This window comes from Thermobia domestica, chromosome 16 (genome assembly GCF_964235325.1).
Source record: "Thermobia domestica chromosome 16, izTheDome1.hap1.1, whole genome shotgun sequence".
NCBI lineage: Eukaryota > Metazoa > Arthropoda > Insecta > Zygentoma > Lepismatidae > Thermobia > Thermobia domestica.
The window spans coordinates 188139506-188427863 of NC_137469.1; the positions used below are offsets into that span (position 1 = coordinate 188139506).

The 288358-nt window shown below is 36.0% G+C and overlaps 4 protein-coding genes across 4 annotated transcripts; 3 read left to right on the forward strand and 1 right to left on the reverse strand.

Annotated features, from left to right (window-relative positions):
• Positions 1-36151: 36151 nt before the first annotated feature.
• LOC145672727 (uncharacterized) lies at positions 36152-176086 on the reverse strand. The gene is made up of 9 exons (XM_081741903.1): positions 175980-176086; positions 169673-169758; positions 131394-131760; positions 125701-125856; positions 121403-121585; positions 80080-80158; positions 57080-57101; positions 41926-42355; positions 36152-36188 (listed from the first exon to the last, which is right to left on the reverse strand). Exons 2-9 carry the CDS (start codon positions 169734-169736, stop codon positions 36152-36154), a joined length of 1338 nt encoding a protein of 445 aa, XP_081598029.1. The 5' UTR covers positions 169737-169758; positions 175980-176086.
• Positions 176087-210629: 34543 nt separating this feature from the next.
• Positions 210630-211787, forward strand: LOC145672728 (uncharacterized). The gene has a single exon (XM_081741904.1). It carries the CDS (start codon positions 210630-210632, stop codon positions 211785-211787), a length of 1158 nt encoding a protein of 385 aa, XP_081598030.1.
• Positions 211788-211925: 138 nt separating this feature from the next.
• Positions 211926-212768, forward strand: LOC145672729 (uncharacterized). The gene has a single exon (XM_081741905.1). The coding sequence runs from the start codon at positions 211926-211928 to the stop codon at positions 212766-212768; it is 843 nt and encodes a 280-aa protein (XP_081598031.1).
• Positions 212769-212854: 86 nt separating this feature from the next.
• LOC145672730 (uncharacterized) lies at positions 212855-214237 on the forward strand. Its single transcript, XM_081741906.1, has one exon. It carries the CDS (start codon positions 212855-212857, stop codon positions 214235-214237), a length of 1383 nt encoding a protein of 460 aa, XP_081598032.1.
• Positions 214238-288358: the final 74121 nt, after the last annotated feature.

Sequence of the window (288358 nt, forward strand, 5' to 3'; positions counted from 1 at the left end):
TTCAGTTTCTACTTTGTATTCCTATTTCTACATATATAGATATAGCCCTATATATAAACTAACTAACTCTATGGCCTATGGAACCTGGAAGTTCAATGTCGCATTCAAAAAGCTCTCCATTGACTTCTATCCTTAGCCAATTGGATTCAGTTTCTACTTTGTATTCCTATTTCTACTTATATAGATATAGCCCTATATATAAACTAACTAACTCTATGGCCTATGGAACCTGGAAGTTCAATGTCGCATTCACAAAAGCTCTCCATTGACTTCTATCCTTAGCCAATTGGATCCAGTTTCTACTTTGTATTCCTATTTCTACATATATAGATACAGCCCTATATATAAACTAACTAACTCTATGGCCTATGGAACCTGGAAGTTCAATGTCGCATTCAAAAAAGCTCTCCATTGACTTCTATCCTTAGCCAATTGGATCCAGTTTCTACTTTGTATTCCTATTTCTACATATATAGATATAGCCCTATATATAAACTTACTCTATGGCCTATGGAACCTGGAAGTTCAATGTCGCATTCAAAAAAGCTCTCCATTGACTTCTATCCTTAGCCAATTGGATCCAGTTTCTACTTTGTATTCCTATTTCTACATATATAGATATAGCCCTATATATAAACTTACTCTATGGCCTATGGAACCTGGAAGTTCAATGTCGCATTCAGAAAAGCTCTCCATTGACTTCTATCCTTAGCCAATTGGATCCAGTTTCTACTTTGTATTCCTATTTCTACATATATAGATATAGCCCTATATATAAACTAACTAACTCTATGGCCTATGGAACCTGGAAGTTCAATGTCGCATTCAAAAAGCTCTCCATTGACTTCTATCCTTAGCCAATTGGATTCAGTTTCTACTTTGTATTCCTATTTCTACATATATAGATATAGCCCTATATATAAACTTACTCCATGGCCTATGGAACCTGGAAGTTCAATGTCGCATTCACAAAAGCTCTCCATTGACTTCTATCCTTAGCCAATTGGATCCAGTTTCTACTTTGTATTCCTATTTCTACATATATAGATATAGCCCTATATATAAACTAACTAACTCTATGGCCTATGGAACCTGGAAGTTCAATGTCGCATTCACAAAAGCTCTCCATTGACTTCTATCCTTAGCCAATTGGATCCAGTTTCTACTTTGTATTCCTATTTCTACATATATAGATATAGCCCTATATATAAACTAACTAACTCTATGGCCTATGGAACCTGGAAGTTCAATGTCGCATTCACAAAAGCTCTCCATTGACTTCTATCCTTAGCCAATTGGATCGAGTTTCTACTTTGTATTCCTATTTCTACTTATATAGATATAGCCCTATATATAAACTAACTAACTCTATGGCCTATGGAACCTGGAAGTTCAATGTCGCATTCACAAAAGCTCTCCATTGACTTCTATCTTTAGCCAATTGGATCCAGTTTCTACTTTGTATTCCTATTTCTACATATATAGATATAGCCCTATATATAATCTAACTAACTCTATGGCCTATGGAACCTGGAAGTTCAATGTCGCATTCACAAAAGCTCTCCATTGACTTCTATCCTTAGCCAATTGGATCCAGTTTCTACTTTGTATTCCTATTTCTACATATATAGATATAGCCCTATATATAAACTAACTAACTCTATGGCCTATGGAACCTGGAAGTTCAATGTCGCATTCACAAAAGCTCTCCATTGACTTCTATCCTTAGCCAATTGGATTCAGTTTCTACTTTGTATTCCTATTTCTACATATATAGATATAGCCCTATATATAAACTAACTAACTCTATGGCCTATGGAACCTGGAAGTTCAATGTCGCATTCAAAAAGCTCTCCATTGACTTCTATCCTTAGCCAATTGGATTCAGTTTCTACTTTGTATTCCTATTTCTACTTATATAGATATAGCCCTATATATAAACTAACTAACTCTATGGCCTATGGAACCTGGAAGTTCAATGTCGCATTCAGAAAAGCTCTCCATTGACTTCTATCCTTAGCCAATTGGATCCAGTTTCTACTTTGTATTCCTATTTCTACATATATAGATATAGCCCTATATATAAACTAACTAACTCTATGGCCTATGGAACCTGGAAGTTCAATGTCGCATTCAAAAAAGCTCTCCATTGACTTCTATCCTTAGCCAATTGGATCCAGTTTCTACTTTGTATTCCTATTTCTACATATATAGATATAGCCCTATATATAAACTTACTCTATGGCCTATGGAACCTGGAAGTTCAATGTCGCATTCAAAAAAGCTCTCCATTGACTTCTATCCTTAGCCAATTGGATCCAGTTTCTACTTTGTATTCCTATTTCTACATATATAGATATAGCCCTATATATAAACTTACTCTATGGCCTATGGAACCTGGAAGTTCAATGTCGCATTCAGAAAAGCTCTCCATTGACTTCTATCCTTAGCCAATTGGATCCAGTTTCTACTTTGTATTCCTATTTCTACATATATAGATATAGCCCTATATATAAACTAACTAACTCTATGGCCTATGGAACCTGGAAGTTCAATGTCGCATTCAAAAAGCTCTCCATTGACTTCTATCCTTAGCCAATTGGATTCAGTTTCTACTTTGTATTCCTATTTCTACATATATAGATATAGCCCTATATATAAACTTACTCCATGGCCTATGGAACCTGGAAGTTCAATGTCGCATTCACAAAAGCTCTCCATTGACTTCTATCCTTAGCCAATTGGATCCAGTTTCTACTTTGTATTCCTATTTCTACATATATAGATATAGCCCTATATATAAACTAACTAACTCTATGGCCTATGGAACCTGGAAGTTCAATGTCGCATTCACAAAAGCTCTCCATTGACTTCTATCCTTAGCCAATTGGATCCAGTTTCTACTTTGTATTCCTATTTCTACTTATATAGATATAGCCCTATATATAAACTAACTAACTCTATGGCCTATGGAACCTGGAAGTTCAATGTCGCATTCACAAAAGCTCTCCATTGACTTCTATCCTTAGCCAATTGGATCCAGTTTCTACTTTGTATTCCTATTTCTACATATATAGATATAGCCCTATATATAATCTAACTAACTCTATGGCCTATGGAACCTGGAAGTTCAATGTCGCATTCACAAAAGCTCTCCATTGACTTCTATCCTTAGCCAATTGGATCCAGTTTCTACTTTGTATTCCTATTTCTACATATATAGATATAGCCCTATATATAAACTAACTAACTCTATGGCCTATGGAACCTGGAAGTTCAATGTCGCATTCACAAAAGCTCTCCATTGACTTCTATCCTTAGCCAATTGGATTCAGTTTCTACTTTGTATTCCTATTTCTACATATATAGATATAGCCCTATATATAAACTAACTAACTCTATGGCCTATGGAACCTGGAAGTTCAATGTCGCATTCAAAAAGCTCTCCATTGACTTCTATCCTTAGCCAATTGGATTCAGTTTCTACTTTGTATTCCTATTTCTACATATATAGATATAGCCCTATATATAAACTTACTCCATGGCCTATGGAACCTGGAAGTTCAATGTCGCATTCACAAAAGCTCTCCATTGACTTCTATCCTTAGCCAATTGGATCCAGTTTCTACTTTGTATTCCTATTTCTACATATATAGATATAGCCCTATATATAAACTAACTAACTCTATGGCCTATGGAACCTGGAAGTTCAATGTCGCATTCACAAAAGCTCTCCATTGACTTCTATCCTTAGCCAATTGGATCCAGTTTCTACTTTGTATTCCTATTTCTACTTATATAGATATAGCCCTATATATAAACTAACTAACTCTATGGCCTATGGAACCTGGAAGTTCAATGTCGCATTCAGAAAAGCTCTCCATTGACTTCTATCCTTAGCCAATTGGATCCACTTTCTACTTTGTATTCCTATTTCTACATATATAGATATAGCCCTATATATAAACTAACTAACTCTATGGCCTATGGAACCTGGAAGTTCAATGTCGCATTCAAAAAAGCTCTCCATTGACTTCTATCCTTAGCCAATTGGATCCAGTTTCTACTTTGTATTCCTATTTCTACATATATAGATATAGCCCTATATATAAACTTACTCTATGGCCTATGGAACCTGGAAGTTCAATGTCGCATTCAAAAAAGCTCTCCATTGACTTCTATCCTTAGCCAATTGGATCCAGTTTCTACTTTGTATTCCTATTTCTACATATATAGATATAGCCCTATATATAAACTTACTCTATGGCCTATGGAACCTGGAAGTTCAATGTCGCATTCAGAAAAGCTCTCCATTGACTTCTATCCTTAGCCAATTGGATCCAGTTTCTACTTTGTATTCCTATTTCTACATATATAGATATAGCCCTATATATAAACTTACTCTATGGCCTATGGAACCTGGAAGTTCAATGTCGCATTCAGAAAAGCTCTCCATTGACTTCTATCCTTAGCCAATTGGATCCAGTTTCTACTTTGTATTCCTATTTCTACATATATAGATATAGCCCTATATATAAACTAACTAACTCTATGGCCTATGGAACCTGGAAGTTCAATGTCGCATTCAAAAAGCTCTCCATTGACTTCTATCCTTAGCCAATTGGATTCAGTTTCTACTTTGTATTCCTATTTCTACATATATAGATATAGCCCTATATATAAACTTACTCCATGGCCTATGGAACCTGGAAGTTCAATGTCGCATTCACAAAAGCTCTCCATTGACTTCTATCCTTAGCCAATTGGATCCAGTTTCTACTTTGTATTCCTATTTCTACATATATAAATATAGCCCTATATATAAACTAACTAACTCTATGGCCTATGGAACCTGGAAGTTCAATGTCGCATTCACAAAAGCTCTCCATTGACTTCTATCCTAAGCCAATTGGATCCAGTTTCTACTTTGTATTCCTATTTCTACTTATATAGATATAGCCCTATATATAAACTAACTAACTCTATGGCCTATGGAACCTGGAAGTTCAATGTCGCATTCAGAAAAGCTCTCCATTGACTTCTATCCTTAGCCAATTGGATCCAGTTTCTACTTTGTATTCCTATTTCTACATATATAGATATAGCCCTATATATAAACTAACTAACTCTATGGCCTATGGAACCTGGAAGTTCAATGCCGCGTTCACAAAAGCTCTCCACTGACTTCTATCCTTAGCCAATTGGATCCAGTTTCTACTTTGTATTCCTATTTCTACATATATAGATATAGCCCTATATATAAACTAACTAACTCTATGGTCTATGGAACCTGGAAGTTCAATGTCGCATTCACAAAAGCTCTCCATTGACTTCTATCCTTAGCCAATTGGATCCAGTTTCTACTTTGTATTCCTATTTCTACATATATAGATATAGCCCTATATATAAACTAACTAACTCTATGGCCTATGGAACCTGGAAGTTCAATGTCGCATTCACAAAAGCTCTCCATTGACTTCTATCCTTAGCCAATTGGATCCAGTTTCTACTTTGTATTCCTATTTCTACATATATAGATATAGCCCTATATATAATCTAACTAACTCTATGGCCTATGGAACCTGGAAGTTCAATGTCGCATTCACAAAAGCTCTCCATTGACTTCTATCCTTAGCCAATTGGATCCAGTTTCTACTTTGTATTCCTATTTCTACATATATAGATATAGCCCTATATATAATCTAACTAACTCTATGGCCTATGGAACCTGGAAGTTCAATGTCGCATTCACAAAAGCTCTCCATTGACTTCTATCCTTAGCCAATTGGATCCAGTTTCTACTTTGTATTCTTATTTCTACATATATAGATATAGCCCTATATATAAACTAACTAACTCTATGGCCTATGGAACCTGGAAGTTCAATGTCGCATTCACAAAAGCTCTCCATTGACTTCTATCCTTAGCCAATTGGATCCAGTTTCTACTTTGTATTCCTATTTCTACATATATAGATATAGCCCTATATATAAACTAACTAACTCTATGGCCTATGGAACCTGGAAGTTCAATGTCGCATTCACAAAAGCTCTCCATTGACTTCTATCCTTAGCCAATTGGATCCAGTTTCTACTTTGTATTCCTATTTCTACATATATAGATATAGCCCTATATATAATCTAACTAACTCTATGGCCTATGGAACCTGGAAGTTCAATGTCGCATTCACAAAAGCTCTCCATTGACTTCTATCCTTAGCCAATTGGATCCAGTTTCTACTTTGTATTCCTATTTCTACATATATAGATATAGCCCTATATATAAACTAACTAACTCTATGGCCTATGGAACCTGGAAGTTCAATGTCGCATTCACAAAAGCTCTCCATTCACTTCTATCCTTAGCCAATTGGATCCAGTTTCTACTTTGTATTCCTATTTCTACATATATAGATATAGCCCTATATATAAACTAACTAACTCTATGGCCTATGGAACCTGGAAGTTCAATGTCGCATTCACAAAAGCTCTCCATTGACTTCTATCCTTAGCCAATTGGATCCAGTTTCTACTTTGTATTCCTATTTCTACATATATAGATATAGCCCTATATATAATCTAACTAACTCTATGGCCTATGGAACCTGGAAGTTCAATGTCGCATTCACAAAAGCTCTCCATTGACTTCTATCCTTAGCCAATTGGATCCAGTTTCTACTTTGTATTCCTATTTCTACATATATAGATATAGCCCTATATATAATCTAACTAACTCTATGGCCTATGGAACCTGGAAGTTCAATGTCGCATTCACAAAATCTCTCCATTGACTTCTATCCTTAGCCAATTGGATCCAGTTTCTACTTTGTATTCTTATTTCTACATATATAGATATAGCCCTATATATAAACTAACTAACTCTATGGCCTATGGAACCTGGAAGTTCAATGTCGCATTCACAAAAGCTCTCCATTGACTTCTATCCTTAGCCAATTGGATCCAGTTTCTACTTTGTATTCTTATTTCTACATATATAGATATAGCGCTATATATAAACTAACTAACTCTATGGCCTATGGAACCTGGAAGTTCAATGTCGCATTCAGAAAAGCTCTCCATTGACTTCTATCCTTAGCCAATTGGATCCAGTTTCTACTTTGTATTCCTATTTCTACATATATAGATATAGCCCTATATATAAACTAACTAACTCTATGGCCTATGGAACCTGGAAGTTCAATGTCGCATTCACAAAAGCTCTCCATTGACTTCTATCCTTAGCCAATTGGATCCAGTTTCTACTTTGTATTCCTATTTCTACATATATAGATATAGCCCTATATATAAACTAACTAACTCTATGGCCTATGGAACCTGGAAGTTCAATGTCGCATTCACAAAAGCTCTCCATTGACTTCTATCCTTAGCCAATTGGATCCAGTTTCTACTTTGTATTCCTATTTCTACATATATAGATATAGCCCTATATATAAACTAACTAACTCTATGGCCTATGGAACCTGGAAGTTCAATGTCGCATTCACAAAAGCTCTCCATTGACTTCTATCCTTAGCCAATTGGATCCAGTTTCTACTTTGTATTCCTATTTCTACATATATAGATATAGCCCTATATATAAACTAACTAACTCTATGGCCTATGGAACCTGGAAGTTCAATGTCGCATTCACAAAAGCTCTCCATTGACTTCTATCCTTAGCCAATTGGATCCAGTTTCTACTTTGTATTCCTATTTCTACATATATAGATATAGCCCTATATATAAACTAACTAACTCTATGGCCTATGGAACCTGGAAGTTCAATGTCGCATTCACAAAAGCTCTCCATTGACTTCTATCCTTAGCCAATTGGATCCAGTTTCTACTTTGTATTCCTATTTCTACATATATAGATATAGCCCTATATATAAACTAACTAACTCTATGGCCTATGGAACCTGGAAGTTCAATGTCGCATTCACAAAAGCTCTCCATTGACTTCTATCCTTAGCCAATTGGATCCAGTTTCTACTTTGTATTCCTATTTCTACATATATAGATATAGCCCTATATATAAACTAACTAACTCTATGGCCTATGGAACCTGGAAGTTCAATGTCGCATTCACAAAAGCTCTCCATTGACTTCTATCCTTAGCCAATTGGATCCAGTTTCTACTTTGTATTCCTATTTCTACATATATAGATATAGCCCTATATATAAACTAACTAACTCTATGGCCTATGGAACCTGGAAGTTCAATGTCGCATTCACAAAAGCTCTCCATTGACTTCTATCCTTAGCCAATTGGATCCAGTTTCTACTTTGTATTCCTATTTCTACATATATAGATATAGCCCTATATATAAACTAACTAACTCTATGGCCTATGGAACCTGGAAGTTCAATGTCGCATTCACAAAAGCTCTCCATTGACTTCTATCCTTAGCCAATTGGATCCAGTTTCTACTTTGTATTCCTATTTCTACATATATAGATATAGCCCTATATATAAACTAACTAACTCTATGGCCTATGGAACCTGGAAGTTCAATGTCGCATTCACAAAAGCTCTCCATTGACTTCTATCCTTAGCCAATTGGATCCAGTTTCTACTTTGTATTCCTATTCCTACGAGATCCATTTTAATGTTATTCTTCTATCTGCGCCTGGGCCTTCTAATGGTCATTTTTCGATTGGATTTTCTGTTAAACCTTTGACTGTGTTCTTAGTTTTTTCCATGACCTGTCCATTTGAACCTCCTAGACTTCATGACTCTAATCATACTTGGTGAGCGGTATGAATTGTTAAATCTCTTGTTACGAACTTTACGCTATTCCCCATTCTTGTCGCGCTTGGGTTCTCATGTTCAACTCAGGATCTTCTTATGAAATACTGTCAGTCTACGTTCTTCCTAAGCGACCATGTTTCGCAAACCATATAGAAAAACAGGCCTGATTATCGCTTTATATATATTTTAAGCTTAAGACTCCTCGACAGAATTCGTGATGACAAAAGATTTTGAACTGGATAATATCGCGAATTCCCTGCTTTTAGTCTACTTTTAATTTAATCATGAATATGATTCTGGTCTGATCTTAGATATTACAAAGTATTCACTTTGTTGAATGTATTATTTGATATTTTAATTCATCCATAATTTGCAGTATTACGATCCGAAGAAACTTCCATGTATCTAGTTTTGTCTTCATTTCCTTCAGAAGCCATGCAGCTCAAAGCGTTTGATAAGACCTCTGCGTTCCTTTCTACTGGTCTTCTATCCTCCGCTATTATATTTTCATTAGGTATTATACTTTGACTTATTTCATCAGTTACCCCAGAACAAAGTTAATAGTAGTGGCGACAAAGCATCTCCTTGTTTCAGGCCATTCTCTACCTGAAAGCTCGTTGACAAGAATTTTACTACGCGGACTTTACTTTGGGATTCATTTAAACATATCTTAATTAAACTAACTACCCTTTTCGGTATTCCAAATACTGTAAGAATGTTGGACAACGTCTCTCTCCTAACAGAGTAGTAGGCCTTTCTAAAACCAATAAATAATTGAAGTGTTCCCATTTCTTTTCGAGTGTTTGTCGAATGATATCAACTGGTTGATAGTCGATCGATTTCGCCTAAATCAGCACGGTTAGGCGATTTCTCCAATCTATCAGCTCAGTGTAGTTTGTGGCATCAACATTTATTGAAGGTGCAATGAAAGTTCTAACAAAGCAATTGAGACAAGGCAGTGTGCTCCAAATGTGGCTCTAAGAGATCCTGGACCTCTCGGTCACTCCCTATGGTTGATATGTTCAAATTGGGACTTACGGTTGTACTGTAAGAGACACCTCTGGATGGTAAACAGATATGGAGATTTACTGCAAGAGTGTTTTAGCAATTGAGTCCGAAGCATTTGCCGGGAAGTATTGCAACAGAATTAGCTTTAAAGAAAAGTGGGTGGTATAATCGCCAGACAGTAAAAATTCCCGTACACTTGGGTGAAATTCCCACTACCATCTACAGCATCTTTTCTTCAGTGAGATGAATCTCAAACGTTTAGTTCTTAGGGCAAACATATTACTTGATATTTGTCCTATTCGTGAAGATAAAGGGCAATAAAAAGTGAAAGTCCAATCCTGTTCCTGTTGAAATGAACATTCTTTTAGTCATTTGATCTGAAAAGACTTTCCAGTGCCTGAATAAATATTCTGTCTCTTTAGCGGGGTAGGAAGAGCGTATCCCCCACCTTCAGTTTGAAAACGGATACTCTTAATCAAAAGCTTAGTGAGAGTGAGCCCATTTGTATAGCGCTTTTGTAATTAGAAGTTTCGCTTCCAAGTCATCTTATCTCATAGCTGACGACATTCGAGAATGAGAGATGAAAATATGATAAAGGGAAATAGTCACATGTGCAAATTTAGAATTGGAGACAAAATGATCGGATAGCATCCATATTTTGTCGCAAATTTTGATTTTGTAAATATTCTTACATTACATTAAATAAACGCTCGCCCCAACCGGAGAGCATCCCACTACCAATTGTTGAATTCAAGTGGAGAACTCCGTTGAGAGCATCAGATAATTATGGAGTGAGAGGAACATATTAACATATGGGAGCAGGATGGTGGCACTTGGTGAAAAATTTGTAACCAGATACCCGATATTTTTGTAACCAGATTTAGTAACATTTGTAGACTTTTATGACCCTTTTTACAATGCCTAAAAGGAATATGACGGCGTACACGTTCCTTTTTATGATCATTTTTTCACCCGTATTTTAACATAGCAGAAATTACTTAATAAAATTAACTCATAGCCCAATCAGAAAGTACACAGAGACTACGGACATAGCAGAGCTAATAAAAGACTATTAACACATTTTGCAACGCCTATGTAACATAGCAGAAATTACATAAGACTACGAACGCATATTTCAACAGCACTTCTATGTAACAGCAAAGACTACCAACATAACATACGTGTACTCGTTCCCTTTTATGACCCCCTACATAACACACCAGAGATTACAAAAGAAACGCTGCAAACAGTTTTAAGATATCAGAGCTGATAACAGAGTATCGTCTATTTTTAACCACTATTTAACATCGCACAGATTACACACCTCTATTTAATACAGCAGAGAATATAAACCAACAGCAGGAGTGTACTCGTTCCCTTTTATCAACCCTTACGTAACATAGCAGAAATTACAAAGCATTCATCTAGTACAACATGTCGCAAAAGTACTGACCATCAAGGTCAAAGGTCAAATATTTAAACCTTAATAACTACTAAATGAAGCAACGTATTGAGGTGCTGTTTCCACACTTATTAAAAGGTTATCAAGTACTACATGTCCCAAAAGTATGACCATAGAGGTCAAAAGTTTAAACCCAAATAACTTTTAAACTGAGCAACATATTGAGGTGCAGTTTCCACATTTAGTAATAGGTCATTAAGTGCTACATGTTCCAACAGTACTGACCACCGAGGTCAAAGGTAAAATATGCGTATTTGAGCATTAATAACTCTTAAACGAAGAGATGGTGTTTCGACATTTATTAATGGGTCATCAAGTACTATATGTATCAAAAGTACTGACCACAGGGGTCAAAGGTTAAATATATAACCCGAAGAACTCGTAACCGGAGCCACATATTGAAATGCAGTTTCTACACTTAACAATAGGCCATCAAGTACTACATGTCCGAAAAGTACTGACCATCAAGGTCAAAGGTCAAATATTTAAACGCAAATAACTCATAAACGGAGTCACATATTGAGGTGCTCTTTCCACATTTAGTAATAGGTTAACAACTACTACATGTACCAAAGTATTGACCATCGAGGTCAGAGGTCTAATACTTAAATCTTAATAACTACTAAATGGAGCAACGTATTGAGCTGCTGTTTCCACGTTTATTAAAAGGTCATCAACTACTACTGGTAACAAAGGTATTGACCATCGAGGTCAAATGCCAAATATATGACTCTATAACTTATAACTGAGCAACATATTGAGGAACTGCTTCCACTTTTATTAACAAGTCATCAACTACTACATGTACCAAAAGACATGATCATCGAGGTAAAAGGTCAAATATTTAAACCCTAATAAATCGTAAACAGGGCACATATTGAGGTGCTATTTCCATATATAGTAATAGACCATCAACTACTACATGCCCCAAAAGTACTGAATATCGAGGTCAAACGTCAAATATTTAAACCAAAGTAACTCGCAAACGGAATCACATAATGACATGGTGTTTCCATATTTTCTAATAGGTCATCAACTACTACATGTCTCAAAAGTACTGACTATCGAGGTCAAAGGTCAAACATTTAAACCAGAATAACTCGCAAACGCAGCTACATATGAGATGCTGTTTCAACATTTAGTAATAGGTCAGCAACTACTACATGTACCAAAGTATTGACCGTCGAGGCCAAAGGTTAAATATCTAAACCTTAACCTTTTCAGGACGAACGGCTCAACCCTTGAGCTGGCAATTCAAACCTCTCTAGCTCAGCTCCTAATTAACCTAGAGATATGATTTTGGTATGTATCTCTTCAGAAAGGATGGAACGTTCTAATCCTGTGTATATCATTCATGTAGTGGGTCCCGCTGTGAAGGGGGAGGGGGCAAAGTTGGGTGTTTATAGCTTTCCCTCTCTCCCTTCAGAATTAGGAGGGAGGTATCCCCCCTGATGGAGCTACAAGGATAAAAAATGGCATCCATAGAGACAAATGAACATACTTACTAGCCATACTGAGTCCATGACTTTTAGGCTTGAGAGGGGTGAATAGGAGGGGTATTGAATTTACCCTTTTTCTTATTGTATATTTTCTTATAAAGACAAAAAAAATCAAATTTGAGGAACTCTGGCAACATTGTTATTCATCGTACGCAAGAAAAAAATCTCACATTTACGACATATATTTGGGACAATGATACACAAAAGTCAAACCCGTCGGTTCAATACGAATGGAAAAAGAAATTCGGAACCCCACACCTACGTGACACATCTTGTATATTATTCAATATCCACTGTAATGTACTCTAACGTTGACAGCACTAGCGATATTCCTAATTATCACAGACTCACAAACCATACCCGTTTGAAAACAGCCATTACAATAATGTAACTTTTGTGTGTCTCGGGTCAAACCAGTAAAAGGAACAAGAAGACGAAAGTCAAAATTTTGTATGGAAAGTCAAATTTTTCCAAATTTGTCCGACTATGGCAACACTGGTATTTGTCGTACGCAAGGAAAAAATTCTCACATTTATACCAGACATTGGGAACAACTATGTAGAAAAATGAAGGGTTTAGGTGGAATAGGAGTGAAGAAAAAAATTCGGAACACCGACCCTACGTATATCATCCTGTATGTTTTCGAGAGATTGTGGTATAAGCTAACATTGGCACACCTGGACACGCTCCTAATTGTCAAAAACATATCAGCTATACCTCGTTGGAAAGCTTATAGAACAGATATTCCAACAAGGTAACTTGTTGAACAAACACACACACACACACACAGAGAGAGAGAGAGAGAGAGAGAGAGAGAGCGAAAGGAAAACAGTTATCACCTCAGAACGCACCGTTCTATTTTTAGCCTGGTCAAGGTAAGCTGTAGTTATCAGTTGAACCTAAGGGCTGTAAATATGGAATACATTTCTTTCAACTCCAAAATCTTCCTGCAGAAGCAAAAGGAAAGAAAAGCAATGATCTTTCGACGAACAATGTTAGGTGAACCAATGCGAGTTTATTCTCTGCCGTTAGTAAGATAGCATTTTTCTGCATTCCTACTGCACTTACACGGTTTATTTTCTGCACAGTTGTTCATAATAACGGGGATAAATGTAAGAATTATTTTTCTTGCATACGACAAACAACAGGTTGCCATAGTCCGACAAACTTCGAAAAACTTGGTTTTCCCCACAAAATTTTCATTTTCGTCTTCTTTTTCTTTTACTAGTTTGGCCCGACAGACACGATAGTTACCTAGTTGGAGTGTTTGTTCCATAAGCTTTCCAACGAGGTATAGCTGATATGTTTGTGACAATTAGGAGCGTGGCCAAGCCTGCCAATGTTAGCGTATACCATAATCTCTCGAGCAAAATACAGGATGATTCACGTAGGTTGGATGTTCCGAATTTTTTTCTCAATTCCTGTTGTACCCAAACCCGTAATTTTTTATATCATTGTTACCAATGTCTGACGTAAATGTGAATTTTTTTTCCTTGCGTACGACAAATACCAGTGTTGCCATAGTCAGACAAATTTGGAAAAAATAGATTTTTTCGCAAAAATTTTCACTTTCGTCTTCTTCTTTTTACTAGTTTGGCCCGAGAGACACGAAAGTTACCCTGTTGAAATGAGTGTCTCACAGGGTTTCCAACGAGGTATAGCTGATATGTTTGTGACAATTAGAGGCATCACCAGACTTGCCAATGTTAGCGTATACCACAATCTATCGAAAAAATACAGAATGATTCACGTAGGTTCGGTGTTCAGAATTTTTCCCTCCATTCCTATTGAATTCTAAACTCTTCATTTTTTGATATCATTGTTTCCAGTGTCTGGCGTAAATCTGAGATTATTTTTGCTTGCGTACGGTATATAACAGCGTTGCCATAGTCTGACAAGATCTGAAGAAATGTATTTTTGAAAAAAAAATGATTTTCTTTTTTTTCTCCTTTTACTAGTTTGGTCCGAGAGACACGAAAGTTACTTTGCTGAAATGTCTGTTCTATAAGGTTTCCAACGAGGTATGGTTTGATTATTTGTGACATTTAGGGACCACGCCAAGCCTGCCAACGTAAGGGTAGACGAAAATTTCACGGAAAAATAGGAACAGGATGATTCCTCTAGATTCTCTCTTCCGATTTTTTTACCTAGCTATTGTACCTTTGCCCTTCATTTTTTGGTATAATTATTATCAATATCTGTCCTACAGGTCAGAATATTTTTTCTAGCGTACGACTAGAAACAGTGTTGCCAGACTCTCACAAATTTCGGAAAAAATAAAATTTTCACCTTTTCTCCTTTCTTCTTCATCTTCTTCTTCTTCTTCTACGGGTTGGGTAGGGTAGCTTTAAAGGTTATCTTACTAGAATCTTTGTTTCATAAGCTTTCCAACAAGGTATAATTCATACCCATGGAAGAGGTGCTAGGACTGCCAAAGTAAAGGTCTACGATTTTCGTGAAATCCCTGCCCGTCCTGAAAAGGTTAATAACTTCTAAATGGAGCAACATATTGAGGTACTGTTTCCACATTTATTAACAGGTCATCAACTGCTACATGTACCAAAAGAAGTGACCATCGAGGTCAGAGTTCAAAAATTTAAACCCTAATAAATCGTAAACAGTGCAACATATTGAGATGCTATATCCATATTTAGTAATAGGCCATCACTACTACTACATGTCCCAAAAGTACTGACCATCGAGGTCAAGCGTCAAATATTTAACCTTACATTAGTCGCTCAGCGGTCAAAAAGACCGCAGGAAAATTATTTTTTGTTATGCGGCCACCCTGTTTGTCACAAAGACTCCACCCTCTAGGTAATCTCCCCCGCACCTTTCCGAACATTCGTGCTCAGTAATTCCACAATTCATTGTTTAGTTTAACTGCCAGTGATTGGTTAGTTACTCTGCATTGCCTTCCACCGCGCGCGACTAACCGTGTATTGTAATTTTCAGTGCTTCTCTCCGCTGGCAACTTTTGCGTTAGTAACATTTTAATGTCTATAAGCATAAGCATTAAAAAAAAATGGAGAAGAGACAGGTGGACAGAATTAACAAAATGTTACTAAGTGTTGAAAAAGAGGAAAGTAGGAACGAACAGATTAAAAAACACAGGAAACTGTTAGAAAAAGACTATTCTAAGAAATTAGTCAAGATCAAGATCTCGTGGAAGCTTTGTCCGAGGAAGGAAGATAATGTTGAAGTGAGTGAACACGAAAGGGGAAATGAGAAGTCTACAAGCGAGTTTGAAGACCTTCAATCCAGAAATGACCAGTGTATCCCCGAGTCTGCTCGTTTGTTGCAGTATATTGGAAACGACAATGAAATTAAATGGAAAATCATGAAACTAATTATAGGAGCCGAACCCATAAGTACAATATTGTTACACATGTGCCAGGACTACTCGGTGAAGCCAAAAATGTGACAACTCCTCTTGAAACATGGAAGCTTTATTTTCCTGAAGAATTGTTAGAAAAAATAGTATAATACACCAACCTGTGGATAGCAAACAGGAGGGGAAATTACAACAGACCCCGGAATGCAGCTGATACTAACAGGGTAGAAGTAGAAGCAATGATTGGTCTACTCTATCTGGCTGGAGTAAGTCGTCGCATACAAACTTGAAAGATTTACGGGCAAGAGATGGAACTAATGTCGAAATTTTCCACACAACCATGACTAAAAGATTTCGATTTTTGCTAACGGCAATACGTTTTGATGATTATAGGACAAGAGGAAATCAACAAAAAGTTTACAAATTTGCAGGTTTTAGAGAATTTTTGGACGAGTTCGTTAAAAACTGGAAAAAGTATTATTCTTTGAGTGAGTATGTAACAATTTACGAAATTCTCGATGCATTTTGTGGAAAATGTTTATTTCTGCAATACGTAGCGAACAAGCCGGCAAAATATGGCATAAAGATTTATGCCGTGTGTGATCCAAGAACATTTTACACAGGAAACATGGAAGTTTACACAGGAAAGCAGACCAGTGGACCTTTCAAAGTGAGTAATAAAGTACAAGACGTTGTCGAGAGGCTTGTGAAGCCTATATCAGGAAAGGGAAGAAATATTGCTATGGACAACTGGTACACGTCTGTACCTTTGGCGTTTTCCCTCTTATCAAATCATAGATTGACAATAGTTGGAACGATCAAAAGAACAAGCGAGAGATACCTCCATTATTAGTACAAACGAAAGACCGGTCAAAAGCAGTTTGTTTGGTTTTGAGAATGTTTCTACATTGCTGTCGTATGTGCCAAAGAAAAATAAAGTAGTGTTAATTCTCTCAACCTTGCATGATGCCGGAGCCATAGACGAATCCACTGGTGAAGCAAACAAACCTGAAATGTTGACATTCTACAACCATACCTTCAGGGGCGGATCCAGGACCGACTTCATACTGCTACTTTTATTGGCTGCTTTTAAAACTTTGGGATGGGTTTTATTTATATATATATAAAATAAGAAAGTTCCATCTTCTGGGGGGGGCGATGGCCCCAATCGCCCCCCCCCTGGATCCGCCCCTGCTAGGAAGGTGTGGATGTAGTGTACAAACTTAAAGGAGAGTACTCAGTGTCAAGAGTTTCCCGAAGATGGACCCTTATACTATTTTACAGTATCCTGAATATTGAAGGCATCAACAGCTCTATCATTCTGCAAAACAAAGTTGAAATGGATCGAAGGACATTTTTGAAAACCCTCTCACGTGTACTCTGCCAGGAGCACCTACGTTATCACCACACCCTCTAAACCATTCCTCGGCGCATAAGAAACACGTTTGATGATCTACTAAGAATTGAGGAAAAAGGGAAAAAGTAAAAGGATCCCAACACTGGAGGATGCTACTACTGTGAGACAACCAAAACCAGAAAAACAAAAACAGCCTGTACCTCTTGGTGGCTGCAATATGTTTTGAACATACCATTTTTACATGCATAGAGTGTAGTATTGTCCGTTTACTGTAGCTTGGCGCTGTTTTTTGACATAAAACCTGGCCAGCGAATCTTAGCAGTTCTTCCCCTACTTTCCCCTTATAGCACTGGTAACAGTGGCACTAACTCATCAATTTTAGCACTAGTAGGGTTTGGTATTTGCAACTTGCGTAAATTTAGAAAGAATTTACTTTTTCTCTAATCAGGACCGTAACTTGTGCGGGGCAGGGGAGGGGCAACTGCCCCGTAGGGAGGTTCCCCGCCGTTCGAAGGGGCCCATTCGCAGACAAAATTTTCTTAATCCATATACAACACGAACATGAAATTATAAATGAAGCATCAAACAGTTTCACTACATTACATAAAGCAGAGCACAAAAGGTAAATAAAACAAAAGTTAGCCTTGGGCCCACTTCAGTAAGAAACATCTATTATTAGGGGCCCTATAAATAACATTTATTCGCATGGCTTTTGGATTTGTCAATATTGTCCCCTTAATTAATTTGTCAGGTATGGAGCGGGCCTAGAGGCGTAAGTAACGGCCCCACAGACCTTGCCATGAGGGAGGGCCCACAGGCTCCGGGAAACATAAATAGTAAGAGAAAGATAGAAAGAGGGGGGCCCAAGAATGAGGAAAACAACTTTTTCTAGGAGGCCCAAATACATGTATTAATGCTTGCCCCCAGAAAAAAATCTAAGTTACGGCGCTGTCTCTAATGTCAATTTATTGGTACAGTTCTGCTAATAGTTAAATATAGCAGGTTGGTCTCTTTAAACCTTGGGCCGTGGAGAGAAACAATCTTACAGGAGGATAGTATTCAAATTTTAAGAAGATGGGGAAAGAAGAGAGGATGAGAAAGATGATAAGAAAGAAAGAAAGGGAATGAAAGAAACACTACTACATTTACTTCATAATGAATATAAACGAAAAAGGGATATCGGAACCCACCACCATAATATTTGTGGAAGTGTTGGCAACGTAATATTCTGAAGGAATAGATTTCCCGCCAATTCTGGGGCCTCAGATTTTGGCCCAATTCTGGCCTTACAGCAGTGGCGGATCCAGGGGGGCGATCGTGGCGATTGCACCCCCAGGAAAGGAAACTTAACTCATTTTATATATTTAAATAAAACCCAATCCCAGAGTTAGGAGCTCTTAAAAGTAACTCTAAGTAGCAGTATTAAAACTCACCGCCCCCAGGAGTCCGTCCTGGATCCGCCCCTGCCTTACAGAAGCTACCATCTAGGCATTCACCTCGTGGGACTGAGGAAAACCTTCAATGTGTATTATATTCTTCTTACAGCAGCATGGTTTATTTCCTATTCTTTAAGTCTATGGTTGTTAGTATTTATAATTATTGCATCATACTAATCCTTCTCAAAGCTCGTTCAATTGGTATGAAATTCTACACTTAGCAGTTTGCAACATTACAAACCTTCACCAACAGGCAATATGTGGCGAGAATATTTCCACCTATACTCGCATCGAAATTCCCAGCCCTTGTTTACAATCAGTACAATATGTTTCTGTCGCCTTATCATGAAAACAATGTTGTCCAGCGAACCTAACGGTCTTCGTTTTCTCTGTTTATTGTTTACAACACAAACTGTCATCTTCAAATATTGCCAGGCGTACAAGATTTTCGCACACTTTCGAACAAGAACATTTGTACAAAATTCAGTGTGCATTATTTGTAAGATTGTATTACATATTAACTAACTCGATTTGTCATAACGTTAATATCTCAGTCATCTCAAAAGCAGCAATTTATGTAGTAATAGCACTTGGTCCATGACTGTGCAGAAATAGGTGCATTCGGTTCGGCGATTCATGCGCCTGGCAACCATGAATTAACCATGTAGGGGTGAGAAGCAAGGTTTTGACGGGTGTGTCTAATTTACTGACCTACATATTTCTCTGGCCACCAGCAAAACTACAACAGCTATCGACACCAAATTCCACACAAATATCAACCTCCAGGACCCCGACAAATTTACAAAAAATTATTAAAATATCGTGATATTTAATATATCTTTATCCCGAAAAACTATTAAAAATATGATTAAAACTTGGCCACCACGGAAACTATAATGGCCACCGAAACCAAACAATGAACAAATATCAACCTTAAAGGCCCCGACATATTTACAAAAAATCATTAAAATATCGTGATATTTAATATATCTTTATCCCGAAAAACTATTAAAAATATGATAAAAAAGTTGGCCACGACGGAAACTATAATGGCCACCGAAAAAAAACAATGCACAAATATCAACCTTCAGGACACCGATATATTTACCAAAAATCATTAAAATATCGTGATATTTAATATATCTTTATCACGAAAAACTATTAAAATATGATATAAACTTGGCCACCACGGAAACTATAATGGCCACCAACACGAAACGATGCACAAATATCAACCTTCAGTACTCCGACATATTTACAAAAATCATTAAAATATCGTGATATTTAATATATCTTTATCACGAAAAACTTAAAATATGATAGACTTGGCCGCCAACGAAACTATAATGGCCACCGACACCAAACGATTCACAAATATCAACCTTCAGGACTCCGACATATTTACAAAAATCTTTAAAATATCGTGATATTTAATATATCTTTATCACGAAAAACTATTAAAAATATGATAAAGACTTTGCCACCACGGAAACTATAATGGCCACCGACATCATGATAAATATATATTAAATATCACGAAATTTTAATGATTTTTTATAAATATGTCGCGGTTCTGACGGTTGATATTTGTGCATTGTTTGGTGTCGGTGGCCATTATAGTTTCCGTGGTGGCCAAGTTTTTATCATATTTTTAATAGTTTTTCGTGATAAAGATATATTAAATATCACGATATTTTAAGGATTTTTCGTAAATATGTCGGGGTCATGGAGGTTGATACTTGTGCGTCGTTTGGTGTCGGTGGCCATTATAGTTTCCGTGGTGGCCAAGTTTTTATCATATTTTTAGTAGTTTTTCATGATAAAGATATATTAAATATCACGATATTTTAATGATTTTTTGCAAATATGTCGGGGTACTGGAGGTTGATATTTGTGCGTCGTTTGGTGTCGGTGGCCATTATAGTTTCCGTGGTGGCCAAGTTTTCATCATACTTTTAGTAGTTTTTCATGATAAAGATATATTAAATATCATGATATTTTAATGATTTTTTGTAAATATGTCGAGATCCTGAAGGTTGATATTTGTGTGGAGTTTGGTGTCGGTGGCCGTTATAGTTTCCGTGGTGGCCAAGTTTTTATCATATTTTAATAGTTTTTCGTGATAAAGACATATTAAATTTCACGATATTTTAATGATTTTTTGTATATATGTCGGGGTCCTGGAGGTTGATATTTGTGCATTGTTTGATGTCGGTGGCCATTATAGTTTTTGTGGTGACCAAGTTTCTATCATATTTTTAATAGTTTTTCGTGATAAAGATAGGCCTATATTAAATATCACGATAATTTAATGATTTTTTTGTAAATATGTCGGTGTCCTGAAGGTTGATATTTTTGCATTGTTTTGTGTCGGTGCCCATTATAGTTTCCGTGGTGGCCAAGTTTATATCATATTTTTAATAGTTTTTCGTGATAAAGATATATTAAATATCACGATATTTTAATGATTTTTTGTAAATATTTCGGGGTCCTGGAAGTTGATATTTGTGCGTCGTTTGATGTCGGTGGCCATTATAGTTTTCGTGGTGGCCAAGTTTTTATCATATTTTTAATAGTTTTTCGTGATAAAGATATATTATATATCACGATATTTTAATGATTTTTGTAAACGTGTTGGGGTCCTTGTGGTTGATATTTGTGTGGAGTTTGGTGTCGATAGCTGTTGTAGTTTTGCCGGTGGGCAGAGAAATGTGTTAGTCAGTAAATTAGACACACCCGGTTTTGACGCTCGCACTACAATTGTTGTTTGTAAACAATTTTCCATCCTAGAGTGAACGGACAATATTATCAGAACAGCAGAGTCCTGAGTATGTTTGTTACAAGAGTATGTTTTAAAACGTATATTCCAATATAGATTACCTAAAGAAAGAAGTATTTTGTTTTTTAGGCATAATGAGCTTACAATTGTTTATTTCCCAAATATCAGTTTTGCTGCTTTGGTAACAGATGGTATAAATTATTTTAAAGGTTATTCCTTTACATGTATTAGTAGTGTTACTGTACAAGATAAAGTTTTTAAGAATAAGGAGGAGTTCAATTGGAAAAAGGATACTTTCCACGAAATTGATACTTTATAAATGGGAAAAATACAAACCAGTTTTAAAGTGATCTTGCCAAAACTTAGAAGACTTAGAGGAAGGACTAGGGTCTATCATTATTAATAGAGGCTATCAAATTATTCGAGTATAAAGGTAAAAATAGATATGTGTTAAAGTTTGTAGCTATTTCCGAATTGTGTGTGTCTAATTGTTGGCTAGAACACGAGCTTAAAAACAAGCGACTGGATTTAAATATAAAGTTTTAAAAAAGTTTGTGCCTCTTAAGACTTCACCAAATTAGCATAAGCATAAGGAGCATTTACTGTTCTTTAAAATATATTTTTATCTGTTTTATTTTATAGAAGATTTTTTTTTTACAATAATGGTTTAATGCGTATACATTCTAAAAGGAATTATTTAGGCTATAATTAACTAAAGCAGGATATTAAGTTACAATTCGTTTCTTTTGTTCTATGTGTCTTTTTAATATATTCTGAAGTTAATGGCATATTGTACTATAAACGATTTGCTTATTTTTTAATCAATGTAGTACTTGAGCTACTCACTGCAGGATCATAAAGAGAGCAGAAAGTTACTAAATCTAGTTACAAAAAATAACTAAATCTGGTTGCCACTGAAATTGGAGTCGCTCAAGTTATATTCGTATCTATTTGAAAAGCAGGCCATTGTCGTGTATAATGGTGCTGCAAAAACACCGCCGCCAATGTCATACTCGTTCTTCTATGTTTGTGGTCTGCTGCCGCTCCTGTGTTGTGTATACAGAACCGGAACTGGTACTGGAACTTGAGTCGAAACAGTAGTCGGAACCGGAACTGGAACAGGAATCGCAATAGGAATATGAACCGGAACAGTTTACGCATTCGTATTTCTACTAAATTGAAACTGCGCATGGGCCACCAAGTGCTCCATAAACCAAGTGTGTGATGTGCGAGAGAGAGCTGCTGCCACTCGTTGCCAAGTAGGACTTTGACCCCTCTTTGAAAAAAACATTTCTTTGTATGTAACTCGGATCACGAATTTGGAACCACGGAGACACTACGAGATCATCTTGACCCATGAAACACCACTTCTTGTCATAGTTTTTGAGATTTCGAACCCTTTACTGTTTTTTGTTACCATATGGTTACAAAATAATCGAACTTGTCTAACGTGAACGTTAATTCAATATTCCGTTGTTGGTCATTGTTACCATATGGCTGCACCTTTCCGCTTCGTACGCTGACTCGTTCTGACACCTTGTAGTGGGTTCGGGTAACTTTATGTGGGAAAGATGTGTTGTGTTTGTTAGTTGAAGCCAGAATTCACAGAGGATGAAGAGGAAATATTCCTGGTTGTTAGGTAAGTAACAGTAATTTTGTTTTGTTGACTTCTAGTTGTTTATAAAACCTAATTGAAAGATTTTAAATTTAATTTTATCAATTATATCAATTTATGAGTACGTTTAGGGTTGTTAAATCTCGTGTAACCATATGGTTACATTGTTCAATGAGGGAATAAAATTATATTATTTATTGAACTGTATTCTTCGCGATTTTATGTACAAGTGTATTTACTGAATTGTTTACATTCATACATGAAAGAAATGCTTTATATGTCTTTACTCTGTGAAATTTTCCATATTACAGTTTGGTTCATCAATTTGTTTCATTAAGGCGTGTCCATTTTCATTTTCGGCTTTCGTAAATCTAGTGAACTGTGATCAGGGGCGTTGTCAGTAAAGTTTTTGTTGGTATTTCACCGTTTCTAATAATACTTTTATATAGGATATCGTTAAATGTAAATGTGTTTTAGGTACAATTTGTGTACCCCTTTTTCTTTTACCCAGATCTATCCTGAACGCTGATCTATGAGAAATAAATTTATAGCTTACTGACTTATTATATTTTTTTTAGTTTGTTCATTTCAGAGTTCAGTTCGTCGTCGGTCAAAATGGATGGTGATGGTATCTCGGTCAATGTGTTTTACGAAAAAGTCTTAAGGAGCAACAGCTGTTATATCCGATTCATCGCAGTTGCCTGACATTGATTCGTCCGAATCCGATGAAGACCTAAGTTCCTCAAGATCAAGATTATGTACCTGACAGTGAGGTATGTTGAATCATTTAGCACCTATATATGTTTATGCATCTCGTAGAAGTATTCTGCTGTTGCAAATTTTCTTCGTGTTGCTGCTAAATTTTAGCATATTATATGCTTGATATTGAATATACATTTCAAAACTACTATTAGAAAGAAAGTGGATAAAAACCCTTCCCTTTTTGTTTCCTACATTTTCACTATTCTCGTCCTTTGGCGTAATATCTATAACTTGCTACTGGTATTTTCAGTAAATTCTATGTAACATAATACAATTTTAAATTACGTTTTTTGAATCCAAATATTCACCAAAATCTATTTCATGTTTGAAGGTTTTACTTCATAAAAAGAAAACCGAAAAATATCTGATTTAGAATAATTTTACCTTTGTTTCTTTTTTCAGAATAATAGCATTCCAAAAGGTCTTACATCTCTACCGGATGACATAACCGATTCTAATGCTGACTCTGAAGTTTCGAAGAAAAAATGCATGTGCCTAGCCATTATCAAACGATTAAACAAACATATAGGGGCAGTGGATAAATCAAATATGCTAACTATAATTTATCGTACAATGAAAGCCAAACATTGGTACCTCAAAATCTTCGGCTACATCCTAGACTTGGCTGTAGTAAACAGCTGACTGATATGCAGGAGAGACCGTAAAATGGTTAGAGAATTACATATACATTTGAAGGTATATCGTTCTGATATTACCTACGAACTTGCTACGTGTGGGAAACCAAAGAGAGGATGGTCCTCTGTAGAATCGACAATAGAACCACAAGGAAAGACAGGTCAACCACTGAAAACTTCGCCCGAGTGATGATACTACAACAGATAATATACCCCACTGGCCTATCCATACGTCTAAAGGAAGGTGCCGGTTTAGAAATATGGTACTAGTCGAATTACGTGCATGAAATGTGATGAAAGGTTGTCTTTTACTTAAATAAAAACAAAAACTGCTTTCTGGTATTCCATTCGTAGAAACTAACTATACTGCTCTAAAATGTTATTATATGGTAAAGAAATATGTCCATATGCACCACATTACAGTGCAAGAAAACATCCAATACCATAACCATTATTTGTAATTTATTTAGTCCAAATAAATACACTGTCATTTTTATACTAACTTGCACGCAAAAAAGTCACCATCATTTCTTGACAAGTGGCTGTAAGTTGTAATTATATGCCCCAGATATTCGATAACATGACTATTTAGGAGCTGTAACACAAAAGTATTGTTTGTAATTGAACACGGTTTAAAATATATTCAGTATTTTGCAACTGGACTCATATATCAATTTACTATCGTACTGCTCTAGTAGAAATGATTTTTACATAACAAGCACACCATATTGACCAATGTTACCATATGGTTACAACTATGAATACAGGCATATTGTACAATGTAACCATATGGTAACAATTCATAACTCGAAGAGTTTTGGCGAGAAAATTTTCAAAATCAGTAGAGATGATATAGAGTGCCTATATATCATCCTGTACAAGTTTGAGATTTTTTGGTCAACTGTAAGTCATAGTGAACAGTAAAGGGATATGAACCGGAACAGTTTACGCATTCGTATTTCTACTAAATTGAAACTACGCATGGGCCACCAAGTGCTCCGTAAACCAAGTGTGTGATGTGCGAGAGAGAGCTGCTGCCACTCGTTGCCAAGTAGGACTTTGACCCCTCTTTCAAAAAAACATTTCTTTGTATGTAACTCGGATCACGAATTTGAAACCACGGAGACACTACGAGATCATCTTGACCCATGAAACACCACTTCTTGTCACAGTTTTTGAGATTTCGAATTCGACACCACCAAATTAATACCGATGTCATATACGCTGATCACGAGCTTGACGGCCCCAGAACTTTTACTTTTTGACAAATAGGACTTTGACCCATAAAACCGCACTTTCGGTTCCCAGATCTGTCACTCGTTGCCAAATAAGATTAAATTTCGACTGTCTTGAAAGAGAATAAATACACCTCTGCTATGTTACATATGTGCTAGAATATATGCTCTGTTAAATAGCGATTAGCAAAGAGAACGAGGTTTTGGGGGCTGGGAAATACGGTCCATGCGAAAATATATCGTAGCCTTAAAAAATCTCAGCATGGAAGGGTTAAAAGGTTGTAAATCCGATCCAATAATAGAGACAGATAATAGATGGAAGGAAATTATTGGGAAATAACTGGTGAAGTGTGAAAAGAGGAGAATTCCGAGAAAACTCACGAGTATCATGGTATCAGTACGTTTTATGGTCTGGGATCGAACGAGGTCCACTCCGCAGCATAAGTATGCGCTCTATCACTAAGCCGCCGTATCCCTACTTTGGAGGAAGCAATGAGATTCTGACAAATGTACCGGCCTAGTAAATATTGTGTGTGATAAACGAAATAGAAGAAGTACAAACGGTCAGAATGTGGAATTAATAGAGTTTTCTTCGTTCGGAAACGTTATTTCAAGGACAATTTTTTGTTGCTCCTTTAATCTGTCATTTAGAACCGACAGTAGTTGACGGAATAATAAAAACAAAAAAATATGTTGACAGAAAGTTCTGTTAGCATTTGATTCAACAGAGAAAGTAACGCATATATTATAAAACTAGTTGAATATACACATGCTTCGCACAGAGACTGTATTTGGAAGTCAACGCCTGTGGGAGTATCACCATTTATCTCAGCGACCGCGAAAAGTATGGATTTGATACTAATATCGGTCATTTTGGGCTATTTTTTTTTTTTTTTTTTTTTTTTTTTACATATTGGGTCTCGGTCTCCACTCCCCGCTGACTCCCGGCCCGCATACTTGAACTTCATCGCTAATTGAAGTGTCACCATTGATTTCAGCGACCGTGAAAACTATGGATTTGACACTAATATCGGTCATTTTGGATTACTTTTAAATATCTTGGTATCTCACCCCCCCTCCGGTGACCCCCGGCCCGGAGCCGAATAGCGTGAATTTGGAAGTTAATGCTACTGGAGTTTCACCATTGATTTCAGCGATCGCGAAAATATGAATTCGACACTAATAGCTGAAGTGGTAACTGATTTGGCTTCGCATTCGGGAGGTTGTGGCTTCGAATCCCGCTGCCTACAATTCTGACTGAGGTTTTCCAGGGTTTCCCTCAGTCGTACCAGGCAAATGCCGGGATGGCACCTACTAAACAGGCCCTCGCCAATACCTTCCTAAATCCTTTCCATTGTTAATGTTGTTGGATATTCAATGCAAAATGGCCTCTGAGCTGTATCTGGTGATTGTTAAATAAATAAATAAATATCGGTCATTTTCTACTACTTTTACATGTCCCGGTAAACACCCCCTGAGACCCCTGGTTCGAAGTTCTACAAAAACGTTTAACTCCGGTCTAGAGCGTGGACCAAGGTATTCGTGACTTAAATTTGGTAACTCTCGGGCAAATTGTTTGGTTCTCAAGCCGGTTCCGGTAAACGCACCCTGAGACCCCACTGTTTCGATTTAAAAAAAAAACTCTTCGTCTTGATCTGGGGCCTGAGCCAAGGTATCCCTGACCAAAATTTGGTAACTCATGGTCCATTCGTCTGGTCCCCAGGCCGCACACAGACAGACAAACACAAAACAAACTCTTTATTTTATTTATATTAGAAGATAGTTTACAAGACAGTATTCAGTATGTACTTTTTATTATAATTGAGGTCATAACGAAAGGAAAATTGTTATATTTGAATAAACAGAAGAAGGACGTAAATATTGCAAAATCTTTTCAATACATTTTCTTTATTATTTTGCTCGAAATTTCTTCGTAGTTTGTTATTAAAATACTTGCCAACATATCCTCATTTTATTGTCCTAATAAACCTATATATGTTGATAGTAAAGTAGTTTAGATTGATCAAGCTCCTGGGCCTAAGTAGGAATGGAGCTACAAGTGGTAGACAAAAGAATTAATTGTTTTATTGCCTAACCACTTTCTTGTCAATATGGTCGTGTTGGCCTTGGGGAGGTTTCTGGGGGAGGTGGTTTTATTACCCTGTTTGTTAGGTGGTTAGATGGGTTCCTGGAAAAGGTTGAGTGTAAGGAGGGATGGAGTAGTTTCTAGAAAAGAGGTTGAAGGACATGTATCACGTGATTTTGATAGGGTTGTTTCTAACAGGTATGCTATGATCAAATTAATTATTCTTTTATTTTTATAGGAAACTTATTCTTATTTGTATTCTTCTAATAAATTAATCGGAACAATTTGTATTGGATCGCGTTCTGAGCAAGCTCCTTATTTATTGGATCGTATCTTTTTTCATTCTTTCGCTTCATTAGAAGCTCATTCTTATTTGCATTCTCTTAATAAATTAGTCGGAACATCTTATTTTACGGATTGCTTGCTAAGCAAGCTCAGAACAGCTACGCTGCGATCCTATGAAGAATGTGAACATATTATGTTTTTCCCAAATCGTATGCTAAAGCATACTCTGCTTATTTATTGGGTCGTTTGCTGTGTAAACTCGTTGTTAAATTTGATTGTGATCATATTAATTAATTTGACCATTTGCATAGCAACTTGTATTTTGATGAATCGTTTTTCATTCGCTTCATTAGAAGCTCATTCTTATTTGTATTTTCCTAATAAATTAGTCGGAGCAAATTGTATTTGCGATCTTATGAAGAATGTGAGCATACTAGAAGAGCTCATTGTTATAAATTGGAGGGAATAAACTTTATTCATGCGGGATACATTGTGGATTCTCCGTCTAAAAGACGTCGTGTATAAAATATGTATACTGCGGTACGATAAGCAATGCTGGTACATATACAGAGCGTGGTTTTTGTACGTCTTTCGCTGGTGAACTTAAGACATGAACTGAACTTTTCGCGCGCTTTTGGAAACTCGTTGGGCAAGAGGGAAAGATGGCGTTGTCGGGTAACAGGTGCGTGTTAAAACATGAAGACAAATACAAAGGAAAACCGACGACGCGTTTAGTACACATCACAGAGTGCCGACAGAGTAATAAAAACAAGTTTGGCGTCAGGGTAGTTGAACACAAGATATTGTTGACGGGGAATACAAAGAAGATTAAGGTTGCGGTCGATAAACATCACAGAATACCGACAGAGTAATAAAAAACAAGTTTAATAACATGGTAAATGAAAATAAAACATTGTCGAGGAGGAATACAAAACAAGTTTGGCACCGCATTAGGTGAACACAACACATTGTCAATGGTGAATACAAAGAAGATTAAGGTTGTGGTAGATAAACATCACAGAATACCGAGAGAGTAATAAAAAACAACTTTAATGGTATAGGAAATGAAAATAAAACATTGTCGACGAGGAATACAAAAGAAGTTTGCCACCACGAATGGTGGTACATGACGCGACACTGAACGGAATTACAAAAGAACCGTTGATCCTGTTGAAACATGAAGCGGCACTGAATACAATAGAAGATTGTCACATTGAAATGATACCGAATGAAAACACAAAAGAAGTTTTGCAGTATGAATTGTGTTGACACTTTTCTTTGTACGTAGATAACATTTTTAAGTGATTAGTACAGGATATGAATAACATTATTGAGGGAATACCGTTGTAAGATGTGAATGATCGTGGCACAATGTAAATAATATTGACGATGTTGTTTCAAAAGAATGTTTGATCAATAAATGATACATGACAACATAAATGAAATGTAAGTATGTTTTCTCCGTCCCTTATACCTATTGAAAGTTGTATAGAGAATTGGGAAAGTACATCTGAAAATATTTTAAATGATGTAAGGGGAGTGTTTTAAAGTACCACGTGATGTGACGTCGACATAAGTTTTCCTTATATATGGGGTATGATGAGAAGACGGGTATAGTATCATCATGGATTCGTCTGCCAGTACAGTACAACGAGAAATTCAACTTTGCAACGAAGTAGAATGGGATTCTTCATTTGACTATGTTGAATCTCCCAACAAAAAGTTCAAATTGAATAGAGAATCTCCGGACTTGTTTATTGATGAAGAAACTTGCTATTTTTCACCGGCTTCTCCAGATGTTATTATAGAGGAAGAAACTTGCTCACCGGCTTCTCCAGATGTTATTATAGAGGAAGAAACTTGCTCACCGGCTTCTCCAGATGTTATTATAGAGGAAGAAATCATTGATTTAAGAGAAGAGCCAATACTAATTCCAACTTCGCCCGTTGGATCAAGAACAACTTCACCAGTACCAGTAACAGGAACACCGGAGCAAAAGTTTCAAGTTCCAGCGATAAAGTGGACACTTGCAGAAGAAGAACAAGAAGAAAGATCAACATCTCCTGATTTATTTAATGAGGAAGAGGAGGAAGAAATTTGTAAGCTATTCAGTGAGATAGAAGAGTGCAAACCCAGCACGCCATCACCAAGTGTTTCACCGTTGGACTTTCCATCTTCACCCCAAAAGGTCCCACTGGATTTGGGTGTGCAAACGAAACAGTACCAGTGCGAGTGTAGTAGTGACTTTGTAAGTGAAACATGTGTTAAAGATAGTATTTTAAAGTGGGAACCGAATACAGTTTTACTTTGCCCTGGTTGTACCCTAAATTTTTTCAATCAGTTCGATCACAGGTGCCTTCTTGTGAATATATTAACTCTCGAAGCAGAAGCATGGAAAATTATGACCAGCAAAAATGTGAGAGACAATGTGTATGAAAATTATGTGAAATCGCATTCTGCTAACAAAAGAAGTGAACATTTATTTCATGAAAACTATGACACCTTATTAAAGAACCCAAATTATATTGAAGGACTAGTAAACATTTTATTAGAAAAAGATAGAAACGCTGCAAAGTGATTTCTTTTTTGTACATATATATAATCTGTATATATTATTTTCTATGTCTGTGTGTGTTTGTACATATATATATATATATTATTTTCTATACTTGTTTGCTTGTATATATCTTTATCTCCAAATAAATATATACGAATTTCATTTCTTCATTTTTATTTAATAAAAGAAACTTTCCTAAATAAAAGGTATCATTGACATTTTACAAGGTGAAACTCATTTAGGGTTTCTATCGTTTAAAATTGGTATTTGATGAGTGTTTTATATTTTTCTTGATTTTACTAATACTTTGAAGTATTTAAAGGTTTGATGAGTATTTTACAATTTTGCGATTTTGAAACATAGATCCTCAAAGTTTGTATAACAAACAAACATACCTTGAATAAGAAGAGTTTATGTAACGAAAGATCCACATAAATAAATAAGAACGAATTTGTGCAACAAATATTTGATGAATTACACTCTATGACTATTGTGTTAAGAAAAGTAAGCAGACTTTCTGCAAGAATTTTTATTATATTCACAATCATAGATTGTTCAGAGTTCCACAGAAACTTTTTAATATATTCACAATAAAAAAATTAACACCGACTTTGCAATGAGAAAGGATTTTCTAAGTTCACACTTAAGTGTCCTTAGTATTTTACATAGTAATTATTTAACACTACATAACTATGTTGGTGTAAGAGTATTACGGTAAGTAAAAGAAATAATAAAATAAGAAGATTGTTTATCGCATTCTTAATACGTTCACACAAAGTGTTCGAGTAAACGTTCACACAAAGTGTTCGAGTAAATAATTACGAGATATTAAATAATACAAGAGAATAAAAAATTCAGTAATATTATAGTATGATTTATATACTTACCTTACAAATACAATAAGTTTTCACATAAATGTGATATAAAATGCAGAAACTGATTTTACAAACGCGAATCATAACATGAAGAAGAAAGTTTTTACATACATGTAATATAAAATGCAGAAACTAATTTTACAAACGCGAATTATAACTTGCAGAAAGTGTTTTACATACAAACATCATAACATGCAGAAAGTGTTTTTACTAACGCGAATCATAAAATGCAGAAAATGTTTTACATACAAGCATCATAACGTGTAGAAAGTGTTTTTACAAACGCCAATCATAACATGCAGAAAATGCTTTACATACAAGCATCATAACATGCAGAAAGTGTTTTACATACAAGCATCATAACATGCACAAGGTGTTTTACATACAAACATCATAACATGCAGAAACTGTTTTTACAACCGTGAATCACAACATGCAGAAAATGTTTTACATACAAGCATCATAACACGTAGAAAGTGTTTTTACAAAAGCAAATCATAACATGCTGAAAATGTTTTACATACAAGCATCATAACATGCAGAAAATGTTTTTACAAACGCAAATCATAACATGCAGAAAATATTTTACATACAAGCATCATAACATGCAGAAAAATGTTTTTACAAACGCGAATCATAACATGCAGAATGTGTTTTACATACAACCATCATAACATGCAGAAAGTGTTTTTACAAACGCGAATCATAACATGCAGAAAATGTTTTACATACAAGCATCATAACATGCAGAAAATGTTTTACATACAAGCATCATAACATGCAGAAAGTTTTTCACATACATGTGCTATAAATGTCGAAAAGTGTTTTCAAAAGAAATAATTAACACGGAACTTCTATTGAAGTGATTGAACAAAATTAAAACTAAAAATGCAACTTACGAAAATGAAATTGTAGCTTTCAAAATTAAAAATGCAAGTTGTCAAAACTTAAATGCAACTTGTGAAAAAAATTAAAATGTAACTTGCAAAAATGAAAATGCAAGTTGTCAAATAAAATGCAACTTGTCAAAATGAAAATGCAAGTTGTCAAAACTAAAATGCAGCTTGTCAAAATGAAAATACAAATTTAAAAAACAAAATAGAGAACCCTAAACTAAAAATGTGAAGTTTTTGACATGCATGCAATATAAAAGTGTACAAACAAATTTTAGGCACGCGGATCATAACATACGGATTTTTTTGTTATATGCACATGTTAAAGTTTCATATGCACATGATAAAGTTTTTAGTTGAATGAAATAATTTTCACAGAATATTTTAAGTACGATAATGTAAAACGCAAAAGAAAGTTTTAAAATCATACATCTAAGGAAAAAATAAAAACATGAAAACAAGTAATATACAGTGTTAAAATTTTATTTACAAATTACAATAAGATATAGATATATATAGTTTACATACAGATACATTTGTGATTTTAACATTCCTTGATATATTGTTTAATACAATCTATATTTATATTAGTATATGTACAATTACATATTGGCCAGTTTAATGCTGAAAGTTTTTTATCACTTGTTTTTGTTAATTTATACATATTGTCTTTATTATTATTTTGCAATTGATTAGCCGAAGAGTTTTTATTTTCCATTATTACTATTTTTGTGCATATTATAATGTAAATCTTTTTGTAAGAATAACTCTGTAATTAACTGAATGTTATCTTTGTTTAATAAAATGTTATATAATGTATATGTAAAGGTCCAATCATCAATTTCAGTATCACAATGCACTGTTGCAAAATCTTCATATAAGTCATCAAAAGTTTGTGTGCTCACCATTCTACGCCATGCATTATAGCATAACATATCATAGTCTAAAGTAATACACTCATGTTCATTTAAATTTGCACGATTTTGAAAACACCCGTAACACAAAAGTTCTCGCTGTGGTTTCCAACGGTCAATACATAATAACACACATTGTTCATCTATAGAAAAAGAAGAGCACCGATATTCGCAATAATTGTATGTATTTAGGAAACGACATTGGTACTCACAGTATGGATTGTTGATAACATTTTTATCGTGTTGAAGATATGCTTCTCTTAAATCAGAAATATGATAATCATTAAATGTAATCTCCTGATATGTATAGTTAAATTTGTTTATAAGATGGGGAATAATGTTTACGTCTATATATTTCACATGGATTTTTAGATATTGTTTTAATATTTCTTTGCGTGTTGATTTCTTAATTAGGAAATTCCACACAGTAGTATTTAATTCTTCATCACTTTCACTTACACATTTATGCTCAGTTTCTTTTTCACTACGAATTGCACAACTTTCACAAAGTAATGGTTCAGAAAGTTTATATTTTTCTAGTAACTGTTTTACACAAACTTCATTTACTTCATTAGGAGTACAACCACACTTCACATCATTGAATATCAGAATGTCATTAGAAATTGTGTTTTGATTTACCACTACTACTTCCTCTTCAAAGGGTATTTCATTCGGGTATCTGAAATTTCGTCTATACACAGTATCGTCTATGGTAATTTCTTGTGTTGGATAAATTATCCTATATCTTTCAGCGTCTTCTTCAGGAATGTCAGGATCATTTGGTTGTACAAGAATAATTTTCTTGTGTTTTTCAAGTTCAAAACGTTTTTCACGTGGTGAAATGTACTTTACATGTTTACTTTGCGATAAGGAAAGATTGGTTTCAATTTCATCTTTCCTTTTCTTGTTATGAAAAGAAGAATATGTTCTTAATTGTTTAACATTATGCAGGTCTTTATTTATTTCTCGCTTTGCAACTGCTGAAACATCTACCTTTTGACTGTACATCTTAACAACGTATCACCCACTTTATTTGTGTTAGTACAAGTACACGCATGCGCAGGATTTATAGTGCAAAGGTAGGGGATGCGCGAAACAAACGCGCAGAATTAAGTATGAATATTTTAAAAGTTTTTTTTTCAATTACAATATTTGTTTACGTATTGAATTAGGTTCTGTGTATTTTAAATATCAAAAATATTTAATTTGATACGTCAGACTAACTCCACTTTTATTTTGATTGAATATAATAATAACTTAAGAATAACATTAATTATATACATGATCTTATGAAAATATAGTGTGAGAAAGCATGATTTTATTCATACAGATTTAATTGGATGACAATTCAGGATTTGGATGTTACAGTACTATATCCATTTGTAATGTTTCATGATACAGCACATATACACAAAGTAAAGAAATATGCATGTAACAGTAGACATATACGTGTAACCGTTGACTTATGTTTGGCTTATGTTGCACATGTAAGGAAGAAGGTATCATTGAATGCACACATTGTGACGTCCAGCATGTCTTAACAGACACATATTGTACCCCAGAACTTCATAAAGCGTTAAAGAGTGGATATAAAATTCTGCAAATTATTGAAAAATGGGAATTTGAACTGTTCGGTTCTGAGCTCAGTCATTTAAATATTTTTCTTTAAATATAGCAGGAATCTTTAAGATTTTTTACCTCATGTCAAATCAAAGGAGACAAAGAAAAATACAAGAATGAGTATCATGTATATAAAGGAATAGAATTAATGGAAGATAACATTAGGACGAACCCATGCATGAAACATAATGGAAAAACAATCTACACGTCTATGTACGGATAATGGACATAACGATCAGACTTACTGCAAAACAAAAGATTTTGTTTTACTTGCTGTTAACGCAACGCCATGCTACGGGTGTGAGGGTAAACATATGTAAACTTACTGCAGGCAGCATTCCTGCATTTTGGCTGTGTACCGACTATTGTGTTGAAAAGTTGCAAGTCCGCAAAGATATTGTTAATCTGTACTGTGTGGGCTTCTTTCGTCAAGACAATATGCTGAAAGCTACGTGTGAAAAAAAATTAGTGAATTTGTGTTTGCAGGGAAGACTACGGGATTAACTGCTGATGATTTCGACGAGTTAATGGGTGTTTTTTGGGGTTAGTACGAGTTTTGCACCAGAACATAGTATATGTTCTACATTGTATGGTACAGGAACTCGGGATTACTTTCGCATTGTTAATAGTAGAACTAGGCACTATCCTTATTTTGGTCTGCGTGGAAAGGAAGTTACCATTGAATGTATGCACACTAGTGGTATCGAAGACCCGCAAACATATGTTCGCTCATTATTCGAATTTGTACAAGAATGTACGCTAAATGACGTCAATGATGATATGTTTATCGGTATTACTATTGAAAGTTCGCGTCAAAATTAAACAAACGATTTACATGACATGACATCCTAAAAAAGGAATTGAACCCCGATATGTCGTTCCATATAGTTGAAAATTTTTTAAATACTAATGAACATTTGGAAAGAAGGGAGATCCACATTGTTAATCCATGCAAGGGAAAGGGTCGAACCCATGGACCAGCCAAATATGAAGATTATGCAGGGCTTTGGAAAAGTGTTCCACCCCAATGAAGAAACAATGTATATTGTCATCCTCGGAATGGGTAAGACTGATCAACGTCGTAACTGCATGTACAAATTAAAGAATCATCCTGAGCTAGTATTAAAACAGACTAAGGATTTGTGCATTGATCCCAATGTTAGTATTGACCATTAACATGGTTGTACTATTGCAGATGCGAAGAAGTTCGAAAACAAACTAACCTCTGAACACCAGATGATCATTTATGAAAAGAACAAATGAGATAAGAGTATAATATATCCGTGAATTAAAGATGGCAACAAAATTTACACCTTGTATGAGAACCAATTGATAACTAACATACATAAACGTTTGGAACCCAATCTTTTTGTGGTTATTGTTTGTAGGATCTTAAATGTATTATAGTGAATATCTTACTATCACTTATTTCCCAAATATTTCTAGCAGAAGCGTATCTTTCAATATTTTAAATTGGGTTGTACATAGTTTTCATTTTGTATTGGTGTTAATCAGTTTTTTGCAGCATTTACTACTTTCTTTTCATCATTATCAAAACATATGCTTAAAATTATCGCACTATACCCAACTATGCAATAACTATTGTCAACTTTCTTAGAGAATTACAGCAGTTAGATTCATTTGTTATCAGTTTTTACGCTCACAGAAGAAATCAAGTCATACCAAATCCTTTTTACACTTTGTATGTGTCATACGCCTACAGAGGAGTAACATTTTCATCCATACGTCTATTATTTCTTCATATTTCTCAATCACAAACACTATCACTATCACTATAGTTTTTATTCCAAATTAAGAATTTCTTAAAATCTTTCTGCAAGAATATTTCTATCAGTTGATTAGGAAATGTATTATTATGAATGGCATCATCATATATATGAAAAAACTGTTCTAATTTATTAAAAGTATTGTCGTGCATCTTTTGAAACTCATACGAAATTTCATCCTGTATATCAATGTCCATAACAACACTTAGTACTTTTGTTTTCAATATATTTTTATCTAACAGAATACAGTCATGGTTTATTGCGTCTTTTAATCCACGTGCACATCCACTGCAAAGAAGCATACTTCTTCTTTTAGATTCCCACAGTTGAAACGCATTTATTAAGCACTGAGTGATTATGCGAATGTTATCGCAGAAACAAAGCCTTACGTTTTCAGCATTAGACATTTTTCAGCTCGGATTTTCAACAGTTTTGAAAATATTGTTGTTTTTATGTATTTCTGTAAAACACTAGGCACAAATATTTTCACTGCCCACCATACGAAGAAGAAATCTTTTTTCATCGACTACAACAGCACAATATTATTTATATCTACCTTTGTTAACTCGGGTTTTTATACGTTTCACCGTGGGATGTATTGTATTATTTGGATTAACCAATGAAAACAGGTTTGAACAAGTTTAAGGTAGACCTGAAACTCATAGTTTCCACCCCCATTAGTTTTAGCTGGTATTCTTTTTTGATTATGAAGTGATTCTTATATTCAAATTAACTTGAATATTTCATCTTTGCATCAGTTTTTTTACAACAAAGTCACCCATCCCGTTTACCCGCGCTTGCTTGAATTTCTATATACTGACATTTAGATTAATAATTAGAAACCACGATACCTGAACACCAATAGATCCTTTGCATGTGTTTGTTTTAATTAGACTATTGGATTCCAACGCAATGTGACAGTTTGACATGATCCATAAATAATCCCTTTAAAAGTTAAAGGGAAGATTTTAACAATGTTTACTAGATTTTCCGATTCTTAAGTAGTCCTTTGCTCTTGTTATTTTCCAATAATGATTATCTTAAGCTGTATCTAATTATCATTTTCTTACTTTTGACCATTCTTAAGTCTCTCTCTCATGCTGAGTTTCCTACTTTGTCCACACTCGTCCTATCCTATTACCCATTGAAGCCTTAGCGGTTTACTCCCCTTTCTATTTGCTTTTGGTATTGCTTTTGATTTGGTTCCCGCGTAAAATTCAACAGAGTTGACACCGGGATGGGGTTAGTTGGTCTACAACAAAACATTACCTAAAATAATACTGGTCATAGGCAAGATCAAATGGGACTAATAAATTGTTTAAGAATCTGAGAAGTGAACTTTGTGCCGGACAATATTTTGTTCGTATCTTTTCTTGGGAATTTTCTCCGTTTTCCCTCATAGTTTTATTCATTTCGCCATTTCCTTTAGCCTAACCGACATAAATGTGGTACGTAATACTCAAAGATTTCATTTATTTCATTGTTTAAGGAGAACGAGAATGTTTGTCAGCATTGGTTAGTGTAGGTTGCTAATATATGTTGCAGTTGTACTCGCTGTCCAAATCAGCTATTCTGCTACAAACTTATACAAATTCTCATATTCAGTTGCTAAATCTCCGAATGCTGATATTGATCACAGTGCAGTACACTTTTTTATAGATAAATAGATACTGAGACCTTCATAGCTAACATGTCCTTAAAGACTGATAAGCTCAAACAAAGGAAGAAAAAAATCTAATTCCTAATAATATTTATAGTAAACTGAGCAAATTATAAAAGTTTCCAACATCAGCCTCTGCCACCTTTCCTTCTTACGTTTCATGAAATTGGAATTTATTTTTTACGGTTAAAGTGTGTTATATCGCCTATTTATCTGTTGTACAATCAAATAGCTTTATATGTAATAGGGTGCACATCTCTGATGTGGTAGTTTGTGATTCGATTCCCTACACCCATGTTTTCCTTCATTTATTCACCCGCGTGTCTTAAGAGGAGTTCTTCATACCCACTAGAGACAAAGATTTCAGTTCAAGTATACTTTCTGACTTGAGCCCATTCACCTTGTTGGTATTTAATAGCTTCAGCTATATATCAGGTTTAACTTTGAAGTGTTTACTTATCATTATTTAGTGTTCAAACAATTTTAACAAGGAGTCTGCTACGCATATGCACTCTAAAATAATAATACGAAAAATTACAGTGAGAACTATTAAATTGTTGACAAATCCATCATTAGGTTAGTTCTAGTTCCGTATTGCTTATGAGGAATTCAATTGAATATGAAGATCGTAATGTTGGGAAGAAATAAAAAATGTGAACTATCAAATCGCTGTAAAGAAAATAGGAACATATTTCGCAAAACCATGAAGATTATTGAATACAAACTTTTTGTAGTGTACATCCTCTTTCTCTTCCTCTCTCTCCCTCTCTCCCTCTCTGTACCTCTCTCTCCCTCTCTGTACCTCTCTCTATCCTTCTCTTCCTCTCTCTCCCTCTTTGGACCTCTCTCTCCCTCTCTCCCTCTCTGAACTTCTTTCTCTCCCTATCTCCCTCTCTGTACCTTTCTCTCCTTCCATCTCTGGACCTCTCTCTGAACTTCTGTCTCTCCCTATCTCCCTATCTGTACCTCTCTCTCCATCCATCTCTGGACCTCTCTCTCCCTCTCTCCCTCTCTGGACCTCTCTCTCCCTCTCTGTACCTCTCTCTATCCTTCTCTTCCTCTCTCTCCCTCTCTGGACCTCTCTCTCCCTCTCTCCCTCTCTGAACTTCTCTCTCTCCCAATCTCCCTCTCTGTACCTTTCTCTCCTTCCATCTCTGGACCTCTCTCTGAACTTCTCTCCCCCTATCTCCCTATCTGTACCTCTCTCTCCATCCATCTCTTGACCTCTCTCTCCATCTCTCCCTCACTGGACCTCTCTCTGAACTTCTCTCTCTCTCTCCCTATCTCCCTATCTGTACCTTTCTCTCCATCTCTGGACCTCTCTCTGAACTTCTCTCTCTCTCCCTATCTCCCTCTCTGGACCACTCTTTGAACTTCTCTCTTTATCCCTATCTCTCTGGACCTCTCTCTCCCTCTCTCTATCCCTCTCTCTGTACCTTTCTCTCTTCCTCTAAATGTACATTTTGTTTTGTTTTGATTGTCAGCATTATTCATTTCTCTTAGCTTACAGAGCATAAGGAAAGGAGATTACACTAAATGATCGATGTATCGATTTCACGTCAAATATAACCTCACTACTAAAAGTAATAAGAATAGTTTCTCTCTTTGTTCTAGCTTGCCTATGAGATGAGACGAGATGAAACAAAAGTTTGTATGGTTAAGCGGATAGCGTACATGTCTTTGACATCTAAATTTTATTCGTACTTATATTTTTCTAATATCATTTTCCATTTATTTCACAAGTAGCTCTTAATATGGTCATAGACTTTAGTGTTTCGAAGGAATTTTTTTTATTGGCTCACAAATAAATTTGTTCATAGCTTGAACAAGCGATTCGTTAAAAATTGAAATTGGTAAGTCAAAATACATGGTGCAAAAGCAGATAATCCAATAAAAGAAATACTCAAAAGAAGAAGAAATAAGTAATAAGAGGATTCGATTCCCAAGTGGAATGTTTAAAAGAACTTCAAAGTCTATCAGTTTACTGTCTAAGGACTACAAAGAAAATAGCTTTGATGAAGGCGAACTCCAAACAAATTCATACATATCATGACTATCTTACGTAAAGTTTTCCTTAATCCTGCAACGCAAATGTGATGTCAAATAAAATAAGATTGTTTTCACATTACGCTCACAAATTCAAAACCAAGGGAGGTTTACACCAATTAAATGTTAGAATGACACTTGACATACAACTTGCTTACTGTTCTATCCTCACGAATACATATTTTCAAACTAATTGTTGAACCAAACTTCACCTTAGATGGTTGAGATCCCGGGTTGACCAACTAAAATTATGGCTGAACATAATGTGTCTGTAACTTTTTTCTTGAGCATTTCCAAGCGTTCCCCTCAGAGTTTCTTAATTTTACCAATTGCTTTACCATAAACAAAATAATTGTGAGGTGTCACATTTCATTTTAATACACAGTCAAGGGGAAATCATTTCAATACATAGCGAAGAGAGACCACTAATTATTTATTTAACTAGTTAAGAATCTGATTTCAAATTTCAATATAAGACAGCAGTGGGTCAGTGGTAGTACCACCAGTTAGACTTATAGTGAACTCTCTTGGAGTTGTTTCAAGACGAAACAACATTAAATCATTCATTTCTCATAAATACTGTCTCCTTTAGCCTAACCAAGTTTAAACTTTGATTAGTTTACCACAAGACAAAGAGAAATATTACTGGTGAAAAAATCAAATAAGCAATTACCAATAAGAAAATACTACTTCAATTCTCTTTTTCTCTTTTCAATTGTTTTGAAATCTTCAAGGTTTGTACAGTATAGTTTCGTGTACAGTTTGTTTTCTACTGAAAAATCATGTAAGTACCAACTAAAATTGTTTCATGGCTAAGTGGTTAGTATGATCGTTATGGCTAACTGAATAGTACATCAGTGTTGGACATTTAATATTTTTGTTTGTACGAAAACATTTTCTAATATCACTCGTCGAGGATTCGATTCCCGAAGATAGGTCATGTGACAACAGATTAATTCTTACAAAGAATGTTCTAAGAATTTAGAAAAAAAATAGAGACTTCTTGCTGAAAAAAAATAAACTCAAAATTCAACCATTCATCAAAATAGAACCTGCATTAATTGCAAGTATATATATAAAAGAAGAAGAAACCTTATATGTTTATGCACAAAATGAATTTTCATTACACATTAGTTATTGAGACTATTATCAAAATACCTCAGTACTGTTAAAAAGTTAGAAAGGTTTTAAAAATTCAGAGGAAAGAAAACACAAATTTCCCAGCACCCATCCAGCAACAACACACGATTTATTTACAAAATATATACACAACTTATTTTATTTTCAAAAATTTTTCTTTTAATTTTCTCGCCTTCTCTAATCTCCCACTTTTCCCCTGACTTCATTATAGCCCAATCTTCCCCATCGTTCAAATATATATCAGCTTCATTCGCTGCCTCGCTATTACCCCGCTCCCCCACTATGTCCACTTTAACAATCACTGGTACTTCTCCGTCTGCTGTTGATGATGTTGATGGTCGAACATCCAATGCTACTTCTTCCCCAGGTGTTGACAATTGAACATCCATCGGTTCTTCTTCTTTTGATGATACTTGTTTAACTACTGGAAAATACCTTTGATTTTTCTTTTTCTTCATTTCCTCCCTCACATCATCATTTCTTCGTGCTCTCTTCTTTTCTCTAGCAACGTTATTCTTTTTTTCAATGGGAATTATCAGTTCATCAAATTTTGTAAACCATTCCTCGTCAACAAATACTCTATTTGATCTTGTTGGTTGGTGTTGTGGTTCCATTTCTTCTGGAAAATAATAAAAATAATAAATGTTATTAGTACAACATAATTTCATCAAAATAGTGCAAATTATAATTAATGTTTTTAATGTGCACAATATATACTTAATACTTAATAGAAATAAAAATTCTGTTATTCTATCCACGTACGATAATCAGTTTCTTTTAGCGTACAAAACCTATAAAAATTATCTTTAGTTTTCAAGAGCTATGTAGGATTCTGGGACAGTACTTTATACATTTTCGAATTCTCAATAAATCTGTACAAGCAAACTATCTGTGTTGTGTAAGACCCAAAGCTAAACGTACTGATAATTTAAGATCAAATCTAGTGTTCCCTCACAATATAATTGCTAACGCTCTTGCATTCAGTACGAGCACCCCCGGGTTCAATTCCCGGTAGAGGAACTAGTGTTCCCCTCACAGCGTAGTCGCTAACGCGTTTTGGCTTTAATGCGGGTGGTTCCGTGTAGCATACTCGCTTTCGCTTTTGCGTTCAATGTAAGCGGTCCCGGGCCCGATTCCCAGTATAAAGGTGTCGCGACGCGGACGTACCCGAAAGGGCCTGCGAATTCCGGTCCGAAGGGGCGAATATATTCACAACGGTTCTGGTCCAATTACCGGCGGGGCATTCAGTCAAAAATAATAATAATGTTTTTCTCATTTACACCAAACAAATGTCTAGCGTGATACCTAATTTCCCTCTTTTCCCGAATAGTGTGCTCGCTGGGAGTTGTCTGGTCTCACAGGTTAAAATGTTTAGAGATCGGAAATATAAAATTCAATCAATCTTTCACCAACGTATAAAAAATAAATCTAATTCACCCGCAAAAACTCTTGCACTTGTAAAATCCTATATCTCAATCCCGATAAAAAACTTATATGAGTCCACTCCAACAACATAACAGGCAAAATTTGATGCTATGAAACGGAATTCATACAAAATTATTTATTTATTTAAAAAGTGGTAAGGTGTTCACTTCATATGTTTAGGGGGTCTGTAGTTCAATCCTAGGTCATGCCAACTGAACAAACACTATGTCTACGGATTCCTTATACTTTTTTTATACTAATACTACCAATATGTTTCCAAGAAAAAAAATCAGAACCAGTACATTAGCAATAGTGATTTAATACTATTTTAATAGCACTACTAGTGACCGCTATCGGCAGAAGTCATAAGTAAAGATTAGTTGTGCGTTGAAAGTTCAGCACTGCTGACGCATGTGTGACAAAGTTCCGTATATTTCTTAGGTGAGTATAGTATATATGTTGTCAATGTGTAATAAACCATAGCACATATTCACTTCATTCAAATACACATGCTTGTATATTCTGTTGGTCTTAATATTCTATAAAAGTATTGAAAATCAAACACGTATAAGTAAAACTATAGGGTTAAATAAGAAATATAAACCCAAGTCTTTTAGTGACAGAACGAGTATTTATTAAGTGGTGCCGTACCACATCATTTCTGGGGTATGAAGCCCAGTCTTTCAGTGAGGGATCACTACCTCCTCACTTCAGGGAGATGACCCATCTACTAGTACTGATGCATACGTTTACATTGAAATCCTAGTGCCAAAAAGACGGGGTAAAACCACCATCTCTCTCACTGCGAAATCCATATATAAAACAAGTAACGTTCACTATTCGGAAAAGTTGTGAGGGGGAATTCAGTCTTAAACACGGGTATAGTTCCCCTCTTCTCTACGCAAAAGAGTGCATTCAGTAATTGAAAAGTTATGAGGGGGAATTCAGTCTTAAACACGGGTATAGCCCCCTGTTCCCCACGCAAAAAAGAGCGCGTACACAATGCATTGGATTCTCTTTCTGCACCCCCTAACAAGATATTTCGTATTTCATTTCATTCTACAAAGCCAATATTTATTTTTCTCACTCATTACCTTGCTTAATATAGAGTTAGTATGTACAAAAACCATGTGACTACCATATGATTAAGATTCTGAATACTGCAACACATGTTAAAAAAAAAAACGCAAGTTCATATTTCTTACATTTTTCAAATATATTCCCAACACTTATTCAGAAATAAAGAACATCTACCTTAAATTTCTCTCACTCAATTACATTCGTTTATTCGTCATGTCTTGGAAAAAAACCGTTTGAGTATTCACTACGTTTCGTGATGAACAAGCTATTCTAACACGAATTCAAAGGGAGAAGTCCGCTGCTATGATCCAAAATGAATCAATGAACGTAGTTCTTTTCTTTCGAGTCTAACTGTGGGAAAGAAAAGTCTACACATTTACGTAAAAATTGCAATATTCGTATGTATCTTGGAAAATTGCATCCACTACAACTAAGAGCTCTTTATATAAAACACTTAATACTGACTGATTTTCTAAATATTAGGGATACAAGCAAACCAAATGTCTATCTTTTCTGTTGAACTTAATTATTTTACACTAAACAATATATTTTGAACATTATCTGTACTAAATATTGAATATGTATCTGTTCTAAAAGTTTTCTTTATGTGTAAATTGCTTATTTTCCGAAAAGACTTCCCAATATGAATACATATTCACGACAAATCATTCAGACACAATGTATTTATATAAAATCGACCGTCAAAAAAAATATTGGACAGTACGCAATTCTGTTTAATCACAATTTCAGTTATAAAGATTCAAAGAAATTGCACACTTGATTTTTGCCGTAAAGTCCATCAGTGGCGAGTCTTAAGGCATATTACCAAAGGTTTCTAAAACTATAAAGTATCTCATTGGCGGTTCTTAAGGGATGTCACCACGCATTTCTAAAACCTCCAAAAAAATCTGCAGTAAACTATAAGTCCATCCGTCATTGGCGATTCTTAAGGGATGTCACCACGCATTTCTAAAACCTCCAAAAAAATTCTGTAGTAAACTATAAGTCCATCCGTCATTGGCGATTCTTAAGGGATGTCACCACGCATTTTTTCTCTAAAAAGATTATCACTGCCAAGATATTTTCTCGTGTAAAGTTCCCCCACATATTCTTAACTATAATAATAATGCTAGTTCCATTCTTCACTCTTTCCTGTGGTTAACTTGTCCAAAAACGCAACCGAAACAGAATCAAAACTCAAACATAGTATTCAAACAACAGTTTAATTATTCGTAAAACAATTCATGAGGCGCTAATCTCCTTTTAAAAAAGCAAATATTTCGTTCCTTCTTGGGGGTGGGCCAGCCCGTTCAGGAAGCTAGCTTTTCTCGGTGTTGGCAAACACGGTTGGGCGTTATGCCCCATGTATGGATCCCCCGATTTTCGGTAAACACGGAAGGCGATTTTCGGTAAACACAGAAGGCGATATAAGTCAAACGCGGTTCACCAATTTTGGCAAACACCGTGGGCGCTATGCCCCATGCATGGTTCCCCCGATTTTCGGTAAACACGGAAGGCGAAATAAGTCATGGGAGGTTCCCCTGTTTGGGGGGCTATGGCCCCCACAAGTTGAAACATATTGGCAAACTCTTGGTTCGTTTCTACACTGTGCTAATTATTTTCATAAGAAAAACAATATGTGTCAATTTTCTAGGGGAAGTCCCACCATTCGATACTTATGCAAATATATCTAATCAATTATGATAATATAAAACTTACATGAATATGATATCTTCTTCTTTGAACAAGACACAGAAAAAATCCAGAAAAAACACTAAAGAAGCAAACGCAAAGGTCCTCGCAAGCAAGATTGTCAATACAGGAAATGTGTACTGCACTTATATAATATATTTTTTATTTATTTATTAACATAAGGGGAATGGAATAGGGGGAGAAAAAAAAATAAAGTAAATGAATTTGCCTTGTAATACAGCATTGCATCACTCTACAAAAAAGAAGAAAAAAATTGGGGTATTTCGTTTGTCGGTATCTTTCCGAATCGAAGGAAATATTTCTTTCTTTCTTTCTCTATAGAGGTAATACCAGGGAATTTTCACACAATGCCTAAAGTTTGTAAAACATCGCCAGCATGTCTGAATTCACCCCTCAAAGACGCCAAATTGTCGTATTTTTCACGGCAGACAGTTGTTTACCAAGCAATAAAGAAATAAAATTCGTTAAAATGAAGCTCAAATTTCGGCTTTATTCAGTAAACTATATAGCTATCATTTTCAACATCTGTTTCAATAACTTGTATTTTGCCGAAAAGAACAGCACAATTATTTTATGTGGCAATACACAGAAACCATTCTACAGGTTTTTTGTGTGTTGTTTTGCAAACTCAATATGAGGTTATCGCCATTGAGTCCAAGGCCAAGTCTGGCAACCATCACCTTGTTTGTTTGTCCGAATGGGCGGGGGGAAGATTGTTGTTTCTAGAACCAACCACCAGAAGTAGTTTGAAGTAAACATCCTTTGTGACGAGAAATGTATGTCAGTTGTCGCGGGGTGAGGAGAGGGTAGAAACCTGTTCACACAAGACATTGATGAGGCAAAGAGAGGCGGGGAGGGTGGGATCTTCCGTTCACTCAAAACTAGAGGTAATGATTGGCAGGTAACTATCTCGCTTTGGTTAAACATTGGAGGCGGAACAAACTGGTCTTTCCTGGCCAATCATATCGCAAGGTTGTTTGCATAGGGTTCAAGATAGCTAAGTTTCATTCTTCCACCATTCAGTCATGCAATAGAAGTTGGAGAAAACACAGGAGCTTGCGTATCTTCAGCTCTGTACTGAGCAGCGCTGTAAAATAGCAAAGTTAAGTCTGTCATTTAAGAGCCAAGCAAGCTAAACGAAAGAAGTGCAGTTCGCAACAAAAAAATAAATGAAAATAAATAAATATTTCTTCCTTTCCTTCCCTTTTTTTCCATCTTAATACTTTACGCCGTAAAACAAAGCACCATTAAAAATCATTGCTAAACATTGGAGCTTAAAGGGTGTAATCATATTCATTATTCATAATTTTCTAGTTCAAATAAGAGTGTTCAATTAGTTACGAGCTTTACAAGTCAGATCATAATTAAATTAATGGGAAAAAAGCTTGTGGGAGCTAGGGACCGCGTTTTAAGCCATATACTGAAGTTCTAATTATCTAAATCATAGTTTTAATTCTAATTTGATTATAATTTCGATTCAAGAAATGTATAGGTTCATGTTTAAAGCTAGAAACTGCGTTCAAAGCCGTATCCTCAATCAAGAATCGTGTTGGATCGCTTTCAAAGCCGTATACTGATGTTCTAATTATCTAAATCGTAGTTTTAATTCTAATTTGATTATAATTGTTTAAATTTCGATTCAAGAATCGTGTTAAATCATGTTTAAAGCTAGAAACAGCATTCAAAGCCGTATCCTCAATCAGAAAACGTGTTGGATCATGTTTGAAGCTAGAGATTGCGTTCAAAGCCGTATACTAATGTTCTAATTATCTAAATCATGGTTTTAATTTTAATTTAATTATAATTTTTAAAATTTCGATTCAAGATTCGTATAGGAGCGTGTTTCAAGAAGAAAGGAGGTCATTCAACTTTTCCAAACAACCTCTATTGCACAACTAATAAAACCACTTCCCCCAAAAACCTACTCCCCAAGACCGGGGCAGCATCCCCAAGGACAACACGACCATATTGACAAAAAAGTGGTTAGGCAATAAAACAATTAATTCTTTTGTCTACCCCTTGTAGCTCCATTCCTACTGGCCTTGAGAATTTCATGTCACTTCCCCTCCCCCTGTTACGAAATCCTGGCTAAACGAACCAATATATGTTCCAGTAAAATAGTTTACAGTGATCGAGCCCCTTTTGCGATGACCACAGTATGTCATTTCAGCGCGTGCAACAAGCAAAAACAACATGCTTGGCGTCTCACAAATGACAAAGGGCAAAAAAGAAAAGCAAAAGCAACACAGCAGTGCCTTATCGCAGTCAGAGCTGACAACATATTTTCGGCCTTACGCTAATAGACCTACAAACGGTGTACAAGAGTTATGCCTTATCGCAGTCAGAGCTGACAACATAGTTTCGGCCTTACGCTAATAGACCTACAAACGGTGTACAAGAGTTATGCCTTATCGCAGTCAGAGCTGACAACATAGTTTCGGCCTTACGCTAATAGACCTACAAACGGTGTACAAGAGTTATACATTTAGAATATACGTTGTGCCACAGTAGCGCTACAGGCGGAATGTGCACGAACTACAAATGAATATGTTTCTTACAAGTATCAGTCACTGTTGCACCCTCTTTACATTCTACACATGCTTTCTTCTCCCACTTTTTGACCTTGACAAGCAGAAGTACCAGGCTTTCCGAGTTCACAACCATAACCTGTTTGTGTACAGAGTACGTTTTCAGGTCTTCGAATGACTCTGGGCGCGAAGAACAAGGGTGATGATCGGGCAACCGTATACGGCAGTCAGAAACACCCGGTTGCAATTTTAAATGTAAAATACAAATATAGAGCCTTGACAATGCCGTGAGGATGTATATATATATATATATATATATATATATATATATATATATATATATATATATATAACGCAACAGCTGAAATACCTGTGGAGGAGCGAGTATGAGTAAATCGATGATCGATCGATACAGTGCGCAGTGAAATTAGTTCCGACACTATCCATATCTCTTTCTTTCTCTTGTCTGTATATCATGTTTGGATATGAATGTTCTAATAGGCTACAACTGCGATTTTAAAAAGTATGACGATATATGCTAACAGTGATAAATGTTATGACTTTTAGCTTAATATATAGGGTAATAAATTGAAAAGCTCTATATCGGTCTTGTGATCCTCCTTGGAAAACATCGTGCGGGCGTTAGTGATTATCATGTTGCTTATTTACTGTATTATATTGTGCTATACATGGAGTAAATACTTGTGTGTTTTATATAATAATAAGAACCTTATTTACATGGATTACGGTCCTTGCTTTTCGACAGCGAAACATATTCACGTTTAGCGTAATCAATTTCCATTCTCAAATAAGGTCAGTGAGGCGAATGAAATAATTGACGCACACATTTAGGACTTAGAAAAAGAGTCCTGTGAACATGTCGTAGTAAATTCCTGAAGAGTGAAAAGCTAGTAGCCGTTATTAGCACAGTCGGTAGCACTCTGATTTTCAAATTTGAAGGTTGTGATTTTGACTCTAGGTCAAGTAGAATAGAAGATTTTTTCTGATTTACTTCTTGAAATGGACAATATTTATCTTTTCCTTTTATTTCGTAATCCTAGATGGAAATGCTTAGATGCTGAAATAAGTATACTAGAATATAAGAAAAGAAAGATAAATTACGTGATTCCTTTTCCAATCTTTAACTATATTTTCACCACTCAGGGACATTTCTAAAAGTTCAGATTTCTAGACCTCAGTGTTGCTCTCTTACCTGTGTTTAACTCGGATGTTCTTATTTCTATAGTCCCTTAGCGAATCACATAAATTTTACAGATGTTGTATCTCTTTCTTTCTCGTCGGGAGATTAATGGAGATTACTGAGAATTCGAATCTTTTCTACGTTATTACTCTAGTCAAAACATAAACTCTTAAAACTAATCACAAATTCTTATACAACCCTGCCTTCCTTGGAGTACCGTGCGGTAACATATCCGTCACAGCGATGTAAATGCACGTTTGGTGATAAGGATACATAAAAATGAGAAAGCAGGTTGATAATGTTGTATTCCGTAGTACTAAGTTCATATTTCAAGAAAATAAATATTTCGTTGCTCTAACGTTTTTACACTATTTTTATGAAAATCGAAAAGTCTCGCAAAACCTGGTGACTTGAGAGAGAAACATCGCAGAAATGGGCTCCGACTGGAATGTGTTCAGCCTTACAATTTAATTTATTCCCATGTCTTTCGCTCCCTTCTTTCGTATTTTCTTCTTTTCACATTTTGTTTTGCTTTCCATACTTTTTTGGTCTCTGTATGATGCATAGTACTATTTTCCTTTTCTTTCCATTAATTTCTATTTCCTAGAACTTAATTTGAATCGATTTTATGCATATTTATCTCATGATTGTTTCTCTAAATGATGCCTGTTCCTTCAAATACTTTCTTACTCCAAGTGGAGAAATATCCTGGAATGTTATGTTTTCGGGCATGTATGTGCTGTCAGGTTGGTTGTTCAGCTATCAGGCATACAGTGAAACTATTCTGCTACTGGAAAAAGAAAGTTTCTGTGTGTACCATCCAGAATTGTCCCTTACTTTACGTTTCTCAAACAAATCCTACTAACTACATTATATGCTCCTAGCTGGTAGTAGATATGGGTCGGTATAGCTCGCCGAGTCAGCAAAAATTTTAGCCTCTACCTGTCACGTGGTATCATAGCTCTGCCCAACTCCCGCCCTCCACCTCCCCCTAGCTCCAGCCCCATGGTCCCTCCCACTTTACACTTTGCTGCCATGGGGTCTTCTGGGACCGGCACAGAGTTTACTGTTTATGCCACGTCGGTCATACTTCACCGGCGCTTGAAGGTTTCATTTGGAGACATATAAAGATGAACGGCAATTTGACTGACATGACGCCCTGAAGCAATAAACTACTTAACATGCCGCGCCGGTCACATACAACTGGCACTATAAATTTGCACCTTCTAAAATAACCGATGTTCAATTTTCAGAATGATTATAACAGTCCTCCATATTAATGAAAAATGATTATAACATGCATGGCATGAATGGCAAAATTTCAAAATTATGGATGGCTGTCAACCTTTCTTCCCTTTCTCCCTTGCTTCTTAGCTCCACCCTTTACATTGATTGGTTGATAGAGGTCACGTGTCACATTTCTTATTATATTCCTTGTTTCTGATTGGTTGATAGTAACAGCACATGCAATAGCTCCACCTCCTTAGGATGATTGGATGACCACAACAAGTTCATTAGCTCCGCCTCTCTAGATTGATTGGATGATAAGACCTTGAAGCATTTCCCGCTCTTGGGTAGCATGGTTTAGACAATGCCCTTCATACAATGTAACGTATCGCATCACACGACCATGTTATGGATTGGTTGATAGAGGTCATGTGTCATACTTCTCATTAAATTCCTCGTTTCTGATTGACGTATAGTAACAGCACTTGGAATAGCTTGGCCTTCCTAATTAGGACGATTGAATGATCACGACACTTTCATAAGCTCCGCCCCCTTAGTTCATTGAATGATAACACCTTGAACCACGTCCCTCTTTTAGGGCAGATGGGTGTAAGTAACACCTTTCAGGCAATGTACAGGAACAATCACGTCTCCCGTCTCCCGAACGTGGGAAATTTCTCACGAACGTGGGAAAATAAGTAGAAAGTTTATCACGACGCTGAGAACATTTAAATTTTGTGTGGGGAACATTCTTACAGCCTTGAGAATATTGTCATGGAAGCGTTAGAAACAAAACATGAAACGTAAAGGAAAATAAGGGCTGAAGACGAGACTTGACTTTAACCTTGAAAGCACTGAAATCATTACTCTTGAGTATCATTAGATTGTGACGAAAAAAATTGTGGAAACAATCACATAAAAAAGGTGACTATGGGAACATTCTCATGAAAGTGGTAAGACAACAACAACAGCAATGTTGTTGACTGGTTTAAATATTAAGTTAGTTAAAATAGTAATACTTTACCTGTATAAACAGCATTAGGAAAGAAAATATAGCCTGAACTCTACCTGTCTGTTCACATCACTGTCAAATCTCAAACTAAATGAAATGAAACATTTGCAGCGGACAAAGGAAAGAAGCTGGAGCTGAACATTGAAACGAATGGTAAAAGATTGAAAGTAGAAGTAAAAATATTAATTTTGCTATAAAAATGTACACTCATGTTCATAATGATTGTCGCATATCTATAACTGGCGTCTTGTAAGAATATAATTTGGTAATGAGTTTGCATGGTACTTTTAATACTGATACTCTGTGTATAATCAGGAAATCTATATTTGTACTAAATTTCACAGGAAAAGAATTATAAATACGAAAATCAGAATGAGTAAAACAAAATGTTGCTAATGGACAAGAAAGTTTTATTTTCGTTTTGTTGTTCTTATTTACTGCTCTTTTGACATGAAATTTGTCACATACTTTTCGTTGCCGATTATACACAAACTAACATTATAAAAAATACCGGGAGAATTCGTTATCAAATTATACTCCTACAACAACATATTTATAGACATGCGACAATAATTTTGGACATGAGTGTACATAAATTACGTGAACCGTATGATCAGTTTGAAGAAGAATGCCCTTTAGGAATATGTTTACACCGCTGTTAAATCCCAAACTAAATAAAATATATCAGAGTGAGGATTTGTTAAACGTTGGTTCCAGTTTAGAAAATCATGCATCGGGACGTAAAACTCAAAATCAACTCAACACAAAATCATGCACATAGAAACATGAGAAATCAAAAATATATGAAACGTAAGCAAAACTAGGAATATGGGAACTAATCTTAAGTTTTCCTCTGAAATAAGATTTTAAAAATTAAGATTAGTTTCTTGCTTTGTGAAAGGTATTTTTGGTGAAAACATTAAATTTATTTTTTAAAACTAAAATGTTAATAGTTTAATCCAAAACTTTTTAAAAGTTCTTTCTGTTACGTTAAACTTTCGTCTTTGGTTAATTATTTCAACTGGATTAAAACAAAATTCAAATCGTTCGTGTAATAAAACTTATGCATTTGTAACGAATGCTTATTGTTTCACTTAACAACTTGTGATACAAAAAAATGCGAGATGAAGCGTGTATGTTTTGACATTTAAGGACAAAAGTACATATGGACAAAAATACATAATCGTTATTTTTTTGAAAAATTAATCGTAGTCTCATTATCTATCTATTTTAGTATACAGTAATTAATATAATTACTTGTGAACAATATCTCTTGAATTTGATTAGAAAAAGAATGTAGAATTTTATCGTTTGACATATACATGTTACCTTAGAAACTCACACATACATGACCATAGGTTTGTGCTTCTATATATCAGTAAGTAAACCTGTTATATGTAAAAATAATTTTATTTCATTAAAATATTTTTTAAAATTGCTATAGTATTAATTTAAAGAAAGGAGACAGTAAAATGAAACCAGGTAAATAACAAAGTTACGCATTGATATTGAGGTGTGTATATCATTACACGTATATTCACCATGAGGCATGAGTGTTAAAAAAATCTAAAGTTCTGTCACTTTTAATATTCAATATTAATATCAGAACTTGAAGGTTGACCATATTGTTAGTACCTTCAAAACTATCGCTTTCTGCATTTCAATGTACCAGGATTTAATATAATCACAATGATTTTTTGGAACTTCGCAACAAAGTTTTTCTTGAGCTTTGATAAGTAGTGATGCAATAAAATTTGTGCATTTGTGCATAAATGAAAATGAAGCGTTAAAAATTGAAAATATTGTATACGTTGTAAACAATTCTAATAATATTACTGTTGTACAATAAAATTTTAATTCTTCGAATAGTCCTTGACCCACGTTAAAGTAAAAATGAAAAATTAAATTCTTGATAGTTTGATTTCACTAAGTTAATGTGTTTCATTGTAAAATGTTAAAGTTACAAGAAAATTGCAATTCTTCACATGTTTCTTTAAATACGTTAAACTCTTTTAACGTAAAATGCAATTATTTGTTGTGATCGTTTAAGTCAAATTAAACTCAAATAAATTTAATGAAAAATACGTGTTTGTAAAACAAAAATGCACAATGTAAAATTATAAATTCAAATTACAAAAAATGTAATTCTAAATAGAACTTTCAATTATGTTAAACTCCTGCAATACAAATTTTAAAATTCAAAATTCAATTATTCGCAATTAGTGAAGTCGAAATAAAATAAAATAAAAATTCAATGGTTGCTTGTGTGGTCATAAGAAATCTTCTGAACTTTCTTTAAAATTATTAGATACTTGAAATAAAATATTGGTATAGTATTTGACGATGTAAGGAAATATTAAATAGAAGAAAAAAGCAACTAATTGGAAGTAATAGAATTTTTTGTTTACAAATTTGAATATTATATATACTTACAAGTATAATCATGCTTTTATAACATTTAAAAAGAATACATACTAAGTTTTAACATTTCAGTTTTGGAAATTTTTCCTACATGTTAACTTTTCTTAAAATGTTAATGCAATCAAAGTTTAGGAAATAATTTTGTACATGACTGTCAATTTAAAGCTAAAGGTAAAAGTTTCTCTGATTCGGACAATACAAGTTTTCCTGCGCTAGGCACATATTCAGTTTTGTTCTTTAACTGGAATGCAACGTTTTCGTTAATAGCAATTTCCTTTTCAGTATTTTATTAGCATTGTATATAGTTAATACAAAAGCTTTCATTATGTGCAGTGGCAACAATTTTGATGTTGCATTATTATTATTTACTTAATCGGATTATTTCTTTCAGTATTCTTTTAGAACACTTTTCTCTTACTAAACGATTTTGTATACCAACAATTTAACACTTCGCCATTTTTAGAATGAGTTTGTCATGCAAACGATGAAAGAAATAAGCAGAGTTCCAATTGAAAAACAACAAAGATTTCAAAATAAATTCTAAATCTTTCTGTAAAAATAACTTTATAATTAAATCGACTTCAAAAATTGGTACACTAACCATGTTACACCAAGTATTGTTACACAATATGACATAGTACGTGTTGATATGTTCAACTTCATGAACATTACTTCAATGTAGAAAACATGCACTACACAATAATTTATATTGAGGTCTTCCTTTCCCATTACAAAGTAAAACAGATTGTTCGTCTCACAAAAATAAATACACTGATATTGCCATTAAGTATACATATTAAGGGAAAGACATTGATGTTCACTCTGACGTTTTGTGGAACACATACTTATCATTCTCTAGATACACTTCTCTTAAATCGAAAATATAATAGTCATTCAATTTAATGTTCTGATATGTGAAATTAACATATGGAATATGTTTAGAAAATATGGAATTATATTTACATCTATATATGTTGTATGTGTTTTAAAATATTGTTTTAATATTTGTTCACGAGTTGTTTTCTGAATTAAGAAATACCACGCAATGGTATTTAAAGCTTCATCACTTTCACTGACACATTTGTGCACACGTTCAGTTTCAGAACGTATAGCACATCCTTCACAAAGTAATGGTTCATCAAGTTTATAATCTTGTAGTAATTGTTTCACACAAAGTTCACTTACTTGATTACTAGGAATGCAATGGATATACTCGATTGCAATGAAATGAGCTGAGCGAGCTTAAGCTACGTAATCCGTTTATTGTGACTTTTTAAAACATAGTTCCTTTTACGTCGATAAGGGACCATTTTATCTGCATGAAAACTTTTTCCCCATGTTAAGTCTATGGAAGCGTTTTTCGGTGATTATTCCTCGATGGTACATCGGATTTTTGATTTCGACCTATGTTCTCACTCAGCACGACATACTCTATCAGCGTGCTAAGTTTGGTTGAGATCGGCCAAACGGTCTAGAAGGAAGCGTTTTTCGGTGATTATTCCTCGATGGTACATCGGATTTTTGATTTCGACCTATGTTGTCACTCAGCACGACATACTCTATCAGCGTGCTAAGTTTGGTTGAGATCGGCCAAACGGTTTAGGAGTAACCGTTTTTCGGTGATTATTCCTCGATGGTACATCGGATTTTTGATTTCAACCTATGTTGTCACTCAGCACGACATACTCTATCAGCGTGCTAAGTTTGGTTGAGATCGCCCAAACGGTCTAGAAGGAGTTCGCGGACAACCAAACGGCTAACCCGAGAATAAGAGCTTCGCTTCGCTCAGCTCAAAAAGTACAATGACAGTTCTCTTCGTTGAATATAAGAAATTCACTATTTCCATTAGAAAATGTGTTCTCACCTTCTACTTAAAATGGTATTTCATTTGGATACCTGAAATTTCGTCTATACACAGATTCTCGTATTATATCTTGTGGAGGATATACAATATTGAATGCATCAGCTTCTTCTTCGGGTATGTAAGGATCACATGGATGTAGAACAACAGTTTTCTTTTGCTTTTAACGTTGAGAAAGTTTTTCACGTGGCGAAATATACTTAGAGTTTACACTTGCACTTTGTGTAACGAAAGATTAATTTGAATTTAACCTTTCTTCGTGTCATTAGGAGATGTTCTCAGATGTTCTCTAACATTACGTATGTCTTGACTTAATTTTCGTTTTCCGTCTCATAAAACATCGAACGTTTGACTGTACATCTTAACAGCGAATAAGCCAATTTATTTATGTTACAAGTGCGCGCATGATCCCTATTTATAACCACAACGATGCGCAAAACAATGCGCAGAAATATAATGTGTATATGTAGGAAATGAGGACATGTTAATTTTTTTTTTACATAACTGTGATAAGAATTTTTATTACGCACAGAATAATTGTATTAACAATGCAGCAAAAATTTATATATTTTTGTGTTTAACAAAAGAATATGCTTCTGTACACGAAGAAGAATTTTATAATCCGAATTACATCATTTTCCAGACGATATGTTTTAAATGTCAGGATTATTATTCAAGATGTAAGATAAGAGGTATGCAAAGACGACAATTATGAGTTTGACTTTAAGAACGAAAGGAAAGTTGAACATGCATGTAAATTTGATATGAATCTTTAAAAAAATGGACATCTCGTTTTCTTATTTTTGGAATAACGATAAGTACAAAATTATGTAGGCGTCTGTACTTCAATTAATCACCTGACACGAGAAACTTACTTTCAGTGGTGAGCAGTATAATCTGCAGTATCACACAAGAAATTAAAAAAATACACTTTTTACACCTTTAGTATCAGAAGATTACGATAAAGAAATATATATCTTAAGAGAAGGACATAAGCAAATACAACACTTTATCAAGTCTTAGTGTAAACACAGTGTATATTACCTTGCACCTAGAGAAGGTTTTCATGCTGCTCACACAGAAGCTTTAATGCTTTAGTCACTGTACGAATGATGGAAGTATACAAAATCTGGATCTCACGAATCTTTACTCATATGTGATAGTATATATGCCGATGCTCGTAAGTAAACCAGGAATCTATTTGGGTCTGATTTTACACAACTGGAAAATATCCATGAACTAGTAAAATACACCGTCTTGTGCTAAAAGATTTGTATTCGTTAATCTTATCATATGTTGCAGGAGGACGATTACCTTTCGGTCTCTGCCATAAATATATCGAAGAGTAAAATAATAATTACTTCCACTACGATAAGAATCAGACTATCACTGGAATGTTCTGTACCCTAGAACTTCATAGAGCAATACAAGTGAAATACAAGGTAATGCCTATTAAAGAAATATGGGATTCGATCTGTTCCGTTCAGGGAATTGTAATTGTAATAGTCTTCTTCACGACCACGTGAATTCTTTCCTGAATATCAAACAAGAGACTTTATGGTTTCCTGCTTGATGTGAAAGCAAAGGAAACGAGGAAAATTATGTTGCAGGCTATTATAATGCGCCAAAGGAATAAACTTAAATCAGGAGGAACAAACTCTGGCTTGACGTATATTGCAATGCTATTCCTTTACTCATTGTATGGTAAGTGTTGACAAGAAACTAACTTATTACAATCGATGATAATGCAAGAAGTTTTTTTTTTCAGTTACCTATTAGCACGAAAGTACGACGTAGACAATACAATAGTTAATCGAGAACAATAACCTCTTATAAACACATATAAAAACTTTGATAACCAGGGCCTGGATTTTGTTGACAAGTCAACTTTTTTCTGTTACGCATAAGACAAGGCAAATTCTAATAAAAACGTTATCCATCAACTCTAAGTTCTAAAAATATACATTTTTAGGGTCAACTTTTGGTCACTTTTTGCCGTTTTGAAATTTCAGGTCGTTTTTTTTTTAATATTTTAAAGTAACTTTTAGGTCACTTATGGTCTTTTTATTCTTTTTTCTTCTACATAAGGAAATCTTTAAACGAACACGGTTTACAGTTGTGGAAAAGACGAAGTTGAATAATCTCTTTTCTTGTTTCCTGACTATTGGGGGTGGAAAAACTGCATTCTTAACAAGCTAACGAAAACTAAACTGTAACTGGTTAACGAAAGGTTGGTAGGTAGGGGTAGGGGTAGGGGTAGGGGTAGGTAGGTAGGTAGGGGGTTGGTAGGTGTCCAAACAGATAGTTTTGGACTGTTGACCACAAAGGATGTGATCACATGAATAACTAAAAATGAATTAGAAGGCGTACAAAGATTTTAAACAGGATTTTTATCTATTATTCTCATGTAGTTTACACTTGCGAACTTTTATTGTTTAAGAGTGCTTCCTAGTTTCAACTCGGGAGTGAATTGACGCTTTCAGTAAGTACAATGCCGTACAATAGACTGATCAAAGAACATAAATGACCAATGGACTGCAACTAACTGAAACAAAACTTTTTGAATATGAATGACAAACGTTAATTAAAAACCAATGGATATTTAAAAAATGTCAATGTTTTACGAAATAAACATTTAACAAAACGCAAGTTTTAAGGTCAATTTTGGTCAATTTTAGGGGCATTTTACAGGGAGTTTAGTGTAATTTTATAGGTCACTTTCTAGAAAATTTTACGTCAACAGGATCCGGGCCCTGTTGATAACGAAAACAAGCTGGAAATTTTCAAACTTTATGCTCTCAGTGGTTACTAAGGTTTTGATTTCATGATCTATTGACAGTTGGGGGAGCAAATGACGTAGTCTACAGTTGCATGAACAGTTTCACAAAGCGAAATGAGAAACCTAAGATTTCCACAGAACCAAATTTTAGTGAGCTAACTAATGAAGTTCCGAAAGAGTGGGGAAATGAATGCGTTTATTGGTTTGCGACCAAAAAATAGTTACCGCTTAGCGGAATTGCAACAGGAAAATTAGATTATGTCTACAATATTAGGGGTATTACGTTAGACAATAAAACGCGGGAAGAAATTAATTTTAACATTCTGTTTGTATTAGACACATCATATTGCGAGTCACATGCAAAGTATCTTTTTTTACGTAACAGCATCATTTTCCGTCCAAGGACTATACGTAACATCACTTCATGTATTGAGCCTAATGCTTTAACAATGGTCATATTTATCTTACCATGAAAATAATCATTCATTTGGCCTATTCGTCTAAGTAATATTTCACATTCTTCAAAGTCCCATTATACACTAAATTGTTCTGCTTAGGACAATCAAATAATAAATTCAACCGAAATTGATCTGATACCGATCTTCACATGCTTTGTTTAAATACACTTAAGGGATAATAACTGGCAAACAGGAATTTTTTATCGTTAGTAGTACTCATCGTTCCAACTAGAATGCACTTGGTCAAATGATTTCAACACAATTTAATGGATTTGCTTATATATTGACACCAAGTTTACTGACGTAAGAACACCAAACCAAATTCACTAAACATGAAAATCGCATTGTGTGATACATTGGAATCAATCTTTCCATCACAAATCATAGTGCTATTGCTTGATATTATGCTGATGGGTTATTGCATACTGATGTGTGTGATGTGATATTACGCTTACGTAAGTACACCAAACCAAATCCACTAAACACGGTGATCAGGCTATGTAATTACTCCGAATTGATGACTCCAATCCGGGTATCCTTTGAAACAAAAAGATACAGATAAATTGCTGAAGAAGCGTATTTGTTTTACTTGTTTTGTAGCCTCCATGGGTCTTGCTGGCAAAATAATATTCTTATCATTTTGAAGCTTCACCACGATTCTTAATCCAAACTGTAGAAATCGTTTGGCTGAATAAGATTCTATATGGTAAATTATGTTGTAAATCGGTTATCTTGATATATCAGAACACGTGTGTTTAGAAACTAGACAAGTAACCATATCGACGTTATAATAAATAATATCTCGAATTATTCTTGTATGTGTTTACATTATAAGCAGATGTGATGCAATTATGATGGCGTAGCATGAATATGTTGTCACGTATTATTTCACCATGATGAAGCAGTCTGGACAATTTTTTCTAAACAGTTCCGCTTCCTTTCGAAACGGTTCTTTGTCAGTGAGTGGAGCAGTCATTGCAATGGTTCCTTTAAACTTTTGCACAGAATACTGTACACATGGTAATATTTCCTTGAAATGCCCTCATTCACTTCTATTCAAATACAAAATATTTCTTGGTGCATGCAAAGTTCTTTTTCTTTCAGTCATCACTAATTTTTCCCTAATAAGTTTCGCAAAATCAGTTCATTATTTTGCCCAAGAGATTTAATAAGTGCCAGTTCCATTTCTGATAAGAAATAATCTGTCACAGAATCCACAAATTTCACAAGTTTTTCCCACTCTTGCACATTGAATTTTACACCAAACAGCATTTCTTTCCACATTCGAATCACAAGTTCAAAGTTATAAATGTCTAATCGAAGAGAAATCGTTTTTGATTTTCTTCTGTTTAAATCATTCTCTACGCTTAACAATAACGTTTTCCACTGTTCCATCTCAAAGGAACAAACGTTTGTAGACACGACTTCACGATGTTCTTTCTACAACTGTTCACCACACATACACACACAATGATTTCACTATGGCAACATCTACATATATATACACACAAAAAGAATTGACGAAGCAACTACCTCAGCAGGAGATAATGCTGACATAATCACAAACTCCAAGACAAGTTCTCTCTCTTACATTGAAGCGGCATCAGATAATGAAGAAACATCTGCAAACACCAGGTCATGTTTCTTCCCGATGGATTGATTTTTATTCCTTTATATACTGAACACACATTTCCGGAATTCAAATATTCCAATAATGCTCCATTGTCGGCTCCATTCCACTTTTACTGTGTATCTATTCGGTAGAATCACTTTCTGTCCGTGGCCTAAAGTCACAGAAACTTTCTTTCCAAATATAGTTGTAAGAAATTTACAGTCTATTCTTTGATATGATACGTCTAATGATAAATCACAACTTTGTGAACGGAACGAATACTGCTGTATTTAATTTCTCTAACATGTCTCATGAACTTGACATCTTGTTGATATGCAAGAAATAGATGCTGTAACAACTGATGTATAAGAACTAACGTTTTCCTCCACAATCATGCAACGAATATACTTCAAAAATATGGCGTCATTTGTGTTTCGCAATCTTCATCCCACGGACCGGTAAACACATGACCTTCACAACATTCAAGGACAATCCGTTCTGTTTTTCAAGCTTCTCTGGCTTTGTTGTCAACTCCCACGGTGTCAAATTTCACTGATTGTTTCTCAGGTTTGAGAATATTCGAACGAAGAAGATTCTTTTCATGAGAATTTTCCCACGATCAGCTCAGCATCTTTTCTCTGTTCACTGCGAATGCTACATTTCATCTAGTTTTAGATTTGGCAGTGATGTAGAAGGACAGACAAAGTTCACGATGCATTTTCCTTAAAACTGTTTGTACAGCTATCGTATTAACATTTTCAATTATCTCAAAACTAAAACTAAAGTCAGTTATTTTTATTTACGTTTCATAATGTTTTGTCTTTCACGCTTCCATGACCATGTTTTCACGATTTTCCCACGGGCGTGAGAAAGTTTTCACGAAACTTTTTAGTGTTCCCACGATCGTGAGAAATTCCCTGGAACATTTCAAATGTCGTGGGAAAGTTTCCATGCTCGTAAAGAAGTTTGTACAGCAATTTGCAATATTGACACGGTCGAGAGAAACTTCCCATGAATTTTCCCACGGTCGTAAGAAAGTTTCTAAATCAATTTTCAATGTTCCCAGGGGCGAGAGAAATTTTTCACAAATTTTTCCACCGTCGTGAGGAAGTTCTCACGCTCGTAAAAAAGTTTGTACAGCAATTGTCAATGTTCCTACGGTCGAGAGGAAGTTTTCACAAATATTCCCAAGGTCGTGAAAAAGTTTCCACGTTCGAAAAAGTTTATACAGCAATTTTTAATGTTCCCACGGTTGTGAAAAAGTTCACGCGCTCGAAAAGATTGTTGTACAGCAATTTTTAATGTTCCCACGGTTTTGAGAAAGTTTTCACAAATTTCCCGCGGGCGTGAGAAACTTCCCACGCTTGTAAAATATTTCTACAGGAATTTTCAATGTTCCCACGGTCGTGAGAAAGTCTCTACAAATTTTCCCATGGTGGTGAGAAGGCTTCCATGCTTGTAAAAAAGTTGGTACAGCAATTTTCATTATTCCCATGGTTGTGAGAAAGTTCCCACGCTCGTAAAAACTTCCTATGGGAATTTTCAATGGTCCCGCGGTAGTGAATATGTTCCCACGCTCGTAAGTTCCACATTCCTAGTTTTGCTTACGTTTCATATACTTTTAATTTCTCACGTTTCTATAGGAATGGTTTTGTAAACTGGAATCCAAGTTTAATAACAAATCCTCTGATATTCTATATTGTATTTAGTTTGAGATTTAACAGAGGTATAAACATATTCCTAATGGGCATTCTTCTTCAAACTGATCATACGGGTAACGTAATTTATGTACACTTTTACAGCAAAATTAATATTTTTAGTTCTACTTTCAATCTTTTACCATTGATTTCATTAATCACGATAGGAACATTTTGATAGGCTTTATTATAAAATTCATAGCCCTTTTGTTTTTCACGCACTCATGAGAATATTCCAATAGGAGAAAGATTTTTTCATGAGAATATTCTTATGATCAGCTCCAGCTTCTTTCCTTCGTTCGCTGCAAATGTTTCTTTCATTTAGGTTGAGATTTGACAGTGATGTGAACAGACAAATATAGTTAAGGCTGTATTTCCTTTCCTGATGCTGTTTATACATGTAAAGTATTACTATTTTAACTACCTTAATATTTAAGCCAGTCAACAACATTGCTGTTGTTGTTGTCTTACCACTTTCATGAGAATGTTCTCACGGTTACATTTTCATGAGATTGTTTCCACAATTTTTTCGTCACAATCCAACGACACTCAAGAGTAATGATCTCAGTGCTTTCAAGGTTAAAGTCAAGTCTCGTCTTTAACCGTTATTTTAATTTACGTTTCATGTTTTGTTTCTAACGCTTCCATGACAATGTTCTCATGGCCGGAAGCATGTTGTCATGATCGTGAGAAACTTTCTACTTATTTTCCCAAAGTCGTGAAACGTGCAATAATTTTCCTGTACATTGCTTATAAGGTGTTGCTTACAACCATGTGACCTAAGAAAGGGGACATGGTTAAAGATGTTATCATCCAATCAGCCTAGAGGGGCGGAGCTAATGAGTGTTGTGATCATCCAATGAACCTGCGGAGGGAGAAGCTGTAGCACAATCAACCCAACCATTAAAAAGGTGTTGTTACTCTCAGCCAATCAGAAACAAGGAATTTAATAAGAAATATGACAAATGACTTCTATCAGCCAATCCATATAATGATCTTGAGATGTGATACATTGTTCCTATACAATACAGGAAAAGTATTTCTAAAACGATGTGGCCAACGAGGGGGACTTGATTTAAGGTGTTATCATCAAATCAACCTAGAGAGGCGGAGCTAATGAACGTGTTGTGATCATCCAATCAACCTAAGGAAGTGGAGCTATTGTATGAACTGTTACTATCAACCAATCAGAAACAATGGATTTAAGAAAAATGTGATACGTGCCCTCTGTCAACCAATCAACGTAAAGGGTGGAGCTAAGAAGCAAGGGGTAGAGGAAGATGTAAGGTTAAGGGGCGGAGTGAAGGGACTTGTCTAGGGGTAAGTGGGAGAGTGTGGTCGGGGGCGGAGCTACGTGACTGTGCGCGGGGTAGTGAGGCGAGAAAATTTTTGCTGATTCGGCGAGGTATACCGATTCATATCTACTCTGGTTCCACAAAAAGGACATCAGTCAGTGAAATATGGACCTAAACATAATGTAGTAATGTATTTTGAAGGTAGTTCAAGCAACGAGACATTTTCCAAACAACATTAAAACAATCATCGACCCTGTGATTCAAAGGAACGCGTTCTTTAGTAATCCTTAGAACGTATTGTTAGCTATGGCAGTAGATAAGAGCAACATGTATGTGAGTTGGGTTACAGGAGAATGAAAGGGGCAAGAAATCAAGATTCGAAAGGGAAATCTGTTAGAACTTCTGGCATCTTTAATAAATTTTGATGCCACAATGTACAGTGAGCTGATAGATTAGAGCAAATGTAATCTGTGTCTCACTTCAGTGCTCGACAGCGCGTATGTTATGTATGACAAAACTGGTCTTGAGTTTGACTTCATAAATTTTCCATGCCATACTCAGGAAGTTGAAAGAAGTGTCAAACTTGTCACAGAGTATGAAGAGGAAGTGTGCGGACAAAAAAAAAAAAAAAAAAAAAGAAAGAAAGAAAGAAAGATAACAGAGATGTCTGCATTAGTGCAACTTTGGTCTCCAAACTCAAAATTCCAAAATTTGATTAAAAAATCTGAATTTAATGCTAAATTCTTGACTAAATAAACATAATTTAGTACATCATAATTGGTAGGATGGTTGGATAGGGAGTGAGTGGAACTTTAATTGCAGCAACCTACACGTGGTGAGTTCTGAACCATTTAATTAAAAAAACGTTCAGAAATGGGCGAAGAGCTGCATAATCATTATGAAAATAAAATCTATAAAATCACTCACATTAACGAATTATTAATAAACATACTTCACACAACTAAAATAAAGTACTTAGTCGCTATATAAATTAGGAAAAGTAATCTGTATACTTCTTGCGTAAAGGTAAATGTTGGTATATTTTAATATTTTTTTTCAAACTTTAGGGCGTTTTCGTAAACTGAAGGTCCAATGTGTGATATTTTTCGTTATTTTTCCATTAATTTGCACGCGAATACGCATCTTTTGGGCCCTAGTAGAATTCGATACTCGAAATTTATTTTTTTTCGCTCCACCCTAATATAGAGGCATGTTGAAAAAAGGAAATCATTAGTTTTGCGTCCCACGCATATGCCGGTTACGCTAAAGGAGATGGTGATGATGAGAAATGAATGAAATGGTGAAATGAAGAAAGTGTGAGGAAATAGGAGAACCCCAAGAAAGTCCACGAGCACGATGTTTGTCCAGCACAAAGTCCACACGGCGCGAACTGTGATCGAACCTGGGACCCAAGCACCGAAGTTGAACGCTCTACCACTGAGCCACCGTGCTCCTACAGCCATGTTTAAAACTAGTTCTAGCCCCTTACAATACCGTCATAAGTTTTTATTTTTAATAAATTATGTGATCTTTGTATATGATAATGCAGTCTGAGGAAGCAAAAGCTGTGCTGCTGACTCTATATCCTCGGGTGGCAGTTTCACGAAATCGAGGATCGGAATGCAATATTATTGTTAGAAAGAGAAATACGATTTACTTCCTCTTTCAATAATAGTATACATTAAGAGGGAGAAGGAGTGAGCCACAGCGGCCGGAATATTGGTGTTGAATTTAAAATGGGATCTCAACCATTTTTTTAGGCAAATCATAGTTTCATTTCGTTCTTTCGCAAAAATGTCTCAATAGCTCACTCAATATGATGCATCTCATTTTAAAGGTGCAATTTGAACGCTGTGTGTGATATTTTCTTCTTATAAATACAGATAATCATAATCCAAATTCCCATAAGAAAATGATCAAAATTAAAGGGAAAAGTCTTCTGTTTTTTTACAGTAAGGAAAAGAGCTAAAAACTTTGGACTTTTTTGAGAATGGAGTACTATCTTTGTATTTGTGCGCTACTGTACTATTTTTTCGCTATTTCCAAAGACATCCATTTCACAATCGATGAGAAATTATATCCTTCATCATTGAATCTACAGAAATCAGAAATCAGATTTTTTTTTTTCGTGTTCACGTACTTGGCCGTGTAACTGCTAGATGGCACTATAGTCATTCCTCATCCCACTTTCCTTCTCAGCGGGAGCCGGCCCTTTTGAAAACCTACTTTGAACTTCTTAACAGGAGCGGGAGGAAGGAAATCATTGTGAAGAACGGGAACTTCAAACACGAGGAATGGCAAAATTTATGACCTCTTTAGTTGATGGTTTCTGTTTCAGCAGTACAGTGTATTTCTAGATGGTTTCTATGAGAAGAAGTAATTTAGGAAGTCAACTTTTCGACAAAGATTTGTGAAGGAGAAGCCGAACCAAAATCTTCGTTTATGTATTCCAAGAAAGAAATGAAAACTTCCTGCAGGACTGAGAATATACATGCAAGAGAAAAGATAAGATATATTATTATAATCTTTGGGGTAGATTAATCTTCGAAATATTCTTTGTTTACTTGTCAAAAAAAATCAAGAATAATATAAAGCTCTTTCATCAGCTTCCATCGTACAATACTAAACACACACACATTATATACATCAAGGCCGGCCTTAGGTGGTGCGGGACCCGATTGGGAACATTTTGTGGGGTACCGGGTTTATAACTAATTTGCACCAAGGTCTGTAGAACCTATATATATGTGGTTCGGGTTCCACGTTAATCAGTAGGTCCACGTCTCATATAGCCTCTCTGCTGAAAAGGGACGTTAAACTCAAAATCGACTCAATTCAAATGTCAATACAGACAGTGAATGAATTTTTAAAATACATGTTTCACCCTTGTGCTTCGCAATTTTTTAGAAGGTTCTGTACCAGTATATCATAGTTTTCATCTCTTACAAGTAAACTTATCGATGTCGAAATCTAATTTCTTGACCAACTTAGCAGAGAAGTGTAGAATATCAAGAAACGAGCGTAAGCAAAATTTAAAGTGCTTCTGTCCATAAAGATGGTCGCAGTGGCGAGAAACCTGACTGACCAGAACAAGCCATAACAATGCGTTTTAAATTTGAAAATTTCGTTTTATTTGTAAAACGGGTAAACGGATTAAAACCAAGACCTCATTAACGGACACCGGGGGAAGTAGACATCTATTTGAGGGTATGCTTATCATGGTAGCCATCTTGTATCTAACTTAACTTCTATTTTCTTTTTAATAGGAAGGCGGTAACATGTAATATATCAAATTGGGCTAGACTTTTACGAGAAATACAGTGGTGCAGTCTGTGTTTCCATAAGTTTATATTTGTAACATGGGCGGCGATTAGGGGGGGCAAGAAGGGGCAGTTGCCCCCCCCCCACTTTTTTTGAAGAGACCACTTACCTCTTTTAAATTATATCATCTATTTTTCGGTGATAGGCTAGAATCTTCATTATTTGATTTAAAAAAGTACCAACAAAGCTTTTTACTTCTGTTTTTTTCTCAAACATGGAGGCATTGTAGAACACGTTACATATGCTTTCACGCCTTTCTGCGTCGAGACGTAGAGTGTGATGACGTCATAACTAAAAAAAAATTATTATGACTTTTTATTACTTTTTTTGCAGAGCTTACTTTTGCACGTAGAAGATTGAAATTTTGCACACACATTCAGTGGACCCCTTAATATTTTCCAGATTCTTTTCAGATTTTTGCGATAAAACCGGAGATCCAGACGGGCAAAAAAGTAATATATATATATATATATATATATATATATATATATCGCAGATGAAATTATTGGAGATTATCAGTGCGGCTTTAGACGAAATCGATCAACTATCAACCAAATATTTACCATTCGCCAAATACTCGAAAAAAAAAGTGGGAATACAATACCCCGGTGCATCAACTACTTATTGATTTTAGAAAGGCTTACGACTCTGTTAGGAGAGAAACATTATACAACGTTCTTACAGAACTTGGAATAGCGAGAAAGCGAATTAGATTAATTAAGATATGTTTAAATGAATCCCAAAGTAAAGTCCGGGTAGGAAAATTTTTGTCCACGAGCTTTCACGTCGAAAATGGCCTGAAACAAGGAGATGCGTTGTCGCCATTATTATTTAACTTTGTTCTGGAATACGCTATAAGGAAAATCAAAGATAGCAACCAGCGCCTACAGTTGAACGGTATTCACCAGGTTATGCGTACGCTGATGATGTAAATTTAATAGGGGATGATAGGAGAACAATAGAAAGAAATGCAGAGATCTTATTAAACGCCTGCAGGGACATGGGTTTAGAAGTAAATGCAGATAAAACAAAATACATGGAAGTGCGTCGGGATCGTAATACATCAAATTATAGATGCGTTAAAATATTAAATAATACTTTTGATAAAGTGGATAGTTTCAAATATCTAGGATCAATATTAACAGAGGAAAATCATATCCACGAAGAAATTAAATGTCGACTAAAAGCAGGGAATTCGTGTTACTATTTGGTTCAAAACCTCTTGTCGTCGCGAATTCTGTCGACGAATTTGAAGCTTAAAATATAGAAAACGATAATCATGCCTGTTGTTTTGTATGGCTGCGAAACATGGTCACTTACTCTGAGGGAAGAACATAGACTGAAAGTATTTGAGAACAAGATCCTGAGAAGAATATTCGGACCCAAGAGGAACGGGAATGGGGAGTGGCGGAAACTTCATAACGAGGAACTACATAATTTATACGGTTTACCCAACATTGTTAGGGTCGTCAAGTCTAGGAGGCTTAGGTGGGCGGGTCATGTAGCTAGAATGGAAGAAAGTAGAAGCGCTTTCAAAGTCTTGACTGGAAGACCAATCGAAAAACGACCATTAGGAAGACCTAGGCGCAGATGGGAGGACAATATTAAGATGGATCTCGCAGAGATTGGAATACAGAGTAGAAACTGGATGCAATTAGCTAAGGATAGAAGTCAGTGGAGAGCTTTTGTGAACGCGGCATTGAACCTCCGGGTTCCATAGGCCATAGAGTTAGTTAGTTATATATATATATATATATATATATATATATATATATATATATATATATATATATATATATATATATATATATATATATTTAACAAAGATCCTTTTTTTCGCGATTTTCCCTCCTCAGATACATGATGGAGACATGTAATGGTACCGTTTGAAAGGCTGTTCTGTTCTAAAAAGAATGATGTACGAACCATGATCCTAGTATAAATAGGGATGTCTCGGGGAATTTTTACCTGAGATCCTTTTTTATACGGGAATCTGGAATATGGTAAAGGTACTATTTTTGGCTGGCTTACTTTTGCACCTAGAAGATTGAAATATTGCACACACATTTAGTACACCCCTTAGTATTTTTTTTAGATTCGTTTCAGATCTCTGCGTTATAATAGGGGGGTACAGAGGGGCAAAAAGTACAAAGAAAGAATATTTTTTAAACAAATAATCCATTTTTTCATGATCTTCCCACCTCAGGTACATGATGGAGACATGTGAATGGTACCGTTCGAAAGTATGTTCTATTCTAAAGGGAATGATGTACGAACAATGATCATAGGATAAATAGGGATGTCTCAGGAAATTTTATATTACATACGGGTTATCTGGGGCATTGTGGGAATTGGTAAATATTTTCCCGCACTTAGTTTTCAAGATAGAAGCTTGAAATTTTTTATACACATTTAGTACACCCCTTCGTATTTTTCAGTTGATTTTGAGATCTGTGCGTTAACAAAGGGAGTCCAGAGGGAATCAAAGTTTGAAAAAAAGTCAGAAAAAATCCAGCTTTCCCTCAAAATTTCCCGCCTTAGGGACATGATAGGAAAATGTAAATGAACCCGTTTGAAAAGTTGTTCTATTCTGAAGAGAATGAGGTACTAACTATGATCCTAGGATAAATAGGGATGATGCTGTAGCTGATTGACTGAAATTCAATAATTTACCTTTAAAAAGCCATAATTTAAAAGGTTAATGTATATAGTTTCATTTGGAAATGTAAAGTTTTTGCATATATTACTGGTTCATAGAAAAAAAATGATACCATATAATATTTGTCGTTGGGTAAGTGTGTATTGGTTATTTGTCTTCCCGCGGAGTTTAGACAGCTGCAGGAATTCCGTTTTAATTGCAATTCAAAGGAATTAATATTATAATTGCGTCGTAGCATATGCTTGTAGTATTTACTGTCTTTCATTTTCAAAGAGTAATAGCATTCATTTAATGGCAAGTGTGGAATTAAAAATGTAAGTTGTTCATTAATCTCCAGTTTCAATATAACTTCTACAAAACAAGCCTGATTATTCATTAATATGATTAATAATATCCTTTCTTTGTTTTATAATTAATAATATTTGTTTTATAATTATGTTATAAAATAATCTGATCACACAATTTTCCAAACAATTTTAAGATGTTCATGAGCAAGGAATCAAGGATTAATATCTATGTGTGTTGCTCTTGTCAATTTACTTAATTAAATATGAAACACGATATACAGTATTTTCACTGAAAAAGATAGTATCCTATTACTTATACAACCTTTCGTCAAACAGTGTTAGAAACAACCAGGAACACTAACATTGATATACACATATTCAGATCATATCTTGCCCCCCCACTTTTAACATCCAATCGCCGCCACTGATTTGTAAGACATACTTAAATACACATTGATATAAATTAGTTGGTTCAAAGATTCCTTAATAGCTGTATCTTTTTGAAAACAAGTGAAGTCAGGGAAACCTAATGTACGCTGGTGAGAACATCGTAGGTAACTACTTATGCAAGGCATAATCAGCTTGAAATCGTCATCGACTGTAGACAAAATGAAATGGTGATGAGAGGATTACAAACTTCAAGGAACTGATTGCAGATGAATCACATATTTTCCATTGGATTCTTCTTGTTAGAACACAAACCTTCATAAGCAGCCACCTATTCAGTATGCACTAGTATACATTCACTTTTTTTGACTTCATTTTTCAAAAGAAAAAAAAAATCCACGGGATTTTTCCAGGAGAGGGCAAAGTTTGTCTTATGGTTTTGGATTTTTAATATAAATATAATAAGAGAAAGGATATGCAAAGAGCTCGCACTGAGGCTGATTTATTTGATATCATCTCGGTAGTATCACATGACGTAATCAGTAAAAACGCCAGGAACTTTTACTTAGTGGGGTGTTCAAAATAAAAAGGGTGTGCACCCAGAATAGTGATATACATTTTTACACAAACTCAAAGAAAACAATATTTTTATGCCCAGGAATGTGTGTAAGGAAATTTAGGGGTGTTAAGGTGTGCAAGATACTCCCTAGACATAATATCTATTTTTACAACAGAAGTTATAAACATCAAAAAACTGAAGAAACTACTCCAGCATTAAATTCAGAAAATATTTGCTTATGCCCGGAAACTTAATATAAACTATTCATTTACTTGTTAGGGAGATGCAATACCTTCCCTTGTGCAGTCCATGGATATACCTGTATTGTAATATGCTGTTGTGTGTACTCGATAACCGAGAATAGCAGAACAGATTAACTTGACTGGGGGGCCTCGCGAACATAATGGCATGTATTAGGAGCAAAATTTAGTCATAGGGACCACAATACACTTGTTTGCTTCGGGCCTAATATACTGTTAAAAAACGGTACTGGAGAGTAGATTAGACTGGACAGTAGAGTAGACGACTCTAGCGCGGGGCCCGATTGGGAGCAATTGGTCCAATCAGTTTAAGGCCGGCCTTGATATATATATATATATATATATAAAACTAACTAACTAACTCTATGGCCTATGGAACCCGGAGGTTCAGTGCCGCGTTCACAAAAGCTCTCCACTGACTTCTATCCTTAGCTAATTGCATCCAGTTTCTACTTTGTATTCCTATCTCTGCGAGATCCATCTTAATATTATCCTCCCATCTGCGCCTAGGTCTTCCTAATGGTCGTTTTCCTATGGGTCTACCAGTCAAGATTTTGAAAGCGTTTCTACGTTCTTCCATTCTAGCTACATGACCTGCCCACCTAAGCCTCCTAGACTTGATGACCCTAACAATGTTGGGTAAACCGTATAAACTATGTAGTTCCTCGTTATGAAGCTTCCGCTATTCCCCATTCTAGTTCCTCTTGGGTCCAAATATTCTTCTCAGGATCCTGTTCTCAAATACTTTCAGTCTGTGTTCTTCCCTCAGAGTAAGCGACCATGTTTCGCAACCATACTGAACAACAGGCATGATTATCGTTTTATATATTTTAAGCTTCAAATTCCTCGACAGAATTCGCGACGACAAGAGATTTTGAACCGAATAGTAACACGAATTCCCTGCTTTTATACAGTGGCGGATCCAGGATATGATCAAGGGAGGAGCTAAACTATAGTTTGCCTCTTTATCCAGAGTAAACAAAATTGAAACCAGAATTGAAGACCTGAGCGTCAAGGGGGGAGGGGCTATAGCCTCTATAGCCACTCTTGCATCCGCGCCTGTATATGTATACTATTTGTAGTGCCGGATTTACGTATAAGATACTATTTACAGTGCCGGATTTACGTGTAAGATACTATTTACAGTGCTGGATTTACGTATAAGATACTATTTATAGTGCCGGATTTACGTATAACATAAACAAGCTATAGCTTAGGGTCTCGCTCTCTTGGGGGCTCCAAAATTTAAAGAAAAACTGGAGGTACATTTCTACAATATAAGAAAATTTAAAAAAAAAATAAAATTAAATTTAAATATACGTAGCAACAGTGCTTCCTACTCTGTAGCCTACATTCATGTAATTAATGGGGCTCCTTCTGCTAGTCTGCTTCCTAAATTATCTCTAGTTTTTTTTATTATTATTTCTGTATGTAGGGTGTCTATGTTCATCTGCACATATAAAGGGCCCCATTACCTTAAACAGCTTGGGGCCCCACTAAACCTAAATCCGACTCTGACTAACTATTTATGCATGTTTGCTCCCTCTCTTTTCGAAGCAGCGTTTCTTTGATATTGCTTCCAATTCTGGCACGTTTTACCAAGGAGGGAAGAGTCCTTACTCATTCCAGGCATTCAAACTAGGGACTGAATTACTTGCTTCCAACATTCTGTCCCCCATGGATCCCGGTATGAATCAATTCTCTAAAGCCCATAAAACATTCAAATTGAAATGTAGATGTTGCTCATCAGTGTCGACACCTAATATATCTCAATCAACGGTAGGGGTGTTTGGTACCCTCAATCTGTCTCCCTCGTATTAGCGGAGAAACACTCTATATTCGGTAGTAATTCTTAAAAAAAAGTGCTGTTTAATGTATGTAGTAACACATAGGAAACTAAATTTTAATATACCCTAGTAGTACAGAAACGCATCTTACGGTACCTTACCAAAATAAACACCCTATGCCAAGGATGGAAACAATAACAATAATAAAAAAAGATAATAATAAACATTTTAAAGAAATTCTTTCATTAATCAAGTCGCACTTAAAAGTAATAAACAATTTTCTTTACGCATGACTTAAAAAAAATAGGTGCACTCTAATTTAGGCTTAAAAGTTACTTTATAAATTCTTAAAATGATGTGCCCCATTCTTTTTATTTAGTCTTGCATAAACAAAATTATTTTTAACTTTTTAGTGCGAATTGATTAATAAAAGAATGTCTTTAAAAGGTGTTTTATCATTTTTTTATTCGTTGGACACATTTTCTAAATCCTAAAGTGATATGCAATCAGGGAAACCAGGGCTGGTTAAAGACTATTATTTATTTTAGGATAAAGAAGTTGAAAATAAAAACATATTAAAATTTGCTTTTAAAATAAATATATATATTGCAAAGTATGAAAGTAACAATGGAATGTTGTATTGTCACCGGACTTACGACGCTCTGCAACAGTTCTTAGTTCCATGACGTTAGGAAATAAGTTCAATTTATACGAACACTTATTCAATGTTTGAAACAAACACCTGTTACGTCATTGTACACTCATGTCCAAAATGATTGTCGCATTTCTATAACTGTCTTCTTGTAAGAGTATAATGTAATAATGATTTTGCTGGGTACTTTTAATACTATGTATACAATTGGGAAATGTATGTGTGGTAAATTTCATAGGAAAATATTTATAAATACGAAAATTAGAATGAGTAAAACAAAATGTTGCTAAATGGACACGAAAGTTTTATTTTCGTTTTATTGTTCTTATTTACTGCTCTTTTGACATGAAATTTGCCACATACATGTCTCTGTCGATTGTACACATACTAACATTATAAGAAATACCGGATGAATTCGTTATCAAATTATATTCCTACAACAACATATTTATAGACATGCAACAATAATTTTGGACATGAGTGTACCTTCCTGAAGAAGGTGGCACATCTTTTAATTCTATTGTCAATGAAGTGGTCTATTTCCCCAAATAAAAACCAATACCAAGCAGGGCATATGCTCCCTCCTGTCCTAAGCCGGTCCCCAAGGCTGAATGTAACATTGCGGCTCTTTCCTGTTGTAATAGGAAAAAACTCAGGATTGTCAGCCACTGGTATCGAATCCAGGACCATTCGAATGTGAAGGTGAGAGGGTAAATCTGGTGGTCATATTTTGAAAAGAAAATAAGGAAATGGTTTCCACTAAAAAAAAGAGTCACATTGTCAATACATTTCAGATCTTTGCCTGGGTTTTCTGCCTTTCAATTCCAAGTTTTTTTTTAAACCATGAAGGCTCTAAATAAATTATAGTATCGATTCTCCTGGTTTTCTTTTTTGTATTGGCATGGTTTTTCATTTTATATCAGACTCTTCCCGCACTATTCTGTAATTTACCATAGGTAGAATCCTTTGAGAAAGAGACTGGCGACAAGTGCTTTAGTTTTCTATATTATGTTTGTGATCGTTGTAGATATTTGAGTGGCTCTCTAGACACGGGGCTGAGGGCTGATATCATATTGGTCCCTCTTTATTTTTACTTCAGTTCTGTTTCTCTTTTGCCACAATAAGGAATTTCACTCTTCTGTCCCATTTGCAGCCGTAACCCCCCCTCCTGCGCTGCCCAAGTTTGACCACATGCAGGGGAAAAGAATGAAAAGGAGGGGTGCCATTTGCTTTGACGGCATTTCAGCAACAACCCCATCTGTTGCCAAAATAAGGAAATACTTTGTACTGCAAAAAGAAAGTGTGGAAGGGTGATATCTTCGATTTGTCAAGGTCACTTGAGTCCCGCCGACTCTTAATTGCATACGTACCAAGAAATACAATACAGGAACATCGCTATCATTCTACAGTGCAGAAACGTCTGAATAATTTCTCTTCATAGTTTAAATGAAACACAAAAATAAACAAACATAAATACACGTGAACTTCAATTATTTTTATACGGCAGGGGAACCTTTACAATAGAAAACATGCATTCTACCACCACCAAATGACAACATTCTCATGTAACCATTCAACATGCAAACGAACTAATAAACGGTTGTGATATCTTTTGTTATGGTGATCGCTTTGTACAATACCAGATCTTCATATGCTTCCTTGAGTGACCCTACAACAAACGAGATAACAAACATTTATAGTATTAAGTCCCATAAGAAATACAAAAGAGTGGATATTGGAACCACTTTACTTCCGTTACGTATAACTGGTGATGTATCTCGGGGAGGACATTATCCAGGGAAGGCACGAAGGGGTTGCCTGAGAAGCACGTCCAGGTCGAAAAGATGTGACATTTGTATCTATTTTTTAACTCCGGAAGGCTAATCTTAAAAAGCTATTACATCCTTTCGAAGAAGTGTCTTGATCAGAAGTCGAACCCAGCATCATTCGCATCAAAAACTAATTTCCATTTAAAGTCGATACATTTCGACCCAAAAATAATAAATAGAATAAAGCCAATAACACATTACATCAATACGTTCTTAAATTTGCCAATGACTGAGCAACGTTAAACATCACAAAATTTTCAGGTTAAAATTTTCAACATATGTGATTATAAATTACAAAATCACAGATACAGTTCTAACTGTACAGGGATACGGATGTCTGTCATACTCCTCATTCTCACTGCAACTTTTTACAATACCAGGATTCTTTAGAGACTAAAATATTTCATTTCACTTTTGACATACTGAATTATAGGCTCATAAATGAGACGACGGAATTTCTGTAAACGGAACAAGAAATATATTAAATTGGCATACGTCATATTCTGATACGACAAATTGATTTTGGAGTAGGCTAAACATAAAAAAGGCATTATATGTAGAAAAAGGATTACATGTTTCAACGACAGCACGGAAGTAAGAAATCTACTTTTCTGTAATAGTGTGATTGTAATTTGGTTAGGTTATGTTGAAAATATACTATTGGTCTATGTTGTGTTTCTAATACTTTCGAAGGAGCTTCTACGGACTTGTAGAAAAGCATACTAGGCAGGTGGGATACTATTTTGTGATTGCCAGAAAAGAAATTCTTTCTTAGTCCATTAACAGGGCAAGACTCCGATTTCGTATCGAGAGCTAGCTCTCAAACTATATTGTAGAAGTTTTTCTTCGTTGGAAATAACTACAGCTACTAGAATGATGTCCAGTTAATTCATTGATTTAAGATTTACTTATTTGTACAGGTTATTTGAAGTTGATATAAGTTGCTGTAGATCCAAATTCAGACATTAGGTTGCGATTTCGTCCATTGAATTATTTATTTTTAAACATCATTCTGTCGAGGCTACGTTGAAGAGTCGAGTTGAAAAACGAACACGTATAAGTAGATGAACCAATGAACGAAGCATTTGTTTGAAGATTAATGATTTAGGAATGATCTACTGCATCCGTTATTTTTGGGTGTTTCTGTATTTTGGCTAAAACTTTTATATAATAAACAATCGATACAACCATTATCAAAATCAACTTATTTTATTTGAAACTCCCAGCAATCAACTTACAAATTTTAGTAGGCTGCTGATAATGTACACCCAATCACAAAAGTATCTTCCCCCTAAGTGCTTTCGGGTCCAGGTAATTTGTGGTTCTGAGAACTATTCTCTTCACTGAAAGCAGTTGATAGCTTTGAGTTAAGTCCTTATGTAAGTATAATTGTGAGTAGTGCTCTCAAACGGGTCGGGTTACGGGTCGGGTCGAGTCAGGTCAGCTCGGGTCGGGTTGTCGGGTCGGGTCAGTCGGGTCAGCTCGGGTCGGGTTATCGGGTGGGGTCACTCGGGTCGGGTTGTCGGGTCGGGTCAGTCGGGTCAGCTCGGGTCGGGTTGTCGGGTCGGGTCACTCGGGTCAGGTTGTCGGGTCGGGTCAGTCGTGTCAGCTCGGGTCGGGTTGTCGGGTCGGGTTATTCGGGTCGGGTTGTCGGGTCGGGTCAATCGGGTCAGGTCGGGTCGGGTTGTCGGGTCGGGTTATTCGGGTCGGGTTGTCGGGTCGTGTCAATCGGGTCAACTCGGGTCGGGTTATCGGGTCGGGTCAGTCGGGTCGGGTTATTGGGTCGGGTCAGTTCACTTTGGTCAACTAAGTTTAGGTTGAGCTTAAACTCGGCTGGAGTCGAAAACTGCTGTTTTACACTACCTGCGTAATTAAAAATAGCATTTTCAATTGATTTTATAGAAGCCATAAATGTATTTTGAACACTTGCAGCTAGTGTTTATATGGTAAATGCTTATTTTTGTACTTGTGTGTACTTTAATTTTTAAATGTGGAAGATTGATTTTACCAATCGACTGTAATATTAATATCTACGCCAATATGGAGTCTGGACTTAGAACAAAACTAGAAGTTGTTTAAGCAAGGCCAAAAGAAAGATTGGATATGGATGACCAAGCCCAAGCAGGGCCGCGGTAGCTCAGTGGTAGAGAATTCATCTCTGGTGCATGGTGTCCATGGTTCGATCCCAGCTTGTGTTAAGTAGGCTTTGTGGTGGAGAAACGCCGTGTAGTGGGTTTTCTCGGGGTTCTCCTGTTTCCTCCCACTTTCTTCATTCCACCATTTCATTCATTTCTCATGGTCACCATATCCCTTAGCCTCGAAGCAGAATCGAGGGACCTTAAACTCAGGGGTGTAGCTAAGGGGGGGCCATCGGGTCCAGGCCCCCCAAATGGTTTCCTGCCCCCCCAAATGACCAGCTTTAAAAACATCATAGTAAAATTATCTCGCTTCCTTCATTTAAAAGTAACAAAGTTATTGACAATTAATAATATACGGTAAAATAGTATGGAGAAATATTGTTTTTCCATACCGATCGAAAAATAGGATACATTTTTGTGACAGCAGACTACACAATTTACTGCGATTTATATTTGACAGTTTAAAGACAAACATTTTAACAAGATACTATAAATACAGCCATAAAACGAAGGTACTAAACTGATTTGTAAGGATATTATATTTTAAAAGACAGAGAATGGAAAATTTGGTGAGAAACAATGTTTTTATTCAGTTTGGATTTCATTCGCTCTCTTTTATTTCTACTCAGTGTAATAAAATAATTGTTTTTTTTTTTTTTTAGTCACGAATAATAAATAAATATTTTTGTCAGGAGACTATAAAGAAATTAAGTGAAATTTAAAGAAAATCAATCTTGTGTACATAGGTTCTGTATACAAGGTCTTAAATTTAAATAAAAAGGTAACCAAGAAAAGTTTTGTTGCTTTTTACCCACCACCTTTGAACATCGATACGTCACCTAACGTGGAAGATCAAAAATAGTCCCCATCAACATCGACGACCTTCTGAAAACGTTCCTGAAGGACATGGAATTCATCGCGGTAGAAGTTGGTGGGCCGTGAAACGAAGAAGGTATCAGGTGCATTTTGTACTTTTACTAGGGATTTGAATTGGCGGCCTCTAAGGTGATTGTCCAAAGAATGGAACAGGTAATAATCGGACGGTGCAATACCCGGGGAATATAGTGGTTGCAATATTGTTTCCCATCCAAGGCGGAGAATGGTGTCCTGAGTCACCCTAGCCACGTGGGACTTAGCGTTGTCCCGTAAACGAGGACCCATTTGCAATTCAGAAGTGATGGCTCCAGAGTTTTGAGTTTTTGTTGAGCACAGCTCAACTGCTGACACTACACAGTTGCATTGATACTCTGGCCAGCTGGTAGCAGTTTCCGATGCACGATGCACCAAACACAGAGAAGGACCTTCTTCTGGTACAGTGCTGGTTTCGGCTGTTTTGAAATCGGTTCATGGGATGCTAACCAATGATGACGGCGCCGTGGAGCTTCGTATAGGACCCACTTTTTATCACATGTCAACGCCCTGTCCAGAAATGGCTCCGAAACAGTAAACAAACCCATGCAACTGCCGCGTTGCCTTCTGGCCCGGAGTCAAAACATGTGAGACCCAACTTGTAGTGCTTCCCAACTTGATGGATGTGTTGCCGAATGGTTTCTCCACACACTGAATTGTAGTCCCAGTTCCTCTTTGTACGTACATGTGTTGGTCTTCTGGCATGTGATGTTTTCGGGTGTTTGGTCATCGTCCTTAAACTTGTTAAACCATCGCTGCACTGTCCGCGTCGTCACGACACCCTCAACAAAGGCCTGGCATATTTTCTGTCCCGCTACAGCGGTGTTTGACCTCCATTTGAACTCGTTCAGCATACATGCTCTTAAGACGCTCTGTGGATGTCTAGAATTCAAATTTAGACATGAAATATGTATTGGTGTAATATTAAAATCAGCATTTGCATCTTATCAATATGATAGAATAAATGAATATTCACAGAGAGTGTTATATTTCTGTGATGAAATAAATACTGATTTGTGTATATCATTTTATATATTGATACTACAGCGTATCAAGTATGCATGTCGTATAGTGTTGTCGCGAAACTTACAAGTAATATGGTAATTTCTGTATCTGAAAGCCACAATAATTTATAATTTCAGGAAATAATTTTCAAAAGGGAACTAGCATTTGTCAGTTTATCAACAGAATAAAGATCGTTTGAACATCTTTAATTTGAAAATGCAATTAACCTAAAAATACTTACCATATAATATAAACTATTAAGAATAAATTCGAAATTGATCGTAGTTTCGCTTGTAAACTCTATAGGATATGTTGCAGCGCTGCAATATAAATAAACAGTTAGCATTACTTAGCTAATTACAGCAGTAAATATCATATCCTATTATTAATATTAATGTGCTTCAAACATGAAGTAAATTAAACAGTTATTTCAAAGGTAACGCTGAGTAGGAAAATTAGCTAACGATATGTTTTCTCTTAACGTGATTACAAACTATATATTGTATATTGAACAAAATTATATATTTTTATTGAACACAAATTATTCACTTATGCTAAATAAAGAACGAGTGCAAAAATAATTCCTTAAAATATAATTTTTTTAAAAAATTTGTTCACGACTACAAGGCACAACCTCCAGGTGATGTACCCTGATTGACACGAAAAGTGACAACTTAGTGTGGTTAGATCAATCAAGGTTAGACCTAGAAGTATATCACTCGATATTTTCCAAATCACCGAAATAACAATTCCTGAAATAGAAAATGCTTTTTCAAAGACAGGACAGCATCTGGTCCCTGTAGTATTCCACCCTACACAATAAAGGGAACCATTGATATCATAAAACATCCAATACTTATTCTTTTAAACATGTCAGAAAAATATAATGTTTTTCCATATCGATGGAAAGAAAGTTGGATATATCTATTCCAAAAACTGGCAAAACTAAAAATATATATAAAGCTTTACACAAATTGCACCTGTATCTCCATTTGCAAAAATTACGAATATATCATACACAATTGCTTACTTAATCATGTTAGATCCAGCATCTCTTTATACCAATACGGATTTCTCAAGAATAGATCCACTTCAACTAATTTGGTGATTATAACTTACTTTCTAGCTTCAAAACTAGACAAAGGAGGGCAGGTGGATGTAATGTATACATTCAAAAGGCGTTCGATTTAGTTAAGGATGACATCGTACTTGAAAAACTAGCTCTAATGAATCTTTCTAAGCAAACATTACTACTTTTCACGTCATACTTACGTGATCGAAAAGAATCTGTAGCTTGTAAAGGTCATATCTCCAACAATTTTAATGCTACATCGGGAGTACCGCAGGGATCAAAGCATGGACATTTATTATTTCTCATCACTATCAATGACATAACTAAGCACGTTAAGAAATCGCATACTTTACTCTTTGCACACGCCTTAAAATTATATGCTCAAATTAAATTACTTGAAGACTGTAAAAACCTTCAAAAGACTTGGAAAATGTACAACACTGGTGTCACGTGAATAAATTTAGTCTAAATATAACTAAATGTAAAGCAATTACATTTACTAGAAAAATGCATAAATTATGTTTATACTATTGACGATGTAAAAATTTGTTATTACACGTGTGCGAGGTACTCTAAACATAGCCAGGAAGAAAATTTTGAACAGAGTTTGGACGGAATAGGTTTGTGGGAGCTGCAGTTGACGAGATAGGAGAACAAGGGTTCCATTTTAGGAGAAAGTAATGCTTTGTAGAACGTAATTATACAACTTATTATTGCCTTGTAGAGACCTGCACGGGCCGAATTTTTTGGACCGAGTCCAATCCAGCCCGAACGTAGCTAGGCCTGGCCCAGCCCGGCCCGATAAATTTTTCCAAAATTAGCTCGAGCACCAATCTTTTTTAAAATTTAGTACTAAATTTGACCTAACCCTAAGAAACATTCTCTAAAGTCTGGTTCAAAACCTGGCGCTTGCCTCCCGAATGGTACCATTGCCTCCTAGAACTTTGCCTGTCATCGAGAGAACAAAAACTCCATTCCCTGTAACAAAAATCTAACTTAATTGATTTTTAGCGTAAAGTGAAGATGGCAATATTGTTTAGCGACAGGCAAAACATTCCCACCCCTTCTTTTTATATTTTGAGATCAGTGAAGGTCAAGGTCAGAGCTCAATTTACCGCATAATGCCTGCAATCCTCTATAATAAAGTGGAGCCGCTAAGCAACACAAACTAAATAGCTATTGCATTCTTTGTAACATTTCTCATGGACACACTTCTTCAACGTTTGGCTTTATTCCAATTATCGTTTAACGAAAGTCAATAATTATTATAGAATTGCAATTGATCGGCCCCAGCCCGGCCCGACCTGAAGAGAAATCAAGAAATCAATGTCGGCCCGCGGGCCGGGCCGGGCTTCGGGCCTAGTGATGGGCAGTGGGAATATTCCCAGTGGGAAGGAATTTAAAAAGTGGGAATATTCCCGGGTATTTTCCCTGGCCTATAAATTCCCGGGAAGGAATTTATTTCCATTTCTTTAGTTTATCTTCCAAATTATAAGAGCCATATGACTAATTACTTTATTTTAATACATTATGATTTACTTCTAGGTTTTAAAGAATTTGGAGATTAAAAAATTTAAAATTGCTTGACGGTACTTTATATAACTAATAATATGATTTTTTAAGTTCAATTTCCATTTGCACTAAAAAGTAGGGTAATCGTTTAGTATTAGAGGCCAAAACTAGCAAAAAGTAAGATGATTTACGGAAGAAATGAGTTGATAGTGATGTTCAAGTAGTCCAGAAAGTATCGAACATACATTTTTAAGGCAGTAGGGGATTTATACAAAACGGAAAGGTAAGTGGAAGTGATTTATGTGAGAAAAGAAAGTGAATTGTTGATAACGAAGATAAAAAACAACGTGCCATGCGGGGCTCTAACCCGCCTTTATTCGCTAACGCTCGCTCTGCAATGCTGTCTAAATTTAATGTTGGTAACGTAATTTAACGTACGAAACCATCAAACAACCGCATCGGAATAGAATATCGCAAAAAAAAAAAAAATAAAATAAAATAAAATAAATAAAATAAAATAAAAAAGTAGGTGCAAAAGCTGGTCCCCAATACTAAAGAACAGCCAAAATTAGCAAAGTACTAAATTACAAATGATGAAAAGGAACAATTTTGTAAAGTAATTTAGAATTATGTAGAAATAGAGACGAAGTGCTATTAATAAATCCTGAACCACCATTAGTAATAGACGTCGGTCTGTCTACTCTCTCTGACTCGAATTCCTGAAGAGGTACTAGGACTACTTTTACATGTGAATTAATGTATGGAATTTCGAGAAATAGGTAGAATGAAAGGTCGTGTATGGCAATGTTACGTGCTAAAATATATAAATAAGTATCTTGCAAATTTTGTGAACATAAATATGTGTGCGCAAATGTTGATAAATTGGTGATGCATGTATGTTCTAGCATTTACCCAATCTAATTGGTTTATGACATTTATAAATTTAATGTATTTATAATATCAGTAATAGAGTGAAGTTGAGCAAACCCACTTACATATAAATTTAAACTGTTACTATATAATTTTTTCACACATATTTAATTGATACAACATATTATAAACAAATATACATTTATGCGTACTCTCTAAATATAATAAAGTGTTAATAAAGTAACATAGTACCGTTCAGAATATATAGATTTTAAAGAATACTCTGTGGACAACAGTAATAATATGCTGTGATATAAAAATTAATTCAACTTTGAAATCATAATATAGTAATAGAATTCAATTTTCTTTCTGATTGTACATAAATTCCCGGATAAATTCCCATTTTGGGAATCTTCCCGGGAATCTTCCCAGGGAATATTCCCGAAAAATATCTTCCCAGGAATTTACCCTTCACTATTCGGGCCGGGCCCGGCCCGTGCGGGTCTCTATTGCCCTGTATACGATATTTGATAACACAACAAAATTAAAATTGTAAGGTAGCCCTGATACAAGTAATGATAGAAACAATGCCTATGAAGATACATTATAATTCTAATTTTTAATAGGTTTCGTTATTTTCATTTACCTGGTCATAGGAGAATTGAAAATGTAGCATGGATCACCTTTTTTCTCTTGGATATCAACATAAGAACAGCAATCTACTGGTTTGTGGTTTATTTCGCATTTCATTATCAATGTTTCACACGGTCTGAAACAAAACAACACGTAACAGTTTTCTTAGAAAATTGGCTATAAATACTTTCAACCTTCCAGAGGAATGAACAGTTAATTAACAAAACTTTCTCTATATTATTATGGAAGTGTTGACTTTGTAGTTTATTAAAAGCTGCATTAAATTAAATATTTGAGGAAAATAACATTTTGAATGAAAGAAATAGTTATAATTCATTCATATATTTCTTTAAGGCTGCATGTAAAAATATAATTTGTTAATTGTACACCTATAGATAAGATATTCCCCAATGATATTATAATTCTTTTTCCCCATATCTCTGCTTTCATTATTTACTGCTTCATTATATTTAGGTTCCTGTCTTCAGAAGCGTTGACAAAGCTTTAGCTAGCCATGGAAGTAAAATCTCTATTTTCATTCAAGAGGTTAACTCGGTAACGGTTCCAAGTTAACGGAAGAGGAATATGTGTCGGACGTCATATTCAAGAATCGGAAAACCAAATGGATTATTCTGCAGTTGAAGTACTTATGACTACTTTGCGGGCAGATGGACAATTTGCACTTAAAAGGTTTAAGGTGGACTTCATGGAGTAGGATTCTTGTACGAATATTTTTCAGAGGAGTTCGATGTTGAAATGTCAAAATGGCAAGATATGTTCTATTTAATTTTCCAATCCATGTTATCAAAGAGATAAGAACAAGATACTAAGGTTACTTTTAAGCCTGATCAACTATTTTCACGGTGTTTTTCTTATCACGATTTATTGTTAAGCCGCTTTCATGAACTAGATTTTTAAATAAAAGTTTGGTTGTCTGCTTTACCGATGAAAAACAAGCAAATTCTAAAGAGTGTTTTTTTTTTTTTTTTTTTTTGTTGTTAAGTATAAGTTGAATCTTATGATTTTTACGTATTTATGCGTCAGAGGAAGGTGTAGATGTGGTGGTTGACTTTGGAGTCACTATTCAGAGTAATTGTACTCCTTTGTAGGAGGAAGACGTGATAGTCAAATTTCTACAGCATTAGCGGGTGTTTCATTCCAATATATGAAGATCGATCATCCTCAATAACAATATACACTATATATTTTGTAATGTGTACATATGAATAAGCTGATCATTAATCTAAGCAGAATTGTGGAAAGTGTGAAATTTTGGACAGTTGCAGAGTAGTGTAGGGAGGGGCAAAATGAATGTAATGATATTACACATATTAACATGTATGGAATAATGCATTATCTTACAAGAAATTTATTTCATTTTCCTGGTAAATTAACACGCTTCCGCTTCACTTCAAAAGACATTACCTACTTGTAATTCCGCATTTCAAATTATTATATTCTTAGAAATATTAGTAATATCTTGAGGTACTTCATAATGTAACGTCTTCAAACATCAGATTAGTTAAGATCTATCCTCTCAATTATAGTTTATTTAACTCTTAGATTGAAGCATATAAATTTACGAGGCTACACATCCGCAAAAGGTATATAACACTCTGCAGAAATTTATTTTGTTCCAAATTGTTTGTGTGTATAATGTGATGTAATAAAATATTGGATTAAACATAAACTAATATTACTACCACAGAAAAGAAACTATACGATTTCTTCTCAAATTAATAATACTAACATATCCTTAATTTCTGAATTTAAAAAACATGAACATATAAATTGTAGAAGGCAATCACAAATCTTCCGAAGGTCTTATTTCTTTAGTAGTTGTTCATTTAATGGAGCAATAACGCAGCCAAGTCTAAAATTTAAAGATTTACACTTGTTCTGACTAGAAAAATAAAAACGTTTTGATTATTTGTAATTTATCGGCAAGTTGATATCGTTTTTGGTATTTATTCGGTATTGGTATTTATTTGTAGTAAACTGAGCACACACAATGAAATAATACGATAAACCTTTATGTTTTGCTGAGCTTCAATTTTTGTGTTGAATATCGAATATCATTTCCTTTTTCCCAAGAGGTTCTCGTGGCAAAAAGTTTAGGGTTCTCATCTTTGGTGTGGGAGATCTTGGTTTGTTTCCTGGTGGGAGATCATGTGATTCGAATCCCGTGTTTAGCTGTAGATTCATGAGTCCTGAAGCATCGCTTATGAGAGAATAACTAAATTGAAAATCAATTGAGTTGAGTTGATTTTGAGTCTAGCGTCCCTTCACGCAGCGAGGCTATATGAGACGGGTCCTATTCATTAATGTGAAATCCGAGTCACACGAGCTGCCGCCGGAAATCGAATCTGGCTCTCCCGCGCCAAAGGCGCGTACGCTAACCACTTTGCCACGAAGAAACTCAACTGAAAATCAAATCAAGCTTTCGTCCAAGGAGGTAAACTGTATTACTGACGATTACTCTTTAACAGAATTAAATTCAACGCAACATAGAAAAAGTCATTCTTTTTTAAATAGAATATAGAGAGTTATATAAAAGAGGGATATTTGAATAATATTAATATAATCAATATGAATTATATGTACGTGAAAAATGAAGAGATAATCGGTAAAGTACCATCCAAAAGTAGTTTTTCTGCTTTGAGTACTCACCGATAGTATCACATTTTCTTACGTTAATTATATTGAATTAACTTTTCATACTTTGTTTAAACTAACAAATCTTTTTAGCACAAAATTAATTTAACGAATGCCAGTTGTAACGAATCTAGAACCGTTGATTGTTTGACATCCTTCTTGATTAAGAACAAATAAGTTAAAGAGATATCAAGACCAGCCAATCTAACCATTTGACTTGATTCTAGTTCTGGAATAATTAAGTTTTTATTTCCGCAATAGTAAGGCTTCAAATCTAAAAAATCTGATGCTAAAAAACATATTTAAATCACAAATTACCAATACTATTCCACAAAGTAAATCAATATCTAAATATAATGGGCAAATATATATTCAGTCAAATTGAAATGCACAGAATTTTCGGTTGATTATTTTATTACAAAAAAAAATAATAAATTACTTCGAAAATGAGAATAATGTAACAAACAAGCTTTTGATATTTTCTTAACAGCAAGATTAATTCAATATTAATTATTATCAGAAATTTTAAAAATATATAATATAGCAAATTTACTCGACAGCAAATTTTTCCTGAGTATAACAAGTGAAATTTCTAATTTTTCAAGCATTAATTAACCTCAAGACAAATATTTTTAACAGTTTCAATGGTTGTTCTATATAAATCGGAATAGGAAGGTAATAATTATCCAAATAAAGTCAACAGTATATAAACTATGGCTTTAATTTGTTTCGATTTGTACCGTAAAGCTAACTTCTGAATTAAGAAATACGCGAATAGCGAAAGCAAGAAAAATCTTGATTGAAAATAGCAAAATCTCGAAAACTTAAACATTAAGTTTCAAGGTTTAATACTATATTCGATTATATCTGAACAAATCGCAAAATCGGAATCACGTTTCTTTTTTTAAAAAAAATATTCAGTTTACTTTCCAAACAAATTAAATGACTAGTATCAAGATCTATTTTTTCTCACTACTTTTGTTAATTGGTAAGACCACTATTTGCTTTAATCAAACGAGGTAAAATCAGGAATCGGGTTTTATTAAATACTACAACTATTTCCCTACTTACCAATTAGATGCAGTCACCATTCGATCTTGGATTTTGCCTTAATATCCTCTCAAATACACTAACAATTCAATCCCAAAATAGTAGGTTAATTCTAAAACGATTGGAAGGAAAACTCCAATACTTCTTTATACAAACAAAATGCAGCGAAGGAAAAGAATACATTGAACACTCAGAAAGACGTTCCTAGTCACTCTTCTAACGAAACTCGCTTTCACAGATAAGACTTTCGACGTATCGTAAGACTACTACCATAGCTATCCCACTTTCCTTTCTATTCCAAGTGTCCAGAAGGAATTCGACGCCGCAACTGCCCGAGTACCTAACGCAAGAAACCACGAAAGCTAAGCAATCACGCGCAAACTAAAAACACGATTACGTCACGCGTCACAATCTTGAAACTGCTATTAACAAAGTGCTCCTCTTTTTAAGGTTGGTTTAAGGGGACAAGTTTTGCCGATAGATGGTACTACAGTATTCGTATCTCTCCCATGTATTTTTTATCTTTCACAAAAATTCACGATTTTTCTTACAAATTTCAACTTACAGATTTCAAATTTTTAGAAAAGGAACTTCATAATCCATTGAGGGCAATAATCTGTGCCGATTTTTTATTTAGAATTTTCCTCATTGTTGAAATGGCTTGATTGTTCAAATGGATATATAAATCTTTAACAATGAAACTGTTTCAACAATGAAGAAAATTCTAAATAAAAAATCGTCACGGATTATTCCTTTTAATAGGTTATGGAATTCCTTCTCTAAAAATTTGAAGTTTCTAGGTTGAAATTTATAAAAGAAATTGTAAATTTTCGTGAAAGGTAAAACATACATGGGAGAGATAGGAAGACTGTAGGGACATCTATCCGCAAAACTTGTCCCATTACACTAACCTTAAACTTTTTTAAAGAAGTAAATCAAGAAAAATATTACAACCAAACTTTTAAGGCATTTAAGATGAGATTTTCACACAGATGAGTTTTTTTATTATTATTGTTCTTTTTTTGTCCATTTTTAAAATATAATCTTTCATTCTATCTCTCTCAGTCAAACACGTATAGGGTGATCCAAAAATCAGGATGGAAGACTTCACATCTCCAAACTCAACGTAGCATTCTACAGATCGCTACATATCTCCGACTTCAGAAAAAAAAGTTCCAATCCGAAGAACTTCAGAAAAATCAGAAAGATAGCAACCTCAGGAAGCTGAAAAACTCATAAAAATAGTTAGAAAGAAAAGAACGTTAATACAAAGGATCACAAACAAATACCAAATCTTTATATTTTACAATTTTTCACCGATAAAAAAATCAATTTTAAAATATAAATTATGCTATCAAACATTTTAATTATTTTCAAATTAACTAGAATTTATCTTACATAATCTAGAAATATTTTTTTAAAAAAAATTCTTATCTAAATTCTTTTGTCTAATTCATTTATTAATTTAGTAGAAATTGCAAATTTGAAAACATTTTAAATTTTTATAATTTTCAATTCTTTTTTCTCAGGTCATGATCTGCTATACAATTTAAAATTATTTTCAACATATTAAAATTTTGCTTTATTTCAAACAAAACATTAAAATATTGATAGACTAAACATTTAACAAACAATTTTTAAAAAAATAATTACAAATTCATTCTTTATATTATATTATAATTCTTCTAATTTTAACTCATACCAATCATCCAATGAGCGAAGAATACACTTTATCTTCTGACGTTGTGGCTCAAAAAGTCTAAATATCTTCTCTCGGAAACATTTCTTAACATTATACACATGGACTCTTCCGAGTCCCGAGTTCTATATGAGTCCCGAATACCTTCTATATCAGAGATCAAAAGAATATTGGGAGTTAACAATCTCCTTATAACAAATGGTCCGTCCTACTTAAAATTAGTGATTTCCTACTTTTTGCCATTGAAGTCTTATTATGCGATTTTATTAGAATTTGATCAATCACAGAAACCACTACTGGACCTCTAATTTTTAACGATAGCGTTTTCCTCTTTAACCAACTATTTTCCGTATTTAATAAAGCACTGCGTCATAAATCAATATTTTTCTGAATAAATAGTTCTTGATCACAAATCTTCGATCGAAGCTCTAACGGGGTGTTCAATGGACGTCCAAAATACAATTCGAAAGGAATAGATTTAAGACCAGAACGCTCACATATATTTAAGGTATATTGTAAAACAGGCGCAAAGTTCGACCATAAATGTTGCTTGTCTGCAGAATAATCTCTTAACGAAGATTTTAAAATTTTAGTAAATTTCTCCGAAATGTTTGACTCGGAATGGTAAGGACTGATCGTTATATGCTCTATACCTAATCCGAACAAAAATGCTCAAAAATTGGTAGAAACAAATACTGATGCATTATCATTAGACATGGATTCCGGAAATCCTAACCTAATAAAAACATCTAACAAACGACTACAAATAATTGTTGAATTTAGGCGTCTCAGTTTTTTATTCTTTCCAGATTATTTCTTAATTCTTCATCTTCCTTTTTGTAATTCCTGTAAAGGTTCTTCCACCATTGGCAAATGCCAAGAATTTGCCACCTTTAAGTTTTTCTTCATACTGGCCATACCTACAGGTCCATCTACTTGAACGATTTCAAACGATTATCCATCCTTTTTAAAAACTCTGCCATTTAATTATTTTGGGACTTGATGTGCTTAATTGTAAACAAAAACTGGCATAAAGTTTCAAATAATTGTCCATATTTTAACAACCGTTTAGAATTTTCTGAAATATAGAATAATGTTTTATTGTCCGTAAAAACTACCATACCATTTACGACTGATGAACTCTATCTCATAAATACTCCTGTATCTAACTGCTTTCCTTGATTTCTTACTGAAACACGAGACGGGGACCAGTTTATTATTCTCGTCCATTTGGCTCACGCACCCTCCGATTGCTTTTCCTCCCCTCATGCTCCTTACTATTTGAACTACCCTCGGAACATCGTTGACCACTTTTATTAACTTGAACGGAATTCACCCTGCCATATATGTTAACAGGTGTGGATTTGTTATAGCTCCGTGCTCGTGGGTTTTCTCGGGCTTCTCCCGTTCCCACTCACTTTTTTCATTTCATCATTTCACTTATTTCTCAATATCGCCGTCTCCTTTAGCCTAACCGGCATAACCGTCATCAGCTATAAAAAATGAAATGAAACTTAAACGTTTCATTTACTTTTTTATAGCTGAAACCCTCCTCTAATACTCACCAAGTTGCTGATATTTATCAAAACTCTTCCATGACCTACAGGTTGAGAACTTTCAGGAGGTAAATTAAATTCTACCTGTTCATTAGATAAACTGCCAATGTTCGAACAATTTTTACTTAAAGGGTTTAAATTACTTATGTATCCTAGCTGAACATTTCTAACTAAATTCTCAGTTGAAGACGGCAGTCTAATATCGTGATCATTCCCTGAAAAAACTCTTCTAGAATTAAACATAATTCTTCGCTCTGGGACTTCAGTCTAAGCAAGCCCTCTTTTATAAGTGTGATATCATTCGAACTTCGTTCTGGTTAGCCAGGTCAAGGCAAAACGAATTGAGCTGTGTTTGCCCTACATATATATGTAGGTTACTCTTTGCAGGAATTATCAGAACAAAGTTTCAGGTGGAACAGGTACGATACAAATTCATACGCAAGCTTGGTATTCTGCTGTCTCTACTGGATCAGAGAATTCACAAATACGGATTAAATCAACATATCTCTCTAAAGAGATCAATGTAAAAACATGGTTCATAATGTGTATGTAAATCTTTCCAGAGAGTAATAGCAACGTAACAACAGTTGCTAGTTAACTAAAAAAAAACTTTCTCTTGGTGGTCTAAAAAGCGCAACATTTAAAAGATTTATAAAAGTAATAGTTCACTTCGTTTGCTTCGAATGATTCCCTAAAACATTCTGTATTGTTATTTTTCTGGTGAATGATCAAAAAATTGAATTCATATTGATAATATAAGTGCAAACTGTTATGTCATTAAAAAGAATATACACGTCAAAGTCTCTCATTCATAATGTTTTTTTCTCTTTGAAACCATTCCTTCAGATATTCTGCACGCAATTCTTGGTACATTATGTGCAATTAAGTAAAGATTGATAATTTGCATGCAAACTAATGGGGTAAAAAACAACTATTCATTAGAAGAATAAAAGATCACACACCAATATTTACTAAGTGACCAAAGAAGTATTAAGCAAACCAAAAATTCTGTTAATTTTGTATCAGAGAAGATGAAGGTGATGGACTAGTTTGTTAGCGCTTCCCTACGAATCAGGTGCGAAGCAACCTTGGGCATATGGATAACCAATTATTCTTGAAATGTCACGCATCTATCTGTGCTATGTGGCCACCAAACAGGGTGTGTGTTTATTAGTCGTTAGGGCAGGAACGTGCTGATGAACTGCGAGGAAGCATTTCCGAAGGGAGGAACGGTTGACCATATTATGTATATGTAGAAACCATTATTCATGGAAAAGAAAAATGAAAATACTAGTCAGCCAATCATAAGTGACAACTATAAGTAGCAAGCATGTTGATCATGCTGTATGTCAATTGTTTTAATGTAATTTCCGTATTGTTTCAATGTGCAAAGCTCTCGTGACAGAGTGGAACTGTCTGTTGTAAACATTGCTGTACGTTTTCAGAATTATCAAAGGGTATATGATTTCGCACATGTAATAGTTTGACACCAAAACTTTATTCTGAAAAGATAAAATGCAACTACTTTCCATTATATACTAATACTCGGCCGGTAGAAATTAATATCAAACAGAATAACTCTTCATCACAATGGAGTAACTTTAACCGTAAAATTACCATTTTTATGATGACCTGTTTAATCTTGAATTTTAATATCAAATTTCTGTTATACTCTCTCTGTATCAGAATTTACATTATTATTTTGACTTTTTTAGAAACTTATATTCCATTTGTGGGGATTAGGTTTCCCCAAGAAACCCATGAAGACGCAGCTATTCACTTCTTCTATATTATCTTATGATTAGAGACGAAACTTTCTCGCAACAATTTTGATATTTTCTACCATTAATTTTCACAATTTTCGCATTTATATCGCTTTGACTGTTTTAAATGTAGCACAAGTTTTTTTTTTTTAATATGGAGCTTGTATAAAGTATATGTTGAGTAGTTAGGTATATATCTAATATAGAAATGAGGTTATATCTTGATTAGGTGCATCCTCTAGCTAATGTATTCAATGAAATATAGATTTTTATGCAAAAATTTAAACACTTCCTCTCATCTCCTCCTTTGTTATAGTATAACATGCACGAAGATATTATCAATTTTTCTTTTAAGTTTGTTTCCCTATCAGTAACAATCATATGATACTTGGAAAATAATCTCTCGGCGTCAACACTCGAGATAGGTAACCATATTGAACGTAACGAGCTAACAGCGAAATACCTGTTGTTAACTTTTAAACTGTTTAACAATGATACAATGTCAACTTCCTTAACACACGAACTACCAAAGCGGTCATTTTGACCCCTCAACGTCATTCATCATTGTTTAATTTGAACATTAATTAAAATATGCTGAACAGTCACGCTACTTTTCTTCTCTCTAATCAGTGTTGTTATATCCTAAATAAAAAAAAAATGAATTATTATTAGTTTTCTTTAAAATTGATGATTTACCTAGAACTACCAGGGGGCTCATTTTGACACCTGTCTAATTTTTATTTTTCGTGGAGCAATGGAGATGAATGATGTAAGTGTAAAGTGTTTCTGATTTGAAAATTTAGACTGCTGCTGTTTTCGGAATGTCATGCTCACAAACAGGTTTGAAGAAATAATGAGACCAATAAAGTTTTATCTCAAAACCCCGAGAAGCGAAAAAAGCAAAACTGACAGGTTTTGCTTATTTTCTGATATTTGGTATCAGTTTATTGAACATTCCCAAAGGTGTTACAATCTTGATACTTATTGCACTATTGGCGAGCAGCTCTTTCCAATGAAATCCTGTTCATTTATTCAATTCATGGCATGGGCGCCCGTAGAAAACTTCCTAAGGGGGTCATATCCCTGGTTGCTATATTATGTATGGTATTTTTTATTTATATTTAGAAAATCTTAAGAAATTTAATATATTTTCGTGAGCCCGGGGGGCTCGGGCACCACCCTGCCCCCGTCTTCGGGTGCCCATGATTCATGGTAAGCAAGCCGAGGAAATATAGAGTCAAATTTTGGATGCTTGTTGAAATGAAGAGCAAATGTATTGTAAATAATTTTCCATATCTAGGAAAGATGAAAGAAGGCCAAGAACACCTCTCTTGCTGAACGTGTAGTTCTACGGCTTGTAAACCCTTTTTACACACGGCATTGCATATAACGTATGAAAACTTTTTACTTCTCGTCATTTGCAACCGAAATAAATTTGATTGATACTATCCGAACAACACGATTCTAACTTCAGAACGTTCCCATAGTAAAGATTTGTATACTACAGACGTACTGAAAACCATGGACGGTATTGCACTCACCGCATAGCAATGCTAGAAGAACAAAATATATTGAGTACCCTTCACACTGACGTGCAAGTAATGAGTGGTGACGAAAAGAAAAAAAACTGGAAACAGTTTTGTTTTACAACCAGCAGAAAGTTTGTGTAGACATTGTGGACCAGATGACACATAATATTCTGTCAAGGCTGCTAGCAGAAGACGCAGGTACAGCTCTGTTATAATCTACTTGATTATACCGACATAAACTCTGTTATGTACAAATGTACTACCAATAAGAATATTAGTAGTCAGAACTTTCTTCTCAATTTGGCTAAGGAACTTCCTGAGAAAGTGAGACAAAAGCATGTTTCGATAGATTTGCCAGTAGCATCAACAACTTCTCCCTGAAAAAAGAAGTGCCAGATCGGGAACTGTCGGGGGACCAACACTCTAGATCAGTGTTTCCGATACACGAAATTTGCCTGTGGATTATGCACTAATGTGGTTCCAAAGTACATCGTGTGCAGCAACGAATTAAGGAAAGCACCATGTGATTGTGATTTGTGATTTTCGAGTAAAGCACTAAACCTACAAGAATGTTTTGACGATGTTGATTCAAAAATCTTATTTTAGGGACAAAGATGGATGTGTGTGTTTATATGTTGTATTGTTCACATACGCATTGAAATTTATACTTATAGGCCCCAAGATAATACCTAATAAATTATCTTTAAAAAGATTTCAACTGCACTTTATACACACATAGTTCAACCGCTTTGGGTATGGAAGGTTTGACATCTGGTTGAATGCAGTGTCGTATCTAGAATATAAAGAGTAGGTACTGGTAAATCATGACTATTTCTGACTATGATAGGTATACCATGAGTTTACTATAAGCTTTGAAAAATAAAATAAGAACTTAAATTATTCTGGGTGGAGCCTAAGCCCCCCGGCCTCGGAGTAGAAACGCCACTGGTTGAAGCTAATGTGGCTCTTGAAGCATATTAATTTCTATATCCAGTCACATCAAATCTTGGTTGCAAAAGGATTGCTAAATTCCGACATTTAAAACATAAGGAGTCAAAATTACCTCTTTGGTAGTTCTTGTATAATTAATATCTTGGTAGTTCTTGTGTTAAACAATGTCAAATCACAGAATTTTGCAACATCACGTCGTGCAAATTTGCGGATTTTATGGTGAATTTACTTTAGATCGTGCACGAATTTGGTAAAATGCTACGATTTTTTAACCTCTTCACGCATATGGCATCAAATGATGCCCCTTATATGGCGGCAAAATACTGTTTATATATGTTACGAAAGTAAATGTGCACATATTTTTCGGGTCTGGCATTCCTGCGCTCCATCCGTGGAAAGTATGAGAATTAAATCATTTAAATGTTTACTGAGGGGCAAGAAGAAAAGTCTAATCTGAATAAGACATTGCAGAGGGCACAAGCTGTGAATACGAATAGCGCATAGTGTAAATAAAGGACGACGCCGAAAGAGAAAGCCAGAAACAGCTGTTAAACTTAGAAAAAAGAAAAAAATTGTCGAAGTGGGAACATAACACACAAATACAACAATTGCGCCGACAACTAAACGTTTACCACCCCATGATCTTGGTGTTGTGGTAAAGGTGCTGGGTTACAAATGCCAAGGACGTCAGTTCGAATCCCCTACAAGAAAATTTTTAAAAAATTTTGTTAATAATACATACAGGTCATGAGAGATAGTGAAAGAGGTCGTATTTAGTCTCTCTTAGCAATTATTATTGGTAAAGTTTAGTACTAATAATACTTTTTCTCTTTGCGTATTGCTTTTATTCTTGTCTTCATTTCGAAAGAGAAGAATATCCGAACAAATGCCACCAAAATTCCTCTTATTTTGAATGTAAACGCCATTTGTAATTAGTAAAGAATAAAAATTGAACGTTCCGACGTAGCTGCAAAAAGTAAAAATACATGGAAGTGGAGGAATCGAACCCATATTCATGGTTATTAAATATATGATCTCTACATGTCTTATACCTCTGGACCACATTTCTACGTTTGCACCTAACAGGCTTGTGTTCAGGTTAAGCTGGTCAATACGTTTTGCAAAGAAGCCCGGCTTAGCTCTGACGCAGCACAGGTGCGGAAAGGGAGAAGGGAGCAAAACACTTTTTCTCTTTCCCTCTGTATGTCTATTTATCTATCTATATGTATATATATATAACGCTATTTGTGAATGCCATAACCACCCTAATTTTCAGCGGATTGAGACGAAACTTGGCACAAACATTAATTGTTGAAAGATCTTGATGAGTTCGTTAACCAGAATAATCAGATGAAAATGTTCAAAATGGCGGCCCTTCAAACTCTTAAAAAGTTCCAAGGGAACCAAATTTCGCCCATAAATAGGCATTCAGAAAGTTTGAATAAACTTTCCTCTTTTACTGAAATATTTGTGTGCAGGGACTTATCCATTTTTATTGAAATATTGGACCCGATTAATTGCCTAAAGAAGGTTCACGAACTTTTGCTACAGTCAGGCATTTTTTTTCAGGATGGGGATATTTTCCTATCGGAACAAGATGATTGTTAGTGATGATATGAAATTACAAATTGAAAGTGAAGTAACTTGTGTAACGTATTATTTGAAAGAATAATATAATAAATGTGCTTTCCCCTAACACAGAGAACTCATGTATTTCGAGTTCGGGAGCATGAATGGCGAGGAGTGTTATTTGATTTGCTTTTTAGTAACACATTGCATTGCAAATAAAGGTAGGCAACATTAGTGGTAAGTAAAATAACAATAATAATAATGATACTATTACTACTACTACTACTACTACTACTACTACTACTACTACTACTAATAATAATAATAATAATAATAATAATAATAATAATAATAATAATAATAGGTGTTGTTTGTGGCAAGGCAATTCTTCTTCAAACGTAATGATTGTAACGCCATATCTCCCTTACAAACTAAATATTAGCAATTTATATCCAGACAAAGGAAAATTGTAGAGTGATGGGAGCAACGTTGGACAGTATGCACTCATAGTACTCAGAAAAATAAGTGATTTCAATGCAAAATGAACGAAGAGTCATTGTCATGGGGAGTCATGGGGTCACGGCAGAGCCCTCTTTAGGCAAAATGTCGATAACTTATATCGAGAGAACAGGAGGTGATAGTGAGATAGGAGCAACGTTGGACACCGTGGAAACATAAGGCGCTTGGAAAAAATTGGGGGGGGGCGCCAGCCAGCCTTACTTATTTCCACATAATAATATAAAATTATATTGTCGAAATACACAGACAAGTTAGCTAGTAATATTTCATATTATTATTATTATTATTATTATTATTATTATTATTATTATTATTATTATTATTATTATTATCAACAGCGTCTTTTCATTACGTCTGCATGTTTGACATGAAACCAAAGAGAAGATCCATCATTCGTAGAAAGAATAAGAATAGCCACATACTTTAACTGTGAAGGACGGCGAAAAATACGAAAAAAGTGACTACCTGTAGCGAAAAGAAACAATACTATCACTCAAATAGATAAAAAAAATCAAGCCGAGATAGATTCGAACTCGCATGGACGGCGCGAAAAAGCCAGTGATTTGTCCACTTTTTTTAACTGACTCACCGAACTGTTTCAGTAACTTACATATTGCTATTTTTACTTGCTTCACTCGTTTAACTTGCTTTTTCTAATAACTCATAACGACAGGGACACGAACACAGAAACATCGAGGACAGTTAAAAATCATAAATGCTCTCACGCTGGGAATAGAACCCGGGACACCATACACCAAACGCGCACGTGCTAGCCTTTAGACCAACGTGGAGGACACCGCTCATCCCCTGTGTCGTTAGGGATTACGAGCACTGTATTGCCAGCTATCACTTCTGTGGGTTGTATACTATGATCACATGTTCCTTCTTTGCTGGAAGAGTTAAACCTACATTCTATGTAATACATGAGGTATTTAGACCTACTTGCTCTTCATATAATGTAATAAAAAGGTCATGATGGGAATAAGGAAAAGAACATTCTTTGGGCAATACGGAAACTATTCTCATCAGAAATATGTATCTGCGAGATGCGCAGTAGTATATTTCAGAATAGTCACTGTTTAGTTCAGTAAACGAAGAAAGGGGTATAAAAACAAAAATGTCGCGTCAACTAGATCCATCAGAGTTGACAGGCGGAAGCAGATGTGGAGTAACACAACAACTTCGTTAAATTGATAATTCATTTTGTATCCTGTAGTAGATCGTATCACAAATTTACGGGAGAGCAGAGAAAAACTTACTAACGCTAAAATATAGTAAGCTTTAGTAACACGATCATATAGGCACAAATGGATGTAACTGTGAGTACTACAACTTGGATTTAACGAAAGCCGTTTATATATTCAGTGGTTTGCAGGGTTTTATAAGACACAAAAAGATAAGACACAATACAATTTTTCATACCTCAGCTTCCAGTAGCTAGATACATACAATTTCTGGATAGATACTGAAACTGCTGTCGGATTTTAATACATGACGTATCACAGGATACAAAATGCTTTGCATTTCTTTGTTTGTTTGCAGACAGCTACTAGCTTAGTGTTCTGAAAGGTTGTGAATAAACAAGGAATTGCCAATTCCGGAATTTTTACTTTCCGGTCTCTCCAAACTAAAACCGGACAAATTCGGGAATTCGGAAAATTCCGATTTTGGAATAATTCCGCAATTCGGAAAACGCCGGAATTTAGAAGTTTCTAATTTCGTTAACATTCCGGAATTTGGAAAAATCCGGATTTTTTCGAAATCCGGATTTTTTCGAAATCCGGAGTTTTTCTCAATTCCGGAATTTTCTAAATTCCGGATTCTCTCGTAGTTCCGGAATTCTTCTGAATTCCGGACTTTAACTGAATTCCATAATTTTCCGAAATCCGGAAAGTGAAAGTTCCGCTTCCGAAAAATGAATTTATTTTGGTTAATAAGAATCGTGGCGGAAATAATTCTTTGACCAGGTAATGGCGACTGCTTTGAAAGAAATGGAAAGTATGACAATTCAATCTGTCATATCTGTAGTTTCGTGTGGAGAAAAAACAAACTTGTGAAACAACGGTCTAAGGACAACTCAAGTTATTAATGTAAATTTTGCCGACATCATAAAAGAAATACGAAAGACATTTTGAATCGAAGAAATATAGCACAGAAGTTTGCAAGCGGAGACAAAGAAACCTAACGTAACCAGACTAAAGACGAGTCGTTTACCGCGTAGCGATGGCGGTTCAGGACTCAAGGTGCTTGTGCGAATCCACGTCGCCATTTTTTTTACTTTAGGTTTTTGATGGCGATGACATATTTTTTATTATATTCAGATATTTGAATACTCGGATGTTTCAATACTTGAACTATCAGATCTTCAGGAATAATAATAAACTAATAATAATTATTATTATCTCGTAGAAGTTTAAAAGCTAGGAGCTAATTATCGCTCAGGTCATACCATTACAAACAGAAACGTCACATTTGGGAAGAATATTTCGGTTTGGTTTAATCTTGCCCACGACAAGAGGAATTTCTCATCTTGTTTCTAAAACAAACAAAATAACATGAGAATTAACATTTTACATTCGAGACAGGACAAGGATAACTCAAAATTTTCATCTCGCTTTGGAGATGAGAAGCGAGACGAGGCAAAAATATCGTAAACATTTCCCGTCTTGTCTCGATTCTCGAAATAGTATATGTCCATTCTTTAAGTAACAATTGCTCTGTAGATTGAATCTCATAGGCTATTTCGTTACATTGTATTTCAGAGCGCATTGAATTATGGTCTCTGTAGGTATTTTTGTAGCAAAACTTTTATATTTACCTCTGCACATCGTAAAAATTAGTTTATTATATGCCTTACCGTTGCGTGATATTCAGTTATTTTTATTAGTTATTTTCCTTAAAACATACAGTAGAATACTTTCTACATGAAACTTCAATGGGACGCTCTAGTTTAAAATTTTTGTAGTTGCAGAGGTGTGTCTTGAAGGTACGGAACCCTTTCCCCGAAATTTCTACTTTTAGGTAAGTCTTGCCAAATTTTAGGGCAAGTTTAAAACTTTTAATGCCATTATTATTATTATTTATATCATCATTATTATTATCATTATCATTATCATTATCATCATTATTATTATTATTATTATTATTATTATTATTATTATTATTATTATATCAACACCGTGTATAATCTTTAAAAGATATGCGGTTTGTATCTGAATAGTAAAAGCTAATTGACTGTCGAACTCGGTCGAGAAGTTTCAGGAGGCAAGGACATCGGTCACGTTCTGGGTTTGAGTTTCGAAGGGGCAAGTATTCATGCTCGAGCCAAATATTGTTAAAAGTTATAGGCTTTATCCAAACATGTTCAAAACAGCTGGGACCGGGTTTAGGTTTCTCAACGGCTCGAGGAGCTCGGCTTACAGCTCATTCACTACCGAACCGAACCGAGAAGTGAGCCGAGCCAACAGCTCACCCAACCGAGCCGATTTGAGCCATCGGCTTAGTTGAGCTGAGTCGAACCGTGCCGATAGACTAGTTTCAACTTCGCTGGCTCAAACCGGTTCACATGAGCCGAGTAGGTGACCCATCCCAACCGAGAAAGCTCGAGTCATCGGCCTAATTGTGCCGAGTCGATGGCTTGTTCCAAATGAGCCGGCTCAGGTCATCGGCTCAATTGGGCCGAGCCGACGGCTCATCCCAACATAGCCGACTCGAGCTGTTCGCTCAGTTGATACGAGCCGAGCCGGTTGATATCACTACCCGGATAGGTCTTCTGCTTGGGCTGAAGAATCCGACCGTGCAGGTCTCCGCCTTGATTTTAAGAACTACAGTATATACTTATATTGGTGATTACGACATTTGAGGCTGTCTCATAATAATAAAAAACTCTTGCCCTCTCGTTATCTAGACGAGACGAGATACACTAAAATTGCCCCACGAGATACACTAAAATTACGAGACGAGATGCACCCCTGTCGTGAGCAACACTAAAAGTATTCCACATTACTGCTTACATTTCTCATGGCTTTCGCTTTCCAGTTTAATCAGGCCATTATTTCAAAACGAGTTAAAACGAGCTGAACAAGCGAGCGAGCGAGCCATTATCAAACTCGACTCAACTCGAAACTCGACCTCGAAAACAGCGACTTGGCTCGGAACTCAAGAAAATTACCTTTGACTCGACTAAAATTGAACTGGAGTCTAGTGGAATTTTGGCTCGAGTTTTGCTCATCCCTATTCGTATTTGTATTTTATGTTTCACTTCGACAATTCTTACCCTTTTTTCTCCGTAAAGTTGTTAAATGAAAAGTGTTCTTGACGATTCGTGTCTATATCTGTGGACAGAGTGCGAATTGCAAGGGGGATAATTCGGAAATCCCCTTTGGCTATAGCATTCATCCGTATTCCCTAGCGGATTTCACCCTCATCCCCTTTGCAATTCGCACACTGTCCACAGATATAGACATGAAACGTCGGACACAACGACTGTGGTAACCGTAATACAGCTAGTGATATCAATATATTTATGAAATAGGTTATATTTTGTATCTAGTTCATATAAAACATTGAAAAGTTTTACAACTGATTTGAAAATTCCTATCGCTTAGAATATATGAACATATAGTGAATTAATAATTTACTTGTAGTTATAAATGACTACTTTATTGGTAAAAAGCAAAAACAAGCAAACACAAAAACACACTCTGCCACACCGCCACTTGCTAATTTTACGCTCGTGCCATATATACGGCGAGTCGAAAGTTTAAGACGCTTTTTCTAGGCTATTTCTGGCTATGTCCCAGTCTAATGTGCACTACTACCTCGTGAAAGATGGTCCCTAAGTTCATTTAACAAAGTCTGCCTTGTCCTTGTTAGATATCTTTATTTCAGGTAAGTAAATAGAAACAAAAGTAGAAGAAGAACAAAATGGAGATCCAAAAAGTAAAATATAGACAAATTCACCACTTTTCAGAGGGTGCTATATACAATGCACTAAGCAGAGTGCGTCGGTGGGTGGTAGTGGGTATGTAGGTTATGGTGAGTCGCTGGTTTATGGTAGGTCACGGCGGATGGTGGGTTGCAGTGGGTCACGGCCTGCTGATCCACGGCCCACGATCTATTTCATCTCTGGTGAGAGGTTTCCAATTCAGCATGGGCGACACAATATAGCTTTGTTAATTCCGAGACGAGACGAGAGAAAGGTCTGTCTCGTCTCGTTTTCCTAGACGAGACGTGACAGGTCCTTGTCTGGACTCGTCGCGTTTTAAATGTCTTGAAAGCATTCCGTAGCCCTCTCTTATTCGATTCCCAATTCTAACTTGTAAACTTTTTACATTTCGAAGCCCCATGGCTTCAAATTTTACTTCTATTATTATGAGGTTTAAGAAAGAAATTTAGACGAAAGGAGACTAGATGACAATTTGCCTCGTTTCGGAAATACGAGATGACAACGCGATAGCCACGAAACCAGTGGCGGATCTAGAAGGTAAAAAGAGGGGGGCTGCCTGAATTTAGACTATGATAAGTATATCATGACCTTACTATAAATTTTCAAAACTATATAAATAATAGATTAAATTATTTTCGTCAGTCTGAAACTGGGGGGCCTAGGCTCCCTCCCCGAAGCTAGATCCGCCACTGCACAAGACGGAACAGGCTTTCTCTCGCCTCTCTAAAACGAGTTATTTTCGCATAACGAGACGAAACAGGCAATGTTGTGTCTAGCGCATCATAACCATTCCTTTTATAAAATTCTGTTTTCATCTCATTATCAAGTTATTTCTCGAGATCCCTCCTCGGATCATCTTTTCATTGACCGTCATTGTTTCATTCACTAACTTATGTCCATAATTGTAAATTTTAAGAAAATAATTCTATTTTCTACGGTTTTCATTCCACGCTCAGTCTACGATTGTCGTTCTACTACTTGTGAAGTGGAATTCACATATGATAGGTTATAATGGTGTTGTGAATATCTGTTATGTGTCTAATTGTTTGAAACCAGGGTACATTTAGACAATCGATATTATGTGGGGTTAATTGCATTCATCTATTCCTACTTAACTGTTAATATATGGTATATCTGTAAGTGTAGCGTTCTACGTTTGCATTTGTAGAACAAAGTTGTTTGAAGGCTCTGGATTAAATGTAATGGAATCTTATAATAGTCTAAGCATGTAACTTTGATGGGGAAATGGAAGTTAGAACTACAACATGAAGTGCGGAAAGAGAGATCTCCCTTTTTTCTCTTGAAATGTCTGTAATGCATTGCTTGTTCCATTCACTGTATGGCTATCTGTCCTCGATGCTTCCTTTAGGCGTTATTCAGCGTGCCTCGGTGGCTAGCTTCTGCAGAGCAAAACTCACGAGTGTAATATGCATGATTCACTGTGTAACGCAGTGTTGCAATAACTTCGGTTTGTCTTTAACAAATATAGTGCTTATGACCGGCCAGGTTCCATTTCCCATGTTCGGGCTATTAATATTGTGTTTAAACATGGATTTAATACTCCGTAAAAATGTATACTTAACTCTGCAGGTGGCAGTGGTTAGAACAAAAGTTAAACGCAACTCTTAATCCAATTATAAACCAAAATAGACTCATGCGGAGGTTGCTTTCGTACTTACCCACAGTCCCTGACGCGTCAATCATTGAGGCGTACAGAGTATGTATGAATACCGACACAAAATGTTAAGAATTTATGTAATGATTATGTACGAAACGTGGTGAACATAACAGAAAAAAATATAAATTCATAGGATAAATTTTACTTGATCAATAGGTTATTTACATTTTACACTTACTTACGTGTATCCATTACTAGTATACTTCTATTGATACATATTTATTTTAATATATTTTCTGAGCTTTCTAACCCATTTAATATAGAATAAAAAATTAAAAAAGAACGAAGAATTGATTTTAAAGTGGTGTTATATTTTATTACCGGCTTATATTAACCCTTATCCGGGCAACCAGGCCTCTCAGGCCCAGTAGCTTCATTTTTCTAAAATTTCTCAATAACCATACATATTTCGAAGACATAAAATACTGAATTCTTCTATCTTTCGTCGAAGTTAAAATCATGAACATATCGAGTTGGTAAAGCTAATGTTTTTTTTTTTTTAATTTGAAAATCTTTTCCTGACGTAACCGGGGCTTAGGAGGCCCCGTATATCTTTAGTGAAATTCCTGTCAAATATTAGATCACATTGTCACATAATTATATATTGAACACGTGACTATTGTAACCTTTAGTCGGAACAGTATGCAGCAACAGACATTGAATTTTGAGTGTTCTGCACTTAAAATATATACTGGGCCTGACAGGCCCCGGTTGCCCGTTTACGTTACAAAAATGTCTGGACCGGATTTGCTATTCTGCTTGGCTTACAAAAGCGTGACACGAAGGTTCGGCGTCGCAATGCCCAACTTTGGCGCCTTCGACACACAGTGTCTGTCTTCCTACGCCTATTAATGGTAGTGAGTAATATTAAAATATTATTAGAAAACGTTCTTTTGTAGATAACATATAAACTATTAAATTTTATACCTATTTGCCATGTGAATAAAGCAATCAAAACACCAAAAGCAATATAAATAAACGTCAATGGCATCGAGTTTTACTGAACTACCTTTTAAAACATCATAGCCACTTTACATCCTTTTGTTTTCTGATCACGTAAGGCAAGTCGTCACGGCAAAGCGTTGCCAACACGTTTAAAGGGACAGCACCATAATATAAGGTTTGCGTCAACGTATTGTGCATAGAGCCTTATTCCACTTTCGATGAAGCTGACTGGGGAATTTCAACAAATGGAATGGGAGTGAGGGAGGACACACGCTCACATGCTTTTGCTGCCTTGAATATCGATAAAACCGGTTGTGGAAAAAATAACTGAATACGAATCTGCTAAAAGTCTACTTATATAGTTTAGTATTGTAGTCTCAATATGGTCCCTCATCCCAAAACTTGTGATTGTTTTCACAGGACACATTTGGGGAGAGGGGGAGTTGTATAAATCACAATATTTTGGCATTCAGGATATTAGTGATATGTTGTTCGGATCTTGGAACCTTAGGTGATAAGGCTTGCAATTATTACTTTGCTGTTTTATGGTTGTCTGTATTCGGCATTCTTATTATGTAAGCGTCTATTTGTCATCTCGTTGATTTGAATGGAAGCACCACACTCTCAGTTCCGGGAGCATCTCTCTCTTTCTCTTTCTTCTTTCTCTCTCCCTGCAATACGCACATTTCTGAAGAAATTTGCCTATCGTAGAGACTCACATGGGAGAAATTCGGGAAAATTTCCTGTTTTTCCGGTCAACACCCTCTGATACAACCCCTGATTAAAGATACTTGCTTCTGGATTTTCATTGTCACACTTCTCTAATAAATTTCATGAAATTTTTAACTCGCTTTCACTTAACATATTAAACGGGTAATACGCTCTCTTTTACAACCTTTCATGTGCTGTATGCATTATTTAAAAATATATACTATTTGGAGCAGATTCGAACTGCCGTTCTTTGGGTTTGTAATCTAGCGCCTAAACCACTACACCAAGATCGTTGCTTGGTAAACCTTAGTTGTTGGCATATTTGTTGTATTTGTGTGTTTTCTGGCTTTCTCTTTCGGTGTCGCCCTTTATTTATACTATGCACTATTCGTATTCACAACTTGTGCCCTTCTGCAATGTCTTATTCAGATTAGACTTTTCTTCTTCTCCCTCAGTAAACATTTGATTGATTTAACTCTCATACTCTCCTTGGATGGAGCGCAGGAATGCCAGAATCAAAAAAAAAAAAAAAAAAAAAAAAAAAAAAAAAAAAAAAAACAGGTGTACATTTACTTTCCTGACAGATAATACTTTACTCTACTGAAGCACTATTCCTTCTGCAAGCTCAGGGTGAATTTTTGACGCGCCACTGGATAGTTCACACTCATAACGTGTAGAAAATTTTGACGGGATTTAGATAGATGTTTGTTTAATCACGCTGTGTGTCACTGTGCGTTTGATTTCCTTTCCACGAAGAATAGTGCGAACTGAAGGTAAGTAAAAATTATGTTCAGTAGCACTGGTATCTTCTTTTTCAAATTATTGTGTATGTATGTCGTTATGTCGATCTTCTCGAAAACTATGAGTCAATTAAATGATGGCATAAAATGATGCATCTGTGCTGATATGGTTGTGATTATCCGCATTTACGTGATAACTCTTTTGAACCTGAAAATAACATTTAATAAAAATGTCTTGCTCACATTATCTAACAATATTCATTTAAAACAATTGCAAAAGTACATAAAACGTGTTTTGAGTGTTGTAGCCTAAACTTGTAACACGGGGTCGCCTATGAATCACAATAAAGCTTTATTTTCATATGTGTTGACGACATTTCTCCACAGTAATCACATAGAAACATGAGACAGAGAGAAGTACGGATGGTTGGCTGTTCTGGGACTTCGGACTTTTCGGACCTAAACTCTATTTGAAAACACTGATTTTAGGGATAATTTTACATATACAATAGTTTACCCTCATATTAAAATTGCCTTGCACCAAAGATTGATGCTGCTACTTGGTCCAGTATAGTTCATCACACCTCATAATTCATAGCTCAGATTTCAAGAAATAAAATATTTATTTTCACAGTTAAATTCTATAGAAGTTTTAGAAGTAAATTGCTCAGTGGCGGGTAGCTAGCCCCTTCTTTACTGGGCTAAAAATCAAATCATTTTTAATGAATACATTTTTTGAAATCTTATAGTAGTAGAGTAGTATATAGATCTTATACTCGTGTATGTGTCACATTCTCGAATCGTTTGCAATAGCGCCCCCAAGTTTTGGTTTCCTAGATCCGCCAATGAAATTGCTACGCATGTATTCGTAAATGAAATAATTGTATGTTTACCTACTTAACTTATATTTGATTTATTTTTACAACATCTCCATGGCTCATGCATTGGAGAAAGTGTGAAATTACCAGCCTTCTGTATTCAGAATTTCCATCAAAGTCTGAGGCCAGCGTCTGCAGTAGTGATGAAGATTATTATCTGTGCAACGATGAGATTCATATTACTTGTGAGAAAGATTTTATATCTGAGTAAAAGTGGTACCCGAGTGGTACCATGGTATAAATCATCTTCCACGAAAATTGAAGGTCAAGATGCCATGACCGACTGTGCAGCAGGAGTCTTGTGTTCCTTTTCAGTGAAGCATTCTCGTATATTGTGTTCTGTTTCAACCTTGTACATTTTTTCTAAACATTTACCACTAATAAATGTGTCCATGGAGATCTTCCATGCGAAACAGTCAAACAAAAAAGACTATGCATGAATATTAGTTAAGCAGTAGTTTTGTGTGCTTTTTCAGTGAAGTCAGTTTTCTTTGCAAGTCGATTGTGTTCTGTATCAACGTTATGTAAAAAGATTTTTTTAAAACTGTAATACCCTTAGTAAATGTATTTTTTCCAACGTAAATATTTTTATTATTTATGAGGTCTCATCCTAAGAACGTCATCTTCATTCCATGAAAGGAAATTGCAAACCATTATGGACTCACCTTGCTCATGGACCATCGAATCTAACACTTGCCATCGGGCAGAACACCACATCATTATCATCACTTAAGAGGAACATTGAAAATTATTAGAGTTTGTTCCAGGGATGTGGCATCACTTGATGCCAGGTAAATACTCCTTAATTGCACGCTCGCAACTAGTGATGCCAGGTGTCTGGGATCGACAAAGACCCTCACAGAACAAAACTAATGATTCTTATGACTTATACGTCTAATTCTTAGTCTGAGTAGAAAATGCCCATTTTTTCACATACCATGCAAGAAGAGGTTAAATTAAATAATATTGGAAATGCGCATTTTACTTATTAGCAATAATTAGCAAGAATTCGACTTTTCATTTTAATTCGCATTTATCGCAAGTAATGCTGAATTTCACACACACACCAAAAGATAATATAAACGCGAATTCTGGCTCTGAAACAAAACGTTTGAGGTTTCCTGAAACATATATGCATTTTTTAACGTTTCGCACATATTGCATTAATGAAAAAGTTTAGACTTTACTTTTGATATATTCATAAATAATTAACACACCTAATACAAAATAAAAAAAAATATATAAATTTTTAGAAATAATAATACAACTCTTTTATTACAGATGCAAAGTTATGCTTTGGTGTTTAACAGGCTGAGGTATATTTTCATTAATATGAAGAATGTTGAAGTCATACTTAAATATTTGATGATACATTTAATATAAAATAATTTTTATTATTTCTCCCCTTTCTAAAATGCATATTTTCCCTCTTTTGTTCTCATTTCATTTTGGAAACTCTGAACAGCTTCTGAAAGCATTTCTTGTATAAAATCTCAATCGCTTGGATTCCCGAAATATACTTGTGCAAGTTTGCTGCGGAACCCAAGCACTTTTTCGATGATTTTCCAAATTTGTAATCAAATGAGGATGCGGCGAGTTCGCCCATGAGCCAGAGTTGTTATCCGACTTTAGTGGTCTTTGGTGGATATTTCTTGAAGTGAAAAGAATTACTTGTATTCATGCTAAACTCTGCTGAGATATAATGAGACAATGCGACCGGACTCCAGCCCTGCTGACCAATGAGAAAGTACCTTACATATCTTTCTTATTGCTAATTAGATAATTACAGTTAATTATTCATTAAGAGGTGATTAATAAGAAAGATAATGTATTACATATATAATAAATGAATAAGTAGTAGAATAGAAGCACTGTGGCTGAAATTTGATCACCCCGTTTGAGCCCCGGGGGAAAGTTTGGGCGTGGGAACCCGTTGTTGCTATTCTCATACTCTTGGACGCCTACCAGATGTAGAATCAAAATGAAACATGCCTTTTCGTCTTCTTCTTCGTCTTTTCGTCGTGTATTGGCTACCCCCGTGGGAAAATTTTGGTCCTGGGAACCCGTTGTTTCTGTGCTCATACTCTTGGACGGCTACCCGATCTTCATCACAGTCCTTTCAGTTATCCAGATTGATTGGTCTTCGTCCTTTTGTCCTGTATTGAATAGCTAGTTTGGACCCTCTGGCAAAGCGCATACTTATATATATTGATTGCTGTTAGGCCCCCTGTAGTATAGTATATCTCTTCATTTTGAAGCACTATAATGCTTTCAAGTGTTCAATGCTCTCTCTCTCTCTTTCATCGAGAATCGAACCCGGAACAAAGTGGTATTAAACGTAAATAACAAACATGAAAACAAATTAAAATGCAGCATCAGATTATTATTATTATTATTATTATTATTATTATTATTATTATTATTATTATTATTATTATTATTATTATTTTGATGGGATTAGCTTTGTTAACTTACGATATAAAGATTCGGTACAGAAAAATCTACTTTGGTTGGGGAACTAGGGTTCGAATTTGTTACTTCACGATTTAGAGTTGAATTAATCCTTGCATGAATAAAAAAAGGATTTTATGTATATAGCACTTCGCATTGATTTTCGTTTCATGACAGAAAAGATTTACTTAACTTAATGTCTTAAAATATTCATTGCTTTCTCATCGACAATCGAACCCGGACCCTAAATATGCTTTTATTTTAAATCTTCTCTCCCCGGAACCGAACGCAAGATCAGTAATTCACGATTTAGAGTTGAATTAATCCTTGAAATGAGTTAAATTTGAGTTGAATGAAAAAAAAAGAAATCCACGTATATAGCACTTCGCATTGCTTTTCGTTTCACGATAGAAAGGAACGGATTAACTTAATGTCTTAAAATATTCAGTGCTTTCTCATCGAGAATCGAACCTGGACCCCAAGGATCGTGGTCCTTCGTAAGTGTATGGGACATCTATAAACATTATCGACTGAATTGCACATCAGCGGAACCGATCTCCCCAGGTCTCCACTCTGAACAAAACCTCAGCTGGTTATCTAAAACGATCATGAAGATATAATCATTATTATAAAATAAAATATGGCCAAAAATATGAAACATATTCCCTTAACTTTCTTACTGTACTTTGACATAAATAGTATTGGGTAGCTATTAAAGCTAAGAACGAAAGCTCCTCATTGCATTGGGTATCATTTTTGGATCCCCTGCTCCCAGCACCCTCCTGTTGCAAAGTGTTAGGCAACGTCTGTGGGAAACTTTTTGTCCTGGGGACGTTCCCTGGATTGCTAAGATGAATATTGTGGTTCATGATTGTTTTAAATCGTGTTGGATTTCAATGATTGAACATGGTCTAATAACGGAACCTTGTCATAGCATTTCATAATGTTTTGACAACGTAACATGAAAATTTGTATACTCAAGTCGACAGGAGCACTCGTGTTATATGTGAAAAGTGCTATATGAAGGATCACATATTTGCTCATCACAATGACCACTTGGGTACATGCTTCCTATAGCAATTCATAAAGTTTTGAAGTCATAGGTTGGGAATCCTAAATACTCCATCTTTTTTTCTGATTAGTTGCTGAGAATATAGTGTTTCATTGAAGCTATTTGCTTTATTTAAGTTGGTCTTGGGATTCTCACGAATTCACTCGTGAGTGTTCATGGGAACAAGATTTGTTTGCAGACTGTTCTTTGATCGAATAGACCTTAGTTGCTAAGGTGAATATCGAATTGCATGATTTTTTCAAACGCATACAGCATTAAAGATTGCATGTATGTTTGTTGTCGTCTTCACATACGAACATACTCACGTGCGACTGAAGATTATTGAGCCATGTGTAATGTAAAATAAGGTTGTTGATAGATAAGTTTTACTGAAGATGCTATTTCGATACACCTATCAAATAATGTTTGTGAATAAGGAAATTAAACTGTTTCAGATGTGGAACTGAATAAGGATATGAAATGTAGTAGGGGGAGGTGGGGGTTGTATTCACTTGGAAAAGCTCATATGTTTCTTGAGAACCTTCATCATAATAAGCTCCCTTTATCTTGGCTTCAGATATGCTGTACATTTTTATGAATATATAAGTGATCGTATTGCTTCCTGATTGCGTTTACCTTCAATATATATGAAAAGAAAACATGTATTTCACTCTAGTGATTTTATTACAAGTGATATATTTTATACATTTCTGATAATGCATCATTCATTATTTCAGTAATATTTTACGTTGTATGAAAAAAATCGCATTTGAATTCATTATTATGAAAAGAAAAGAATATTTTTTTCAGTGTAGTGATTTTAATGAAAGTGATATATTTTATACGTTTCTGAATATGTATCATTCATTAGTTCAGTAATATTTGACGTTGTATGAAGAATCGTATTTGAATTCATTATTACTAGTGTCTAATTTAAGTATACGCTTTTCTTCAATTTGAAAACTAAGAGATTTTAATTAATTAATTAGTGAAATGCTTATTACCTTTACAAGATCATCATACTTTATATTCATGTTCATCATTGAAAAAATACAACCCATAACTTATGATTCAATTGCGTTGATTTGTGTTTTAACGTCCTATACAACAGCGATGCTATATGATACGTAGGTCTACTATTGCTAATTAACGTTGAATCCAAATCACAGGAGTTCTCAGACGAAATCGTACCCTGGATCTCCCACGCTAAAGGAACTTGCACTAACAACTTATTCACGAGGGAGATCTCCTTTAACTTTTATATAAGGAGACTCAGTGTGGTACGTCATGATATCATATAAAAATGATGTCACCAATAAAAATCTAATTGAAGAGAGAGAGAGAGAGAGTGAGAGAAAGAGAGAGAGAGCTATTAGGTTTGGATTTAATCTTGTACATTTGTTTGGAATTTCTACATTTTAATAAAAGTAAAAGAAACGAAAAATCTTCTTATACGTACCTTAAGTAGAATCACTTCGAGCAGGAAATCTTAATTTTGTGAAAGTTAGGTACCACCCCAGGCATTTGCATGGTGTGTATGAGGAAGACCCAGAAAAACCTCATTCAAGGTGACTGGTCTTTAAAGAGTGTTACATTTTTTGACCTAGTGCCACCACAGAGAATCGAACCCGGAACTGTTCGCACTGAAGACACATCGTACTTAAAGTTGTTACAGGAAATTGTTATTTATTATGGTTACTCAGGCCCACAATAAATCATTCATGTTTGTAATATAAAAATGAAGTATTTTGAAATGAACAATGCAAATACATTTTAAAATGATACTCTGCAGTGTCTACTTTCGAATTTATTGCTATACTGTGTTGAAGACAAACAATGAAAGGGGAGCGAAACGTGTCATTCTCAAGCTTACATATCGATAAGCAAAAGGACCTTTCCTATGTACAAAACAATATTATCCAAGAGCTTTGTTCTCGAAAAATATGTTAAAGTTATCACAATAATTCACAGGAGTCTCCACCCACCGATGTTTTGTTTCTGTACTGAAAGTTATTTTGTTCAAGTGTCTAGTTATTTACAAATAATATGTATACTAATATTAGCAGCGTATAGAATTAAAAGATTCTTATTTGATCACGGTGGGATGAAAGCATGAATTTCACAATAAGGTGTAGGTATTTTCATCACAGGAAACGAACAACAGGAATGAACATGAATTGTTCCTCAACTGTTCTCTAAGGACTCGGGTTCAATCCCAGCTCCCGTCAAGTGAACTTTTGCGATATACAAACATCGTGTGTGCGTGGGTAACCTTTATTTTTTGTATTTCATAGAGTTTTCTCTTAAATTCTTATTCAAAGATCAACAAAATAAGTTATTTCTAATTTAAATGTTCCCTTCGGCATTCCTACTCTTTTGTTGTTATAAAATCACGTTCACATTTTATCCTAACGTCTTATCTAATAACTCCCAAGATATAAAAGTACAAACAAAATGCACAAATGAAGGGATTAAAAAACTTGCTAGGAAGATCTAAAGCTGAAATCTCAAAATACTATTACTCGGGTAAACTAGTATTGCCAATGAATCAAGAAACTTGTCGGTACGAAAAGAGATAAGTCGCAAATCGACAAGTACATTCTTTCACATTCGAAATGAAACAGAAACATTCGAGACTCGTAGTATTGTCAACGAAAAGAGACAAGTCTGGAATCGACAAGTACATTTTCAAATTCGAGATGATACAGAAACATCCGAGACTCATAGGCAATACTAGTTCACTCAAGTTTTAGTCCCCAAACACAGTTTTAATGTTACATGAGGCATATATAAAAACTTTAAATTAATGTAGTAATTGCACTAACACGATGTATTTTCAAATTCAAGACAATACAGAAACATCCGAGATTTATGAACAATACTAATTCACACATCCAAGACTTATGAGCAATACTAGTTCACCCAAGTTTTAGATCTCAATCACTGTTTAATGTTACATGAGTTATGTATAAAAACTATAAATTGATAAAAGTAATTGTACGAACACGGCGAATAACATTTATCAAGGTGCTGAAACCTCAAAATATTTTTACTAGGGTAAACTAGTGTTGCCAATGAATCAAGAAACTTCTCGGTACGAAAAGAGAAACAAATCTCAAATCGATAAGTACATTTTCAATTTTGAGATGATATAGACATCACATTTAGGCGACTAAACGGTCACAAAATACATATTTATGTGTAAATAAAGAATTTCAACATTATTATTATTATTATTGTTATTATTGTTATTATTATTATTGTTACTATTATTATTGTTATTATTAGTATTAAATGCACTAAATTTAATGCTACATTGCTCAGTATAAATTGAAAAATATTATTTTCTTCTTCTTCTTCGTCTTTATAAACAGAAGTTCAGTCCATCGACACCTTGATTGTGTTTGCACACTATCAAATAAATCAACCATAACTAAATCTATGAGTTTTTCTTTGCATAACACGTTTATTTCCAATTTTAATCTTTCATCAGCAATGGTCACACAGCCGTTCTTATCAAAAGACACAATTGGAAAAATGATGTTCATTCCGTTAATAATAACGTTCCATCTTATTTATGCATGTCTTATACACTTACGATGAAAATATCAATTTAATAAATTCAAGATCGTACATGTTACGTCCAGATACATTAATCTAAATTCCTTTATATGTTAAACATACATTTCCACTTTGCAAATACGATATTAATGCACTAATATCAATAAAAACCAGCGGCCATGAAAAATATGTATTAGACACTAATATCGTCCGTTTTACAGCATAAGGAGCATATTTGTGGGACGTTAAACTGAAAGATTTCATCTCTCTCTCTCCCTCTCTCTATCTCTCTCTCTCTTACGATGGGGTATGATGTCTGAATGATTGCGAAAACTATTACTTAACTCAGTATGATGTTCTTATTCCGTGGCAGATACGAAAACTCAAAGGCCCTCGATTCGACTCTGCTTCGAACCGTATGGACTTTGTACTGGACAAACACTGTGCTCGTGGGTTTTCTCGGGGCTCTGGTGTTTTCTCCCAATTTCTTCTTTATTCTATCATGGGACTATTGTTAAATGTTAAAATAATCATGTTTGGTGTTCCCAGAACACATACATGAGACAGACATACAGACAAACAGATAGATAAACAGTTTTATTTTATTTATGTTAAATAAGTAAAGGGATGACTGTTCGCAGGTGAGGACACAAAACAATCACTGCATTTGTGCTGTGGTTTGACCGTCTGAATGATAAAGTGTACTTATATCTGATGCTTATGGTTCCTGGTTCGACCTGCGAGGAAGTAAATTTGTTGTGGGCAATATCACACTCTCTTTTCTCGGGGCTATCTCTTTTCACATTGTATTCCAGCACTTTTCTTAAACATGTGTTCCTTTAGCGTAAGGAGTATATTTGTGGAACGTTAAACTGAAAAATGTCATCTCTCTCTCTCTCTCTCTTACGAAAGGCATGATGTCTCAATGATTGCAAAAACTATCACTTAACACAGCATGATGAGGATTTTTTCCGTAGCAAATACGAAAACTCAATTTAGAGGTATGTTCACAAAGTTTGTGGTACCTTAATCCAAGATCCAATATATTTTGAATAAAAAAAAATTCTTGTACATCTTATATCTGGACAACTACATAAAGTGTAGCCAGATCCAGATTATCACTTAACTCACTATAATGATCTTATTCCCTTAAAAAAATACGGAAAGTCGATTTAGGGGTCCGCTCAAAAAATTTTGTGATCCCTAATTCAAGATTCAATAATTATATTTCATTCAAAATTATCTTGTACGCCTTATGTCTGGAGAACTACATGTAGTGTACGATGTTGTTCATTATAACTAGGATGTCGAACTAGGGACTGCATGCACTCTGCCACAGTGCACGAAAACTAGTAATAAAAAAAAAACTTTTAGCCTTTCCCGCTGGTCTGCGTAACATCGCCGTCCTCTGTGAACGAATACAGATTATTATAATCACACTTCTCAGAAACGTGATATAGCAGCCGCAAATGATATAACATTGCCTTCTTCTTCTTTCACATATATACACACATACACACATACATACACATATACTTTCTCTCTCTCTCTCTCTTCATACAATGTGATAAAACAAGGAATTAACATACAAATCTCTTTTTTCACAATACAATGCAATGTAAAGATTCACTTCCAGACTATGCAATGCAATGGGAAGCCACATGAAAGGGCTATGTCTATCCATCTAATTGACTGACTGAAATTTTGATGCTTTAGTGCAGCGTTTCCTAACCGGTGTGCCGTGAATGGGCCGCTGGTGTGCCGCGAGGAATCGAAACAAAATTATTAATTTTATAGCAATCAAATTGCAAAACGTAGGGAAAATGTATATTCGTATTTCACATTACTATGAACCTTTACTAGTAATCTACAATTTTAGGTTCCATACCGGGTTACTCTTCTGTACATTTCTAATGTTGAAAAAAGTATTTTTTACCATTGTTATGGCCACTATTGCTTTTTTTGTTGCAGACTATTTCGTAACTTGAAATGAAAACTATCACTCAATCTTTTCGACAAATTAACTGACATTTGTGTTTTAAAAGTAAAAGAGATTTTTTGTTCCTTCGCTAATTAGTGATCTTCCTTCTTAGTAAAAGGTTGGATACAGTTTTTGAAAGAAAGGGTATTTTTAAAAAACCTGACCCCAATATTTCATTTGCAATTGTTTTCTATTTTTAAATTACAATGAAAAATATACATAATGATTTACCACGGGGGAAAACCAGTGATAGAGGTTTCTTTGTGAGAAGGAGATCAATAATCACAGAAAAAATACCGCTATGTTTTATATTTACAAGTAATAATATATGTAACTCAGCCGCTAAAATCCAAATAACATCCTTAGTGTGCCGCAAGTTAAAAAAAGGTTGGGAAACGCTCCTTTTGTGATTAGTGTGGGTGCCATACTAATAAAGCGAAAGTATGCTGATAACTTCTAGATAAAATCGGGGCATACATTTTCTACTTCTTTTTGGGCAAGATTTTTAAGAAAACTTTGAGAATCAACAATCAAAATTTTAAGATCGGGAACTGGATTCTTTGAAAACAATTCACTGTTCCAAAAGAAATTCTGTCATGTCTTTAATTCTTTTCAAATTGAAATAATAGAAATTATTTCTGGTTTTAACGTTAACCGCCATAAAAAATCGATAATAGATAACAAGAATTCAGTATATATTTAATCCGATGCGATCTTTATTTTTCCTGTGCTCTTCACATAATGTACAAACCTATTACATATTAGGTTTGAGGAGTGTAGTGGTTTAATGGTAGAGGGTTTACATCCAGTACTTTTTGTCCCTGATTTGATTACAGTTCGTGTCGTCTGGACTTTCTGATGAATACAAAAAATCTACAAACACAACGTTGTTCACCGTAAACGTAGGTTGTACTGTGATCGAACTAAGGACTGTCGCAATAGCGATAAATGTATAGCGTTTCCTTAGAAAAAAGACATCCGTACGGTTTCGTTTCAGATCAACCATTCTAAATGAAGTTTCTTAATTCCTAAAAGAGAAGTATCGGAATAACACCAACATTAGTATACTAATTTAAAAATCCTATCATATTTAAACGTATTAAACGATCACAAAAGACAAATTTTATGTCAAAATAATAAAAGTTTTCAATTTCACTATATTATTATATTTATTATTATTATTATTATTATTATTATTATTATTATTATTATTATTATTATTATTATTACATGCACTAGATTTAGTACTACATTGTTCAGTATAAATGAAAAAAATATTTTCTTCTTGTTTATGAACAGAAGTCCTCTTCATTTATACCCTTCAACGGAAGAGTATCGGTTTCCGTCAACTTGACTGTGTTTGTACACTATCAAATAAATCAGCCATATTTGAATCTATGAGTTTTTTGTTTGTAGTCCGAAACAAGTGGAATCAAATGTACAAGTTTTCTTCCCATTCTGTTAAATTTCACTTCTCTAGAAACACAACACAAATCACTTGTTCAAATGTGTCACTATTCTATACAAATTAATTTGGTTTTCATGGAATTAAGACCATGTTCAACACTTAATATGACAAGGAGGTGGAACAATCATCTTTCATCTTGTTTATATATGCCCTATACACTTACGATTATGATATCAATTCAGTAAATTCAAGATCGTTCATGTTACGTCCAGATAAATTAATCTTCATTCCTTTGTATGTTAAACATATTTAAATTTTTCAAATACGATGCTAATGCACCATTATCAATAAAAACCCTGGAGGATATACAAAATAGCACATACGTAAATTATGTGTATAAATACATATTGTTTTGATAACTTTAGAATATGTATATGTACGTTTTTACAATTATATACAAAGAAAAAGTACGTAATGGAACTTTATTCAAATTTCCCATCAAATTGTATTATATTGAAAGGTAAATTCCCTACTGCAACTCTTACTAACGTTTATAAGTATACATTCGGAGCACTACGAAATACTTGCATATCAGAGCACTTTTTCTGTATTCGTTTAATAAATGCATATCCCTTCTTAAGATAAAGAAATGGACAATCAGGAAACCATTTCGCATGTTCTATCCATGGAACATCGTTATCAGTCCAATCTTTTAATTCACCAGCACAATAGAAGAATATAGTTTGGTCTCTTTTGTTCGTGTAAAAAATCCAGCATCACATAATTGATCCGGACATTGTTTTGATGAAACAGGCCAACGTTCGAATGTTCATAAACGTAATTCCTTTGTACAATACTGATTATATTGAGGGGCAAAACATTTATATGCACTAATATATGGTAATTCTCGTACTTCTTGGAATGGTATCCTTTCAGATACAGAATTCGGTCGCAGTTACATCCTCAATCTCCCACAATTCGTATTTTTCTAATCGTCTACTTAAATGATATCTTGCTTACATTTCTATGTTCAATTATGTTCGAAATCTACGAGAACAAATATTTCCAGTTAATAAGAGTTTGTCAATATTATACAGTAACTTATGATTTACCTAGCTACGTTACATCAGTAGCTCAACAACACAGACTAGTGGCACTATGCATACAGATATCTGTGCACGCATGCACGATGAAGAAAGGGGATGACGAGAAGGAAATCACGTTTCATCTTGTTTATACATGTACCATACACTTAAGCAGGACCACGATCCTTGGGTCCGGGTTCGATTCTCGGTGAGAAAGCATTGAATATTTTAAGACATTATGTTAATTCGTTTCTTTTCTGCCATGAAACGAAAATCAATGTGAAGTGCTGTATACGTGAAATTCTTTTTTTCATGCAAGGATTAATTCAACTCTAGATCGTGAAGTACAGGTCTTGCGTTTGATTCCGATGAGAGAGCTTTCAAAATGAAAGCATATTTAGGGTCCGGGTTCGATTCTCGGTGAGAAAGCATTGAACATTTTATGACTAAGTTAACTCGTTCGTTTCTGTCGTGAAACGAAAAGCAGTGCGAAGTGCTATATACGTGAAATTGTTTTTTTAATGCAAGGATTAATTCAACTTTAAATCGTGAAGTACAGGTCTTGCGTTTGGTTCCGACGAGAGAGCTTTCAAAATGAAAGCATATGTAGGGTCTGGGTTCGATTCTCGGTGAGAAAGCATTAAATATTTGAAGACATTAAATTAATTCGTTCCTTTCTGTCGTGAAACAAAAAGCAGTGTGAAGTGCTATATACGGGAAATTCTTTTTTTTCATGCAAGGATTAATTCAATTCTAAATCGTTGAAGTACAGGTCTTGCGTTTGATTCCGATGAGAGAGCATTCAAAATGAAAGCATATTTAGGGTCTGGGTTCGATTCTCGGTGAGAAAGCATTAAATATTTTAAGACATTAAATTAATTCGTTCCTTTCTGTCGTGAAACAAAAAGCAGTGTGAAGTGCTATATACGGGAAATTCTTTTTTTCATGCAAGGATTAATTCAATTCTAAATCGTTGAAGTACAGGTCTTGCGTTTGATTCCGATGAGAGAGCTTTCAAAATGAAAGCATATTTAGGGTCCGGGTTCGATTCTCGGTGAGAAAGCATTGAATATTTTAAGACTAAGTTAATTCGTTCCTTTCTGTCGTGAAACGAAAAGCAGTGCGAAGTGCTATATACGTGAAATTCTTTTTTTTCATGCAAGAATTAATTCAACTCTAAATCGTGAAGTACAGGTCTTGCGCTTGATCCCGATGAGAGAGCTTTCAAAATGAAAGCATATTTAGAATCTGGGTTCGATTTTCGGTGAGAAAGCATTGAATATTTTAAGACATTAAGTTAATTCGTTCCTTTCTGTCGTGAAACGAAAAGAAGTGCGAAGTACTATATACGTGAAATTCTTTTTTTTTCATGCAAGGATTAATTCAACTCTAAATCGTTGAAGTACAGGTCTTGCGTTTGATTCTGATGAGAGAGCTTTCAAAATGAAAGCATATTTAGGGTTTGGGTTCGATTCTCGGTGAGAAAGCATTGAATATTTTAAGACATTAAGTTAATTCGTTCCTTTCTGTCGTGAAACGAAAAACAGTGCGAAGTGCTATATACGTGAAATACTTCTTTTCATGCAAGGATTAGTTCAACTCTAAATTTGGAATTACCAAATTCGATCCCAGTTCCCCAATTAAACTAGATTTTCGTGTACAGAATCTTTATATCGTAAGTTAACGAAGCTACTCCCATAATAATAATAATAATAATAATAATAATAATAATCTGATGCTGCATTTTTAATTTGTTTTTATGTTGGTTAATAAAGTTTAGTACCACTTTGGTCCGGGTTCGATTCTCGATGAAAGAGAGAGAGAGAGAGAGAGAGAAAGAGAGAGCATTGAACGCTTGAAAGCATTATAGTGCTTCGAAATGAAGAGATATGTATCATATGCTATACTACAGGGGGCCAAACACCAATAAATATATATAAGTATACTCTTTGCAAGAGGGTTAAGGGTCCAAACTAGCTATTCAATACAGGACGAAAAGACGAAGACCAATCAATTGGGAAGCTTCGATCATGATAACTGAAAGGACTGTGATGAAGATCCGGTAGCCGTCCAAGAGTATGAGCATAGCAACAACTAGTTAACTGGTTCCCAGGACCAAAATTTTCCCACAGGGGTAGCCAATACACGACGAGAAGAGGAAGAAGAAGACGAAAAGGCATGTTTCATCTTGATTCTACATCTGGTAAGCGTCCAAGAGTATGAGAATGGCAACAACGGGTTTCCAGGACCAAAATTTTCCCCCGGGACTCAAACGAGAGGGGTCAAATTTCAGTCAGAGTGCTTCTATTCTTCTTATGTGAAGTTTAAACGGATTAATAACTTGCGCCCTTGCTGCTGTACATAAGAAGTTTCCGAAATAATTGGTTCATTTAAATCCTGGATCCTCATTGAAATATGGAATTTAAATTCCGTTATATGAATTATTGTTAAGGTATTTGTTACAATTGAAAATGTAATTTAGAATCTCTGATGTGTAACAAGACATAATTATCCTTAATATTTTAATTAAAAATTAAGTTGGATTTTATTGAGCTATAAAAAAATTAGCTGTTACTAATTTGCACAGTGACTAATCATGAGAGTGACTTCACGCGTATTAATAGGTAAAGTAGTTGAATCCTTAAACAAATCGTGTTGCTCCAAAAACAATTGATAAATTACTGTAGACATTCAAAAACATTTTCATAAGACTTTATAGTATATATTATGCAATAAAACGAACACTTACGGTAGTTTATCTATGTAAGTGTGAATGTTACATATTGAGAAAGCTGGAGGAGTAAAATTTCTGAAAACTGTGCTTCTCTCTTCAATGAATATCAAAGGGCTCTCGCTGAATTTTACCCATAACGAGTGTAATGTCATACTTCCAAGGCCACCAAATACTATCAGCACTGATATCCAAAACAATCTGAAAGCAGAAGAATTGTCACCTTTCAAAATAATAATAAGGTATCGTTATTGAAGGAAAGTGAAGAATTATTAGAAATAATGTTTTCAAAATAAAATATATGTTTAAAAACATACTAACTAATTTTGTAGTTCATCTGAGAAGATAATTCTCAATGGAGTTTTGGAACTTATATATTTTACAGGGTGGTCTCTAAAGACCGCTGATATAAGGTACCTCCGCTGTTATCAGAATTGCAACAAAATGTAAGAGAAAAAAAGACATCTACAAATATGATGTTTTCAATCTAAAGTGAAGGAATTTCTTAAATTGGACTAACCGTTTGGGCTGTACACTCTTTATGCGCCCAATGTTAAATGAAAATGCAACGTTGCCATTTATCTGGACCCAAAACATAACTCAATAAAGTTACTCTCTTTTACGCTAACACGTCGATGTTCAGCCTTCATTTCAAATAGTAAATTCATTCACTTATGTTGTGGGTCGAGATAAGGCAACGTTGCATTTAAATTTATCATTGGGAGCAGAAAGACTGTACAATTCAAACTGCTCGTCCGATTTTAAAAATTCCGCCATTTTATACTGAGAGCATCATATTTGGAGATGGTTTTCCGTCTTAAATTTTGTTGTAACTGGATAACAACACAGTTACCCTGCGAACATTACCCAATACATTTCTCTGAAAGTACAGTGAGAAAGTTAACTGAACATGTGTAGTGCTCTCAACGGGTCGGGTCGGGTCGGCTTGAAGAGCGACCCGATGACCCGACCCGACCGGACTGACCCGAACCGTGATCCGACCTGATTGACCTGACCCGACAACCCGACCCAAGCTAACCCGGTTGACCCGACCCGATAACCCAAACCGAGCTGACCCGATTGAACCGACCCGACAACCCGACTCGAGCTGACCCGACTGACCCAACCCGACCCGAGTAGCCTGACCCGATAACCCGCCCCGACAACCCGACCAGACCCGACCCGTAACCCGATCCGAGCTGACCCGATCCGTTTGAGAGCACTATGGTCACGACACTGGGTGAACGCCAAAATGCACTCCCATTGGGAATTAAACCCGGACCACGTGTAGCGAAGTCTTACACGTTAACCACTAACTAGATCAAGCGGGGGATTTGTATATGCATCTTAATGAATATTTGGCACTTTTGAGGTTTGGTTATTTCTTTTTATAACTGATACCAATGTCCGACGTAGGAGAATTTTTTTCTTGCTTTAGTTCTATGTGACGAAATTTTTGTTCAAGGTCAGTGTTCTCACCTGCTTGGACGCCAGGGGGTCTTCTCCGAAGGCAGTAGCAAGAGTCTCTTGGCGGAGACAAAAGGAAATCGTTTAACTACAATGATAAGGGTTGAGGAAACAGGAGAACACCTGTGATTTTTTCCAACCCTTCAACTTTCATTCCAAAATAGGTTCTTATGATTCCGGGACCCGTATCACTTTGATATTTCTTTCTCGGTAATTAAAACGTATTTTACAGTATATATAGTTGCACGTAAGAAGATACATAATATGAATTTAAAAATACAGGTTGATATTTAATTATAAAGCACTAATTTTATTTCATCACTTTCAGCCCAACAAATGAAATTCAAACAATTCGCTCCCTGGGTCTTGGTCATCAATACTGCGTCTTATTATTTGTCTTGCAGTCAAGTCTTGGTCCTGCATTTCGAACTCTTGGTGGTCTTTCATGCTATACAAGAGCCAAGAATGCTCGCCTCATCGGTACAAATGCAGACCAAGTGTGATTTTGATTATTGTCTTTCATACTATACGGAAAGCAAGAAAATATGTTCATCGCTACTTGGTGATTACCAAAACAAGGCCAAGAGCAAGATTACTCTGCAATTCGTCTTGCATATCCGATCTTTATCTTGTTCTTGTATCGATGTCCTTGGGCTTGGTGAAATAAAATGAAATATTCAGCTTAAGGTCCCTCGATTCTGCACCGTGGCTAAGGGATACGGTGACCATGAGAAATGAATAAAATGGTGGAATGAAGAAAGTAAGAGGAAACAGGAGAACCCCGAGAAAACCCACTACACGGCGTTTCTCCACCACAAAACCTACTTAGCAAAAGCTGGGATCGAACCAAGGACACCATGCACCAGAGATGAATTCTCTACCACTGAGCCACCGCAGCTCTGCTTGGGCTTGGTCGTCCATATGCAATCTTTCTTTTGGCCTTGCTTAAAGAACTTCTAGTTTTGTTCTAAATCCAGACTCCATATTGGCGTAGATGTTAATATTACAGTCGATTGGTAAAATCAATCTTCCACATTTACAAATTAGAGTACACACAAGTACAAAAATAAGCATTTACCATAAAAAAACTAGCTACAAGTGTTCAAAACAGATTTATGGTTTCTATAAAATAAATTGAAAATTGCTATTTTTAATTAGGCAGATAGTGAAAAGCAGCAGCTTTCGACTCCAGCCGAGTTTCAGCTCAACCTAAACTCAGTTGACCAAAGTGAACTGACCCGACTGACCCGGCCCGATAACCCAACCCGACAACTCGACCCGACAACCCGACCCAAGCTGACCCGATTGACCCGACCCGAAAACCCGACCCGAGTTGACCTGACCCGACCCGTTTGAGAGCACTAAACGTGTGTCATGCTTTTGGTCATATTATATTTTATAATGATAATTGTGTCTTCATGATTCTTTTTAGCTAGAAAATTGAGATTTTGAGGGTGACATGGTAGGTGGCTCCAAATTGGAAGCTCCTTTCTGCCTGGAGGTTCGAGACTACAGCCCCTCTAACAACCTGTCTTAATCCGGCTCTGATCTCTTGTCATTGATTTTAATAAGTATTGAAGGGTCTTTTACTAGCTAATAGTAAATTCATGCGGTTGGATCACGTTGTAGTAAGTTTACTACATAAAACAATTTCGAATAGAATAAGGCGATTCCACATCAAGCAATCAAGATAACAGTAGGGCTGCACTTCTCTTGGTTTATCACCTGATCTCTCGTTCATTGAACACAACACTATCGTGATTACGGAACCCTTTGTAAATCAGAGACTTATCTTAACAACAGTCAATGAGATCGGGTAGCATATCGCAAGCTTATGGCTTGGAAACCCTAACCGGTTAGCTAATATATTTCTCTATCTCTAACTCTCAGATTAACACCATATATTCTTATCATGTGAAATATCAGAGTAATATATATTCCAAAAGATAGATGTTATAAGATTAACAATTTATCTTCAGTAGTAGTGGTAATTTCCACTTTACCAGCGAAATTATTTTCACGAATGTGGTGTTCACATACATTTAAAGTAGAGTAGACTCTCCATTAATCTATAATCAAGAGACAAAATCTCCATAGGGTAATAAAAAAATCGGCTGAAATCAAAATAATCATTTTGCAATCTCTGAACTCTATAGCTCCACTAAGTTCGTTTGAAAACTCTTGCAATACGTTTATATTATGAGAATCAGTAGTTTAGACCATAAGCTGATCTAATCAAACTTAGTTGAACAACATATTCTGTTCTTAATAGATTACAGTAGACCAGTTGTTCTTAACCTGTGGTACTCATACCACTAGTGGTGCTTCAGTCGCTGTTAGTGGTACGTACGACTTATGGTAATGTTGATTAATATTATGTTTGGTGGTACGCTGGTGCAAAAGGGGTGAGGAATCCTTAACTAGAGTATTACACAAACTACACAACTATTTACAGTCTAAAACTATTCATTGAATAAAAGCACAAAACAAAACAATGCGGTTACAATACTGAATAAGGTACACCACTGTATTTTAAAACACATTTACGTAAAGGTAAAACACGTTTGAGTTAGTTAGCTGTGTGCTAGATTCTTGTGGAGCACGGAACTAATCTGAAAACCAAAATGACGTTTTTCTTGGAGAATAGGCAGTTAAGCAGACGGGCAGTTTAGAAGAGATCGGTTGAGGGAGTCCACTGTAGTTATTGAATCGTGACCAAATGTTTGGATCTGTTATACAATAATGAATAACATTGAAGCTACTTTTGAGCAGACAACCTACATACGTATAATATGAATAATAAATCTAAAGCTCATATGTCTTAAAGAAACAAGTTAAAAGATTTTAACCTGAGAAATGTTCCTGGTGCCTTTAAAATATACTTTACACAGTCCATTGAACAATGCTGAATGTACGTTTTGAGGGCTTCACCAACTGCATAGCGAAATACTTGAATTCTGTTACTTGTTTCCAATTTGGTTCCTGAGACAGATCGTTTTGGTAAGCTGAAAAAAACCACGTATAGGCTATATTTTATCCATAAGAACAGCTGCTAACCAAACATAGATTGCAAAGCTTTAATATCTAAATCTACTTTTAGATTTTTATGTGTACAAACAAGATTGCCGTTCCTTTTCGATTATGTAGTTTAATCCTAATTTATGTGGTATTTTATTATTGAACATTTTGCATTTCTTTTCGTTAAAAGAACTTTAAACATATGGTTATATTTGATTGTATTCGAAAGGTGCTTCCTAACATCGGCCTTCATTAGCCTAATCATAATGCGTACTCAAAAATATTAAATCTTATTTTGGACATACTTTGAGGAGCAGTAACATTCTAATATCAATATTAAAACATAAATATATAAATATTTTCCATTAATAGCAATAATGGAGTTACAAGTATGCGTAGCTTGGACTAAATGTATGGAAGTCATCATGAACAGAATTCCATAGCATATAATCAGCATATGGTTATCTGACGAATAGAACAAATAGTAATTAAAAATTGGTCTTCCACTAAAACTAAAAATTCCAGGATAAAACGCAGGGCGAATTATCACACCATCAAGTAGATGCTATTTCAGACTCTTGGGAATTTAACGCCGTTGGACCATTTCCGTTTTAATATATAAACATTACACACAATTTAGTGTTTGTAAAATTAGCCACAAGGTAGCTTGTCACTTAGTTGTAAATTGGATTACAGCAGAAAATATGGAAAAACATTTAGAACCAGAAATTATATTACGCTTTTGTATTTTCAAAATCATTATGATCGATAAATGGTGCATAAAGCATGACGTAATGCCGATATATTTAACTACAAATGTTAATTTTTACACACTTTTAACCACGCTAATATTCTCGAAATAAATACGTAAACAAATCCATCTACATTCCTTGATATCTATCGTTCACGAACACCAGACCAAATGGGAATGTTTAATTCCACACATTTAATTTGCAAGAAACACGTACATACAAATGTTATCTAAACAATCAGCCTATTATTTATTTGCGGCAAAGAGTCCAGAACTTATAAAGTCCCATCAAATAAATAGAGAAAAAATCTCTCACAAAAATCAGGACGTTTGAAAAAAAAATCTTCGAAAGTTTTTCGTCCAACAAATTAAGAATTATGATAGATATCATAATCAGACAACATTTGCCCCTCTTCCCATTCACAAACAAGGGACAAAGGAAAAGCATTTTCTAAGTCTGTTCATGAATTAGCAAGGAACAGTTGTAAAGTAAATCCTAAACTAAACAGGTCTAACTAACGTTAATATTTGAAACGAGAATCCAATATATTTCCGGCGTTTGCATCAAACCATTTTTTAAAGAATAAACAAGACCAAAAGGAAGAGAAGAATCAAAACTACAAGGAACCTTGTTAGGATCTTTTCATAACGGAACTACAATATGGCGGCGCACACAATCAACTCCTCGTTGACATACTTCTATTACGAATGATTGCAATATAGTAAAGAAAGTACTTTGCATGTGCCAACCAACAATTTCACTTGTCCTACAATATAGCAAAAAAACTTGGCCTGGCAACTTTGACCTTAACTTTACTCTCAATCTGCATAATGAACAATCTATAGTCACGACATAGACTCTCATAAAATAAGAACAAAATAATTTAACCCCTTCGGGATCCTATGGTACAATTTGTACCATATGCACTTGTCATGGTACATTGCGTTATTTCTCTTCTATTTGAGCTTCTTCGTCCGGGTTTATTTTCTTTTTTTTTTTTTTCAAGTCCAGAGGCCTTACAGAAGACATTACGTATGGTTTCAGACCGCCCTGCATCCAGACATAGGAAGTGATGACGTCATAAGTCAAAAATTTCTTTTCTCATTTTCTAAGAGTATGTTCAATATTTTTTTGCGGGCTTATTTTTCTACGTAGAAGATTGAAATTTTGCACAAACATTCAGTCCACCGAGTAGTATTTACCAGATTTTTTGTTCCGATGTCAGTGCTAAAACAGGGGGGAACCTGAGGGGCAAAAGGGGTAAAAATAGGGATTTTTTACCCCAAAAATCCCGTTTTTCGTCATTTTCCCGCCTTACATACATGATAGGACCACGTGAGTCATACCGTCTGAAAGGCACTTCCATTTTGAAGAGAACGACGGTCGAATTATTATTCTAGGGTAATTAGGGCGTCTCAGTGAATTTTTATCCAAATATACTTCTGTATAGGGTAAAAGTGGGGCATGGTAGGGAATTTTTTTCTGGCGGGCCTATTTATTCACGTAGAAGATAGAAATTTTGCACAAACATTCAGTCCACCGAGTAGTATTTACCAGAAGTTTTTTCCTATTTCTGCGTAAAAACAGGGGGGTCCAGAGGGGCAAAAGTTGAAAAAAGGGAAATTTTGCCCTAAAAATCCCTTTTTTCATGAATTTCTCGCCTTAGATACATGATGGAGACGTAAATGGTACCGCCTGAAAGACAGTTCTATTCTGAAGAGAATGATTGGCGGATTATAGTCCTAGGGTAATTAGGGATGTCTCAGGAATTTTTTTTCCCTGAGATCATAGTGTTTTATGGTATTTTGGGGCATTGTGGGAATTTTTAATAAAAATTCTCCCGCCCTTACTATTCAAGATAGAAACTTGAAATTTGGCACACAAATTCAGTATACCAAGTACTATTTATCAGATTTTTTTTGATGGCTACGATCACACAGGGGGGGTCCAGGGGGGCAAAAGTTCGAGAAAAAATTTTCCCTCCGAAATTTTCACTTTGACAATTTTTTCCCGCTTCTGGTATATGGTATGAGCATGCAAGTGGTACCATTCGAAAGCCAGCTCTATTCTGAAGAGAATAAGGCATGAACCATGATCCTGGAATAAATAGTGACGATACAGTAGCTGCTTGACTAAAAGTCTAAAAAATAGCCCAAAAAGCCAGGATCCGGAAAGGGTTAAAAAATCCTTTCTATGAAATTCAATTACATAGAGGTTTCTGCTGGATTATTACGACCTTCAGCCTTATAATCCTCTTACGCATCATTATTGTTGGCATTTTATTGAACTTCTTATACAAAAGCATCATATGCTAAAAATTCCAGCTGATCAATATAATAGTACTTTTCGTTTTCTGCAGGATGACTGCACTCCTGCTTCCATCTATTTATTTACATATTATCCTTAGCATTCTTGTTATTTACACATGATTGATTTATAAACAGACTTATCTTCAAAGAACCACACTTAATCCCAAAGCGGAAATATCACTGAAAGAACTGTACCAGAACAAACAACGCAAGTTGTATAAATTGAATAATCACATGAAGGTAATACAGTGGACGGAATGGTTTATATTTATTAAACTAACGACAGTGCTAACCTATCCTAATCTCGAATACAAATGATAGCAAGATTTTATTCTGCTTTAGTAATTGGGGTCAGAATATTTTACAAGCATGTTTATTTAACTACAAAACGCAACCTTTTATATTTGTGTCACCTCGCATCACCTTGTGGGTTAGAATGTTACAACCAGTGTTAACAGTGTAAATGAACCAGTGTTACCACTGAATTACAGCCAGTGATACCAGTGACTTTATGTCAAGTGTTTTCCTTCTAAAAAGAATTTTTCAGATTATATTTCACCACCTGGGGCTGGGATATCCCCTCATATTCACAGACAGCACCACGTGATTGTCACTAACAATCACAAGCAGCCGATGGAAATCGTCTCTACTGAAATACGAGGTTTACATGACGAAATATGAGGAGGAAAGTATATTAAGTGAGACCACTAAATCTCAACAAGCACCGCCTCGGGTGTAAAAGAGCATTTTAAGAGTCTGAAGGGAATATCAATCAATTTCTACCTTTCTCTTTAACCCTGTAGCCTTACTAATTTCCCCAACGCACTGGGCTGGAGATACTAACCCATCTGTACGCTGCTACAGCAAGAGATTCCTATCCCTGTCCGTCTTGCACTGAATATTAGACACAACCTCACATCCGCCTTGCTCTGATCAGGAGCTTCTTTTCCGATCTCCGCGCTGCACTTGGCAGTAGACGCCTAAGCACTAACCACAAGACTTTTGCGCTGCTCTGGGCGGGAATTCAAAACTTATAGAGAAAGGATATTGTAGGAGACATCTACTTATTTGTTCTACAGTGTACATAATTTGTATTGAACATTTTATAATAAAAAGTTACGGAGGAAGACCCATGTACCGCTTCTCTACGATACATTACAATATATATTTAGTAACCAGAAGTTTGCATCTTGTAAGTATATTATTTATACCATCTTCTAAACTGCTTACTGGGGTTAAAAGTTTGATAAAGTAGTATAAACGGTGACTAACAATTATAAACCGTGAATCTTTTGCAAGCTGTAAATTTTAATTTCGTGGAGTAGTCACTTGAATATTTCAATGTTTTAACTCTTACGCTCCTCTCGTACAGCCATAATTATAACCACAAGCTTACACTTACAACTAGAGTATAAATACTCGAAGGATCCTAAATCTACCTGAAATAACCTTTGGTTTTCTGTGGAATTTTTAGAAGCTTGGCAACTGCACATTACTGAAATTTTCTCGAATGTTTAAACTTACATACTATGTTTTCTGTATCCCTGTGATTTCTTTACTATTGCAGTTGCTGAAATAGAATACTATTGATTAATTGATCTTCACAGTTTAACAACAGTTTTATGTCTTTTATTCTAATCGCACCCTCCAGAATGTGTTGTTTCGTTTGAAGGAATAGGAAAACACCACCAATATTTCCAAAATAAAATGTAAACTAAGAGACGAATGCAATGTATCGTTCAGTGGAGGTTTACGTTTTATTTTCATTGAAGTAGAACGTTTCACCTACAGAAACCCTTTACTACCATCACCCTGAAATTATAGGCAATACCTAGCTATGTCCTTCAGTATCTCGAGATACAGAAATTTAAGCGTTTACCACAGTTTTCTTAGAAGTAAAAAATTGATCCGCATAATAGTCTAATCCTGTTCAGAATAGTAACATGCCTAATCCCACTCCTAGGGCAGCACGTAGGTCTACGTCTATTGTTAAAATTGTACAAAATTGAATGTTTGCACTAAAATTACAACATAAAACAGTGGCTTATTCTGCAGCATACTCTTCTAAAATGAAATTCAGAACTTTGCTTTCTTGGTCCATTTTCGGCCAGCGTATGATGTTTAGTTGTGTAATGAGTGATTTAATAATCTTCGGGACTCAAAAAGTTTACACACATAAATTGTGATAGATCTAACAATGCTATCAGAGCTTAATTCTTCTTTCACTAAATGCACTGACACATTATCAGTGCGTTGAATATCCGACAGAAGAAAGATTACCTTCTTTACATTATACACAAGTTTTCAATTTTAAAAATGAATGAAAACAAATTTTGTATCCTAAGAAAAAAAAATTAAGTAGCGCCGTCCTATGAAAGTTCTAATACTTTTGATCCCTTATTTTAGCTATTTTTGCTTGTAACAGATATATAGATTTTAAAATACTCCGTACTGTAGACATACCTGATAGTACATGCCTCTTCCCGCAGTCCTCTTATTCCGGACAATTTCCTCTTGGCCCATGCTTGACGATAATTAATAGATGTTTTGTGAACCTTTTTACGTTTTCTAGAATCTTTCCTTTCTGTTGTAACATCTGATATTGAGTAGCGGGTTAATTGACTAATCGCTGAGAAATGAATAGGGGCTCTAGTGTTAAGATTCTCTGAACTGTGGCTAGCATGCCCTAACGTAGAATGTGATGCATACTGCTTTTTTTTCCTCAAACGTATAAGGAACATAAATAGAGGATGCAGGAGGAAATATAAAACTTCTACCACTGAAAGAAAGCTTCCGCCAATGCAGAATGCAAATATTCCTCCAAACGAAACTGCAACAAAAATTATAGTTAGTACCAACAACATAGCGTTACTATATGCCAGAAGATGTATTTCAATTTACACTTATGGATTAGACGTGTTTCTATTCAGAATTAATAATAAAGCAATAAAGTAGGTGAGAAGGAATTGCTCCACGCAGGTTCTGTGTTGATTGAAGATTGATGTAGGATGTGAGGAGAGCATGAAGGAATAAATTTGAGTTGAAGGACACAGAAGAAAAGATTACAGTTAGTATTTGACGATAAGGTAACGAATTTCTTGTATTCTCCTTAAGATATTTACATCCGTTATCGATAGTTTAAACTTAGTCAATTACGTTTATTAGTTTAAAATAGGACTGGGCTTCCAACAAATATTTGGGAACTTAACAAAAGTCAAGTGAAGAAATATGTAACGTCCACCTCCGCCTAGCCTCTCCAACTCGATTCCAAATTGAGAGTCTTTTTAAATAATAATATTAATATTAACAATAACAATAATAATACTAATAAAAACTGTCGATCTGAACTCATTCCGAAAGGCCTGGCAGAAGAGACTTCACGGATAGAACCCTCCTCCCAGCTTAAACCTATGCTTGAACCATGATCCGATATTCTTTACGCTCACAACAAAATATCAGGATATAATATGTATATAATATAATAAACACCAGAAATCAATTTTTCATTTAACAAATTCATTCAAGAAAAAGATTGTTATGTTAGATTAACGCATAGACACAGCCTCGACTTTACCTTCATTTACGGAATCAGGATACTCGCCTGTAGCCCTCCATTGACTGCACTTTCTCGAAAACAAGCAAATGAACAATTTGGTCGAATGAGTGTCAGTGAAAAGAGTTACGGAAACTTTTCATTCGATTTTTTCTACTTCCGGAGGAGCAAACATTCCAAAAGGAAAATAAGAACCCGAGTTAAACTTAAGTTGAGCTGGAAAAGTGAACAAACCATTTCCCAGTGATTAATTAAACTGAACTACATTTGTCCACCACACAGTTCCAAAAGTAAGAGGAAGATCCACACCGTATAATGAATAAAGAACAAGTTAGGCATCACAGCGTAATACGCTGACTCCATGACAGCACAAGCGAACTAGCCACGCCCCCTTTTGTGCGATTGCATTCCTTTCTCTCTCTCTCTCTCTCTCTAAACCTAACCAGTAAATCTTTTCATTATTTTCCTTTTTTTAAACAAAAGACAAAACCCTATAACGAAAACTAATCGTTTTTACCACAAAAGAGTTATATACAACTTTTCAAGGCTAAATTTAATGACAAGCAAATTAATTATAATCAGATCTTTTTACAGTTCATACTCATTTTCGTTTTCTTTTAATTCTTTAATAAATTGGAAATCTTTGGACGAGTCCATATTTCAGTGGTAACAGACAGCTCGAAATGATGACTCGTTACAAATAGAGCAAAATTAATTTTGAGAAAACACGGAAAAGCTACGTAGTTATTTAGACAAAGTATTCAAAGACCTCGATTAATGAAATTTGAAGAATACGATTGTATAAGAACGTAAATTACTTAAGGTTGGTTTAAAGGGACAAGTTTTGCCAGTAGATGTCACTACAGCCTTCTTTTCTCTCTGATGTATATTGTTTTCCTGTCACGAAAATTCAACATTCCTTTTAGAAATTTCAACGTACAGACTTAAAATGTTTAGAGAAGGAACTTCATAACCTATCGAAGACAACAATCCGCGACGAATTTTATTTCGAATTTTATCATTGTTTTATCAGTATAGTGTTAAAGATTTGGATATTGAATTTCAACAATTAAGCCATTTCAACAATGAAGAAAATTCTAAGTAAAAATTCGGCACCAATTGTTATCTTCGGTAGCTTATCAAATTCCTTCTCTAAAACCTTGAAGTCTGTTGATTGAAATTTGTAAGTGAAATCGTGAATTTTTGTGAAAGGAAAGCAATATACATCGGAGAGAAACGAAGACTGTAGTGACATCTATCAGCAAAACTTGCTCCTTTAAACGACTTGACTTGATTTTGAGTTTAACGTCCCGTTCAGCAGCGAGGCTATATGAGACGTGGACCCACTGATTAACGTGGAATCCGAACCACATGAGCTCCCGCCGGGAATCGAACCCGGGCTTTCCACGCCAAAGGCTCCTTTAAAAGGACCTTAACTACAAATAACAAGTATTGTTTATATGTTTGTCTTACTGATTATACGTGTATTAACGTGTTGTCCTATAAAAGACTCTTTTCTTTACGTCTTTACATTAGGCTGTTCGTACATCGTCACACAGCATCTTACCTGCGATATCATACCCCAATATAACTACGGAGATTATCAAGATCACATGCGCAATGTGAGACAACCTCTTCTACCATTGACTCCTTCAATTCATGTATAAAAGTGTTTATGGTAGTAGTCAATAATACCAATTAAATAAAACAACATAAGATTACACCTGTGGTTTTACAAACAACTAACAAATTTCGTGTATTATATGGTAAATAGTTACATTAATTATCGACAATTGAAATTTAGTCCATTACTTGTATTGTTTCAAAGTTAAGAATAGACTTGAAATGAGTAATTTTAAACTTAACAAAAGTCAAATAAGTAACGAAATAGAGCAAACATTAAATGTGGTAAACAGCAAGCTAACATTTGAGGAAACATCAAACAGGTATATTAATAACTTGTATAAGAATAACAAGTCTAACATCCATCTTCTTTTTTCTAAAGTTTGAAAATTAAAGTTGTTTACAGATCATTGTAGGAAAGATATTAGCGATAGTAACTAGTTTTCTTGCAAGAATTTCGTTTCAATGCTTTTTATTTCTTGAGAGTATTTTTGTTATTGGGGACCCATATACTAGAACAATATTCTAATTTTGGTCTAACGTATGTAATTTTAAGTGTTGCTAACGTTGTCTCACGGAAAAGTCTTGCCCTGTTCTGTACACTAAACTTAAGTTTGTACATGCCAGGGCGCAAAATTTGAAAGTCAGACGCACTTGCCAATCCAAAAATGATGGTCGCCAGGTATCACTCACGTACAATTTGTGAGCCTTCCCCTGAACACAGCGTTTGGTTTGGGAAAGAAAGAGATTACATCAGAGCATAAAATTTCAAACCAAACAATCAATAGATTCAGGATAATCAATTTTGAATTGTACAATTTATATACATGTTAAAAATCTTGCCTTAAAACTTCATGTTTGTGTAACGCATTTTGTCTACACGGAAGTGTCAGTTGTCGATTGCAGTTTTCGAATCAAAGTCCTTAAGTGAAGAACCATTGATGGAAATTGTCAGCAAATCATTCATCTTTAGTGAATTGAAGCGTTTGGAGGATCAAGGTATTATGTAACAAATTGAATATGACGGAAAAATTAACTTTCACAACTTTGTCCGTCAACATACCGCCTTTGTCGTTTCTAAATACCTGCACCCAGACGAGGACTCAATAAATAATGTGTTACGTAGCGTGAACCGCCAGAATGCAGCGTTTCAAAGACAAAACCTTTATCCTCCAAACGCTTCAATTCCTGTAGGTAGTAGTAACTTTGTTGAGACTGCTGAAGCCTCTCTCACATGAAGCAGTACTCACAGGCCCGATGGCAGAACTTTCTTTGTCTTTCAGCGAAGAGCTTTTGTAAGTCAAACATTTTCTGCAGGAATTCCAAAATAAAAATAATAAAAAAAAATAAAAATAAAAATAAAAATAAAACTAAAAATGATAGTAAAATGCTTTTACTACAGCGTTACATGAAGCATGGTGTACAGTTTTCAACGGTATCCCTAGTTCGAGTTACAACCTGTGAGGTCACATTTTTTGAAGAGTTTTGCTAAACGAAAGAGATTCCAAATATTTATGATACAATAAGATACGGTATTTTGTAATGAGAACAGCTTTAAGGATATTTTTTTTTCTTTTTTATATTGTAATATCCTATGTGATGTAGTAAACAAGCAATTCCACGCATCAATGTTTACAAACACCACCACATGGTTCGGCAAGAGTATCTTTACCAGAGGGACCTATAATCACATGCAGACGACGGCTTCTGGCCCCTCTCACGGAGCAGAAGAGGACAACGGAGCAGCAGCGCCACCGCAACACAAAGGACCATATAAATTGGATGGACGAAGGCAACTCGATACCAGTTTTCTGGTGACCCTCCTACTGTCTGCTTCGGGTTTAGGAGTAACCTAACCTAGGCCTCTAGTCTCCTACGGGACTACTCCTATCCCATCTCCTGGCTTAGCCTGCTATGGAGCTGTGTTGGAGATCCTGTCTGCGACCTTACGGTCAAAGACCACCTATGACTCACCTTGATTCTAGAGAGATCAATTTGTATAGTATTTTGTGAAAACACTTTTATAGAGGAAGCTTTTTATTATACAATCTGGTAGTGGGAGTCGATTCCGGACGCTCTTTTTATTAACTGTTCTACCTAAAGATCCTATATGAGACAAAGTTTTACAATATCCTGATGGGGTCCATTTAGGATAATGTATGTAAGATGGTCTCTTATTTCAATATCATCACTAAGTAATCCTTTGATGCTGGCCTTCTCTACACCACATTCGTAGCCACTCAACCTCAACTTTCACATTTGACCTCAGAGAATTGTATACTCAAATAAGACATTAGCTTTACTGCAACAGAGTATTTGTCTCTGAAATCTATTACCGTAACTTTAAGGAGAGTCATCAATTACTCTTTACGCGATGTAGAAGAAATGGTTCAAATTATATTTATGCGAGTCGTACGTGCATATAGGACATCTACACACAGCAGGGGTGTTTTTATACTTTTCTGTTGGGTAGTTTTTTGTCTTTTTTGTTTCTCCTGGAAATTTTTTGCACAGGCGTGAAAAATTTTCTGGGATCACGTCGCAGATCGCGGCATGTTCTACTATGGGGCTCACAGGTAAAACTGTATAAAATGTGATAATTGGAAGAAATTTGGGAGTGAAGTTTTGACTTAAATCTTTTTCAGAGTCTGATTCAGTGTCAATCAAGGAAACAAAAGACTATATTCTGCTAAAAAAAGGTCCGGTTTTTTCACTGTATAGAGTTGGTTGCAGATATTTTTTAAATAAAAAAATGTTTTATATCTCCCACAGCAAATTCAAAGATTTTTCCTCAATGACAATTATTTTCGTGTGAAACCGAAACTATGCAACCCTGTGAGTTTAGGCAGAAACTACATCTACTGAAAATTGGACGCCAACTCTAAATTTCTAGTCGCCAGTGGCGACCTTGCGACCGGAAAATTTGCGCCCTGCTATATGCGCTGTTTGTTATCATACGTATGTGTTGATTGAAATTTAGTTCAGGATCAAAAATAAAGCCTTAACCTTTAATAGTACTTGGCCTAGACAGTTTGGTTTCTTTTAGTGTGTAGTCAAAGGTTATGGGATTTCTATAGCCTAGCCGCCTTTGTCTAATTCCGTTGCTGTAAAATTTGTTACAACTGCTAGGTTTGTTGCAGTACATCTATAGTGTAATGAGCTATGATGATGTATTGATATAGCTGACTTTTGGCAGAAGGAGCTAATATAGCTATAGGTCCGAAGTTTTTTATTTCGCTTTTATTTTCAGACTTTGGCAGTGGACACACTAAACTTTCTTTCCATATGTCCGGAAAAGTGCATGTTTTATGGATATATGGAGTGGATACTTGAATATATCAATATAGCCTTTGAGAACATAGGGAGGAATACCATCAGGTACACATAACGCTTTTGATTTCAGTGCCTTTATAGCCAATTTAATCTCTTAAAGTTGTATTTCTTTAAGTTGAAAGTTATCCAACAGGCTATCGTATTCCGTCTTGTTAGAAATTAAACTCTCTACGTCATATTTTCCTGAGAAATTTCAATAAACAGTTTGAAAGTAATGCGCGAAGGCCTGAGAAATCTCACTGTCATGATTTGTGTCTTTCCCATTGTAAGTCAAAGAGATTGGTGACGCGTGTTTTTTTTTTTTTTTTTTTTTTTTTTTGACAAAACTCCAAAGTTGGCCCGGATCATTATGAATAGAAAGTTCACATTCTACAATGAATGTTTTATACGCAAGTGATATGTCAGTCGCTATCTGTTTATGTCACTTTTGAAATATTTCACTATGATATAGGCTTGCATTTATTGCACTTTTCCATTTTATATGATATTATTTGGATTTTATTTTTTTAAAAATTATACTATAAGTAAACCAGCTTGGATAATTTGCATGAACATATTTCTTACGGGGAATACATATGCTAAATATACCATTAATCAAGTTGTAAAATTTGGATAGAACAGTATTAATATCATTTGTTTGCGAAAGACAGCCCCAGGTTTTTTGTGTAGTTCAACTGGTTATTCTTTGGAATCTGCTTTCCTAAAATTGAAACCAAATATTTTAAGTTGAATTTTTTTTTTTTTTTTTTTTTTTTTGAAAGTTAGATTTGAGAGCGACACTTATTGCTTAATGGTGTCTGTCTTCCCTTGCAGTAAGAGAACATTCTTTATCAACGAGAACCTTATCAATATTTGTTAATATACTAAATCCAGAGTTCGGCCACTGCTGTTCTGAATATTATTAAATGACGTTAAATTATATAAAGACATAAAGTTATATAACTTTTTGTAATTCTTTGTTGATGATAAGTAATCAAAATCACAACCAGTTCTTTCAGGAAAATTGTAATCCCCTATGCAGAGAATGTTGCTACCTATTAGGCAATTATTCTGAATAAATTGATAAAATTGTTCATATATTACCAGTGATGAAACTTTTCCGGAAAATTTCCCGATTCACAAAAACATACTCCACTTATTCCTTCATCATTGTTTAGTCAAGATGTGAGGTGCAAAATTTTCTTCTATATTTTTCTGGAAAATTTTCCGTTCTTAACAAATATCAGTGATTAAGTAACAATTCATCAGTATTCATACAATTGATTGAATTCATATATAGAAATGTTAAAAAGTGAAAGATCGTTTAAAGAATCTGAAAATTTTCATGGCTCAGACAATTTTCAGTACTACGTAGGAACAAGTGGAACAACTTTTCATGAATCGAAAAATTGTTTGTCCTCTACAGTGAAAATTTTCCGAAAAATTTTGAAACGGAAAATTTTCCGATTCGTAAAAACATACTCCACTTATTCCTATATCGTTGTTTAGCCATGATGTGAGGTGGAAAATTATCTTCTATATTTTTTCCGGAAAATTATCCGTTCTTAACAAATATCAGTGATCAAGTGACAATTCGTCAGTATTCATAAAATTGATTGAATTCATATATAGAAATGTTAAAAAGTGAAAGATCGTTTAAAGAATCTGAAAATTTTCATGGCTTAAACAATTTTCAGTACTGTATAGGAACAAGTGGAACAATTTTTCATGAATCGAATGAATAAGTGAAGTATGTTTTTATGAATCGGAAAATATTCATGACTTTTAATAAATTCAAATTTTACATAATAGAATGGGATATTTGTAGTCTACGAACTCGAGGTATGTTCTCTGCATTTTGCACACACACACACAGAGAGAGAGAGAGAGAGAGAGAGAGAGAGAGAGAGAGAAAGAGAGAGTAGTTGATTTGAGTTGATTTTGAGTTTAACGTCCCTTTCAACAGCGAGACTATATAAAACGGTACCAACGGATGTGGAATCCGAACTATATGAGTTCCCGCTGGGCGTCGAAGCCAGGTTTCCCATGCCAAAAGCGCGTATGTTAACCGCTTAGCAACGAAAGAGCTGGCAGGGCAAGAGAGAGAGAGAAACACTGTAAAATTTTATTTCCCAACTTGAAATATTAGAAAATTTTCCGGTTCCCGAAAGCTAATTGGAAAATTATAATTTGTTGATGACTAACTTTCCTCTACTGAAATTCAATTTTGTGGCTCTATGTGCAGTTAAATATAGTGGAAAATTTTCCACCTAACATCACTTTACATAATATCCAAAATTGTCAGGTCTATGAAAAGTGTTTTCACTTGTTTCTACATCGTGATGAAAATTTTCCGATCTATGAAAATTCCTCTCACTTGTTTCTACAGAGCAATAAAACTTTCCGATTAACAAAAAAGTTGTTTAAGTTCTTGTTTCAAAATGATGAAAACTTTCCGACTCAAAAAGTTCTTCAATTTTTCCATATAAGGCAGGAAATATTTGGATTCATGAAAAATTGTTCCACTTTTTCCTACATAGTACTGAAAATTGTCTAAGCCATGAAAATTTTGAGATTCTTTAAACGATCTTTCACTTTTTAACATTTCTATACATGAATTCAATCAATTTCATGATTGCTGAGGAATTGTTACTTGATTAGTGATATTTTTAGAAGGGAAAATTTTCCACCTCACATCACTATATATTACTACATCTGATTCGGGAGTAGTGTATACTACACTAATGAATAAGTTAAAACAGTGAATTACAAGCTTAACTAGAACACATTCGAAATACAAATCATACGAATTAACAAAACATATGTTATGATTATAATGTCTTGCTATTATTACACCCCTCCCTTGCACTGCTTACACAATTCGAGATTTCTATCCTGGCGAAAGAATCAAAGAATTCTGTATCGAAATTTTCAATTAAAAAGCTTTGAGTGATTATAATAGCATCATAGTTATTTGAAAGTAAATTTTTATAAAAGTCTTGAGCTTTGAAACGCAAACCAAAAGTATTTTCATAAAACAATGAAAACATACGTATTTGCTTCTGAGATTTAACTTTCTGAGAAGAGAGTTCAAGCATTTTATTTTCACAAAAAAACAGGCCTCGATTTACACTCACTATTTCTCGGAATTTCACCTGGTAAAGCAATGCTACTTAGGTTGCTACAGGTGTTTAATTATTTTGTTGCACTTCGCGTAAATATAATTCTCACTGATTTCTGTTGGCTTCAGCTTCACTGACAAATGAATCAGCGGATTTATCAATACGATTGGTTGTTTCTTGCAGAGCAGTAGGGGGTACGGTCTTATCTGGTATTTCACGTTCCACACGTTGCCTTAACGAGCGTGGAATTTAACTCTCTCATGTAATGTGGGAAACTATTTTTCCCTTAGATTTATAAAATATCTTTCTCAATAATTTACATTACAACTGTTCGATTTATGTAATATGTCGTATATTTTACTTAAGGCTTCAAAATTATTTCCACTACTTCAATTTAAACTGAGTGAACTTAACTCACTCTCACCATGTTATTATATGTAATACTATCCGAAATGCACATTCTACGCATGAGTCACATAAAATATCTATGTAAACAAACAGAACAACGACAGGAAGAGTATCGGTCATTTTAAACTAGTTTCACATATCCCGGTAAACGCCCCCTGAGACCCCCTCCTTCGAATTAAAAAAAAATGCCTTTGGTCCCCAGCTGAAGGGTGCTGTATTTGGAAGTCAATGCCTGTGGGAGTAAACCGTAGATCTCAGCGACCGCGAAAACTATGGATTTGACACTAATATCGGTGTTTTTGGGTTCTTTTTACATTTCTCGGTATCCCCCGATGATCCCCGGTCCACAAACGAATGGGGAGAATTTGGAAGTTGATGCGATCGGAGCTTCACCATTGATTTCAGCGATCGCGAAAACTATGAATCCGACACTAATATCGGTTATTTTTTTTTACTACGTTTACATGTGTCGGTAAACGCCCCTGCCCCTCATATCCTTCTACTTCGAATTTAAGGAACTCTTCTTCGTGGTCTGGGGCCTGGACCAAAGTACCCGCAACTAAATTTTGGTAACTCTCAGCCCAGTTGCCTGGTCCGAAGACCGCATACAAACAAAGACAAATTATTTATTTTATATATGTATATATTTATGTATTGTGACTGTCTGTGTGTGTTCTGTAGTAATACTCGTCTAAGGGGAGAAAAGCCCCTTCAATCATTTTGTTACTGGGCCAAAAGAAAATGTTCATGAAGGCAAAGCATGAGCACTAGAAAAGATTAAAAGTATACAGATACGTACATGATCCCAACGAAAATTTGTATCATGCAAACAATATACACAAAATAAGGAAATACGCTTTACTCCTTTCTTGAAAAATCAGATTAAGGTCGCAAAAGCCCTTCAGGAAGTTTTTAGAGGTAGCTTCAAATAATATAGAAAACCACATCCAATTTACTTGAAACTTGTTGAAAACATAGCAACAACAAATAAGGGATAATTTTTATTTTCCTTTTCTGTGAAAATTGGCATAAAGAGTTAATGGACCTTCCGAAAATATCTGGCACCTAAATCTGAAAATAAAACAAATTAACTAATTCAGTTGTAATTTCGGTTATATATAGGGGAGATCGTTGCACCTTGAGCCACTTTTGAAAATAATTGAAATGACACCGCTCCTAATATCATATAAGCACTTTTTACGACGTCAATTAAACCTCCAATCTTTCTTGAATCTATTTACATTTTAAATAATCAGAAATAACACCTTACAAAATTTTCATAGCAAAATAAAATTACTCTGCACCATCGCTCATCGTACAATATTCTCATGTATCTTGGGACAACAATCCTGTACCTTGGGCCGCATTAAAAAGGAGGGATGAATGAAGAGAAAATAATGCATTTCCTTACTTGTATTTAACATATTAATTAATTTATTTAATTTTTCAAACGATATTTTTCTTTGAACATTAAACAAAACAAAGCTTACGTTAGTTTGCTGAACAAATGTCACAAACATACACTATGGAATGAAAAGTATCCGGACACCTGGCTGAAAATAACTTTCAAGTTCGTGGCATCCTCCATCGGCACCATTCAATATGGTGTTGGCCCGCCCTTAGCCTTGAAGACAGCTTCCACTCTCACAGGCATACTTTCAATCAGGTGCTGGAAGGTTTCTTTGTTAATGGCAGTCCATTCTTCACGGAGTGCTGAATTAAGGAGAAGTATCGATGTAGGTCAATGAGGCCTGGCATTCGCCATACCCACATCCTGCCATCGGATCGCCTCTTGTGTACCATGATTTGTCACTCCACACGTTTCTCCACTGTTCAATCGTCCAATGTTTACGCTTCTTATACCAAGCCAGGCGATGTCTGGCATTTACCTGCGTGATGTATGGCTTATGAGCAGCCGCTCGACTATGAAATCCAAGTTTTCTCACCTCACGCCTAACTGTTATAGTACTTGAAGTCGATCCTGATGCTATTTGGAATTCCTGTGTGATGGTCTGGATAGATGTCTGCTTATTACACTTTACGTCCTACAACTGTCGGCGGTCTCTGTCAGACAACAGACGAAGTCGACCTGCACGCTTTTGTGGTGTACGTGTCCCTTCACGTTTTCTCTTCAGTATCACATCAGACATAGTGGATCTAGGGATGTTCACTATATTACCTGCTATCTCATTTGCTATTAACACGTCTGTTAATTCCAATACTGGAGATAGTGCGTTCAGTCTTCTTTTCGGCCATTTTCCTAGAACAGCATTGGACGTCAAATTTGACACTTGTACCAACCACGAAGACAATGCCAAACGTCTCAAACTATTACAACAAATTTGAGAAGAGGCACAAGAACAACTTAGGAAAGTGTTCAATGGTGGAGGTGTACAAATTAAGGAGGAGATAGCAGAAAATGCGCTCCCTAGTTCTCTCTAATGGCAGTAGAGACACTGTGCTCTTTAGCCGTCTACAATGCCGGAGTCTCGGTCTTTCATTGGTCATCGCCCAGAACTGTTCTTCAATCAATTTCGATGCCCAATAAATCACAGGACTTTCAGTACTACTTTATGTACCAAATGCCCACTAAACAACAATTTCTCCAATTGTTAGTGTGTGTTTGTGTGTGTGGTAAAAATTACTTCAAACTGAAATGGAGAACCGACTCTTCCGTAAGTAGCAACTGTTTTATTTACACGCATCAGGCCTCTTGCGGTTTAATTTATGTGTATAACAACCTATGTGCTCTCCCGTCTGAATGTTTGTTTTCCTTTGCTAAGTGGTGTTTCAGTCTGACAGTTATCCACTAAATTTAAGTTTTAAATTAGGTTCATTTTTAATGGGAAAAAACGAGAATCACATTGGAAAGCTTCACGCAAACCGCCGTTTCGTTTGATTGGATAAATGTGTCCCTTTTATTTCTGTGAAATATTTCCTAACGAAATATGTTTACCTCCTTGAAAATAATTTCCCTAATAACTTCAATAAGAAGGCACGTTCTAGATTTGTAGGTACTGTAACCTTATCTGGACAAGAGCGTGAAAGGGCGTGCAGCGCGCCTGAGCTCATGAAAGCCTGAGGGCGTTTTGCCCCCGACGTGATGAAGAAACCAACACAACGATATAATGTTACCAAAAAGTGCTCGATACTCTTGATCTAAAATTAACCGTGAAATTGAAACAATCATCTAACTTCGATCGCTTTTCTACGTACATATGGAGCATTTAAGTTGCTGAGTACCATACTTCATTACATATTAGTGAAGTGAAATTTACATGTTATCTTATAAGGACTGAAAAAAAAAGTGATAGAAATATAATATCCCCGACATTTACCAGCCGATGTCAACTCACGTAGCCACAAATCCTACTTTTTCTGCTTGTAGATTGCAGAAGTCATAAACGATAGACTAATGATCTGCACCAAATTCGTCTACAATTTTACGAACACATTCCCGAAGGCCTGATTTCACAATTATCCTAAGGAGCTCATTAGAACTTGGTGTTGGTCGGTAGACTAGAGTTTATTTTCCAATGTTTCCACACGCACGAAAGCTTACAAACCAATAACGCATGGCACGCTCATTCGCCTGTTTTGGACCAAATGCACTGTTTGTATTTCGCTGCTAGATATAAAGAATCTTACGACTTGAACTTCCGAAGGAAATACCAATCGCATTTACACTATGTGATCAAAAGTATCCAGACACCACCCAAAACAAACGTTTTTCATATTAGGTGCATTATGCTGTCACCTATTGCCAGGTACTCATTATCAGAGACCTCAGTAGTCATTAGACATCGCTGAAAGCATAATGGGGCGCTCCGCGGAACTCGTGGTCAGGTGATTGGGTATCACTTGTGTCAGAAGTCTGTACGCGAGATTTCCACACTCTTAAACTTCCCTAGGTCCACTGTGTCTGATGTGATAGTGAAGTGGAAACGTGAAGGGACACGTACACCACAAAAGCGTACAGGTCGATCTCGTCTGTTGTCTGACAGAGACCGCCGACAGTTGTACAGGGTCATAAAGTGTAATAAGCAGACATCTATCCAGACCATCACACAGGAATTCCAAATGGCATCAGGATCCACTCCAAGTACTATGACAGTTAGGCATGAGGTGAGAAAACTTAGATTTCATAGTCGAGCGGCTGCTCATAAGCCATACATCACGCAGGGAAAGGCCAAACGACGCCTCCTTTGTTATAAGGAGTGTAAGCATTGGACGATTGACAATGGAAAAAGTATGAAGTGACGAAACACCGTACACAATGTGGAGATCCGATGGCAGGGTGTGGGTATGGCGAATGCCCGGTGAACGTCATCTGTCAATGTGTGTAGTGCCAACAGTAAAATTCGGAGGTTGTGGTGTTATGTTGTGGTCGTGATTTTCTTGGAGGGGGCTTGCAGTACTTGCTTTTTTGTATGGCACTCTCACAGCGCAGGACTACATTGATATTTTAAGCACCTTCTTCGTTCCCACTGTTGAAGAGTAATTCGGGAATGGCAATTGCATCTTTCAACACGATCGAGCACCTGTTCATACTGCACGGCCTGTGGCGGAGTGGTTACACAACCATAACATCCCTGTAAAGGACTGGGCTGCAGAGAGTCCTGACTTGTTCCTAAAGAACATTTTTGGGATGTTTTGGAACGCCGACTTCGTGCCAGGCCGTACAGACCTACATCGATACCTCTCATCAGTTGAGCACTCTGTGAAGAATGGGCTACCATTCCCCAAGAAACCTTCCAGCACCTGATTCAAAGTATGCCTGCGAGAGTGGAAGCTGTTATCAAGGGTAAAAGTGGGCCAACACCATATTGAATTCCAGCAGTACCGATGGAGGGTGCCACGAACTTGTAATTCATTTTCATCCAGATGTCCGGATACTTTTGATAATAGTGTATCTGTCTTTCATGTTACGCTTTCACGGTTCAATTCTATCACAAGGGCCTGCAGTGGTTCGGAGATGGAGCATCCACTCCCGATTCGTGTGGTCTTTGCTTCCATCCCAGCTCGTGCCAAGTGGGCTTTTGTAGTGAGAAAGCCTCGTGTGCGTAAATTACCCCTTCCTTTCTACTTCCTTGCCGTTGATTGATGCGCATTGATAGTTTCTACCCTTTATCCCAGTATTTTATTCATTCTCATTATTATCATTACCTTTGGCCTAACCGACATAAACGTAGGATGTAAAACTGGAAAATTACATTTTATTTTTATTCAACGACAACCTACCTCCTTGCTTGTTTTCTGAACATGTATACATGATCTTGATTTGTTGATGATTTGAGCTGGGGAGAGTTGTTTTTGCGAGCAGACTTAATATTCAGTATTTCAATTGCACCCAGTTACTATAAGAATCTGCATGAAATTAAAATATGAAGTATCAAACGACGGAATAATTCCTTTTTAAAAAGTCCTGAACATTTTTTTAAAAATTATTAATTTCGATAACATATTATGTATATTTTCTTTGACCGTTTCCCATAGTTCCAGTATATGGGATTATTCAATCAAGAATTAGTACTGAATTTAGCCCCCATCCTAATGTTTGGTGGGCACCCCTGATTTTAAAATATGGTTTGCGGTAACTTTCTCGATATATATATATATGTATATATATATATATATATATATATATATATATATATATATATACATCAGCTAATCATTATCAGAACAAACACAATTCGAAGCTTTCTTGCACCCACTGGAAAACGTGAAGTATATTAATATTTATTTGCATATATTGTTATTGTAGACTGTTCCCATAATGCCCACCGACTTCGATTTTACAAAATTTGAAAAATAAATTTCACTTTTTATTTAGTGGTCAATTTGAAGGCATTTTGTTATACTACCATTAAGAAACCCATATACATCATATTACGAATCAATCATTATGGAACAATCTCATGTGTGACACGCAGCAGTAGTACCAATCTTTGAGAGTTTCATTTACAACTCTTTTCCTTTTTCTTTTTTAACTGATTTTGTGAGTAATGGTGCATTCAGTATAAAGGTACAACAAGATATTCTCTCTCTCTCTCTCTCTCTCTCTCTCTCTCTCTCTGTGTGTGTGTGTGTGTGTGTGTGTTTGTTTCTAGTTTCCGGCGTAAGCATGTGGATACTACCAGGTATACTTTCGTGTGTACATATGCTAGTGTGTGTGTGTGTGTGGCGCGGGTATATGAAGTATTAATTGGGATCGCGTAGTGCAACTTATCGCTATTAGCACGTACATACAAACGGCTGTTACTTCCAACGATAACTTTGAACGAATGCGAATTTTTAAATTCTGCTTTTTGCAATAAATAAGTAGAGTGATTCTTCTCGAGGGAGTTCCCCTAAATGGTAGCCCCTACCATGTCCAATTGAATCACAAATTGCCGCAATCGTTTGTACATTGTTTGTACATAAATGTGCAAGCCAAATTTTCGTTTGTACACTATTAGGGGCGCCGCAAGAACGAAAACAAATTGGGGAGTGTCTAACTGTTAGCCCCCCCCACCAACATGTCCTATTCAATCACAAATTATCGCAATCGTTTGTACTTCGTCTGAACAGAAATGTGCAGGCGAAATTTTCGTTTGTACACAATTAGGGGCGTCGCCAGAACAGAAAAAATGGGGGCTGTCTAAGTGGTAGCCCCCCACTCAGGTCCAATTGAATCAGAAATTGTCGCAATTGTTTGTACTTCGTTTGTACAGAAATGTGCAGGCGAAATGTATGTTCGCACGCAATTAGGGGCGCCGCCAGAACGAAAACAAATTGGGGGCTGTCTAAGTGGTAGCCCCCACCGACATGTCCAATGCAATCAAAAGTTGTCGCATTCGTTTGTGCATCGTTAGTACAGAAATATGCAGGCGAAATGTTTGTTTGAACAAACTTAGGCGCGCCGCCAGAACGAAAACAGTGGGGGGCTGTCTAAGTGGTAGCCCCCCCACCATGACCAATTGAGTCACAAATTATCGCAATCGTTTGTAACATTGTTTGTACAGAAATGTACAGGCCAAATTTTCGTTTGTACACTATTAGGGGCGCCGCCAGAACGAAAACAAATTGGGGGCTGTCTAACTGGTAGCCCCCCACCAACATGCCCTATTCAATCACAAATTATCGCAATCGTTTGTACTTCGTTTGTACAGAAATGTGCAGGCGAAATTTTCGTTTGTACACAATTAGGGGTGCCAAGAGAACGAAAACAAATTGGGGGCTGTCTAACTGGTAGTCCCCCACCAACATGTCCTATTCAATCACAAATTATCGCAATCGTTTGTACTTCGTTTGTACAGAAATGTGCAGGCGACATTTTCGTTTGTATACAATTAGGGGCGCCGCCAGATCAGATAAAACGGGGCTGTCTAAGTGTTAGCCTCCCCCAACATGTCCTATTCAATCACAAATTGTTGCAATCGTTTGTACTTCGTTTGTACAGAAATGTGCAGGCGAAATTTTCGTTTGTACGCAATTAGGGGCGCCGCCAGAACAGAAAAAAATGGGGGCTGTCTAAGTGGTATACCCCCCACCATTTCCAATTGAATCACAAATTGTCGCATTCGTTTGTGCATCGTTTGTACAGAAATGTGCAGGCGAAATGTTTGTTTGATCAAACTTAGGGGTGTCGCAGAACGAAAACAAAGTGGGAGTCTGTCTAAGTGTTAGCCCCCCATCATGTCCAATTGAATCACAAATTGTCGCAATCGTTTGCACTTCGTTTGTACAGAAATGAGCAGGCGAAATGTATGTTTGTACACAATTAGGGGCGCCGCCAGAACAGAAAAAATTGGGGGCTGTCTAAGTGGTAGCCCCCCACCATGTCCAATTCAAGCACAAATTTTCGCAATCGTTTGTACTTCGTTTGTACAGAAATGTGCAGGCGTAAAGTTTATTTGTACACAATTAGGGTCGCAGCCAGAACGAAAACAAAGTGGGAGGGCAGTCTACATGGAAGCCTCCTACCATGCCTAATTCAATCACAAGTTTTCGCAATCCTATGTACGTCATTTGTACAGAAATGTGCAGGTAAAATTTTCGTTTGTAGACAATTAGGGGCGCCGCCAGCACGAAAACAAAGTGGGGGCTGTCTAAGTGGCAGTCCCCCACCAACATGTCCTATTCAGTCACAAATTGTCGCAATCGCATGTACTTCGTTTGTACAGAAATGTAGAGGCAAAATTTTCGTTTGTACACAATTAAGGGCGCCGCCAGAACAGAAAAATGGGGGGCTGTCTGAGTGGTAGCCCCCCACCGTGTCCAATTCAATCACAAATTGTCGCATTCGTTTGTGCATCATTTGTACAGAAATGTGCAGGCGAAATGTTTGTTTGTAGACAATTAGGGACGCCGCCAGAACGAAAGCAAAGTAGGGTGCTTTCTAAGTATAACCCCTCCACCATGTCCAATTGAATCACAAATTGTCGCAAGCGTTTGTACTTCGTTTGTACAGAAATGAGCAGGCGAAATGTTTGTTTGTACACAATTAATGGTGCCGCCAGAAGGTAAACAAAGTGGGGCTGTCTAAATGGTAGAAACATTAAAAAAAAAATGTGTCACATTTATGGAATATTTTTCTAACAGGACTTTGTTCACACTTTTGTGTGGTTTGGTATGTTCACACTATCGTGTGATTCACTATATTGATCTTATTCTAACGATGATGGAATTAAATGTTTATTTTTTATTTATATTTATACTATTTATATTTATACTTACAATCATTATTGCTGATTTAGTTTATCACTCCTTTGCTCTTATTATTAAACTTATTCATTATTTCTTACGTGAGCTGAATCCTTATGAGAAGAATTTATTTTTTTCTTTATATCTTGCGCAGAAACCGTTATTCTCATCTCGTACAGGAAATTGATAAGTGGAAGATATAACAAATTCACAAAGTAGACTGTTAAAGGGAAAATTATAACACAGTATTTTGTTTTATTTGATCATCTTCATTAAACTCATTTTGCAGAAACTATAGAATGCATGGTGAAGTATTTTGGTGCATTCAGCATTCTGAATTACGAGTAGAGTTGCTAACTGGCCGGTATTTTCTGTGATTTTGATTAAGGCCGGTGACCGGTACAAACTTATTAGCCCCCTTCTGACGGGTATTTTGGAATCTGCAATCCAGAATATAACATTGAACATCGAAATTTTTCAACAGTGCCTTTACAAACAGAAATTTCCGTTGTATTATACATTACCGATATTTTTTTAATGTATGGCAGTTTTTTTTTATTTATTTAACATAACAAATTTGATAACACTTATATTTTATTGTAAAAGGATTTTATACATTTATTGAGAGTAGAAAATGACTTTCTAAAGCAATTTCCTTTGTTTGAAGTGTACGTTTATAGAGTAAATTTCATTTTATGAATCAATTATTGTTACATAAAGATTAATACCCAGTATTATTCATCTGTTTCGATAATTTTAAACAAGTGGCAATTGCTGGTAAATAAAACAACGATCAATACAGTCTTCAGTTTCTCATTTGTACAGAGAATTTTGAGGGTGTGCCGGTAATTTTGTTTTCCCGAGTGGCAACCTATTTACGAGGTTTTGTTTCAACTCTGCTACGTAGTGGCTCCGTACTGACACTCCGCATGTAAATAAGTATGTAAGGCTACCATACGCCCCGGTTTCTTAAAATTTGTTCCGGTGTGCAGAAATTTTCCTTCTTGTCCTGTTTTTTCTTTATTATTATTATTAATTACATATCAAAATTTCTGAAAAGATAATAAAATCGACATATTCCTTTTGCTTTCAATTCCGACAATACTATAGGAACAATTTCATTCTAATCTTTATTATTATTCCAATCGCTGCTTCCCCGGATATAACATGCAATGTTTAAATCCTCCTAAGTAGCACTCTTATCACTAAAAGTAAGAATGTATACTCCGAGGTGGCAACAAATTCTTGTGACGTTGCAGACCAGCCCCGAAAACACATTTTTTCTGCTTCAGAAAAACAATTATGCAAATTGCTTTCTTTTAGTTCGCATTTTAGGTTAACAAAAATAAATCAGTCTATTGAAATTTGGAAACAAATTCATAAATCTGGATTTTTTCTTTATAGACATGTAGAGCTTGTAAAGGTGGTATGTGTAATAATATTGAAAATATATTTTTGGCCTAAATATTGTATGTTCACTGATTGCGTTTATATTGTATAACAGCTTCTAGCTTCTATAATAATTTTTAGCACTGTTGATTAAGTATGGACTATATTAAAACATTATTTTAAGTTTTATAACTAGTGCGATACTGTAGTAAAATTGGAAAGATAAAATTAATACAAAATGCAATATTTACTACTATTTGTAGGATGTCCCGTTTTTTCTGTTTTCAAAAAGTGTGGTAGCCTTAAAGTATGCTAAACCATACAAAATAAATTGTACTGTAAATTGTACCCCTCTGATAGTGCTCTCAAACGGGTCGGGTCACGGGTCGGGTCGGGTCGAGTCGGGTTGTCGGGTCGGGTCAGACGGGTTAGCTCGTGTCGGGTCACTCGGGTCGAGTCGTCACATTCTTCACTTATTTTCTATACGGAATACTATAAGGAGCTTTGTTGTAGAATTCAATTCGAAGTTGGTGAATGAATGATAATTGTGACTAATTGAAGGTGAAATAGTAACAAAATTTTAATTTAACCCTATATTAACTAATTGGCATTGTAATTGTAATTAATATTACTACTGACTTTTTTCCTTTCTGCGTTTCTATGTCAAGTTGAATGTCACATTAAGTGAAATTAAAAGGAAATATCTAGTTAACGTCCAACGTTATGCAGCAACGCTAAGAGAGACAGCGATGATGAGAAAAAATTGAAGTGGTTGAATGCAGAAAGTGGGAGGAAATGGGAGAACACCGAGAAAACCCATGCACATGGTGTTTGTCCACCAGAAAACTTACTTGGTACGAACTGGAATCAATACCCATGGATCTTCGGGTCAAACATCTGCCTTTGGGCAGGACACATCATTATTATTATTATTATTATTATTATTATTATTATTATTATTATTATTATTATTATTATTATTATTATAACTTTAAGAGTGCCCAAGAAAGTTTCGCCGCCTTTTCACCAACACCTTCGAACATTGGTATGTAACCTAAGACGTACCTGGAATATCAAAAATCGTCTCCATCAGCCTCGACGACCTTCTGCCGACGTTCTGGAAGGCTATGGATTCCATCGCAGTCGAACTTGGTGGGACGTGAAGTGAAGAAGGTATCAAGTGCATATTGAACCTCTACTAGCGATTTGAATTGGCGTTCTCTAAGGTGATTGTCCAAGGAATGGAACAGGTGATAATCGGACGGTACAATGTCCGTGGAGTATGGCGGATCCAATAGTGTTTTCCATTCAAGGCGTAGAATGATGTACTGGGTCATTTTAACCACGTGGGGCTTAGCGTTGCCTTGTAACAAGAGGACCCCTTTGCGATTCAGAACTGCTGGATCCAGACAGGACACAGTGACAGTACACAGTTGCATTGATGATCTGACCAGCTTGTAGCAGTTCCCGATGGACGATGCCTCGAGCAGTCGACAAAATGCACAGGAGAACCTTATTCTGGTGTAGTGCTGGCTTGGGCTGTTTTCAACCGGTTCATGGGATGCTAACCAACAATGACGGCGCCGTGGAGCTTCGTACAGGACCCACTTCCCATCACATGTCAACACCCTGTCCAGAAATTGCTTCTTACTCAGACGAGACACCAAAGAAACACAGGTGTCGGCTCGCGTTGCTTTCTGGCTCCAAGTCAAATAATCTAGGACCCATCAACCCAACTTGCAGTGCTTCCCAATTTGATGGTGGTGGTGCCGAATGGTTTCTCCACTCACACTGAAATGTAGTACCAGTTCCTCACATATCTGTCTTCGCCTAAATTGCTGCCTGAAGATCTTTATTTAAACATCTGTTTGTCTTCCGGCACGGGGTGCGTCTTCGAGTGTTTCGTCACCGTCCTTAAACCGTTATACCACTGCACTCTCCGCGTAGTCACGACACCCTCACCAAAGGTCTGTCATATCTTAAGCCCCGCGGAGCAGCAATTTGAACTCGTACAGCAAACAAGCCCTTATGATGCTCTGTGAAGGCCCCATGTTCACTCAGTCCTTACGCACGTTCACAGTGTATCTGAACAGCCACAACCAAGTAGTATGTTGGATATACTTACTAGTGTTGCTCACGAGACCACGTTTGGGGCATTCTCGTCTCGAAAATGTGTCGTGAAGGTAGTCTCGTCTCGAAAAGTGCATATGTTTCTATTGAAAGAGCTCTGTCTCATCTCGTACCCCTTCATGAAAATTCTGCCTCGTCTCGTCTCGTCCAACAACTGACCTTCACCTTACATCCATTCGCATTCAACTCACGGTGTGAGGGCCAATTGAACACAGACCTCCACAAAGAGACAGAACTTTCTTGGTCATCTTCAGATTATTATTATTATTATTATTATTATTATTATTATTATTATTATTATTATTATTATTATTATTATTATTATTATTATTATTATTGCGGTAGTGATTTGACTTTCTCCGCAATAAAATACTTGCTAATTTTATATAATGTTGTAAATATCTTCTAGATAAATTAATCAAGAAAAAATAAAAGGTAATTCCCTACAGAATGAAATTTCAGTGCAATTAGTTCCTTATGATTCTATCAGACAGCAACGCTGTTTTTAAATAGAAAATCGGGATGTTGACGTGATGAAATTTTTGTTTGTTACACAGCAAAAAATATTAAAAGAAGTTCTATATACATTCCTTACTAGAAAATAATGTTGTCTTCAGAACTTTTATTCTTTTAGTCTTCAGAACTTGTCTTCAGAACTCAGTCAAATTTTATTTGATTTTCGAAGTTGATTGCCTAAATTTTAACCTTGGAAATTTGGATGTGGAGTAAAATAAAGAAGGTTAGCAGGGTAGAGAGGAAAACGAATTAGGAAATGCTGAAAAATGCAAGAGACGAGAGCAATATTAGACGATATAAGGAAGCGAAAAAATGGACGGATCACAAGTTTCGATTTTGCTAAGGGATTGCATTCTGAGAGATGTAGTAAAGGGGGTGATATCAGGAGAGCGAGAGTGTGTAAGAAGGTAGCAATTGATAGATTGTAATAAGGAGGGTGGTACTTTATGTTGGGTTGCGAGGCAGATATTAGCGGGAAATCGCAAAAATGGAAGCTTCTTACGTAGTTCACAGAAACTGGCCTGTCATTAATGGCAGAACACTGAGGAGGAGGAGGAGGATAATTATACTACAAATAAAAAAGCCGAAACAATGGTTTATGCATAAGAATTGGTCAGCATTTTTTTTCTGGTGGCAGTTTTGTAAGGTTCTAGCTCTCTCAAACTGATTAGATTGTAAGGTCAGGTCACTCGGGTCGGTTGTCGGGTTAGGTCACTTCGGGTTGGTTCACTCGGGTCACTTTGGGTCGGGCCAATCGGGACAGCTCTGGTCGGGTTGTCGGTCGGGTCAGTCAATTCGGGTCACGGGACTGTGAGGAAGTGTTATCAGTTATATTTTGGTTGCTGTGTAGGAGACCAAGATAAGAACTGGGTTCCTCACTACATTTGTTGTACTTGCGTGAAACGTCTGACTGGGTGGGCAAATGGTGGACGAAACATGAACTTCGCAGTACCGATGATCTGGAGGGAACGAAAAGATCATTCTTCAGACTGCTACTTTTGTATGACACAGATAAAAGAAATAAGCAGTAAATCTAACCACACAGTACAGTACCCTAATTTGCCATAAGCAATTAGGCCAGTTCCACACAGTGCAGAATTACCTGTACCAGTACCTCTTCCTCATCTTACGGTAAAAGAGGATTACGTACTTGAGGCAACTATTGAAGTTCCAAATGAAGATAATGATCCTACTTATGTAGGAAGCACATCTACATTGGATCCCCATCTGATAACTCCGGGTGAACTAAATGACCTCGTACGGGATTTAAAACTCTGCAAGACACAGACAGAACTTATTGATACTAAACTTAAGGCTGGAATCTGCTCCATCGTGACACTAAAGTGTGTATTTTTCGAAACCTTCATACAGAGTTTCAAAACTATTATTCTCAAGAAAATGATTTAGTGTATTGTAATAATGTCTGTGCTGTGATGAAATGAAATGAAATCTTTGAGTTTTACGTCCCGCGGTTATGCCGGTTAGGCTAAAGGAGACGGTGATGATGAGAGATGAGTGAAATGGTGGAATGAAGAAAGTGGGAGGAAACGGGAGAACCCCGAGAAAACCCACGAGCACGGTGTTTGTCCACCACAAAGCTGTGCTGTGATGGATACACTTGGACATGCACATAAGTACAGAGTGGAGATTGCTTATTGACTCTTCGAAAACTAGTTTTAAGGCTGTCCTTTTGCACAATGGCAACAAATTTCCTTCAGTGCCTTTGGCTTATGCAACTAATATGAAGGAATCCTATGAAAACATCGAAATAGTGTTAGAAAACATTCAGTATGAGAAATACAAGTGGACCGTTTGCTGTGATTTACGCAATTTCTTTGTTAATGGGTTTGCAGCTTGGTTATACGAAATGTTGTTTCCTCTGCGAATGGGACAGCAGGAACAAAGCGGAACATTACATCAAGAAGGAATGGCCAACGCATGTATTAACTCCTGGACAGAAGAATGCTGTTTATTCCTCACTGGTGAGCCCTGATTAGATAATTCTACCTCCTCTTCACATAAAGTTGGTGCTCTTCAAAAACTTTGTTAGTTCAATGGACAAAAGTAATGCAGGATCTTGCTACCTAAAGGAAAAAATTCCTCGGGTTAGTGACGGTAGGGAGTTTTGCAGACCCCCAAATAAGATGTTTGATTCGTGACCAAAAATTTGAGGATCTCTTAACTCTGGTTGAGAAAGCAGCTTGGTGTCCATTTAAATGCTTAACAGAGAATCTTTTAGGAAACAAGAAAGCCCCAAATTACCGTGAAATTGTGAGTGATTTCCGGCAATCATTCAATGATATGGGTTGCAACATGTCACTTAAAGTTCACTTTCTAGACTCCCACCTGCATTTCTTTCCTGAAAACTTTGGTGCTGTTAGTGATGAGTATGGGGAACATTTTCATCAGGACAATTCCTCCATGGAGAAGAGATATCAGTGACGGTGAAGTTCAAAAATGCTAGCTGATTACTGTTGGATACTTAAAAGAGATGTTCTAGAAACCAAACACAGAAGAAAGTCGACAACTAAAACATATTAGTTGAGGTAAGTAAGTGTCCATTTATTAAGAAGATACCACTCACTTCTATTGTATTATTTATTAAGTAGATATAAAATGCTGACACGGTGTATACATCATTGAAAATATGTTTTATTTCAAATCCAATAAGATATAAACCGTGCTTATATTGTAATGGAAGTTATATGTAATTTTATCTGCACTAATGAATATTGTAAAATGAACAGTACACATAGCATATTTTTATATAAATATGTTTATTTCTCTAGATAGAATAATGCTACTTAGAGGGCTTACTAAGTACAAATCAAGCTAACATACAATATAATTTGTGTGTTTATATACCTAACGTACCCAAGCTACAAGTATGAAAATGGTTTTTAAAAAAAGAAAAAAGAAAAAGAAAAGAAATTTGAGGGGAAATTTTCCGAAAACACCTCTGTCACGGAAAAACTGAGGGTGATAGAGAAAAACTGATTGCAGATTCGAATTCTACGTGAAAAGGTCTATTAGAATCAGCTATTTTCTTCCGTGTGCCAGAGAAAAAGAATTTTTTGTCGACTAGTGTAATAGGTACCATTTTCAAACTCAGCAACCGTTATTCAAACCGGTTAACGTTGATCGCAGATATTAAAAATACTCATATCCGTATATTATTTAATACAAACGAAAATTTTACCTGCACATTTCTGCACAAACGATGTATAAACGATCGCGACAATTTGTGGTTCAATCGAACATGGTGGGGCTAGCACTTAGACAACTCCCCTTTTTTTCGTTCTGTCCACGCACCTGATAGCGTAGAAAAAAAACTTTCGCCTGCGTATTACTGCTCAAACGATGTACAAACAATTGAGATAATTTTCTTTTGAATCGGAGTAGGGAGGTGCTACCAATTAGGCAGCCTATACTTTGTTATCGTTTTGGCGCGCTCGCAATTGTGTACAAACGAAAATTTCGCCTGCAAATTTCTGTACAAAACCGTAATAAAAGAGTGCGACAGTTTGTGGTTGAATTCAACATGGTGGGAGGGCTATCAATTAGAGAGCCCATAGTTTGTTATCGTTTTGGCGGGGCCACATTTATGTGCAAACGAAAATTTCAGCTGCACATTTATGTACAAAGGCGTACAAACAAGTGCGACAGTTTGTGGTTGAATTGAACATGGTGGGAGGGCTACCATTTAGACAGCCCCCACATTGTTTTCGTTCTGTCGGTTCCCCTAATTGTGTACAAACCAGGGTCGGAGCGAGGGGGGTCGAGCCGTGCCACCACCCGGGGCGGCAAGTCTGATGGGCGGCAAAATTTGAAAAAGAAAAGAATACAGGGGCTGCAAAATTTGAGAAAGAAAACAATAAAAGGGCGGCATGTGAAAGAACCGCCCAGGGCGGCAAAACTTCTAGCGCCAGCCCTGGTACAAACGAAAATCTCGCCTGCACATTTCTCTATAACTATATTCAAACGATTGCGACAATTTGTGGTTCAATTGCACATGGTGGGGGGGCTACCATTTAGACAGCCCCCCACTTTGTTTTCGTTCTGCCGTCGCCCCCTAATTACGTACAAATGAAAATTTCGCCTGCATATTTCTGTACAAACGATGCACAAACGATTGCGACAATTTGTGATTGAATTGAACATGGTGATTGGGCTATCACTTAGAAAGTCCCCCACTTTGTTTTCGCCCTGGCGGCGCCCCTAATTATGTACAAACGAAAATTTCGCATGGACATTTCTGTACAAACGATGTAGAAACGATTGCGACAATTTGTGATTGAATTGGACATGGTGGGGGGGTATCTCTTAGACAGACCCCCACTTTTTTTCGATCAGGCGGCACCCTTAATTATGTACAAACGAAAATTTAGCCTTCACATTTCTGTAGAAACGATGTGGAAACGATTGCGACAATTTGTGATTGAATTGGACATTTGGGGGAGGCTATCACTTAGACAGTTCCCAATTTGTTTCAGCTTTTACAGCGCTCCCATTTATGTACAAGCAAAAATTTCGCCTGCACATTCTTGTACAAATGATGTAGAAACGATTGCGACAATTTTTGCTTGAATTTGACATGGTGAAGTGCTACCATTTAAACAGCCCCCACTTTGTTTTCGTTCTGGCGGCGCCCCTAATTGTGTACAAACGAAAATTTGGCCTGCACATTTCTGTACAAACGATGTAGAAACGAATGCGACAAATTGTGATTGAATTGGATATGGTGGGGTGCTACCACTTAGACAGCCCCCACATTATTTTCGTTCTTGCGGCGCCATTAATTTTGTACAAACAAAAATCTCGCCTGCACAGTTCTGTACAAACCATGTAGGAACGCTTGCGACAATTTGTGATTAAATTGGACCTGGTGGAAGGGAATACCATTTAGATAGACCCCACTTTGATTTCGTTCTGGCGGCGCCCCTAATTGTGTACAAACAAAACTTTTGCCTGCACATTTCTGCACAAACGATGTAGGAGCGATTGCGACAATTTGTGATTGAATTGGACATGTTGGGGGGGGGCTACCATTTAGACAGTCCCCCACTTTCTTCGTTCTGGCGACGCCCCTAATTGTCTAAAAACGAAAAATTTGCTTGCAGATTTCTTTACAAACGATGTACAAACGATTGCGACAATTTCTGATTCAATTGTATATAGTGGGGGACTACCATTTAGACAGCCCCCACTTTGTTTTCGTTCTGACGGCGCCCCTAATTGTGTACAAACGAAAATTTCGCCTGCACATTTGTGTACAAAAGATTGAGACCATTTCCGATTGAGTCTGATAAGGGGGAGGGGCTGTCTAAATGGACGTCTCCTTTCCACCTCTACTGTAATTAAATTCTTCCTCGAGAAAATCTGTAATCAACAGTGTCAGTAGCTACGTCGTCGACTAATATACCTTAACAAGTACAGCTTTATTTTCGTATATTTTTCAACAGTTAACCAATTGAAAACTATCTCAAACAAGAATATGTAGTCAACTTCTTAAATACTTCGCTCGCAGGAACCCGTTCAGCGCGTGCAACAAGCAAAAACAACATGTTTGATGTCTCACAAATGAAAAAGGGGAAAAAAGAAAAGCAAAAGCAGCACGAAAGTGCCTTATCGCAGTCAGAGCTGACAACATAGTTTCGGTCGTTACTAACGCGAATAGACCTACTAGCGGTGTACAAGAGTTATACAGTTACAATATACGTTGTGCCACAGTAGCGCTACAGGCGGAATGTGCACGAACTACAAATGAATATGTTCCCTTACAAGCATCAGACACTGTTGCACCCTCTTTGCATTCTACACATCATTTTTTCTCCCACTTTTTGACCTTGACAAGCAGAAGTACCAGGTTTTCCGAGTTCACAACCATAAACTGTTTGTGTACAGAGTACGTTTTCAGTTCTTCCAACGACTCTGCGCGCGAAGAACAGGGGTGATGATCGGGCTACCGAATACGGCAGTCAGAGACACCCGGTTGCAACTTTAAATGTAAAATACAAATATAGAGCCTTGACAATGCCGTGAGGATGAATATATATATATATATATATATATATATATATATATATATATATATAATTTGGTGCATTCTTTTTAGGCTTTCCAATCATTCTCATTCCTTAGATTAAAATCAATCAAAGCGAGAGAATGAACTTATTCTACCTTCAAGTTTAAAAGTATCTTCCACGTTAAAAAAAATATTAAAAATTGCTAGTTTTGACACAATATGATGTATATGTTATTGATGATTTCCCAAATTCCCACTGCTGGAAGTCAGTAAAAATTAAGGATTAATTTTATCTTCTCTCTCATATGATTAAAAAACATGTACGTTCCACCAGACTATAACTTTCATTTATTAATCACTAATGAAAATATCTCATTAACACAGGTGATCTACATTGTACACACTGACTACACCTTTTAATTTTATTAGCTGGTGTTAATAATTATTAATTGTGATAAGTCAAATGTTTATGTGAACACTGAAAAATAAGAGCAGAGAAGAAATTTTAATAACATAAACCGGCACATTTAAATATTCAGCAAAATCAAGGATAGTCCGCTATGTATTATTAAAGAAGGGTGCAGACTTTAGTATACATGTTACATTATAAATATATTCTTTTGTAGGATCGTTTTTAAAAATTCCTCGCGTCTTCCCTGACATCCTATGGCGGCTGCACAGTTTGAAAATCTCTGCTCTAGAGCAATCGGTTACTTGGCGTTGGTGAAGGTAACGGGAAGCTATACGAGAATGACAAAGCATTTTGCGAGTCCCTGGGAACTGTTTCGGACATCCTGTGCTTTGTTCGATAGTGTTTTGCGCCACGGGAAAGCAAATGTTGTGTTTTACAGTATTTTCCGGTAGTCGACATCTATATAATAATAGCGGTGACTGTGAAGAAAAAAACTTCAGATCCAATTTGAAAGTGACTATGTTTGTGATTCTTAATCTCTTGAGCCACACGACCGATCCCGATCAAACTTTCGACGTAGATGCACGTCAATGTTTCTTCCAGACATGTTTTTGGGGGACACTGAGCCCCCGGAGGTCTGAGGGTGTCCCCCAGAGGAGACTGGTGTTCCAGTAAACATCCATATCTCTTTTGCCTTAATTGTTTTAAAAATTTGTAAGGAAAACAAGAACATCGGTGCCTTTGCAGTAATTGAGCAACTGCTTATAACAGCAGCTGGAAGTGTGGTATGCGTAAAGTATTATCTACGTATGATCCTCTTCATGATTGGGTTTCAGAAATGGTAGAGCTTCTCACTGTGATCACTGAACGTGAGGTATGTCTGTAAATTCACCTGATGTGATAACTAACTGTCTGAAACGAGACCTAATCAGCTCTAAAGAAATAAATGATACGAGTCAGATTTGTTTCCAGGCAGATCAACAAAGCATTTCCACTGCTGAGGAAGTGGACAATCTCGACCTTCAGTTCTTTTCCGAATCAGCCGGTAAACTTGCTGTTCTTCTAAATATTGTCTCTCCTTTGTTCTAGTTCTGTGTCTGGTGATACCTGGTTAAATGGATGGAGAGATTCTTTGACAACGAAATTGCCATTTTCAAACTCAGTATATACGTACTTTTGGCTCTGTTATTTGTAAGCAATTCATGTTAAGTAGATAAACTGCTCCACAACGAAGTTAATTTTGTGATCAAACACAGCTATCCAGGCTAACATACTGAGAAATGTAGAGAGGTGTATAGACCAGAAACCTCTTTCGGTTCGGATGAACTGCAATAAGATATGAATCACTTTCATGTACTGTAGCCAGTACGCAGAGGTAACGCAAGAACCGAGTGCCATATCACTTTTTACTAAGGAGCTAATTCTTTACAGCTACTTCCTGCTACTCTATTGCATCAATCAGTATACTGTTATCATTATTCTCCCTTATTATATGTAATATATATGTATTGTGAACTTTTGTGGTAAATTATACAAACACAGCTTCTTCGTCTTCCATCCAGTCCAAGAATTTGTTCCAATATATACGCCACAATGCTTCCAGAACTAGTTTATAGCATTAACATCTCTATTCCATTGTTTCTCCTCCAGGATATTTTTTACGGTCGTGTTGTTGTATAGTCCAGCCTCGACTAACACATCCCGTAAATCACTACTTTCATAATGCTGGCCGATAACCTTCAAAAAGTTCATTGCAATGTGCAATTTCTTTAATCGTGGCACGACATTTTTCCATGTATCAATTTGAGCGCAAATTAGTGTTTAGCTTAGAAGTAGAAGCCTTTATCAACTGTGTACACCATTCTGTTCTTCAAATATTTGAAAAGATCAGCTTTTATCTCGGAAACAAAATCTTTATTGACTGAACTGAAATTCAGTTGTACCACTCGGAGCATCACCATTTGAACCAAAGCACACTTGCATTCAATCTTACCTCGCTGTACGGCTACTTCTGGAAGTAAACATAACAATATTGTTATCGTTGGAAAGATAATGTTGTGCTCTAGAAATTTAGTTAGAGATATTCGTACTGCATCACAACTCATTGGGAAGATGTAGATCAAAAAAGGAAATATTAAGGACAAAATGTGTCAGTTTTTAATGTTTATGTTAAATTTTCCGAAAACACGTTGGGACTAAAAAAGCATATTAGACAAAATCGTAATGCACACCTCATAGATAAAGCCGGAAAAAGAAATTTATCAATATATTGACTAGTTTCGGAGATATGCATTTCATTAGAAACGCTCATTTTTTAGCTTCCGTAGAGAAAAGAGGGGGTGTGCGTAACTTTCGCCCGTGTCAAGCGACCGGCGATCTAGAAATGGTCATGGTAGTGGAATTGATGTTTAGCACCACCGGTAGCTTTGACTCTCTCTGGTTTATTCAATTTCTTATTTTGGAGACTATTGAAGATTCTGCCTCCCGACTGAAAGATGAACTAGGCCCAACTTGCAACTGGTCATTCCTCCAAAGAGGGAGAGCTATTATTATTATTATTATTATCATCATCATCATCATCATCATTATTATTATTATTATTATTATTATTATTATTATTATTATTATTATTATTAATACACAGGTGTTACAAAGTTTAGTAGTAGCCCAAGCCATCAACCAGTATACGCCACTGTTATATACTAGTTTTCCTAATTCATTTTCCTTTGTTCAGACTTGGTACTCGGTTTGGCTTAGTCAAGTTTGCACGGTGCTGGATGGGGAGAGTGGTAAACAATCTGTGCTCTACTGGTAAAACTAGTTTACATATTACCTTGACTTTGACTTATTCCAATTAAAAAATATATAAGCCAGGGCTACCCAATAAAGTAAAAAATGTTCATAAAGCAAGTAGGTTCCTGTGGTGCAATATTTTCACAATAATCGCAAAAGGTAATAGATTTCTACCACTTCCGATTTTAGTACATAGATTAGAATACAGATGAAATGTATATTTTTGGGACGCTTAACTGATCGCAGGAAACATCTTCTTGTTATTTATTACAGCGTTCATTCTATAACTATCAACGTTAAAACAGGAAGATTTTGTTGTTCTACCAATTTCGGTTTGAATAGAGGCTTAAGACAGGCTTAAGACAGAAGCTATTGATAGAACACTGAATAGAATGCAGAAAACTGCTTCCCACAATTACCATTCTGGTTTTATAGAGATGATTGTTGAAACTGGAAGTGGTTCATTTTTACGACTTCCGGTTTGAATTGAAGATCAATAGATGAGATGAAAGTCAATCTTGAGACTCTCTTACTCTTGAGAGTTACTCGATTGGAGAAAACCGTTTTCATCTATCGTTTACGTTCTTGCTCTACATATGTAGATCAAAATTTATTGAAACGAGAAATTATACTTGAATGAACCAATTCCAGTTTTAGTAGAGAGATAAATAATTGAGACTAAATATATTTTTACGAAAGAGAAACTTGGATCTCAATACGTATTACTGTTTTTGACCTAAGGTGATCAATGATCAAATCCAAAATGGTTTATTAAACCATTTTCGGTTTCAGAAGACTGTTTTAATAACAAACTCAAGTTCTAATTCTTGACTTTTTATATTTTGACCGAATTCGGTGATGATCCATGAAATAATTCTTTAGTTTTTTACACACGGATACATGGGGATATGGTAAATGTATAAAGAAGTTTTGGTAAACCAAACTCTACTCATTACGGAAGAAAGCATTAATTAATCCAAGTAATTAGGTGCAAAATTGTGACAGTCATCTAAATTGCATTATTCTTTGGTAACAAAATTACCATCTTTTTGTACGAAATTACAAATTCTTTTGTAAGATATTTATGAATTAAATTTCACATGTTATTGAGATTCTGAACCCCTGATAATGGGAAGACATCTCCTTAAGTTGTAGATCATGTCTGATATGTAGTTGATCATGTATTTGAAAGTTAAACTAAATTGCTAGCAAGAAATGAAATGCCCTTCCCGCTTCTCTGGTGGCCAGTGTAGTGTAGCTTTGGTGCTTGCAGGCAGGGGTTCGATCCTTGGTGAGAAGTGAGCTCGACCCTCAATGACATTGGTCAGTGCAACTCAGTTGTAAAGTTGACATATCTGCTGACTACCGGCAGTGAGTTCCTTCGTGACTAAGCGGTTAGCGTATCCGCCTTTGGCATGGTAGACCCGGGTTCAATTCCTGGCGGGAGCCTACGTGGTTCTGAATCCACGTTAATCAATAGGTCCCGTCTCATAAAGCCTCTCTTCTGAAAGGAAGATTAAACTCCCAATAAATTGAACCGGCAGTATCATTAGAAGAAGTAAAAGTCTTAACGATAAGCTTGAATTAAAAATTTCACTTTCTGACCAATTTTCTTTTTTCTCCTTTTAAATACAGAACAATCAAAGTAATGCTATTCTCAAAGGAAATGTACCCGTGGCTTAAGGTGTTTACTCAATCTTAAGTATGAGGGGAAAAAGGCAGACTGAAAAATCAGTGATTTATTTACTGCTATAATGGAGATCCTTTTTAACCTCACCTTTGACCCCTTTCGCCAAGGATGTTTCCGTTAACGTTACTCAAACGGAACTCCAAGACCACCAGAATTGAAGAAAAGAAACACAAGTACAAAAGATAACCGATAAAGAAAAGAAAAACAGGAATCGTACTCAACATAACGAAAATATGTCAATTACTCAAAAATGTTCAGCAGAATTTCAATACGGTTCATATCACTGAAATCAAGGAACCAAATACCTTGGGTTCGAGAGAGAACTGGTATTTATTGGGGGTTACATGCACAGGACCGACACTGCGTATGATCGAAACGGCATACGACCGAAACGGCATAGGACTGAAACGGCGTACGATCGGAATGGCACAGAAGCGAAAAGACATACGACCGAAACGGCATAGGATCGAAAGCAAAACCTCCATACGATCGAAATAATAAAAAATACGTTATTTCATTATCACACAATATTAAGTAAAAATTATTTCCTTGAGGATATATAGGAGAGAATAATCATATGACCAATATGGCGTACGATCAAAACGGAGTAGTAAATATCTTATAATTCATATATTTTGAAATCAATTGACAGAGAACTGATTGCTTTCTTAAGAAATATATCTTCGGTTTTATCGACCGTAAAAAGTGGTAATGATCGTGCGTCGTTTCGATCGTATGCCGTTTCGTTCCATATCGCTTCAGTATAGTGCCGTTTCTGTTCTATGCCGTTTCGATCGTACGTATTTTATGCATATAACTTGCACAGGCATAGGATCGACAGGAGTTTACAATTTGTAACAGCAAAGATAAAACACATGATCAAAATGTTATTTTTAGGCACATGAGTAAAAGTTTAATTATTTCAGAGCAGCTGCGTAAGAGCAAAACGGCACAGGACTGAAACGGCATAGGATCGACACGGCATACGACTGAAACAGGTTTCTGAGCTGAATTGTCAGTCGTGTGCCATGTCCATCCTGTGCACTGTCGGTCCTGTGCTGGATTCCGTTTATTGGAAGCAGTTTTATCTTAACAATATCAAACAGGTACGAGACAGGTGGGTATTTCGAGTAACGTTGATCCCTTGGTGACTGTAACTACAGTATCAAAATGCAGAATCTTCCAGTGAATAACGTAATTCAGAGTAACGTTGTTCAGAGCATGCCATTTTAGAAATTACACAGACTAATAACGTTTTTGACTAGGTGTAAAAATTGGTTACAAACTATTAATCGTAACAGATAACGAATTGTAAATATTTCACATTTCGTTATCTACCGTTGTTTAAATGTACAGTACATATCATGAACTCTCCCGTATTTGAACTAATAGCAATTTAAACTACTGTTACCTTTTTCCAACCCTCCTCGTGGCTACTCTAGTGGTTAGCCTGTGTACCAGGGGTCTCAGATTCAGTTCTCGGTGAGCAAAGACAATGATTTAATTTTACCATTATTGTTTGTTTTAGTCGCCCGTCTCCTTTAGCCTAAACGGCATAGCCATTGAACGTTAAACTAATTATTATTTAGATAGATAGATTGATAGGTATAGACAGATATATATGAAAGGGTTGGTCCAATAGAGTGCTGAGCTACATATTGTTACCAGAAAAGAAGCAAAATTTGCCAGCTGCACGACCATAAAAATTAATGAAGACAGGAACAGGACGTGTGATATTTATTGGCACCTAATCTCCATTTCTGCAAACTTATCAACAGCAGCGGGTCATAAGATATCCACGAATCCTAAAATAATAAAATCTGTTTTTTGTTTTAAAATCTGGCTTACCACATAGGTCTCCAAGCTCTCGAGATCGTCACTTGCGCTCAACTGGGTTTGGACTCAAAAATTAAGAGCGAGGCCGAATACTAGTAAAATAAGTCAGAGCAAGCAGAAATGAGTACGAGCCCAACTGAGGGAAGTGAGCCCGAGATGGCTGAGGGTAAGGCTGGCTGAGCATGAGGGTGCCGCTTAGAGTGAGGATGAAGTTGTCGCTTAGGGTGTGGGTGAGTAAGGGTTACTGAAAATGCTCATCGCTGGTTTACAGTATTGGCTTACAATGTCAGATATTCGTTTATGACATACAAATACAGAAAACAGAACGAAAGTAATAAGATTAAAAAATAAAACTATAAAAATCTTTTCCCAAAACTTGATCGTCATAACCTATAACTTGGAGTATACTGCTTCAGAGTATGAATTTTCCCACTAACGTTTCTACTCATTTAAACTTTAAATGTAGCGGTTAGACTTACCCTTTAATTGTGTTTTCTGTTCTCTAGCCCTTCTACAGTGTGGGCCAAAATCTGATGTTAGTCCTTAACAGAAACGTTTTTTGAGTTATAGGTTCAGGTTGGACATTTTAAAATCCGCCGTTTTAAATATCACTTTATTTTTATAAAAATTGGAAGCTAGGCATAAGTTTTAAGACTGTTTCCTAATCACCATTTTCCATATCACTAACCGTTGATGAATTATGCCCTGTTTAATCATTGAGTGCAGACTCCCCAGGAACGTATTGACATCACCCTGATGTGTGTAAATCGCAGCTCGCGTGTGGTGGCTGCATCCCGAAAGGGAGCCCATATCCCACAATGGTGTGATCAAACTCATTAACAGATTTCGAAAGATGGGTTCTATGGACAACCGACATCATAGTGGTCGTCCGAAAACGTCTACAGATAAGGAAACCACGGTCGGTGTCCTCACATCCTTCAGTAAAAGCCTTAAACATAGCACACGGAGTTTATCTCAGAAATGTAAAGTTAATCGAACGTCCGTCCGGAGGATACTTTCCACTAACAAGTGGCCACACAAAACCCAGCTTCACCAGCATCTCACAAAGGACGATCCAGACCGTTGGGTGATGTTTGCAGAATGGACAACAGCACAACTCCAGATTTCTCTCATTTTGACATATCTTTCGGGCCACCTGAAATCTATGGTATAGCCGTCAAGATCCGGAATTTACAACATCTCCTGCAGCGGGTTGAGGATACATGTGCTTCAATGCTTCCAGAGACATTGTTGGCTTTGCATCAGGAGATGCGTGTAACACACCCAACGGTGGTCATTTCGAGGTGTGTTGTGATGGTATACAAAGGGATAAAAAAAAAATCCATACATCATCAATAGTTAGTGGGTTAGTGGAATAACAAAATATTCAGCAACATTGTGTTTCTGATCAAAAACAGTCTACCTTCCAATTTGAAAAAATTAGTGATATTCAAAATGGCGGAGATCAAGATGGCTCTCATGGTGGCCACGTGTACTATTAGTTTCACCCCACTTCATCAACTGTGTCCCATATGGGCTTCTAGCCCAATAAAGTTTTTTGTTACTGGACTGTCACCTGAAATTTGCACCACCCTGTACACGTAGTATTTCCTTGCAAAATATTAATTTTACTCGTAAAATGTGTGTGCCTAAATTTGACTAGTACCTTTAATTCAAATGCCATAGATAACGTATTAGCTGGATCTCAAATAGTTTTACATCTGAATTCGGTCCTTGGTCTTTCAGGTATGATAGTAACTCTAGTAGCAGGTTGTATTAAAAGGGAAAATAAACATTTCATAACGTAATTTGAAGTTTTTTGAACTGCATTTAAATTCGTTTCTAGATTACAAATGTTGGGGAAATCCCACATTAAATAAGTACAATATTTTGACATCTTGGAAATTGCCTAATTGGAGAAGATGACCAAGGACCAAAGGCATGTTACAAATTCCAGCTTCATATTTAACAAAATGAATATCAAACTTAAGCAATCCGGTACCATGTGAACTGTTCTTTAGAAGTCTTTGTCCTCTATACTTGAAAGTTTAAAATTAAAAACACCCTTACTAAATTACTTGCCTTCAATAGGTAAAAATAAATATAACGAAATTCAAATCGAGAGTTCTGGCAATGCATTTTAGCACTCAAAATACGCATCAGGTCGCAGAATGAACTCGACGTTATCAATGCGATTTATCCATAATTATTTCACCTTCTGTTGCTACTCGTTCATGGGTCAACTTCTATTTCCGTGTCCTCACAATAAACAAGAGAATGTACACCGTTATTTATCATCTCACTGCAAAAATACATTTTTATCTCTTAACGTTACCCGGTAAGAGCAAACCATGATGATATGTTTTTCATCCATAAGATAATATTTTGTTTACGAGAAATATAAATATTTCTTTCTTTCTCGTTTTCAACCGAACACTATGACTACAAAAGATGAATAAAAAAGAAAAAAGGATAATAAAAACATCTTAAAATATTGTGTGAGGTCCTGTTTAGGCAAAACGTTCGAAATAATTGTTAAAGAATTATAATTCATTCACTTATTTTCACCGTATTGTCCCCCTAAAATTTACAAAATGCGTCGTTGCAATACTTCAGTTACCATAAATTAAGATCACCGGGGTCACCAGAAGTAATTATTAATAAATTGTAGTTATCGACGTTCTACGAATAACTACAGCATATCTACATATATCATACTTCCTTCAGGGCAAAAAACACATCAGCATTTGCTAGGTAGTCTGCGAAAATCAAATCGCCTTTTAACCGAGTCGGGGCAGCGCAAAGTTGGTGGACCCACATAGAAGTAAAGATGTGTCCGAAGGAAACAGGCTCTTGGAGAATGGTAGGTATGCAAAGAAGCAAGTGCTGTGAAAACATGTGAGTTTTCATAGGGATAAGAGTTTTTATAGAATTTGTAATTGTTTCATACTTGTAACCCTACATTTCTAAACGTAAAATCCACATGTATTTTTGAGTATTTAGTTCCGCCGTCTGCAGAAATTTGTTCCTTATTAACATATCTTTATAATCCAGAATATTTCATTTTACCCGAAAATTTTGCAAAAGTATCGGATGCCGAAATTTAACCAACATCCACGTCTGGATATTTAGAAATTGTGTGTGTATATGCAGAGAATAGTAATTTAATTCAACTAATTTAATATTACTTAAACAATAAACCCAGTCACTTCCTAATGTCATTGATCAAGTTCATCATCACTTACCTAATAACTCAAGTTTTCCAAAAAGCAAATCACGTACGTATATTACAGGAGTTGCACTACCCATTTGCAAATGTACCCAGCTTTCACTGCAATATATTTCAATAATTTCATTAGTTATTCATTAAAACTCATATTTAGTTCGTTTTATATGTAAGCAATTCGTAATGACGTATATATATATATATATATATATATATATATATATATATATATATATATATATATATATATATATATATATATATAATTTTTTGTTGGTATGTTCACTTATTATTTTGAAATACGTGCACTGATTTCTTTTACATTTTTCTTCTTTCGGAAGGGTCTAAACACAGACACACATACCCATATGCATATATACTCTATATACGTACAGGGTGTTTCAGAACAATACCGAAAACTTCTGGGAGGTGATTCCTGACACCAAGATAATGAGGAAAGTATACATCAACCTGGGTGCACAGTTGCTTTGTTTCGAAGTTCTAGGGTGCCGAAAACATAAAATAAATGAAATTTAAAAGTCCATATTTTCAAAACTTTGGGACCTATCCTAGTAGGGTCAACACTTCACTTAGGAACTAGTATGTGCCCTATCCATAAAACATGCTTTAGAATCTTAAGGTACTCACGCAACAATTTTTATAGAAGCAATTTAGCTACGGGCATATAATTTGAACTACTCATCAACTACCTCTCTATATGTCGTTGCGGAAGTACCACAAGATTTTGAGGCATGGATATTTGGTAGCACCTACTAGTTCCTAAATAAAGCCTTGACCTTACTACGGTCATTCCCATAGTATTGGAGCTAAGGTCCTATAAAGATCTTTTTTATGTTTTCGGCAGTCTATAACTTCCAAAGAAGCATTTGTGCACTCAGATTGGTCTATAGGTTCGTCTCATGTTTGTGTCAGGGATCATCTCCTAAACGCTGTCGGTGTTGTTTTGAAACACCCTGTATATACACGTTTTACTATTTATCTTGATCATTCGCTATAATTGAGAAAGCAAAACGAAAAACGAAATTGTGCACGAACAAACTATAAGAAATATTTTCCTGTATTAAGCGGAAACACCTAACAAACAGTGTTTCCAACCAAATATAAAGTTATATTTTCCTTTAAATGGCACTACGTCTAATTATTACACATTTCAAATCGGCAAGTCAAACGAAAATTTAAAATACCACTTTTGTTATTCAGTGCTGCGAACTAAGAATGTTATAGTATCACAAACTTACAAAATTTGGAAGCCTCTATCATACGTACAACACAACGGAGATGGAGAGGATAATGCACATCGAAAGTACCTTATCGTTGAACACCATGTTCATGCTGTGACGTTTTTGGCATGAAAAGGTATGAAGGTACCAGAGCTTAAAAATTTGATTTTTTTGAAGGGCTTTATTTCGAAAAATGCTGAGATAAGTATCGAATGTAGTTAGATGTATGGTTTTAAATGAACCTGCAAATTTTTGCCGTTAAGAGCACTTCGATGCCTCAAATCATTCTATAGATATGATAAACATTGCTGAAGTTTGCCACACTGCTTAACTCATGTAATTGCGTGAAGTTTTAATTAGAACTAACAAAAGCTATTGTTATAATGCTATGAAAGAGAAAGGCAACAAAAATCATTTTGAATATTTTTCAAAGATACACCATTTTAGCAGTTTTGTGAAATTTATTAATATTTATCATATCTACAAAATGGTTTGAGATATTGAAGTAATGTAAACATAAAAAAAATTGTACGTTCATTGCAAACCGTACAGGTAACTTGATATGATACTTATGTAACAAGTTTTGGAAATAAAGCCTTTTAAATAGATCCAAATTTTCAAGCCATGTTAACTTCATTTTTATTTATTAGAAAAAAGTCATACCAGGAACATGGTATCCGACGCTAAGAAAGTTTCGATGTGTATTATCTTGTTCATCTCTGTTATGTTGTAGACCCTATGTGTGGAAGAAGCTTCCAAACTTTGGATGTTTGGGATATTATAACATCCTTAGTTTGCAACACTGACTATTAAAGATAATATTTTAAATTTTGATTGACATGCTGATTTGAAATACGTATTAATATGATGTGTGATTTAAAATTTTTATATGGGGTTGGCAACACTGTTTTGGGTGCTTCTCTTTAATACATGGAAATCTTTAATACATCTTATAGTTGCTTCGTGCAAAATTTCGCTTTTTCTCGCTTTTGGTTTCTCCGTTATAGCGGATAATCAAGATAAATTGTCAACCCTATATGGATTTTCTAACAATAGTCTTCGAAGTGAATCATTAAACTATAAACTACTTTATATATTTACATTCACTGTCAATTTGTTTGTGAGCGAATGTTCTTTAATCGAGGATAGAAAGTAATCTCAACAATTATATGCTTGTGATGGATTTTCATCAGGTTTAAAATGTGAGAATCGAGTTCATAGCTCGAGGTGATATTAAAACCAGAAAATGTAAAATGTTGTACACAAGTGGATTCTAATTTTTTCTTCGGGTAGATTCGACTCGAAAATAATATGGTTTCGAGATCCCTTTTCACTTAAACAAACTGTGATGTTCGTGCAAAATTCTGTAATGCATAGATCATCGTTCAAAAAAATAAACCTTATGCATGTTTATGGGATGCTTGTGCCATACTTATTAGTGTCTAAACAAAATACTACGGTAAGGAAAACTAGAAATAATAAACGATCTTAAAACAAAAATAGTTAACATTAATAGTGCACCAAAATAACAAAATAATAACAATAAATTCCTTAAAAGCAAAAAATAATAAGAAAGCGCTCAAAAAGTTGATAATAATTTATTACTAATGTCTATAATTTACTTCAATCAATGCTAAATCAAATAATTTAATGACCGCAAAAGTATTATTTCCACCAATTTCATATAAGGCATTAATTTATTTGGCTTAGGACAGACTTCAAAATTTGTTAGTTATTAATGATCAAATATTTACTTCGTTTAAGTGCTTTATTATTATTATTATTATTATTATTATTATTATTATTATTATTATTATTATTATTATTATTATTATTATTATTATTATTATTATTATTATCTTTTGCTCTTAGGCGATTTTAGTATTTTCTGTTTTGTTGAAGTTGATTGATATTATTTTCTTAATATTTTCAATGGTATAGGGTCCGCAGTGGCTCAGTAGTAGAGCGTTCATCTCTGCTGCTTCGGGTCCCGGGTTCGATCCCAGCCTCCGTCAAGTGAGCTTTGTGGTGGACAAGTACCGTGTGTGTGCGTTTCTACGGGGTCCTCCCGTTTCCTCTCACTTTCTTCATTCCACCATTTCATTCATTTCTCATCATCACCGTTTCCTTTACCCTAGATGATATGAACGTGGGACGTAAAACTAAAAGTTTTCATTTCAGTTTTTTGAATGGTAAAATTGGAGTCTCTAAGAAAGCATGTGTACTTTGCAGAATAAAAAATACATCTACTTTATGAAATTAATGGAACAGTACAAAGCTAATCAACTCAATAATATTATATTAAATTAGCGCCATTACTAATACGATCTTTAATATTCGTATGACGCACCCTATTTATCTTTACCGCTTTTCGCACAGCTCACCGTTGATTAGTTCTGAATTGATGTTATTCACTGTTATAGAAACACGCCAAAAGTAAATAATAGTTTGTTTTTGGCTTCTACTGCCGAAATTAATTAATGATTATACTAGATCTCCTGCTGGACTATTTTTGAGCTATAATATAATGCAAACAAAAACATTCTAAATGGTCAGTTCAGAGTGTCGCTTGACATACTCCTTACCTTTGTTCCTACAAGCTGTTAGTATATTAATCAATCTTTACCTCTTACATTTTATATGTCAATGTTCATAGTTTTCTCTGTTTTTGTCTGTAACACTATATCTATACTACCTATCAATTTTCTTTTGATAGTTGCAATATTTGTTGCATTTAATTGCATATTTCACGAATATAGAATAAATATTTCGGGAGGCTATAAATATTTAAGTATCTAAGGATAGAACATGTGAATACAAGCCACAAAATTGGACAAAAATTAAATCTGCTGCATTATTCAAAAATATATGAAATGGTATCGTCATTTTCGAATCATTAATACCAATACCTACAGGTTGTCAGAGATAATAATAGTAATAAGTTGAACTAAATATTTTGCAAAACTAAATGACTGAGTTGCATGAATATTATTAACAAAACGAAAGTAGAATTAAGTAATATATTCTCTAAATGAAATAATATAGGCTATAAATATATATGGAATTGAGACATTACTCCGAAACGGCCTGTATTTCACATTTCAGTGAAACCGAAAAAATGAAGTAAACTGTAATATTCTTGTATCAGTAGTGAGTGTAGTAAGTGAGAGTTTGTGAGTGTAGTAAGAAAGCGAATCTTTCAGTATAATATCACTGTCAGTCACTGTCAGCGGTCATTATGTCAGTCATGTTCTCTAAACCAGAAAAACACTGGTAACTTACAAGTGACAAAATATGCTTTAAAGTTTTATTCAAGAGTAAGTTTTAATTATTCTGGATGATTGTGACATCGGTAATCAATCTATTCCAAAAACGCAAAAAGAACTAACATCTGGAATTATAGTTCCAATTGGTTATTAGCATCACGGAGTCACTTCAGTCACTGAGCTAATGAAGATTCTTCGTTATATTCTGTTATTCTACTAGTTCATCTTTTAATGTAGTTTCCATTTATACGAATTTGGATATAAGAAAAGATGTATAATTTAACTTTCCAAATACTTATAAAGCTACATCAAAACATTGCAAAAATTATGTAGACGTTAGTAGTTTTATTGAAATTAAACAGTTTTTAGATTAGATTTCTATATGCATAATTTGTGAGACTTTGACTAGATTTTGATTGTCTACGGAGTCATTTTTATCTACTAATTTCGTAGCATCAAATAATCAATGGTGAGTACAATGTAAATTAGGAAAATTTTATTTTTCAAACAAAAATATATCACATGAGACAAAAGTACTTTGCAAAAACTTATATAAAATATCATTCATATTTTCATTATAGTACTGAATAGTTCGTACGATGATCAGAAAGGTGAAACGAAATTTACTTTCTAATTGAAGAGCTAAGTAAAAAGTAAGATTATAGGAGACGGTTCGTGTGTGTGTGTTTCCAACATTCTATTTTTGTGAAAGAAAAGTAATCTAAGTAAAAGAAAATTACAATTGTCTACTTTACGTAATAAAATGGTGAAATTATCATCTTTTAAAAGAGTTGTATGAGAGCTTTTAGGCACGAGTCATAAAACAACTTCTGAAAATACTGTTGACTAAGAACATTTTGGGAAAGGACGCTGTTCTTCTGTCTACAACTAATTTCATTTTTGGAGTTTTGGCATGAAACCCTGTTTAATATACGGAGATGTCCAAATTAAACTCAATACAACAATTATCTCAAAATTGAAGAAAATTGACTTAGGCTATTTAGAAATCCACCCCCTCAATTCTAAAATAGTCATATAAAAGTGTTTTAGTATGGAAAACGTCCTCGGAAAACTGCTGTTGGAAAACGTCGTTGGTAATTGACGAAGGAAGGATCTTCCTAAATAACCGTTTAAAAACCTGATCAAGTACCTTGAGAGGTGATATTTGAAACAGATGTGAAAATTTGAGTGTAGTTTCAAAGAAAGTTTTTCGATAAATTTTACGATTACCGCGGCTTTTTATATAGAAAATACCTCAAGATTCATATTTTCAGAAAACATCAGAAACAATGCTCCTTCTTACTAAAACATAGTATATCCCTAATATATACGGACGAAATAACGAGCATTATATGACAACAAAACTCATCTTGCAGAATTGGATTATGACCAAATTTACCTCTCATATTCAAAGTATTACTGTTCTCTAACGACGCTTCAACTGGTATCCCGTTAAGACACCATGTGCTAGTTTCATATTTCAGTTTACCGTACTATTAGACATACAAAAAGTACCTTTCATCAAGTAGGATTGACATGACTTGTATAGGTCTTCAAAGTTGAAATACAGTAATATACCCTGGTAGAACTACAAGAAAGTTCACACAGTAGAAAGTTTGGTAAACTAAGAAATTCATCAGTAATGATAACAATCAATTACAATGGGTTAGAATATCTTCGGTAAGCAAGTTAATTTTGTTCAAACGAAGATGCATATTTTGTATTTTCTAAAGTAAAACACAACACGTTTAAATAAATGCCATATGTACTTCTTGTGTAATAGGCAGCAATAATTAAAATCAAATAATAAAGTACTCACCGGTCTTTATTTTCTGCAAAACTGTTAAAGTGGAGGATCTCAATATCACAATTTTGCCAGCAATGGCAGTTATTTAATGCTTCGATACTTGAGCTAGATCTTGTGAAATAGAAAATCCTATATTAGAGTTAATATTTCTAATAATCTACTTATGTAATTTATTTACATTTTTTGGGGAGGGTAACAATATAAGTGTTTATACAATAGTCATTCATCAGTATACATGTCACAATCTATAATTGTAAGATGATTTATTTAGTTTGTTGTTAATATTACAACCTTTCATTTGTTTTTCTTATATCTAGTTTGTATAGTAGTAGACTTTGATTTTATGTAAAAGCATATGAAAAGTCATGTTACGGCTTACGGTTTCTGATATGTGGAGATCAAATTTAAAAATATATATGTATATATAAGTAAATCATATAACCAGAATCAAGTTTCCGAAGATAGTAGATCTTGTCAAACCACATAAGCGTGTGCACTGTTGTATGATGAAGACTTGTGGTTCTCAAATTATGTACGATGAAATTTTGTGTTATACTTTTAAAAACGAATACTCTTATACACGTACGTAACCCAATCGTCATAAAATGTTTTAGGATTGTACACCTCAATCAGCCATGTAAACGTGTAAAATGTTGTGTTGTACACTCCTACACTTTCCCTTGCACTATTTACTGTATTGATATATACTATGTGATTCAAAAAGATGACGATCATGGAGTGCGAGGTGATCCATACCATGAAAAAAGAGATAAGTAATCGGCAACACTCATTTCTGCTTATCGATTCTCTACATATCATTTTATAAGGCTGCATAATCGGAATAACCTATTTCGAGCTCAATATTATAACTAGGTGCAACAGCTTACAATCCGAAATACCTCACTTTGTTATTGTTTCGTTTCCTCTACGAGGTAAGAAAAGTGATCACTACCAGAACATCAGACAGTTTGATTATTGCAACATTATAAATTTATGTAACGGACGAACGGTAATTTTTGGTTAGAACTCATGGAAATACGAGTGTGTTATACGCAGTGAAGGAAATTGTTACAAACTCTTTTGTATGCACCATCACATTTTATATTTTACACATTATTTTCTACATATTTTTCTCTTTACGTTTCTTCTATCTAATGTTATTTTTTGCAATGTTTTTACACTTACAAAATTACATAATCATTACTATTTATTTCGTAGAAAATAATCAAATTTCTATTTCCATATATTCAAATTTATATTTTCCATATCAGTCTCTTTATCTGCTTGAAAGACAACTGTGTCGTCCTTTCTAAAGTCAAAAGGGAAGTTGTAACTACAATATAATTTAAAACATATTTGAATATATTTATCAATGCTTAATTCCATACGAGTTATTTTTCGATTGTAGAGATATTTGCAGACATCAGATAGATTAAATATTTTAAAAGAGTGGATCTTTAACATTTTATATTCTCAATTGACTGAAGTAATTTATAGTGTCCTTCTGTATAATTAGTTTAACAGTTTCTTTTTTATATTTAAGTCTTCTTTGTAACAAGTATCTCAATATCAATATCAATACCATCTTCCTATAAGAATGTGTTTCGTAATCATACTAACACATCTATAAATCTGCGACTATGGTTTTCTAATTGTTTAGAAATATTACTACTTATCGATAAACACTGTTGTAGTGTTACTACATCTTGTTGATCAATACTATTCAGTATATTTACAAGTTTTTAGTTTTTAAAATCAATACATGATTCGTTGTTTGCTGTAAAAATTATATCTACTTCAAAATTTAAAGAGGTACACGTTACAGTAGTTTGCAAATGTTTCTTGTTGTTTATTTAATATACTCTTTCTTGTTAACAACATAAACTAAATAATTTCATTTATGTGTTCTTCACTGATATATTATTATTTTTACATGATATTTTCTATCTATAGCATTATCAAATAAACCATATTTATTTATTTAGTGAAAACGGCAATTCCTAAGCTAACTTTTCAAATAATATTTTCATTGTACTGATATTCAACTTCGGAATTGTAAGATCAATATAACCATTTATGTCATGTTTTCGTAATAACTAATACAAGACACAATCGATATTCATAAAGACTATGCTGCCTTTTAAAGTTTGCAAAAAGTCAAAAAAAAGCTTCTTACATCAACATAGTAGTGTTCGTTCCATATATAGTAAGTTTAATTTTCTTTACCTGTAAAGTAGTAGTGTATTAAATGAACGTCATAATACTTTGAAAACTTACGTTATTGAAAACTTTTAACATGTGTTACACTAATATTGATCTTTCGAATTCTTTCAAAAATATTTATGGAACACATTATAAACCCCTTTTGGAATATCTTTATTTTGTAAGGCTTGTGCACAGCAGAATTGCAACTTAATTGTTTTTACCTACTATACTATGCTATCGTTATCCCACAAAATTTTTACGGAAATAAAACTAGTGTTCTTGTTAATGATATTATACTCATTGTTTATTTTGGACACCTTCATAGGAATCTAACATTTTCATTTTCATATAACACCAAATGCTTAACAATATTTTTCGATTGACAAAATTTACATTACATTCTCGATAATTAGATTTCTTAGATAATTTACCACTCGCAAAATCTCCTGAAAATATTTTTCTTTTGTTCTTTCACCAAACTTTCTATGTCAGAGTTGCTTACCGATTCTATTTTTAGAATTTCAAACTCTAACGTTTCTATCTTGTTTCCGTTCCATTGGTAAGGTGTTTCCTTTTTGAATCAAGCACGGTTAAGGAATTGTTGATGATCTTGCTAAATAAACTACATATCCCAATGCGGCGAGAATTTGGAATATTGTAAAAATGAAGTTGCTTACTTGTTATCTATTTGAACTCTTAATCTTTTCGTTTGTATTGTATTTGAAACATTACTTTCATTGACTTTTCTAGCTTACATAGACTTTTTACCTTGTTTATTCGTAAGTATATGATATATTCTTAACTTAATTAACTTATTATGAGAAATGGAAAATTTAACATCTTCAATTGAACAGATAAGTGTATATTACAGAGAACATCTTTCCTTATTTTAATTTGATTTCAAACCCGCAACTAAATTTATTTTTGCGTTCATCGCTAAAGCAGTTCCTGAATTTTTTTTCTGTAATCCATGATTTATCTTTAGAAAATTCTCTTCCCAATGCTTTATTTTCTAATTCCATGTCCGCAATATATGTAAAAGCTGACTCTATTATCTCTGTTGTCTACTCCGTGTTCTCTACAAACTTTGCCTAAATGATTTATGTCTTTAGTTTTATCATTTTAATATTTACTGTGGTTTAATACCTAGAAACAACCATGAACCTTCCCTAAAGGCTGTGCTCTTTCTTATTCGATCATAGGAGTTTTTCAGTATCAGCATCTAAAAGACTACATATTACAGTGACCACTATGTTTTTTATAACATAGAAGCACGATGGTATAATGTTTCGATCCAACCTATTATTATCCGTGTATTCGGTCACCATCCGAGTACTCTTAAAAGTTCCCAAATATAGGTGTTAGGCTTTAAGAGGAATCTGTTGTCTAATTCTATTAAAACATTACAGCGACCAAACATTCACAGTAGTAACTAAACCCTGGAAACAAAGTTTATTGATCAAATAATTTACTAAGCCATTACGGTAACTCTGCACAATTTTGTTATTCTCATCCATCGTTTTGGTTTTTAATAAAAACATTATTCCATTTTCTGCTGTACATCTTTATAATCAACAAGCATTACCTTCGATTCGTTCTTCTTTTACCCCAAATTTTATAATAAAAATTTTGCTTGAATCTCTTTCATCCGAAGGTATAGTCATGTTTTTGCCTTGGTTGATTTATGCATTTAGCTGTCTTATTAGGAATTCCCCTTTTCGTGAGATATTCGAAACACATCTGCTTGAGAAAACGTTAATTTCATTCGAGGTGAAGTTTTCCACCACTAAATAACTCTTGCTAAAATGTATCTGATGATTTTCTATTGTACACTATTCTTTCTTAAATTAGGAAGATCTTCCGTTATTAAATTTTGTTGTTTTGTTCCGGTATTTCTTCAATGTAATTTTGTAGGTTTTGTAGCATATATTACGGGCCATTCGTGCTTTTTTTGTATCTTTGATCCCTTGTTTTCTTTAATTTTGGAACCTGTTCCTCTCTATTTTTCTCACCCGTTTATTATATAAAAGATGTGGGAACGTGAAAAACATAAGTATATTATGACAGACGTTAAACGCTAATGTTTCCTCGTTGAACGTTGACGGTTCAATACTAATGGTTGGGGTTTGAAATTTGACTTTCAAGTTTGTAGGCTAGACGTTGGATTTTGACATTGAAATGTGTAGAAGTTTGAGCGATGATAAAAATAATTATTCAAATTACCATAAAATTTAAATTATATTTGAAATATTTTAGGAGTTTTTAATGTAGTTTCTATACTCTATATTGATAATTTTCCTTGTCATATCAATAAATAAAGAGAAAATACAGTAATTAGAACGTGTCCTTTTAAATTATTCGTAACACTTCCTTCCCTCAACACAAATTATACGTATGTTTAAGATTACTATTATCTTAATGAAATATATATAAGGAATTAACATTATAACTCGGTTTTATAACTTTTGAATACATTTGTACAAGGCAAAATAATCTAAAGGTTCATGTCGTCTTTCTAATCCTTTTTTGATTTTCAAATACAAAATCATCAACCACACAATATAATATTTTCTTTCATCACTTGGTATAAAAGAATGATTACTGGGTACATATGTTGCTATTTTATTTTCAAACGTTATTTCTCCTTCCTTAAATCGGTGTATTTTTATGTTTATGTTCATAATGCTGTTGGAATATATATATAAAATTGTTATTAGCTATCCAGCCTGCCTACTTTAAAAACTACATAGCAGAGGTGTTCTCCATACGCGGATAGAAATGCATTAAGATACTGTATGCCATATGGTAATAATTCTCCATTTATCTTCTTAAGTGATTACTCACTCATCATTCATTCCATATTCCTATAAATGGACTTTTAAATTTAGTCATTTATTAGAGAGAAAATATTTTGAATGTTTGAATGTGGTGGATACTTATAAATGCTCTTGATCAATATCTCCACTTACTATTGTAATCATCTTTACTTGTTCTTTAATTCAGCTTATACTATTACCATTATTTTATACTCGTGTTCTTTTTTTTGCCAAGATTAATTTATAAAGATAAAGTTGTTACAAGTGTACGTGAAATAGCTGAATATCTTGTTACAACTGAATAATCAGTGAGCGGGATATATTTTTCAATGAAATCAGTTGCTACAGATAAAAACACTGATAAAGTGATGAAACTACACTAACTGTATTTAACAAATCGTAATTTCTTGTCTTCTTTAAATTCTAATTTTTGTGAAATGTCTTCTAATAATTTTATTACCTTCTCTCTTGGAATATCTTTAGAAAAATGCAACTCACTGATTTGTTATATAATAAATAGTGAATATGATTTTTAAATTAACTGGTAGTGGTTGGATATTAAAGGAAACATTTAATTTTGAATTCCATAATAGAAATTAAAAATTACATATAAGGTTTTGTTTGTTTTGCGTTACATACACTAGGACGTTAGTTACAGCATATACTTGTATAAGAGATTGATTTAAGAAAGAAGGAAGAGATTGATTTAAACTTGGTGATAAATAAATTGTTGTTCATGAATAGTAATACAGATTATAGGATCTTAACAAATATTTAGTATCACAGTCGCTAAAAGTTCCTATCAAAATGTCGTTTCAAAAGCAAAGTAGAAATATAATCAGACGGTGAATGTTTACAAATTGGAAATATAGTTGTGGTTTTTAATATTGAGCAAGACACATTTCAGAAAAGAATAAAGTGCATACGAGAGAGAACTGTCAAAATTACTCCCTTTTGACATAATAAATATTCAGTGTTTATACCTGATCGAATGTTTGCAGAGTTTAAGCACTGCAATGTTAGAAATCATTTTATTCATTCCTTTTTCTTATGGAAAGAGTCAAGATTAGTGGAATTGAAATAAAATAACATATATGGATGACAAAATAACAGACAGAGATTATGAAGTTTGCAGAGATACTACAACGACGACTTCCCAAATAAAGATATAATCATAAATATATTGGATTGTAACTTGCAAAGTTTATCACCTAACATTTAATAATACTATAGAGTTTATTAAGCAGCTATAAAAACACCGATGAGGTCCTTAAGGACATGAGAGAACACACAATGGTTAGAAAGTATGAGGATATGAAAAATGTGGGTACCGAATTTAAAATTCAGGAATCAGTTTTTAAAAATATAATTAAGTGAATATAATATAATTTATTTAAAATTTATAATAAAAATGAGTTTCTATACTACATAACACAAGAAAATCTAACAAATAAATTTAATGTAAATGTAAATTATGCTTAGAACTCTCACATATTGTATTTGAGATCAATAATTGCCATTTTTCTTTAACACACGATCATCGGACAGAAGTAAAGAACTTAATATTATCACCTGCTAATAAAGTAAAGTAAAGGCTTGACTGTTAATACCAAAATTTATAAATATGATGGAAATTGAATTATTTTATATGGCATAAGCGATAAAGAACTGTATTTAAAATTGAGTTTTCAAATTGCAGACTTGGATATGCATTAGAAATGGAAAAATGTCATTCAATACCTGAAATTCTCAAATGATTGCAACAAAATTATTTTCAAATAAACCAAATAGCTAGAAATACTTTAAATTTTTTTAAATATATACATTTGAAATAACGAAATGATTATTTCATGGCATTAAAATTAACAGAATTCCATAATTCGGCAAAGTGTGATAAAGTTAATAATAATCAGAAATATTCTTTCCTGTCAAATCATGTATAAATATTTAGTTTAAGTGTTAATCATCATCATAGGTATTCTTCCATTATTAGCAGGTCACTTGCCGCAGTTGAGAAGTTTCCATGCTCCACGGTGTTCCGCGGTGTTAAGTCTTCACGTATGATTTTTCTGTTTTTATACGTATAATCCATTAATTGTAGTCTGCTTCGCCCTTTCTCTCACTTTCCTGTCAGCATACCCTCTAGCCTACCCTGTCAGCATACCCTCCCTCAAGATAAAATTTCTTCTCAGGCGATGTGCAAACCAGTTTATCTACCTCTTATCAATAATTCCTAAAAGTGTTCTTTTCGCCCCTACCATTTCTAACATCTCTCATTCGTCTTCCGCTCGACCCAAATAATTCTTTCCATTCTTCTCCATACCCACATTTTGAAGGCTTAGGGTGTTTTTAATCACTTTCACGTAATGCCCTTGTTTGCGCCCCATATAGTAAAATACTCCACACCAAGCATTTATCACGTCTTTTTTCTCACGTCTTTATTCAAGGTCCCACAAAACAAACTTCTCTTACTCCTAAAGGCTTACTTCGCCATTTCCATTTTTGCTTTTATTTCACATTCGCACTTCATATCATTACTTATATCCACCCAAATATCGAAAACTATTCACTTGTTCTATTTTCTTGTTTCCCAATTTTACATTTGACACAGGTCGCTTCGTACCAAACACCATGGCTTTTGTCTTTCTAAAATTTATTTTCATCCCATATTCCACACAGCCCTTCTTTAAGTTTTCTAAGGTACTATTGATTTTCTGTTCAGATTCTGCAACAAGCGCCATATCGTCTGCAAATCATATACATTTAATCATTCTACCTCCTACCGAAATTCCATCATCATCATGTAAGCTCTTTTTCAGTATCTCTTCTTAAAATATATTGAAAATATTGACGAGAGACAACATCCTTATCGAACTTTCCTTCCAACGCACTTTCCTCTGTCAGTTCCTCCCCTACCCTAACAGTTACTTGTTCGTTCATATATAAGTTTCTTATGAGTGTTCTATCCTTCCATTCCAACACAATGTTCTTTCAAACTCCCAACAGCAATTCTAAATTCACGCGGTCAAAAGCTTTTTGCAGATCGATAAATACAACATACACCTTTTATCTTTTACTATAACACTATCACCGATCAACTTTAATAATCCAATTCCACATCTTGTGCTCTTACCTCTCCTGAACCCAAACTGTTCCCCTCAACCTTTTCATTTGTTCTTCCATATAACTTTTGTTGAGTATTCGGAGCAGAATTTTAGCTGCATGAGATACGAGACTAATAGTTCTATAATGTTCACATCTCTTTGGGTTTGATTTCTTAACTATTAGTATCATGACCGTCTTCAGGAAGTCTTTTGGCCACTCTCCTGTTTCATGTATTTCATTGCATAGTCGGAACAATTCTTTTTATCCCTTGTCTGTCATATTTTAAATGAATTCCCGGTTGCCCTTCCATTCCTAATCTCAGATATAGCCTTTTCAAACTCATCCCGGATACTCCTAAACCCTTTATCATCCTCGCGTACTTCATTTTCTACTTCAGCATCGAGGCTATACGGTCTGTTCCTATTCTCATATAAGAGCTCAACATACTCTTTCCACCTCCCTATGAGTTCACTTCTCTTGTTGACTACACTCAAATTCTTATTTTCTACTGCCATCGTAGTAGCCCCTTGTTTCCTATAAAATTCTATTGATTTTATCTCCTCGTACATTTCCTCATATTTTCCTACTCTTCCTAATTCTTCTTTGTCGTCACATTTTCTTTTGTAAAACTTTCCCCTAGCACTGTCTGTTTCCCTTCATAACTCATTGTTTAACTTTCTATACATAGTTCTCCCCTCTTCTGTATCAACCTGTTTCCATGTTTTCCTTTCACTCATTTTCTGCAACATCTGTTCCGTAACCCACGGTTTCTTAGCCCTTTTGTGTATGCGATAACCTACTACTTTCTCTGCAGCCTTCTGTATGCAAAGTTTAATATGTTCCCACCGTCCGTTTCTATCTGCGTCTATTCTTTTCTCGTTTGAATATTTTTCTTTGGATTTTTCAACCAAAACATTTCTTACTTCCTCGTTTTTCAACTTTTCCGTATTCAAAACTTTGTTGCCTGTTTTTCTTCTGTCTACATTTTTCAGTTGAATATCTACTTCGGCCAGCACAAGATTATGACCAGAGAAAATATCAGCCCGGGAAGGGTCTTCGCTTTCTTTAAGCTATTCAGATACCTGTCCTGAATTATAACGTAGTCTATCTGATATCCTCTGCTGTCTATTGGGGATTTCCATGTATATCTTCTTCTCTTCTGCTGAAGGAGCCAAGTGTTTCCAATTACAAGTTAATTCTCTCTGCAGAAATTTACCACTCCCCTCTCCTCTATCATTTATTTCGCCTAAATCTTAATTGTCTACGATACGACCTTCCTATTTTCGACACACAATATAAAGTAAAAACTGGGTCCATTTGGCTAAAGACAGAAATCAGTGGAGAGCTTATGTAAACGCGGCACTAAACCTCCTGTATCCATAGGTCATAGAGCTATATTAGGTAGTTGATATATTTAGCTTCTTTTTATTTGACAGAAATGTAGTCATAGGAACTAAAACGTTTTTTCTCTAGTAAAGAGGCTTTCAATTCGAGGTTTCCACAAAGTAGCTATTTAACCACCAAAACAAATTTGGTGGTGATTTTGATATAAAATGGCACCTATTAGGGGTTTGAAAAAAATGTAAAACGTTTGCAAAAGTCTGAAATCATACCTAGTACGGTGTGGGACGTCCTTTTGCGTCCAAAACAGCTAGGATCCGACATGAAATGGACGTATACAGCTCCTGAATCTCGGTATGTGGAATAGTGTACCAATGTTCCTCCAAAACATGCTCCAGTTCCGTAAGGGATGCTAGTGAAGGGGAATGAGACCGAACACGCCTTTCTAACTCAGACCACAATGGCTCAATGTTGTTCAGATGTGGTGATTGTGGGACCTAGGGGAAGTGTGATAGATACTGGTCATGCTCCTCAAACCACGATATCACGTGATAGAGTGCCAAATTATATTGGTGGATGCCATCACCATCAGGGAACAATATTTGGGCCATGGGTAGAACCTGGTTCCCCAAAATGGCCTCATACGCCTTAGCATTCATCATTCCATGCAGGGCTATGATGGAACCTGCAGAAAAAAAACACATCACTGCCCATACTGTAACAGAACCCCACAGTTGGAAGCAGACAGTCTATATCATAGGCCTGCGACGGCGTTCTCCATACATAAACAAGACCGGTTGTTGGAAACAAGGCAAAGGTCAATTTACCGGACCACAATACGTGTTTCCAGTGCTCATGAATCCACGCCTTGTGGTCCTTGCACCACTGGATTCGCCTCTTCGCATTTACTGCTGTGACCAGGGGTTTGTCGATAGGGGCTCTGCCATGAATTTTCATTTTACTATTTTCGATGAAACCGGGTTCTATAGTCCGGAATTGAGTTCAGACGTAATTTTCATTGCAGTGGTCTTTTTTTAGCTGCTACAACCCGTTTTAATGCCCTCGGTCACTCTCTGACAGTACCACTCTTGCGCTTTGCTGACTTCGTTTGCCCATGAATTGTGTATGCCCTCGTGACATTGGACACAGTGCCTTTCGATAACCCCACAATGTTCGCCACTGTTGCCACTGAAGCTCTAACCAGATGGGCACCAACGATCATGCCTGTTTGGAAGTCTGTCAGGTTGCCCATTTTACCGTACCACTTTCACACCACGACACTGACAAATGAATTGGTTGCTGCTGACGGAAGAGGAAGGTCCACATGATATAATGAAAGCAAAAAACCTATCGGAAACCCTAGCACGATACAGTGGAGGGCCAAAGTTATTTGCCCTGTATGAAGTGTTTTTAGATTTTTGTCTACCCGGTATATCCGTTTGTATGAGCGCCCTTTTAGTAGACTTGTCCATTAGTATCCCAGCACAGGTCTGAATTATGTGACGAAATTGTTAAAAATATTTTCCAGAAATTAATTTAAAAGTAACAAATTTAAAACATTTATAGATAATATTTAATCAATTCCATTTGATAATAGGCAATCTAACGAAGTAGTCTTTCATTATTTTTTATTTAAATTTGTTCATAAATTTGCTTAGAAATGGGAATTTTGGAATTGTGCTTAGTACCCCAATATCTTCGTAATAAGTGCGTATTCTTATTAAGTGTAATTATGACCCGCGAAAACCTTATGAATTTTTTGGTACTACTATGCCTTTCATAAAGAGCTTATTCAGATAATGTTAAAAAAACAACCCTTTTAGATTTTGCGTATTTTTTCTAAAAGTGCAAAATATACTAGAATTTGTTAAAAATTAAACGATTTGGAATTTTATGCTTTTTGATATTTTGATAATGTTAGTGTTTTTATATAATCGATCAACGCTATTTTCGACCATAAATTGTGGAACAGAAGAAATTATTTGTGATTATAAGTGCGGATTTACACGAAATCGATCAACTATCGACCAAATATTTACCATTCGACAAATACTCGAAAAGAAGTGAAAATACAATACCCCATTACATCAACTATTTATTGATTTTAGAAACGCTTACGACTCGACTAGGAGAGAAACATTCTTTCAGAACTTGGAATACCGAGAAAACTAATTAAGATATTTTTAAATGAATCCCTTAAACTCCGGGTAGGAACATTTTTGTCCACAAGCGTTTGCGTCGAGAATAGCCTCAAACAAGGAGATGCGTTGTCGCCATTATTATTTAACTTTGTTCTGTAATACGCTATAAAGAAAATCAAAGTTAGCAAACAGGGCCTAGAGTTGAACACTGTTAACCAGATTATAGCGTATTCGAATGATCTAAATATAATAGGGAATGATAGGAGAACAATAGAAAAATGCACAGTTTTTATTAAGGGCGTGCAGTGACTTGGGTTTACAAGTAAAAGCGAAGAAAACTAAATACATGGAAGTGCCTCGAGATCGTAATATATCAAATTATGGACGCGTTAAAATATTAAATAACACTTTTTATAAAGTGGATAGTTTCAAATATCTAGGATCAATATTAACAGACGAAAAGCATATTCACGAAGAAATTGTCGACCAAAAGCAGGGATTTCGTTATATTATTCAGTTAAAAATATCTTGTATTCACGACTTCTGTCAAGGAATTTGATACTTAAAATAAATAGAACGATAATCGTGTCTGTTGTTCTGTATGATTGCGAAACATGATCGCTTTCTCTGACGGGTTTGATAAGAAGATCCTGAGATGAATATTCGGATCCAAGAGGAACGGGAACGGGGAATGCCAGGAACTTCATAATGAGAAACTCTATAATTTATACGGTTTACAAAACCTTGTTAGGGACATCAAGTCTAGGAGGCTTAGGTGGGCAAGTCATGTAGCTAGAATGGAAGAAATTAGAAACGCTTACAAAGTCTTGATTGGAAGACCAATCGGAAAACGACCATCAAGAACATCTAGGTGCAGATTGGAGGAGAATATTAAGAAGGATCACAATTAGGAATACAAAGTAGAAACTTGTTCCAGTTGGCTAAGGATAGAATTCAATGGAGAGCCTTTGTGAACCCTGCACTAAACCTCCGTGGTCCATAGGCCATAGTGTTAGATTTCGATTTCGGTAGCTACTTGATCAGAAACTATGTGAATTACGATATATTTTTGTATGAAGTTTTTTTCTCCTTTTGAATTTCAAAATTATCTCCAAACGTAGGACGTTGTATTCATTAACATCCAACATAACTAATCGCAAGTGTGCACTGCCTTCCAAAAATAATTTAATGCGCCATTGATATATATTTTATTCCTTGTTAAGTGTTTGTTTACTTGGCAGTAACTAGTCTATTTTTACTGTAGGATAGGTACTATAATTGCATAAATATGTTTAATATTAAGTTATAACAAGTCATGTAGTGAGTGCATAAAATAATTTTGTCCAATTTTTTAAACGTCTTACTCAAGTCGCCAGTTAAGATTTAATATTGCTATAAGACAAAGGTGATTAATTATTATATGTTGGAGGTAAATGTATCCTGTGATAATGACGTTACTATTTGGTTTAAACCGTATTATACAATCGTAATATGTGCTTCTGTTGTAACGTAAGAGTTAAATATAGTAACCATAATCTTTGAAAGGTAAATCTTACTTACTTAACTCTCGACCATAGCATGCAAATCCTTTCATATTGCATTCTGGGTACTTTCCTATAATAGAATAGAACTTTAAAAGACAATGAACGTAGACTTATATCAGATATTTTAAATTAAACCATTTACCAATTAATGAATAGTGTAATTTATTGCAAGAATATCATGTCATGTGTTTACAGACTATTAGGTTCTATAGGTGTATAAAATCTGATGGACTTCGGAATATTTTATCGGTGAAGGAACGATGTGGATGTCTTACGAAAGGTCAATTTTTTGTGTGTTTTCTTTCGTGTCATTTATTTTAACCAAATCAGAAAGAGAAATAAAATCTAGGTTTGGAAATAACGATCATAAGTCGTGTAATTTACAATTTTGATATATTGTCCTCGGACATACCTTCTGCAGTTCCGATATATGTCCGATTCCTGGTAGGAATTTGGTACGTTTGAATTATATATTAAATTGGAGACACACATATCATAAGGCTGTATATATTATATTCTAAGCCAACCAAAACAATTCGTGTAATTTAACTTTCGTTTTCTAATTAAGAATAAAAAAAATCTTGCCTACAAAAGCCAATGCTGAAACTGTGTTGAGCTAGTTCAATCGGTATGCTTAAAGATGTATCTTTCCGAAAGATATTTTGTTAGTATTCAGTATGAAATAATTCCAAACAAAGTAATCGGTTAAAACTAAATATTATTACTTCGAGATTCAAATGCATAAGAGCCAAAGATCTAGAATTGGAACATTTATAACGATTCGACTACTTTTGTGGTAAATAAAGAAATGAGTTAAATGTGATTTTGTGTGCTTCAGGAGCTACAGAAATTGAATTTCCGAAGTCATCATGCTCTCCCACGTGAAAATAAAAAAGATAATACTATACAAGTATACTATAGTAACTTATGTCACAGTATCATAAGAGCCTTTTGGCCGACTTTGAAACATTGAGCCCATATTTAGAGGTCTGTTGCAGTCAACATAATGATGATATGATAATACGATTTTGATTTTAGTGCATACTTTTTTATACCTAAATCTTCAACAAGGGCCGCATATACTCAAATCTTTATGTTTTGGATCCATTTCATTTTAAGGTCTTCTCTCAGAATAAGTGCCTCTAAACATATAACAAACCAATCGATTACAATGAAATGAGTGTTCTTCTAACAGCTGCCCTAACCCTCAGATACCCAAGATATTTTTAACTGCGGATTCCCAGCAGGGGTACAGATGTACACCAATAAAAAATTAAAATTATAAAGATAACCAAGAAAGTTTTGTCGCTTTTCGTGGACGTCTGTGTTAATTTGGTCCTCACACCGTGAACTGAATGCGAATGGAGATAAGGCGAAGCTCAGTTGTTGATATTGGTATATCAAATATACTACTGATTGTGGCAGCCAGTTACACCGTGAACTTGCGTAAGGATAGAGTGAACATGGGACTTCCACAGATCGCCATAAGTGCGTGTATGCAGTATTGGTTCAAACTGGGGTCAAACGCGTCTGGAGCGGGGTGAAAGATATGCAAGACTTTTGGTGAGGATGTCGTGACTACGCGGACAATACAGGGATGGTTTAACATATTAAAGGACGGTGACAAAATACTAGAAGACGCACCACGCGCGAAAAGACCAACCATGAACAAAATGAAGATCTTCAGGCAGCAATTGAGGCGAACAGTGGCCAGACATGTGAGGAACTTGGACTACAATTCAGTGTGAGTGGAGAAACTATTCGCCAGCATCTCCATCAACTTGGGAAGCACTACAAATAGGACGATGGGTCCCACATTATTTAACTCCTGGCCAGAAGGCAACTCAAGCAAATACCGACGTCCTTTGCTGTCTCGTCTGAAGAAGGGGAAATTTCGGGACAGGTATCGACATGTGATGAGCACTGGATCCTGTACGAAGCTCTACGGCGCCTTTGTGCTTCGTTAGCATATCACGAACCAGTTCCTAAACAGCCAAAACCAGCACTGCACCTGAAGAAAGTCCTCCTGTGTGTTTGGTGGACTGCTCGTGGCATCGTGCACCGGGAACTGCTACCAGCTATTCAGAGCATCAATGCAATTGTGTACTGTCAGCAGTTCAGCATTGTTCAAGAAAAACTCTCGAGTCAGTACTTCAGAATCGCAAATAGTTCCTCTTATTACAGGACAACACTAAGCCCCACGAGGCTACAATGACTAAGGGATGGGAAACACTATTGCAACCACCATACTCCTCAGACATTGCAACGTCTTATTATCACCTGTTCCATTTCATGGACAATCGCTTTAGAGAACACCAGAGGGATGCAAATTGGACTTGATGTTTTCTTCGCTTCACGGCCCACGAAGTTCTACCACGATGGAATTCATGGCCTTCCAGATCGTGGATGCTGATGGGGACTTGTTTTGATCTTCCAGGTCCGTCTTAGGTGACGTATCGATGTTCGAAGGCTGTGGGGAAAAAAGCAACACAACTTTTTTGGTTATATTTATAGAAACATCCTTAATTGTGGGGGCATCGATGATATTGGTTTGTTAGTTTATGTTCTGTTGTCCTTCGTTTGGTTATGTTGGTCTTTTAGTGTAAGTTACTTTACGTTAACTTTAGGTTAGGTTAGATTACAGAAACGGAAGCTTGTAACATTTTTGTGGCAGGAAAGGTTGGAATATTGAAATATAAATGGAATGTTGCAATAGGTTCTATTGTCACATTTTCTTTATTTTGCTCTTATCATTAGCAGAATAAAAGAACAAAATTCTTGAAAGAAATATGACAGCATAGATACAAATGTACCCAAGTGGAGTTTCAGCCACATACGTAAGCAGATCGCATTTCAACATAATTGTTATTGAGAAAATTAATTTTCTACAGTCCGTTCCGCAACGTAAAGAACGCAAATCGACGTCAGGTGTCTGTGGCATAAAATATACAGTAAAACATATGCATGGGGTTTATTTGTAGGCACTTGGGTATTCGAAGGTTAACCTTCAAGGCCCTTCGTGCAATACTCTGTTTCTGTTTCTAGTGGTATTGTTCTGGTGAGCAGTAGATGTTAATCTTTGTTCTGATGGTGTTATTTGAGTTAGTTCTCCAATTTTATCTTTATCGTTAAGTCTTGTCAGGTCTCGAAATATTTCAATCTTAGTACATATTCTTCCGTGTGGTTTCATATTAATCTTAATGGGGTTTTAAAAAATACAATAATTTGAATATTGCGCTATTTCAAAGCAAATTGAGTAATATATATTTTGAAGTTTCATCGTGTCTTTGTAATGCCTATGCAATAACTATCGACACAGAACGTGGAATCTCATATCAAAATCTCTCACATATCATATACAAAATTTACCAGTAATACAAGCTATTTGTCAAGATTATTAAGAAATACATAGAATCTTACACTATATAGAAAGTATAGCTACTTGAAAATATACAAAATGAAGAAATTAAATAGAAACACAATATAATACTAAACTACACTGCACAATATACTATTTTACAAGCTAGCAACTCCAAGAATGTGCACTTATGGGAAACACTGACCTATTCCAAGATGGAAATATTCTATTCGTTGGAAGATACCGTTAAAAACTCGTCTGAATTTGTTACTTCAAATGAAGTAAAAACAATGTATCTAGTCAATGTTGCAAAGGTTGTTCAAACATACAATTTTAAAGATAAAGTATACACCGGTATATACTTACCTGTTTAACAAACAATGATGCAGTTTGATTTTAATGTGACGGCTGTGTTAAAATTATCCTCTTTCAGTTCACGCAGTTTGTCGTAATATTAGTCAGTGTCATTCATAATCTCATTAACACATTCGAGTCTCAACACGTCACATAGCCGTGATGTTTTTCTTTTCCCAGTGGACGGATCTCGTCTCCCAGACATGATGAAATTTCCGTTAATTTGAACATTGGATGGCTATCCGTAGACGACTTTCAACTTCTCATACTTTGTGATCCTTGTAATACTTGTAAAGAAAACCTCCAGGTTCCCGTGCATTCGCTGCAGAGCGAGTTAGAGAGATAACAATTGGGATACGTTTCCCGCGTTTTTATATGCATTTTTTGACTCAAAACGGGAGATTATCCTAAGAAGAAATATGGAATATGATTGATGAGTTTGCTGTTGATTCTGGATATGAAATTCAGGATTCAAATATAAACCCAGGTTATGTTGCCGGCGCTTCTATAACGGAGAAGTTTAGATTTTTTCTTTTCGCTTGTAATGACTGACCAATAATGATGACTGTAACATAAGCATTTTATATGAGTCTGGGAGGGATATCTCCTTGTAATATTTTCTTAGGTACAAAAATCGTATTTATTTATATATTTATATTGTTATACACTTTCTGGCATTTAGTAGCACGACAGAAGGGCGAATGCCAAAAGGGCGACTCCAGACGAAAAATAGAAATAGTCGGTCTTGCTCTATATTTTACTTTATACTCATACCTTTATGCCATTTCAAAATATCTATTGTTTATATTGATGGCTTGTAACATTTGAAGGGCTCTAATGCGTCAAAAAAGTCGTATACGCATACCTATAATCAATCATATTACTTGTAGGACTTTTTCATAACTGAAAAATGTAGATTTATAAAAAAGTATAAAAATGTACATAACAATAAGAAAACAGGTCGACAATAATGTGTTTTCTGTAATACTAACTCAATATTTCAAGAAAATAAATATTTCATTTCTTTAACGTTTTTACATTATTTTTTTATAATATTCAAAAAGTATCGCAAACTCCTTCTACTGTAGGAAGAAGCATCGGAAGAATGGGCTCCGACTCGAATATGTTAAGAGCAGCTCTTTGTGGAATGGATTTGATACATTAGGATACATTGGGCGGTATTCAGAGAGAATTCGTAAATCAAAGATTAGTCACAGACTAGTTAGTAAGCAAACTAACTCTTTACTAAGGAAAGTGCACTTTTTGGTATTCAGAGTCTACTTTGAGTACAACTAAAATGATGATTTGGGTATGATTAACTTACAGAACCCCATTGCATCGGTGAGTAAAATAAATGTGGCAACTACGGAAAAGTAGATGAGCGCATGCGTAGTCTGTAAAAATGAAAATACATGAATTACGAAATACGCAATGTTGTGTCTCACGCTAAACCGTGGGTAAAAGTTTAGTCTGTGCTCTAGATTAATTAGTTACATGTGATTACCTTCGTCCAATACTACGTCCTAATCAGAGTCTCTGAATACAATTTTGATAACCATCCGTTAGTCAACCTTGTAATATGGTTTTAATCAAACGTCAAAACGACTCTGCATAAGGCCCATTACGTTTAATTTGCGGATATTATCACCGAATGACGTCCTCGGGTCTTTTGTTCCCTGATACTTGTAACGACCCATCTTTCTTATGGATCCTGGAACCCATGAAAAATGGACTCGTCTGAGAATGTTGGAAAGGAAAAACTTAAAAGAGAAATATATGTAAAATAATTATTGTTTTTGTTATTCAGGGTGTTGTTTAATCATAATATTGAACTGTAAATCTCTATTTATTCCGATTTGGTAATATTCTTTTAGTAGAATTTTTTTTAAAGAAATTGTAAAATGAATGTATGAATTGCTCAAAGGGTTAAACTACTGAAGCAAGAAAAGAATTGCGTGATTGGGGGCGTTGCTTCTCGCGCGAGGAAGGCTAAGTGTCAGCGAGCTTCCCGTTGCTCGCTGACTGTTGCCTTACTACCCTTCAGGGAAGGAATGGTTTGATTTGTTCTGTCTCTTCATTGTAGTTTAAATGTTCCTCGTTGGTAATGATTCTAAAGGGAGAATTTACGAATGTTTGGTTGTTAGTGCCAGTGAAGACTAAAAGGAAGTTCTACAAGTGCATATAATACGAAATAATATGCCTAGTTTTTGTCTTTCAATGTCGTGAAGTTAATTTGTTTAAAAACAGGCATTCTCTAAGATTGAGAAAATAGCCGGACCAAGGAGCCTTCTCGATGGGCCTATTTTATGCCCGCTAAAGAGTGAATTTAGAGTATCTAATCGTGGATATTCTAGTTGTTAACGTCTTTTTGAATTATGTTTGTATTTGTGACGTGGTTTAGCGAAGTATTAAGTTATGCCCACAGTGAAATTTTTCATCTATGAGCTCCTTTATTGGTTTGTTCATTTTTTTGCCAATTTAAAGTGAGTTCACTTTGCTTTTGTTGAATGGTTTTAGAGGAACCAACTTATCGTATAAGAATTCTTTCTCTTGTGCTTAGAAATCGGTTGCTTGTGGTTAGTTTCTTTTGCGTAAAGTTGGCCAAATTACGGGGAAAGTTCCGTCTGGCAATGAACAACCAAATTAACTCGTAACAATGGTTTGAAAGGTTCAGGCGAAGGAACCAGTCGAATGTGAAACTGCTACGTTATAAAGGTAACAAAGCCCACGTTATTTGACTGAGGTGAGTTGAAATTTTTCATTTATAGATAAGAACTAGTTGTGTCACGTTTAATTATGTGTATCTGGGGTTGTTTTTTTTCGCCTTTCACCGTTGTGGTTAGGAATCCCTTTTTCAGCTCCAAATTATTATTGTTCTAATGGAAACTTTCGTGGATTCCAAATTAACGGGTTTTACATGAAGGAATTTTGGGGTGAACGATTTCGATTCTTGATCGGGGAAAATTTAAGGATCCAATATTTCTAATGAATCTTTTTCAGGTGTATTTTTCCACGTAATAGTATGTTTGATAATGAGAGTTATTTGGACTCGCAAAGTGGTGCTTCTTAAATATTCTTTTCTTCAGTAATTAAACCCTAGGTTAGCAAATATATTGAATTGAGATCGGGTACTACTAGTTTTTGGCTTTTGAGAAATAGTAGAGAACTTGTATAGACAAAAACTAATTCAGATTATCTCATACAGACTTTTGAAATATTTCGTAATTAATCAAATTAGTAAAATTGTTGGAATGTGGCTGAATTGAACTTTATTCTTAAAACTTTAAATTTATGAACTACCTGGATTTTGACGTTGTATTAATTCTCGATTATCTAGAAAGCGAATGCAGAGTAGAAACTATTCTTTGAAAAACCAAATCAGGATTTCTAGTAATTGGAGTAACGAAAAGAATAGGATATTTATTATTGTTACAAATGAAAACCACGTATTTATGTTAAAGAAATTTGGATTATTAAAAATTAAAATCTTTGGAATATTTTACATTAACAGAGTTGCCAAATTACTATATTGTTCTTAATGTGTATCTGTATTATTCTAACACAATAGTACACATACACTGCCAAACATTTTTTCAATAAAGTTGTTAGTGAATATTCGTATTTTTTCGTATTTATTTTATTAATTATATATTGGTTTCCTATTATCTGTGTGAACAATTGGAAATATTGGATCGAAAATTCGACTTAGAGAATTGAGTGAGACTATCTGGTCCGTCCTTCTACACCCTTCTATTAGACTTGACTTAGTTCGAATTTGCAGTTTTTAAATAATTTATTGTTATTACTAATATATTATTATTATTATTATTATTATTATTATTATTATTACTATTATTATTTCTGAAAAATCTCAGTTCGAATTATATCCGGTCTGGACGGATGGAAAGGGGCGTTACATACTGTGGATGTACTGATATCGACGAGAGATGTCGAACAGTAAATAATATTATGCGGCATAATCTACAACTCAAATCACGGGTTTCGTTTCGTGTATGTTCGTCATACTTGTCTTCTGAGAAGGGACAGATACCTCAATGATGTAAAACGTTGTGCACATCTTGCATGATTCAAATATTACAATGGGAGCTGAGGATTTCCTTAGTGTACTGTGACTGAATATCTATAAATGTTAGCTGGTTTTATCCACTTCTTTACTTCTCGATCGCCACACGCGGTTCTGTGTTCCGTACTGTTGCTCGCAATCTTGAATAACGGTCTCATAACTTGCGTCCGAAATAAGTGATGCCTACTAGTAACACGATACATTGCCAGGTTAATACTAAGTACACTATCTTTACTTTCGTACTCGATTTTAAACTTGGGATAAACGCGTGCACCGATTTGAGCTAACCTTGAACATTATACCCATGTATACATACAGAGATTACATTATATTGATTAATGTTATTGTGCAGACAAAAAAAGAAAACGTTGATAATAGTATTATAAATAATCTTATCTGAACCAAAGCTCACAACTAGAAAACACTGCATTTTTAAAATAACATATATATATATATATTGGTTTTGTCAAACGCCGAAAATACTAAATAGGCAGGTACATACCTGAATTATAAAATCCTGGAATGATGCATTTACAAATATGAGAGACCTTGAGGTATTTACATTCTCTTTTACATGATTCGTATGAGTACAACTGTGTCATCTCCAATTTTATTTCATTTGGAAAGGTACATTTTCTTTGATTGATACTCAATTCTTGCAATGATTCCGAACTAGTAATTCTAATTGATTTTACAGAATAGAATTTTACATTATTGTTATGGTACATCCTAGTTGAGAACAGTGCATAATCATCTGTTTTCCGAGGAAATTCATACTGGTTGGTAAGATAAATCTATAAATTACAATAGACAATTAACATTCAGAATTAACATATTCACATACTTGATAACGATACCTTATCTTAAATAAATTTGCAATTATAATACTCTACACTAGATGAGATTCCACTGACAACTAGTTTTATCGGGATGATTAGCAACAAGAAAATTTGAAGTGAACGGAAAGATTTTGTTTCATTCTAATAAAGTGGCGTTCGTACGTCTCTCCGTCCGTTCAATCTTTACTCTCGAATGATCATACCCGATTTTAATGAAATGTGATATGCATCTCTCTACACAATTCTAAAATAACCAGACTTGTTGGTGTTGCAGTAAATGAAGAATTTATTAGAATAATTGGAGATATCTTATTTGGGAAATCTCATCAATGCATAAAAGCCAATTTTGAATCATACACTACTAGGTAAAATTGTTTTGTCTAGAAAACGAAGAATAAACTAACTAAAGAACTAATTAACTCTAACTTCTATTTAAATTTCCAATCCTTTCACAAACTAGAAAATCTTTCAGTGTAGTGTGACTTTTCTTGTAAGCCTTTGCTGTATTCAGACAATAATCTTGAAACATTTCGCTCTCTTGTTACTAATCTTCTCTCTCGCATTTTCACAACCAATTTCCGAATTAGAATTCCCTGATAAATTCAATCAAAATGGGGATTTGTATTCTGGTTTACGTTGGGATAAGACTAATTATTTTTTATTAAGATTTTTTCATAATTTTGATCATAATTCTTTCTTCGTTGGATGCTATTGTTGATAGCACAAAACATGCTGCTAACTTCTCGCGATCTTTCGATATAACTGTAAATGTTATAGCTCTGCAAATATTCTCTTTCTCTATAAAATTAGTTTAACAGGTGCTGGAAAATTGTATTTCTTAACCCTTTAGTTTGCAACTGTCTTGAAATATTTATCTGCTGTAGCAATACTAGAACTCAGCACAAATATCTGTAACGCTTAAGCTATTATAAAACAGCCTTCATAAATAGTGGCTGTAGAAAATTCTCGCTGGAGTTTGAACTTAAAGCTTAACTCATTTGGACTGATCCTAAATTTACGCTACTCTTTTTTACATCATCATAGTTGTTTCCCTCTTCTACAAAAGTAGCTGTTTACATTTTTTGAGTAGTAGTTAAAGCAGCACTATCTTTGTAGAATTGGAAGTTGATGGGAATCAGTAATTTATGGAAAAAGCATTTGTTGATTGCTAGAGAACTAGAAAACAATAGGTGCAAAGAAATGGCCAGTAGAGGGTTTCGTCCTCTTTCTTGGCCAGGGGTGTGGGAGGATCAGTTATTCTTTATTAAACTCATATGCGGCCAAGGAACTGCTAAACAAACATTGTTATTAGACATTAACAAAATTCGAAATTATGAACATATTAAACAACAATAACACAATTAATAATATATTCATAACAACAAAATAGTGAAGAAACGTGGACATAACGAATGTGCTAAAAACTTTGAAACTATCAAAAATCGTAGAAAATGCTAAACTGAATAGATGGTGATGTGTGATTTGCTCGTAACATCCCAACACAAAATATAGATGTTAGAACAGATAAATGTAGATAAACCTCCTGTCCTGGGAGTGTAAGGACTGACGAAAAGCCCTGATTAATGTTATTGAGAGAGAAGTGTTATGATGGAAAGATATGTGAAAAATGTTGATGACGAAAAAATTGGCATGGTGACGATCTGCTGGAAGAGTGTGGATGTAGTTATATGGAAAGCAAAACTCTGATCGGTGTATAGCAGTACTTAAGTTCCGATTCTTGTTGTAAGTCTAAATATGGTGTCAAGAACAATATATTTATGATCATGGAGATCGGTAAATGTGAACTTGTGACATGTGCTATATGTTGAACAAGAGAATGAAAGTTACTTTTCTCATACAAGTAAGTAAATTTATACCTAAGTTTGATTCTAAATTCAAGACGAATGGCATGTCGCTCTAGAATTTCAAGTCTGGTGTAAAATTTCGGAGGCGCTAAACACCAGGCGCTATGGCCAAATGTAAGTATATTCCACATAAATGCTTTGTGTGTTAATCAATAATTTGGAATTTAAAGCACAGGTCTGTCCACCAAGATGAAGAAGTTGTAAATGATTGGTAACAAGTTTCTGAAGCTGGGGTTTCCTTCAGATCTTAACGTTAACATCGGAACTGAAAAGTGATTTCTAAGTATATTACAGTTTTAGCTCGTTGAAGGAGGTGATCTCTCACTCATATATCAAGTAAAGCAAGATTGACCGCAGACGCAGATGAAATTACTAGATATTATTAGTGCTGATTTATGGAAAATGTAACGACAAACCTGAGTTTTATCAGTTAACAAATATTTGAAAGGAAATGGGAATAAGATAACCCGGTAAATGAATTATTTATTGACTTTAGAAAGGTCTATGACTCGGTTTGGATGGGGAGCTCCTCCGTGGCTAAGCGGTTAGCGTACGCGCCTTTGGCGCGGGAGTCCCGGGTTCTATTCCCGGTGGGAGCTCATGTGGTTCAGATTCCACGTTAATCAGTAGGTCCACGTCTCTTATAGCCTCGCTGTTGAAAGGGACGCTAAACTAAAATCCTCCTCGGTTTGGATGGGAACATTGTAGAACATTCTTACAGAATTTGGAGTACCGGAAAGCTAGTTATATTAATTAAGATGTTCTAAAAGTCCGAGTTGCAAAATTCTAGTACACGAGCTCTTACATTGCGAAAGGCCTAATACAAGAATATGGGCGTTGTTGCCATTATTATTCAATTTGGTTCTCGCATACGCCATAAGGAAAATCAAAGATAACAACCAGGACATAGAGTTGACCATGTTATGGTGTAATCTAATAGTATAAATCTGATAGGGGTTACAGGAGAACAAGATCTTAGAAAATGTTCGCTAGGAAGTAAATGGGTTTGCAAATAAATGCATAGGAAACTAAATTCATTGAATTGGACCGGAATCATAATACTGCAATTATGGATACCTCAAAATATCAAATAAAACTTTCCACAAAGTGGATTCATTCAAAATACTTAGGATCTGTATTAACAGACCAAAACCTTATTCAGGAAGATATTAAATGTTTACTGAAAGAAGGAATTCGTGTTATTTTTCAGTTCAAAATCATTTGTTTTTACGAAATCTGTCGAGGAATATGGAGCTTAAAATATATGAAACCATAATCACGATTTGTGCTCTATGGTAGATGACCTTAAAGAAAGAAGTATTTGAGAATAGAATCCTGAGGCGAATGGCGGTGACCTAATTACAAGGAACTCCATAATTCATACAATTTACCGACGTTTGTTGAGATAATCAAGCCTAGGAGTCTCACGTGAGCAGCTTATGCAGCCAGAATGGAGAAAAGGAGGAACACTCTATAAGTTTTAACTGGAAACGAAATCGAAAAAGGACCATTAAGAAGGCGCAGATGGGAGAACAACATTAGGATGGATCTTGCAGAAACAGGAATACAAGACCAAACCCAGTTAGCTAAGGACAAAAGACAATGAAGACTTTATGTAATTTTTTCGTTGGACTTCCGGGATTCATAGAAGATAGAGTTAGTCAGGTAGATGTGTACAGATGTTTATTAATGTATCCACACAAGTTGAAGTTGGAAGCAGGAAATAAAGTTCTAGTCACATTATCAAAATTAACATTTATAATCAATTTATTATTAATTATAAATGTTACAAGGAGGTTTCTATAGGTCAGATGCCTACATTTTTATGAGTATTCCTAATGTAACTTCTACGATATGTGCACAAATATATTAATAATGAGACAGTTAATAATGTCCTAGTCTCCGGTTATAAATATTATGTAAAACCCTTATTTTTATACACCATAATCTGCGTCTCTTTCGAGATTAAAAATTTACTCGCATAATTTGGAGGTAAAACTAATGTTCAGGAAGAATGATTTATTTTTGCTTCTACAACAAACATCATCAATACGGTGACGGTGGACTGTCTTTTCTGACTAGTCGTCAAACCAAACATGGAAGCTATTGAGTGCTTGATAATTACATTTTTTACCACATTACTTGATTCCTTTTTAATCGAAATTTTTGATTGAATGTAACACTTCTTGAAAATCCGAACGAAATTTTAATAACTTGTACGAAATTGTAATTTATGCATATTTAATACATGTTAACCCAACCTTTTCAAATATATTTGCAGTCTAATGAAATTTAAAGTTTGTAATGATTGCCAATACATATTCACTAACACTAGTTTCACAGACAAGACGAATGAATTTGACTTTAATATTTGATTGAGGATTATTAAGACTAACTACTTTACATAAAACATTAAGAAGCTCTTATTATTCTTTTAGCTTCTTTAATATTTGATTGAGGATTATTAAGACTAACTACTTTACATAAAACATTAAGAAGCTCTTATTATTCTTTTAGCTTCTTTAATATTTGATTGAGGATTATTAAGACTAACTACTTTACATAAAACATTAAGAAGCTCTTATTATTCTTTTAGCTTCTTTAATATTTGATTGAGGATTATTAAGACTAACTACTTTACATAAAACATTAAGAAGCTCTTATTATTCTTTTAGCTTCTTTAATAAATGATTGAGGATTATTAAGACTAACTACTTTACATAAAACATTAAGAAGCTCTTATTATTCTTTTAGCTTCTTTAATATTTGATTGAGGATTATTAAGACTAACTACTTTACATAAAACATTAAGAAGCTCTTATTATTCTTTTAGCTTCTTTAATATTTGATTGAGGATTATTAGGACTAACTACTTTACATAAAACATTAAGAAGCTCTTATTATTCTTTTAGCTTCTTTAATATTTGATTGAGGATTATTAAGACTAACTACTTTACATAAAACATTAAGAAGCTCTTATTATTCTTTTAGCTTCTTTAATATTTGATTGAGGATTATTAAGACTAACTACTTTACATAAAACATTAAGAAGCTCTTATTATTCTTTTAGCTTCTTTAATATTTGATTGAGGATTATTAAGACTAACTACTTTACATAAAACATTAAGAAGCTCTTATTATTCTTTTAGCTTCTTTAATATTTGATTGAGGATTATTAAGACTAACTACTTTACATAAAACATTAAGAATCTCTTATTATTCTTTTAGCTTCTTTAATAAGAATAAACTCTATTTGAAGCAATATGATGCAATACGTTGCCAAAGATTTATTTCTCACGTTTCTATAGTCTTTGAAAACTTTTTCGAGTAAATCCTATTCCGCTGGTTGGTCACAGCTTCTAAATCTATTTGCAGGTATCGAAGGTGAAATCTCTTTATCATGACAAACAGAAAATAATCGAGCGGAGAGCGGTATTGAGAGTAAGTGAAATGATGCAAGGAAGACCACCACCCTCGTCGTCCTTCACTGAGTCCATACGCTTTCGAAATCTTTTATACGACTCAAACGTTCGGCTTCAGAGTGCATCACCAAGCTTTGCGCCTCCTTTTTAACATGTCTGTAGCAGCAGAATTTAATCACTACACGTTATTTTCTTCTCTTCCTTTCACAATTTCAGAAACACACACATCTTGTCTTTTAAACTACTGCAATTACACTAACACCAATTTTGTACTCTTACTAAGTAGATTTAGTACTGCATAATTTAGTTGCCGTCGTAGAAATAATGCTAGTGGGTAAAGGATTAAACAAATCAATCCTGGAACTTATAACCACACTAATATTTTTAATATGAGAGAAAATCCTTAAGTGTTAATTATTAAGATATAAAAATGAATTTGGTAATATTCTTTGCAAACCTCTTATTTTCTCCTACCTTTCCTTCTTTTAGTCATTGACGCTTCTTTTGTTGATGTGCTAATTATTTGGTAGTAGTTTAGTGGTTTGCATGTTATTGCATTTGTAATAAGATTGAAACATATTCTTTCTTTAATCCATGTATTCTGTTATGGAGGGATATTTGCTTGGGCTCGGATATGAAGTATCGCATTAAGACGATAAGATTTAATGAATGTAGTGTATATTGATGTAGACAATCAAATATGTATCACTTTTAATCTTTCCTCAACTCGATTTGATGTTGATACTTGTACACCATAAACAAGAGTCGTTATATCTGCTAAGGGATGCTGCTTGGTCTGTTTTAGAAAATAGAATATCAAAGTTAAACTTAGATGTCATTGTGCTTAATGTTATTTGGGACTCGAATGGAAAAAAATAGTTTTTTTTTTCTGTTTTATGGCAAAAATCTCAAAACGTTGCAAATTTTGAGGTTTGCGACTAATATTCTCTTTGATGAGGATTTGTTGTAATTGCAACCGGTCACCCGTTAGATACACATTCTTCTAAATGGCTATACAAGACAACTTACAGAGAAATTCTTTTATATACATATTTTATGCCGACAAAAGAAGAAGCACTATATTTGTGTGTTGCTTAATGTTGATTTGAAACCAAATATATTTACCTTGTCGTAGACAACGAAACAAAGAATATTTTCTTTGCTATTAAATTATTCATTGCTAATTGAAATTTGTTTGAAATAAGAAATTATTATAGGAACGACGATGTTTAGCATTCATTGTTTATTTTTAATTTTTTTATATTCTATGTTTAACACACGTGAAAAATCATGGCCTGGAATGTTACCGCGAAACAGTTCTGAAATAAGAAAATTCATCTTGCCAGACTGAATACATTACTACAAGCTCGGTTTAAATATACTTTACATATGCAATATCATCTGCTCACTCTGAATATTTAAACAAATTACTCTCAATCGTTTGTGACTTTGCCGATTGGAAGAATAACCCATCATCCACTATAAGGAACCACTCTCTTAGTATCCTTGGAGAAACGAAGATCTTGGCTCATATGTACGTCAAATACGGAACATCGACTGGTTGCTACTTTCTACGAAACATTATTGAGTGCGTGGCAAAAACATAATCATAGTTTTGAACTATAGTGTAATAGTTATTCAACTGTGGATTTTTCGAATTAAAAAATATATTGATTTGAAAGGAACATTGTGAATTGTAGGATTATCTGGAACCGTATCCATAACTAATCTTTGTATACTTGCAAGGACGTAATTACGTTAGCAATTAATTCCGTCCTTGGAAACTAGTGTACGAAAGTAAGGACGGTGATTTGAAATATTATTATAGGTAGGCCACAATGGAAGGGCATTTAATAGAATTCAGTAAATGTTTTATATTATTGCGAAGAGACCAGTATTTACTATTTATTGATTTACGCTTATCTCCCGCAAATTCATTTATTGACTCCTTAAGAAATATAATTTTCATTAACACTTATCATCGGTGTTGTGAGGCTATTTCTTTTTTTCCTACTTACATAAAACTATTTTGTATGTCTCAAGAACGCTAGTCATTCGGAAGACTTAGCTAGTGAAATTCATTTACGTCTGAGAATTTAGTAAATGTTTTCTTCCGTAGTTTTGTGTTTTCGTTCCTAAATCATGGAAGTGTTTGTTTATGTATCATGTTAATATGTATTTTGTGCAATAGAGCTGAGAGAGCTCTTTTCCCAATTATCTCACCATCTCTGATGTCAAGAATACCTGTTGCGACGAAATCATCTCATCTACACGTGTCTTGAGTCGGCAAGAATACCAGCAGAGTTGAGTCTTTAAATACTCTCTTGAACCCGGAAACGGGGAGTTAGTCTCCAGAGTCAGACGAGAGCCGGTTTTCGGAGTTATCTTTGGAGTCAGTCGCGAAGTTGTCGAAAGACTATCAACGGAGTCGGTCGGGTGAATGCACGGGAGTCAGTAGGGGCCAATCAGTAATTCGGTCAACGACAGGCAGAACATCGGACGATCATCAAGAGGATACCAGGAAGCCCAGCAGAGAAAATGGAACAACAGATACTGTGACGTCAGATTTTATCCCTTATTTTCCTCAACCCTCGCATACACACTCTCTCACTCTCTTCAAATAACCTAAAACCCTCACTTTTATTTCTCTTAAAATCAGGCGGTTGTCGTCCGGTCCCAGGACGCGTTCTACCTATGACAAACATCCCAAGAAACTCACATTGATAACAGAGCTTTGTTTGAAAATTCTTTTCAAATTAACCACCCGTAATTTTTTTTTACATTGGTGATCTCGACACGTTTTATTTAACTTATTGTGGGACGTGTTTTTGTTTTCTTTGAGTCGAATACGAAGTACATGTTCATTGCTCAGGTAATGTATTTTTCCTTGTATGATCGAAGGTGTTATATAATCATATGTTTCATGTGTAAATACTCGGCATTTCGAACAACGAATAAGATGCAAATGGATATTTAGCCTAAACTGTAAAAATCTTCCTGTAAAATCAGGACCAGGTTAATTCCAGTCACTCACAATTAATGGCTCAAGAACAAGAAACCATGAGTGTCGTTGGCCGTTTGCGTCAAGAAAAGAATACCCTGCATATGATGCGTATTTTTCTTTCTTCCACGAATGATTTGTTCTCGAAAATAGAACAGGGAGTTAAGATTTGCTATCAATACTATGGCTGGTGCGTATTAGAAATAACTGTCTCTCATTTGAATCGCTGATTTGAGAAACGTCATAAATCAGCCATATGCCGAAAATTTGTTTACATGTAAGTTTGATTCTTGAAGGGTAGCTACACCATTCGGATGTGATATGTCAGAAGTCACGCTAATAGTCACGCCATGAGTTGAGAAATGTCACAAATCATTGACTAACGGCATTATTGTCATTACTGACTTATGACCTTACTCAAATCACTGATTCATTTATAGCCATGCCCGGGCAATGGTCCATCTATTTGTAGAAACCTCAATCATATTTTATCTTTTCGGTATCAAGTTCCAAAATACATATCACCCTAAGGAATAAAAGTTTATTAGGGTATATTTAAAAAAATCTAAATGTTAAGGCGAGTAGTGCAGAAAAGTGGCCATTTGTGGTCAAAATGATGTCTGATCTTTTTTCAGATTTTTTGGGGGTCATTTAGGTGATATCGACCATCAAATTTTGATAGTGATCTGCCTATGCAACACAAACACTACTACTGCTACTACTACTACTAGAATGTCTTAAGCAATTCACTATTTCAGATATGTCCCATATTAACAAAACGGTATTAAATTCAATAATCGTATAATATACAATATGTAGCCAATTCTCGACATTCCAATATTATTATTAATAATAATAATAATAATAATAATAATAATAATAATAATAATAACAATAATAAAGAATTAATAGACTTACAATACCAATAACGTAAACAATACCATACAATAAACAAAACTTAATTGCCAGGATGGGATTCGAACCCAGGTCTCTGCCATACGAGTTTCACACTTTGCCAATCTTTCTTCTTGTTTTAATTCGCCCCAACCATGCTATTGTTTGTCACTGGCAACTCAACATCTTGCGAGTTATTCCAAATACGACAGGGACACATAGACAGTAATATAGAGGACAGAAAGAAATCGGACCTTGCTCTTCAAAGTGATTTGAACCCACAATGGGCCTCACAGATAATTGTCAGTAACCTGCCACAAATTCTTCATACAAAGAAAAGAAAAGAAACAAGTGGTTACGAAAGATATAGAACTTTCCACTTTTATACGTGTTGATACAGTTCATAGAATGAGAATATAACGTCTTTTCTCCTTTGGAAATTAGATGATAGAGTGAGGAATAATAGTAATGTAAATTGGGACCATCGTTAAAACCGATGAGGTAGCCTCAACTTGAAGAACGTTTTGTGACATTTTCATTATTGACGAAGTTTTATATAACTTGTTTTTGAGTTAAAGAATGAAATCTCGATTAAGTGTTTTTAACACTCACATAAGGAACGTCTCCTTATACCATCAATTGTATTTTGTGTATTTTACATGCAACGATTTTAAAAAGCTAAAATCCGCTTGCAAAAAGCCACTGAAAGACTGTCTTTCTTGATCGACTGAGAAATATTTGCGGCGTTCACATTAAGTAAAAACTGAAGTGACGTTGTAGGTAAGTGGTTAGCGGATTGAACTTGTATATGGTATACCTGAGTTCCAATACAGGTCAGGTTGAAATTGTTTCAAATGTTTCCATTTCAATTTCAATACATACTCAGTGTTAGAAGCACGATCTTCTCCTCTCCAGAAAGAAAAAGATTTTGGAATGAGCAGAATAGAAGCAATGGAAACAATAATTTACAAACTTATTTCCAGCAGTTGTTCTAGATTTGATATTTGCATCTACTTTCACATATTTTATGATTACTGCGTGGTCAGTATTGTTATTTCTCGGAACATACGGTAGATAATGAAATAATACATTACGTACACAGCAATATTGAAAATAATATATGGCGTTCATTGGAAAACACGTACTAAAGCATAGACATTGATCTCAGATTGGAAAAAATGATTCGTGCGTCATCTACTTACAACTTTAGTTGCACAAAGACCTGACAGCGTTTACGGCAAAAGTGCTTAACCAGTTCAGTCCAAAGCGTTTGCCGGGAACGGGAAGTATTGCAACCGAATTAGCTTTAAAGAAGGCGGGTGGCATAATCTCTAGGCACTGAAAATTCCCGTACACTTGGGTGAAATTCCCACTACCGTCTACAGCATGATTTGTCCAAAATCAGATTAATCACAGACCTGTAGTTCTTATGACAAACAGATTAGTTCATATGTGTCCTATTCGTGAAGATAAAGAGCAACAAAAAATGAAGGTCCAATCCTGTTTCTGTTAGAATGAACACTCTTTCAGTCGTTTGATCTGAAATGACTTTGCAGAGCGTGAATAAATATTCTGCCACTTTAGGAGGGTAGGCCCATTGGTATAGCGCTTTTATGATTTGACATTTTGTTCCCAAGCTATCTTATGTCATCGCTGACAACATTAAAGAACGAGAGATGCAATTATGATGAAGGAGAAATACATTCACATGTGCAAATTCAAGTGGAGAATTCAGTTGAGACCATCAGGTGATTACGTAGGGAGAGAAACATCTTAAGATATGGGGAACGAACAATGAAAAAAAATTCAACTTCCCTCAACCGGATTCGATCCCTAAATCTCACGATTACCAAGCTCCTTCTTTGCTCACTTTAGTATTTATTATACTGTCACTAATATTACGTAAGAAAATTACATGGATACAATATAGGTGTAATCTAGGACCGACCACTAAGAAGCTTTTCGAAGGTATGGTTCTGATCGAATCTAGTCGTCTGTACGATAATAGTGGTTATTCACCACAACAAGGAAAATGTTCACAAGCATAACTCATTGCCTCGCAGTCCTTTCCGACAGGTGGGACGGAGCCGCTTGCAAAAAGCCACTGAAAGACTGTCTTTCTTGATCGACTGAGAAATATTTGCGGCGTTCCCGTTGTAAAAAGTCAAAATATAAGCATTCATCATTCCACGACGTGGAACGATGAACATTTAGCAATGTGGTACCAACTAACCAGAGTACCGTATTATGTTTGGTTTTTGGGTAATACTGAAATGCAGGAAAGAATAGGAAATCTACGGCAAATAAAGAACAGGTGTACGACAGATCAAGCACAACATACGAAGAAGGAGGTTACAAATAATATCAACACCTGAACATGACGTGTAACGATGTTGTAGTGTATCGGAGTGGCCACAATATTTGCAGGTGAGGGCATAAGTCTTTCTTGTATGGCAGGCAGTTGATGAACTATGGTCGTCCATACTGCTTGTGTGTGCAAAGGGAGGACATTGGTTCGTACATTTTGCCAGATTTGGCGCCATTGTTTACTGGGGAACATATCCTGTACCCGGACTCTCACATCTACAAGTGACGCTCTCCACAATTGTCAGTATAAGGTTTGGAGAGTATATGCAGTAGAGGTAGCGAGCTCACCAGAATATGTCCATACTTGAACAACATTCGTAAAATATGTAGGACATAAGTTGCCAAATCTGTAGAAAGGCGGATTTCTTGGTTGAGAGTATTCGTGCCTGAAACATTTGATCCACACCCGTGTATAGTCCAAGTGGGGATCAGCGTCTTGATACGCATCTAGCATGTATAATACTTGACTTTTAAGACGAATGTTTACTAGTCCATGGCCCTCTTCACTGTGAGGTAGATAAATAGTGTTGTGGCGGAGGCGGAAGAAGTAGCCCTGCCAAAAAAAAACAAATAAATACAGTTTCAATTTGGCGAGCGTAAACAGAAGGGAGCAGAAAGGTGCGAGCGTAGTACCAAAGTTTAGCAGCAACATACTGGTTGAGATATTGAATCTTAAGTATTATATGCAGACCGCGGAACCGTTGTAAGTATAGCATCTGCTTAATCTGGTTAACGATAGGACGTCTGTTCGGGCCATTCTGCCCTCTGTTTGTTTCATAAAATTAAGAAGAAAAAGGAGGCTTATGTTCTCTCAGTATATGAGCCTATTGTCCGCCTTTCAAAAACTTGGAACAAAATATTTGTTTTATGTAGTGTCAATTTTTTCTGTTCAGATGTCTCTTCAGGTCAATTCTGTGTATATTTGTAGTATCTTACTCTGGCGGTCTGTTGTCTTGCTTTTCAAAAATACCGTTAGGCCGCCTCCCGCATCTTCTGTCAGTGTTGTGTTGTGATTTCCAGCAAAAACCTCGTGTGCGGGATCTTCAGTGTTTGTGTGTATTATTTGCTTATTCCAATACTTAATAATTCCAGCAACTATACAAATTTATACAGTCCAAAATTCCAGATGCAAAATAAATTGTTATTGTTTCAGTAACTCATTATCTGTTTAATTAAATGCGCAAAACAATAAACTATTGTTTGGTCGTCGTATACATTGTCCATCCCCGCCAAATTACTAGTGCCTATGTGAACTGTTGCTGTGAACAATAATAGACTAGTGATTGAGTGTTTTTTTTCTCACGAACTTAGTGTAGTGTTTTAGAGATGGAGCCGCTAAAAATTAAGAAAAGAACATTAAAATCAAAAATTACGCGCGAAGAAAAAGCCATCACAGAGTTGGACGCTACCGCAGCGGCAGCCATCTTGGTGCATCAGGCGAAGGTCAGTGAACTCCAGCAGGAGTGTTCAAAGCTGCTAGATGATATTTTGGCGGTGGCAGCAGACGAGGAGTTCGAAAAAGAAGAGGAAGAGTTAGCGGAAGTGGACAAGAGAATAGTTCAGATGTGTGTTCAATTGATGGATTTTCAATTGGAGGGAAGTAAAGGAGCTCAGCCTTCGTCTTCGTCTGAAAGGCAACCTACTAGTGACGTAAGACTACCGCAGTTTCAGTTGCCAGTGTTTTCGAGAAACCTCCAAGGCTGGTTATCGTTTCACGATTTATTTGTGGCTTCAGTACACAATAACAAAAATCTCTCAGGTGCTCAAAAGTTGCAGTACCTCAAAAGATCCTTGAAAGGGGAACCAGCACAACTCCTTCAAGCGATGCAAACCACGGACAGCAACTACAAAAAAGCGTGGGACATTTTAAATGCACGGTATCACAATAAGAGGGAAATAGTGAACACGACAATTAAGCGCTTACTTACGCAACCCGTAATACAACAAGAATCGCCAGCTGCCCTACGTAAGCTAATTGATACCACAATGGAGTGCACGCGGTCCCTCAAGGTCCTCGAGCAACCAGTCGAATACTGGGATGTTATCTTGGTTTATCATATCACGGATAAACTGGACAGTGAAAGTCGTAGACAGTGGGAACTTTCATTGAAAACAAATGAACAGCCATCATTTGAGCAGCTCGCAGAGTTCCTCAATAACAGAACCCGCGCGCTCGCTGTGTCTGCCGGCGGGAAAACGCGCGTCGCCGGAAGTAGTGAGCAAGTGAAGAATCGCGACAAAAAACAAACTTCCTCCCACGTTACCACCAGTGAACGTGGTCAAACATTATGTGACGTATGCAGTGCAATCTACCCCCTTTACAAATGTGTGGAGTTCACAAAACTCAAAGTGTCTGATCGTGTCACCCTGGTGAAAGAGAAAAAACTGTGTTTTAATTGTCTTCGGAAATCGTGTAGAAAGGATACGTGCGCATCTAGTACGTGTCACAAGTGTGCCAAAAAACATCATACTCTCTTGCACTAGGAGAGAGCTGAGTCACCAGTGCGTGAATCAAATATCACGGCCCATGTTGCAGGGGACGCAAGTGTACCACAGGTGTTATTATGTACTGCCATCGTGAAAGTAAGAGGAAATAATGGTGTGTATTACCCATTCAGAGCGATGCTAGATTGCGCGAGTGAATCTAGTTTCGTCACCGAGAACTGTGTACAAAAGCTGGGTCTCAAGAAAAAGAAATCCAGTATTGTGATTTCCGGGATTACAGGAGCAGGAGTGGCGACAGCGAGTGCAATGGTGGACTTAGAGTTTCAGTCATTCGGGGGAACAAGTAAAACTTTTGAAACTCGTGCTGAGGTGGTTCAGAAAGTTACATCTGATCTACCCAAACAAAACTGTCCTAGTGCTACAAACTGGTCTCATTTAGAGGGCCTAAGATTAGCAGATCCCACTTTCAACGTAGTGGGCCCCATTGACATTCTGTTGGGGGTGAACGCGTTTCCATCACTTATGTTGAGCGGGAAGTGTATGGAGCCACCCGGGACGCCTGTTGCATTAGAAACTAGTCTCGGCTGGGTGCTATCTGGCAATATAGGTCCAACAAGTGGGAAGCTAACGGTGACGTCACATCGAGTTTCCTGCGAGATCGATGAAGCTCTTCGCCAGTTTTGGGAGTTAGAAGAGCTCCCACTTACAAAACACCTGTCCAAGGAAGAAAGGAGCTGTGAAGAACACTTTGTAGCTACACACCACCGTGACGAACACGGAAGTTATGAGGTGAGACTACCTTTCAGGGGTAACACAGCCCCATTCGGCAGATCACGTGAAATCGCAGTGAAGAGACTATTAAATACCGAACGAAAATTAGCCAAACAACTCTCCCTGCAACAACAATATCGGGATTTCATGAGGGAATATCTTCAGTTAGTGCATATGGAACTTATTCCCCCATGCGAGAGAAATGTTCCAGCTGAAGCTAGTTGTTCCTACCACATCATGCTGTTTTGAAGCCCACCAGCTCCACTACGAAGGTGCGAGTGGTCTTCGATGGGAGTGCAAGAACAACTTCGGGTGTATATCTGAATCAGAAGATCATGGTGGGGCCAACATTGCAGGACGGTATTTTCCCGATTCTTGTTCGTTTTCGTGAACATCGTGTTCCCTTATGTGCGGATATTGCAAAAATGTACCGGACAGTGTTAGTACACAAGGACGAGGTCGACTTCCAAAGAATTGAGTGGAGAGATTCTCCAAGTGCACCAATCGAAGACTACCGTTTGTTAACAGTGACGTACGGTACTGCATCTGCTAGCTTCTTGGCAACCAGATGTTTGCTCCAGATAGTTGAAGAAGAAGGGGAGAAGTATCCTTTAGCAGCGAAGGCGGTGAGAAAAGATTTTTTCATGGATGACTTCCTCGGAGGTGCAGCTAGTGTGAGTGAAGCAATTGAGCTACAACAACAGCTGATTCAACTTTTGCGAGAAGGAAGCTTCGAACTTCGAAAGTGGCTATGTAGCGAACCGGAAGTGCTCCAGGCTGTTCCTCCCCATATGCGTGAAATTGACCTACAATTCAACTTTGACACCGATAACAACATCAAGACCCTCGGAGTACAGTGGTCACCTGTTAGCGACGAGTTTGGGTTCAACGTAGTGCCTCCCTCTCCCCCTGCAGTGTGGACAAAACGAAAAGTGTTGTCAGAGATTGCCAAGATTTTTGATCCCCTTGGCCCCCTCTCCCCAGTAACCATGAGGGCCAAGATGATGTTACAATCATTGTGGAAGGAAAGTTTCGGTTGGGACGACCCCCTCCCCTGTGAAATAAGTACAGCCTGGCGAGAATACTGCGATGAGTTGTTTTTTCTCCGTGAAGTGAAGGTCGAACGATGTATTGTGCCCTCTGACGCCGTCAGCTGTCAATTAATAGGCTTCTCTGATGCTAGTGAGCGGGCCTATTCTGCAGTCGCCTATTTACGAGCAGAGCGTCTTAACGGTCGTGTCGACGTGAGACTCATCGCTGCAAAAACCAAAGTTGCTCCCATCAAAACACTTTCCCTACCCCGATTGGACCTGTGCGCCGCATTGTTGCTGGCCAAATTGTTAAAAACAGTTGCCATCAGTGTAAACGTTCAAGATACAAGGGCTTTCACTGACTCTACGGTTGTGTTGGCTTGGTTAGCCCTGTCACCTGATAAGTGGAAAACTTTCCTTTCAAATCGGGCAGCGAAAACACAAGGAATTTTGCCTTCGTCACAATGGTCGCATACCAAGAATGAAGATAATGCACCTGATTGTGCGTCAAGGGGGGTAAAGCCCAGTGAGCTCTTAGAACACCCCTGTGGTGGAGCGGTCCAGAATGGTTGCGCGAAGCAACGTTGCCAGAGCCTCCATATCCTCTCGCTGACTTTACTACAGAAGTGGAAGAAAAGAAAAAACGTATCACCGTTATGTGTGTACAGACTGAAAGTGACATCGTGAACCGTTTCTCCTCCCTAGTGAGATTGAAGCGTGTAGTATGTTGGTGTCGCAGATTTGCTTACAACTGCTGGAATGGTGCCGAAACTCCAGGAGGCTTGTACTTTTGAAGCAGTGGAAGAGAGTATTTTGTGCTTGGTAAATGAAGTACAAAAAAGAGAATTCCACACCGAAATCAAGTGCCTAAAGAATTAATCCCATCTGCTTCCCCAGCAATGGAGATTAGGGCGTGTTCAGTGGATATTTCCTGGAAATGATGGCTTAGTGCGAGCAGTTGCTGTAAAGACTGCCCTCGGGGAGTTGAAGCGCCCCATTGCGAAGCTGGTTCCATTCCCTTTCAACCCTTCAAGGTAAAGTGAAGTCATGCGAAACGCTACAATCTCGCTCATCAAGCATGTCTTATCATTGCATATGAATATTTGTCTTGTGTTTGTTTGTTTGTTTGTTTTTGAATTTTTACGCATTATTAGTATTATTATTATTTCGTTTGTAGTGTATTTCTGGTGTGAAACTCGATCATTCGTTATGTGCGTGTGTTATTTGAAACTAGAGCGTTTCAAGGTGGGGGCTATATTCGGGCCATTCTGCCCTCTGTTTGTTTCATAAAATTAAGAAGAAAAAGGAGGCTTATGTTCTCTCAGTATGTGAGCCTATTGTCCGCCATTCAAAAACTTGGAACAAAATATATGTTTTATGTAGTGTCAGTTTTTTCTGTACAGCTGTCTCTTCAGGTCAATTCTGTGTCTATTTGTAGTATCTTACTCTGGCGGTCTCTTGTCTTTCTTTTCAAAGATACCGTTAGGCCGCCTCCCGCATCTTTTGTCAGTGATGTGTTGTGATTTCCAGCAAAAACCTCGTGTGCGGGATCTTCAGTGTTTGTGTGTAGTATTTGCTTATTCCAATACTTAATAATTCCAGCAACTATACAAATTTATACAGTCCAAAATTCCAGATGCAAAATAAATTGTTATTGTTTTCAGTAACTCATTATCTGTTTAATTAAATGCGCAAAACAATAAATTATTGTTTGGTCGGCGTATACAACGCCAGACAGCATCCATTTGTTTGCCTTACCCGTTGGGGTTAGAACAGACTCTATTGGTATTTGGAAACAGTGATAATTGGTTACGAATTTCGTGACCCGGAAGCAATCACACTCGTGTCCCGGTATGACCGGAAAAGACCTGGAAACGACAAAACGTCGTAATACACACGGTGAATTTGTATGATACTGTTAAACATTAAAGTTAATACATCATTTTTTACGTCAATAAATAAATAAATAAATAAAAAAGACATTAACAATACTATTAACGTATATCTGCATAATATATAAATGAAAAATACGTTGTCTATCAGAACGAAAAATGGCTGAACCATTTGAAATGAATTTTATTAACATACTTAACCCCTAGTTTGGACTAGGTTGTTGAGATCTAGCTCGGGAAAGTACTCCCGGAAGTAGTGACTAAATACACGGTTCGGTTTGGTTGGCATTATCCGCATCTTGCCACGTAGCCTATACCTATGTGTATAACAGAAATCAGACGCTTGTTGCTGTCTGTAATCGTAGCAGTGTGCGCTAGCGCTGTAGGCTCATAAGTAGAATTGCTTTTGGCGAGGGTTCAAACCCGGCCCAAGGAAAGTTTTTTTTTTCATTTTTTTAAATCTTTCGTAACACTTTTTCAATAAAATATGATGTTAAAGTACTCAAGAAAGCAATTTACTTTCTTTTGTGCAGATAAGTAGTAGTAGTAGTACACAAGCGAAGATATATATATATATATATCTTTCCATGAAATCATGAAAGTGAAAAAAATGACGTCCAACCCTATTCAGGGGGTAGGTATATTGGCACATGTCGAACCGAGTTGTTTGCTACGCGACGTTACGCTTCAGGTAAACTACTAGCGATCGACTAGGTAAGTCTTAAGAGCCACCTTGAAGAAAGAAAGAAAGAAAGAAAAAGGTATGCTTGTTTCATGGCGAGAACAAAATAAAATTGTGTATCTGTTCCTTGACATTGTGTATCGGTTCCCACTCTTGCACAATTAATGCCTACATGTTTTTTCGATGGGGTTAAGGTCCGGGGATTTAGATGGCCAATCGAACAAAGAAATGTCAGGATGTCTCTGGAACCACTGTTTAGTTATTCTCGAAGTATGGATACTGCTGTTGTCTTGGATGTATTTAATGACAGGCATTTCGTCATCCGGATATATGGCCGTGACTGTTGATAAGATATGTCGTTTTAATATTTTCACATATTCTCCCGAATCCATCCCAGGCGATATGTCTGCCTATTATGACAGACTCCTGCTACTGATATCCAATCCCAGAAAGCAAGCTAATTCTTCCACTTCTTTTCCTCTTTATATACGCTCTGGTGAATAACGAGTGCAATTGGCGCGCCACAGAAACAGTCTTCCGTCTTGGGCGGACAAGAACACTTTCTCGTTTGTCCAAATCACGGTATCCCAGAACTCTTTCGTAGCTGGCAGATACTACAACGAAAACAACATTCTTGAGGCACGGTGTTCTACAGTCAATTTTTTTATGGCAGGAATTCAGTGATAGATTCCCGCTTCGTGTAATCATTTCCTTACTGTAATTGCTGATATGTTCAAAAGCAGGTCTCGTTCAAGAGTGGAAACAGGTTGAAAGGGATTTTTCCGACTAGCAGAAACGAGTGCTTTATCTTGCTAAGCTGTAGTTTTCTACGTCTTCCTGGTTTTGGCTGGTTTTGTAGTCCTTCTTCGCCCTCCTCTTCATATCGTCGGATCCAGTATTGAACACACTCTTTGGTTCGATTAACCGTAATAGCACTACAAGAAGCACTACGACTCCATTCTCACGTACCAACTATACGGCCTCTCGTTACTTCTGAAGTATAAATAAGGCTTGGTATCCTATTAAGCTGTAGCTCACCTTCGTTGTATTAACTGACAATAACCCAATGCACAGACTAACACCTTTACGGTAATATCAGCAAATTGAAGCAATCCATGTGACGTTACATTTCTCGATCTTTTTTAGTGAATGTGTCAAGATTAATAGGACGAGGTTTTGTAATTCTATCTCCAGTGGTCGAACTGGAAATTATTACTACCGTTTTACTTGTATATATAGACCTGTGTTAAGCATACTTCAACATAACAGAGCTTATATTTTATTGTAATTTCTTCTAACAGCTGGTATAGTTTTTGGCATCTTAATTTACTATCGGTATGCCGTACTGGACCAATTTGATTGTTGTAAATCCTTACTTCTATAATGACTGCTGCAAAGAGACACCTTAATGTTGGTTGCTAGTTAAACTGTAGGTTATAATTTGTAATTGATTTGGAGTTTAACTCCCCGTTCAGAACTGGGTACATGAGACATGAATCTACAGCCTAACGTGGGATCCGAACCATATCAGCTTCAACCGAGAATCGAACCGGGGTCTCTAGTGCGAAGGTGCTAACCCTAACCATTTTATGTTATATGTTCTCTGCTAACGTAGCAAATTTTCAAACCAGTCTCCACTTCAAAATATCTTGTATAAATTTTATTTATTTTGCTATTATCACTAGCCTACTTAAGGCCTACAAAGTACTTTTTGTCTCCAGCAAAATGATGTAGCAGTGAAAATTCCAGCAAGTAATAAGGATGGCAACATAGTGGATGATTGTATTTATTTATACATATTTTTGGACATTACTAGCACCTATGGCCTTTAGCCCGTCACATATGAAGACTGACGTCTCTCGGAGAGCATACACTTCTGGGAAAGCGGGAAGGAAGAAAGGAATGGGAAGAGAAGGAAGCGGCCTGGCATATGTATGTTAGATATCGTTGCTTTCAATACATAAGGGCGTAACTTATATTTTTTAAGATTTTGAGATTTTCAATTCTTCCGATAGATTTCAATAGTGTCTAGCTCCTGGGAAGTTTCTGTGGTTGTACAGCGAACCGTTCAGCTGTGGGGGATGATTTTCATAAGGGTGTTAAGAGATATAAAAGCAAGTTGTTCAAAGCATAAGGACTTAAATGACACATACACCCTTCTTTATTAAACGATCTGAGTACACAGTAATATGGCCTGGCGCTAATACGCCACAATTAGTACAGCAATTTTTTGGTCTTTTTGTATGTAAACGGCCCCAAGGATTGTTTACAATTGTTGATTTGGAGTTGCTTAGGGGCTTGGTTGTTACAAGAGACTTAGTTAGTGACGTACAGAGAAGTTTTTTCTTTTGTTTTGAGAAAGAGTTCAAAAGCACTGAATAGAAAGGAAGGAACACAGTTATTGTGTCAAAAGCAGGAGAGCAAGGAAGTCATAAAAATGAACAAGCGAAGCAAAATTTTTGCTAAAGAAGATATTTGCAGGCTACTGACATTAAATGACGATGATAGTGCTTCAGAGTGTACAGAGCTGGAAGATGACAGTGATGGGGATCCCGAGTATTTGCCTGAAAAAAGTATAGTATATTTTCCTTAATTTAATATTTTTTCTACTGATGACTATTTTAAATTAGAAATATAATAGCAAGGGTTTATCGATAAAGAACACTCTTTAGGATCTTTATAACAAAGGAGTCTCATTACGCTTAATTAGTACTAATAAAGAATATATATAATATGCTTTTAAGATGTTGAGAGTAGAACTGCTGTACAGTAGGATAAAGGCTCAATAATCTCTCACAGTTTCAATAAAGTATGTGTCAAGTTCAGTAAGTTGTCCGAAGATGAAAAAGAGCGGAACTTCAAAATTACGAGAAGCACAAACAAACAAACAAAAAAAGAATGAAGGCAGGGAAGAAAAGAGACTAGACAAGGAGAATGCATTGAAAGACAAAACTCATAAGGTGATTTGTTTTGATATTCAGAAAGTGTAAACAACGCCGTCCTGCAAAGCAGAAGTTTTGTGTTACGCGATGAAACTAAACGTTTACAATCTTACTATTTACGATGTTGCTACTCATGAAGGTTACAGTTATTTTTGGGACGAAACAAAGGCAAAGGGGTGTCCAGATAAAATAGCATCATGTGTTCTTAAATCCTTACGCGAATTATCAACAGAAGTTGAACATGTGAGTATGTATTCCGACTGCTGCGGAGAGCAAAATTTAAAGAAGAAATTTACATCAATGTGTATATATGCACTGAGTAGTACTCATATAAAAACGATTGCTAATAAATTTCTTGAGCCAGGACATACGGAAATGGAAGTTGATTCCTTGCGTAGTACCATTAAGGATGCGAAAAAATGTGGATATGTACGTTCCAACAGAGTGGTTAACTGTTGCTCGCGCAAAAAGTCGTTTCCATACGAGGTACACTCGATGACAATAGATGATTTATTTGACTTTGAGGAAGCACGAAAAACTTTTCTACCATGCAGCAAAGATCAAAAAGGAAATGGAATTGGATGGCAAAAATTGAGATGCATAAGATTCAGTCAAGACGAGTTGGGGACAGTTTTGTTGAAAACCCAAATGAGAGATGATTTTTCCAGATTTTCGGTAGGCAAATGTTCCCCGAGAAGCTGTAAACTAAATCGGCCTACACTCTTACTCCGGTATTCTTCTGTTCGACCTATTTCGAAGCAAAAGAACAAAGACTTGGAAAATTTGTGCGATATAGTAGTAATACTGCAAGCTAACACGCATACTTCCGAAATCTACAAAGTGATGAAAATGTCGAAGATTTTGTTGAGGTCCATTGTTAAACGGACTTTCCTTTGTGTCAATACAGGCATAATGCTTACCTAAAATATTTTTTTTTATATTCTTTAGCGAGAGTTACATTTTCATACAAAAATATTATATACAACATACTAAACACTTATAATTATAACAAGAAAAAATCATTAACTGCAGTATCAATGTTCATTATGTATAAAACTGTAAAATATGTGAAAAATAAAGTTACTAAAACATACACCATTATTGTTATTTTAGAACTAGAATTTAACATATATATGTTCACAGCATAAGTGTGTAAGTTAAAACTTTGCAATCTTTCTGTTTTAATATCATCCATTAATTGTAGTCTCCTTCGCCCCCTCCCTCTCTTTCCCGCCACCATACCCTCTAGGACGTCCCTCATGATACAATCTCTTCTTAGGCAATGTCGCAACCAGTTTCTCTTCCTCTTCCTAATAATATCTAAAAGTGTTCCTGAAAATAGTCAAAATTATATTCACTTCAACATACCAGAAAATCTTATTTCGCTTCTCCTGTAAACTTATGAAAATGGTAGTTATACCCTTATGTATTGAAAGCGACTATATCACCCCGGCATTTGCCTCGTAAGAGATGAAAAATCTCACTCAGAATGGCTGGCCTGAAGAAGCCGTTACACTTTTTCGACCGAGTGTCCCCATCGAACACACAGTGGATGAAATAATATATCTTGCTTCGCAACACTTTCAATCAACAATTTTGTTGTAGCGTTTTATGAGATCTGATTCTTGATTATTTAATGTAAGATGAAGACATCTGGGACATTCTCCATGTGAAATGTTGCAAAATAATATTTTATCGTTTATTGTGTGGCCAGCATATATTCAATATCCCGTTCTTCCTTTTCTTTTTCTTTCTTTTTCTACTACTTCCATCGAGAATTCATCTCACTTATAAAGAATTTGTGGTCCAAATTCCCCTTCACAAACGGAAATAATGAAACTTGTTGAATAAAACGCTTGAAACAAAATTGCTGAAAATTTCACAAGCAGCAATTACGCAATAGATGATTAGGATATTTAACCTATACCCATAGTGATGCGCACGGGTCGATACATGTCAAGAAATCTCGACTCGACTCGATTGGAATTCGAGGCGAGACACTTTGGAAAATTCGAGCCGAGTCGAGACTGCTCGTAAAAATCTCGACTCGACTCGGATATCTCGAAAATCTTTCTATAATTTTTGATACCTTGACACCTGTACTGCGTGACGGAGACAAGCTGGCGGCGGCTTAACTTTGCCGTGGGGAACATTCACGTGAGCATCCATGTGTCTAGTGGAGTTGGAGCAAAACACTATGACGGCCCAGGCGTATCGCACACTGCTTCCAGATTTACGTAAACCCGTTCACGACGACCATGTTTCCCAACAGTAGTAGCAGTTTTTGACAAGATAATGCAGCATGTCACAAGGGCAAGAGTGTGATGGAGTGGTTCGAAGAGCACAAGGGCGGGTTCCAAGTGATTGTGCTGTCTCGCCAACTCGCCGGACCAGAACCCAATCGAACACATCTGGGATGTGATTGAACGCAATGTCAGAGCACATCGCCCCCCTCCCCGGAATTTACGGGAATTAGGTAACCTGTATATGCATATGTGGTGCCAACTCTCTCCAGCGACCTACCAAGGATCATTGCTCCCATGCTAAGACGCGCCGCCGTTGTTATCCGTGCCTATGGTTTATATACTGACAATTAGCTAGGTAGTCACAATGTTCTGGCTGATGTGTGCGTATATTTAACACGTACATTTTGTCTCGACTCGAATTGCAAGACGTCTCGTCCCGAATTGGAGTCAAGTCAAAACAGAAACTGTCGAGTCGAGAGATGAGTGAAGCCAGAAACATATTTTCGAGTTGGGACATGAGTCGAGACGACGTTTTCTCGAGACGAGAATAGGCAAAATTAAATCTTAACTCGACTCGACTCGACTTGTGCGCATCCCCACATTCACAATTACGATAATAGAGATGGTACAACTATGATGTTTTAATTGAAATGTATGACGAGTAATAAAAGCGCCATATTGAACTCATACACATACTATTTATTCTTTTGTGTGCAGAAAGTAGTATTGGCGAGGAAACTAGACAAGGCGACCTCGTCCAGTAGAAATAGGTAAATCTTTTTGAATAACAAGCTGAATGTACTCTTCACGAGACGAGAGAGACCGAAATCTCATTCACGTGAAAACACTAGAAAAATCCCGAAGTTTACGTTATGACCGAGGTGATTTCTCTCGTAACTATATACTTAGCGTACTCATCTTCGGCACGAGAGATCTGGTATCGATTCCTGATGGAAGCTTATCTGGTTTGTATTTCAAGTTAATATGTAGGTCCACGTCTTAAATATTCTCGGCGTTGAACAAGAGATTAATTCCAAATCAACCCACTAACCAAGCAATTGAAGTCAGACCTGGGAGCGACTTTCCCTGCCATAATTGGGATATAGTGGCTCATGATAGAGTTCTCAACTCTGGTTTTAAAGTCATACATTCGATTTCAGTTTATGCCAAGAAGTTTGTGTTGAACAGTATCGTGTCCGTTGGTGTCTAAGGGATCTTGTTTCCTTCCAATTCATTCATCACTTTCTTTCATTATTTATTTTCTTCACCCTTCGTCCGTTTTCTTAGCCTTTAGGACATAATCGTGCGATATTAAAAATTTTCGTTTCGTTACATAGTATTAGATCAATAATTAAATCTTGAATTTCCAAAATCAATCTTCACTATTCACACCTAATTAGTTGTGAGTAGATCATGGGCATTTAGACGTCTAAATTAATTATAATAAGTGCCCTGGCACTTGTAAACTACTGTGTAATAATTATTTTTCTTGTTTTCGTCAAAAAAGAAATTCAAGTATTGTTTTTCTTCTCTGTCTGAAGGCTCTAAACTTAGTATCTAAACGAAAATTGCTTTTCAGCAGACAAGAGATTTGTTTGAGAGGAGTCACTTGCTCACAGATCTCACTGAAAGCAGCAAGTCTCTTCTAGAAGTTAACTCATGTGAACAGGGTTCGAAATATTTTACCCTTTTACCCGGCTGACTCAGTTTTTCGCAATGGTAGTACCAGTACTACTAGAAGTAGGAGGAGGAGAAGGAGGAGGAAAAGTGTTATGAACGATTAAAAAATAGAAAAAAGGTTTTTATTGGACAAGGTTTGAACCTACGCCAAAAGAGATTTTCGTTACCAACCTACAGGCTAGCGTGCACGGCCACGAGACTCGGCAATAACAATCGTCTGAGTTCTGTTATATACTTAAATTTAGACTACGTGGCAAGATACGGATAACGCCAACCAATCAGAACCATGAATTTAATTACTACTTCTGGGAATACTCTCCCGAGCTACTCCGAGGTAACTGCTAACTATGTTAATAAAATTCATTTCAAACGGTTCAGCCATTTTTCGTTATGATATACAACGTATTTTTCATTTTTATACTATGCAGATATAAATTAATAGTATTGTTACTGTTTTGTTATTTATTTATTTAATTTATATATTGATAGAAAAATGAGGTGTTGTGTTTAATGTTTAACAATACCTAGCATTTTCTATGTCATCAACAGTCAAGTAGCGAATTTTGTGTGTAATCAGTGGCAGATCTAGGCCAGGTCCGGGGAGCCTAGGACCCCAGTATTTTTCAGTCACAAAATAATTTAAGCTATTATTTATATATTTATAAAGTTTATATATGCCTACATAGTGTAGGTACTGGCTGTCGCCCAGTTTCTATCTCCTACATCCGCCACTGTGTGTAATATGAATATTACATTGAATTTAATGTGTCGCGTTAGTAGTAAATTAGTAGTAAAACCGTGAATATTAAACATTGTTCAGTTTCAGTTCTCCTGAGATTTTCTTTCGACTTACAAAGCCCTTGCACCTGACTTTTGCATGTATAGAATTTAAAATTTTTCCCATACACGTTTCTTAACGTTCAAGTCCTTTAGGCTAAATTCTAGTTAAAGTAAAATTTTAATTAATTTCTAACGGGAATAGAACATAAGACTACAAGAGCCAAAAGCGTACGGACTGGGCACGACAAGCAGAAACTGTATAACATTTACTAACAGCATCATATAAATTCACCGTGTGTACAACGACATTTGGTCGTCTAAAGGTGTGTCCCGGTCATACCGGGACACGAGTGTGATTGCTTCCAGGTCACAAAATTCGTAACCAGTTTCATCACTGCTTCCTAATACTAATGCTTCCTATAACAAAATGGTCTGTCCTAACCGAAACAGGAAAGAATTGACTGTGGTCAGATATTTTTTTGTAAAAACGTAAAAAATGAAATGAAATCTTTGTTTTAAGTCCCACGGTTATGCCGGCTACGTTTTAAGAACTGCAAATTATCTGGACCCCAAGTAATGAAATTAGTGTACTTTAGGGGAGATACTTTTGCTGGTGGCTGTATGATTTTCAGGTTATGTAGTTATAACTTATTACTCGCCATTACAACCACCCACTACAGAATACGAACTATATGCTCTCATAGACAATATCACCACCACAATTCAGGAGGCAAGTTCTCTATTCATATTCATACCAGTTTCTACCTGCACACCATACCGCCCTACATTACCTCCGCAATATCTCACATTCATTACTCCCTCTAGACAGTTTTATCGAGATTTTAAAAGGACTGGCAATCCTGAATCACTTCGTCATTATCAGCAACTTCAGCGGATGGTCAAAAACACAATATGTGCTTACAAACTACGCTGTTGGGTTAAAACATGTAATTCTTTCTCTGATGTCAATCACCCGACGAAGTATTGGAAACGTTTTAACACTCTTTGTGGAAAGTACACCAAAACAACTTACCCAATATTACAACGGGAATCTCGAATTCAAACAGATACAGATAAAGTGAACGCTTTTCTTAATGTCTTCAAACAATATTCACACCAAATGTTTCTACGCCTAATTATCGCCATCCACCAGAACTTCATCTTCTTCTTTACAGCCTCATGTTCTCCATACTCTTCCATATAATCAACCTCTAACAGAACCAATAACCGTCTGAAATAAACGTAATAGTGCACCAGAATTCGATAATATCACTTATCGACATATCAAAGAAAGTCCGCTTCCATTGCTTACTCTACTTGCCAGCATCTTTACCTCCATCCTTCGAGCAGGCTATTATCCTCTCCAATCGAAGACTTCTAAGACGTTAATGTTTCCAAAACCGCATAAACAACCTTAAAGCGTATCATCTTATCGCCCGATACAATTAACGTCCACCTGCAGTAAAATCTTAGAACGCATTCTTGTCCGACGTTTACATACATACATCGAAAACCGCCATCTTGTTCCCATCCACCAAACACGATTTCGACCAGACTATTCGATCAATGATCAACTGCTTCGCTTATCCACAATGGTTACAAACCATTATAATTACGTCAAACCATCTTGTCTTGTACTGTTTGATCTAGAAAAAGTGTTTGACAAAGTTTAGCACTTAGCACTTATCTATAAACTAATACAGTTCCGTTTTCCAGTCACATATATTCGTCTGGTTTACAACTTCTTAGTGAGCCGTCTCTTCCATATTTCCATAAATAACTGTCCATTAAACCCTATTTTCTTGCTTTCCGGAGTACCTCAAGGATCGGCTTTGTCACCACTTCTCTACATTTTCTATGCTGCCGATATGCATCCACTTCCAGATAAAGTCCATCTTTTTCAATACGCCGACGACACTGCCTTCTTCGCCTTCGAATCGACTAAATAATCGATAAACACATCTCTGCAGACAATTTCCTCCGCTGGTATAGTAAATGGCAACTCACAATTAATGCCACGAAAACAAAGCTATTCCTCCACAGATGAGGCAGGTATTTAAAGATCCTAATTTCAAGCGCATACTTAATGGTGTGGAACGAGGAGCATGGAATGGGTTTGAAAATGTATGCAAGAATTTTCTGGAAAACAAGAAATCGGAAAAGTATGTAGAAACAGTGGAAGAGCTTATTTCCTCTTACAGGATTTTGGGCTGCAACATGTCGTTATAGCTTCATTTACTGCATTTCCATTTGGAGTTTCTTCCAGAAAATATTGGCGCTGTATCGGACGACATTGGTGAGAAATTCTATCAAGACCTAGCCGAAATGGAGAAGCGATACAGCGGTAAATGTTCCCCTAATATGTTAACTGAAGGCTGTTGGACAATCCTGTGTGACACACCTCCGAGCAATACATGACACAGAAGACGAGAAATTAAGAACGCAGAATTACTTTCTAAGCGTTTTGGAACGCCTATCTGTGAAATCAAATACACTGAACCACTGCGTTCCAATTGATCCATGTGATGCTATTGAGACAAATCATATACTGTAGAATATTTTTTTGTACAAATTTTATCTTAACCCTAGAACGGTCGCGCCGGGTATGTGTGACCAATCTACTTATATTTTAAATAAAATTTTCAACTTAAAGTTAACGGTTAGAGTTGTAACTTACTATACGTTTCCGAAACGCCAGATAGGAGACACTAGTGTTGCAAACCGGATCGATTTATTGGTAGTTTGCTTTTAATAGAGCTCTGAACCTCGCGTGGGTCTGTCAGACCCAGCCCGACCATTCGCGTAACCATTTTGCTAGTGTAAAGAATGTTCTAGGAAGTTTACTTTTTTATTGTGATTACCTATTCGACATGTTTTGGGTGTGTATATACGATCAACATCTCAGTTTATATGGTGATGAAAATGAACTGGATGATTCCGATACAGATCCTAGTTTTGAATTATTTATTGATCATGATAGTAACAGTGAGTGTGGTGAGGAAGATGATAAGAATGAAGAATGGTTATCTGTTGCCGCTCCTGTGAAAACTCCACTCACTCCGCCATTAGATAACTATCATGCAAACAATGAAAAATTAAAAAAAAAATACCCCCTGACATTCAGTATATTTCAACATAGGTGGTGCCTTAATTTATGTTAAACAAGTTTATAAGTATCCTTGACAATATTACTTATCTATAACATTTGGGAATACTGTAATTACATAAAAGTGTTTTTATTTATAAAAATGTCGGTTACAAATTAATTATGCAGTTTGATTTTTTTGGGTCTCTCGGACCCAGCCCGACTGTTTATGGAACTTTTTCCCGCCCGACCGTTCTAGGGTTAAACTATCCTATTTCCTTCTAGAGATGTACATTTATTAAAATTTAACTTTCAGATGGAAATGGAGTTCTAAATTTCCTTGATTTTTCCTAGTTCTGATAAAGATGTATCTATCAAACATATTTAAATACTATGGAAAACTTGCTAAAATTAAACGATTCTCTCTCAAAATTGATGGTTGATGGAGCAAAACTGTTTTCTGATTCTACAGGAGGAGCTCGAAATCTATAGGAATCAGCCAAAATATTTGCAGGGAGGAACAAAATGTTCAAACTTTCAGAACAGTGCTATTGTTTATCAGTGTAAGGATAAGAACTAAATTAGTTTATTTAGAAAATATAGCATACCTTAGAATTTTTTATTGGATTTTTTATACTAATATATTTTTCTGTTCTCCTAGGAGGTTGCCACTTTTCCTCAACAGTCATTCCACTGTAACAGAATGTAAAGAATAAAATATTATGCTTGTAATACGAGACGAAATCTATATCAAAGTAATGATATATATAAACGAGTGAAGGTGATTCACTTACAGGCCAAGCTATTGTACCTAGAAACGGATACGGGAAATTATATATATATATATATATATATATATATATATATATATATATATATATATATATATATATGTTTTCTCTTGTCAGGGATGCAAAGATTCAGCAATGACTTTTAGTGCTGTGTGTCTTAAGTATAGACACGGAGTTCCATACGTTTCATTGCCACGAAGAAGGTATTCAAATGCTATCTGAAGTTAGAAGAACGAAACTAGTCACAAAATGGAAAACAGAAAACATGACAGCATTATAAAATTAGTATGTTGTAAAGAGGAGAAAGATGAAATTTCTATAATATTCAAAATTCAAATTTCTTAGTCACAAACTAAAGAATGAGAATTCGTGTTTTTTACAAGCGCGGAAATAGGTATATTATACATATTTGAATGGATATAAAAGAATACTATGTCAGTTATTCATTACTTTTGCTCTTAAAGAAAACACGTTTGTTTCACTCAGATTCAGATCATTTACTAAACGTTTTCACATTGTATGCTGATAACCTGAATATCTCACTGTACTTTTTGTGGCGATATCATCAATCTACAGTTTATTTTTCAAATTTAAAATTACGAATCCTTGTAATGATAGTAAACAACTGCAACAGCTGGATGTAAACAAATAATCCTTCTCTTGTGAGATTTTATTTGGAAATTCCATTTTAAAAGTTACAAGAAAATACATTTTATTGTAGCTCTAGCAAAGAAAACGTAAGAAGTAGATGCATTCTAATATTTGGCTAACTTGTATATTTATTATTATCTTAGCTAGAACTGATGAAATCAAAATTGAGTATTTTCCTGCTGGAGTGAATTCACCGTTTCTCTTTAGTAATTCCATTTTATCATAAGATATTTATAAAGATATATTAATATATAAAATATATTCCATCATTTTACATTATGTTAGAAAGTTTCAGGAAAACAGAACAATCCAGCTGTGACATTAGTATATGAACAAAATTATAAGTGGTATCAGATTGGTTTTATGTACATGAATAAAGAATATTTAGTTTCCTTTAAGGACTTTCTTATATTCTACCCGAAGTGATGGAGTGATCTGTGGTAACTTAAGCCTTTCCGGTACCCGGCTTTCTGGGCTAACTTTTTAGACTTTCAGTCAATCAGCTACTACATCGTCACTATTTATCCTAGGATCATGGCTCATACCTCATTCCGTTCAGAAAGTAGCTGGCTTCCAAATGGTACCACTTGTATGCTCATACAATATACCAGGAGCGGGAAAAATGACGTCAAAGGGAAAATTTCGGAGGGAATTTTTTTTCTCGCACTTTGGGCCACTCTGGAGCGGCCCTGTGTAAACGCAGTCATCTAAAAAAGTATGATAAATAGCACTGGGTATACTGAATGTGTGTGTCAAATTTCAAGTTTCTATCTTGAATACTAAGGGCGGGAGAAATTTTATCATGAATTCCCATCATGCCCCAAATTAACGTAAAAAACCATGATCTTAGGTAAAAAAAAATTCCTGAGACATCCCTAATTACCCTAGGTTCATGTTTCTCCCATCATTCTCTTCAGAATAAAACTGCCTTTCAGGCGGTATGAATTACTTGTCTCCATCATATATCTAAGGCGGAAAATCCCGAAAAAGAGGATTTCTTGGGTCTAAATATCCTTTTCTTCAACTTTTAGCCCCTCTGGACCCCCCTGTTTTAACGCAGACATTTGAAAAAAATCTGATAAATACTACTAGGTGGGTTGAATGTTTATGCACAATCCCAATTTTCCAGGTGCAAAAGTAAGCCCGCCAAAAAAAATATATATTCCCGTATACAGAGGGAAATTTTTAAACATTCCCTAAGATATCTCTATTTACCCTAGGATCATGGTTTGCTCATCATTCTCTTCAAAATAGAACTGCCTTTCAGGCGATACCATTCACTTGTATCCATCATGTATCTGAGGCGAGAAAATTCCGTGAAAGTGATTTTTTGGTAAAAATTTCCCTTTTTCAATGTTTAGCCCCTCAGTACCCCCCTGTTTTAACACAGAATTACGAAAAAAAATCTGGTAAATACTCCTTGGTGGACTGAATGTTTGTGCACAATTTCAATTTTCTACAGAAGTATATTCTGATAAAAATTCCCTGACACTTCCCTAATTACCCTAGGGTTATGTGTCGCACATCATTCTCTTCCGAATAGAACTGCTTTTCAGGCGGTACCAATCACTTGTCTCCATCATGTATCTGAGGCGGGAAAATCGCGAAGAAAGGAATTTTTTTGGTAAAAATATCCCTTTTTTCAATTTTTAGCCCCTCTGGATTCCCCTGTTTTAACACAGAAATCTGAAGAAAAAATCTTGTAAATACTACTCGGTGGACTGAATGTTTGTGCAAAATTTCAATCTTCTACGTGCAAAAATAAGCCCGCCAAAAATAATGAATATAGACCGGCCCCGCAATATTAAAAGAAAATATATATTTTAGAATTATGACGTCATCACCTCCTATGTCTGGACGCAGGAAAGAGTGAAACCATACGTAAGGTCTTCTACAATGTCTCTGGACTTGAAAAACAAAAGAACCGGACGAAAAAGCTCAAATAGGAGAGTTATAACGCAATGTACGATGAAACACCCCGTTCCTTGAGCTGGAGATGGTATTCTTGCTGTTTGGTATTACCTTCAAGCACAAAGAATCCCCTCCACATTCAAAAATAGTTGTATCATGGTATTCTTGCTCTTTGGTATTCCTTCAAGCACAAAAAAAAAAACCTCCAAATTCAAAAATAATTGTGTTATTGTATTATTGCTCCTTGGCAAGCCCGTGCTGGACCACAGGGACACCGGGACATGTCCCGGTGCGCCCTCCGAAACATCACATTATATATAAAGGTTCATTTGCATACAATAAATTCTTATAGTTGTTTTTGGTAAACAACCCGTGGTAAGTACAGTGCGCCTTTGCATAACGGTCCCTTGCGAAACCATATCAAAGAAAAACGGTTTTATTTTTCTGTATGGTACAGTTCTGTACAATTAATACATACTGTTTCTGTTGGTAAAGAACTCGCGAAGGGCACAGTGCGCCCTATGCATAAGACACCCTTGAGAAACCACATCAAAGATAAACGGTTTTATTCTTCTATATGGCAGTTCTGTACAATGAATACATACTGTTACTGTTGGTAAAGAACCCATGAAGGGTACAGTGCGCCCTATGCATAAAGCGCCCTTGCGAAACCACATCAAAGATAAACGGTTTTATTCTTCTATATGTAAGTTCTGTACCATGAATACATACTGTTACTGTTGGTAAAGAACCCATGAAGAGTACAGTGTGCCCTATGCATAAAGCGCCCTTGCGATACCACATCAAAGATAAATGGTTTTATTCTTCCATATAGCAGTTCTGTACAATGAATATATACTGTTACTGTTGGTAAAGAACCCGTGAAGGGTACAGTGCGCCCTATGCATAAAGCGCCCTTGCGAAACCACATCAAAGATAAACGGTTTTATTCTTCTAATGGCAGTTCTGTACAATGAATACATACTGTTACTGTTGGTAAAGAACCCGTGAAAGGTACAGTGCGCAATATGCATAAATCGCCCTTGCGAAACAACATCAAAGATAAACGGTTTTATTCTTCTAATGGCAGTTCTGTACAATGAATACATACTGTTACTGTTGGTAAAGAACCCGTGAAAGGTACAGTGCGCAATATGCATAAAGCGCCCTTGCGAAACCACATAAAAGATAAACGGTTTTATTCTTCTATATAGCTGTTCTGTACAATGAATACATACTGTTACTGTTGGTAAAGAACCCGTGAAGGGTACAGTGCGCCCTATGCATAAAGCGCCCTTGCGAAACCACATCAAAGATAAACGGTTTTATTCTTCTAATGGCAGTTCTGTACAATCAATACATACGGTTACTGTTGGTAAAGAACCCGTGAAGGGTACAGTGCGCAATATGCATAAAGCGCCCTTGCGAAACCACATCAAAAACAAACGGTTTTATTCTTCTATATAGCAGTTCTGTACAATGAATACATACTGTTACTGTTGGTAAAGAACCCGTGAAGGGTACAGTGCGCCCTATGCATAAATCGCCCTTGCGAAACCACATCAAAGATAAACGGTTTTATTCTTGTAATGGCAGTTCTGTACAATGAATACATACTGTTACTGTTGGTAAAGAACCCGTGAAGGGTACAGTGCGCTTTATGCATAAAGTGCTTTTGCGAAACCACATAAAAGATAAACGGTTTTATTCTTCTATATAGCAGTTCTGTCCAATGAATACATACTGTTACTGTTGGTAAAGAACCCGTGAAGGGTACAGTGCGCCCTATGCATAAAGCGCCCTTGCGAAACCACATCAAAGATAAACGGTTTTATTCTTCTAATGGCAGTTCTGTACAATGAATACATACGGTTACTGTTGGTAAAGAACCCGTGAAGGGTACAGTGCGCAATATGCATAAAGCGCCCTTGCGAAACCACATAAAAGATAAACGGTTTTATTCTTCTATATAGCTGTTCTGTACAATGAATACATACTGTTACTGTTGGTAAAGAACCCGTGAAGGGTACAGTGCGCCCTATGCATAAAGCGCCCTTGCGAAACCACATCAAAGATAAACGGTTTCATTCTTCTAATGGCAGTTCTGTACAATGAATACATACGGTTACTGTTGGTAAAGAACCCGTGAAGGGTACAGTGCGCAATATGCATAAAGCGCCCTTCCGAAACCACACCAAAAACAAACGGTTTTATTCTTCTATATAGCAGTTCTGTACAATGAATACATACTGTTACTGTTGGTAAAGAACCCGTGAAGGGTACAGTGCGACCTATGCAGAAATCGCCCTTGCGAAACCACATCAAAGATAAACGGTTTTATTCTTGTAATGGCAGTTCTGTACAATGAATACATACTGTTACTGTTGGTAAAGAACCCGCGAAGCGTACAGTGCGCCCATTGCATAAGGCGCCCTTCTGAAACCACATCAAAGATAGATAATTTTATTCTTCTCTATGGCACAGTTCTGTACAATGAATACATACTGTTACTGTTGGTAAAGAACCCGTGAAAGGTACAGTGCGCAATATGCATAAATCGCCCTTGCGAAACCACATCAAAGATAAACTGTTTTATTCTTCTAATGGCAGTTCTGTACAATGGATACATACTGTTACTGTTGGTAAAGAACCCGTGAAGGGTACAGTGCGCAATATGCAGAAATCGCCCTTGCGAAACCACACCAAAGATAAACGGTTTTATTCTTGTAATGGCAGTTCTGTACAATGAATACATACTGTTACTGTTGGTAAAGAACCCGCGAAGCGTACAGTGCGCCCATTGCATAAGGCGCCCTTCTGAAACCACATCAAAGATAGATAATTTTATTCTTCTCTATGGCACAGTTCTGTACAATGAATACATACTGTTACTGTTGGTAAAGAACCCGTGAAAGGTACAGTGCGCAATATGCATAAATCGCCCTTGCGAAACCACATCAAAGATAAACGGTTTTATTCTTCTAATGGCAGTTCTGTACAATGGATACATACTGTTACTGTTGGTAAAGAACCCGTGAAGGGTACAGTGCGCAATATGCATAAAGCGCCCTTGCGAAACCACATAAAAGATAAACGGTTTTATTCTTCTATATAGCTGTTCTGTACAATGAATACATACTGTTACTGTTGGTAAAGAACCCGTGAAGGGTACAGTGCGCCCTATGCATAAAGCGCCCTTGCGAAACCACATCAAAGATAAACGGTTTTATTCTTCTAATGGCAGTTCTGTACAATGAATACATACTGTTACTGTTGGTAAAGAACCCGTGAAGGGTACAGTGCGCAATATGCATAAAGCGCCCTTGCGAAACCACACCAAAAACAAACGGTTTTATTCTTCTATATAGCAGTTCTGTACAATGAATACATACTGTTACTGTTGGTAAAGAACCCGTGAAGGGTACAGTGCGACCTATGCATAAATCGCCCTTGCGAAACCACATCAAAGATAAACGGTTTTATTCTTGTAATGGCAGTTCTGTACAATGAATACATACTGTTACTGTTGGTAAAGAACCCGCGAAGCGTACAGTGCGCCCATTGCATAAGGCGCCCTTCTGAAACCACATCAAAGATAGATAATTTTATTCTTCTCTATGGCACAGTTCTGTACAATGAATACATACTGTTACTGTTGCTAAAGAACCCGTGAAGGGTACAGTGCGCAATATGCATAAATCGCCCTTGCGAAACCACATCAAAGATAAACGGTTTTATTCTTCTAATGGCAGTTCTGTACAATGAATACATACTGTTACTGTTGGTAAAGAACCCGTGAAGGGTACAGTGCGCAATATGCATAAAGCGCCCTTGCGAAACCACATAAAAGATAAACGGTTTTATTCTTGTATATAGCTGTTCTGTACAATGAATACATACTGTTACTGTTGGTAAAGAACCCGTGAAGGGTACAGTGCGCCCTATGCATAAAGCGCCCTTGCGAAACCACATCAAAGATAAACGGTTTTATTCTTCTAATGGCAGTTCTGTACAATGAATACATACGGTTACTGTTGGTAAAGAACCCGTGAAGGGTACAGTGCGCAATATGCATAAAGCGCCCTTGCGAAACCACACCAAAAACAAACGGTTTTATTCTTCTATATAGCAGTTCTGTACAATGAATACATACTGTTACTGTTGGTAAAGAACCCGTGAAGGGTACAGTGCGACCTATGCATAAATCGCCCTTGCGAAACCACATCAAAGATAAACGGTTTTATTCTTGTAATGGCAGTTCTGTACAATGAATACATACTGTTACTGTTGGTAAAGAACCCGCGAAGCGTACAGTGCGCCCATTGCATAAGGCGCCCTTCTGAAACCACATCAAAGATAGATAATTTTATTCTTCTCTATGGCACAGTTACTGTTACTGTTGGTAAAGAACCCGTGAAGAGTACAGTGCGCCCTATGCATAAAGCGCCCTTGCGAAACCACATCAAAGATAAACGGTTTTATTCTTCCATATAGCTGTTCTGTACAATGAATACATACTGTTACTGTTGGTAAAGAACCCGTGAAGGGTACAGTGCGCCCTATGCATAAAGCGCCCTTGCGAAACCACATCAAAGATAAACGGTTTTATTCTTCTAATGGCAGTTCTGTACAATGAATACATACGGTTACTGTTGGTAAAGAACCCGTGATGGGTACAGTGCGCAATATGCATAAAGCGCCCTTGCGAAACCACATCAAAGATAAACGGTTTTATTCTTGTAATGGCAGTTCTGTACAATGAATACATACTGTTACTGTTGGTAAAGAACCCGTGAAGGGTACAGTGCGACCTATGCATAAATCGCCCTTGCGAAACCACATCAAAGATAAACGGTTTTATTCTTCTATATAGCAGTTCTGTCCAATGAATACATACTGTTACTGTTGGTAAAGAACCCGTGAAGGGTACAGTGCGCTTTATGCATAAAGTGCTTTTGCGAAACCACATAAAAGATAAACGGTTTTATTCTTCTATATAGCAGTTCTGTCCAATGAATACATACTGTTACTGTTGGTAAAGAACCCGTGAAGGGTACAGTGCGCCCTATGCATAAAGCGCCCTTGCGAAACCAGATCAAAGATAAACGGTTTTATTCTTCTAATGGCAGTTCTGTACAATGAATACATACGGTTACTGTTGGTAAAGAACCCGTGAAGGGTACAGTGCGCAATATGCATAAAGCGCCCTTGCGAAACCACATAAAAGATAAACGGTTTTATTCTTCTATATAGCTGTTCTGTACAATGAATACATACTCTTACTGTTGGTAAAGAACCCGTGAAGGGTACAGTGCGCCCTATGCATAAAGCGCCCTTGCGAAACCACATCAAAGATAAACGGTTTTATTCTTCTAATGGCAGTTCTGTACAATCAATACATACGGTTACTGTTGGTAAAGAACCCGTGAAGGGTACAGTGCGCAATATGCATAAAGCGCCCTTGCGAAACCACACCAAAAACAAACGGTTTTATTCTTCTATATAGCAGTTCTGTACAATGAATACATACTGTTACTGTTGGTAAAGAACCCGTGAAGGGTACAGTGCGACCTATGCATAAATCGCCCTTGCGAAACCACATCAAAGATAAACGGTTTTATTCTTGTAATGGCAGTTCTGTACAATGAATACATACTCTTACTGTTGGTAAAGAACCCGTGAAGGGTACAGTGCGCTTTATGCATAAAGTGCTTTTGCGAAACCACATAAAAGATAAACGGTTTTATTCTTCTATATAGCAGTTCTGTCCAATGAATACATACTGTTACTGTTGGTAAAGAACCCGTGAAGGGTACAGTGCGCCCTATGCATAAAGCGCCCTTGCGAAACCACATCAAAGATAAACGGTTTTATTCTTCTAATGGCAGTTCTGTACAATGAATACATACTGTTACTGTTGGTAAAGAACCCGTGAAGGGTACAGTGCGCAATATGCATAAAGCGCCCTTGCGAAACCACACCAAAAACAAACGGTTTTATTCTTCTATATAGCAGTTCTGTACAATGAATACATACTGTTACTGTTGGTAAAGAACCCGTGAAGGGTACAGTGCGACCTATGCATAAATCGCCCTTGCGAAACCACATCAAAGATAAACGGTTTTATTCTTGTAATGGCAGTTCTGTACAATGAATACATACTGTTACTGTTGGTAAAGAACCCGTGAAGGGTACAGTGCGCTTTATGCATAAAGTGCTTTTGCGAAACCACATAAAAGATAAACGGTTTTATTCTTCTATATAGCAGTTCTGTCCAATGAATACATACTGTTACTGTTGGTAAAGAACCCGTGAAGGGTACAGTGCGCCCTATGCATAAAGCGCCCTTGCGAAACCACAACAAAGATAAACGGTTTTATTCTTCTAATGGCAGTTCTGTACAATGAATACATACTGTTACTGTTGGTAAAGAACCCGTGAAGGGTACAGTGCGCAATATGCATAAAGCGCCCTTGAGAAACCACATAAAAGATAAACGGTTTTATTCTTCTATATAGCTGTTCTGTACAATGAATACATACTGTTACTGTTGGTAAAGAACCCGTGAAGGGTACAGTGCGCCCTATGCATAAAGCGCCCTTGCGAAACCACATCAAAGATAAACGGTTTTATTCTTCTAATGGCAGTTCTGTACAATGAATACATACGGTTACTGTTGGTAAAGAACCCGTGAAGGGTACAGTGCGCAATATGCATAAAGCGCCCTTGCGAAACCACACCAAAAACAAACGGTTTTATTCTTCTATATAGCTGTTCTGTACAATGAATACATACTGTTACTGTTGGTAAAGAACCCGTGAAGGGTACAGTGCGCCCTATGCATAAAGCGCCCTTGCGAAACCACATCAAAGATAAACGGTTTTATTCTTCTAATGGCAGTTCTGTACAATGAATACATACGGTTACTGTTGGTAAAGAACCCGTGAAGGGTACAGTGCGCAATATGCATAAAGCGCCCTTGCGAAACCACACCAAAAACAAACGGTTTTATTCTTCTATATAGCAGTTCTGTACAATGAATACATACTGTTACTGTTGGTAAAGAACCCGTGAAGGGTACAGTGCGACCTATGCATAAATCGCCCTTGCGAAACCACATCAAAGATAAACGGTTTTATTCTTGTAATGGCAGTTCTGTACAATGAATACATACTGTTACTGTTGGTAAAGAACCCGTGAAGGGTACAGTGCGCTTTATGCATAAAGTGCTTTTGCGAAACCACATAAAAGATAAACGGTTTTATTCTTCTATATAGCTGTTCTGTACAATGAATACATACTGTTACTGTTGGTAAAGAACCCGTGAAGGGTACAGTGCGCAATATGCATAAAGCGCCCTTGCGAAACCACATCAAAGATAAACGGTTTTATTCTTCTAATGGCAGTTCTGTACAATGAATACATACGGTTACTGTTGGTAAAGAACCCGTGAAGGGTACAGTGCGCAATATGCATAAAGCGCCCTTGCGAAACCACACCAAAAACAAACGGTTTTATTCTTCTATATAGCAGTTCTGTACAATGAATACATACTGTTACTGTTGGTAAAGAACCCGTGAAGGGTACAGTGCGACCTATGCATAAATCGCCCTTGCGAAACCACATCAAAGATAAACGGTTTTATTCTTGTAATGGCAGTTCTGTACAATGAATACATACTGTTACTGTTGGTAAAGAACCCGTGAAGGGTACAGTGCGCTTTATGCATAAAGTGCTTTTGCGAAACCACATAAAAGATAAACGGTTTTATTCTTCTATATAGCAGTTCTGTCCAATGAATACATACTGTTACTGTTGGTAAAGAACCCGTGAAGGGTACAGTGCGCCCTATGCATAAAGCGCCCTTGCGAAACCACATCAAAGATAAACGGTTTTATTCTTCTAATGGCAGTTCTGTACAATGAATACATACTGTTACTGTTGGTAAAGAACCCGTGAAGGGTACAGTGCGCAATATGCATAAAGCGCCCTTGCGAAACCACATAAAAGATAAACGGTTTTATTCTTCTATATAGCTGTTCTGTACAATGAATACATACTGTTACTGTTGGTAAAGAACCCGTGAAGGGTACAGTGCGCCCTATGCATAAAGCGCCCTTGCGAAACCACATCAAAGATAAACGGTTTTATTCTTCTAATGGCAGTTCTGTACAATGAATACATACGGTTACTGTTGGTAAAGAACCCGTGAAGGGTACAGTGCGCAATATGCATAAAGCGCCCTTGCGAAACCACACCAAAAACAAACGGTTTTATTCTTCTATATAGCAGTTCTGTACAATGAATACATACTGTTTCTGTTGGTAAAGAACCCGTGAAGGGTACAGTGCGACCTATGCATAAATCGCCCTTGCGAAACCACATCAAAGATAAACGGTTTTATTCTTGTAATGGCAGTTCTGTACAATGAATACATACTGTTACTGTTGGTAAAGAACCCGCGAAGCGTACAGTGCGCCCATTGCATAAGGCGCCCTTCTGAAACCACATCAAAGATAGATAATTTTATTCTTCTCTATGGCACAGTTCTGTACAATGAATACATACTGTTACTGTTGCTAAAGAAATAAATAAATAAAACTCGTTATGGGCACAGTGCACTCTTTGCATAAGGCGCCCTTGCGAAACCACATTAAAGAGAAACGGTTTAGTTTTTCTGTATGGCATAGTTGTGTCTAATGAATACATATTATAACTGTCGGTAAAGAGCCCTTAAAGGGCACAGTGCGCCCGTTACGCAAGGCGCCCTTGTCCTGTGATTGTTTCTGTGTGTTTTAGAGAATTATTGGAATAATCAGTGCCTATTGTATTTCTAAAATATAGATATATATTTTTTATTGGTATATATTTATCTTCATTTTGATGGACAAAAAATTCTTACAAGAACTAAAATTGTTTCTCTAGCAAAGAAATTTTCACAGATTAGTTATTGACGTTATTAAACAAACCTTGGGTTTTAATACATAAAATGGCGCCCGTATATATACAGAGTGTAACTTAACTAACATATCAAACTTCAGGAGGTGACTCCTGACACGGATATAAAACGAAAAGTATACACCATTGTGAGTGAAAAAATGCCTCCTTTCGGCGCCTTGATCACACGAAAATTTATCGGAAAGAAAGTAAAAACAGCCATAACTGAAGAACAGAACATCGGATCAAAGTCTGATGAAAGAGAATGAAAATTATTTTTAGTCGTAGATCCCATTAGTGTACAATCGGATATATTGCAGTGACAACGCAAGGGTGTCTCCCAAAGAAACTGGAGTATTCCTTCGAGTATTTTATCAAACCTTGAATGAGGAAAACGAACAACAATCAAGTACAAGATTTCAACAATCAAAAATAATAGCACATCTTTCAAGTTAGAAGAAAATTTCGAATTCCAAAGACAGAGGAATATACATATGTGATTGATCTCTTTGTCTCAGCACAGAATAAACTCTCGGGAGAAGAATTTAAATGAAGTCTTTAACATATCACAGATGAATCTTGTAGACTAATGGTAATGGATGTCAAAGGAACGACTTTCTGTCCAAGTTACGAGCGTGTGAAAATCGAAAAATAACTTTGACCAAAAATTAGGTTTAAAACGACTGTGTATTGGACAGTCAGGCGGTATGTAAAGAAACAACATGTAGTATCCAAAAATGCAAAGATCATGTATGATGAACGAGTGTACAGGAGATTCTACATATGACACAGGAATTCCAATATATTCCGTGAATAGGCCTCTCTATTGGGCAAAAGTAAGCTGCAGTAAAATATTTCCTCCTCGTAATATGCCATTTCGTGGAATTTGATACTTCTGTGCACAGAAGCTACAAAAATGGACGAAAAACGAGATGTTGTGTATGTTGCATAACGATACAAAGACGCGTTGGGACAGTATACTTAATTTATCCGTTAGGTAAATCTTCTTCCAGGGATATTTTCGAGGGACTTTTCCCTTCTCTTGGAGTTGGCAAACCGCCCCTTAATCCTGAGCTACGAAAAACTACACGCCTATTGTGAACATACCAAAATAGTGTAGGCCACTTATATTTTAATTTTTTCACTGCTGGAAAAAATTTCTAGAAGGAAACACATGCAAGAAATGGTGAAAGATCTTTTCGAAGTTTTCTATGTACTTTGGATCTGGATGAAATACCTACACGGAGGAAAAAAATGTGGCCCTTTTGCTTAGACGTAGCAGCAGTTACGGAATTATCGTCCATTGTGTGCCACTTGCGAGGGGCTCGCAGAAGGCTGTATAGCAGTTTTGATGTGGAAGGCATAAATTAGATTGGCCGTGTTGTAGTGGGCATCTGACACAACTTGTGAGTGATATACAGAGTCCGATGCTTTGGTGTTACGTGTGGAATTGCTGTATAACAGGATAGGAAGTGTTGCTTACAACGGTAGAGTGTTGTGTCCAGTATCCATAGTCATGTAAAACTGTAGACGCTGGTGTTTAAGTAAAATTGATTATATTAATCTGTACGTGCCTGCGCAATGGTAGGTTACCCTGTCCACGAGCAGGCAGATATACACCTCATTTATGGAAATGCAAAGAGAAATAGCCCAGAGGCGAGGCGTTTATATAGTGACCGTCGCCCTCAAAAGAAAGTAACTGTCCTATTTTTTCCACGCCTCCATATTCGCCTTCAGGAGATAGGGTCTCTTCAATTTCCCCCACTTGAAATCGGAGGAAATCGCACTATATGGACAGTTGAATTTGAAGACAGCGTACTGGGAATGATCCGAAACCGTTCTGAAACTAGCACTAGCCATGTGTAGGGCGTAAAAATCCACATGCAACTCTAGTGAACGATCAGCAGAGAGATTTACTGTGAGCGCGCGGTGCGGTATGATGAATAATTTTATGGTAGTACCTTATTTATAACTGGCCTATCTGTTTAGGAGCACGTATCTCTTATTTTTAAGTAATGTTCTCCCAAAATGGTTAGAACATGTGCCCTTGAACTTAAGACAGCAGATGTGACCCAGCATGACAGTGCACCTGCACATTTTGACGGAAATATGCAGACCTAGCTACATGAAACATTCCCAGATAGTTGGATTTTGAGAGATTGACCTGTGTTATGACCACCTCGTTCACCTACCTCACGCCCCTTGATTTCTTATTTCGGGGGCTATTACGCCTTTTGTATGCAACACCAGCCATGACAGCCAAAGAACTTGTTGCTCGAGTTAATATAGCTGCGAAAATCATCCCCGAAATTTCAGGTGTGTTTGACAGCACGAGGAAATATTTGCTTCGCCGATGTCATCTTTCCAAAGCGGCCAACGGTTGACAATATCAGAAAGTGAACTTTTATTCTTCACAGCTGTCTCGTGTACACATACTGCATTGCACAAATACTGTACAAGATACTTCTGAGTTTTTCACAGTTATCCTACTTTGTAAGAAACAATAAATCGGTAGTTTGTATTTCTTTGTATCATTGTGCAACAGGCGCAACAGCTTGTATTTCGTCGAGTTCCATTTCTTCTGTGCTCGAAATTATGATCTTCCACGGAATTACGTATTACGAGGAGTAAACCTTTTAATGCAGCTTACTTTTGTCCAAATTGTATTCACATAATTTGTGGAAACCACTATTATCATGACAAGAATCACTTGTACTCTCATCATACATGATCTTTGCCGCCTGACTGTCGTTATAAACCTAACCTGGTTTAAAGTTATTTTTTCCATTTTCACATACTCGTAACTTGGGCAGAAAGCAATTCATTTGACATCCATTACCATTAGTCTAAAAGATTCACCTGTTATACTTTAAATACTTCATTTAAATTCTTCTCCCGAGAGTTTATTCTGTGCTGAGACAAAGAGATCACTCACACATGTATATTCCTCTGTCTTTCGAATTCGAAATTTTCTTCTAACTTGAAAGATGTGCTATTATTTTTGATTGTTGAAATCTTGTACTTGATTGTTGTTCGTTTTCCTCATTCAAGGTTTGATAAAATACTCGAAGGAATACTCCAGTTTCTTTGGGAGTCACCCTTGCGTCACCATTGCACTACATCTGATTGTACACTAATGGAATCTACAACTAAAATATGGACATTCCCTTTTACACAATTTCGATCCGACATTTTGTTCTCGAGTATGGCTGCTTTTGCATTTTGTCGAAAATTTTCAGGTGGTCATAGCTCAGAGGGATTTCTACACTCAGGTTGATCTATACTTTCTGCTTCATCTCGGTACCAGGAATCACCTCCCGACGTTTCGTATTTTAATTAACTTACTATATATGTATATTAATTAAGTTACTATATATACAGGGTGTTTCAAAACAACACCGACAACGTTTGGGAGGTGATTTCTGACACCAAGATAGGACAAAAAGTATAGACCAACCTGGGTGCACAAGTGCTTCCTTTCGCAGTTCTAGGCTTCCACAAACATGAAAAAGTGAACTTTGAAAACCCATAGCTCCAAAACTATGGGACCTAACGTAGTCGGGTCAAGACATTACTTACAAGCAACGTACAGAACAAGGCACGATCAGATCCGATTCAAACTTCGCCCAGAGGACACATTATAGAAAAGAAGAAAAAATACCAAATTTTAGCTGCCCATATCCAGAAACACCGGAGATATGCTCCGCAACATAACGCACCACGCGACAATATGATATAAGGTAAACGTCGCAAGATACCCATTTATGTCGAAAACGAAAAGGATGAGCAGCATCAAAATGAAGATATTTGATATGCTATAACACTGACTTGGCGGCCATCTTGAAAGCCGCCATCTTGGATATAGCGTAAGGTATTGAAATGAGAAGTGGGGTATGTGATATATCAATGTAAGGTAAAATGCAAAAGAAAACCAATGATGCAACCGCGAAAAACATATGTGTAATGGTGTAGACGGGACGAAGTGTGGAAGACTCGGGCAAAACAAACGTGTTATCGAAGGACAGAATAACCCTAGATTACAAACCATTCGTAAATTTTACGAAGCAACATATCCAAAATTGTTGAATTCTCTGAACCGCGAATGCGCGGCCGGCCTCCTTCCCAATACCTTCCTAGCTCTTACAGCAGAGGCTAGTTTTGGTTTTACAGCCGTGTCAGTCAGTTTTATCATGCATATTTTGAAGGTCTAGTCGTAATTTTTACGAAAGGTTTGTAACCACGTTAGTTTTTTTCACAAATTGTGACAATTCTACTTTCTTGTTTTTAACATTAAATGAGTGTTTTGGACTATAAACAGTGCAAAGAGTTGTGTCATATTATTGTAACTGTCGTTGATGGTGAAACTATGGGTGAGAGTGAGGAAGAACGTGAAAATAATCAAATAAAAATTACAACGACTTACCAAAATGATAGTCGTAAACCTGGTTCGTTTGCTAAAAATAAAAATTTGAAGTGGTAGTATTTCTTCCTCATGTAAAAATTAGCTTCGATATGTAAATACCATTAATCTCACCTTTTTAATAAATATGAGAACGTCTATAAATGATGTTAAACTGATTTTATTATTTTGATATAACTTAAATATCCTTTTCTTTAAACGGTTAAATACACAAAGTCACTGACTAGGTAACCATAAAACATGTTCATATCAACAACTATCCCATAATAATCACTTACATATATTAAAAACATTCTTCTTTTGTTAATACGAAATTAGCATTCTACTAAGTATAGTGCACATGTATGAGTACTTTCTGCCCTAGGTACAGGTAAATATTACTCAAGCCAAAGTATTTTGTTGTATAAAATGTCGCTCGACAAAGGGACTGAATATAAAAGTCATGAGTAGGCTTGGCTTTTATCTTCAAGAACCACTGGTCCGTTAACATTAGTGTTCTCACATTACATATGTCCATCTTATTTTGATCGCACCTTGTATATCTATGCATTATATTTTACATATACATTAAACAAATCTTACATTTCATCAATATTTATCTTTAATTACATTAATTATATTTATTGCATTATTATTCACTATATTATCAATATATCTTCTTATTAAAAATATCGTCGCTCATTTAATTAGTCGTCGACGGGTGCGATTTCAAAAATCGTAAAGGACAAACGTGGGTTACAAATAGTTCGAGCGCATTATATAATAAATAAGTTAGATGTTGTAATTAAAGGTATACATCGTAGCACTAAGATGTTATAATAAAGAAGAATCTCATTCAAGGTAATCGTTGAATAATTGATTTTATAGAATGGATCTTATTCTTAACATAATCTTTGACAATTAAATTTTCAACACAAATCAATCTAATATAAATAATCTTTGCTCTTAATCAATTATAAATCGAATTATAGTTCTTACATATATTAAAAACATTTGAGAATTATCATTGATTAATAAGAATTAAAGAGAATTAAATTGAATAAAAATAAAATAAATGTTCATGAAAATTTAGAGCTGATATGGGTTTAACCAAATTTCATTAACGGTAATCAGGTTACATTAGTACTTGCATACGATTCTAATAAAGTACATTGTACTGCACAATCATGATTAGGTTCTACATTATGTTGTACATGTCTTTCATCGTGATTTTGATTTTGATATGAAGTGCCATGTCTTGATCTCCAATTACGTCTATTCATGTAATTTGTCGTATTCCTGGAATTTCTCTCGGTACTTCGATTGTTTTTATATCTACTGCTGTTGGGTGATCTGACATCATAATTACCATGATTAGTTAGATTAGGCGGATTCCCTACATAACTTTGCCTATTTTGCTCACTTTGATTGCTAGAGTATACTCGGCTTAGGTTAGGTCCGGTATTATTCACACTCCGAATATTTAAATTCCGAACAGGCACCAAATGATCTGAATTATTCTTATTTTTACCTATTCCTGATTGTGAATTCATGGCATGATATTGAGTTTCGTAGCATTGGACAAGCATCAATAAATGGCTGAAACTCATACACTGTGTGGAAAATAAGATCTGTTGCAGTTTAAATGGAAGCAAATTTCGAATCGATGCTATTATTCTCGATTCCGATTGCAAGGGATTAACGACCTTTAATTCGTTATAGACATTTACAACAAACTCTACAAGAGATTTGTGCAATCGAGGATTGAAGTGTTGATTTCTAAGGGTGGCATCTCTATTTGCCAGCAAAAAGTCATTTTCATAATTTGCGATCAATGCCGCTTTGAATTCCTCATATGAACTAATGTGATCACGTATTGCTTTAAACCATAAGGAACAAGGTGGGAGTAATACATGGGGTATTAATTTCATATACTGTGATCGATCGATAGACATTATACTACATTCGTCTTGGAATTTCTCTAAGAAAGAAGTAGCATTCTCATTACACTTACCACTGAATTTGCTCATAGCTCTAATTTCACTCATTTTAACACTTATTTTTACCTTCCCTTTCTCATTCCTTGTTCTTGTTGAGTGATAGTTCCTATCCGTGACGTGCTGAGTCGTGACACCATCTAAGTTTCGCTCATCAGTACTCTTCGGATAACTTTCTTCTAGGATAATATCCTCATCAGATCCGGGCGAAGGCGAGATCATCTCTGGTGAGTGGGGCAACTCAAAGCGATCACTACCCAAGTTATTTCGGTAAATGTTGTCTTTGGCCTGTAACGTTCTAATCTCTTCCTGAATAGTGGCTAACAACTGTGTATTTACACGTATGTTATTAGAATTGTTGCTAACCTGGATCTTTTGCTGTTTAATGGAAGATTCTATTACTTCTAAATCTTTTTTTACTGCACTAAGTTCATGGTTTTGGTGATTGTGCCTTTCTTGACAATCATCGGATATCTTTTTTAACTTTTCCTCGAACTGTGAGGATATGTCGTTCACCACCTGTATAATTGTCTGTTTCGTTTCGTCGGATTTTTGTTCTATCCGTCTACTTAATTCTTCATATTGCTTATTAGATTCGTCGAACTTCTGGTCCATTCGTCTACTTAATTCTTCATTCTGCTTATTAGATTCGTCGAACTTCTGGTCCATTCGTCTACTTAATTCTTCATTCTGCTTATTAGATTCGTCGAACTTCTGGTCCATTCGTCTACTTAATTCTTCATTCTGCTTATTAGATTCGTCGAACTTCTGGTCCATTCGTCTACTTAATTCTTCATTCTGCTTGTTAGCTTGGTCAAACTTCTGTTCCATTCGTCTACTTAATTCTTCATTTCGCTTGTTAGCTTCGTCAGACTTCTGCTCTATGGTCTGCTTTATCTCGGTAGACATTTGCATCATTTGTCGCTGTAAAGCTAACAAGAGTCGATCCTCTGATGACAAACCTGGTGTTACATTAGTTTCACCTTGGTCACTAGTATTTGATTCCTGCTGCATGGCTTCGTTGTCCATTTTTCTTATGATTACCTTACCACTTCGCAATATGGTTAAGTTCTTATTCATAAAAGTAAATTCAACCTTACTCTTCTTCTTCGGGAACTGAATTTACAAAGTCCCGGGTGAGGTAAACCAAATTTTTACAACGACTTACCAAAATGATAGTCGTAAACCTGGTTCGTTTGCTAAAAATAAAAATTTGAAGTGGTAGTATTTCTTCCTCATGTAAAAATTAGCTTCGATATGTAAATACCATTAATCTCACCTTTTTAATAAATATGAGAACGTCTATAAATGATGTTAAACTGATTTTATTATTTTGATATAACTTAAATATCCTTTTCTTTAAACGGTTAAATACACAAAGTCACTGACTAGGTAACCATAAAACATGTTCATATCAACAACTATCCCATAATAATCACTTACATATATTAAAAACATTCTTCTTTTGTTAATACGAAATTAGCATTCTACTAAGTATAGTGCACATGTATGAGTACTTTCTGCCCTAGGTACAGGTAAATATTACTCAAGCCAAAGTATTTTGTTGTAAAATGTTGGATATCTTTTGATGAAGGCTCTAGTGATACTGCTAGTGAAGCGCATCCACATCACTAACCCTATGGCAAACCCGCCACAAGAAATAAGAAAAAACTTACTTTTACTGACCATCAAGAAAAAGGAGAATGACAACACATTTGTGTAAGCACTGGAGGAAGGCGATTTGTGCTGAAACTAGAGCTGTGTGTTGAATGGTGAGTGACGAGGAAAAATGAAAAAGTTTGCAATGACAACTTTCAAGTTTGCACCTAATTACTTTTTTCGAAGTTGATATGCAAAGTGCTACGATTTTTAGTTGCCTTGGTCCTTTTACTTTAGTTATATATTATTGTAATATCTATAAGACAATTTTCCCACATAAATGTAACTATATCTTCATGACGTCATATTTGCAATTCAAGTATGCAGCTAGCAAGTTATATACATAACTTTTTACATGTACTTGTTCAATAAAGTATTCCAAAGGCATCCAATATTATTGTCCATATAATTCTATAAACAAGCCCATTTTTAGATTTAAAAAATAATAATATATACAGAAATAATAAAAAGACTAAAATTGAGTCGTAAATTTTACGAATGGTTTGTAACCACGTAAGCAAAATATAAGGTTTGTAATCCAGGGATAATAGGGCAAGACCCCCACGGCAATGATACGCGACAAGTAACTGCAACAGTGTCTGTGCATGAAAGTGCATCCGCCTTGACAGATTGTGCCTTTCGAGGATATTGGGATTCCGTTTGGGACAGTGAAAACCACAGTTACAACCCGCGATACGAGTGCTCGTTTGGAGACAACATAAACTACAAAGGACTATCTCTTATTGAATAGTAATTTGGCAGCTCGCTCCAGATTGTAGATCATCTTGGATTGGTTATCAAAAGCACGACCTACCTGGGATTGATTCCCACTCCTAGACAACGTTTTGTACATTTCTTGTTCAATTTTCTTGCTGTTTCGTATAAACAAAGGACATTTCGGCCCACATATTTTTAAATAACCCTATCTGAAGCAAAGTATGTACGAGTGAGAAAGCCCAGCCATGTTCTAGCTTACATTCCTTTACGAATATTTCTTTTTCTTTGCGCGGTTTGCTACTTTGTTTTACGACAGTCCCAAACAGTCACAATATTAGGGAAAGGCAGCGTTCTACATTGACTCGATGAATTCCATGAGCTGTTGCAGTCTCCCACTACAAGGGTAGTCTACCACACAATCAGACGACTCGAATGCCTTTTCTGTACGTTGCTTGTTAGGAACTAGTATGTGCCCTATCCAAATATCCAAGTTTAGAGCCCTGCGGTACTTCTGCAACAGTTTTTGTAGAGGTAGTTAGTGAGTACTTCCAATTTAATGCCTGTAGCCAAACTCCCTCTAAAATGTTTCTTGAGTACCTTAGGATTCTGAAACATTTATTTTTGGGTAGGACACATATTAGTTCCTAAGTGAAGTCTTGATCCCACCACTGTAGGTCTCATAGTTTTGGAGCCAAACCATTCAAGTTCATTTTTGTCATATTTTCGGCAGCCTATAATTCCGAAAGGAAGCATTTGTACACCCAAGTTGGTCTATACTTTTTGTCTTATCTTGGTGTTAGGAATCACCTCCCAAATGTTGTTTTCAAACACAACATATATACGTATTCACCTTTCTATGGGCGCCCTTTTGGTAGACTTGTCCATCGCCCTCCTTAGCATCCAAGAACGGCCCTGCTCCTTGGTGTTACCTTCAAGCACAAATAAACCCCTACACATTCAAAAATAATTGTATGTTTCATGAACTACCTATTTTCAAGTAAATACAAGTCGGTAACCAAGTAGTACACTTAAGAGATATAAGTTTCCCAAACCCCACCAATATTTTATTACACACATAAAGGACACGCCTCTAACCGTGATGATAATATTTTACGAAATAGTAAGTATTACTGACGAAATTATCAAATTTGGGCCCAATCAACGGCTCTTTATCCCTTTCCGTGTAAACCAAAACATCATTACCACTTACGCGTTAGCGGTCGCAATTTCTTTGATGAGGAGTGTGCAATCACTCCAAACTTTTTACGCCATTCATCCGCCAAGAACAAAACCTTAGAAGAACAGAACCTTCACCAGGTCAGACACCTATTAACCTTACGAACTTCACTACTGTACAGAATAAATTGAATTTGTGTGAGTGAATCGTGTCTTAAGAACGAAATGAAAATCAACAACGCTAAAACAAACGGTTATGTAATCAATATGCTTGTAACAATTCGCAAATATTTCGACACTCACTTATATTCGTGGCGTTTCTCAGTCACGGCATATACAATAAGGCTATCTTTCTTGAAAAATTAAAGAAATAAATTCATAATATAAATTTGAAGAAATGAACAAATAATTTATACTTAAATGTCAGTTATACGCACGGTACCAGCCGTAAAAACGTAAAGTACTGATAGTTTGAAAATATAACACTCCACATAGCTAATTTTACTACCATAAACACTATCTTCGGCGAGAAATTAACCCACAGTTGCAACTAAACCATCTATTGGAAATATATGTTTTTCATGCGTAGCGGAACATATGGGGACGTATTGTATTTTAAATTCATTTTTTGTACATATGAAAGGCATTAGAGAGAGAACTTCACTTAAGAGTTTAGATTTGTTAATTCCTTTAATTTTTATAGTAGATGTTTGTGGATATTTTAAATTTTTCATTCCAGCATCATAAATTGTTGCCTAAGTTGTTACAGCAATTCAGCGTGAAAAATTTATTTGAACATACAGACATACATGGAGACATCCTGGAGAACAAATTTATCTTGAACAAATAGATACATAATCTGTCCTTGATGTCTCAGTGATTTCATTTTAGGGTATCATACTCAAGTGCACATATGGAGAAATCCTCAAAGATAAAGTTGGATAGGCATTTTTGAGGAAAAACACTTCAATGCTGTTTCAGTATGATTTGTTGTTGTTGAATTGATATCTGCAGTATGCCAGGCTCTAACAATTACTGTTTCTCAGAAATTCACAAAAAACAAAATGGCGGTCGAAAGTATGTTTTGTAAAATAGAGACCTGAAAATATGTGTTCGTTCGACAACAGTTTGCACACCGCTCAACAAAATTTCTATTGAATTTGGCATGAATATTCTAGAAAAGCGATTACTTGACTCTAAATATTCAAGCACCTAGTTATCACTATTACCAACCAACTACAACATTTTTCGATGTATTCCTTACGATTTAACGTATCTACGTCAAATTTGATATAAAAATCATTCGATACCCTAAGAACATTATTTTCTTCAAATGACACTATATCGGTTTGTAGAGTATTCGGTATTTCCTAATGATAATACACATATGTGAAGTAAATAATGCATTGTACCAAACTGCTGATTTTATGTCAGATCGAACGTTAAAAATCCGATCAAATTTCTGATTCATGCGTCACTCAACTTCCTACATTTGCAAGACGTGCATGGCTTTGGTTTATACTTACATCGAACTGTCACTCATCCAGTTGTACAAGTACAGGTAATCGACGCCTCACAATCGTATGGAATTGGTGGTAATGTTAATAAATGAGAGACAAATGATTTATTCTCCATTTTCCATCCCATTGTTAAAGGGTAAGGCAGAATTAGGTGCTGCAAATGAATGTGTCTCCACATTAATCCCTGATAATGAGAACGCTTTATGCGAAAGTAAAGATAATCTCTGGCTGGTAGGAATTTTTCTTTTGTAATGACCTTGAAGAACATTCTAGACCTAACTTTATCGGTGCTATCAGCATTCAACATGCCATACACTTTGCAAAAAAAAAAAAAAAAAAAAAAAAAATTCAGCATTTCTAATGGTGTCGTATGAACTCTTAATCCTCTCAGCAGATGGTTATGCTGTACTAACACATCCCAGCACGTCCTCTTTGTATCTGCACGTACGAAGTTGAATAACATCCAGTGATAGCATGTAAAGCTGGAAGAAGCTGGAGAACTTGTGGTTCCATTTGGAGCTTTTCAGCGATGGTGTGAACTGGTATGTACTTTCTGATCCTTGCTGTCCCTGCTTTCATCCATAGTTTCTGGCATGACATTATGAAAAGTAACTAATCGGAAGGACTAAGATGTCAGTGTCTCTTGGGGAGACGACAATGCTTCTTGTTCTGTTTGCAACGCAGTGTAGAATAATCCTGGTTTCATCTTCTTCGTATTTAGCCTTTTTAGTGTCAAGGGTTGCATCGGAAGCTTCGATCCTTCTCTCATCACTGTAGTCACCTGCAGCAACTATGGTGTTGTTGGTTGGTGCTTTCAGAATCAGCTGATGTGAGAGTTTAGCGAGATCTGCTTTGTTGTTATCATCAATAATCAAGTTGTCTTACTTTGCAGGAAGAAACAAGACTCTACTATCTATTGGCCTCCTGATTCCCACAGAGCCGTTCCCACACCGTTTCTGTGTGCATCCTTGATTGAGTGATGGTAGTAACAATCAAAAATGATACCAATGCACTGTCAATCAATGATTAGCTGTGATTTGCCGCAAAGTCAGACATCAAATTTGTTGAGATAAGGATACTATCAATCAATATTTCAGTAAGAATTGTTTTTGAGCCTGAGCGAAGCTGCCCATTTGCTTCTGCCAGAGATAGAAGAACAATGAACAGTTCTTGCGTCAGTTGTTAAGGTTGACTGGATGTCCTGCTTCGCATGCAGCAATGAATCGCTGCAGAATATTCCTATCAACTTGCACTGTTTTTATGTTCCCAGTTTTAACATCTAACCGTTTCCTTGATACAGATATGTAAAAATCAGATAATTGTTTTGATTCAGCTTGTTCTCAAAATTCGTTCCTTCTTCAGTTGTCAGAAACCTGTCCTTCACCAAGGCATCAAACTTATCTTGTCCTTTCGGTACAGCCTCCAATAGATCATCACCAATTCCTTACGTAGCCAGGTCCTTGTTTGCAATGTCTGAGCCGTGTTACTTGAGAAAAGGCCAAATCCCTGCAAAACTAAAAGAAATGTATTTTCATATCTCAAATCCAAATTCATTCTGCTTTTCACTGTCTCGTTGTGAACATATTTTTTTCGATCCTTAAAAGACCAAAACTTCCAAATTGACTGATATTGTTGAGCTTGTCAGCGTTTAGGGGGAAATGTAATTTTGGGATCGTGAGCTGTTAGCTTTCTTTTGTAATCGCTGAATCTTAGTCTTGCTTCTAAAGGATGGAAAACATTAGTTATGCCATCACAGTACGTTGACACCTGATGATACAACTACGTAATTCCGATTGATTGCAAATCTGTTCACCGTGTTAGCAGTGAATTCCTTGTCAAGGAAGCTGTAGACCTCGTTCGGTGCTACACATTAATCTCTCACTTCTATCTTGACAAATAAAGCACTTCTCGTTAGTTTCGAGGCTGCAAACACCTTGTATGTTGGAATCTGAATAATGTCATCAATTCAGAAACATAACAGAATCCGAAACTATCTTAATGACAACAGCCAGCATAAACGAATTAAAGAACTGGACACTAACGATAACTCTTATTTTATCTTCCGTACAGTATATCACCTCAAAACTATGTTGTAATGACGATTTCTTAAATGTGCAATTTTATTCCTATCTGAAGGTGGGCAGGTAGTAGAAGGTAACGCCTCCTCTAGGGCCATGAACATTCATTTTTGGTACTTTCATTGCGAGATTGGTTTCAGGATTTATTTATTTACTGGTATATTTATCTGGTTAAGCATACAGAAGAAGGAGACCTAAGCATGTCATGTGATCTATAATGCTAGTTGCGAGGATGGTTTTCAGATTGTGCTCTGGGGCTACTATGTCGCAGAGTGGGTTTAACAGGGGTGTAGCCAGCAGGTTTGTGTAGGGGGTGCTCGTCGTTTTTCAGGGGGGGGCAGCTACAATGTACAAAGCAAAAAAAAGTGTTGCTGCTAGTGTTTTTGAGGCCTGAAAGAAAGGAAAATTTTGGTTTCCTTCTGGAAAACTGAAAACACTATTTTAGCTTCTTCTTCTTCTTCCTATTATTATTATTATTATTATTATTATTATTATTATTATTATCCATAAATTATATAAATATAGTTTTTATTATGCTTAATCAAGAACTACTGCCCGGAACGAAACGCTACACTTTTGTACATAACTATAAAGGTAACCAAGAAAGTTCTGTCCCTTTTCGTGGAGGTCTGTGTTCAATTGGACCTCACACCGTGAGTTGAATGCGAGTGGAGATAAGGCAAACGTCAGTTGTTGGTGTGGGTATATCCAACATACTACCTGGTTGTGGCAATTCAGAAACACCGTGAACTTGCGTAAAGACAGAGGGAACATGTGACATCCACGGATCGTCATAAGAGCATGTATACTGAACGAGTTCAAATGGAGATCAAACGCCGCTGTAGCGGGACAGAAGATATGCCAGGCCTTTGATGAGGGTGTCGTGACGACGCGGACATTGTAGCGATGGTTTAACAAGTTTAAGGACGATGACGAAACAAACGAAAACACCACGTGCCAGAAGACCAACACACGCACGAACATGAACTGGGACTACAACTCAGTGTGTGGAAAAACCATTCGGCAGCACATCCATCAACTTGTGAAGCACTGCAAGTTTGGTCGATGGGTCTCTCATATTTTGACTGCGGGCAAGAAGGCAACGCGGCAGTCGCTTGTGTTTATTTACTATTTCGGAGCCATTTCTGGACAGGGAGTTTACATGTGATAAATAGTGTGTCCTATACGAAGCTCCACGGTGCCGTCATTATTGGTTAGCATCAAATGAACCTATTTCAAAACAGCCGAAACCAGCACTGTACCAGAAGAAGGTCCTTCTTTGTGTTTGGTGCATCATGCATCGGGAACTGCTACCAGCTGGTCAGAGTATCAATGCAACTGTGTACTGTCAGCAGTTGAGCTGTACTCAACAAAAACTCAAAACTCTGGAGCCATCACTTCTGAATTGCAAATGTGTCCTCGTTTACGGGACAACGCTAAGTCCCACGAGGCCAAAATGACTCAGGACACCAATTTTAGCCTTGGATGGGAAACAATATTGCAACCACTATATTTCCCGGGTATTGCACCGTCCGATTATCACCTGTTCCATTCGTTTGACAATCACCTTAGAGGACGCCAGTTCAAATCCCTAGTAAAAGTCCAAAATGCACCTGACACTTTCTTCGTTTCACGGCCACCAAGTTCTACCGTCATAGATTTCATGGCCTTCCAGAACGTTTTCAGAAGGTCATCGATGCTGAAGGGGACTATTTTTGATCTTCCAGGTTAGTTGACATATCGATGTTCGAAGGTGGTGGGTGAAAAAGCAACAAAACTTTTCTTGGTTACCTTTATATTTAAATATAAGACCTTGTATACAGAACCTATCTACACAACATTGATTTTCTTTGAAATTTCACTTAATTTCTTTACGCTTTCTTGATAAAAATATTTATTTATTATTTGTGACTAAAAAAACAATTATTTTATTACACTGAGTAGAAATAAAAGACAGAGCGAATGAAATCCAAATTGAATTAAAGCATTGTTTCTCACCAAATTTTCCATCTTCTATGTCTTTTAAAACACTTGTTAAAACATATAAAAATATACTGTACTTACAAATCAGTTTATTACCTTTGTTTTATGGCTGTATTTTTGGTACCTTGTTAAAACGCTTGTCTTCAAACTGTCAAATATAAAGCGCAGTAAATTGTGTAATCTGCTGTCACAAAAAATATTCTATTTTTCGATCGGTATAAGGAAGAGATACTATACTGTTTTTCGATCGGTATGGAAAAACAATATTTCTCCATACTATTTTATCATAAATTATTAATTGTCAAAAAACATTGTTACTTTTAAATGAATGAAGAGAGATAATTTTACTATGATGTTTTAAAAGCTGGTCATTTGGGGGGGCCAGGAAACCATTTGGGGTGCCTGGCCCCGATGCCCCCCTTGGGTACACCCCTGGGGTTTAAAAACTTAGAACCCTTAGTAAAATAGATATTTGAAAATCATCTACATAATGTTTGAAGAACAATGAAGAGTAGAATGATTATTAATTAAGAACACAAGCATCTGGTACGTCTTCTCACCAGCATGTTTTGTAATGTCGAAAAGTAAACCAAGATTATAAGCATGGAAGATCAACACACTACCTTGCATGACTCGATATTTGACTTAACTAGATACAAACAACTTTAACAGAATGCGAATTTGAAAGTTTATTTTACTAAAATTTATAACTTTACATCATAGCCCTAGTCCGTTTCTTATTATTAACTAAAAGAACTCTTGTTAGTAATATAAGTTGCAGTGAACCTAAGTTCTAAGTCTTCTTCCATCTAGCAACATTCATATAACTCTGCAAAGTACCTGTCAATCTCGATGCACAAAATATTGCGTAGTGCCTACAATTTTTTAGTGGATATTATAAAACAAAGGAGACCTAAATTCGGTGGCATACGGTGGATTTGTATTATGTGCACATTGAACTTTAGAAAACTGCTGTATGACAACTTTTCCTCGAAAATGCCTACTAGGTTAGAGGTTCTTTACTTTGGTGTCTAGAGTATCATATCGTATTTTTGAAACGAGTTTTGTGAAATTCAGTTCTTAACAGTAAGGAAGATAAAATGTCTTGTATGAAAAAGTGAACATAGATAAAATGTTTTCTAAAATGTAGAACATCAATAAATCGATCTGCTTTGCTTGTAGATTAACAATTAATGCAGACAAAATTTGTTTCTCCTTATAAGTGACATGAATATGTTGTATGCATGGCAAATTATAAATTTGACAGTTACAATGTGATTGAAATCTTTGAGTTTTACGTCCCACGGTTATGCCGGTTAGGCTCAAGGAGACGGTGATGATGAGAGAGGAGTGAAATGGTGGAATGAAGAAAGTGGGAGGAAACGGGAGAACCCCGAGAAAACCCACGAGCACGGTGTTTGTCCACCACAAAGTTCACTTGGCGGAGGCTGGGATCGAACCCGAGACCCCAAGCACCAGAGTTGAACGCTCTACCACTGAGCCACCGCGCCCCCTACATGTGATTGACTGGCGATTGAAAAGTACAAGTATCATACGTCATTACTAATTTCATCATCGTCATTAGGTATTGCGTCTATTAATTGTAGTCTACTTCGTCCCTCCCTTTCTTTCCTGCGACCATACCCTCTAAAATTACCCTCAAGATACAATTCCTTCTCATCCAAAGTCCCAGCCAGTTTACCTTCCTCTTCTTAATATTTAGGATTCTTCTCTTCTTCGCTACCATTTCTAACACCCTCTCCTTCGTTTCCCTTTCGGACCACCTAATTCGCTCCATTCTTCTTCACATCCAAATATGGAAAGCTTCCTGTCGTTTCTAATCATTTTTGCGTAATGTCCATGTTTCTGACCCATTCAATATAATATTCTACAGCAATCATTTTATGAGCCTTTTATTCAACCCTTCATTCAAGGTTCCACAAAATAGTACTTTCTCTCTCCTAAAAGCTTTTTTCGCCATTTTTATTCTTGCTCTTATTTTACGTTAATATTTCATATTATTAATAACAATACTACCCAGGTATCGAGAAATGTTCACCTGTTCTATACTCCCCCCGGCCACTTCGATCCTTTGCGTTCCAGTCACAGTGGCTTTTGTATTTCTAACATTTATTCTCATCCCATATTCTTCACAGCCCTTCCTCAAGTTTTCTAACATCTTATTGATTTTCTCTTTAGATTCTGTCATTTCATTTGCTGTATACAGTTAATCATTCTACCTTCTACTGAAATGGCATCTTCATTTTGTGGTCTCCTTTTCACTATATCTTCTAGGTAGATATGAAATAATGTAGGCGAGAGATAATATCCATGGCGAAACCCCTTCCAATTGCACTCCCTCCACTTACTTGTTGGTTCATATATGTTTCTTATGAGTCTGCGATCTTTCCGTTACAAACCAACTTTCTTTACAAGTTCCAAGAACAAATTCGCAATTTATGCGGTCAAAAGATTTTTCTAGATCAATAAATACCAAATACACATCCTTTCCTTTTTCTTATAAACCTTTCGCCGATCACTTTTAATAATTCAATTACCTCTCTTGAACACAAACTGTTCCTCCTCAACCTTTTCATTTGGTCATCCATATAACATTCTATTCGGAATTCGAAGCAAAATGTTTGCTACATAAGATGTGAGGCTAATAGCTCAATAATGGTTACATCTCTTTCGGCCATCGGTACCATGATCGTCTTCTGGAAGTATTTTGGCCACTCTCCTGTTTTATATATTTTATTGCAGAGTCGAAACAATTCTTTCTTGCCTTTGCCTCCTATGCTCTTAATGAATTCGATTGGTATATTATCTATGCCGGTTGATTTTCCATTCCTAATCTCAGATATAGCTTTTCCAAACTCATCCTGAAAAATACTAAACACTTTATCATCCTCTCCTATTTTATTTTCTACGTCAACATCTAGACCACATGGTCTACCTCTACTCTCATATAAGTCCTCAACATATTCTTTCCATCTTTCTAAGACTTCACTTCTCTCGCTGACTGCCTTCCAATTCTTATTTTCTACTGCCTTGTTTCCTCGGCACTCCCATAGATTGCACCTTCTTGAATATCTCATCATATTGCCCAATTCTTTCAAAGTCTCCTCGCATTTCCTTTGTAAACCTCTTTCCTTGCTCTGTCTGGTTACCTTCGGAACTTGTTGTTTAACTTCCTCTATATCTTCCTGCTCTCTTCCATATCAACACGTTAACACGTCCTGCTATGTTCTTTTTCTGCTGCCAGCAAACTAATGAAAACTAGAGTAGTGGTTTCCCATTGCCTTCCAACCCGCTATATCCCAGACTTTAAAGTCACTCTGATCACGCCTGGAACTGTCCGCTGTTGGAACTCTTTGGGCTGAAGCAGACGACACCATTCCCTCGCGTTAAGCAGCGGCAACGTTGCTCTTCGCTTCCCCTCACTTCCGCTTTGTTCCGAACTAAAGATGAATTTTAGTGTAACAAAAACACATTAGAAAATGACACTTTCGTTTCAAATAAACTGGACCACATGAGCCCAAACTTTTTTGTTGCTGCTGCTGTTTTTGAGTAGTTTACCGCCCCGCTCAACAGCGAGGCTATATGAGATGAGGACCTACTGATTAACTTGGAATCCGAACTACGTGAATTCCCACCGGGAAGAAAACGAGTATCTCACGCCAAAGTATCGTACGCTAAACGCTTTACCACAGAAGAGCTCGAAACTATTTTAGTTTTGTCATGTCATATACATTTACATTTATCAAATTCCCTAAACCTTATCTCAAATTGGAGTTTTCTAAGAGAAAAGAATATTACAATGTACATTATATTTTTCTTTTTCAAGCTCCCTCATGTCCAAAATTATTGTCGTATGTCTATAAATTTGTTGTTATACGAATATAATTTAATAACGAATTCTCCCGGTATTTCTTATAATCTTAATATGTGTTTAATCGGCAAAGACGTATGTGGCAAATTTCATGTCAAAAGAGCAGAAAATAAGAACAATAAAACGAAAATATAACTTTTTTGTCCATTTAGCTACATTTTGTTTTACTTATTCTAATTTTCGTATTTATAATTCTTTTCTTATTAAATTCACCACAAATATACATTCCCGAATATGCACATGGTATCGGTATTAAAAGTACCATGGAAAATCATTATCAAATCATTATATTCTTACAAGAAGACAGTTATAGATATGCGACAATCATTTTGGACATGAGTATACGTATTACACAGTTCTATTTCCCGTCTCAAATGGGTTAGGTGTTAAATGTTTAGTACCATTTTATTTCATTATTACATCTTGGCGTCAATTTAATCACTGACAAGGGTAACTTTTATTTAGGGATGGGCACGAGTCGATGGAAGGTAATTTTCTCGAGTCGAGTTCCGAGCCGAGTCACTGTTTTTGAGGTCGGGTTTCGAGTCGAGTCGAGTTTGCATATGGCTCGCTCGCTAAGCTCGTTTTAGCTCGTTTCGAAATCATGGCCTGAATAGACTGGAAAGCAAAAGGCATGAGAAATATAAGCAGTAATGTGGAATACTTTTACTGTTGCTCACAAGAGGGGACACTGCTCGCATTTCGTCTCGTCTCTATAACATGACAATAGGTTTTTATAACGAGACAGCCTCAAATGTCCTGAGCACTAATGTAAGTCTATACTGTAGTTCTTACCATCAAGGCTGAGACCTGCTCGGTCGAATTGTTTTAGCACAATCAGAAGTCAAACCCGGGCAGTGATATCTATCGGCTCGGCTCGGCTCAGCTGAGCAGATGGCTTCAGCCAGCTCGGTTGGGATGAGTCAACGACTCGACTCAGGTGAGCCAAAGGTTTGAGTCAGCTGGATTGAAACGAGTTCTTTGGCTTGATTGGACTCGGCTCAAGTGAGCTAATGGCTCGAGCCTGCTCGGTATAAGAGAGCCATGAGATCGGTTCGGTTTGGCTCAATGGAACCCAGGGCTCGAGCCTCGGTTAGCTGAGGTGTTGGGTCTGCTCACTTCTCAGTTCGGCCCGATAGTGAATGAGCTGTGAGCCGAGCCGCTCGACTTCAGTTGAGTTGATTTTGACTTTAACTTCCCTTTCAGCAGCGAGACCATATGACAGGGGATCTACTGATTAACTAGGAATCCGAACCACATGAGGTCCCGCCCGGAATCGAACCCCGATATCCCATGCCACAGGCGCGTATGCTAACCGCTTAGCCACGAAGGAGCTCCTGAGCCGTTGACAATCCCAAATCCGGGCTGAGCAGTTTTGAACATGTTTGACCTGCGTCTTAAAACTTCTAACAATTTTTGGCTCGAGCCCGAATGCTTGCTTTTCGGAACTCAAACCCATAATCTCGTGAATGACGTCTTTGTCTCCTGAAGACTTCTTGACGACCGAAATCGGCAGTCAATCAGTAAACAATATAATTTTTAGTATTCAGATATTTTTTATATATGTCGTTGTTTTAATATTATTATTATTTTGAAAATAATGACACTATGTACAAAAACACTTCTTATAAAATCGTTTCAGAGCGTGTTGGTAAAAAGAAGGTAGATCAAATATTCCTTTCTAAATCAAGAGGTTAAACAATTGTTCACCCACAGAGTTGATGATATATCGAATACATCTGCTCATGTTTTGTGCATATCCCGTAAAAATATACTATGACACATTTATGAGAAGCCAAGTAGCCGGGTTTTTCCATTTTTCTTTCTTTGAATAGTCGGTATTGCAGAGGATATCTGAAACGTTTGGGATCCGCAAATATGCAAGTCGCACCAATTCAAAAGTTTATAGTCCTTTCCAGGGCTAAGGCTGTGAGAACAGTATCTTGAATAATATGAAAAAAAAAATGATTGCTTATAACACAAAAGGACACCACAAGTGTCTTTTATTTAAGACTCCCAAATTTAGCCCCGAAACAGTGGTTGGTTCTAAATACATCGGATCTCATTTTGCTTATAAAATATTATTGTAGTGCTTGTCTTTCACAAGCTTTTCTTTTCTTGAACGGCATTTAACAAAGGAATAAAGATGGGTTAGTCCGTCTGCTGGGGTAAGAGGATGCTGCAACTTCCCTTATCACTTTCCAAAGCCATAAGACTTGATGCCAGTTGGCTGTTGAATTCAATTCCGTTCTGTACCTGTTTCCTCGCCCTTAATGATGACATAAGTGCTGTGGAGGATGGACATTGAATTTGTGTGTTATCCTTAATCCTTCATATGCACATCCAGTGTTGCCAGAATGTACGATAATTATCTAAATATATGATAATTTTGTGCGGTTGATAGAAAATAATAATTATAAAACGTACGATAATTTTAGGATTGGATACAACATACATTTTTCACGAGTATTTTCTTTGTGCATAAAGAAGAATAGCTGTTTGAATGGAGATAGACAGGGACAGAAGATCGAGTAAACAAAATGACACTTTTGTTTTTCAATTCCTCCACTACGTGTGTCAAGTTAGCATACATTAAGCCAGCCCGACCAAAAGTATACAATCGTTAGTGCTACGTTAATGCTGGTTAGTGCTACCTTCCCAATGTTAATGCTGCTATTCTTAAAAGAATAGAGTGACTTTTGAAATTAACTATACCAAGCGTAAATGCGGCTATCAATCTGATATGCTCTAACTTGACAACAAAGTTGGTTTTTGGTAGTAAAATTTTAAAAAATTACATTCTTATTAGTTTGTTAAAAATTATTTCATTTGTTAAATCTAATTGTTGAAACAATTTTTATTATCTAATCTTATTATTGTCAAATTTCTAATGTTAATTAACTTTGCCGTCGGTTATAACAATATTTGATTCGTAAATTTTTAATATAAAATAATCAGGCAAAAATTACTTTGTTTATGATTATAAAAAATGTCAATTAAATATTTATAACTTTATATTAAATCTGATAGTATTGTGAAGTAACTGTGTATTGGATATGAAGTGACTATGAGATAATTGCATAAGTTCCAACTTAATTCACTAAATTCGATTATTTTATTAAATTAGATTATTAACGAAAGAAACATGAACTTTTGAAAACTCATTGAAAGAAAACTTTGATTAGAACTGTACATTTTTAGACATCTATTGTAAACACATTTTTGTTAATAAACTCGACTAGCTTCCTTCTTTCTTTTCCGCATACCTTCCAAGCACAGCTTGATACTTCTCAATTCATTGGACTCTTAACTCATCATTCTTCAGCCAAACAAAACCACGAGGGACACAACTACAACGGGTATTTGCCACAAAGTTGAGGAAGGTGCAGGATCATCGGAGACAAGCAAATCCCACGATTGGAAGACGACCAGCTCCATAGTCAAGAATACCACTCTGCCGGTTCCTCGCCGCAGACACTTTCGTCAGTTGAGATTAGTGGAATGAAGATGTAAGAGAAGATCCTAAAGACGCATTATTGTAGAGACGCATCACGGAGAGAGTTCGATGCCCATAGCAGTTCCAGTTGTTGGCTGTTACCAAAACATCCAGGTTCCTTCACGGCAAACCCTTCATCGTTCCAGATGACCAGGACGGCGCCAGCCTTGTTGGAATTATCAGGCTAGTGCTCATTCCTATTTCTTAGTTACATCCTTTCTCTTTCTCACCTGTTTCCCATAACTAGTCATTTTTCAAAATTAGAAACATTTGAATTTTATTTAAATTCAATCATAATTTACTTGTTAAGTACCGTGTTGTGCATCAGTTCCATCCCCAAATGTTACATTATTCTATGAGTATTTTTAGAGATTATTCTGAGCTACAACTGATGGCACAGCAGGGGCACATGATGGAGATGGTGTGAGGCTTACGCCTTTGTCACGATGCCAAAATTTCGATAGATTACGATTCCACGATTACATTTTACGATTCTAAATATTTCGATAGATACGCCAGGTACTTTAGAGATTTTAAACGATAACAACGATGTATTTTGAGTAATCAGTACAGTGTAATTTATAGTTTGTCGAGAGAAATTGAGTAGAGTTACTTTTAGCCCACCGCCCACTCTCATTACGTTTATTCATTTGCTCTGTTAGAGTAATTTTTGTTTTATTGTTTCTTAGTTGAATGATTAAGTGGGTGAGAACAGAAAATTTTGCCAAGTTACTATATTTTGTTTTTCTTTCTGTTAGTATATAAGAAGTGTTATTTACATTTTGGTGTTGGACATATATATATATATATATATATATATATATATATATATATATATATATATATATATATATATATATATAGTAGTGTAAGATATTTATTATAAGTGTGATTTTGAAAATAACAACAATGGAGAATACTAGTGCTATATCTTCTGCCTTAGATCGTTTAGTAGAACCCCCCCCCCCAAATTTTCTGGCAAATTGAACTAGTCTGTTCAGTTATTTTTCAGTCATTTTGAGGATTGTTCTGTCCTTCATAATCTACGTGATGTACAGAAACGTCATTTGTTGCCGTATTGTTTAGAAAATGTGGCTCGTGCTTTTCTCTTACCTTTAGAATCAACCGCAGAAAATGACAATCTCATGTACCGGTATGTTGAGACTAAGAAGAAATTAATAGAAGCTTATGAAGATAATATAGTTTCGCATGTTTTAGAGCAAGAAATGAGAAAAAGGGAACAGTCAGGTTCTGAATCTGTCTTAGATTACATTTTTCGTAAATGGAAATTAATACTCGAGTACGACCCGATGATGTCAGTGACCGAACAAATTAACTTGATAATCGATGGGGTATTGCCTTCATTTTATTCTGTAGTCGTAAGAGAATCTTATAAGACTGTTATTGAGTTAGCAAAGTCCTTAGGTTTAGAGGAAGGAGTTAATTTTCTTGTCAGCATGCATAGTCAGCGATCGAAGTCCTTGGCAATAACAGATGAATACAATATATATCCTGTTGGTAATAATGCTATACAGCAAAAAGAAAATACTTTAGATGTTAATATTCAGAATGTAAATGTAACTGTAAGTCAAACTGAATAAAAAATAACATGATAGCTCAGTTAGACGGTATCAAAGGCCAGTTAGAAGATCTCGTGCAACGAACTGCGCTCGCAAAAGTTTCTCACGCACACAAAGGAAAAACTGTGTGTAAACAAACTTATGAGCATTCGCGTTTGGAGCGAAGAAATCCCATTCATGCATCCTCCTCTCATTCACAGCGTCTTGCTTCTGTCAATGCAGTCAATGTAAATGAGAATGTTAAATCGAATAATAGGAATAAAGTAGACAATAATATGTGTAATAATGTTAGAAATAGTAAGCGATATTATGTGCCTATTCAATGTGAAGCTGATTTGCCTCATATTAAAGCATATATTGATAATAAGCCGCATTTATTTCTGTTGGATTCAGGTAGCACTGTTAGCATAATTTCTGGTAATAGTTTAAGTAATAAGCATAAAATACTCAAAGGAACGACTTTTATTCGTGGTGTCACTGGAAATTCTCAAGATAGTGATCAAATCGCTTTAGTTAAATTTAAATTAGGAGGACAGTATTTTATGCATTCTTTTCGAGTGTATAAAGATTTTCCGTATAATAGCATAACTGGCCAAGATTCCTTGAAAAATCATCTAGCAATGGTTGATCACAGTAAGAATTCTTTTAGTTTTGTTAAATTTGGTATTCCTCCAAAAGTTGAATTACCGCCATACGTATCTTTTGATGAAATTTCTAACCATATAGCAAAATTATATAAACCTCAATTTTTAGTGCCTCGCTCTGCTGTTTTACCTCCTAATTCAAGTGTTCAAGTTACATTAAAAAGTCAATGATCTTGCAGGAACTCGCAATTTATTAGTTTCCAATGAGTTAATAGATACGCAGTTAGACATTTTTGTGCGTAAATCAGTTGTAGACGAAATTCGTCCAGTGATTTCTGTAGTTAATCCTACCAAAAGTAAACTTTACTTGAAAAAAGATGATGTTTTGGGCTCTGCCGAATATGTTCTCAGTGATATCAACTTCATGAAACAAAATAGCACTAAGAATAAGGTTCATCAAGTCAATGCAGTAGATACGAAATCTTTTCCTGAAGGTCATGATAAATATCGAGTAAATGTTAACCCTGAATTGTTTCCACATCAACAACAGCATTTGTATGACTTAGTAGGGGAATTTTATTCTAGTTTTTTTTCTTGGAACGCATTTGATTATGGTTTTGCTAAAGGATATAAGCACAAAATTGAATTAGTAGACAATATTCCGGTAAATAGACGCCAATTTGCAATCCCGTTTCTTCTACAGGATGAGATAAAAAAAACAGTAGATATTTTATTAAAAGAAAGATCATTGTGCCTAGTATTAGTCTGTATAGTTCTCCGGTAATGCTTGTTAAAAAGAAATATGGACGGTATAGATTTATAGATGGGAGATATATAAATAAAAAAATGGTTCCTGACAGTTTTCCGGTTCCTGCTATCCAGGATATTTTGACTAATTTGACAGGACGCAAATATCTATGTTCTAGTGACGTTTTTGGAGCATTCTTTAATATTCCATTCACTGAAGAATCAAAACCTAATACAGCTATTTCGATATCGGGCGTTGCATCGTACCATTTTAATTTTTTGCCTCAAGGGGGTCAAGACATCTACTAGTTGTATGAACAGATTAGTGAAACTCACTAAAGAAGGTCTTCCACAAGATAAAATATTAGCCTGTGTTGACCATTACTTTTGGTCTAGTGATAGTTTTGATGAAATTGCGCTGTTAACTTGTATGTTGCTTCAAAGAATAAAAGAAATTGGTTTAAAACTTTCCCCAGAAAAAACAAAATTTGGATATTTTTCATTAGATGTTTTAGGTCACACTGTTAGTAAAGATGGTTTGTCTATTTTGAAACTAATTAATTAATTAAATTACCAACTATCAACGTCCTAAAACAAAGAAACAGGTCAAAAGTTTTTAGGGTTTGGATTCTCTCGTTCGTTCATATTTACCTAATTTCAGTCAATTAGCAGACACGTTACTTTCTTTGTTGAAAAAGACGCTCCTTTTCGTTGGAAGAAACCACAGGAGACAACATTCAATAATATCAAACAGGCCATCATTTCGGCACCATGTTTAATGAGATACAAGCCTGATTATCCTCTGTATCTCTATTTTGATGCCAGCAAAGTCGCTCTTTGTGGACTAATCAAACAACCTCAAAATTCACCTAACGACACAAATCTAGTTCCCATTAGTTATTGTAGTCGTGCAACGTCTCCTAGTGAGAGAAAATTACACCCATATCAGCTTGAATTAGTAGCATTATTGTATTGTTTCCGTTCATTTAGATATTTTCTCTTGGGACGTCATTTTTATTTGAAGACAGTTGTACTAGATACATAATTGCAGATTCCCTTCCTGATGTTACAGCAAGTACTTTGGCTTCATTTCTTTATCATAAAGTAATTTTAAAGTTTGGAATTTTTTATGAAATTGTCTTAGACAAAGGCAGTGCATTCACTAGTGGACTATTTAAAGAATTATGTGCTATGATTGCTGCTAACATGCGTTTTGTAAATGTACATGGGCATTATAGTAATGGTGTTTGTAAAATTAGTATTAGGAACATAGAACAACGGTTAAAATCAGCTTTATGTGACAAAGATTTAGGAGAATGGATTGACTTATTACAACCCATAGTTTTTTCGCTTAACTTCACCAAGAACTTATCATCGCAAATTTCACCATTTTAATGTCTTTTTGGCTTCAAACCCAGTTTACTTCATCAGGCAATATTAAATACCCCGTGTCATAAGAGGATAATGCCATTCGTTCACAGAAATTACAAGAGATTAGAGACAGAGCGCAAGAAAATCTTTATAAACGTCACAAAACGGCGACAAAATTTTTAGACAAGAGACATACGAAACCTGCTTTTAACGAAGGAGAAAATGTTTGGATTGGATTAGACACCACAAGAAAGGAGGGTCATGCCAAAGCATTCAGCCGAAAGTTTATTGGTCCAGGCATATTGGAACGTGTGGAAAATCCAAATTCATATTTTGTTAAGTATAAGATCGCCCGATGATATTACAAGATAGACAGCATAGCAATTCAGAGATTGAAGAAGTTTTATGAAGGAAAACCTCGAAGAGGAGGACCACCTTGAAGACTCTGACGAATAGATGCCTATCAACGTCTGCACGGAAGACCATACGATGAAAAAGAAGAAGACAAGACGCGAAGACCATCAAAGACCACCAACTGAAGAGATTTTCAACCCCAGGAGACAATGTTTGGAAGAAGAAATTTTCATCCCTTCTCTTCATATCAAGGATGTTGTGATTGTCGAAAATCTGCCAACGTGGACAACTATAGGGAAGAATTCCACCAAAGAAAAACCGAAATTAGCTTGTAATACTGCCATCAATCAGAAGATCAGTATTTATAAAGGAAATATAGTAGACATAAAAGCAGATGCCTTACTAAATCCGACGAATGAAGCCTTAACTCCTTTAGGTGGTGCAGATAAAGCCATTTAAGACGCAGCTGGATCTCAATTTTTAGAAGAATGTTTGACCATATCATCATTTAAGCCAGGAGAAGCGAAGATTGTCAATGGTTATCGTTTACCAGCTACTTATGTAATTATGACATATAGACCACGGAATTCAGACAAGATTTTACGTTGTTTTAAATTGATGTTGGAGAATGATCTTTCTACAATTATAGTGCCTAACATTTCGACGGGAGCATTTAAATTTCCGAAGTTAGAAGCTGCCAAAATTGCATTGGCTACAACAAGAATATTTTTAGAGGAACATCTTGATGACGTAAACCGTGTCGTATTTTGTGTTTATGATAGAGAGAATTGGGACATTTATCAGCGGTTTCTCCCCATATATTTTCCCATTGATGAAGAATCTGTTAGTCCGTCTGTCCGCACGTAACTTGTATGTGGATTACTTTTCTTCTAGATTGGATTGTGGATAGGAACATCTTGTAGATGGATGATGAACTTCCTTTTAACACTGGCCACGCTTAGAAGTTGGTTCATCTGGGTTTTCATTTGTTCATCCAAGACTACCAGTAGGACACTTTGAAATTTGGAATACTTCGAATTTTGGAACACGTTGGTATCTTCATGAATTGTACCATTCCATTTGATTGGAAAACGTATGACTAATTTTTTTTATTTTTATTTTTTTTGGAAATGTGAGTATGTGAAGAATGAAGAAAATCAACGACACGCATATGGATAGATATTTCGATGGATATATTAAGAAGATGTAAGAAGATGGATATATATATATATACATCTGTTTATGCTTATGACATCAAATATGATACGAAGCTTTCTGGCATCCAGTGGAAAGCTTGAAGTATATTAATATTTGTTTGCATATATTGTTCTTGTAGACTGTTCCCATAATGACCATCGACTTCGAGTTTATAAAATTTGAGAGAGAAATTTAACTTTTTATTTTGTGGTCAATTTGAAGGCATTTTATTACACTGTCATTAAGAAACCCATATACATCATCTTACGGATCAATCATTATGGAAGAATTGCATGTGTATGTTGCAGCAGTGGTACCAATCTTTGAAAGTTTCATTAACAACTATTCTTTTTTTTAATTGATGTTCTGAGTATTTGCGCATTCTGTGTAAAGGTGGAATAAGATTCTCTCTCTCTCTTTCTGTTTCCAGCTACCGGCATAGTCATATAGGAACTACCAGATATACTTTCGTGTGTACATAAGTTAGTGTGTGTGTGTGGCGGGGTCGGGGGTATGAATTATTTATTACGATCACTTAGTGGAACTTACCGTAACATTCCGCACGGTAACTTTTGAACGAATGCGAATTTTTTAATTCTGTTTTTTGAAATAGATAAATAGAGTAATTATCTCGAGGAAGTTTGTTAACGGAGATGATTTAGTCAACAGAAAGTGGTGCAAATGAGCCATTACCGGTTTCCACTTTGATCACTGTAGAGCACATACTGTAATAGATAGCAACAAACGGTTTTCGGCAATCGATTAAAAGTTCCAAGGGCAACTCCCATATTCATTCTTAACACTATAGTGAAACCGGAAGTGGTATAAATGAGTCATTTCCGTTTTTTTGTTGATTACTATAGAGCAAAAACGGTAAAACATAGCAAGAAGCAATTTTCGGCAATCGATAAAACGTGTGAAGGATAACTTTCATCTTCACCATTAACATCCTAGTAAAACCGGAAGCAGTAGAAATTAACTATAATTTCCGACTTCAAATTAATCTACATAGGGAGATAGGGAGAAGCTGTTTTGGGGAATCAGTTTAGCGTTGTGGGAATAAGTATCGTCTCCTCTCTTAAACTTCTAAATAAACCGGGAGTGGCAAAACCCAACTACTTCCGGTTTTAGTGTTGATCACAATAGATTAAAAACCGTAATAAATAGCGAGAAGCGGTTTTCAGTAATCAATTAAGTGTTCCAAGAATTTTCTAATTCGACTTTAATCTTTCTACTCAAACCCGAAGTGACAGAAATCAATCACTTCCAGTTTAAGCATTGAGTGTTATAGAATATATAGCGAGAAGGGAATAGAATGGAAAATTTATTAAGTGCCCAAGAGTGTATTCCATCTCGACAGTAATCATTCTACTCAACTAGGAAGTGAAAAAAAAATATACTACAACTTCTGATTTCCAAATCAATTGAGAAAATATTACGTAAATCTTTACTGTTTTTACTATTAGGATTACGTAGTGAAACTTGTAACATCGTAATGTTTGTACATACGTCCGTCCGTTACTCCGTATGATGACATTTGGACGGATGCGAATTTTTAAATTGTTTTTGCAATATAAAGATACAATGATTATCTCGAGGGAGCTCTTTAATAGCGAAGATTCACCAACCGGAAGTGGTAGAAATATGTCATTTCCGGTTTTAATGTTGATCATTATAGAACAAAAACGCTAATAGATAGGGAAAAGCGGTTCTTGGCAATCGATTACACGTTTTATAGCCAACTCTCATCTTCATTCTTAATAGTCTAATAAAACCGGAAGAGGTACGAATGAGCCGTCGAGAATGGAAATCGAAAAAGCGTTTCAAGATTAATCTACGTCTTCACCCTTAGCACTCTAGTAAAACATGAACTGGTACAAATGAACCATTTCCGGTTTTAACGTTGATCACTATAGAGAGAAAAGGGTAATAGATAGTAAGCAGTAGTTTTCGGCAATCGATAAATAGTTTCAAGAATAACTTTCTTCTTCATACTTAACACCTTAGTGAAAAAGATGTGGCAAAAATTACCTATAACTTCCGGTTTAAATTTAATCTATATAGTGCAAAAACTATAAGTTATAGAAACTGTTTTTGGGAACTAATTTAGCGTTGTAGGAACAGGTATCATCTCTATTAAACTTCTAATCGAACCGGAAGTAGCAAAACCCAACTACTTCCGGTTTTATTGTTGATTGCTATAGATTAGAAACTAACTAGCGATAACCTGTTTTCTGTAATCAATTAAGTGCCCAAAGAATATGTTCTATCTCGACTCTAATCTTTCTACTAAAACTTGAAGTGGTAGAGATCAATCGCTTCCGGTTATAACATTGAGCGTTATAGAATGGATAGCGAGACAGCTTTTTTTGATAATTCATTAAGTGCTCCAAGAGTACATTCCATCCCGGCAGTGATCCCTTTACTCAAATCGGAAGTGAAATAAATATACTAGAGCTTCTGGTTCCCAAACCACTACACAAAACATAATATGAACCTCTTTAAGATTTTATTATTATTAGGATCACGTAGTGGAACTTGTAATATCGTAATGTTAGTACGTACGTACATACAGTACATACGTCCGTTACTTCGAAAGATAACATTTGAAAGGATGCGAATTTTTCTATTATTATTATTATTATTATTATTATTATTATTATTATTATTATTATTATTATTATTATTATTATTATTATTATTATTATTATTTTCAATAAGATGATAGTGTGATTTTCTCGAGAGAGTTCATTAATAGAGGTGATTCGACAAACAAAATGGTAGAAATGATTTTTTTCCAGGTTTTAACGTTGAGCAATAAAAAACAAAAACGATAATGGATAGCGAAAAGCGGTTCTGGGCAATCGATTTTACGTTTCAAGGGAATCTCTGTTTTTATTCTTAACATTCTAGTAGAAATGGAAATGGTAGAAATGAGCTATTTCCGGTTTTAACACTCATTACTATAGAGCAGAAACGATAATAGATAACGAGAAGATGTTTCTGGCAATCAATTAAACTTTTCAAGGATAACCTTCTTCACATTTAACAAGCTAGTAAATTCTGAAAGTAACAGAATTGAGCCATTTCCTGTTTCAACGTTGATCACTATAGAGCGAAAACGATAATATATAGTAACAAGCAGTTTTCGGCAATCTATAAAGCGTTCCAGGAGTAACTTTCAACTTTGTACTTAACACCCTAGTAAAAAGGAAGTGTAGAAATCACCTATAACTTCCGGTTTCAATTTAATTTACATAGATCGTAAACTATAAGATATAAGGAGAAGCAGTTTTATGGAATCAATTTAACGTTGTCGGAACAGGTAAATTATTATCTCTCTTAAAATCCAAACCGGTAGTAGCAAAATCCAACTACTTCCGGTTTTAGTGTTGATCGGAATAGATTAGAAAAGATAACAGATAAGGAGAAGCGGTTTTCTATAATCATTTAGTGTCCCAAGATTATGTTCTATCTCGACTCTAACCTTTATACTAAAAGCAGAAGTGGCATATATCAATCACTTCCGGGTATAAATTGAGTGTTATAGATTGGAGAGCTAGAAGGGATTTTATGTAATTCATTAAGTACCGCAAGAGTGTATTCCATCTTGACAGTAATCTCTGTATTAATACCAGAACTGAAAGAAATACGATACAAATTCCGGTATCCATATTAATTGAGAACATATTACATAAAATCCTCTTTACGGTTTTTACTAGAGTTTATTTTTAAATTAAATACTAGCCGGATGTTCACTAAATTTTCTGAGCTACTAGCCGATTCCCTAGGGAATAAGTACTGGCATATCCTGTGGTGAAACTCGGCCAAGAACAGGGTGGACGCGGGTTGGATTTCATACCTTATTTCTCGATAACTACTTAATTAGCCAGCAGCATTTTCTTGATAACTATTGGCCGAATCGGAACAAAATTCGGTGGTGGGCAGCCCTCAACCTAATTAAGATCTCTACATTTGCTGGTCGAGTTTGGCCAAGTTTTGGGCTTGGTTTGCGTGTAGTAATTTATTTCTTGGTAAACTCTTGTCAGATCCAATCTGAAGGATTTGCCATTACAGAAAGCCGCTCGTAACTATTTACCGATTTTGCTTTATAATGTTCAACGTAAAACCCTAAATGTTTTATTTCTACCACTTTCGGTTGGTAACGAAAGGAGATGAAAAATATTCTTGAAATGCTTAATCGATTGCCGAAAACCGTTTTTGTTTTATAGTGGTCAACGTTAAAACTTGGAAAAGGTTGATTTCAACCACTTTCGGTTTATGGATCACTTCAATTAACTAGCTCCTCCGAAATACTTACTCTACACATAGTTTGCAAATAAATAAATAAATAAATAAAATAAAATAAAAATTTGCTTTCTTTCAAAAGCTATCATGCGCAGTAACTTAGTCGCAGTAGCTATCGTGGTCTGTTATTATTATTATTATTATTATTATTATTATTATTATTATTATTATTATTATCGCGTCTATGTTCTGTTATTCTTTTAACTGTTAGAGGAAAGGTTCATTTTTTCTATAGTCTTACTTTATCTATAATGCTACTTCGGTATTATACTTAATGTTTAGTTAACTCAAGAAAAAGCGGATCTAGTTGTGTGAATCCTCCATTTCATGTTAGCCTTCGGTGATCATTTAGTACTGTTCAGCGAGGTAATTTAACAGATGTACAATGTTCTTATAGAGTATTCGTTGTAGTGTTATAAAGTAGGAAATGATACAAGACGCTGTGTTTTCTAAATTAAAGTTTTGGGATCTTCTAGGGCAATTGTTCCAACATTTTTAACAAGCGCCCACATTCTTAAACCCTACATACTTCACACCTACATCATTCGCGATGTCTTTGACCGTTTCTGCAATTTTAGTTGCAGCATTGTATTCTCAAATCATCAGTAATAGCAACTAAAATAATAACAATAATAATAACCTATACTGTATATAAGACAATATAAGTGAGTTACTCATTATCGACCAAGCCATAATGCTATAATTAGCAAGAATACTCTTTTTCACGAAAGGAAGGGATAAAGAAGGATTTTTGGAAATATGTATCCTTAGAGGCGTAAATAGGATAGTGTATCTTGCTAATCCCTGAGGTAAGGAAGATGAAACTAGGCATATAAACTAACCATTAAAAATAACTGAACATGTTTCTCACAGTTTCTGAAAATTTCGCACCTAAACAAGAAAGAAGTAATTCGTATAACATTAATTTTTCAACTGTATTTCATTCTTTTTTAGAAAATGATAAATGTCATCATCATAGGTATTCTGCCTTTATTGGCAGGTCACTTGCCGCAGCTGAGAAGTTTCCATGCTGCACGGTTCTCCGCTAACCTCTTCGTCTTCGCGTATGATCCTTCTGTTTTTATATAATCCATTAATTGTAGTCTCCTTCGCCCCCTCCCTCTCTTTCCCGCCTGCATACCCTCTAGGACGTCCCTCATGATATAATCTCTTCTTAGGCAATGTCCCAACCAGTTTCTCTTCCTCTTCCTAATAATATCTAAAAGTGTTGTTTTCTCACCCACCATTTCTAACACTCTCTCATTCATTATCCGCTCGACCCAACTAATTCTTTCCATTCTTCTCCACACCCACATTTCGAAGGCTTCCAGTCGATTTTCATCACCTTTACGTAATGTCCACGTTTCCGCCCCATACAGTACAACACTCCACAAGAAGCATTTTATGGTCTTTTTCTCAACTCTTTATTCAAGGTCCCACAAAACCGACTTTTCTTCCTCCTAAAGCTTCTTTCGCCATTCCTATCCTTGCTTTTATTTCAAGTTCGCACTTCATGTTATTACTAAGAATACTACCCAGATATCGAAAACTATTCACTTGTTCTATTTTCTCCCCTACTACTTTTATATTTGACACAGACCCCTTCGTTCCAATCACCATGGCTTTTGTCTTTCTAACATTTATTTTCATCCCATATTCTTCAAAGCCCTTTCTCATTTTTTCTAACATTTTAATGATTTTCTTTTCAGATTCTGCAACAAGCGCCATATCGTCTGCAAATCTTATGCATTTAATCATTCTACCTTCTACCGAAATGCCATCATCATCATGTAAACTCTTTTTCACTATCTCTTCTAGATACACATTAAATATTATTGGCGAGAAACAGCATCCTTGTCGAACTCTTCTTACAATTACACTTTTTTCCGCTATTTCCTTCCCTATTCTAACATTCACTCGTTGGTTCATGTACAAGTTTCGTATTAGTAATCGAGCTTTCACCTATCACCTTTAACAATCCAATTGCATTCCTGAACTAGAATTGTTTCTTTCGTTCTTTTTACTTGCTCTTCCATACAACCTTCTGTTGAGAACCTGAGGCAATTTTTCCATGCATGAGATTTAGGACTAATAATTCTATAATCCTCAAATCTCTCTTGATTGGAGTTCTTAGATATCGGTATGGTGCTAGCCTTCCCGAAGTCTTTTGACCACTCTCCTATTTCATATATATCATTGAAGACACGGGACATTTTTTTTGACTTTGTTTTTCATATTCTTAATGAATTCAATTAATATATTATCTATCAAACTTGTTTTTGCCTTCCTAATTTCTTATATAGCTATTTGAAACTCATCTCGAAGAATACTAATCTCTTTAACATCCTGGTGTACTTCAATTTTTAATTCAATAAGAAGATCTCACAGTCTAAAACTATTATAATATAAGTACTCAATATATTTTTCTCATCTTGTTAAGAATTCACTTCTCTTGCTGACTTTCTTCCCATTCTTATTTTCTACTGTCATTCGAATATCCCTTTGTTTCCTCTGAAGTTTATAAGTGTCACCTCCTTGCACATTAATTCTTCATTTTTCCCATTCTCTATTTCTTGTATGTCCTCCCGTTTCCTTTTGTGAAACTCGTTCCTTGCTCTGTTTTTTACCTAATATATCTCATTGTTTAACTTCTTGTACATTTGTCTACCCTTTTCTGTATCAACATGTGTCTATGTTTTCTTTTTCTCAATATTTTGCAACCTCTATTCTGCATCTCTTGGTTTCGTGTTCGTGGTAACTTTCTATTTCTTCTGCATCTTGCCAAATGGAAAGCTTAATATGCTCTCACCGACTGATACTAACCGCATCTATCGTTTCTTACTTTGAATTATTCAACAAAAGGATATCTTACTTCCTCATTTCTTAACTTTACAGTATTCAACATCATGCCTTCTTTTATCCTACCTCTATCTTTCTGTAGAATGTTCACTTCTCCCAGTTCCGAAAATGTCAGTCCCGGGATAGATTCTCACGTTGTTCAAGCTAATCCGATACCTGCTCTAAATTACAACAAAGTTTATATTTTCGGTCGTCTCTTGATGATTTCTATGTACATATTCTTCCGTTGTGGTGATTGAACCACGTGTTCCCATTTACTAGTAAAGTCTGTCTACATAAATTAATCATCCACTTCCCTTCTTTTCTATTGCTTAAACCTGTAACTGCTACACATTTATGGCTAATTTCATTTTTCACTCAAACGCAAATTTTGCGCTTGGTGGTCAACAGTAGTGGTGATCCAAATTCGTTAATTTCGCCTTGTGCGTGCCGTTCTTCGATTGTGCTGCCGCCTGATGCTACCTAGAGAACATTGGTAGAAGGAAAAGAACTTAGGTGCAGAGTGTGAATCACTCGTAAGAAAGTTCTAATTGTATGTGTGCAAATGATGAATCAGCGAAATCAAAGGATGTTTGAGCTAGTTATTTTAATCTTTCCTCCAAAATTCTATTTGATTGCGATCATAAAAAACACTAAACTTACAAATGATTTACTGCGAACAATTTGCGAAAAGTGACATTTAATATTTTAGTGTATTATAAAAAGTAGTAATAATATCATATTGAAGTATAACTCACCACGCCCAGTCTCGTGATCAAAGAATAGGTGAGAGAGAGATAGTTTTCGGCTAACAAAGAGTGAGCGCGCAGCAAGTCAAGATGGTAGGCTGACACCAATATACTGTCCTCGAATAACTGTTAGTATTCTCCAGTTCCTCGTACATAGAGTTGGTTATAACATATTCTCATTACAATGAAGATATGACGGTAACATCTCGTTTCCATGGTAGAAGTGGCGATACGAACATTCAACATTGATGGATGAAATGGATTACTAGTAACGAACGGACTTGTGCTGCGGGAATGAGATATTAGTTTTACTATACGGATCCACAGATTGAAAAAACTGGTAAAGTCTTTAATTTGCATATTTTGATGTTAAGAACAGAACCCAACGAAGACCTACGGGGCTTCTAACTCGTTCCTACTCCTACTTCTACCCCTACCTCTACTCCTACTCCTATTACCACTTATACTATGGATCCATATAGTAAAACTCCAAGGGGGATGAAACTTCTCACGTGCGAAGTAGGCCTGAGACAATGAAATTGTTTAAATGTTTCGAACATCAATCCTACGAATTGATAATATAAACAGGGCCATGTATTCTGTATGTATCCCATATAATATAACAGATATTTCTAATAATAAATAGGAATTTTCTATTCTATTTCCACGAAAGCATGACGAAAGTGATGTAACTGCATGACATTAATTGTGTGACAAGTATACAAGAGTACATAATTATTTCACCTGTTCTCATTATTACATTTTAGATCGTCTAAGAGGTGCTATCTCCCGAAACTGGACCGTAGACGGTTCGGTCGACTGCATTGAATGGCAATCGGAGAGAGGCATTGTACGTTCTGATTGCACAGGTAATAAAGTGCAAGGCTGTCTTCACCGAGTAGAGGAACCGAGCATGCCCTGCTGGGGTCACTGAATGATGGAAATGGTTTGCCTGAGATGCATGAAACTATACTGTCGTAAACTATTATGACACTACCTTCCTGTTTTTCTCCCACAACTGCATTGGAATATTTCATTACAAATACATATGTACCTCTCTTCCCTGTGTCTACAATTGTTTGCACTTTCCCATAATTTTCCTCTATTTCAGTTGCATGCAAAATCGTCGATACACTATCACCATATCTGCATCACTACATCTGCCTTTAACACTTGATCGGTTTTAATTTTAAGGCTTAATATCATAAATACATCATCAAGAAATTCCACAGTCACTATCTTATCTTTTAATGTCTTACCAAGGATTATTCGTACACTATCATGGTCTCTTTTTTTAAAAAACTAAAATATTCTATATCCTTTGCTGTTCAATAGCTCATTACCTTTTTCATCTAACTTCACGAACTTCTACCAAATTTAGAAGTATATTTAAGAGTGATAACTCAGGGTGTCGAAACGCGCTCCCCAGCTTATCGCTAGTGTTATGGTGGGTTGAGCATTACGAATTATTTTGAATTTACACGTTTCCGCATTCTATAGTATTTCCATACATCAAGTAATGATGTGGTATTTAAGACATTAAAAGGAAAGTTTAAAAGGGTCAAATGTGACAACGCAGCCCACACTTACAAGGATAGTCGTGGATCATCACTCATAAAACCAGTCAGGGACCCCTGGGGCGGCTTGTGATGGAATGTTAAAACAACGACGACCTCCAGGGGTATTGACCGGTCTAAGCTTATTGTATCATAAATATGTTAATACAAGATATTAAGCCACCTATAAATCGTTAGTATTATACAAACGTTATTTCATTGAAAGAAAATATTATTGAGTTGTGTAAACCAGAAATAGTTATTTTTGCGTATTTGTGGAATCAATGTAAATTGCATGTAATTCAATTTATAGGTACGATTATGTGGGTTGCATACTATAGAGTAGAATTTTATTTTCTTGCAAAATAATTTTTTTTGTTTGTTCACTACATCGAGTTAATTTATATAGTCATTCACACATTTAACAGTAATTAAATTCATATCCGTTGTCTCCCAGCTTAAGATAAAGTTTGAGTATAGGTATGATGGAATCGGTTTTTGTTGTGGTAGAGGTAGATAGATAGAGAGGAAACGAACAGCGTACTTGTGTTGGTTAATAATGAAGTCATAATTAAAAAAACACGATTCCATCTCTTATCCTAAACACTTTCCTCTTGTATGTCTTTCTTTTCAAATCTATCTTCCATACTTTGTTAATTTCTCGTCCAATAGTCCTTCACAAGCCATCTCTCCTGGGGTTCCAGTCCGAGGATAGTATATCTCTTGAACAATATTTTGACCTGCGAAAGATGCTCTTTCTGGTGTCACAAAACAAGGGAAAGTAGAGTAGTGCTTCTACGGAAAACAATACAATCGCATGAAGTACGTTCAAAGTAGAATTTGCCGATCTCAGCACAGACAAATGTGCTCTTTTGAGGTCTGGTGGCACCCCTGAATGTAATTCGTGCTCTGAGAGTCTGTTCGGATATTTCCATTCTGGAAACATAGAGATAGGCCAGCAATTAATAAGATTCGGCCGGACATTTATTGCCTTTAACACTTTGTCTGCCACGGGCGACACCTGTGACCAGGATAGAGGTTTCCGCTTAAGCCGCTCCGGTCACATGTGACTGGCGTTTGAAGGTTTCATTTCGAGACATATACAGATGAACGGGAATTTGACCGACATGGTGCCCTGAAGCTGTGCTCTTTTGAGGTCTGGTGGCACCCCTGAATGCAATTCGGAGCTCTGAGAGTCTGTTCGGATATTTCCATTCTGTAAACATAGAGATAGGCCAGCAATTAATAAGATTCTGCCGGACATTTATTGCCTTTAACACTTTGTCTGCCATGGGCGACACCTGTGACCAGCACAGAGGTTTCCGCTTAAGCCGCTCCGGTCATATGTGACTGGCGTTTGAAGGTTTCATTTCGAGACATATACAGATGAACGGGAATTTGACCGACATGGCGCCCTGAAGCTGTGCTCTTTTGAGGTATGGTGGCACCCCTGAATGTAATTCGTGCTCTCAGAGTCTTTTCGGATATTTCCATTCTGGAAACATAGAGATAGGCCAGCAATTAATAAGATTCGGCCGGACATTTATTGCCTTTAACACTTTGTCTGCCATGGGCGACACCTGTGACCAGCACAGAGGTTTCCGCTTAAGCCGCTCCGGTCATATGTGACTGGCGTTTGAAGGTTTCATTTCCAGACATATACAGATGAACGGGAATTTGACCGACATGGCGCCCTGAAGCTGTGCTCTTTTGAGGTCTGGTGGCACCCCTGAATGTAATTCGTGCTCTGAGAGTCTGTTCGGATATTTCCATTCAGGAAACATAGAGATAGGCCAGCAATTAATAAGATTCGGCCGGACATTTATTGCCTTTAACACTTTGTCTGCCATGGGCGATACCTGTGACCAGCACAGAGGTTTCCGCTTAAGCCGCTCCGGTCATATGTGACTGGCGTTTGAAGGTTTCATTTCGAGACATATACAGATGAACGGGAATTTGACCGACATGGCGCCCTGAAGCTGTGCTCTTTTGAGGTCTGGTGGCACCCCTGAATGTAATTCGTGCTCTGAGAGTCTGTTCGGATATTTTCATTCTGGAAACATAGAAATAGGCCAGCAATTAATAAGATTCGGCCGGACATTTATTGCCTTTAACACTTTGTCTGCCATGGGCGACACCTGTGACCAGCACAGAAGTTTCCGCTTAAGCCGCTCCGGTCATATGTGACTGGCGTTTCAAGGTTTCATTTCGAGACATATACAGATGAACGGGAATTTGACCGACATGGCGCCCTGAAACTGTGCTCTTTTGAGGTCTGGTGGCACCCGTGAATGTAATTCGTGCTCTGAGAATCTGTTCGGATATTTCCATTCTGGAAACATAGAGATAGGCCAGCAATTAAGATTCGGCCGGACATTTATTGCCCTTAACACTTTGTCTGCCATGGGCGACACCTGTGACCAGCACAGAGGTTTCCGGTTAAGCCGCTCCGGTCATATGTGACTGGCGTTTGAAGGTTTCATTTCGAGACATATACAGATGAACGGGAATTTGACCGACATGGCGCCCTGAAGCTGTGCTCTTTTGAGGTCTGGTGGCACCCCTGAATGTAATTCGTGCTCTGAGAGTCTGTTCGGATATTTCCATTCTGGAAACATAGAGATAGGCCAGCAATTAATAAGATTCGGCCGGACATTTATTGCCTTTTACACTTTGTCTGCCATTGGCCACACCTGTGACCAGCACAGAGGTTTCCGCTTAAGCCGCTCCGGTCATATGTGACTGGCGTTTGAAGGTTTCATTTCGAGACATATACAGATGAACGGGAATTTGACCGACATGGCGCCCTGAAGCTGTGCTCCTTTGAGGTCTGGTGGCACCCCTGAATGTAATTCGTGCTCTGAGAGTCTGCTCGGATATTTCCATTCTGGAAACATAGAGATAGGCCTGCAATTAAAAAGATTCGGCCGGACATTTATTGCCTTTAACACTTTGTCTGCCATGGGCGACACCTGTGACCAGCACAGAGGTTTCCGCTTAAGCCGCTCCGGTCATATGTGACTGGCGTTTGAAGGTTTCATTTCGAGACATATACAGATGAACGGGAATTTGACCGACATGGCGCCCTGAAGCTGTGCTCTTTTGAGGTCTGGTGGCACCCCTGAATGTAATTCGTGCTCTGAGAGTCTGTTCGGATATTTCCATTCTGGAAACATAGAGATAGGACAGCAATTAATAAGATTCGGCCGGACATTTATTGCCTTTAACACTTTGTCTGCCATGGGCGACACCTGTGACCAGCACAGAGGTTTCCGCTTAAGCCGCTCAGGTCATATGTGACTGGCGTTCGAAGGTTTCATTTCGAGACATATACAGATGAACGGGAATTTGACCGACATGGCGCCCTGAAGTTGTGCTCTTTTTAGGTCTGGTGGCACCCCTGAATGTAATTCGTGCTCTGAGAGTCTGTTCGGATATATCCATTCTGGAAACATAGAGATAGGCCAGCAATTAATAAGATTCGGCCGGACATTTATTGCCTTTAACACTTTGTCTGCCATGGGCGACACCTGTGACCAGCACAGAGGTTTCCGGTTAAGCCGCTCCGGTCATATGTGACTGGCGTTTCAAGGTTTCATTTCGAGACATATACAGATGAACGGGAATTTGACCGACATGGCGCCCTGAAGCTGTGCACTTTTGAGGTCTGGTGGCACCCCGGAATGTAATTCGTGCTCTGAGAGTCTGTTCGGATATTTCCATTCTGGAAACATAGAGATAGGCCAGCAATTAATAAGATTCGGCCGGACATTTATTGCCTTTAACACTTTGTCTGCCATGGGCGACACCAGTGACCAGCACAGAGGTTTCCGCTTAAGCCGCTCCGGTCATATGTGACTGGCGTTTGAAGGTTTCATTTCGAGACATATACAGATGAACGGGAATTTGACCGACATGGCGCCCTCAAGCTGTGCTCTTTTGAGGTCTGGTGGCACCCGTGAATGTAATTCGTGCTCTGAGAGTCTGTTCTGATATTTCCATTCTGGAAACATAGAGATAGGTCAGCAATTAATAAGATTCGGCCCGACATTTATTGCCTTTAACACTTTGTCTGCCATTGGCCACACCTGCGACCAGCACAGAGGTTTCCGCTTAAGCCGCTCCGGTCATATGCGACTGGCGTTTGAAGGTTTCATTTCGAGACATATACAGATGAACGGGAATTTGACCGACATGGCGCCCTGAAGCTGTGCTCTTTTGAGGTCTGGTGGCACCCCTGAATGTAATTCGTGCTCTGAGAGTCTGTTCGGATATTTCCATTCTGGAAACATAGAGATAGGCCAGCAATTAATAAGATTCGGCCGGACATTTATTGCCTTTAACACTTTGTCTGCCATGGGCGACACCTGTGACCAGCACAGAGGTTTCCGCTTAAGCCGCTCCGTTCATATGTGACTGGCGTTCGAAGGTTTCATTTCGAGACATATACAGATGAACGGGAATTTGACCGACATGGTGCCCTGAAGCTGTGCTCTTTTGAGGTCTGGTGGCACCCCTGAATGTAATTCGTGCTCCGAGAGTCTGTTCGGATATTTCCATTCTGGAAACATAGAGATAGGCCAGCAATTAATAAGATTCGGCCGGACATTTATTGCCTTTAATACTTTGTCTGCCATGGGCGACACCTGTGACCAGCACAGAGGTTTCAGCTTAAGCCGCTCCGGTCATATGTGACTGGCGTTTGAAGGTTTCATTTCGAGACATATACAGATGAACGGGAATTTGACCGACATGGCGCCCTGAAGCTGTGCTCTTTTGAGGTCTGGTGGCACCCCTGAATGTAATTCGTGCTTGAGAGTCTGTTCGGATATTTCCATTCTGGAAACATAGAGATAGGCCAGCAATTAATAAGATTCGGCCGGACATTTATTGCCTTTAACACTTTATCTGCCATGGGCGACACCTGTGACCGGCACAGAGGTTTCCGCTTAAGCCGCTCCGGTCATATGTGACTGGCGTTTCAAGGTTTCATTTCGAGACATATACAGATGAACGGGAATTTGACCGACATGGCGCCTTGAAGCTGTGCTCTTTTGAGGTCTGGTGGCACCCCTGAATGTAGTTCGTGCTCTGAGAGTCTGTTCGGATATTTCCATTCTGGAAACATAGAGATAGGCCAGCAATTAATAAGATTCGGCCGGACATTTATTGCCTTTAATACTTTGTCTGCCATGGGCGACACCTGTGACCAGCACAGAGGTTTCCGCTTAAGCCGCTCCGGTCATATGTGACTTGCGTTTGAAGGTTTCATTTCGAGACATATACAGATGAACGGGAATTTGACCGACATGGCGCCCTGAAGCTGTGCTCTTTTGAGGTCTGGTGGCACCCCTGAATGTAATTCGTGCTCTGAGAGTCTGTTCGGATATTTCCATTCTGGAAACATAGAGATAGGCCAGCAATTAATAAGATTCGGCCGGACATTTATTGCCTTTAACACTTTGTCTGCCATGGGCGACACCTGTGACCAGCACAGAGGTTTCCGCTTAAGCCGCTCCGGTCATATGTGACTGGCGTTTGAAGGTTTCATTTCGAGACATATACAGATGAACGGGAATTTGACCGACATGGCGCCCTGAAGCTGTGCTCTTTTGAGGTCTGGTGGCACCCCTGAATGTAATTCGTGCTCTGAGAGTCTGTTCGGATATTTCCATTCTGGAAACATAGAGATAGGCCAGCAATTAATAAGTTTCGGCCGGACATTTATTGCCTTTAACACTTTGTCTGCCATTGGCCACACCTGTGACCAGCACAGAGGTTTCCGCTTAAGCCGCTCCGGTCATATGTGACTGGCGTTTGAAGGTTTCATTTCGAGACATATACAGATGAACGGGAATTTGACCGACATGGCGCCCTGAAGCTGTGCTCTTTTGAGGTCTGGTGGCACCCCTGAATGTAATTCGTGCTCTGAGAGTCTGTTCGGATATTTCCATTCTGGAAACATAGAGATAGGCCTGCAATTAATAAGATTCGGCCGGACATTTATTGCCTTTAACACTTTGTCTGCCATGGGCGACACCTGTGACCAGCACAGAGGGTTCCGTTTAAGCCGCTCCGGTCATATGTGACTGGCGTTTGAAGGTTTCATTTCGAGACATATACAGATGAACGGGAATTTGACCGACATGGCGCCCTGAAGCTGTGCTCTTTTGAGGTCTGGTGGCACCCCTGAATGTAATTCATGCTCTGAGAGTTTGTTCGGATATTTCCATTCTGGAAACATAGAGATAGGCCAGCAATTAATAAGATTCGGCCGGACATTTATTGCCTTTAATACTTTGTCTGCCATGGGCGACACCTGTGACCAGCACAGAGGTTTCCGCTTAAGCCGCTCCGGTCATATGTGACTGGCGTTTGAAGGTTTCATTTCGAGACATATACAGATGAACGGGAATTTGACCGACATGGCGCCCTGAAGTTTTGCTCTTTTGAGGTCTGGTGGCACCCCTGAATGTAATTCGTGCTCTGAGAGTCTGTTCGGATATTTCCATTCTGGAAACATAAGGATAGGCCAGCAATTAATAAGATTCGGCCGGACATTTATTGCCTTTAACACTTTGTCTGCCATGGGCGACACCTGTGACCAGCACAGAGGTTTCCGCTTAAGCCGCTCCGGTCATATGTGACTGGCGTTTGAAGGTTTCATTTCGAGACATATACAGATGAACGGGAATTTGACCGACATGGCGCCCTGAAGCTGTGCTCTTTTGAGGTCTGGTGGCATCCGTGAATGTAATTCGTGCTCTGAGAGTCTGTTCGGATATTTCCATTCTGGAAACATAGAGATAGGTCAGCAATTAATAAGATTCGGCCGGACATTTATTGCCTTTAATACTTTGTCTGCCATGGGCGACACAGTAGTATTTGCGGCACCTGAGGACACTTTGGACTTTGACCCCGACTTTTATGACGTCATAGGTCAAAGGTCAATGACCTTGGAACGGGGTCTATGACCTAGGGGTACATAGGACCACCCCCTCTAAATTTTGGCAGGGGTACCATGGCCCACACTCTAAATTTTGGCAGGGGTACATAGGACCACCCCCTTAAATTTTGGAAATATCCAAATCTAAAAATTCGGTATGGTAGCCTAGGACCATAGTATGTACCTCTATGAGTATTGGGTGTCTATGTCGTTCCCTTTCATGGGTAAAAAATTGCCAAAAAGTCAAATTTCAGGGGTTTTTGACCTAATTTATCCCCTTGGATGAGGTGTTATTACCCTATATAGTTATATGGGCGTATACAGGGGTCCATTACCTTTCATAAGATATGGGTATATTAATGCACCCCTTGAAAATTTTGGGAAGGGTACCTTGGCCCACCCCTTAAATTTTGGAAATTGCCCAATTTTAACATTGGGTATTATAGTATAGGACCTTAATATGTATTATGATAAATTTGGATGGTCCACCTTGTTCCCTTTTAGGGGTACAAAATTGCCAAAATATAAACGTAAGCAATACGTAGTACCACGTGTTTGGTTTTTGGTCGATTTTATCCCCTTTGATGACGTGTTATTATCCTATATAGTTATATGGTCATGTATAGGGGTCCATTACCTTTCATAAGATATGGGTATATTGGTGCACTCCTTTAAAAATTTGGGAGGGGTACTTTGGCCCACCCCTTAAATTTTGGAAATTCCTCATTTTATATATTTGGTATTATAGTATTGGACACTAACATGTATTATAATAAATTTGGGTGGTCCACCTCGTTCCTTTCTAGGGCTACTAAATTGCCAAAATATAAACGTAAGCAATACGTTGTACCACGTGTTTGTTCTTTTGGCCCAATTTATCCTCTTGGATGAGGTTCTATTACCTTATATGGTTATGTATAGGGGTCTATTCCCTATCATAAGACATAGGTACATTTGTGCACTCCTTTAAAAATTTGGGAGGGGTCCTTTGGCCCACCCCTTAAATTTTAGAAATTGCTCATTTTATATATGTGGTATTATAGTACTGGACCCTAACATGTATTATGATAAATTTGGGTGATCCACCTCGTTCTCTTTTAGGGGTACAAAATTGCCAAAATATAAACGTAAGCAATACGTTGTACCACGTGTTTGTTTTGGCTCAATTTATCCCCTTGGATGAGGTCCTATTACCTTATATGATTATATGGTTATGTATATTGGTCCATTCCCTATTATAAGACATGGGTATATTGATGCACCCTTTAAAAATTTGGGAGGGGTACCTTGGCCCTCCCCTTAAATTTTGGAAATTGCCCAATTTAAACATTTGGTATAATAGTATAAGACCCTAATATATATATATATATTACTATAAATTTGGGTGGTCCATCTCGTTCCCTTTCATGGGTACGAAATTGCCAAATTTTAGTACAACCACGTGTTTCGTTTTTGACCTAATTTATTCCCTTGGATGAGGTCCTATTACCTAATATGATTATATGGTCATGTATAGGGTCCATTTTCTATCATAAGACATAGGTACATTGATACGCACCGGAAGGGTACCATAGCCAATCCCTTAAATTTTGCAATTTTTCCAATTTAAGCATTCGCTATCATAGTACATGACCTCAATATGTATCATGATAAATTTGGGTGGTCCACCTTGTTCCCTTTCATGAGTAAAAAAAATGCCAAAATACAAACATAAGCAATATGTTGTATCACGTGTTTGGTTTTTGGCCCAATTTATCCCGTTTGATGCGGTCTTATACCGTATATGGTTATATGGTCATGTATATAGGTTAATTCCCTATCATAAGACATGAGTACATTGATGCACCCTTTAAAAAATTTGGGAGGGGTATCTTGACTCATCCACTCAGTTTTAGAAATTGTTTAATATAAGCATTTGGTATCTTCGTACAGGTCTTCAATATGTGTCACTATAAATTTGGATGGTCCACATCGTTCCCTTTCATGGGTAAAGAACTACCAAAAATCAAATTTCGGAGGTTATTGACCCTTTGATAAGTATTTAGCACGTTATATGGTTTATTACCTTTATATGTTTTTGTTCTCTTTTAAATTTGGGAATTATAAAATAACATAATTTGGTAAACGTTTTCTAGGACCCATTGGTGTTCCTCTTATGGCCAAATATTCAAAATTTAAAGGTTATTGACCGGCTTTATTATTGAATAACTACAGGATTTATTACTTTTTCATAAGGCACAGGTGTATTTGTGTACCAATCTTAAATTTTGGGAGGGGTACATTTCTTATTGTCATATCAATAATTGGTAATTGTTCTTAAAATTGGATAGTATTTCATTCATTGGGTAAATCATTATGATCACGTGATCAGTTATTGACCTATGATGGGATTAGGAGTCCAGGACATTGGTACATTTAAACTTTGTAGGATAATTTGAGAATGCGTCATTGGTATTGATTATTACAGCCAAATATAAACGTAAGCAATACGATGTACCACGTGATTGACCTTGATGAGGTAGTGTACAGGGATACATAGCTAACCTTATTGAATCTTATGACTCATAGTCTTAAGGGAATACATGCTACAACACTGGCAAAGTTATTGTTGATGTAATTTGATTGGTTGATCACTATCTTTCGTGCAATCTGATTGGCTGATCACTATCTTTCGTGCAATCTGATTGGTTGCTGAGTTTCAAATCTTTGCTGCATTCAGTTTTGTTTTAACATTTGAAAAGTTTGCAACTTTGGTTTGACATTTTTTCGTTTGATATTTTTAGTTTAAAAATTTTTGTTTCGAAATTTTTGTTTGAAAACTTTGTTTCAAAATTTTGTTTGAAAAATTTGTTTGAAATTTTTGTTTGAAAAATTTTTGTTTGAAATTTTTGTTTGAAAAATTTTTGTTTGAAATTTTTGTTTCAAAATTTTGTTTGAAAATTTTTTGTTTGTAAATTTTTGTTTCAATTTTTTTGTTTAAAATTTTTTCGTTTGAAATTTTTCGTTTCCAATTTTTTTTCTGTTTCGAAATTTTTGTTTGAACAGTTTTGTTTGGAAAATTTTGTTTCAAATTTTTTTGTTTGAAAATTTTTGTTTGAAAATTTTTTGTTTGAAATTTTTGTTTGACATTTTTAAAAGTTTGTGCACTCATTAGTAAAGAACCGGAACTGTTTAGAACTAAAACCTCTGGCAACATTGTGGTGCAATAGTACACGTCAGAACATGATAATGCAACGTCATCAGTTTTGCATCATATATAAGTATCGTTCGAGTTAGTATTCATGATAACATCATCATGGCTACTTGTCTGCAGTTTCTAACACACGTGATGTGATGAAATCATTTACCAAGATTACTGATTTACAACAGAATGTACCTTATAGAATCTTAGCTAGCGAAAAAATCCCTACAAAGTTTGGATTAAGAATCGTAGTGAAGCTTGAAAATGATAAGAATATAATTTTACCAGCAAGATATTTTCCCATGGAAGCATCAAAACAAGAAGAACTTCTGCGTTTCTTAAATACTGGATCTGTATCTTTATGTTACAAAGGATTCTTGGGTCGAAGTCATCAATTTGAATTTAGTACACAGCCAGATTCGTCAGCAATTGTGATGAAATCATGAATTCAAACGTCAGCACGTCAGACATAGTTGTATGAATTTGGTTGGTCAGCATAACGTCAGCAACTGTGATGAAACCATGAATTCAAACGTCAGCACATTCCTTTCCAATGACGTGAGCCGTAGTTCTATAAATCAACCAATACAGTGTCATCCCACGAAATCATTTGAGCAAGTGCTTTTCAGGAGGAAAGATGTGTACTTCTAACGATAAAGAGTTCATCTTCGCAAGCTATTATCCAATAAATATATTTCAAACAAAACATGTGATGATTGGTATCAGTGCTAGAATATTTGAACCAGTGATTCGATTAGGCAAAGCAGAACAATTTGGTATACAACTGACCTGTGAAGAATGGCAAATATTATGTTCACGAATCGACCAAATGAACGATTATTTTCATGATGAGCTAAATGTGACCATAGTCAAATCATTAGGC

Bases quoted from the DNA above. Each gene is read 5' to 3' on its own strand.
- LOC145672727 (XM_081741903.1), bottom strand. From the start codon at position 169,736: ATGGGTAGTGCAACTCCTGTAATATACGTACGTGATTTGCTTTTTGGA. The intron at 125,857-131,393 runs GTATGTCTACAG...GGTTTTTTTCAG, and splicing joins GAAGAGGCATGTACTATCAG to CTTACCAAAACGATCTGTCT. The intron at 57,102-80,079 runs GTAAGTATTTTT...GTGATACTGCAG, and splicing joins TTAATAGTTTATATTATATG to ATTATACTGCTCACCACTGA.
- LOC145672728 (XM_081741904.1), top strand. From the start codon at position 210,630: ATGGAGCCGCTAAAAATTAAGAAAAGAACATTAAAATCAAAAATTACG.
- LOC145672730 (XM_081741906.1), top strand. From the start codon at position 212,855: ATGGTGGGGCCAACATTGCAGGACGGTATTTTCCCGATTCTTGTTCGT.
- LOC145672729 (XM_081741905.1), top strand. From the start codon at position 211,926: ATGCTAGATTGCGCGAGTGAATCTAGTTTCGTCACCGAGAACTGTGTA.